At 37.8% G+C, this 276,237-nt stretch overlaps 5 protein-coding genes and 2 long non-coding RNA genes across 29 annotated transcripts; 3 read left to right on the forward strand and 4 right to left on the reverse strand.

The window, feature by feature from the left end:
• Positions 1-5,050: 5,050 nt before the first annotated feature.
• On the reverse strand, positions 5,051-73,114 carry STRN3 (striatin 3). Of its 5 annotated transcripts, none has more exons than XM_037393517.1 (18): positions 72,595-73,114; positions 51,699-51,802; positions 46,624-46,697; positions 45,226-45,304; positions 44,748-44,927; positions 44,167-44,299; positions 42,360-42,501; positions 35,385-35,495; positions 28,849-28,989; positions 23,074-23,207; positions 15,265-15,440; positions 15,085-15,132; positions 14,162-14,283; positions 12,330-12,497; positions 11,937-12,077; positions 10,472-10,579; positions 8,069-8,155; positions 5,051-7,955 (listed from the first exon to the last, which is right to left on the reverse strand). In XM_037393517.1, the coding sequence occupies exons 1-18, from the start codon at positions 72,919-72,921 to the stop codon at positions 7,786-7,788; spliced, it is 2,445 nt and encodes an 814-aa protein (XP_037249414.1). In that variant the 5' UTR covers positions 72,922-73,114; the 3' UTR covers positions 5,051-7,785. The 5 variants fall into 5 exon arrangements, with proteins under 5 accessions (XP_037249414.1, XP_037249413.1, XP_037249415.1 ...); XM_037393516.1 differs by having other exon boundaries at positions 45,226-45,307; XM_037393518.1 differs by lacking the exon at positions 35,385-35,495 and having other exon boundaries at positions 45,226-45,307.
• A 58-nt stretch (positions 73,115-73,172) lies between these two features.
• On the forward strand, positions 73,173-95,040 carry AP4S1 (adaptor related protein complex 4 subunit sigma 1). Of its 8 annotated transcripts, XM_037394965.1 has the most exons (8): positions 77,105-78,778; positions 78,962-79,037; positions 79,237-79,242; positions 80,556-80,756; positions 82,174-82,260; positions 83,323-83,391; positions 86,298-86,309; positions 94,307-95,040. In XM_037394965.1, exons 4-8 carry the CDS (start codon positions 80,619-80,621, stop codon positions 94,433-94,435), a joined length of 435 nt encoding a protein of 144 aa, XP_037250862.1. In that variant the 5' UTR covers positions 77,105-78,778; positions 78,962-79,037; positions 79,237-79,242; positions 80,556-80,618; the 3' UTR covers positions 94,436-95,040. The 8 variants fall into 8 exon arrangements, with proteins under 8 accessions (XP_037250863.1, XP_037250861.1, XP_037250868.1 ...); XM_037394964.1 differs by lacking the exons at positions 78,962-79,037; positions 79,237-79,242 and adding an exon at positions 73,201-73,250 and having other exon boundaries at positions 78,621-78,778; XM_037394963.1 differs by lacking the exon at positions 79,237-79,242 and having other exon boundaries at positions 78,962-79,061.
• Positions 86,318-94,218, forward strand: LOC119151242. Its single transcript, XR_005105346.1, has 2 exons — positions 86,318-86,411; positions 88,245-94,218. It is a non-coding gene; the product is annotated as an uncharacterized LOC119151242 (long non-coding RNA).
• A 1,288-nt stretch (positions 95,041-96,328) lies between the features above and the next one.
• On the reverse strand, positions 96,329-161,005 carry HECTD1 (HECT domain E3 ubiquitin protein ligase 1). 9 transcript variants are annotated; one of them, XM_037394953.1, is made up of 42 exons: positions 160,836-161,005; positions 158,392-158,677; positions 142,407-142,641; positions 141,268-141,495; positions 137,588-137,869; positions 137,058-137,346; positions 136,658-136,734; positions 136,468-136,566; positions 136,023-136,137; positions 135,205-135,379; positions 133,345-133,483; positions 132,976-133,146; positions 131,714-131,936; positions 128,241-128,516; positions 128,058-128,134; positions 126,516-126,650; positions 126,146-126,292; positions 125,664-125,758; positions 125,136-125,241; positions 124,014-124,148; positions 123,788-123,927; positions 122,933-123,256; positions 122,320-122,486; positions 121,963-122,139; positions 118,374-119,210; positions 114,917-115,138; positions 113,008-113,141; positions 110,951-111,107; positions 109,874-110,096; positions 107,179-107,233; positions 106,767-106,949; positions 106,227-106,437; positions 106,059-106,144; positions 104,831-104,958; positions 101,960-102,161; positions 101,673-101,810; positions 100,810-101,417; positions 99,632-99,710; positions 99,450-99,543; positions 99,030-99,180; positions 97,678-97,822; positions 96,329-97,295 (listed from the first exon to the last, which is right to left on the reverse strand). In XM_037394953.1, the coding sequence occupies exons 2-42, from the start codon at positions 158,529-158,531 to the stop codon at positions 97,158-97,160; spliced, it is 7,743 nt and encodes a 2,580-aa protein (XP_037250850.1). In that variant the 5' UTR covers positions 158,532-158,677; positions 160,836-161,005; the 3' UTR covers positions 96,329-97,157. The 9 variants fall into 9 exon arrangements, with proteins under 9 accessions (XP_037250850.1, XP_037250859.1, XP_037250853.1 ...); XM_037394962.1 differs by having other exon boundaries at positions 118,374-119,069; positions 128,253-128,516; positions 137,058-137,328; positions 160,836-161,004; XM_037394956.1 differs by having other exon boundaries at positions 128,253-128,516; positions 137,058-137,328; positions 160,836-161,004.
• Positions 161,006-179,071: 18,066 nt separating this feature from the next.
• Positions 179,072-257,242, reverse strand: HEATR5A (HEAT repeat containing 5A). Of its 4 annotated transcripts, none has more exons than XM_037396148.1 (38): positions 245,646-245,775; positions 236,195-236,278; positions 234,482-234,741; positions 233,216-233,427; positions 228,648-228,756; positions 227,969-228,118; positions 227,568-227,739; positions 225,498-225,658; positions 222,820-223,075; positions 221,564-221,719; positions 220,521-220,771; positions 217,229-217,340; positions 216,201-216,353; positions 214,823-214,922; positions 213,955-214,064; positions 209,518-209,681; positions 209,228-209,403; positions 207,688-207,793; positions 206,463-206,653; positions 205,863-206,022; positions 204,584-204,773; positions 203,858-204,027; positions 200,859-200,885; positions 198,824-198,962; positions 197,560-197,739; positions 196,452-196,691; positions 195,543-195,724; positions 193,769-193,837; positions 193,158-193,337; positions 190,893-191,127; positions 190,182-190,430; positions 188,386-188,513; positions 187,292-187,439; positions 186,325-186,597; positions 183,767-183,991; positions 182,700-182,854; positions 181,034-181,247; positions 179,072-180,757 (listed from the first exon to the last, which is right to left on the reverse strand). In XM_037396148.1, the coding sequence occupies exons 3-38, from the start codon at positions 234,605-234,607 to the stop codon at positions 180,456-180,458; spliced, it is 6,171 nt and encodes a 2,056-aa protein (XP_037252045.1). In that variant the 5' UTR covers positions 234,608-234,741; positions 236,195-236,278; positions 245,646-245,775; the 3' UTR covers positions 179,072-180,455. The 4 variants fall into 4 exon arrangements, with proteins under 4 accessions (XP_037252045.1, XP_037252046.1, XP_037252047.1 ...); XM_037396149.1 differs by lacking the exon at positions 245,646-245,775 and adding an exon at positions 243,759-243,910; XM_037396150.1 differs by lacking the exons at positions 200,859-200,885; positions 245,646-245,775 and adding an exon at positions 257,173-257,242.
• On the reverse strand, positions 254,580-263,296 carry DTD2 (D-aminoacyl-tRNA deacylase 2). The gene is made up of 3 exons (XM_037396152.1): positions 262,577-263,296; positions 257,173-257,242; positions 254,580-255,115 (listed from the first exon to the last, which is right to left on the reverse strand). The coding sequence occupies exons 1-3, from the start codon at positions 262,673-262,675 to the stop codon at positions 254,790-254,792; spliced, it is 495 nt and encodes a 164-aa protein (XP_037252049.1). The 5' UTR covers positions 262,676-263,296; the 3' UTR covers positions 254,580-254,789.
• On the forward strand, positions 262,237-265,467 carry LOC119151824. The gene is made up of 2 exons (XR_005105564.1): positions 262,237-262,322; positions 263,293-265,467. It is a non-coding gene; the product is annotated as an uncharacterized LOC119151824 (long non-coding RNA).
• Positions 265,468-276,237: the final 10,770 nt, after the last annotated feature.

The raw sequence follows: 276,237 nt of genomic DNA on the forward strand, positions 1-276,237 counted from the left end.
CTACTTAAAGGCAATCAGAGTATGGTAGAATGTAAGCAAAGGGATAAGAACTATTTTTCTGCCCTGGTGTATGTGATCAGATTACAAATATGATAAACAATTCTCTGCCAAAGAACACAAGTTAGAGACAACAAGTCAAAAGACTGAGAAAAAGACTGGCAAGATTTAGGAAAATAATTTGAATTACATGGGAAAACAAAAATTACTAACTTAACATTACATTTAAATTTTTGGTAAGTTTCAAATCTAAAACTATATCATTAAAATAGTCTTTTTTTAAATCAAAACCAAATTCACAGTTATGTAGTTTCTGGAATTCTCTGACATTTACCCTTGGGTATTTTACTATTTTTTTCAGAAAAGGAAGATGGGGAGACAACAGCTTTCTCCCATCTAAATATTTTAAATAAAGTGAGGTGTGCAGCTTTGTCCTGTTGAACCAATTCTGGTGAGGACTAGGAGCCAGTTTAGAAACAAAACAGAACCTCTGGCACAGCACACTGATAGCAAATACATCAACAAGGACTTTAGCCCCCCAACCGTCTGATTTGCTCAAATCCAAACGGACGTTAACACCCACAGATCAGAGAAAGTGACCATGATCAGTTGCCTCTGTAAGCCCAAATACCTGCCAAAACCCCCCAATTTCTGATTGTAACGCATGTGTGCCACAGAAACCGTCAGGTATTAGATCACTCAAACTGGAAGAAATATTTCTGGCCTCTAAGAAATTCTGTACATCAGCTGTTAGCTAAACCATCTTAACAAAAATCCACGCTCATTAAGACTGGCAGAATCAGCCACTTGCGTTATCAAAGGCAAAAGAGTCAAAGCACTAACTGAGGAAGCTGAACTACAGTTTCTGTTTTGCAAACAACTACCCTAGTAATGAAGTGGTATTGAAAAAGCACTTTGCAAGATTTGCTGCCCTTAAGATACAATGCAATGGTATTTCTAAGTAACACAGAAAAACTCCAGTGAAAACCTCTGGCTACCAACTAGTCCACAAGGTACATAAAACAGAGCTACGACACAAGACTGCCACTGCGTGCAGGGAGTCTGCAGGACCTTCCAGGAGCTTCTGAGCTCCCGCCAGCAGCTGCGTCTCCCAGAGCCCAATGCTTCTCTCCCCACCCCCGCACAGGGCAGCTTCCCAAGGGAGCTGAAGGGTTTGGAGTTTGTTTTGCTCCCAGCCATGGCTGAGATTTCAGGGAAGGCAGACGTTACCTGTGCATCAAGCAGGAGCTCTTTATTCCCACTGAACTGTAAGTCTGACAAGAGCTGCAAGACAAGATGCCCCTAATCAAATGAGCAGCTTTTTCCTCAGAAAAGTTTTCTTTTTGGAAAGAAAACTGCCATACATTAATTAAAAAACAACAAGAAATCTGCCATTTCAAGGTACAAAAGAGCAACTAGAAAGACAACTGAAACAATAGAAAAGCGTCTGCTTAAAAAGGTCAACTAGGCCAGTCACCAGAAAGCCACCACCAGCGTAACAGGCCCTTGGGCCAGCTCTCCTTTCGTAAGAGACAAACATGTCCCCTTGGCCAGCCACCATTCATGAAGAAAAACACCCGCTCTCAGGCCTGGTCTGGGGAGCACCCAGTCGCCATCGGTCGGTCGCTCCCCACCCCCCCAGCCCCCAGACTCACCGGGATCACCCCAGGCTGGCAGCCAAGCAAGAACAACAGCTCCCAGCGGTCACATGGCAAGTCAAGCTGCAGGTGGAGGCAAGGGAGAAACCTCAGGAAACCCCTCAGGGGAATGCGACCAGCAGGGGTGGGGGGGCGGTGGGCAGTAGGATCAGCCCTCCCAGTCCTCCGCCATGGCTGCAGGCAGGGCAGGCCCCACGCTCCCGCCCTGCCCGCTCACAGCTGCTGGGCTCTGCCCTTGGGCCTCCTCCAGGTGAGCCCCATCAGCTCTGCCCCACCCACGGCAGGGGGGCCACAAGCCCCCGCACCCAGCCTGCGGAGTCATCCTCTTGAGTTCAAATGGACACAGGTTGCTGTAGGTCACACACACATCCACGACCTACCACGCATATGAGCAACTCTTCCCTCCTAGAGGTTTCTCAAAGCCTCAGGAGCTTTCCAGAAAAGCTGAGACACAAAAGCAGATGAGAGAAGTTAGCAAGCCAATGCGCACTAACAAATGCTTTAGAGTGAAAGGAATTAAAAGCTTTATAGTATTATCAAAAATGTTCAGCTGCAAAAAGCTTCAATGCAACTTGAAGAGGAAACTGCTTAAAATAATTGGCCACATAGCTGATGCTATTTGTTTTTTGTCAGAAAGGAACCGAGGACAGAGCTGCAAATCATTCCCTTTAGTGGTATATTCTCCCTTCAGTTAAAGGATCTCCAACACATCCAAGACAAAGACATCCCAGAAGCAAATACTCTTTGATCACCACATGAAGTATTTATTCTAAGGTGTCCAGTACTCTGAAGGAAAATGCAGCGTTTCACCTCAAGAGGTCTTAAATCTCATTCCCCATCTTTTGTGATAGAAATGAGTGGTTCTAGAAGCCACTCAAAAATTAACCTAGCATAATTTTTATTTGAAAGACCATCACTTTTCAAAGGTTTAATGCCATTTGTAAGGAATGGGGTAATATCAATACTTTTGAACTTCACTAAAACAGGTAACAGCTCCCAATAATACCTGGCGTAAAAGAGGCAGCCTTTAACCCACACAGCTAGTACAAGATCACTATTGAATTCCTACCTGTAGTCTCAGTTTTATAAATATATAAAATCACAGCACTGATCCATTAGCTTAGAAGATTTAAAATTTTGTAATAAATCCATTAATTCACATAGCTTTAAAATGAGAGCATCAAGTCTCACAGTGCTGGTAAGACTTAACAGAACATTGTAGACAGTCTCCACGTAACTGAAGACAAATGTGTATGTTGTTTGCATATGAAAATATTAAATGGTTAAGTAGCTATTTGCTATTTGTTAGAGGTTAACAGCTAACAACCATCAATAGCTTAGGTTCACAGAGACCATCAAGAGGAGCCATATGGTCGTAGGAATCAGTTCTCTCTCCTCCAGTTAAGACGGCATGCTACTCCGACAAGGTTATGTTATAGCACTACATATAATCAAAGCAAGAATTCTTCCACTGCCAGATTAAACACCCTGGCACTGCTGCTAGACACTGCTGGTGAACCAGGATGGCTAAGGGCTGGCCAACAGTTCACCTCCCCAGTGATTTTGCTTGAGGAAAACTAGATCAAATCAGCTGGAACACTAGACATGACCTTCCAGGAGGAAATACTAATCCCAAATTCAAGATGTAGGGAAATCAGTAATTAGAAAATTGATGATGTCCCAATAAAGTTCTAGACCACAAAAAAACAGGCCTCTCAGACATCTGTTGAGTGTGATGTGTCTCTGAAGAAAAGAAGACATAGCTACTGTTCAAGTACACAGCTACAGCTTCCAGTTTACAGTCTTCAGCATACTTTTACAGAAAACATACTCAGAGGTTCAGTGATTCTTGGGGCGGGGGGTGGGGTGGGTGGGTGTTAACCTTATGACCTAGGCTACCTTACATTGCCTCCTTTTCATTACTAGGGATTTCCGAGTTAAATTGAATATCCTTAAATTCTGTAAATATTCAAAAATAGAAGTATTTTGTTACTATACATGCACTTTTCAGAAAGTCAAGATGACTTCTTTTATGGGGGTGGGTCATGAAGATATCCAGGTAAAAGGGATGACTACAAAGCAAGCATGGTCTCCACTATCAAAGTCAGACAAAATCTGGTTCCATGTTAAAATTAAAAAACAAAGCAATGTACTTATGACATTTATAATGTTTTGTAGCTTGAACTCTTCATTAAAACAACCCAACTATTAATATAAGCCAATTAGTCTGCCTAAGACTCAAGGATGTGTATTTGCCAACATTCAACACAGCAAGTGTTAAATGGGGAATTTCAGTTCATGCTCACCTCAGATGTAGCATTTAAAAACCATTTTGGAGCCTTCTGGTTTTGTTAATTTTTTTAAAGTTCTTTTAAAAAGAACATAAATATGCATGTGTGTGTATGCATATATAGGCACTGAGAGACACATTGTAATGAAACCAAACACAACTAAAAGGTAAAGTCTGTCATATATCCATACCACGCACCTTTATCTGGGAGGAAATAAAGTTACACTCATTTTCCCAGCAGGATTTATGTAGACCACCTTACCTGTGTGTTTAGCCTCCCTGCAAAAATACCAGTTGTTCAGCTGGGATGCATTTGTTTGAGACAGCTTTTATGTGTTAAAAGGAGCAGCAGTCAGCACTGTGTGACCAAGAAGCTTTCCACTGATTTGCAATGGGTAGTGCTAGAGAAGCACGAAGTACTAGGAGTATGCCAGGACAGAGTGTGCTATCAGTTTTTCAATAAATGAATTAACATAGAATAGGCAAAATGAACAGCGCCTGATAAGGTTTTCCACTAGGAAAAATCTACCAATTGTCTCCTGGCAAATAAATACTTCCTTAGGATTTCTGAATTAGGGAAGGTTCTTGATTAGGGCTTGTTACACCCTTTTTCAGATGTGCTTGGTATTTATGTATACAAGATGCTGGACCGCTGTCACCACTCGTCTGCTTAGAACAGTTCCTACAATAAAAAGCAAGACGGGGTGTAAGTCTTAACATCAGTCATATCCTAAAATGCTAGAGGTACTATTCAACACATTTAGGTATCCTTCCATTCAGGTTCTGAGCCAAAGTCCTTTCGGTCTTTCTTACAAAAGAGAAGTAAATCAGTCCTCTCGTAAGTTAAGGTGTTTTTGCTAAATAAAAACATTTATTTCAGCACTATTGTTTTTCCCCATCACCAGTACTACAGCTCTTCTGTTCAAAAAAACCAAAAGCCAAATAAAGGTTTTAGCGTGTTACACCCCACAAAAAACAAAGACTGTATTAGAAATAATTGTCATTATTTAGTAAATGAAGCATTTGATCCACTATACGTTAGTGAACTAAGATGACCGTTAAGATTTCAATTAAGGAAAATAAGCAAATATTTTTTTTGTTTTACCATTTCAATTTTAATACAATTAAAAAAAAAGATCAGTTATGCATGGCAATGTTTATTAAACAATCACATTTCATTTAAGCATTAAAATGCAGCAGTCTGAAAAGCTGCCAGAAACAATGTTTGGCTTCAGAAAAGGCGATTATGAAATTACTTTCAATAAAATTCAAATACTCTCTTGTCTGTTATTAGTTGAATGCTTTAGACTGGAAGGAACAAAAAGTGCAAGTCAGCTGAACGTCACTTTCAAAAGTAAAATCTTAGTGTCCTACAAGCAGTTACTGAAAGGCCTCACCTCAATCTTCAAGATAAAGGACAAAATTCTCCAATTTCTATACAATTATAATTTACTGTAACATTTCAAACAACGTAACATTATTACTAAAACAAAATTAAATTCAGAATATAACTGCAGTATTCTGCCTACCAGGAGCACCTTTTTTTCCCTTTTTTTTTTTCTTTCTTAATTCTAATTTGCTTGACATGAGATGGCATGAGATACATTCTCAGTGCAAAACTGGAAACTTACATGGAACAATACAGTTACAACCACTTACAGGAACATGTTCTAGCTTAAGGTAATTTATACCTAAACATACTACTTTCAAAATCTAGGATTCGTATTGTGGTAGTCTGTTTCTGCTGATACACTTTCAGGAAAGTGACTCATCACAGAGTAGCTAAATGTTGCAAAAGGCTAAGCTCCAGGTCAAAAAGACTGCCCTTTTGTGCATCATCTTTATTGGAGGACTTGTAAAGAAACGGACAAAGGTTAATAGATAACATTTGACATATGGGCAAATTTTAAGCATTTACAAAAGGATTTTTTATAATTTTCTTTTTAAATTTAACAGAATGATTCATTGGTAGTTTGAAATAAAAACAGAGGACCTTTCTGGCTCCTGAATCTCGAGACAGTGAAAACCAGCGTGATTATCATCTTAAAAAGGCTGTAACAATACACCAGCAATTTTCAATTTGTTCTTGTAAAAATCTCTAAAAATATTGTGAAAACATGTTCTTATAAGTGGGAACTGCTGCTTGAAACTGAACACTTGGTTGACATCCAGACAACTATTACAATTTTCCAAAAGCAAAGCAGCTTATAAGCATAATAAACAAATGGTCATTTTGCTAAAGTTTAGACCTAATTTAGTAATTTGTAGAATGACACTTTCAAACTGTGCAACATAAAATAATGTAGCCAACAGTAAGATACAGGTACACCATTTAATATTTATTATATGCATTTTATATACATTATTTTTCAACAGCTGTACTTTTGCTATGTGGTACAATCTTAAAAATTTGCTGATTCATAGTTTGTAAAACAGAAACCTTACAAAACTCATCAAAACTCGCAAACTGATCAGAAAAGTTTTGTGGAAGACTAGAAAAAATACTTTATTGTATTAATCATGCATTACACAAACAAAATCTTTAGTTACACCATAAACTGAAGCACATCTGAAAATAAAAGCAGGGAATAACTAGTCAAAACACAGCAGATTTATGAATCTTGAATCAACTACTTTTGTATTCTATTTGAAACGCAAATAAAAATAATTTTCACTCCAAAAGTTCTGAAACAAGATTGCTTTTTGGAATCAACTCCACTCCAGGTACTTAACCAGAAGAAAAAGACTTTCTTGGTTTGCAACTTTAGAATTATCAAATGTCCCATTTTCTCTTCTATTTTAGACTGTTCAAAGAGTGCCATAATAGATATACAGGGCCCTTTAACACACTACATAAAAGGATATAAAGACCAACAAAAAGTGAAATAAATAACAATAGGCCATTAGCAAGATGGGTAATCCTTGATAAATAAACTCGTAAATACAGTAAGATGTACAAAATATCACATAGTGATAGGATGCCAAGATTAATTTTTTTTTTTTTTAAAGAGTTCATTTGGGGGTGTTAACCCCTCTGTGTTTCATTTGAACACATTTTACAGTCCTTTATTTATGAAGACAGTTATGCGATGATGAAGAATTAGCATCCTTATGCAAGGACTTAGCTGAGCTGTATTAGGCAAAAGAAGGGAAGAGTGTGGTTACACGGCAGCGGGTCAGTGAGATCTCTGTGTTTTAGGGTTCTATAATGCAGAAAAACATTATCAATACAATCTTGAGCACTGTTGTGACAGGCTAAATATATAAAAAGACTTATAAAAACTAGAATTTTATCCAAACATTTTGTGCAACTAATGCTAAAATATTTTAAGTTAAATTTCCTTTCTTTAAAGCAAAATAAAAGTTTAAAAGGGGAATCTGTGGCATTCAACTGATAAACAGAAGATTACTAAGAGATGAAAAGAAAGCTACTCTTGGAGCTCACTTCCCCCCACAAGAGCACCACATTCCTAACCCTAAGGCAGCACACAGAGTCCAAAATAAGTCTTTTGTAAGATCAGACTCCACGTTTGCTTAAAGACACCTAAAGAACAGACATACGCTCAGTTCATATCCAGTCAAGGCTACAAATACTGGTTTTCTTTTTTGTATTTCTCCCCACCCCCCCAAATACAGTAATTACAGTTAAATGAATGAGCCTGACGTTGTTCAAGATGTGGTGATTTTTCACCAACTTATACCTGCCCCACATTAAGAGCCTTTACCCAGGCAGATCAGATGTAGTGTCTTACTGGTAACCTTATCATTGATGGCAGTGACGCATTCCCTCTTTTTTGTCCAAACAGACCTGCTGTTATGACGCAGGTTTGTTCTGCTATGTCACACAAATACTTTGGCAAGGGCATCAGCTCCTGCACTGGCAATATATGCTTTTGACGGATGAAATGCTACATCATAAATTGATTCATCCAGCTTTTTCCTATGAGCTGTTATTTCTTGCACACATGTCTTGCTGTCCAAATTCCATAACCTAATGGAACAATCATGGCCTGTTTAGGAAAAGAAAGAAAAAAGACAAGAGACAAAGTCAGGTTTGTTAGGCACTGGAGTGCATCAGAAATGCAAAATTTATAGATATACAGAATAAGAAAAGAATCCTTACTTCCAGACATTAAATAGATTCCATTAGGATCTACAGCTAGACTTGTGACAGCATCCAAATGAGCAACCATAGAATGGATCATTTTACCTAAAAAAAAACCCAACAAAACCAACAGTGAATTTCTGAATTATTCTTTTTTTAAAAAATAACATTCCCAATTAATGCAATATAGAACAACAGACTTACTTAGATCCCAACAATATCTGAATGATACAATTCTATTAGAAATCACTGTTTCAAATGCAGACTCTTGTATAAGTATATTGGTAAATGACACGCAATGCAAAAAAGCATTCCCATTATAGTGCTCTTTAGCCATCTGACAATTAAGACCAATCCTAAAATGACTGGGTGAGAACCTCAATTTTCAGTCCCTTAAAAGTCCTAATACCTACCCCAGTAGGACAGAGTATTGATGAAACTTTGTAAAAAGAGACTTAGTGAGTCATACCAGAGGTCCATCTATCTCTGTCATTGCTAAGAGAGAGGCTATTGGTGATAAACCAGGGAAGAAAATAAAAACAAGCCAACTGTAAGTGATACTTGCCCAGAATACTCTCCAGCTTCTAACAGTTAATTGTTCAGTTATGTCACAGACATGAGGTGTTATCTCTGCATTCAACTACGCTTAATGCATTTCTTGCCAGTGACCTCCATTCCTGGACTCTTAATAGCATCTTACGATGCTTTTTGGGAAGGAGTTCCAGAATATTTAACTGCACATAAGACCACCTCTTTCTGTTTTGAAGCAGTCACCCATTGGGGGTTATCAACTGGACCTTAGTTCATGTATTGGAAAAGACAGAAATAAATCCCTGTAAGACCATGACCAACATGAAGAAAGTATATCATCTTCACCAAGTCATCTGTCTTCCTGAAGAACCTCAGCCTGTTTAGTTACTAAGATTCTTCCTGAAGAAGCTAAAAAGCTACTGAAGATCTCCAATCATCTTTTAACCATTCTCTGAAACATTTTAATTTGGCTACATCCCTTTTGAGATAAGGAAGACCAGAGTAACACAAAGTACGCATGTGGATACACCAAGAATTCATACAAAGGCATTAACAGTGATTCTTTTTGTTGTTTATTCCTTTCCTTCCTCCTAACTTTCATTTTGCTGTTCTGACTGCCAAGAAAAGAACTGACATTTCCATCCAGCCTCTTCTTACAACTTTGTGGTTTTACCTTGAATAAGAACAGTCAGCTCAGTGATTATTATTTTATATTATAAAGTTTGTTTTTCCTTACATGCGTCATTTCACATTTATCCACATGGAATTTAATTTGCCTGCTCTTAAGTCTATTAAGATCTTTAGTTCCTCCTCGTCAGCCTTCATCTTTAATACCCTGAATTAATGAATGTCAGTTAACTGTCAACCTACTGTCCCTTGTCCAGATGATTCTTATTATGTTGAACTGCCGCTGATCCCTCCAGGACATGGTAATTTATGTCACAAACAGACCATCTACTTCAACTTTCTGCTTCCTGTTTTTGACTCAATTCTTTGTTCATGCAAGATTTTTCTCCTTATTCTACATCTTTGTTTCCTTGAAGTAATAAATTTTAATTTCAAGAACAATCATTGCAACACATTTAATCACCACAATTCAAATACATTCATGGCAGGTGAGAATGGGAAAAAAACATCTAGTTTTTTTCTTTGAAAACAAAAAACCCAAGAATACTGTCCCCCACTCCACCCAAAACAAACATACTTAAAACAGAGGTTTTGCACATGTGCTTACAAGTCAGCTTATGCTGATTTTTTTCATCTTCCAACTTTTGGTAGTACAACATGCAGGAAGTGACTGATAATTTGATAAATGGGAAGTTTATATTCATTCTTATAATTATTCCAAACTTTTTGTCATGACAGACTGTGCAGTTTTTTCCTATACCTTTCTTTCCCCTTTTTTCCAGATCCTTTTCTGCCTTACAAACTTCATCAGCAACTTAAGTGTAACACAGAATCCCATTACTACAGTGAATTTTGGGTTACTTCTAGTCTAATAGGTACTAAGTAGTGTTCTTTACTCTTCAGAGTTGAAAAACATAAAACTGATATACGCTTATGAGTTAAAAGCATGGAAATGATGAAGACAGGAAGAAAATGGTAGACATTCTATAAATTAGCAAAGTGCTAACTTTAGAGGACCTTCTCGTCCCTCACAACTATCTCTGTTTTGAGAGAGTAATTTCTGACTGCTGAAGTCACAATTGCAACAGGTATCACTATTTCATAGAAAAGGTACTGAAGAGGTTTAATCTTAAAAAACCCAGAGTTCTCTTTTTGTAAATCTGCATCACTAGTGAGTTTTCTACAAATGGATTATGTCCTATGCCCATCCAGATTTACTTTAAACATACTGATATATACAGATTAAGTTCCGTTTATCCTTACCCGTTTTGTTGTCAAAAAATTTGATGTGTCTATCTTCATGTGCTGTAATAGTTACAGGAAGTGTGGGATGACTTACTACCTTGTTAATATGATTATTTGATTGTACACCTGAAAATAAAACAAAAAAATATTCACCTGCCTTATAGGGTTAAAATTAAAACGAGATTATTTTAGCACTACACTTTATCTTACTATATTAACTAATATATAATAAGAGCATCAATATTATTTAGGAAGAACATCAATGAGTCTCGTAAGAAATAAGTTTCTTGCTTTACCGGATGGGGCTAAGACTCTAGCCAATGTACTGTCAGGCTAAAGCTGTGTAAGTGGTTTATACACATGAAGGGTTCTTGACTGAGGTAGCAAACAAAGCAAGGAAGTACTGCAGGGGCAGCACTAGCCAAGTAGAAACAAACTGTGGCATCTATAATATATGTTTAGCACACAGCTCTTATACATCCACATCAAAAAAGACTGGGGGGGTGGGCAGGGGAAGGATCCAAATAACTGAAGTCAACCCAATCTATTAAGGTTGCCAGATATGTATACGTCTTATTTCAAGTTAAAGAAACATGAATGGTTTAGAATGTCGTTAGAAGTTTTTAGAATACTCTTTAAAAAACATTTTCTTATCTTGATATGCCAGTGTTTCAAGGCTTGTTCCCTTCACTTCTGTGCTTAGTTTTTGTTGATTTCATTTAAGATTCTCTTCAAACTAGGAGAGGTATTTCTCCAATTTGTGATTTTCTTTCTCACTGTCAATGCCAATTTTTGCACGTTATTTAGAATATAGCTTTTACATGGTTTTATAACCGGTGGTGAAGTCTTTATATAACCTACTTAATACAGTAAGTAGTAAACTAGACTGCTTGGAGGGGAGAAGCAAATTCTCTCCCTATATTATTCTTTAGATCTCATTTCATAGAAAGGAATGACCAGAAACTGGCGTTTTTCCTTATGGAACACTTTCACAGGTTCAAGAAAAGAAGCTATCAATGCTCTTCTATCTATACAGTTTCATCAGATACACTGAATTCTCAGAGCTACATTTTTGTAGCACCTTATTTGTAGCAACAAAATTTCTAATACTAAAAGTTTCACAGGAGAGAGTGTTTCAGCACAACCTGTGTAGAATTCTGCACTGAACTAATATTCTGCTTAACTTATTTATTTATGTTAATATCCTCCATGTCAAGGGTATATAATGAAAAATGTGTTTTAATATGCAATTCAGACAACAGAATCTTGAGAACCCTTAGCTTGGAGAACAAAAAACCATGGCTTTCAAATCCTGCTAATCCACAATCTTTTCCATTGTTCCTCTTCCAAGCATCTAACCAACTTCCAAAATGCATGATGCAGGAGAGCAGCAAAACTTTTTCATTTACTTCACCATATAATAAAACTTTGAAAAAGGCACCTCATCCAAGATGGATAGTTAATACAAAACAGCTTTACTTACCAGATTCTATTTGTGATGAAAGCATTACCACTGACTGGGATGTTTCTAAATCATAGATGACTGTGCTGCCAGTGTTAAAAGATGCCACCATATGAGCAGGGTCACAACCTATAAAGTCAACTGATGTAGGTATTCCATGCTCTAGAAAGAGAGAAAAATGTCTTTTGAAAGAAACGCTTTAAAAATCCCTGACAGTTTAAACATTTAGTTTGTTTTATACTCATACTTCAAAGAAATTCACTCCCTCCTTTAAAATAGTGCTACAGCACCAGGATTACTTTATTAAAAGATTTTTCCCTTTAGTCCTAGTTTTGATAAATGGGGATAATGAGCCTGGATGCATCATCAGCTGCCTCATAACAGATTTTCAAAACCACTGCAAAAAAACCTTACCTTTTTCTCCATTGTAAGTGCAAATACAGGGCATTTTTTCTGGTGGGTTCCATAATCTAATAGTGCCATCTGCTGAACAAGATAGTAAGTGATTCTTTACACTGCTGTAAGCAAGACCCCAGACTGCATCTGTGTGAGCAATTAATGTGCCAGCTAGAACGTTTGGCTCTGAAAAAAAAACCACAAAAGTTCAGAAATGAAACCTTCTCAGTGAAGAAACATTAAATAAGTATTTTCTTGTACCTCAAGATAAATTAAATTCCACAAAAACCTGTCATATGGCCCCCCCCCGCCCCCAGCCTTTCCTGTTTAAGCAATAGCTAGAAAATTACACAGGAAGTAGTTTTGCACAACCATCGCCATAATTCTAAAAAAAAAACCCCAAACCAACCCCAAACAAACAAACAAAAAACCCAAACCACCAACACCCAAATAAAAAATTCCACCAAACCAACGAGCCAAAAATGCCCCCACAAACAACTAGGTCCCTTTTTCCAGAACAATTCATGCTTGTCATCACCTCTTCTCAGAGGCACTTGTTTCTTCCCTTCAAACTGAGCATCTTAAAGATGCTTGGTCACAGCCCTTGCTCTGTACAAGGTGCAAAAACATCTGACAGGATCAGCAAACACTGACAATGCTGTTTTTACTCTGCATACTCTGACAACACAGGAGCATGCTCTAAAACTCTCAAGCACTGTAATAATTAAACCAAGATTATTTCTGCTATGGAACAGGGAAACACATTCTTGTTTTCTTCTCTCTGATACCTCATAGTTATCTTTTATAGAGGGTTTCTTAATCTATTCTCTACCAGGCATTGAGTAGAGAAGTGAGACAAAAAGCTAAGAAAAAATAAGATAAGGAAAAGAATAAAGCCAGAATTTAATTTTGTAGAAAATTAAAGACAAGTTGGTCTTGCAATCCAAAACCCTGCTAACAAGCTTTAAGGAGGAAAAAACATCCTATTAAAGCTCTTTTTTAAAAAAATAACCATCACTTGAGTAGAGACAGTTTTGTCTGAGGCCCATGAAAATTATACCAGCAATCCTACCTTCACAAACAAATCAGACTAGTCTCAGTGATTAGACTCTACTGAATAAATTTTTAGCAGCGGGGCATCTATGTTTTAGGGGACAGGGTGCAGCAGTCTTCCTAAATTGGCGCAAGACAGTACTGCTTCCCATTCCTGCCCATCTCAGTGCCACAGATTACGCAGCCTGAGTGTTGTATTAGCTCACTCATTACATTGACAGAAGGGAGAAAGGAAGAATTCTTGACTTTGTCCCATTCAGGCTTCACTGAACCATGGAACTGCACCCTTAGAAATACACTAAACACAAAATGCTGATCACCAGCAACAGCAGGAGACTGATGCACAGTTTTCCAAGCAGTTATCAGCTCTTTAATTTTAGAGACATCGGTTATGGGAACAGAGATACAAATCAGAAACATGGGACACAGAATTTGAGTACACTCATCTTAGTTTTCTGAGAAATTCCTATCAGGAAAAATTAAATAAACATTCAAAAATCTGGAATTTTGGTTCAAATTCGTAAGCATAAACATGCTTCTTAAATAAGAGTTATGATAATTTTTTTTCTTTAAACCTCAGAAATTGCCAGTCTTCCTGTTTCAGTTCTGTACAAAGTAGATCACCAGTGCAAGCAGGAGTAATTAATGATTAACACATACAAAAAGTTGAAAATACACAATTTAGCTGATAAATGGCAATTACATTTCACAAAAGCTCTAGAAAACAGATTAGCATCAAGCAGAAAATTAAAGCTGAAGACAACAGTCATAAGTTGTGTCTTTTAAAAGGTACTTACCATAGGTATCATATGGATCCACATTAGGGCTAGGCATGTTCCACCACTGGATGGTTGCATCAATACCACCACTGAAACACTGCTCTCCATTGGAACTAATTGCCAATGACAATACAGGTCCACTATTGGGAGAGACAGAACAAGAGGTTTATTGATACTGCCTGGATAGAAATTAAAATCCGACTTAAAAAAACCTGGATCAGAAAGCAGTTTAAAAACATTCAAACTCCAAAGAAACAATTCTGTTAAAACCTTTAAGTCTCAAGTGATACCAACTTCTATTAAAATATTCGTAACAAATTCACTAAAACTATCCAAATTCAAGAAATTCAAACACCACCACCTTATTCCTCAGAAACAACAGTAACTACACCTACAAATGGTGCTTTTCCACAGTGCATCTAATGCCAATCTAATAGCTACTTATGCTGGAAGAGGTGGTTGCAGGAATTCAGAATCCTCCTAGTCACATGCTTGATCTCCTGATTTTTCACTCATTGAATCTGCATTCAACGGGGGTTTTTTTGGGTCCTGATGACTGCATCCATACTTTTAATTTCTCAGACCTGTATGTGAAGATACTAGGCAAGCCTAATAAATTCTAGCTTATTTATCTTCTTTATGTATATAAAATCCACAGTCCAAGACATGGGCATCACTCAGGTGATTTAATTATCGTGTTCTACAACCTCTCCTTTCCATTGCAACTAACCACATTTGCCACTTCCTGTGCTTGCGTTACCATGGTCTATGCCAGTTGTGACAGGGACTCAATTTTTACCTGTTTTCACAAAGTATAACAGACCTTGTCTATACGTTGTAAAAATAGAATATATATTTGTGGCTTTTACACTGAAGTGACCTATGAAACCATAAGATAATGACAATATATTTATCAAGCATTAATTATGTCAAACACTTACATATGAGCCCTAAATGTGTAGATGGGTTCTACATCTAAAGAGGCACTCCTAAAAGAGAAAGGAAGAGTTATTACACTACACGAAATTTCTACTGAAAAGCTCTGAGAACTTTTAAGAGTTTAATCAATTTCAAAGGCATTTAAAACACAACTGATGTTTTATAAAAACCCATATACTTGCTTTTTGGCAGGAACTGTTTTCTGCAAATTCCAAAGTTTTAGAGTATGGTCCTCAGAGGCTGTAACCAGCACAGGCTCTACAGGATGAAAAGCTAATGCCCGCACTCCATCAAAATGACTGCGTAGCGTATACTTAGGGTTCCATGTCTTTCGGAAGGCATCTTTATTAGCTGGCAGCTTAAAAAAAACAGAAAAGGAAAGGAGTAATAATTTTATCTTGGGTTCAAGAATACATATAATATGTATCTCCCTGTATTATAGGAAAACACGCTATTTTTGATTCAGCTAATGCATGTTCAATCTTAAACCTGCATTTATCTATTGATCTGTCTACATGCATCTCTAACTCCCTCTCTCACATGCAAGGTAGTCTGCAGATTTTTCTACTGTCATAGTTTCTTTTGTCCCAGAGTGGAATGGAGTACAATGCTGAATAAGCAACAGGAAGTCTTGATTTTCAAGAACTGGCTTTAACTCTTCTGTGCAGTGGTATTTTAATTCTTCTTCCCTGAACAAAGATAAAGGTTTCATTGCTTATCATGTGGTCTGCACCCAAGGAAGAGATTACAACTGCTGAAAGTTTATTATGTTTAAGTGATAAATGAAATGAGCTTCAGGTCCCTAGTGATTGACCTTCTTCAGATGAGTAACCTGACTGAGAATGACAGGAAACACATAATTCTTGAATACTTCTACACATGAAGGTATGTACACACAAATAGGTAATCCAAATTTCAATACATATTTGTCATAATTTCAAGCATAAGATTACATATAAGTATTTTTAAAGTCTTCAGTGAGTTTTAAATATATCTGTGAGACAGTAACTTAGTTACTATATGAAGCAATATATACAAACTTGACATTTATATATTGTGAACATCCAATTCATACTCTTAACCTATAGACTGTTAGGCTAAATTAAAAAAATTACAGCTGCTTGATATTAATTATAGGTAACACTGAGGAGTTACCAGAAAACCTCAAACTCATCTAGTGACTGCAAGAGACTACTTTACAGCTTTGAATACATTTTACATGATGCAGAGAGCAGACCCTGAAAAGACTACATCCCATTTGTCCAAAGTTTCCATGAGGAGAAATAAATGTGCAGATACTTCTCTCTGCCCCTCAAGTAATAAAAGGAGTTTAGAAAACTGACTTTAGTTAGATGACCAAAATTAGCACACTAAGAATGAACAGAAACTAGTCCTATCCTCTGCCTTGCACACTATCTATTCACCACATAATTGTTAAAATGTTTCTCAACTATAGGCCAGAATCTCTCAGTATCCCAAGATATTTTCACCAACACTATTAACAGACTAAAATCTCCCGTAGCTAAAAAAATCTTAGTAACTTATATGTGTCAGGACTAAAATAAAAATCAGATCATAACATAAAATATGCTGTACTAAGTACTCTTGGACCAAATCTATATCCTGGACTGAATTACCACTACTCACTCAAACTAAATTTGATTCTATCCAAGCAAAATAAATAGAAAGGCTCAGGCAATAAAATTTACTGTTCTGAGTTACAGATGTGCAGGCACTTACTTTTGCCTTATATTAACGTAAATTTCTGGCCTAAGCACAAAGTATGCCAAATTCAGCTCAAGCAACAGAAACTTGCTATACTGACATGTAATTTGTATTTTTAATACCATCTAAATACATATCACAACAAAGCATTTTGTTTTCAGACTTCCTACTTCAGAGTATATTGAATATCACAGTATTTTTATTGAGACTTAAATTATTTAGCACTACAGTGCATATTATATACAAACTCCTTAAAAAGAACAATCTTTGTTTCAGGAACAGAATGGAATTCTGGAGTTCTGCAATAAACTTGATAGATTTCAGCCCAAGCTGCATATTTATTCACCTCTCAATCTATAGTGGATAAGAGAAGGCGGGGGGGGGGAGGTTTTTGAAAAAGAAATTATGTTTTTCTAGCAGAGTCCCTCAATATTTTTAATCCTGATTACGTAATGTATTCATGCAGCTGGATAACTCATGTTGCCTCATGCATTTGTGGTTATCTGGGGCCTGGACAAACTAAAGGCAAAGATTTGAAACAGCAAAACATTTGGAATAGCAATGGTTAATTTTAGTGCACGTTATTATGTCTCAGATTAGACAGAAGACCTTGATTTTTATGTACAAAGTGCATACACACCACATGGATTTCTATTACAGTTGTGATGAAGAGTCATTCAAGAAAATCAGGACCGAATACAGTGGTCCTTATTTTTCAAAAAAAAGGAAAAAAATTCATTACATTTTTTAATGGCTGTTGCAATCATAATTTCATTCTCAGCAGTTCTGAGGAATCTGCTAAAATGTGAGGTACAGAATTTACAGAAGTTATGAAAAACAAGGTACATTTCCTATATTAAGTACAGCTTTTAAGCCTTAATTTTTTAAAACAGACTTGAACATCTTAGTTCTTTTAGAAGGCACCATGAACACCTTCCTAGAAATCTAGTTATATATAAGCGCATTTTTTCTTGTTTAATTCTTTTTCCCCCCCATCCAAGTTTCCACTGAATCTTGACATGCTTACTGCAAGAGTAACAGAACTGGCACATCTTTAAGAAGAGATCCTTGCAACCTCTAAGGCAAAACCTAACTACTAGTGCATTTTAAAAAAATATTACACCTCAGATAAACACAGTCAAGGGCTTGGAAAAGGGATTTGCTGATTACAAAGGATAAAACATGAGATACAAAATGGGCCAGAGATACAATGGAAAAGTAGTAAAATGGGACCCTGTAACAATGTTCTAAAGTATGACAAGCCTCTCAAAACAGAAGGTGGACACACTGCCCCATTGAGTCTTAAAGCTCTACTGTAAATGCCAGAAGATAAAGCCATGACAAGACAGGCTATGGAACCATACAGCTTCACTAGCTCTTTCTCCCTTTTCCCCTGAACTTTGGCGGGCTTTACTAAACAGGACCAAAAGGGGTCAGCTGAATCCTTGATCCTAGTCCCTAGTCAGCAAACAGCCACAGAATAGCTGATTAGAATAGCAGGTCTACCAAAACCAAGAGTTGTTCCCCTGCCCAAAACCACCAACCAACACCCAAACAAAAACTCTGCCTAGGTCAGGAGACAAAACTCTTTACATGTCCTAAAAAAATCTTTACCACAAAATCTCCTTAGAAAAATAGAAACCAGACAAACACCACAAGAAATTGCTAAACAGATCAGAGGAGCAATCAGAAATCAGAAATGCCTACTTTCTAATACTTGCTCAATTAAACTTAATCTCTTTTTGCCTTCATTTTGTCTGTATGGGAACACAGGCAAGCAACCTATCCGTTCTGCCTTGTAAACCAGTAGCAAATCAGACTGAAAGAAGCTACACCTCAGCTAAAGAAAAAAATAAAAACCAAAGACACCAGGGAAGGAAGATACTCCTTGCCCGTGTGTTCAACAGAATCCTTACAGCACAGTAAGGTGATGTGTATTTCCCTGTCTCAACCAACTACTCATCTACAGCAAACAGAGGAATTAAAAAGCAATACAGAAGAATCGGAAAGCCATAATTAGTAACTGTAGTCAGTGTCTTTCAATGTTTTAATGCTGTTTTTCCTTGATAATGTGACTGATTTGAGATTTCAAATTTAGATGCTCTGATAATTGCGGACTTTCCATTTCACAGCGAGTCCTACAACAGAAAACTACCACCATCCTGTGCAGGTATGAATCCAAGAATATACATTTTTCTTATTTGGTTAACAATATTACTCCCTCGGCATACAAATAATTACATACACTGAGGTAAATATAAAGAACTAGATATCAAAAAGACATGACTTGAGATGACTGTACTGTATTATAGATGGCTAGTCTTTTGGACAACTTGTGCACTAACACATTCACATACAGAAAAAGTTTCAGCTGTAGTTGAAATTCTTAAGGTTTAAAACTTGATCTCCATCTTGTCCACATATCCTTTCCTTTTCAAAACACCACCCTCATCAAGGAGTGATACGTGAAAACTAGTGAAAACCTGTTGTGGCTTAATTCATGCGCTATAATGGCTCACACAAGCCATCTGAACAGCATGGACCTATTGGGACCAAAATGGAAGAAGTAGGATTAAGTGGTTTGGGTTGTTGGTTTTTGTTACTGTTGTTTTACTTAAACTAATTTAGCTGAGCATTACCTGCTTATTCGGAGATTTACTAGAAAAGAAGGTGGACTCAGCTAAGCTCATAGGGGCATGAGATGAAGATGTCCTACAAGTACAAGGTAAGACATGGTCTTCTTGCACTGCAGATCAGTTACGTGGAACAACTTCAGAAATTAAGAACTATCAAGGAATTTTTAACCTGAAGGAACATTGTGATGGAGAACTAACAGCATCTGAATTTCAGTCTCTTCAGATTCATGACAGGATCTGGTAAAAAAAAAAAATTATTTCCATCTATGTTATCTGATACTTCAGGTTTTTATTTACTGACATAAAAAGACTTCAGAAGCCACCATACACTTTTCAGATATGCTTTAAAAGACAGCAGATATGCTAAAAGCACTGGGAAAGGAGGATTGGATAGGAAGGAGAGAAAACAAGTGATCATTACGGTCAATCACTTCTCATTCCTATTTGGTGAATGAAACAGGAAGAAAGCAAAAATTTACTTCATCTCTCATCTCCTGTATCAGCCAGATATTCAAGTATGAGATAACCTCTCCCCACACATCTCCTAAACCAAGCTGTAACTGAAAAGCCTCTAATGAAGGGTCTCAGTGAGAAAATTTTGAAAATCCAGCTACACTGAAGCAGTAACATCATCTTCATCTACAGGATCACTGACACCTTCAGCAAATTTGTGAGGTACTGCCTTCTGCTGCAAATTCTTTATCTCAGGCAGTATTTTATACTTGTGTATTTATCACCTCTATTCTCTGCTTTAAGTTTTTCAAGAGCAAAGGCAACTCCAAGTTCTATTCTGCATTGTGCTTTGCACAATAAAAAAGTATTGTCAGGTTTGTTGCAAGTACCACGAATTCTCCTGAAACAGTCTGATCAGTTGGTGTTGATTGTATTATTCACTGTAATGCTTCCTGAGTTTGTCTTGGCTCACCTGTCTATATTCCTCCTTCCTGGAATAAGAAAAATGGCTGCACACTTTTATGAAGAAGCTGTACTTCATAAAAGAGAACAATATATTGCAACGTTGCAATGTTGCAGTCAAGTATGACATTTTCCACAAAATCAATCTTGCTTCTGAAAGTCTCTCACAGGCCATCCTCTACAGGCCAACTTTCCCTACACTACTGGAGTTCTTGAAGGAGACATCAAAAATTCCTTCTTCTACATGAAAGACATTATTGTAATCTCTTTAGCATATAAAGAAGTATGGCGTATTCACTATTACGGCATCAGAACAAATTAATGACTGCATTAATTTGATCTAAGATGCTTTTAACTCAGCGTTGGCCTCTGACAGTACCTAAAAACCAAATATACTTTTAGAAAAAGTACAAGAATAGTGCTGCTGCTTCTCACTGTTCTTCCAGACTGCTATCATTTCAGCCCAGGAACTTGTTCCTTCTATGTATATAGTAATTCTCAATGGAGAGCTAATTGGAGAACAATGGATAATAATGACCTATAATAGAGATATGAAGTATTCTGCTAATACTGGAGTTGTAGAGAGATAGTGGGATCTATGCTATTAATTGTTACTGATAATCATTCCTATGACACTAAAAAAGCCAACCACAAATGAAGCCATGCAAGATACAGTATTACAGACCAACCCTAAGGCTCATCATACTAACTAGTCCATGCATTAATTGTCCAGCATACAGGTTGACTTGAGATTTTGGTGGGCACAAGAGGAAGAAAGAAGGGTGCTTAACAAATACATTAGATTTTTAGGAGAAAAAAGAAGCAGAAAATTCTGTGATCGTGAATGTGTGCCTTAAGAGCCACAAGTTATCACGTTACCTTCATAAGTTTAATGAAGGGCAAGTGCGATCCACCAGACCTTGATACTCCAAAGTTCTGAACTTGGAAATAGGACAGACACAGAATGCAATCCAATTGCAAAAACAATTTGTGATCTAATCTCACAACTGTAGCTGCCTCACTACTGAAAGTATACCATTTAGTTTTTTGATGCCTCACATTTACTGTCAGTAAAACAGAAATAACACTTAAAGAAAATAATCATCTGACAAGTTCAGATGCTTGATGAGAGATTCCAAAGTGCTTTAAAATAAGTACTTCTCCTCATGCAAGTTAGCATTAAACTAAACTTTTCTTAGCTCTTTGATGAAGATACAGACAGGAGCATTTAAAACTTACTCAACCAAGTAAATACAGTAGTATTTAAAACAAACTCCCAACTATTCAACTTCATAGTTCCCAGAGGAATTTACTACTAGATAAGAGTAGTGGTTAGGAACATCCAGGTCTGGATGTTTCAAATTTAAGCTGCCTTAAACCATTTACAATTGAAGCTTTTAAAAAACTTTTCTTTGAAGTCCACTTTTTCAAAGATTTCATTGAAACTTTTTTTAAAAAGTGGTAATTTTCAAAACAATTGTACATGACCCTCAAGTCAGACACATTTTACATGTGACTTACACTGGAGATTTAGTGAGACAGAATGCAAAATCCTGAGAAAGTTAAGATGCAAAGAGCTGAAACTGAACTCTGGTATTATGTTGTGTAATTTCCCAGAACTGTTATGTCATTTGAAATGAAAAAGAAAACATGAAAATCAATCTTTACTGTGAACAGGGCAATATATTAAACAAATTTAGAAAGTACTCCAAGTATTTGGAAAAGTTCTTTCATTTGTTTTATACAGTCCAGTAACAGAAGGACAGATAATTAACAGTTTCATCTGTTATTCAGGCAACAGAACTATGGAACATAACACTGCAATAACAGAGAAATGTAAGTATTTGCTCTTACTTCATTGCAGCAATTAATAATCCTACCAATTATAAATATTGAAAGACAACTATGACTAAAGAACAAGTATGTAGTCACACACAAGTATTTTCAAGACCCTGTAAAAAGCTATAAACAATTTATTTCTTCACTTCGCAGATTTTAAGCTTTCAATAAAATCCCTAAGAATGGTTTCCAGTACGAACACCATGTATCTAACTTGAAAAGTTACAGAAACAAGGGAGGTACCTCACGAACAACCGTATTAGTAAAAAAAACCCAACCAACAACCACAACCCAAACCCACAAGACACTAAGTACAATGTGTGAGACTTACCTGAACCTTAACGAGCCATCAAATGTTACTAGCCAATGAAAAATTCATATACCACTACTGGTAATAGCTTAATGAATATGGTCAAAGGAATGTCAGAATACTCTGGATTATAATAAAAACACACCCTAAAAGCTTACATCTCAAATACACTACTATATATAGTCTATGCTGTTAACACTACATAAACATAAAGGGTAGAACAAAGAAAAAAGTTAATATTTGTGTTTTGTACATGCCATGTCTTTGCAATATTCCATCAGTACATAATTGCCATTTTTTTCAAATTCATGTTAAGACAACAATCTGTATTTTATGTCATAAAATCTGAATTAAATTATTTCAGTAGAAAACAAACAAGTCAACTCAATTTTTATTACCCAAATTACTTAACCCATTCACAAGGTGCTCCCTCCTCCTCCCAAGTAATACGCTTTTTCTAATGAAACCTCTGTTTTCTGCATCCGTAACGTTCAGGGTGAGGGAGAGGGGACCCAATTATTATTGATTAAACTGTATAAAGAATTTTAAAATAAAATTGCACTTACATCATAACTATAGTCTGCATCATTTGTTACTGTCAAGTCTGCAAGGTCTCCAAGGCCCAGTACACTTAACAACACATCATCAGAACCCATAATAAATGACTTGCCTCCTCCAGGTGGAAACGTTATTGGCTCAGCTACAAAGAACAAAACAGTTTCTTTAAGTCTCAATATAATTCAAACTGATTAAAAACTGCATTATTCATCACTTAAAACCAAAGCAGTTTAAACTGAACTTACATGTAGTACATACTGCCCCAACCAAAAAACAGAGAACATGAAGACACGCACACAAGTGCAAACACACATACATATATATTAAATACACAATTCTTATATCATGCTTTGTCATTTGATTTCAACTTACTTTACAGAGGTGTTCAACAGTACTGATGAGTGACTTGACTGACATTACTTTACATTGCAACATCAAATATATGTCCTAGGTCTCCAAATTCTTGGCTAAATATTTCATTCACTACATCATGCTAGCTGTCTTCTATCCACTTGCAAATAAGTCTCTGTGCTTTATTCTACTCAAATACCTCTACTTTCATGTATAAGCATTTTTCATCTCTCAGGCTAAAGGCCTCCTGCAAAATATCTCTTCTACTTTGATTCTTTTAGATGATTACAAAATGAAAACATCTGTTATTCATTATTTCCCTCACTTTCTCAGCATGATTCTGGCATCTAATTTAAAATACACTCAAATTATATTTATCTTAGCTAGCTATGACTTCCCCAAATTAAAATTCAACATCTCTGTTAATTATAATTTAGAATGAATACATGTTATATATAAACATTCATTCTGAATTCACATCTGAATAATAAAGCTTCAAATACTGACTCACATGCTTTATACTTTTCAGCAATTCTGTGTATCTCCTTCTACCCACAAATATCAATTTAGCAGTAAGGAACAGAACTAAAGGCTTACACATTGTAATACTTTAGCATATCTAAGAAGCTGCTTTAACATCAGTATTCCCCTCTGTGCAAAAATTAAGACACTTGTTAGGTAGCGTACTTTAGCTATATGTGAACTTCAGCTAAGTGCAAACATGTCAAATACGATTTAACATATTTTGCATATCTTTTAAAAATTAAACTTGCCTGACTTTTGGATTTCACTGATTTGGCAGAGTTAACAGTCTCATTTTAATGCCACCCCTTGATCCTAATCCTCTCAGAAAAACCTTGAAACTCAGAGAAAATAAAGTTTCCAGATCTAAAAAACATCCATATCCTGTTTTGTTTCACAAAAATAGCTCCAAACAAGAGGACTAATAATCAACACATTCCTGTTACCAACATGCATCTTTATTAGTCTGTTTCACCACTATCTGAATGGTAATCTAGTTATGTTCCACTCCAGCTGAAGAAAAGGAACTAAAATCAGGTATAGTTACAGATGTCTGGCATCACTGCTACGGCTACTCAAAGAGGACCAGCACAGCTAGATGCAAAAAATCACTCCAAGAATTAAACAAATTCTAATGCTTGAGAACTACAGTGCTACTAAAAAAAAGTAACATTACTAGCACAGGCAACACAACTGTATGTGAGAATCTAAGAATATAATCTATGTAAGAATGAAGACCATTGCTCCTACAATTGCATAAAAAGAGCAAACAGTATTCCAACTATGCACAACTGCCTCTTTTTAAAACATTCACAATCCCTACAAAGGTCTTGAATCACCAGAATGCTACATCAACAGCCAAAAAATAGCTTACCATGCCCTTACATGAATAAGCTTTTAATTTCCATTAATATTTTACCAAAACTCTCCATTTGACAGTCCTATTCCAAACCCCTCTTATTCCAGAAAAAGCCATATTCCTGGAAAATACTCATTTTCCACGTTCTCACCTATTCCCCTTATTAATGGGTTTGGGCTATTTTGAGGGGAGTGACAGGGTATCCAGTCATCCATGCTTATTAGATGAGATCAGAATTTCTAAGGATTGATTCCTTAGTGAAAGTGTCTGAGCTGAGCCTAAAAGGAGGTACAAACAATATGTTTGTTTGTATGAAGCTAGAAATAAAAATAACATCACAAACTATGTCTGGGTGAACCTAAATTGTGAAAGTCTCAAATTAATATCAATTGGCCCTGCAGTTACTTCACAGACCAAGCTCTTCCTGGTTCTTTTCTGACAGAAAAAGTGTGGGAGAAAAAAAATAAATTATAAAGGCTACAAAAGAAACAGAGAATGTTTTTTAGAGTTTTGTTGCTGTTATCAATGTCTGGTTGGTTTTGTGGTTTGTTTTTTTTTTTCTTTTCTTTTTTACTCCCACAGGAAGACTCCAATACTTTTCTTTGGAATTTCCAAAAATGGCTCACCTCGACTGTCTTGGCAAGGTTCCAGCCGCCCAAATACAAGTAGCCGTTTACAGCCCAAACCTCCCAAGTCATTACAGAACAGAGCTGATGACGACTGGGGAAAGGAGGTAATATGTTCATTTTAAAATTGACAGCACTTTCCATTCCTGTTGTAATGCTGGGACTCCTGTCTGGTCTTTAGGACAGGCCCACACAAGGTTTAAGTATGCCCTTAACATGTCATACCAATTCTTTGTGAAAATAACGTCACCTGTCCTTAACAGATCCACTTTCATAAGCTTTATAGTAAAAATGAAGTGATACCACAAGAAAAACACTACCACATCAAGAGTCTACATGATAAATCTATCAAGCTTTATTTCCAGAGGTGAATATCCCTTTATTTAAAGCTTCAAAAGTAAATGTTATCCAAAATGTAGAAGCATATTTCACAATACTAAATGTGCCAATATCTATGTGTATGTTGTATAACTATATTTTATTTGCACATTTTATTACTTTAAAATAAGACATATTCAAAGTTTAAAAATGGTTGGCAAGCTGTTTTTATAAAAAGAAAAGGCAGGAAAGTAACACAATGAAAGATGATGTTATAGCTACTAAAAGACCCACGACTCTGCACATCAAAAACAATGCAGTTATATGAAATTGGTAATTTAATAATTTACTTGAATGCTTTCATCTTTAAAAAAATCAAGTATTTTTGTAATACACACAGTACAATATTATCCTCGTAGCATAGTAAGTTTAACTGAGATTGCAATCAATAATTATCAAGTAAAAATGTAAGTGATAGTGTAAGTTTCTTTGTAGGTGAAACCAGGCAAAAAAAATGCAGTTATTAAATATTTGGTCAGCCAATCCCAACCAGCTCTTCTTACCTCAAGTTCTTGACATCATACATAATAACTCAAAATCAAACAGTAATATTTGTACAGACTGAAACTGCTTTAATCTCTAATCAGAGATGTATCTTCATGTGCGCTGTTATTGTCTACTATACAACAGGGACATCTTAATCTTCTTTTCCAGAAAGTTCATATGTGGTACACCAAAAGCAGCTGTTAATGCCTGGGCAATTAATGTTACTGCTATTTTTTTGTCCATCTGTAGATGGACACCCCCACAATCAATAGATATTAAAAGAGACAAATAACGTCAATAATGATTCTCCATACAATACACTGGATGGAGAATCATGCTGCAGTTGATTCTGTTTCTGAAGGTCATGCCAGTATGGTGAAATAGAATCCCCAATTTCTTATGCCCAAAACTATCAAGTATAATTATGGCATAACAATTTTATAATCTTAATTTAACCAGGCATTTGAAAGTTAAAAAGAAAACCCCAGCAAACCAGAAACACATCTTCAGAGGTATAAGAGATACATTCCCAGCCAACTAGAACCATAGTTTACTTTCCTGCCTGAACCCTCTCCTCCCTTGAAGAAAAAAAGTTAGCTTAACAATACGTTGTTCTCTGTAAGAAAACAAAACTATCAACCACCATCTCAGAACTGTAACACTTCAGAGTCTGACATAAACCTTAGGTGCAGTCACAAGAACATTATTGCTTGGCAACATCCATCAGCAATAAGCCAGTGTGTCCCAGCAAGAAAGCCTAAAGTTATTGACAAAAAACTTAGCTTTTAAAACACAGCTGAGTAAATAATTGAGCAAAATCTGCATTTTATGATAACGAAGTATTTGGCCTTGTTAACAAGACAGACCTAGAAGGAATTCAAAGACAACACTAAGTCTGTCTGCTTGCAGCTTTGGACTATACAGTACAGACAAAACCTCAAAAAGCCACAGTTTTCAGGATAGACTTTTTGATTGAAAAGCAATTTGCACTCTAATATTTAATTTTAAAAGTTATGCAGAAACCACAATTAGCAGATCTGATTGTAGAGATATTCTACTACTACTCATAATGATCAATGCCCAGACTACACTGATAAGCTGAAAACATACAAACACATTAAGTATCATGAAAATAAAATTATGAAGGCAGATATTATTTGAAAATAGTGTGGACAATCTTTATTTGAAGTATAGCACAGTAACTGCGAGAGGAACCAGGCAATAGAAGTCCACCCATCAAGTTCAAATTTAGCATCTATTTCTTTAGAAAGATTTTGTCCAGTATTATTTTAGACATCAAGTCTCTAAAAGAGATAACTGCTATATGGCCGTCCTTAAAAATGAACATGTGTTACTTTGCCAAACATGTATGGCCTAAGAAAAACAACCTAAGACAGACTGAGGGAGCTGTAACTGTAGGGTCACATGCCCTTAATACCTTAACAAGGCTAAAAGGCAACCTAAAGCATGTAAATACTAAACCTAAATACAACCTAGATGTACGTGCACAAGTTTTATCACGTGAAACTTCACCACTAGGTTTTTCAATTGCTCTCCACAGGTGAATGTGATCCTGGTTCATCTTTAAGTCATAAATAAAAAAAAGATGAAAAGGAAGGCAGTAAAAGAGAAGGTGGGAAGACACACACTTTATTAAAGTAATAGTTTGGGAAAACAACAAGAAACTTCCCTGCAAAATTCTATTTTTCCACTTGCCTGATGGCAGGCATTTGTGGGGGCTGGGGTGAAAAAGAATAGGAGAACCAACAGATTATCAGGACCAGTAATAATGCAAATTCTTCCCACTTCTGCTACAACTGACAGCATGCCAGGACTTCCGGGTCAAAGATCATCAATGAGAATTCTGAATGAGTATGTTCTGAGTAGAGGACAGAATTTCCATAAAGGTATTCTAATCTCAAAGTTAATACAAGGAAAATCATTCCTTCAAAACCCAGAACTTTAAGCCAAATACATGATTCTGGACTATTTCGATAATAATTTGCCACTATCTTCCATTGCCTAAGATAATCCTGAAACTGAAACCAATACTTTGAAAAGAAATAATGTCTTTGTACATTTGTGTATACAGACAAAGAGAATTTTTTTTTTAAAATAACATTAAACTTGAGAAAGAGACAAGTCAGTCTCATAACTTAAATAAAAACTTTTAAATTTCACTTTAAAATGCAAACTATCAAATATTAATACTCACCTTTTTTTTTCCTCTCAATCAATAACACCCTATTTGTAAAACGTTTTGCTAATGGGGCAGGGTGGGGGTGTGTGCCTGCAAACAGGGATTTAATAGTAATAATAGTTCCAGAACACACTGCTGTACATGAAGTTGTTTTAAAATACTTATGAAATAATGGTGAGTTACAGTAAGCCACAGAATGTCAAGCCATATTCTTATGAAACCATTTGGGAAGAATTGCAAATAAAATAATAATGTGGCAATCTGCAATTGCATTAAGCTTTATAGAGGGGACAGTAAATTACAGTGTGTGCTTTCTAAAAGAAATCTCCTGAAATATAATAAGTAGCTGAATTTTTTGTACCTTCCTCTGCTCTTGCACCTTCATGATCAGTCATTCTAGAAGAGGGTGACCTAGATTGATTAATGATTCCTGAAGGGATGTGGGGTATCTCATCATCGCCCAGATCAGCTATCATGTCGTGAAGTTTTGTCCTGTTGACTCCTGTAAATTAACGTCAGCAGCAAAGATTCATTTGATTGCTACCGCTTGACTTGACTGAAGTCTAAAAATCCATTAAACTAATTAAACAAGAATAATTACTGACGGGACCTCCTTAAAATAAATACAATGCTTTGCTTTTGTCTTTGTATATTAATAAAAATTGATCTTTTGGAAATCAAAAGAAGGATACAATAAATCAAATCTAAAACTACATGCAAACAGTTTTAATTCACTAAATCAAAGAATAACTCCTTTGTGTTCTGTAGATCTACTCTACAATTTCCTGCAGGAGAGAAAAAAAAATATAATCTTACAGCCCTACTAAGAAGGCAAATGTCAAAAGAACATCAACTACTAAACAAAATACATACGAATTAAACATTTGCTATAGTATTATACTAAACAATTTAACACTGAAAACCAGAGTGCAAATAAAATATAAGCTTAAAAATGAGGGGAAAAGTACAGACAACTCATAATGGGGGTGCAACAAACAATTAACTTTCACCGCTTCTGAATGTTATTTAAATTGTATAAAGTGTTTATTAAACACAAAAGCAAGAATGCTTCTACCACTGTATGAAACTGCAGATGTGTATTACTTTTATTACACAAGTATGCCTCTAGAAACAAAGCATACTGCATTATATGTGCATTAAATTCATAATGTTGACATTAGCAAACAAGAATAGCATGTTAGAAATTTAAATTTTTTAAAATTAGTAATTCCTTCTTCCACCTTACAGCTTGCAGGTCAAAGTGAAGGCTCAACCATAAAGTGAATTTTCAGTAACAGAATTTCTTTAAAGAAAACAATCAACAACAATGCAAGACATTTAAAATAAAACCCCTACTGCCGTGCTGCCAAAAGCTATGCTTTTAAACTTGCTAAAACATAAGCGTTCACCATCTTTAAAAGGGCATATTAGAACTTAATTATTAAATATATCAATTTTTTAGTAAAGTAAACATTAGCAAACAATTTCTTATACCCTGAAGTGACATGTATCACTTTTATTAAAAAGGAATTAGAAACTTAAACAAAAGCTTTATCCTCAAAACAGTAAAACAAACACTAGCATTACAGACAACTTAGCAAAAGCAGAACCACTCACTTAAACAGTTAAACACTAAACCACACTTTCAAGTAATACCGGATCATTTCAATTTTTAGATCTCACTGACAAAAGGTTCAAATTGATGTGTCCAAAGACAAGTATCCACACCAATAATTGAATTCTCTGGAGATAACAGAAAATCCTCTGGGGAGAGGAATGGCAATGAAAAATATTTCTGGACGTAGAATCACACTACAAATATACCATGCATACCCCAAGAGGGATGCCATACAACTCTTTTCATTAATACTTGCATAACATTTTAATTTTGCCAAAAAATATAGAACTCTCATTTTCTGTTTTGTGCTTTTAGTATTTTTCTTTACTTTACAGAACACACTATTCCAATTGAATCTATGAAGGCTGCTACCCAGAAATCGTTTGAGAATACAAAAGGCTTCCAAAATTTTCCCTTATGCAACAAAACAGATTTCTTCAGTGGTTAAGTTTCATTTCACTCACATGTAGAAGTGAGTCTAGAAACTTGTGATCTCATCTGATGAAGCGAGTGTAAAACAATAAAAATGAGGAAAGTCTTTTTTGCACTAACATTTTTTTCTAATAGCCACTAGACTACTAGGATTTCAAGTGTACAATACTTAACTGCAGTCAGCAGGTGCAATCTCATATTTATATATATATATATAAAAAAAAATTTCTTAATATGGCCAGGTCTCTACCATGCTGACCACAAAGCTACCTTTTATCTATATTCCAGTTGGCTGTCAGCCAGCCACCTACAGCAAGCAGCAGCAGATACATTCTTGAAGATACTGTAGAGTAATCAATAAATGATGGGATAAAAGTCTGAGTGGTACCCTAAACTGTTTAATATACCCTTTGGTTGCCAGAAGAAAACATATTTTCTTCTCCATGACAGAATGCATGAACACATGGATGGAAAATGCCAAAGATGGCTTATGAACTCTTACTCACATCCAAACTGAAAGCATCTTTTGGAGGTGCTTTCACACCAAATGCATGGGTATGAGAAGTTTGTCTCAGAGCACACTCAGTAGTAACTAGACGCAGCTCCCCTGCTCTGCTACCTTGAAACTGCCAGTCATTTAGCATGTCACTGTTTAGGGGACTGATACTGATGCACTTGCCTTTTAATGTTTTTCAGTATGTTTAGTCATTTCTTGTCCTTCAGAGGCTTAACCTCTGAACAGCCCTCAACCCATAATACAATACAGACAAACTCCTTTCTGAAGTTTACAAAAGAGCAACTGTTGTTCCCAACAACAACTCTGTTATTTCATGCTGAAAGATGTCAATATTCAAGATTGTGCCACTATCGCAGAAAACTGCGGATTTCAAGTAAGTGCAAGTGTACCTTCATATAACTCTTGAAGTATTTTAAATATCAAAAGAGATTTTAAAGATAAGGATGTGTTGCCTCTGCATAAGCAGCTATGTTCAATTCTATGACTGTGTTTTGTCAAGAAAACACTAGAACAAAAATAAGTCGAGAAACATGAACCTGTTATGAACAAAAGCAAAACACATACAATCCCATCTCAGTGTATCCTCCTTTGGAGATCAAAAGTGAAAAAATTAGTTGAATATTCAGTGCTTAAAAATTGTAGCCTGAGAAGCTGTAAGCACGTTTCTTTTAGCTCCAAGATGTAATAGCCCAAGTCTGAATATAACACAGGGATCCTTGTATATCCTACAGGTGATGGTAATGAAGATGGCAAAATCCAAATCCGTTTTCATGCCTACTGACTTTTACGCTGTATTTCCAGAATCAAGGCTAGCAAAGTGAGTGGGACAGATAGTTTCATAAATACAGAAAAATTAGACTGAGGGGAAAGGGGCAAGAAAGTAAAAAAATTATTAATGTTTCCAAGGAAACTAAGGAAAAGCAGTAAAAGGATCTTCATTTTAACAGTGATGTACATACACAATGCAAGATGTGAAAACTATTTTTCAAACTGCTAAGAACAAATTACACTGACCTGATAGTACAAAATGAGATATGCATCATCATCACTACTACATTCTGAAAGTGTGACAGACTGTATCTGAAAAGCAGTCATCTGCTGATTTACCCACCAAAAAAGATCAAACTTGGGCAAGAAACTGGCCTTAAATTCAGCATATGACTATAAAAGGTAAGCCTGGTTTTGTAGACATCAAACCTAACTCCTTACCTATTTAGCACAATGAAGTCCAGGACAGGTTGTGGTTGGGGTTTTTTTGGTGTTATGGTTTATTTTTTTTAATATAAGAACTCTTCAATAAGCAGGTTTTGGGTTATTTTACAGTACAGCTGATGTTTTAAAGGCAATTAGAGTTCGGGGTGGTTTTTGGTTTGTTGTGAGGGTTTGGTTTTTTTTGTTTTAAAAAAGATCATAAGGAAATAGTATTTCTACCTAGATGGTGACTATTATCATGACAGAAAGCCTCCCTAGCGCCCCATGCCCCGCCCCCCCAAGTGTATTATATTATGAAAACGTATTGACAGAGTATGACCTACACTTAAGTGTTCCACCCAGAAAAACATACAAATGCAGATTACAGAAGTATCAAAATAGAATCCAACCTACTCCTGTTCACTTACTTATCTCTCATTTGGAATGAAAGTTACCATACCTGGGCCAGGGCTATGAAGACCCTGTTAAGAAGACGTCTATATACAGATTATGGCAGTTATCAGAAGCATATCCAACAAAAGAACCCACTAGAATGTCTGCCTGTTATGCTGTTCTCAAAGTATTGCAAGAGGTGATAGTCAAGGTACGTATATTTGATCTTCATGATGAGACATGTATTGCCATGCAGATAAATTCTGATACTGCTCAAAATACGTTCTGATAAAAGTCTGACAATATGCTGAAGAGTGAAGTAAGAGCCGAATATTCAGAATGATGTTCACGAATGATCAGACAAGAGAAGCAGGAATAAAGAAGCCTTCAACATTATTTTCAGTCTCAGAATATTAAAAAGCTGAGGGAAAAAGTCTACGAATCAAACAATTTAAACAAACCTGCCCAACCTTAAACATATACTTTTACTGTGTGTGGAGTTCTCATTCAATTAGCTTAGCGATTTAGAGGCCAATATTTAATCAGAAACTACTGTCATAAATGTGGCACGAGTGCAGAATCCCACAAAGCACCCTATGAGATTACCTATATGAGCTCAGAGTTTCTCAATGGAGAATTTGAATTTACAACCCAAAATTTTAAACAGTGACTTACGTGACCTCACAGCACTGTGATGCACAGCAGTGTCCTAAATATCCCCTCTACGTGAGCATTAGCAGGTTTCAAAATTACTTTAGGTTAAGAACATACTCCTTTTAAGCTTTGATAGCGGAACACACATTATCAAAAGACAACATACGTCAAACAATAACTGATGGCCATCATGTCATGCCATTCACGGTACAAAACATGTTATACCTTGCTGAATGGCAGGAAAGTGGACAGGAAAGAAAGTTTTGATAATAACATTGCACAGTTTTAAATTTTGCAACAGGACATTTTAGAGAGAATCATCATTATTTATTTTAAACAATGCTGACAACAAATTTAAGTCTGTAATGTATACCATTCAAATGCCAATTTTTGACAAATTAGCTATTTTTGATAGAGGAAAATTATGCTCCTCTTCTGGAAATTTTAAGATTTACAGATGGAAAACCAAAAGGTTACAGAAATTCTTGACTGCATAGCAACCAAGGAAGCCACAAGTGCAGCAAAGATGAAATCCTTTCTAGATGATCCAAAATAATGCCACTATAACAAATTTGGAGACCCGAGAAGAGTTTTTCCACACAATTTATAATCTTGGAACAGCATTACTTGATCCTGTTTTACAGCTGCTTTGCCTTGCATAAGCCAGAAAGTAGAAATTAATTGGTGTGATGGCTGTGAAAAGATTAGAATCAAACCAGAAGTACGGTTTCAAGAACTTTCTGTATGGGATAACCTAAAGGCACAATTTTTGAGAGAAGTATGAAAATCCCCCAAAGAATGACTTTCTTTTTTCCAGAACTCAAAACATTTGCTGTTATTCTGCACTTCCAGAATAACACTGGAATGTTATCTGGAATTCCACTGTGCTTCCAAGAGTCTAAATTGTGAAGTTTAATAAGAAAATTACAAACAGAAAGTCCCATTTTAGTATTAAAAGGAAATTTCTAACCCTACAAAATACTTTCTCTAAATGTTGTATCAACTGCTGATTTACATCCAGATTACTATTGTAAATTCTAATAAAACCAAAGACTAGGCAAAAATCTTTACTTCAAAGATTTTCTATTCAAATGTATGTGTGTACATGCAAATCATGCAAAATTGCTGACAAAACCAATCAACATGCGCTAACTGAATTTTAATTTATTAGATGTTACAAGTAAATTCAAATCTTGATAATTATAGAATTATTCTTCAAGTGTTATATTTTAATTATCATTTAATTTAGTTAGTACATATTCACACAATTTTTCAAATAGAGAGAAAAAAAATTTTACTAAATATTGCCAGAAACAGAAAAGTATGTTATAACATACTTTCAAAAAAAAAACTGCAATCAAGGCAGCTTCTCGAGAGTGATATTGAGTCCACCAAGAGCTTTGTGTAGTTGATGACATACAAAAGCACTTTTACCAGGTACTTCAATATCGAAGTTCAGTTCAACATACATAGTTCAAATAGGTCAACTGGTTTGAAAACCCTTTGAAAGTAAAGAAGTGCCAACCAAAATGTGGTAACTGCACAGAGAAGTGAAGGGCACCGTAAAATAAAGATTATATCCTAAAGAAAGCCACAAAAAAAGTTTGTATTTGCATTACAGGCATTTTTTAATTCGCATTGCCTTAAATTGTAAAAATAATTACAAGCCCATGAATACCAATTACAGCTTGATTCAAGCTCATGTTAAAAAACTAAATAACACCCCCCCACAGTACGACAGTACTATACTTTAAGAAGCAGATAAAGTTTACATCTTTCAGAAAACTCCTCAGAGTAGCAATATCCTCAAAATGCAAGTTGTTCATTATTTTTACACTCACATTTCAAAGCATTAAGCTCTTTACCCATTTAACCTTAAATTTTTATGTTTTCAACATTTCTCATCTATGAAATAGCTGTCAAAGGTTTTGACATATTCACATTCAGCAGCTAGAAAGTTAAAGTTGGTTGCCCCCATTACAGAAAACGATGCTTAATGAAAAACACAAAAACAGAACTTGTGAGAAAAAAATGTCCTCTATAGAGATAGGCAAAAAAGCGTTGCATTACAAGATTCAGAATCTGCACTTACTCTTTACCCCTTTCTTCCCCTTTCGTTCCTTCTTGTACTGTTCCTTCAGTTTACTTATTAGTCCCTGGTCTACATCCCAAACCTCAGCAGTTGGGGACAGGTCATCTTTGTCTACATGCAGCATATTGTTAAAAGAAAAAAAATCAGCAATTGGCAATGCAAGCTGTTGGCGATTTACTATTATAGCTGTATAAGAGCATTAATGAAAGTTCTTAAGAAATCTTTACTTTAAAGGTGCAGTCTCAGTTGTAAGTTTACAAAATACTAAGTTTCATTTCATACAGTTTTCCAAGGCACTGTATAGTATCAGTTACATATTTGAAAATTGTATGTTAATTTGTTACTAAGGAGCAAACAAATTAAGCTTCATAAGTAATTGTTTATGTTAAGATACTTCAAAATACACAAAAATTCATTTGTTTTCAGAAACAATTACTGCATCTTTAGAAAGACAATGTTAAGAAATTATTCAGCCAGTGTTGAATAAGCAAATAAAAGTATTCATGCTACATATCTCATGAAAATGCAAGCTGAGTAAGTCAGTGCCAGTTTATTCGTGAAGACCACCATGCATCCTCTCACACTCATTCTACATGCACAAGAAAGAAATTTTAGTCCTACACAGAACAAGGGAAACATGTCTATAGGTACAGGTTTTTACATAAAGATGAAGAAAAGTAATTTCATAGGTGAATAAAGTGTCATCTCACTGCATTCCAGCAATTAAATTACAATTAGCAGAAATACAACATTCCACAGTAGTTTCAGAAGACACATCTTTCTCTGTTTGACCAATATTGCAGAGTTAATTATTCTCCAAGAAAAGTCAAGCCTCCACTTCTCTAAACTATCCATCTCAAACATGTCTAGAAATATAGAATTAATAAAAGAATAAACTCGTTTCTATGACAAGATAAATGTAACATTTGCAGCAGCACTTTTGCTGGGCAACAGCTAAACTTGGTTTGTATGCCAGTTAAGCTTATGCTCGCAAATTCTTTAGGCATAAAATAATAAAACTAAGCTCCTCATTTGCCAACTTCCAATCATATCTACAATATCAGTGTTTCTATAAAATAGCACTTTTTGAAGTTATAACCATCACAGTCATGAAAGTGCACAAGCAGAGCCATACACAGTAGAAACAAACAAACATGAATTTAGGATGCAAACCAGTAGGCATTATTCCAAGTACATGTTTCATGACAAAACATGACAACAAATGAGGAGATATCCTAGGATACTGATGCATCTACCATCATTCAAAAAGGGCTGATCAATGACAAAGAGAAACAATCTTCAAAGAGGTGGAATACAGAAACAGCAAGGGTGGGAAAGGCGTGAAACGGGCACCATAAGGGCACAGTCCCCTAGCTGTCCACAAAGAACTGCGAAGAGGGGAATGGAGCAATGACATCCTACACCAAACTGCAGCTACAACTACCAAACTGCAGACACAAAGACCTCAGTATTTATGGTCGCAGGGCCAAAACACTGACAGAGAAGACTAGTGATTTGTCAGGTGATGCAAGAGGCACAGAAAGGTAAGTCAGAGGATATGCCCAACCAAAAGAGGAAGGAAATCAGGAAAGACAATTAAAAAAATCCAAACACCTAAAACCCAATGAAAGAAAATTAATTTAAGAACATGTTAAAATTAAAAAAAATCCAGAGCACCGTTAATAAAAGGAAAATAATCAGCCAGATTTGAGGATTGCAGAGAAGGATTCAAGAATTAAACTGGACTAGAAGCTGACCATATGTAACAGCAATGCAATGCTTGTTGTACAAAATAAAATACCCCACAACAAAACTGTCATTCTGGTACGTTTTTAAAAGTGTGGTGTATTAAACTAGGAGTAGTCTACATAATTCATCGATGGTCACAACAAAACTGAAGTAACACGTTCAGTCTGTGTTCTACACTAGAAGTTTAGAAAATTACTGTAGATGGCAAAACAAACAGGGCATTACCGATCAAGACAATGGATCTGAAGGAACCGGGAAAACAGGAAAAAACATAAGCCTGCAAACATGAATACTCAAAAACAACGCTATCAGCTGCTGAAACGTAGGTTGTAAATAGAGAACTAGACAAAACACTAACTGATTAAACACAGAGGCTGTGAAATTAATTTCAATTACGATTTTCAGAAACACCCAGCAGTGTTTCTCTCTGGTGCACCTAAATATATTCAGCTATATCAGAAAAGAGCCACGTAACCAGAAGAGCTCCACAATTCCCCCTTAGTCGAGAAATTCCTCAAACTGCCTGCAGTGTTTATAACCCACACTAAACTGGCATCAAGGATAGTGCAGAGGATCTACATTGTTCAACACCATTTAATGAAGAAATAATGAAAAAAATATTGTAAATAGATTTAACTTTAAAAGATGACCCAGAGGACCACTGGATTCTAGTCACACTGCCACCCAGAATTCTGGGCACAGTCAGTCATTCTCTGACTCATGGTCCATCTGTAAAAAGAACTTTTGTGTTTCATGGAGAGCAGAAATTAAGTGATGAACACGTAGTTAAGTGACTGAAATCATAAGCAGAATAAGAAGACTAGATAATATGTAATATCTGTAATATGTAACAATATGTATTTATTCCTGTTTGCTTAAACAGAGATTCTATATGCATCTTTTTCCTGGCAATGCTGTATCACAAGGCATTTATAAACTTTTAAATCTAAAAACATACATTCATTTTTTAAGTATGCTGCATACTTTAAATTCTTTATTTAACTGTTTGAATTTGCTCATCTTTTACTGTTTTGAAGATAAGCCATTCCTAAGTAAAGCATGACACATGAAAGAATTTTAGATCATAATGTTTGAAAATAATTTAAGATTGAAGTATATTAAATGAGTCACAAAAAAAGAACATGTACATAAAAAGCTGTACTATAGGAAGGGGAAAAAAGCAATCCAAACTTCCACACTCAGTGGCTGATTTGAAGAAATTTCCAATAGTGAAGATGTTAACTATCAAATTTGGTGATGAAGTATTTTAACATATCTGAAGTTAGACTTACAGATAACACTTTGATGATTAAGTATTGAAAGTAATAATAAAGCAAAACTAGGCTATAGGTTTTGAGCCTAAACATCACAAGTTTAGTTTCCAGATACTAAACAAAAGCATTATAAAGAAATACATAAGTAAACATTTACATTTTTTCAGAGAGCCCAAATCTTTGCAAGAGCAAGACGTGATAAAAGGATGCCAGTAACAGGAAAGCTAACACAGGAAGAAAGAAAAAAAAAAAAAGCTAAGCAGATAACCCAACAGAACAGCTATTTACATTATGAAGAAAGTATCAGTTTTAACTGAAATTCTAAGGTTGATGATTGATGAAATGGTTTAGAAAATAATGGCAAGTATTCCTTTAAATGAAGTTCCCCCTCTAAATAAATAAATGGATGCACCTGAGATTTCAAGTAATAACAGTTCACTGAGTTCAAAAAAATGTCACAAGCTAAAATAAAATGGTTTAGGCAATATTTTAGTTTAGAAGGCATTTAAGTGGGACAGTATTTGAAATATTATTTTTGACACATAATAAAGAAACATTATCTTTAAATGTCAAACTTATACACTGATCTTTAAAAAACAACCCCAGGACTTGACAGATTGTATCCTTAAAATCTATTTAAAAGAACAGCTGTATTAAAATCAGTGACGTACTATTAAAAAAAAGCATTGCTACTACAGTTGGAAGTATGTCTTCTGACTCATTTAAATAGTAAGTTAGTACAAAATATGCAACTTATGAATATTGTCTTCATATGGCAAGACTTAGAACACATACTTCTTAAGATGAAAGTGAGTTTATGTTTATTCCTTCTTTGCCACTTCCTTGCCTCAGACATGAGTGTTTTGGCAGCAATGGAATTACTGCAGTTAAACCAGCTGTCACATAAAAGCAGTCACAAGTGTGTAAAAACCCCTAAAATGTTCTGCCTCACTTTTGCTATAGGTTCACTTAAACTGTAATAAAAGATATTCAAACTGCTTTCTGAAAAGTGTGGTGGGTCAATCCAATTTTTAAAGTAGATTTTTAAATTTTATTTTTAAGTTTGGGACTGTGCTGGTTTCAGCTGGGACAGAGTTGATTTTCTTCTCAGTAGCTGGTACAGTGCTGTGTTTTGGATTGGGTGTGAGAATAATGCTGATAGCAACAACTAAAACCATCAGTATGTTAAGTAATGTTTATACTAAGTCAAGGACTTCTCAGTTTCTCAGGCCCTGCCCGTGAGAGGGCTGGAGGGGCACAAGAAACTGGGAGGGGACAGAGCCAGGGCAGCTGATCCGAACTAGCCAAAGGAATATTCTGTATCATACTCAGTATATTAAGCTGGAGAAGAAGAAGGAAGGGGGGACACGACATGTTTGGAGTGATGGCATTTGTGTTCCCAAGTAACCATTATATATGTTGGAGATCTGCTTTCCTGGAGATGGCTTAACACCTGCCTGCTGATGGTAAGTGGTGAATTAATTCCCTGTTTTGCTTTGTTTGCATGCATGGCTTTTGCTCTGCATTTTTTAAACTGTCTTTATCTCAACCCACAAGTTTTCTCACTTCTGCTCTTCCAGTTCTCTCCCCCATCCTGATGCAGTGGGAGTGAGCACACAGCTGTGTGATGCTTAGCTGCCAGCTGGGGTTAAACCATGACAGCCAGCAAATGAATCGCTCAAAAACAAGTTTGAAAAAATTTAACTTGCAAAGACAGCATTGCAAATAAATCACAATACCCCCACCACTGTTGTGGTTTAACCGCAGTCAGCGAAGTACCACGCAGCCACTCACTCACTCACTCCCCCCACACCCTGGTGGGATGAGGAGAATTGGAAAAAGGTAAAACCCGTGGGTTGAGATAAGAACAAATTAATAATTGAAATAAAACACAGTATTATAATAACAACAGTAATGAGAAGGAAAGAATAAGAGAGGCATAAAACTCAAGTGAAAAAAAAAAACCTACGAGATGCACAATTGCTCACCACCCACTGATGCCCAGCCAGTCTCCAAACAGCAATAGCCTCCCGCCCGCCCCCGCCCCCCCCCCCCAACTCCCCCCAGTTTATATACTGAGCGTGACGTTCCATGGTACGGAATATCCCTTTGGCTCGTTCGGGTCACCTGCCCTGGCTCAGCTCCCTCCCGGCTTCTGGTGCACCTGCTCGCTGGCAGGGCACAGGGAACTCAAAGTCTTTGACTTAGAGTAAGCACCACTTAACAACAAGTGAAACATCAGTGTGTTATCTACATTATTCTCATCTTAAATCCAAAACAGCACTGTACCAGCTACTAAGAATAAAATTAACACTACTGCAGCTGAAACCAGGTTTCTTGGGTTTTATTCCACTCCCTGCCCCTCTCCTTTTCATTACGATTACTAGTATTATTGTTTTACTTTATTTCAGTTATTAAACTGTTCTTACCTCAACCCACAAATTTTACCTTCTTCCAATTCTTCTCCCCATCCCACCAGGCAGGAGGAGGGAAGCATGCAGTACTTAGTTCCCAGCTAGGGTTAAACCATGACAAAAAGCTAGTTCAGTCAATTTCAGCTGTCTGCTTTGAATAAAATCGATAAATCTTTGATTGTATGAATTGTAGTATAAAGCTATCTTTCCTTCTATATACAATAGTTATAAGACTGAAGCTAGAACCAGAACTTTCTGCATCACTAAGCTTGCAACATCCCTTCAAATGTAAAGTCAAAACCTTGACCTCGGGTCTTACGAGATGTCTTATACCAAGAGATCTGCTTGTTCAGCTAGATAAAAAGATGATCAAGAAACTAATCAAATAACATTGTCTTTGAAGGGGAACAACACCAAGCCACTAAAATGCTTCTAAAAATACATACGTATCACCAAAACTAGAAGGTAACAGTTTTTCTGGCTTTATCTTCCAACTAGAAATAAGACTGAGTTTTAAAAATAAAGGTAACGGACCCTTTGATACTAATTTCCAGGAAGGAATGCTTTCTAACCCTTGGTACCTTCAAAATCAAGACTTTTCTAGATTTTCCTGCAACACATGCCAGTATTTTGATTTCTGTAGACCCTTATATTCTTATTGCTCACTGAGGTGTTTATCCAAGTATGACAAATTGCCTCAATGACACAAAATGGTCAAACAAGGTGATCTAGTGGCACTTTTTGGCCTTACAATGAAAGGCTTAGAGTATGCAACCACAAAATTGCTTGTACCACAGTTCATAAACGAAGACAAGTCAATTTCTCATTTCAAGGCAGATGTGAAATTACTTAGTTCATATTCTTTCCCTACCCAAAATCTCTCCCTCTTGCAATTTCTTCTTTTGAAACAGGTAGGCTCCAGGAGTTTCTGATTTAGCATATTTTCTTTCACATTAGATTAGTAACCTACTTAATTTTATTATCTACTCTAAAATTAAAACAAATAAATAAAAAGTTGGGCCAGTACAAAAGTGCTTTATTGATTCTACTAATGCAAGCCACATTAGCAGTAACATCTAAAAATCTCAGCCAGAAGAACTAAATATACTAATTGCCCAGTTTAACAAGTACACCAAAAAAATTCATTTAACTTGAGCACAAAAAGTTTACAACTCCTGATCAGAAAAAAATAGGGGGGAAGATAATCTAGGTTTGAAAGCAAATTTAATTCAGGTATGAAAACTTTCAGAAGTCTAACCTTTCTTTTTCAAGAAAGAAAATATTCTCTTTTAGTTTTGGAATCAAAACTACAACCTGAAACAAATGTAACTACTAATTGTATTTGTGGCAAATACAACAGCATAGATATACATATATATATACACACGAAGCATCCAATACACTATGAAGTAAGCGTCAGTAATTTGATCATCACAATCATCCACACATCCATACCACCTTAGAAGGTACTGCAACTCTTATGTACTATCATGAACAAGTATTCCTTTCTTTTCTAAATGCTTTTGTTAGCATCTTACCCCACTCTGTTCCATCTCCTGAACTTCGAGCTTCTCCAGCTCCCTCACCATCTTCAGCTGTCACTAAAAAATCAAATTCTTTCAAAGCTTCTTCAGTATCTGGGTCATCTGTTAGGTCAGCAGCTAACCCTTCATTACCAATCTACAAGCAGATAAACATTTTTCAGCATTTGAATCATGAACAGATTTTCTACTGAAATATTTAGGTTAGAAGTGATATAGACTTACTCCGAGTACTTGGTTACAGAGGAAAACATTTTTCAACATGAAATGTAAAAAGACACGATATAATCAGATTTAGAGCTGCTTTTGATCAGTAGTCTAGTGATAATGAGGAAACTAAAAGAATACTGACACTAGGCTTCACAACAAAAGCAATCTTGTACATCCCGGTCTTAATTTTTAACGTAAAACATATCAGTTGGAAAGTTTTCTTATTTTTCTTGCAATATCAATAGTTCTGCACAGCAGCTTTACAAACAAGCTGTGTTTTCTACTGGTCCAGAAGCATTTTTTCTTTTTTGCTTTCCAGTTCTATTTCAGTGTTAACCGTAAGCATGGAAAATACAGTGGTTTCAGAAAAGTGTCTTTTTACTAGTTTTACCACACCTTCATCTTAAACAACCCTCCTCCCTACCAAGGCATCAGTAAAAAGCTTTCTTTTATTCTGCGGGTAGAGACTATTTCCACATAACATGGGGTTATGTTTCTATGACTTGTAGAATATTTTTAGTTTTGCAGAAAGAGACAATTTTTACAAAGGTAACTATATGCAATCCTTCTGTTTTCTATAAAAAGAACAAGCTTTGTCAAGAGTCAAAAAATTAGTGTAGTGTCTTCATACGTGCTTAAGAGATTTACTTATTAGACAATCTTTTTATCAGACTATCTACTGCCTCAGAACAAAAAAAGATTCAACTGATTGGTTGATTAATCTATTTCCCAGAAGTACAAGTTAATACCAAAGGTATGGTAGAAAACCATTCCTGACAAGTCAAGTTGGGAGATTAAGACTTGCATCAAGCCAAGCTAATGCTGCTAGCTATTTCAGGAAATTCAGTGCAGCCAGAGGGGTCATCAAGCTACAGAATACTCTACTGAGCAAAAAGCAATAAAACTGTCAGTATAATGTTTATAAATCAACATCTTTACATAAAGACGCCCCAATGACAGGAAGACTCTTCTAATACAGAAGAAAAAGAACTAAAAAGGGACGGGTAATACAGCCTATCCTACCCAGAAAGCTGCTCATGGAATGGAAAACTAAAGACGAAAATAAAACAGGGCAAAACTTAATTGAACCTTAAACACAAGGTCACCTGGAGACAACTATCTGCCAGGCTCTTAAAATATCACAGTAAAAAATATCACATGCATAAAAGGAAGAATTAAACACATATTTGACATGGAACTGGTTTTGCCCCATTACATAATTCAGCTTCCCCTAATGAGTTGTTCCTACCTTCTCCAAAATTCAGAAAGGGTGCAGATTCTAGTATCTTAAATTTGCCTCATTAAGGGACTCAAAATATGCAGAGAAGCCAAGATGAAAAAATCAATTATCACTTTAAGCAATTAATTCATATTTGCAAACAGGTTGGTTGGTTGATTTTAAGTTTTCAAGGTAATATGTTGAATAAACCACCAAATTCACCAGTAACACAACTGCTTACAATCCATTCAAATTACAAAGGGGCAACAACATTTTAACATGACACATTTATAATCATCTGGGCAAAAATTATTTCCATTTTTTAAAGGGGATTTCAGATCTGTATCAAAATTTTTTTAAAAAAAAATATTTTACTTTGTGTTTCTTATTTATCCGGTGCTTTTCTTTTCCTTCTGCAATATCTTCTATCATGTCACTCTCTTCTTCTTCATCACTATCATCTGCATTTTCTAAGAAGTTAAATGTTTCAAGAACATCACCAGAATTCCTACATAAATAAAAACATTAAGGCAGAATCCATTTTACTTGCTGAAGAGATTCTAGAAGATTAATCAGATTAAATGCAATAGCTACCTAACAGCTTAAGGGCTTTAAAATGAGCAGAACAAGAAATGGTTGTACGAAGAAGTTTCTACAGGTGTCTAATTCCTTATGATAAAAGAACTACTCATCAGAATCTTTCCTTAAAATAACAACTCCAAAGTGGTTATATGACAAATTCAACTTCAATACACTATATATTTTCATATATATAATATAAATAGAAGACATTTATGTAATATAGATACATGTGTTCCTATGTATAATCAATTTCAATTAAGTTCGTAATCATTTGTAGTCAGCTGCACTCATAGGCATTCATATACTCAAACTGACTAGTAGATATCAATGACTAAGTAAAACAAACTTTATGCATTACTTATCTTTTCACTTACCTTTTTATTTCCTGTCCCTTTTGTTTTGATGAAGGAGATTCACCCCCATTAAGGATCTGTTCTAAGTTCTTTGTCTCTACTGAACCGTTTGGTTCTGAATTGGAGAGCCCAAGCAAAGACCTTACCCGCTGGGAGCGTACATCCAATATTGTATCTGTATAACCTACTTCCTGAAGATACCTACATGCATTAAGAGAAAAAAAAAATTATATTTGAGGGAAAAATGAAAGAAATTAGTATTGACTGTTAAAAATTAATACCAGCATTATGTTGTTTATGGAAAAATAAGCTTCATCACTACCCATCTCATATGGAAAACCTTACCCTAAACTGCTTAAAGCTCAAGACTATGAAGTTGTGAAAAAGAAACCGCTATTTACTCACCTCAATTACCCTGTTTCATAGAGTAAGCATGTATACAGCTCCTCACACTTCAGGGAAAACTTTGAATAAACCAACATTCAACAAGGTTACTTACTGTCTCAGTAACTGTCTGCCTTGCTTCCAGGTCAATTGGCTATTTTGAGGTACTGCGGGAACCTCCATATCTTTGGTTTCTTCTGAAAGATACAGCATCACAGTTGGGTGGGGTTTTTTGTTTAGTGGGGTTTTTTGTTTTGTTGGTTTTTTTTAAAGATCAATTTACTTTTTACAAGATAGCAATGAAACTAAAAGCAAATCTTAAAAAAGCTTTAAATTAGATGCAGTCTTATGGAGCATTTCTTAATTTTTTTTATAATTCTTTGCTGAAGCATCAATTAAAAAATCCTTACCCTTTACATGCACAAAAGGAACTAGACAAAAAGATTTAACTTGTACACAAAAGAAAACCTTGGCCTGATCAGCTGAAGTGTTACTGTTAAGAAAACAGGCTTTATCTCTCACAAAACAGAGATGCTTGGAAAGCAACATGGGAAATAACGTTAACAGAAGCAGTGACATGTATCAGCATTTGGAGACCTAGTTAACACCTAACTTATACTGCTTATAAATACATACAAAAAATCCCATCAAACAAATATGAATCATTATTGCTAGTTTCAAGTGGATAGAAAAATACTCAAAATGTGGCACTTCTAAAGCAGAAGAGAAACCAACAGAATTTTAAAAAAGGGGGAATGAGGAATACAAATCTGTAAACCACAATTTTAAAGGTACACTACACAAACACAGGCCAACAATGTAACTTCCCAAAGACCTATATTTCAAGAGAAACCAGGTGCAGTTCTGCTCATTACATAGTCCACAGTTATGAAAAATGTTTTCCTCTCTCTGCAATATTGTGAAAAGTAAAACTGTTATTATCAACTTTTTATCTACATTGGATGCACTCCAGGGTACCAGTAAAGATAGCCTATTTTTTTTCCTCTTAGGACTTTTCTTCCTTGATTTAAGATAAAAACAGAAGCTCAACAAAATTTTTTCCAGTCAATGCAGTACAATACTTTTTCTTCCTCGTTCTTTAAAAACTAGCATCCCATAGAAGTACCAAAGCCTGATAGTATTTCTTATGTTTATTCTGAACTTACGCTTTCCTTCTGAATAGATGGCACAACGCAAATAAATATTAAATCCTTCAAGGGGTATTATGAGAAATAATGAGAAGCAGCAGCTAAATAAGGAATTGTGTAACCTTATTTAAAGCTTTCTTCAACATTCAGACCTCTTTCAAAAAAGGAGAGGTCAATTAATTTTGATTTTCAGATTAAATAGTATTTACCCAATACCAAGCCCTTCTTGGACATCTTCTCTGTAACACATCTAAGCGGGGGGGGGGGGGGGGGGGGGGACTGCAAGATGCAATAAATTTAACTGAGTAAATCTAGAACAGTATATAAGCAAATTATACTAAAACAGACTATTGTCAAAAAGTTACCTGATTCAAAAGTTGGCATTTTCAAGTCACCTTGGTTCAATTCTGTGCCATATTTCAACTTATGGTATTTTGCCCTGAAAAAGTATGCAAATGTTTTAACAAATTAGCATACAATGCTTTTATCAACTCTAAGCATTCTACTATTCCCATTTAAAACAACCATACTAACACAATACAATTTATCACAATAAAACTGCTGTGGCAATTACTGCATCATACAATTATTTCTAGTCTTTCAAGAACACAGTTGAGATAGTCTTTTTACAATTATTTACAATTAGCAAATAACTTACAAAGTTTAGAATGTTCACCAACAACGTGGGGTTTTTCATGTGTCAACTACTAAAAGAACCTTTCAAAAACCAGTAGGTTCAATTATTTAGCACAGGTTATTTTTTCAGTTGTAGCACTGTCACAGTCAGCCAATCATACTACAATGAATGAGCCTCCTATTTGAGATCCCTGCCTATTTGCCACCCAGAATTTCCACGTCAATTTCTCTCCTGCTCTGTCTTTCCTTATGAAAAGCATCTTTCCCTCTGAAGAAGCAACCACATTAGAGTGCTACTTTCCCTCATCACATGTATTCTCTTACTGATTTTCTCTTCCTCATTGACTGGAGGCTTAGCTTCCAATTCCTGCTCAGGCCACTTATGCAAACATGCCTCACTCCTTCCCATCCCCTGACCTCTCATTCTCCATCATTTTTTAAAAACTTTATCTTGATGATACTATTTCGATGCAAGTATGCACAAGCCTTCCAAATCCTATTCTCTACCCAAGCTGCCTATGAAAATGTCTTCATCTCCCTTTACCTCCAGGAATAGCACATGAACTACTTACACCTGTATCCTGGAATTCTCTAACTTTATCCTAGACTTTTCATAGTTTGGCTTTTACCTCAAAGATCCTTTGCAAAAATACTCAGAATCTCAGGGAAAAGAACTCTAAATATTCCATAGTAGAGCCCTGCAAGTTCTCCGTAAAAATGCTAGAAGCCACATTTTCTATAAAATACAGCCGTCTTCATAATTCCAAACCAAACATTTGACAAAAGTTTTAAGAACACCTTAACTGTATCTAGCTCCCACCAATTTTAAATACTATACCCAAACATGAAATTTCTCAAGGTAAGATACATAATAGAGCACATGCTGGACAAAATCAAGAATTTCTAACACATCTTCTCAAATAGCTGAGCCACTGCTGCAATTTTTTCCAAACTGAAGGTAAAAGTTAATCTCAAATGCTGCCTGATATATTTGATGGTATAGAACGTTTTCTGAACTACAGAAGTTTTGCTATAATTGCAATTAGGAACAGTCTCATTAACAAACTGTCAGTAGATGGCACTATTGACCCTTTACAGTAAGATAAAATCCTGCATTCCATAGCAATTACACTGTAATGCTAAAAAACATGAAAAACTGTAAGGCTCCTGAAGACTAAGTATTTGTGTGACCTGAATCTGACTCACTGCCAATTAAACACAATATTTTTTAAAATTATTTTTCAATAGTTCATATTTCATCCATGCACTACCAAGACTGCCTACCCTAGGTGTTCTCCTTAAAGTGAGAGGCAAATCTTTGTTCCATATTGTAAGAGGGCAGTGTTCCACCAAGCTTTCCAGATAAAAGTGCATACTATGACTTATATGCCCTATAAAGTACTGTACATTCGGGGCTAAAAAAAAACCCAAAACAACCACCCACCACAAAAAAAATAATTAAGAAACCGTGAAACTAAATAAAGCTGATGAAATGTTTTGGCTCAATTCATAAGCGAAACCAATAAAATCACTAATTGGAAAGCCAACTTAAAGCTGTTCAATTTAGAGCTGTGGCGAATACTATTTAGGAGCAGTTGTTCCATTCTAGAGCTACAATTTCAAAACAATTAAAATTCTGCTTTAATTGTTCATTAGAGAAGATAATGATGTTATATCTAATCTAAAATTATACCAATGACTAGTCACTACAAATAAGCCAAAATATTGCTGCATGTAACCAGGTCAGTTGTGTCTTTCACATCACATCTGATGCTCAACTTCAATTTCACAGCAAGAAATTAAATTTTTAAATTCCAATAAACTATATATTTGCACATGTATTCCTTTCCATAATTTCACACAAACAAGGGTAATTATTACAGATCTTAAAAATCACTAACTAGCTACAGTGTTGTTGACAAGTCAGGGATGTTACTCCCCCATATCACACAGTAACTGAATTCTACAAGAGGCATCTTTTGAATCCTTTGAGTATTGACTTGATATTCTTCTAAGGCTAAATTTCCATGAGTGAAAAAAAGAGGACAAACAGTGCCCTAAGTTGTTTTAACTGCTTGCTGCTATTTAACTGTTGAATCCCACCACTCAAGGATACAAGCCAGCTCCAGTCCAAACCACATGAAGTCAAAATATAGCCACAGTTTTATGATCTCAGCAAGCCTTATTAATTTAAACACAACCATGCTAATGAAGCTTGGAGCAGAGTGGCTCAGAGTACACAACAGAAGTGGTCTGACTGGTCTGTAGAGCACCATAAAGGAATATACACTAGCGACAAACAATCCTATACATACAACTACAGGCCTAATTTTATTACAGAAATTGATACAGAACTACCAAAATATTTAAGGATATTAAAATAATTAAAAATTACTTCTCTAAAACTTTATCACACATTGTACACAGACTTAGGGATAAATACCAGAAATATCAAGCTGTTTTGTAACTACTACTGGATTTTATTTAATCTTACATAATGATGTCCTGTTTCATACCCTTCTGAGAAATCACAACAGCTATCATTGCCTGAATGAGTTTGTTTCTGACTCCCTATAATCTGATATTTCACTGCATGAAACTTTTTGACAGCATCAGGGAGTCAGCAACAAGAGGAGGAAAAAGGACGTAGAGAAGAATCAGGTGCAACATTAAAAACTGTTGTCAAGAATTTTCAGACCTGAAATTCTCATGATTTCTTTTGCTTTAGACACTGGTTTTTCTTCATTAGTTATGATTCTTTACTCAGAGGAAGAATGGCAAAAAAATAACATCCATTGTCCTGAACTCTTCATTCAGTGCAACAACCAAGAAATTAACCTATTACATTCTTGGATGATTTACTGGCAAGTCAGTACCTACTTGCTTTCCTTACTCAATTGGTCATACTCTTGCAATTAGATCCCCTCAAACTACTGAGCATTTGTAGCAAAAAAAATAACAGAAAACTTCCTTGTTGCCTCCCACACATTCACCAATCAACCCCAGAGTTTCAGTTCCTGTTTTTAGCAATCTTCATGAGAATTCTGGCTGGGACTTAAGCAAGGATTTTCCTCTTGAAAAGTATGCAGTGTTGGCTTGTACCACTAGCCACAAGAACTAAAGCAAACTGCATGTTTCTGCTGTTCTGCTTCTTTTGTACATATGTTTACAAGTTTCTTGCCCATCAGATGAATTTTGGAATTTCATGGGAAGGCAAACTATGAAGGCAGCTGCATTTCAGGAGAAAGCAGGAGTGAGCTTTCACCAACACCACTCATCTTCTGCATTCTGTTATATGATGTCTTCACACTCCAGCTGTAATTAACTGCCTCTGATGTATTTCAATAAGTAGGCAATCCTCACAGCCTTATGGTATGCATTTGCAGAAAGCCTCTTGGTGCAGCACAGAGTTTATTACTGCCAAAAGAACCAAACTGGTCTCCAACTTCACAAAGTTACTTATACCCAAGACACTTGGGTCTGCTATAATAGCATATTATTCCTTTGATACATGCAGTGTTCTTTATAAGAGCACCCACACCCAAACACTTTGCATACTTTTCATCTGCCTTGAATCCAGCATGACTTGGACATTACCTATATGATGTAAGCACCTAACTTTCAGCCTTACACTGGTTGGAAACCTTGAGTTACTTTCCATTTTGAGGACAGGGCTGAATGAAGAAATAGATCCTTTCTGCCTATTACTTTACCAGAAAACACATGTGCTGATATTGCTTTCCACATGAACATATGCCCTTTTCTGAAGCACCTTTATACTGGAATGTTCACACAGAGGTATGTCCGCATCCTTGCCAAAACATTATTTTTAATATGAAACTAACTAATCAAAGTTATTTCTGTACTAGTCACTTACCCATACTACTAACTGAAAATTTAACATACATTTAGACATACACTTGGACAACTAACTTAATGTCCAGGTGAAGCCTCACAATACTCTGCTACAAATTTTTAAGATTGCTCTGGCAGAAATGTCCCCCTCAAATCAAAATGAACAACTAAAGCTATCTCTTTTGTTGTCTGATCCTCAAGATGTTTACACTGTTGAATTCAGCTACATTTTAAGAGCAAGATAAAATTAAATATAAGAATTGAGTCCACTACTGAAAATATAGGCAAATGACAAGATTATTTCCCTAGTGGTTTTGCAAAATCAAGTACTAATTTTGGTCAAACAAAATAACCAGACGACAGAAGAACACACAGGTTTGAAGGCCATTAGCCTGCATGGACTGAATGGAATTTTAATTTTTAAAGCATTAATTAATGCTACAGAAAACATACCCACTGAGACTAGAATAAAAACCCAATACTTCAAAATGTAATACTAACTTTTAAAGGATTCTGTTATGTCACAAAATATAGTTTCCATCGTGCAACACACACAAAGTAGTTGTAGGGAATCAAGAGAAAAGTATTTCTATTCCTTTCAAGTTTAATACCACTGAAGAGCAGATAAAGGCATAGTAATAAGGCAGAAACAGTTTTAGAATGTTTGTTCTTCCTTAATATACTATTCTCTAACTCATAAAAGAGAAACTGCAATTTGAACTTTGTGTGTTTAGGACACTAGCCCAAACAATTTGAAAATTATACTTTTTATTATAGCAGACACTAACATTTAGTCAGAAAACATAGTGTAAAAATGACCAACCATAAAGACAGTTTACATAAAGTAACATAGAATCACCTAGCAAAGATAGTTCACAATGTGATCGAATTCCTTCTAGTCTGTAAAGTCTTCCAGGTCAGATAAAAACGGAACAGTTTTTATACCTACCTTTCTTGTTTTAATGCATATTCTAACATTTTTATTCTTCTTACTAAATCTTTCTTCAAATTTTCTTGACCCTTTCTTTCCCCTTGTAAAAACGCTATCCGAGCCTGAAAACACACAAAAAAAAAAAAAAGGATTTTATTCCATTCTGTTCCCAAATCAAAGCAATGAAGTCTGGCTTGGAAGGAAGGAAAAAAAAAAAAAAAAAGACACAAAACACCAAAACCAAACTGTTTCACATTAATAATTTCAGTCAGTCATTAACAACAATATTTCTGCCCTAGAGACTAAGTATTATTTTCTGTTCATAAATGCTGGCAACTTTGCCTTGAAATAAAGGTATTAGTATAGTAACTCTAAAAGAAGGCATAAATAGCAGTCATGTTAAACATTTTAATATATGCACACATTTTCATCCTTATGGCATTGTTTGCATAAATTCTACTATATATTTTCTTCCAAACCAAGCCTTATTAAATAGGTACACACGCATACTTTTTAAGCATTTTAGGTTTTAATGCCAGTATATTGAACAGATTACATGAATGCAAATACAGGATTTATAAATCCATTATACAGGAAACAACTATTTTATGGATTCACATTTTACTTACTACTGAAGACAGCTGAAGGTCAGAGTATCACGGGAGAATTGATTTTTGTGTGAAGTTCTATATGGAGAAAAAGAATGCTTTTTTTTTTTTTTTAAAGCATCAATCATATTACCCACCTAACTTACAAATAAGTAATGAAGCTTCCCACTTGCCTGCTTAGTAGATAACAATGAATACAGTAGAACATACAGCTATCTTAACTAATGCAAAAGGTCTAGTGGAAAACTACAGTAGTTGAAAAATAAAGGTAGTAAAGTTTGTTGAGAAAGAATTAGTCTCTTCACTACAAAGTGAAAGGACTTATATTTTGTCATTTGCAAGCCAAAATCCTATGGAAGACAAGGGAATTTGCACATGTGAATACAGAATTTAAATAGTTAATGGTATTACTGGACTGGCCATCATTACAAGAAACCACAGACTCATTTGCCCTCATTATGACTTTAAATTGACTGAAGTCATTGGATAGCTAATTCAAGACAAGACTTAATACATATTTTTCTTGAAAGAGGGATTAGAAAAATAGAATATGGGGAGGTAAAGCTGAGACCCACTTTGTTCTACAGAGCTGAAGATGGACTAAGCAGAAACAGCAGAGCTTTAATCAGCACCTAATCCATCCCCTTGAAGATTCTGTTAAAAGCAATGGTTGTACACTTTCATTACTTTCAGTGGTTAAGAGTCTGAAACAGTCTAACGAGGATAGCATTCTTGCATTGCTCCTTTCTCAAGAGTAAGTGATTAACATATAGAACTTCACACATCAGCCCTGATTTTAGCCCCCCTGGCCTTCTGCTTAATAATAAACCAAATTATAATGCGTTCTTTCACCTTGCATTAGCCAACTAATGATTTGATCAATTAAAATTTAAAATCCTAGTGAGAACAAGACAGTTACATTTCAGTTAAGAGTCTGTCATCAAAGCATCTCAACTAACCACTGCCACCTTGGTGAGAAAGAGTAATTCACCAAACAGTGCATGGCAATAGAGAAGGGGGTGGGGGGGAAAACCAACACCAGACTTAGTAAGGATTGCACAGGTACTTCAAGATAAAGTGTAGAGACCAAGATCCAGAATCAGCTGTTTTAAACAGTGGGCTCCCAATGGAAGGGGATGGAGAGAGTTGAACAAACCCAACAAATACATTCAACTGCAATTATGTTTCTTAGATTCTAAAAAATACCGTACCACTGCCTCTAATTCAAAAGAAAGCTAACAGCCTTCTGTAGAAAACTACAAGTATACATAATTTGCCCTCCTCTAGTACCTAAGGCAGCAAATGACCAGACAATTTCACAAGCCCAGCTTGTTACCCCAATTTTCACTAGCTGAGGATAAGACAACAAAAAAATAGTATCCTTATACATAAATACGGAAGTACACATAAAATAGATATAAAAGTGGCTTTTTTTTTTTTTTTTTTTAATAATCACTTTACATGCATGCAATACCATACTTCAAACGTTTGGAAATTACTGTGTGCACACAGATCTTTTTTACAAAAAAACCCCCTGCATACTTTGATAATTATCACCTAAGAAAGGTTATGAAAGCTTTTATGCTCATGGACTTGAATGCAGTTCTCAACTCTTTCCAAAAACTCTGCAGTTCTCAACTCTTTCCAAAACTCAAGTCACCTGTAAACGATGGTCTCCTTCCCTTCTATTAGTCTTCTTTCATTGGTCAGCACCTTTTCGTAAGTATTTGACAAATCTTAGTTGCCAGCTGCAGCTGGCTGGGCCTTATTAATCTTCAGTTTGCTGATAAGGAGAGGAAAATAATATAGCTGCAATCATACACAGAGGGAGCCATCTGCTCCTAAACGCTCCAGCCAAACTACTTCCTTCTTCTGGAAATACTTCTGCAGCACTTGACGAAATAGAATTAAGTCTCCATATTTACTAGGATATTACCTAGATCTCGTATTTTTCAATTATACAGGTTAATGAGCTGAGTGATCCTACAAAGCAATATACTACAGAAATAATGTTACAAAAATAAACACAACCCAAAAATCTCCACCCTATGAAAAAAGCCCTCAAAAATCTTTATATACAATTGTATGCATAATAATCTTCAAAGGTTGAACAGAAAGATTGCCACATATGAATGTACTTCATAGTCGGGTTTTTGACATTTTGTCAATATTAGCAGACTTTTAGCATCACTTTCTGTAATTGCTTATATACATATTGACTGATTTAGGAATTATTTTTTTAAAACTTCATTTGTAACCATCACATGGTTTTAAAATGTAATAGAAGTCATCTATTGCAGAAGTTAAGAGCTTTATCTTAGAAATACGAAAAAAATCAGTTTAGTCCTTAGGAACACTTAGTCATCAAGTCCCTCAATACAAAACCAATAATAAGATCACTGCAGATTTGCTGTATAAATTACATTAATCAACTTGCTTCCTTCAGTATTGCACTGAGAAATAAGAGGTGTCAAAACTATCACTTGACATGTTGCATGACAATGAGCCCTAAGAATGAACAGAGAATTTCCCAACACTGAATTTTCAGAAGAGCAGTAAATTTCAGGTTCAATAAAAACAAAAAGTAAACAGATCGGTCTCCCTCAAGGTTGCTGTACTCTTACATTCCACAGACAAACACTTAAGAAATGCACTCTATATAATACAACTTTCTCAATCCTTAGATATTCCCTTCCTTAGAAACAAATCTCAGGAGATCTACATTCAATATGATTTCTAACTACACTGATGATTAAAGATTGACTGGCACTAAAACTAGGAAACGAAATGGCACAGAACAATTTGGTACTCACCTTCCCTCCCTCACTCCCAGTTACAACATATTCTTCCCATTGTCTTAAACCAATCTGCAAGTCCCCAGGCTAATACTAACAGGAGCAATCCTCCTCCTATTTCTGTTCCTTTTACTGTGCTGACTTAGCTGCTTCTGCCACCACACATTAAGCCTACTGAGGAAATCATTCTATTTATTTTTTACTCAGTTCTGAATTACATCAGTTTCCTGATCCTACTCTGTATAGCCATGGGAGTACTTTGGCTGGCACAAGGGATGCAAACAGGATACTGAAGTAACAGCTCCTTTCAGTGACAACATGGTCTTAGATCAGCCTAAACTTACCATGATATCATAACCTGCATGTCCAGGGCATAAAAGTTGCAAAAACAAGAGTAGAGAGGCTAAGAAATTAAAATACAGGACAAGTCCTAACTCTTTTGAATTACAAATTCAATCAAAATGTATTTTAAAAAGTGTATTAGCAAGACCATTTCTTAAGGGGGAGAAAACATTATTTTACAGAACATGTATAAAACACTGGATCTGTAAGGAAAAACATAGCCTCCCATGGCTTTAAAGAAAATCCAGCTGAATTTAGCTGTGTACAGATTCTGTTGGATTTTTTTTTTTTCTTCAGATTCTTCAAACAAGCTCAACCAGGAGCCTCTTTTGCAGGGCAGATTCCTTCTCTTCTACCAGTCTGTCCCATTTTGATATTTACGGTAGTTTCACAGATCTCCAAGATCCACTATCTTTCTACAAAATTCAGTGACACTTGACAACTCTGGGCTCCCTCTGCACCTTCGCCCTCAGCTGTAAATAAGAGTACCACCACATGAACTTGCACGGTTTTATTATGAAAGTGAATTCAGGGAGCTCTGAGCAGCAGATAAGTGACAGACACTCTGTATTTGTGCAAGGATGCATGAAATATGCCTGAAACCAGGCAAGATGGAATACAAGGATAAAAAGAATTACTGAGCAGCTACTTGAATAGTACAGAACCCACAAAAAAGAACTGTCTGAGGTTAAACAACTACAGAATGCACATATAGCAGGGGACAAACAAAAAATCCAACACCTAATATTCTAGACTTTGTAAACTTAATATTGCTTTAAGGGCAGTTGCATTTCAGACATACATGCACTACATTTCGTATCTGGAAAGATTTTTATCTTTTAAGTAGAAAGTGTGACCATGGGGAAACCAGGCAATAGTCTTTCACACAACGAACTGCAAGACCTCAAACAAGAAAATGAAGTTTTCCTTGAACGGTAGGAAATAAGTAAATCACTGATTACACTGTTTGAGCAAAGTGTAATGGATGATTTAAAGTAGTTCACTAAAGAACTTCCATGTAACTTTAAATTATTAGAAGTACTGCATTTCACAGAGAAGCTGATAAATCAAAACGTAATAAAAAATGTTTTCTGGGAAGAAAATGAGCAATTCCTTTTCCTTCTTTTTAAAGAAGCTTGAAAGGTCCTCAAACTTAGAAATTAATGCTCTGCACTTCCTACAGCACTACCTATAATAGCAGCATTCATATTAAAACCGCATTTTATTGCCTCAACTGCACAGAAAAGCCCGATTTAAAGACAATCTTCACATGGATCAAACATATTCCTCTTAGTCATTTAACCACTGAGGACAAAGGACATAAGTTACTACAGCATTTTGGGCAGGTAAAATTGCATTTGCAACCTAAAGGGTGTATAACAACTACATACAGGATTTCATAGTCTTATTTAATTAATAAATCCCGATATGCAGTGTTTGAAATATTCAAACATCTCAAACCTGGCAAAACGTATCAAAAGAAAAAAAGGCATGAAACCTGAAGAGTAAAGGAGGTAAGACAGATTAAAGGACTTGCCTTACACTGTTTGTACAGGGAAGTGTTAGTGTTCCATTCAAACAATCAAATTCTAATGGATTTACCAATACAGGAAGGAATGCAATCAGTGAGTATACTTTCTTTCCAGTTGTAAACATTGTTAACTCTCAGACTCTAGAAGTGTTATTTTTAAAAAATTCAACTATATGTAAAGCAATGCCAGCTGCAATGCAATGCCTGTGTTTTCTTTTTCTAAAGTCTATTCAGACTTCTGGAAGGAAGGAAGGAAAGGCCTTCAGTATTTTTGAAAGAACTGCAACACACTGAAGCAGCTTGAATATACATACCCAGTGCACACACAAGTGTATGCTTATCCTACTAGGGTATGCCACAAAGCTCAAAACAATAGTAAAATATTTTTGTAAATATTTTGTTTTAATCACAAAATTATTGTCACACATAAAAACTAACTTCATCTTTATTTTTAAAAGTTTATTGTGCCAAAGATGAAGGAGAACACTGTTTTCAAAAACTAAAAAATACTATGGAGGTGAAAGATTTGACTCGTAACAGTAAGAGTCATAATAAACAATGGACACACCTGTGTAGCTACTGATGGTCTAGTTCCCATTCACAAAAGGAAAGCTGAACAGAAGAGAAGCCTTCACTTTCAGTTTTCGACACAGTTTAAAACCATCTCATTCAGAACACCTAAACATCACACGTGTAAGCGTTAAGCACTTCAAAGAGTTTTAGTGTATCCTTACGGACTTGATTATGTCTATACATTTATTACAATTAATCTTATACTGTCAACTGAGGACTGAAAGAAGATACCTTGACTATTTTAAATAAATTTATATAAAAAAATAAAAATCAATCTTTATTTTGCAAATTAAAGTCTCGGGCACAATTCTCTCCAGTAAGCTGTGCAGTGAGATGTCACTGGTCTTATCAAGATCATACATGTTTCAAAGATATACCACTTTTAAATATCCTGTAAAATGAACAGTAATTGAAAGACTTCAAATGAGAAACATTACCTCTCACATGTTAACAGAAAACCTTTATTTCATACCATAAGCCCAGGTTTAAGGTCCAGAAAAAAAAAAAAATTTCAACGGCTAGTTAATACAAGTGTATATTTGAGCAACATTTGCAAATGAAGATCATTTTCTGCACAACCTTATGAACACTCAGTTAAATATCAGGTCAGTAACTACTGCATGCAAAGTAGCAATGGTATTAAGATGTCTCCTGAAGGTTCCCTTTTTTATGGATCTTTTCCATTTGCACCGATAATCATTTCTTACTCCTCAACCAGTACTTTTTCTAAAGACTCATCTGATCACTTTCTGATTGCTTTTCAAAAGCAATACTTAAGCACTAGGAAAGTGACATACTTGAGCAACTGTCCCACAAGAGTGGTAGACAGAAAACTCAGCTAGCTCTAAAGAGAAATTTGGCAGGTTAGTGACACAACTGACAGATACAAGAGAACTTACTCATCTCTAAGTCCCCTTCAGCCCTGCAATGCGTATGGCGAAGACCATGCTTCCAGAACTCCCTCCTTCCCTGAAGCTGTCCTTCCTCTTTACCACTACCACGGTATCACCCCCAGTCATTCAGTTTGCTTCTTTTCACTACAGGGCCAAATACTGTCAAGTTTCATCAGCTTCCTTGAACAATTTACAGAAAATCCAGCCTTCAAATTTGCCCTCTGCGCTAAGGTCAAACTTCTAAGCCACAACTTAAACTCAGTATGAGATTGCCTTCATTCTGTCACTATTCCTTACTAGAAATTTTCCATGGAATCATTTTTTCTTGTGCTAGGATTTTAATAGCCACTCTCCTAACCAACACAGTATTTATGAATACTGGAGTCACAAAACTCAGATTAACTTGTGGATGTGTTTTTAGAGACTAACACAGTCTAAATTTCATGGTCTGGGAACTAAGTAAATCAACTGTCAATAGATGCCTATCCAGCACACAGACACTAGCAGCGGGGGTGTGTGTGTAGTCACTTGAGACTATCAGGCCCCAAAAAAGTTAGAGGCCACTAAAACCTATGGATTCAAACTCTCTTACAACAAACATTCCTGTCAAAGACTATTTTTTTGGAATAACAAATATAAGTGCCTTGGAAGTTTACCATATTGACTGCTCTTGTTCTCAAGTGTTCTTCATGCAACAACAGACTTCCAAAATTTTGTTCCAGTTAAAAACTTACAAAATACTGAGCACAGTTTAATTTATAATAAGTTTTTCTTTTCCATTTTAGTCCCAGAGGCAATCCTTAAGAAAAGTAAGTTGCTGCCTAGGAATTTTTAAAAGAACTGTCATCTTCCTGGGAGAAGATTCTATTCTGTAACACTGAATTAGACATAGAAAAAATTAACTTCAGGAAAAGTGAAGTTAATCTGGTCATTATCATCAAGATACTGCAAGAGAACTACTACAGTGCTCCATGCCACAGTGTTAGAATATTAGCCCCTGTCTCTGTATGCCAGCTCTCCTCCCAACACACCTCAATTTCTGTAGGCATTTTATTTTAGCATCATTAAAGACTCGTCCACTAGCAAATTTTAATTTTCCTTTGCAAATCATCAAGAACATCAGCATCTAAGCAGACCCAAGATCCAGCAAATTTTAGCTGAAAGCTGTTCAAGAGCTGTAATAATTTCTTGAATCAACTGACAGTTAACAGGAATGCTTGCAGGTACTAGATTACCTAACCAGACACAAATGCTCATTTTGACCTCAAAAAACACTCACTCATTTTTACCTCCAAGTTATTCTATCTTCACCAATATCAATATAATTCTACTGAGATATTACAACCTTTCCATTCAAACATCAAATTGAATGCCATAACTCAAGACAATTAAGTAGCCAAGTAAAACATAAGCAGCAAAAGTTATTTCTTACTACTTACAAACACTGTTCTTTGAGGAGTCTGGATAGTGTACCTCAACTGCATTCCTTTAGCAGGTTGAATAATCTATGAAACATGTTTGGACACAAGCTCCCAAGACTCCAAGGCAGTTTTGCTTCTAATAATAACGTAAGAAAGCTCTGCAAATAAATGTAAATTAAACTAAGATCTCTTTACAATCAGAACTGTTTCAAAACATAAGTATCCTTCAAGAAAGTATGTACTTCCTGAACATCAAGTCATGTAAAAATGAAACTAGGAATCCTACATCTGTTCTCTTCATTGACTTGCTATGGGACTTTATTTTCCAATAAATAAGAATATTAGTGTTCACATGACTTTTACAGAAAAAAATTAATGGAGAATGTTAAATAGTTTTACATATCAACACACAGTCACTTTCAATGGGACTACAGAAAACTGTGAGAACTAGTTAGGCAGTTTAGTCTGCCAATACATAGTTTGGTCAACGCCAAAATGTAACACAAAACACATACTACATTCACCTTCAGTGTTTCTTTATGAAACTATCTAGCAGGTCTCTGCCACGATATTCACAATAGCACAAAGGTAGATCGTGTTAGTGTCCAAAACAGACTGCTGCCAAAAGCCTCTCACACGCATTACCAAATGAAGCAAGAGTATACACCACACCCACCCACCCCCCCAGAAAAAAAAAACCCCAAACAAAAAACCCAAAACCAAACCCTGCCAAATTTCTTCGTCATTTAACACATCGGAGCTTGAGAGCATCGTGTCTTTCATGCGCCTAGTACTTTCACTGTCTCAACAGTTTTTATAAAGTCAGGTACCTATTGCAAAATATTGGGAATAAACAGAGGACAAAATAAATGTCCTGTATTTTTCCAGGATCAATGCTACCTTCTTTCTTTGCCACATACAGCAGCCAAAAATTAGGGATTTTTCCACAGATTAAAATACATTTTTATTAGACTACCATTTGGTAAGATATCATTGAAGTTTTGCATTTTTAAAATAAAAGTCAGTCATGGTATTTTCTAAAGGTCTGTGCTGGAAAAAATCCACAACACAATTGCAACACCAGCATCAAAATCTGAACTCTTGCCAAAAATATCAGCTATCAACTGGAAATGTTCCCTCCCCCAATTAACAAGACTTTATACAGTATTTCCTATGTAAACTTTCTATTTTGGAACATTTTGTGTATTATTCCAGTACGAAATGCTTAAGGGAAGCAAAGCTTGTGAGCAGTGTCTTCTCTTTGGGCAAACTTATGAAAGCAGACACAGACAAGCTTGCGGACAAGTCAGAGTCCAATCACCAGCTTTGATAAGCAACAGCAAAATACACCGTAACCACAGATTAGATTGTTTTAACCACTTGAGAAATACTCTTGACCATCGCAGCTACGACACCACAGTACAGCAAGTACTTTGAAGACATTTAGCGTCATCATAAATGTCAGTTTATTCATTAAATAATGTTCTAAAGTAATGCTAAAATAATTCCTAAAAAATCTGCACTCTACTTTGAAGTCTCTGAAGCACTTTTCTGCCCAGACCAAAAACTCTCGATATATATTTACCCATACCAAAATAATCAAAGATTCAACAAAGCACAAACTGCTGAACATGTTTGTATCTTCTCTGTGTGCTACTGAAACACAGATATAAGCTGCTATAGACAGGTCTGCAATTCATACACAATACTATGTAATGGTTCTAATTTACAGCACAAACGGATTGCAAAACACAGACTGAAATGCAGTGCAACCAAAGCAATGGTAAGAGACCTTAAAGAAAGATCAGGATTATTTTGCAATCAGGAGTCTTAGAATTTACACTGCAAGGGTTCCTGTATGTTTTCTTCTGATTTTAATTCTTCAAGAACAGTTTATAGCCTGACAGGCATATTAAACAGCCCACCAACTACTAAACTACTGTACTTTGATACAGACTATTGGTAATCTGATAAGGTCTCTATTTTAGCTAATAAATGAAAAAAGTCATTGCCTTTCCTAGCAGAAACTAGCTATGTTGAGTACATTTCACCTATGACAGTACAGATAGCACTGGCTTCCTTTCCATTTAAGACAGCCATTCAATCCTGTGAATATGCAAGATTAATCTACAGTACTCTCATAATCAAATTCCTGCTTACCACTGCAGTCTTCTTCATAATTAGATTAGAACACACAAAGCCAAAGAAGTGATACTGAAAATAAGCAAACTATGCATTTGTGTGGCTGTATGTACTTATAAACACACATACATTTTACTGGAATTTGATTTGGAGAATATGCTTTTTCTATCCAAAGCAGGCAATATATAACACTTTTTATTTTCAATCATACACTTGAAGAGATTAATGCATGACTCCAAAGTCAAGGTGCTGGAGATTCAGCTTTTATAACACATTTATAAACTATCTATCTTCCAAGAGGAAAACAATAGTCCTCTAGGTTCTCTAACAGGATAACTGGAGTGGGAGAACCTAGGAAAGTATGTTTTCAAACTAACAATGATGCAAGTAAAATTGATTTAAAAGTCAAGAAGATCAATTAAAGTAGTTTGAAATTTAGACAGAATAGATACTTAATTCAGTTACCTTTGGACTGATTCAAATATGACTTGAGATTTAAATAGAATAAAAATACCCTGAAAAACCAAACCAACAAGAGAGAAAAAGAAATCCCCTAGTTCCCCCAGTAGCTTATTCCAAGGGTCCAGTTTTTCATTTAATTATGATGCCTTACAAAAAAGCATACAAAGAACTTATAAACTTAATAGCAGAAAATTAGACTACAGAGTAATAGATGGCTTATTTTGAATCCATTCATATTTCTTCTGTGCCTTCATGTAGAAAGGATTTGTAACTTTTAATTGTACAGAAATTATTTCAGTATTTTACACTTGTTGCCTGATTATTTCTTTGGCTGTTCTACAAAAAAAAAAAAAAGCAGCAGCTACCCAACTTAACACATGTATCTGTCACATGATTTATACCCCTTCCTTAGGATAATTTTCCTTTTTTAAGGTGAAGTTTCCGTCTGCTGTGTCGTACCCCTGTAAACAATTTTCTACTTTAAATCAGAAAGCGTCTGAATATGTCTAAAACCCAGGGAGGCACCTAATGAGGCTGCCGCTCAAACTTCTTTTTGATTAGCCAACAGGACTGAATTCAATGGCTCTCTCTTCAAGAGAGGCTGTTATTTCCAGCCCTCAAATTTTTATGTTGAATTTTCAGCATTCTTTTCAAAATTACTACTGAAGAATGGGACATTATATTGCAATGTTGACCTTGCCAGTACTGCACAGATCACAAGACAAAAATCACTTCCCAATTTATAACTCCCACTTAGAAAGCCAGACATCATCAGGGGTTTTACAAATTTCTTTTAGCAGGAAACTCACAGCAGCCCTGGAAGAAAGCAACTCAGCGTATTTATTTCAGCACACAGTCACCCACTGATGCAGTTTCGCTTTCTGCCACTGCCATCTATATTTTCTACATTTCTCCTCAATGCATGAACCTTGCAAGTAGCATCTTTTAAAACCAAGAATAAGTTTCACACCTTGGCCCCATTTCTAACTAAAAATATTCATATACAGTCTTTTAAACTGTTGGGCATTTTTTGGAACACATCTAAGCTAGCAAAAAGTTTTCTTTCCAAGAAAGTCACCACTACAACCAGTAAGACTAATCATACACCATCAGCATCACTATAGTAGTGCATTACTCCATTAAGATGTAGTTATATTGTTGTTATATACAGCTAATAGTCAAGTGCCACAGAGTTTTGGTAGACACAATACTAAATAGAACTAGGCTCTTTATTATTACTAGTGGTTGTAGTACAAGAGCACACATGCCAGAGTGAAGCTGAACACTTTGTAGTGTGGCAGGTCCTTACAATCACTATAGTGGAAAGGGAAGGAAAAATCGCAGCATGGCAAATATCCTCAAGAACATACATTTCCTTTCCAGAACCGGCAACATTATTTATTATTTAGGAATACAGAAAGGGAAAGTATAACCTGCAGCACACTGCTAACACAGTGACCTGAACTGACCTAGACTGTTCTAGTGATGAACACTCATGTCAATGTTCATCAGCTGCAGGTCAGTAACACACATCCCCAAGGAACAGACAGAAGGAAAGTAGAAACTACTAGTGTTACAACGAGAATATAAGACGACATCTATATACACATAAAAAAATACAGTATTACAGCGCTAAATGAGCTTCGCATCATTAAGGTAGTGACAATGTTGACAGTAACAAAATCAAATACAATCAAGTTGACGGAAATAAAAGAAAAAACAAGAGAGTAAGACAGTTAAAATACAAGTGTGTAATTAAGTGTTTTAAGGGAAGCATCACAGAAAATTGATAAGGAATGGGTATTTTGCACCTCCTAAATGTTAATCTAGCCTCCTGGCACAGAACAGTGCCAGCACTCTCTTAACTTATACCACTCTATCAGAATTAACACAACCAGTAGTCCTGCCTTCTACCAATTCAACTGCACAAATCTTGCTAAAGCTATAAAACAGAATATGCCTCATAAAACTTGTAAAGGTGTTTACATGTTCTCCTTGAATACTTCTGAGAGTTGTTTGTCAGAATAGGATCTTTTTCTTTCCCAGTGTCTCAAAGCGTATCCCAGGATTCTGCTTCTGCACCCTGGGGCCCAGAAGTTAAAGCACCTTATCCTCAAACAATTTTAGTTTCATAACTCTTGAATTGCCAAGTGTTTTAAAGAGTTAAACTTTATACTTATTCCCTACTTTGACATACTGTGATACCTAAAATACAAGCAAATGTACTGAAGCTGTCTGCTGGTAAGCTTCGTATCAAGCAGACCATAGTATTCACCTTGAAAAATGTATTTTGAGATGAAAATTATTTTACACAGAAACAAACCACAGTTTCAAGTTAAATCCTAGAATCAAGCATTCTCCAGCTTCTTACAGTGGTCACTAATATAGAGCAATGGGTTGTGAGGGTTTTTTAGATATTTTTTTCTAGAAGGAGTATTATAGAACCAACCTCAAATTTGGTAGCAGTGGTTTGAGTGACCATATTTTGGGTAAAGAGAATCCAAGGTGAGCAAACGGAAGAAAATACACCAAACAATGTATTTAAGGGGGAGGAAAAAAAAAAAAAAAGATAATCAGAACTTCAGGCATCTGAAATTTCTTAAGTTCGTTCCCTGTTTCAGGATAATTTCAATCAGCATCCACAGAAGCACAGTTTTTCAGAAGGCTGTGGCCAAGACGCAGGATTTTTCAATACAAATATATATATAAACATATAGAGTACCTTCAAAAAGGCTAAGAATGCACTCCATCTTCCAGTTACATTGTTTGGAATTTACTGTGAACCCAGAAAAATTTGCTTTTACTCCTAATGGCTAACAGCAAGTTACGTCTATTTAGCCATTTTTATAAAAATCCTAGAGGCAGAAAAAACTACACACTACTTGAATTCATGCTGTCGGCTCAGGACTGATCCTGAAGAACAGACAACTTCATAATTAGCTCTTAATACCTGTTGGAGTTGCACAAATGAAGGCAGAAGATATCATTAAACTTAGTATCCTGCTGAGCCATTGCTCCGAATATTTCAAGAACAGTGTGAGTGACAAAAAATAACAATCAGATATGCAAACAAAGCTCTTGCAGGTCATTCTTTGTCCTGAAGATTCACTAAATCAGTGGAGGATCCAACTTCCCTAGCCAGCTCTTCATCAATTAGGAAAAAAGGAAATCATTATCACTTTCTCCAAAGTTCTTAAATGACAAAAAGATGAAGAACACTCACCACTATCTCAAAACCGATTTCCAGTAGGAAATAAATTATTATACCACCAGATACTGCACCCACCAAAAAAAAAAATCCCTCAAAGCGAGTTTTCTTAAAGAGCCATTAAATGCACATACATGTGATAGCAATGAAACTAAGACATAAAATACATGTCACAGTGGGTTTTTTTTTTAAAAAAAGGTAATTTTCATCAAGAAGTGTTACATAACATACTTTTAGGCTGTGCCTAAAAGAAAACCTCACCAGAGTAGCTGTTATCAAGTAACAGTTCTGTGCATTGCATTTAAGTAAGAGTGACTTTATTCCAAATAATTATTTATGAAAAGGCAGTTATTACACAGTAAAAACACTTTTGCGCCAAGTGTTGACAGCAGGGAGTTATTTAGGAACAATATTCCAGGACTGATTACTTAACTACTATGCTGATCAACATCTTCCTATACGTAAACCTCATAGCTATTCAGCTATTTCCTATTTGATTTCTACATGGATCTTTATGTGCCTCTGTGTCCTGCATTCTTTCACTGTCTTTTGCCTCTCTGAGGTGTGTACTGCAAGAAAATTATACAGAAATGTTAAAGATCTGAATCAACCGTTTAAAAAAGAAAACTGGCAGAACAAGGCATAAACAGAAAAGCAAACACACTGGGACTTTTTATGATGAACACTCTAATCCTTTAGAGCCACAAACAGTATCTCAATTTTATAGTGAAAGAAGTTAAATATTAACAAAGTACCTACCCTCTTTTTGCAGCAGAAAATCTTATTCCTATTTACCTTTAACTACATTGAGAAATCTCCTTAGTTCATGTAAGGAGAACTGCCTGTCTTTTAGTGTAAGGTCTGATATATAGCACTTGCCTTTTAATTTACAGTCAGGTCTTCTCTGTGGATGAATAATCCACAAAAAAAAACCCGAAAACAAACCAAAACAACAATAGCTCTGCACATTTTCAGTTTGGAACTGCTGCCAAGAAGCCTATGAGGAAGGCAGGATTCACATATACACACACAGGACAACACTTTCAGCCTTCAGTAAACAGGCACCTGAAGTTCTACCAGAGGCTATCTGCCTCTAATGCAGTTGACTAAACAGCTTACAGAAAGCCACAGTAGGGAAACCCTTGATTATGTCTAATTGCCCTCTACCCAAAATACACAGAACTCTCAATTCAGTGCTTTAAATTTCAAAAGGCACTTAACTCTACAAAATATGTAGCTGTTTTCACCATTAGCTTAGAAAAATTATTAATGAACAGAAGTTTCTGGGTTTTACTGTTAGACATTTGCCGTTTTGTACTGGAAAAAAGTTTCATTATAAAACAAAGGTATTAAATATGCAAATACTTTATAATGTAAATAAACATTATTCACTTGTACAGACAGTTACTTCTGCACCCCTGCTACAGCAAGCACCTTAACAGCTTGCACGAACTGAAGTTAGCCATTTCAGGTGCGTGTATTACCCACACACCTCATGGCATTTACAAGTATTGCAAATAAGAAAGTTGATCAACTTTTTACAACCTGCTTCATTTTGGTTTTGGTCAGTGCCGGTTAAGTGTCCTCTGTCATTTTTGTGGGTTTTTTTAAGGTCTGCTTTTGTAGTTAGTGATGCTTAATTTCATAATGAATACTGAAATACATCTCTAAGACCCAATGAAATAGCCATTTATCAATTATACATATTTTCTAACTTCAATGATCTAGAATACAATCAATAAACAATGCACATGGTTAAAATACACTGTGCATTTCACAGTTGCAGCATCTGCATTTTCTGACTGTAACCTTTGCATGTTCTATCACAGTTAATGCCCCTGACATCAATCAGGGTTGTTATTTAAGCAAAACAGTACCAAACCAGCACTATGTGTATTTTCAAACAATCAAACCAAAGCATTTCAAAGCTGCCTCATTGGTCATAAGACTAAGACTGGCTACGTCTGGTCAGACCAATAGACTACCAACGCCAGTATGCCACTTGAACTATGGGCAAACAGGTAGCTCCACAGGAGCAGCACAAAACCAGAATAAACCTCAGAAAATATTCCAGATCTCCAAAAACTTGTAAAGCAAAAGTATCCTGAGCCAGAAATAGTGTTTTAATTTAGACACCCCCAGGGACTTTTCTTCCACAAACTCATCCAAACACTTTTTGACCCAAGAGCATTTTAGTATCTACAATAGACCCCTGCAAAAAATTTCACTAATTCCTGAAAAGTCAGGGTGGTGGGTTTTTTTATATATTTTACTTCATGCTTCCTAGCTGCTGACTGAGACGCACCGATTCTTTCCTTAACTAATGACCATTAACCATAACTAACCTCTTCCACTTCAAATCATCAAAATTATTTGCTTACCAAAAGCAAGGCAAAATCTATACTATCAGTATTAATTGTTCCTCCAATTTTAAGGGAACATTCCCAGCATTATCCCCCCTTCAAATCTGCAACACATTAAAACAAATCAAATACTTCAGCAATTGATTCTTGCTACACTTTGTAAACACAGAAGCTCTGAGAAAGGTGGAACACTGCACACTATCTACACTCTGAACATCTTCTCATCTACTTCATGACATTAAGCCATTTACGTACTTACAATTACATGTAAAGTACCTAATTTAGATAATCACCTCGAATCTGAACTATTCCCATGAAGATGCACCTTTTGTTGTTTGGTTTTGTTTGTTGATTTTTTAAAGAACCACCTATTGGGATATAACTGCAATATTGATGAGGTTCCCAAAGTTCATAAAATTCCTTTAATAGCTGTTCTCCACACCCCAGGAGAAAGGGTGGAGGAAAGAAGCATACAAGTACCATTGGAAATCAGTAGGTTGTTTCGTTTTTTTTTTTTTTAAACACTTACGTAAAAAATACAAAATGCTCCCACAATGTCAGTGAATAGTTGAGAAAAGAGCATTTGTAAAATTAAACTAGGAACTTCAGTTGTACGTCACTAAAGCTGTCTTTATATGATAGAAAATTTATTAACTGCCATATTAATCTTTATGCACATCTGAGTTAAAAGGATGCATACTGTTTATACTGGAATTGTATATACTTTTTTCTGAGTACTTACATTTCTTAATTATTCTTCCTATTCGTCAAAACATCTGGAAATAGCGTCTTCCGTTAATTATCTCTCAACACATTCTTGTGTGACTTTCAAGCATAAGACAGAGTAGTCAATCTCATTTTCACCTAGTTCAGGAAACGCGAGAAAACTGCACAACTGAGACCTTTGTACTAGCCAAGCATTATCAGCCTGCAAGCCCCATAAGAAAGTGGAATTCTTGATTTCCCCTCAAAAGTTGCAAGTCTTCCTATGACACTCTTTTCAACTTTATCTTCCTTCTCTAAGAGTTTCTGTAGTGCACCTCCACAGTGTTTTCCTATACATTTTTCTTTTAGGAGACTGCAGAGCCACTTACCTCCTAAAGGAAACAATTATTTCTAACAAATATGTAATATCCAACAATATGGGCTTGCTATAACTCCTCTAAAGCACACAAACATCTTCAAAAACACCGACTGAACTTATCTCAGTGTAACAGCTACCAACATCAAGGTCATTACACTGACAGATCAAAGTTACAGTTACAATCACAGAACACTGTTACAGTGAAAATGATTCTTTTAGTTAACAGACTAGGGAACAGACCCAGTCTATTACTTCAAGCAATCGACACAGTATGCAAGGCCATATCATTTCCTTTCAACACAGCAGTGAGTAAATGCTAAGAAAGCTACTGTGCTAGACAGCATTACAAGTGAAAGGGGAAAAAGTGTACTATGGTTCAAGTACTGCACTCCTGATACTTTACATTTCTGTACTTGACACAGATTTGTGCACACAGGTTTGGCAAATAGTTATGCTGCATCACTTATGCACACAAACAGAACAGCCATGCACCTGAACAGCTGGAAAAGGTAACGTAACATTATTAACATTTAAGATTTACAGTCCAATAGGAATGAGAACTTAAGTCCTCTAGTACAGGACTTCTAAGAGCCACAGGGTTGAGACGCTTTGTCAGTCATTATGGTTGTGGTACAAACCCCAAGAAAATGAACATGCACTGTAATTATAAAAATGTGTCCCATAAACAGGTAGAACAATAGAACAAGAAGTTGATGACAAGATCCGAGGAAGAATAAACTGTTAATGTAGATCATCCCTCCCTGCACCAACACCCCCATAAGCAAAGAACACTCTTACCAGGGGTGGGCAATTCTTCCAGTCACTTGAACTATACAGGAAAAAAAAAAAAGGGGGGGGGGGGGGGGGGGGAGGGAGGGATATCACTCACGAGTCCCATTAATTTCATACTACAGACGAGGAAGTATCTTATTCTTCCGAAGAATAAGTGTCAAATTCAGAAGGTAAATAAAATCATATATATTGCTAAGGCATTTGGTTTTCCACATACTTGTTATAAAGCATCGTTTGCAAAGTTATCAAGTTAACTTAGAAAGAACATGTAATTGCCAGCACCAAGAAACAATGTTTAGAGAGTTTACTGTCATGTTGAAAGAAGGAATAAATTACCTGCATGAGAAGACTTGCATCTAAATCATACAACTCTCATACTTCCATATTAATCAGCTGTTGTCATGCTGTGGAATTTTTTTTTCTTCTTTCAACCCAGGAGGCCTCAATCATCAAAAAGCTCACACTTGTACATAGTATCACAGATGATTAACACTCTCAGCAGGTTCAAGGGACAAAACTGTTGTCTGTGGTCCAAACTACTAAGGCTTTTTTAGTCTCAAAATGTACAGGGAATTTACAACTCAAGTTGTAGAACAACAGAAAAATGCAGCCCTGGTAAACATATCTCTTCCAAAAATATTTTCAGCCCACTCCTGTATCAGTCTTCACTACTATACAGGTTGACATTTAAAATCCAAAGGTAATGCCCTCCCTCCATTCTATCCTGGGCTTCCAAAGTCATAAAAATCCCCACCCTCGTGCATACGTACTGTGTAGTGACTATCCCTTCTCCGTCTCATGACCTGATGCACACATGAGGTAAAGTGAATCAACACATATATAGCCAGGGTCAGATCTGTATCGTACCTTCAGAAATAAGCAACTGAAACAGTATGGCCATGGATGGCAAATAGCAATGACAAACAAAAGCAGCAGACTTGGCAGGAACACATCACAGTGTCTAGAGGCCACATGAGTTCACAGCAGCGCTTTTTCAGTCAGACAGAGCTTTCAAAGTCTCCAAACTGAGCTTTACGTTAGAGTACAGAATGCAGTACTTGGTTTTAAAGTAAGAAGCCCATACATAAAAGAAATATTTCAAGATGGTTTTTGCTTGCTAGCGAAGGGTGCTAAGCAACTTATTTACAGAGAGCTATATTACTAAGACACTAGAGAAACCCAGCGAAATAGTCCGTTGTTCTCTGCTAAAACCACCCACCAATGTCCAACAAACTGATTTTAAAAGCAGCCGTTCCACAGGGCTTATAGTAAAACCAGCAGTAAGTGAAGGAAGCAGTGAAACCTCTTCACTTGCTTCCCTTGGTGTTTTCTAAAATTCCTTCATAATTACAGTTGTAACAAAAATAGTGCTGATTACGTGCTTATTATAGAGTTGAGAAGTCCTGAAAGAATTGCCCAGGCTCAGGTATAGTTCTTGGTTCTGAAATCTGAAAGTAAATACTTTGCAAATGTTGGCTGCTGATGCAGCATGCTATTAAAAACTAATTACAGTGCAATTTGATGGAATGCCGCTTCAAGACAGTAAATATTCACTCAATATAAAAATCACCAAAAATTCTTTGGAAGCAACAAAGTTTGTTTAACTGTTATTGTCTACCTGTCAGTCCAACGAAGGAATGACGACTTCTACATGGACATCTCACATTCAGTAGATTTTTTAACCTGTACATTAACCTGTAATAGTCTATGCACAGTTTTATTTTTATGTACAATAAGAATTAGTAGAAGTGCCCTTTAATAGAAAGCAACATCATTGGCAAGAGATCTATATTGGAATGCCAACACTCGCTTTCTACCAGGGAGTTGTTCGGTTTTGGTTCCTGAGATCAAGTTCACAGTTTTATAAATACTAAAACGACCATGCCGCAGACCCATCAACTCCTCGCTATTCTTCAGCGGTTGTTCCTCCATTAGGAAATCTCCAGAGAACTGAGACAGAAGGAAAGAGAGCATACACACGACCTGTCTCAGACCAACGTGCCCGGTCAAGTCCTTTACTTGAGATGTGCCCGGACACCCTTTCCCGTCCTCTCCCTGCTCGGGAGGCAGGCACTCCTGCCCCTACGCTGCTCCCTCTTCTGCCCCCAGAGCGACCGCTCGCCGAGCTTCGAGGAGGCGCCGGCCCCGCAGGCCCTCGCTCCCCATAACGCGCGCCCAGGGCTGCGGAGGCCGCCGGCCCGGAGGCCCCGGAGTCATTGTGCTGGGGTGATCCCAGCTGTCAAGGCGCAGCTCGCCCCGCCGCGGGCGGGCGGGGAGGAGGGCCAGCAGCCCCGCGCCGCGGCGGCGCCCGCCCGCCCTTCCCCAGCCGTCCTACGGGCCCCGCAAGGCGCGTACGGGCGAGCGGCCTGCGGAGCAGGGGCTGCCTCCGGAGCCAGGAGCCCAGGCGGGCGCCATGCTAAAAACCAAAATGGCTGCCCCAGGGAAAGGAGCCCAGCTAAGGCCGCGAGGGGCTGCGCCTCTGCCGGCCCCGCCGACCGGCGACGCCGCTTCGCCCGCCGGACCTCGCTGGGGTACCGGCCCCAAGCCACAGCGACGGGCTGGGCCCCAGGGGCCCAACGGGCTCCGCTCGCCCGGGCAGCTCTGCTCCCGCACCCCGAGCGCGGCCCGGGCCCCGAGCCCACCGGAGCCTGTCCCAGCCCGCGCCTCGCTCCGCACGGAGCCCGCCCTCGGCCCCCGTACCTGGAGCTCGGCCCGCTCCACCTCCCAGTGCGCCCTCTCCATCTCGAAGCGGGCCCACTCGTGCTGGATGTAGTGCAGGATCCCCGGAATCGTGTAGTGCTGGGGCCGGGACAGCTCGGCGGGGCCCACCGCCTCCTGACCAGCCGGGGCCGCGGGGCCCTGGGGCGGCTGCTGTTGCCCTCCTCCTCCTCCGCCGGCCCCGGCCCCCACGCAGCCCCCACCCGCCTGCAGGTTCATGTTCCCACCCGCCTGCGGCGGCGGCGGCTGCTGCGGTCTCGGGGCGGCCGCCATCCCACCGCCTCCTCCGGCTCCAGGGTGCTCGTCCATTGTCTGCGGGGAGCCCTCCTCCTCGTCCCGCGGCGGGGGCCTGGAGCAGGGGCCAGGGAGGGGGCGAGCGGAGCTGGCTGGGGCGGGGAGGAGGGGGGCGGGCCGGGCGCGGGGAGGGGGGTGCTGCGCCGAGCAGTATCCGGGTGTCAGAGCAGCGCCGAGCCGCCGCCAGCCGCCATTACAGCCGTCGGCCCGCCCACCCGCGGCCGGGCGGGGAGGGGAGAGGAGGGGGGAGCCACGCGGCGCATGCCGGGAAATCGCTCCCCTCGGCCGCCGACTTGCTCCGCCCGCACGGGCAAGGCGGCGGAGTGCGCATGCGCAGGAGGGAGGTGAGCGGCGTGCCCCGGGGGCGGGGGGCGGGCGGGGGAGCGGGAGCCCCCTCCCGGGGTTGGGGTGGCGGCACGCTGCCCCGGGGCAGGGCAGCCGTCCTGCCGCCAGCTGTCTCCGTCACGGTGCCCTCCCCTCTCCGCCCCGGGGCAGCCCGCTGCCGGCAACCGCTGCCGCGAGGAGGGGGAAGGCCGCGCCCCGCCCGCGGCCCGGCCGCAGGTGGATCGGGGCCGGGGCCGGTGGGCCCGGGCGCGGCCGGGGAGCGCGGCTGGGCGGTTTCCGTCCGCTCTGAAGCGAAAAGGGGAAGCGGTGGCGTTCGGCTGAGGCGGCGGGGTTTGGCTGGCCGGTGCCGCGGCGGCTCCGCGCCTACGGAGTGTCAAACGCCCTCGGGGCAGCCGCCGGGCCGGCCTGTGCCTGGGGGCCTGTGCCCGCTCCCCAGACCGGCGTGCGAACGGCACAGCGGGGCTTGAACGCTTCAGCCTGTAAAACTCATGGCGGTGTAATGGTGCGCTGAATTTGCCCTGCAAGGAGGTGGTTTTGGAATAGATTACTTAAATTTATGATATGTCCCTGGAAGTTGGCTAATCTTTTAAATGAATGGTCATCTCCATGGTCTCTATGGTAAGGCATGTGTGTACTATATTTCCTCCTCAATGAGAAAGGGAAAGTGCGCAACGTTTGCCATTTAAAAGCCTTTTCCACGTGAGGAAGGTTTTGCCAGAAATGACTGGTTTATTTTATTTGGCCCAGTTTTATTTGTGATGGCAATGCTTTGTTTGATGCCATGGTTTGGATATGGTGAAATTACCTCAGCTGCAAAATACTGCTCTGAAACACAATATTTAAAAATGACCATCGCATCCTATTTGAAACTATCTGTAGGTCACCTGTTGTAAGGAACGTAGGAGTTTGGTTTTGCCTCCCTCCAAAATATTTACGTGCTGTACTCATTCTGTAAAAAAATGGGTAGTTTCCTAAAGAGGGCTTATTCTTGACAGGGTTGGAATTCCGTTCATCACTGAAAAAATAAATACCGCTTGCCTCAGTACAGGCGTTTCCTTTCTCTACTAATCTGTCCTCAGGTCTGTATTGATGTTTTAGTTGGTTTATCCAGTCCTTCCTTTCTTCTCCATTAAATCATTTCCTACTAAAATTTCATCCTACAGTCTTCCTGATTCCATACAGATTAGCCAATCTAAATCCAGCTCCTTTCCACCTCAGCTGATTTTTTTCATTGTCTACCAACAGTGTCAAATCATTACTAAAAATGAATACTGACCTCATAACCAGTTTAGCCTGTTGTTTAGCTCCAATCTTATGGGACATTCCTCATTCCTGAGTATATGGGAGTTACTGCAATTTAATTCCGTTACTATGTTCAGCCAGCATTTTGACAACTCAACAGCAAAGGAAAAACTTTTTTACTCTTTCCTTCCTCCCTGACTTCCCTAGATGAATAAGGTTACTTTTTTAAAATTCCTGATCCTGAAGTTGAACACAGTATCTTATTTTAAACCTTCATAGATAATAGTTGTTTCATCTTTGAGTGAATTACAATGTGCACAATAATAAGATCTAGAATACAAAAATTGCTTTTACTGATAAATATTATTAACACTGCATGTGATTTTTATTAAAGAGTTGTCCATGGTCAGAACAAAAATAGGAAGAGCAAGGGGTTTCAGTTATGTGAGCGATCTTCATTTGCTGCATACTTCTGTACAATAATTTCATAGCCAGAAAGCTTCAATAGACATATATCTTAAAAATATTTGTTCCAATGTTGACACCTGCTTGTGCCTCTGCCTCTACTTAGCCATTTTTCTTGTTTTCATTAATGCTTTAATTCCAGTTTAGCCCATTTTGTTCCACATTTAGTACACATATAAAGTGCCATTAGACCTCTGCATCCAGAAAACCAACTTGTTTAGAGATGGACAGTGCAGTAAATTATTTGCTTATAATTCTATCTAACATTTATTTTTAACTCTTGATGAAGCAATTCTGTAAAAATGTGTTCATACATTTCTTGTTTGTTAGATCCTATCTTACTTAACATTTTAGCTGAGAGCTCCAGAATGTTGCAAAACATTGTTATAGCAGAATAACTAAAATACTTCTAAATCTGTGGACATTGACTAGTGATTTTAGCTTGAGAGACACATCTGATTTGAATGATAATGTACTGCAAGAAGTTTCAAACTTAGGTTGTTTCTTTTTTTGTAATTTATGTGTCAGATTATGTATAAATATTGGAGAAATCTTGGACAAAATAAATGAATATTAAGTTCTTGTATCTACTGGAGGAGTATTAAAATTATGTTTACAATACGTTTTATATTACTGCACATAGAATCTGCTGGATTGGCCATGCTGGAGACTTAAGACATTTTTATCCGCAGAACAGGTATTGCAGGCTTTGCTTCTTAGAGGTCTCAACCGGTATCTGAAAAGACAGCGTTTAGGGGTGTGACTCAGACACAGGGATAACTTACTTTGAGGTGTCTCATGCGGTTATGTGGCCTACAGAGCTGGCATGTCCAGCAGTTCCTGCATGGCTTCTGTTTCAGCATCTTGAAGCAAACCAGGCAGGTCTCAGTTTACCTTGAAGTACAAGGCTGGAGTTACCTGTACAGGCAGAGGGCAGTGAGTCTGCCTAGGGGCAGTAAAATCAAGAAGCATCTCTCTTGGTGAGCCAGGGTCCTTAGTCTGCTGCATATGTGCTAGTTTAGAAGGAGTTTGAAGCCATCATATTGTAAGTCATCAATGGCTACATACTCCGTCAGTCTACCAGCGTGAGTTGTCCAAGCAAATCACAATACCAGTTTTCTCTCGTAGATATTTATCTGTGAGAGATACTTTAATGAGGGTGAGATCAAACGCAGTGAAACAGCGCATATTTAAATCACAGTAGTTAAACAGTATGTTGTTTGTGTGTGTGCCAAATAATCCTTGCAGAAGAAATATTTTGTAAAGGAAATGAGAGTGCTACTCAGTCACTCCAGAAAGTTCATTTCCTTTGAAGGAAAGTGCAGTTTCAAGACCTTTTACATCATCACCAAGTGATACCTTCTCAGGTTTTTGTTTCTAGGGAGTCTTCATTCTGTCACAGAGTTTCGTAGGTGTTTCATAGATCAGGTATGCATGAAGCATATACTGTATGCTTTTCTGGACAGTATTTCTAATGCATGGTTGACTGTGATGGGGCGAGCTGGACTTGACAGTCCCATCAGGTTCTCGACAGTCCCTTTCAGTCTTCGGTTCCTGAGTGCATTTGTGATGCAGATAGTTGTCCAGTGACCTGGAATGAGACAGCCTATTCATTTCTGACAAACAGCCTTCAGATAGTAGTGTCTTTTCATTACTAAAATGAGCAAAATAATAGCAGAGATATGAAAGGTTTGCATCTTGTCACCAATTCCCTTGAACCGTTTGATTCTGTGTGCATAAAAGCATTGTAATTTGTGTGTATGTGCATGGATACATACGGGCATGTGCGTGAGAATACACAGAAAAGCACGTAAGAGTTGTATCAGAACAAATGGAGCTATTTTCATAGCCAGACTACCAATTATTGATCATAAAAGGTAGCTTCTCAAATACATAGAACTTGAAGGGAGTTTCTCCACCCATCAACATGCACAGATATGTTTTGTTTGTTTATTATACTATACGTGTTTCTTTACATCTTAAATATGCAAAACTAATTCTACGATGTTGCCTGTGTCTGAAAGCCAAGATGAAAAGAGAAGAAATAAACTTTGTTTCTTAGAAACAAAACTCAGTAATTTCCTTTTTTGCCTAAATTGTGCAAGCAAATATTTTTATTTCTACAAGTGATTTTTTTTTTTTAGAATTATTTTTAAAGGAAATAGAAAAACCCTTAAGATGTTTTTAACACTGGCATTGCTCTCAAAGTCAGATTCCACAGCTATGCTTGCATGGTTTTTGTAAATAAAAAAAAAATATTGTTTGTACATGTAAATTTATTCCAGTGTTTCTACACAAACCTGTGTGCTTGTGCTGCCATTTATATGAGCAAAGTTCTGACTAACATTATGGAACCTGTCTTTGGGGCTCGTGGGAGAATACAGAAATGACTAGTGATACTAGTGGTCTTCTTTCCTACAGATGTTAATCACCGGTTCTAATACTGCAAATAATGTTTGTCTCATAAATTACAGATAACACATTTGGGTACTGCTGTGGCTCTACCTCCATTACAACATGATTCATTTTTTAATATATCTATTCTGGATAAGAGCATTTGTGAGGATTAAAAAACCAGAAAACATCTAGTCTGAAGTATTTTCATATGTAAAACAATCCAGGCCATTCATAAGAATACATGCAGATACAATAGTCACAACGTCAGAAAGGGATTAACCATGTAGAAAGATTAGGTTAATAGAGGAATAATTAGGATTAGGGACTGATCCTGCAATAGGATCCATACCTATCAATTCTTCGCATATTTTTTCTATTATGTATTGCTTAATAGTAACTCAAAGTAGAACAGCTCTGTCAGTGCTCCTGGGGTAGTTTTACTGTTTTCCCATTCTCAGATCCCACTTGAATATCTGCAGACATTCAAATCAAAAGCCTCAGCTTTTTACTTTTCTGGGATGTATTTGTGCAACTTGCTGATTTGTGGGAGCAGGACTTGTGCTCCTCAGTACCGGTTATAACTAAATTGTTAAAGTAGCTTGGAAACAACTTGTTCAAAACAGAGGACTGTTAATTCGTGCTTCAGCAGTACCAAACACAAAGATGAAGCATAGAACTAAGAAGAAAAAAGAAAAGCTGTCCATGTGGCTGTCATTTTCTGTTTAGCTTGAACAGACATGTTTTGCAGTTGGTAGGAACAACATGCTTAGCTTTTGGGCTCCTGTGTCTGAGCTTGCTATTTTTTTTCATTAAAACAGTGGGCAGCAGTTCTTAGGTTGTCTGTCTTTCAGACCATAACCCTTTTTAAAGTAGCTTTAAAGCTTCAGGTTTGTTTGGTTCGTGAGGTTGGCCCTTGCTAGAGTACCTCATTCTGAGCTGGAAGGAGTCATTCATTCTTATCCTTACTTCTTGGAAGGTGTGTATCAAAAAATGACTAAGACATCTCACTGGTTTACCTTTCTCTATGCCTCAAATAGTTAAGACATCTCTTTTTACTGCAACTCTAACTTCAAGCAGCAATACAAAATAGGACGCGTGTGTGTGTGTGAAGAGCTACTTAGGAAACACAGGACAGGTTGTATGGATGGTACTCTCCCGTTTAGTCATAAATGTCAGCCTAAGCTGCCATCTCACAGTGAAGATCCCATCATAAATTTCCACCTGGGCCCTTTTTTCTCTTAATTACCTGGTTCATACTTTCTCAGACCAATTTGTGGTGGTTCAGAAGCCCAAGGTGCAGTGGGCAGGCTGTGTGTACCACTGCAGCAGCACTGACCAGCATCCATGATTCTTCTGTTGGAGTGAATCAACAGAAGTGTGCTCCTGTTCTGGATGTGAAGAGACTTCACCGTGCTGGGCAGAGGTGAGAAAGTTCTGAGGCTGTCTTGATTCCAAACAGATTCTCTTGGTCTGAGGACTGATTCTGGACTCCTGTTCCCTGGAGGTGTCACTTAGTTGAGAAATGAATTCTCAGTAACAAGTCTCGTTGGTGAAGATATATTTGGTATGGAAACCTAAACTTCTTTGTTTTTGGAATCAATCACAGTACACTGAGGAAAACGGGATCGCTTTCTTGACATCCAAGTGATGAGAACAGAGGTGGCATTTCCTTCTGAAAAGAATTATGTGACCAGTATGAATCAGAAGTAAGCAGTCATTAGTGTCAGCACAATATATTGGGATTTTTTGTATCATTGTTCAAAGATTTAGATGTTATCACCCATGAATGGTACATAGGCAGTTTATTCAAGTTGCTAATAATATATGGCAGCACCGATGCAGCTTGCCTTGTTACAAAAAATCAGCGTATGTTTAAGTGTGTATGAAGTTGCTGCCTCAGAGACCTATTTTGGTTTTTGTATTTTTTTCCCCTCTTGCTTTTCTGCATTAAGTTACCCTGTTTTACACGAAGAGCTACACTGTATTGCTCTGTGGATTCCTGAAATGTTTTTATTCAGCTTGGACTTTCTGACAGGAGCTGTGAGACCTTAGGAGAGAATATTTGCACCAGGCAAGGAGTGACTCCTCAGAACTGGAGTAAAGAAATAGCTTTTGTGGTAGTTGTTGTATTTCCAGTGCACAAACCTCAAGAGCATTTGGGCCAGTAAATCTGTGGTCCAAATAGAGATTCAGATGGAAAACATTACAGTGACTGTTTTCTGGCATTAAAGAAAATAACCCAGAACTTGTACTTCAAAAAATTACATCTGCAGCTTACCCTTTTTTGCATGCTTTTCAAAACCTGAAAGATTTTAGTTGTTTAGCAAGCAGATTCTGATACATGCTGTGCTCTTTTTAATAGCCTTTTTCATTGTTTGCTGCATGTGGCATGTTTATACGCTACAACTATATTTTAGTGGCATTGTATGAATTAATATTTATTTAGATTGAGGTTAAGCTGTTTTGAGTAATTAACATGAACAAGTTTCTCCTTAGGTATCAAAGACACACACTTGGTTTTCATTAAGTGCAGAATCTACCTTGCATATCAGGGTGGGAAATGAGATGGGAGAAAACATTTTAGCAGCTCCTGGTCTGGCTCAAGATGTGTGTGTTGCTACTTCTGATACCCAAATATTTAGGAGGCTCTCATTCTGTGTTAAAGAAATGATCATGTGTTGTGGCTCATGCATTTCCCTTTGTCCTCTCTCCCTTCAGTCTGATGTCGGGATGGTACGAATGAAATTGTTGAATACAAGTTGGGAGCAAGGAGTGGTGAGGGTGCTCATAGGCCAATTTTGCTTTTATCAGCTGTGTTAATCTTATGTTTTGGTATTGGGCAAATTTCTGGTCATGTTCTCAAACAAGTTAGCATGCAGAAAGAAAATGGGGAGTAGATTTATGATTTTGAAGAAGTAACTGTTTAGTCTTCTAATTCCACAAATCCTACAAAGAAATTAAATTGCCTGATAATGTGAAAGCTCTTATTTATTAGATAGTTTGTGGTTATTTGGGGAGGGGGGGGGAAGAGTTTTGCTCAGGGGATGCATGCAAAAGATTAGAGATTTTTTTCTTATGTTCTGTATTTTGGCAATAAACTCAGTCTTAAATATATGCAAATCTGGGCTGGTTGGCTTTTAGGAAGTCTTTTATAAAACTCCTGATTCTACTACTTTTTTTTTTTTTTTTTCCCCTCACAGAAATACTCTTCTTGATTCCTGCACCCCATATTAAAATCTATTGCTGAGATCAACAAAAAAGAAATGATAAAATTTTTCCTTATGGTAAACAAACAAGGTCAGACAAGGCTCTCTAGGTATTACGAGCATGTAGAAATTAATAAACGGACAATGCTGGAAGCTGAAGTAATCAAAAAATGTCTCTCCCGTTCAAAGGATCAGGTAACACTTGTAGTTTTTCCCCTAGCCATTTTATTTTTTTAACATCTCACATCTTTCATGTCGATAATTCTGAAAACACATCAGTTTCCATTGCAGGTCATTATTTCATTTGTACCCATGAAGAAAAAGATTGTGTTTCTGGATTATGGGTTCAGTCAGTTGAACTGATACTCTGCATTAATAAATATTTGTTCCTGAGGCTTACAGAGATTTTGGAGTTTTGTGTATCACTGTCACAAAGATTCCTTCTGTTTGTTTGAAGAAGCTCAGAAGTCCAGGAAGAATTTATTTTATCCTTTGATTGCTTGTCTGGTAGAGATCGGTAGAGTTGTTACTGCTGCTTTGCCAGAAGGTGGTAGGATTTAGCATTGGCAGCTCTAAGTTAAAAAAATTAGGAGAGAGGATTCCAAATTATGAAAATACAGTCTAAAACACAGGGGGTTTTGGAAACAGAATTTTTTAGGCTTCTGAATTAGGCATTTTTATGCAAAAAAAGTGTTCACGCTTTCTGCAAGAAAGAAAATTCAGAAGGTGGAAATTTTTTTAGATGAAAGTTGTTTTCATGGCTCACTTAATTAAACCATTGGTTCTTTTAAGAAAAGTACCAAACTGAGCACAACTTTTGAGCACATTACATTGGAGGAGAAATCTGTGACTTGGACCGTGAGTGTTTTTTGTTTCATGTTCAGAATTCAGCTTCTTTAGTTGTGTGTGCCCTTGAACTGCGATCCTCACAGTTCAGTCTGGACAGCTTGGGGGCGGGGGGGGAAACAGCAGTTCCTATAAAGTGCCTTAGTTCAGAGGCTTGACAGTGGCCGAAGACATGAACCCCCTCCACAGGGCTGTTGCGAGAGGCTGTCGGGACAGAAGCCCCCCCCCCCCCAGGGCGCAGGGGTGCTGCGGTCCCGAGGGGCGCAGCGCGGGCGGGAGGCGGCCCCCGCAGCCGTGTGTAACAGCGCCATCTGCCGGCTCCGGCCCGCTAAAGGCACAGCGGCTCCCCCCGCCCCGCCGCGGGAGGGCTAATGCTCTTCATTTTTATATAAAAATACCCATCTTTTTTTAAACATGAAACTGACCTTAAGGTTATCTCTTTTGGAAGTGCTTCCAAATGAAAATTTAGGGAAAGTATTGACTGCTTTGTAACCGTGAACAAGTCGCTTCAGTTCTGTATGTTCCAGTTTTTCCATTTAAAAAGTGGTAGCGTGTTTTCCACCAGCAGGTGAAAAGTTTTGTGTAAAGTAGTTAACCCTACTACATTTCTTTCAAGTCAGAATTGTTTGGTGGCTCTTGGGAAATCCGTTGTTCTTTGTGGGCCTTAAGAACGTGAAAGCTTTGGGTCTTTTCAGCATTCTGTGCTTAATACTGTTTAATGCTTAAATGGCAGCTACTATATTTGACTTGTTTTGCTTCTGCCTAGTGCTCTTTCATTGAGTATAAGGACTTTAAGCTGGTATATCGGCAGTATGCAGCCCTTTTCATAGTCGTCGGAATCAATGAGACAGAGGTAAGAAATTACATACCCTCTTGAAATGAAAGCTTGTGGTGATGATCATGGGCGAGAGCTCAGGTCCTCTTCCAGTATGGAATTTTGCAATAGCAATTAGAGAATTTCAAGAAGTCACTGCAAAAAACCCACCCATTTTCATTTCTGTGAAAGAAGAGTAGGTATAAAAGAAAATGTGGTATGTTTGACTTCAGTCTATAGCAGTATACTGAGCTGTTATCATGAGTCAGTCTTCCTGAGCCTTGTACTGATTCTGCTTTCTAAATTTATGTTTGATTAAACATAAATTTATGTGGGGTGGTGTTTCTCAACAAATGTTAAGCATTACAGCCAGAGCAGCTGTCTCATCTGTGGTGACTTTCCAACTGCCCACTGTTTTTAACCTCCTTGGGCAAAGAAAAAATTCCCATACTGTCAGCTAGAAAAATGCCAATTTATTGTATTTTTTAACAAAAGGGGTGGGGGAGGGGCGAAATAAGAGTTCTGAAGTTGACAATTACCATTATTTCATGCATTCAGGCTGAGCCTTCAAGGCTTTAGTGTTTACATTGATTCCTGGTTCTCAGAAATTAGTTAAAGCTCACTACTGGAGATCTGAACAGGCTGGTGTGGAAGGTAGCTGCTACCTACCACTGTCTTCAAGTCAGGGCTATAACAGCATGCCCCGTGGGGCAAAGTCTTGTGGCTTTGCTAGAAAAATCACCCACCTGTACTGCTGCAGCATAGCCCGGCCCTGTGCGGCAGCTGGCTGGCCTGACTTCAGCATGGGAAGGCAGAGCCTAGTTAGCTGTATCTATCTATGTATCTGACCTGGGTGACGGTGGAACGATGGGTGTGATGGGATGGCAGCAGCCCAGGCAACACGAATCCATTGGGTACCGCAGTGCTTACTTGTGTGGCTGGCCTGAAGCTTCTGCCCCTGAGCGCTGAACCACACCTCCTCTTGCTATGAGCTTGTGCGCTTTATTGTATTTTGTAGTTGCTTTTCATACACCACAAACTATACTATTACATTTTCTAGCTATTTCATTTAATATTCACTTGGGTTTAATTGAATTTCAGAATGAGATGGCAGTATATGAACTAATTCATAATTTTGTGGAAGTTTTGGACAAATACTTCAGCAGAGTGGTGAGTGAGACATTGACTCTAATATGAAATATTTCTTATTTTTCAAAGCTTTCGTACGTCAGTCATTTGAGGGAATAATCAAAGGGGAAATTCTTTTTTATATTAATTTAGAAATATGAATACTATCACTGTAATAAATAAAAAGAAAAAAAGAAGAAGTAGTAGCGGCTGATTTTTCAGAGAAGTAAAAGTATGCATGGGCTATAAATCATCAGACAAGGAATATCAGAAATATTTGTGTTAGAAAAGCATGTTTTTATATGCTTATGCTCTGGGGTTTCTTTAGGTCCTCTACTTGTAAATTAGCCACTGGCATTTTATACATTTTAAAGAAATAAAGAAGTTATTCTTTACAGTTCTTTTTTGCGGTTCTTAGCATGACATCCCCCAAATGAACTTCATTCATGACAAAGATGGTGTAAGCATTAAGCAGGGAGCTGACATCACTCTCACTGAACAAGATCAGAGGGATGGAGCAAATGAAACCTCAAAAACTAGTCTGCACTTGTGATCCCCACTTTGTTGTCATGCAACAGCTATTATATAGGCAGTAATTTTGTTAAAGATTCAACATCAAACATAGCTCCAGTTAAAATGACACTGTTCCTGTTAGTGAGTTTTTTTTGCTTGCTTGTTTTCACAAAGTTTGAAAATGCAGCAGTATAATCCTGGTTAGAACGTGCTGTTTAATACAGGGTTTGTAATAATCTTGTTATAGAGAAATTTGACTGAAAGCATACTTAGGCACAATTTCAGTTTATTTATGCTGAAATGTGTTGGATATCCCTCTCAGAAAAGAGGACTGGATAGTTTCCTCTGTTGTCCATGTGCCTGAGGGTATTATGTTAGTAATTATACATAGAAGAGTTCAGCGTGCAGGATCTGTAACGAGTTTCCAGGTCCTGGTACCACAGCAGGAGTGGCAGAGCTCCCTCTGTGGATTCAAGAACATGCTTGAAGAAGTCATCTGGACCCTTCGCTATTTAGATGCCTGGCAACTGTTTTAAGCTATTATTTCAACTAACGTCGCATCAGCCTGTTGAAACTGCTGGTACTAAGTATACCACTTTCTGACAGTTCAGAATTTGTCTCTTAAAATTGTTATGATTGTAGTCCCAACCTAAGCAGTGATAACCAGGAATGGAATTTGATCCCAGCAGCACAAAGAATGCACGAGAAAATTTGGTGACTTCTTATTGATCTAATTGAGCTAATAGTTGCCAACACTTCTCTTTTTTTTTTCTTCACTTGAGGCCAGCAAAAATGCATGTAGTCCTTATACATGTAAATGCAGTACATATAAATTACTTGACCACATATGTAACCCAACCACTAATAGTTGTTAGAAATTTGCTGAATTCATCGTACCACAGTTTTGTGTATTTTCCATTGCATTTCAGGTTTGAAACTAGGGGAACCTAAAAGGGGTGGGTGGTTAAAGAAATCTCATGCCGTTCTGTGGTTCTATTTTTAATAGCATATAACATGATAAATGCCAGATCACTGAAGAAGAGGGCTATAATTCTAGCTGGGGTTTCTGGCAGAAACCACACAGCAAGAAAATATAAGTCTGTACTATTATGGATTAATGCTTAGGATTTGCAGAATTTTAGCAGAATCCAAAATTATGATGATGACAACGGAGACAGAACTCTGGGAAAGGAAAGAACATCTGTCCTGCTCTAGAAGGACATTTTGTCATCTATTATTTTTAGGCTTGTGAGCTTTAAACATTCTCACATACTCTATTCTTGTCTAATGGAGTTTACAGAGCTCAAATATCAGAATAAACATTAACAGAATTAGGGGGAAAGCTTTCAAAGTTGCTTGTGAGCTGTAATTCCGAGTCCCCTTCACTTTTATCTGGCTACCCAGATACTCTGGATACTGTTCAGAATACTTATTCCAGTGTTTTCAACTAACATCTTAATGCTGATGGAACTTAAACCGATCAGGCTCTTAAAATACAGTTCTTGTGATGCATAAAAGATTCCTAATTGAAGAACGGCAAGAGTCACTCAGCAGAGGCCTGTAGACTAGAATTAGTGCAGTTTGGAGGATCTTTAGCCTACAGAAGTAGTAGGAGTTTTGCCAGTGGGAACTCTGCCTAAATCCAGGGTTAGACTGGAAATGTTATGGAAACCATGTTAGCAAAGTAAATTCCCTTGGTAGCAGATAAAGATTCCCTCTTTCAGCAGGCTGGGGAAGCTCCACCCCAGCTGCGCAAGATCTTAACTGCTGAGGCTTTGATTAATAGTTTCTAAATGTAGACATTTAACTGAGGCAGCTGAGTTAGAAGTTTGGTCATCCTAAGCTTCCATTACTGGCGGTGGAGACCGATGAGTATCTCGAGGAAGTGAGTCATGCCTCAAGTGCGCCGAGTCAACTGTTGAAGGTACCCATCTCTTCTGTTGACTGCAGAGAGACCACAAGTGCTTCTAACTTAGAGTTTGGTTAAATGAATAAAACTACTTGGGGTAAATCCAGGCCAGGACTGGGAAGGAAATGATGACTATACAATGAATTGTGTTGCTGGGGCAGGGGAGTAGTTAGAAGTGCTAAGGGTCCAAAGCTTGGAGCTGCATTCCCTCTCCTAATATATCCAGCCCAGCTACCACAGCCGTGGGTATATACAATGTCTAGATTTTGCTGTTCAAATTTTTTAACTGTGTTTTTGTATAAATTGTAAGGTTGGCATTAACATCCTATCTCTGCAGAAGGAGGATGAGAGAATATAGGGATGGAGTTGCCACGTTTAGCGATGTTGGTTTTCCACCCACTCATTCAGATGGCACCGTCTATATTCAAATTGTGGCTTGTGGGTGACAAGGGATGTGTAATGTCTAATGACAATGAGATGAGAGATCAAACTGTAAATAATGGTTGTCTATCTCTTTTCTTTTCAGAGTGAATTAGATGTATCCTTTTCAGTATCAGAAATCCATTTATCCATGTCTTTTTGGTGTATGTTCCAGTTCATACTGTCTGCGTAGCACTGATTGTCAAATTTTGCACTTACAGTAAGTAGCACATTTTGGCACCTTTCTGAAAGCGTGGCTGATGTTTATCAGGGTCACCTATTTAAATCCTTAGTCGTTAAGATAAGCCTGGTACCATTTAAAGACAGACAGGGAGAGCTTGTTTAGAACTAAGTACCATTAACACCTAGACATGAAAAGTTATATTAATGGGGGAACTTTCAGGCTTAACTAATTATTACTTCAGGGTTTTACTTTAAGTTTACAATAATAATTGTATAATTGAAATGACTGCAGTAATAAGAACGTTACAGCTGTGTCTTGAGCCAAATAGCAGCAGCATCATTGTAGGATCAGGTTTTCACTTTGATCTTGCTTCATGGAAGTCTAGGTGAGTTTTACTTTCTGTATCAATGGAAAGAGAGAAAGGCCTGGGAGGAAGAAATTTAGGAAACTGTGCATCACCACAGGTACCTTTTTTGTTTCCTGCCCCTCCCCTTACACAGCTGTATCTTCATGTGTACGATTTGCAGGGCATTAACTAAAATAAAATTTTCAAAAATTAACTAAACCCAAATACAAACAAATACTAAAATATGGTCCTGAACAATTAAACACAAATAGCAAGTAAATAAAATACTGTATTCAAAGAAAATGAAGCCAGGAGAATGTAGTGCAAAGAGTCTTCCTCTTCTGTTCTTCCAGTCCTACTGCCCGCTCACTCTCCTCCAGCAATCCTTATGCCTGTGTTTGTTGCTGGTTAAATGCAGATCTACTGGTACAAAAGAGTCAATTATACACCGGAAATACAGTTGCTACCCTGGAATGAAATACTGTAATTTAATTTATTTACCTTATTTAAGAATTAGTACATAGGAAGAACATAGAAAAATTCTGTAATTTTTCTTGGAATTGTTCTTTACTGACAAAAAACCCCCAAAGGAAATAATTAATTTAACTTTTGTAAATATTTTAATTTTTGTTACATGCTGGTACTCCATCTTATTTACTGAACCTAAATATATATGTATGTGTATATATACTGTCTGTATTTCCTTCCTGAAATTCACAAAATGCTGTGGTATTAGTATAACACTCCTAAATTCACTTAGATTATGAAAGAGCAATAATGATATTTCAGCATGAAGTGACGTGTAAGGTCTCTGAGCGATTGTGTAACGACATTTTTTGGATTCAGTTACAGTTAAGGATTAGAACTATGTGTACTTGTGTATGAGCTTTGCTGAATTAGAGACTAACCTGATCGATTCATTAATTATACAAATAGTCCCCAGTCCCCTATGTTTCCACATGGTGTACTTTGAGTCTGCAGTTACCCGATTCTTTTATCTTAGATTGTTTAGAGTAGTGATGATTCGAAGTTCTGCCTGCCTCTGGTTGTTTCCATGCCAAGAGGCATTTCCTGTAGTTGCACACTTAGAGTTACCATCAGTAGCCCATTTATTCCTGTAGAAATTAATCTTCTACACAGGTCTCATCAGCATGAGGGTGTGAATCTAAATATTTGGAAAATAGGGGTGTGCATTATTATCTTATTTGATAATACTGGAAATAATATTGGAAAAGTTTGTGTCTGATCTGTGTCTCCTCAATATGTACATCTGAATGATGTACATATTTTTTCTACTCAGAAATGTACTTTTCTACATTATGTATTTCAGGAACAATTTTAAAATTAAACATTTCGCTTCTGTATACGTACAAAATAATTCTCTCATTTAGGAAGAAGAGCTTTTCGTAAGTTGAGAGGATACTTAAAATAGTTGAAATGAAGTGAGATACCTTCAACATTAAATGTAAAGCAGAGGTGTAACAATTAAGTAGGTTACTCAGGACTGTATTTATTTTTGACAGCAGCTTGAATAGCAGGCCCAGAAGAACAATGTAAGATTTGGACTACGAGTGTCTTAGATGTTAATGCAGTACAAGCAATAATCCATCAATATGCCTTTCACAGTATGTAAGATAATACCCCACCTGGGATTAAACCACTTCCATTGCCAAACAGTCTTACACTAACTCTTATATTCAGTACAGTTAGCTTGGATGCAAAATATCTGACAGAGGAAGTACTGTTGGAAGGTCTGCAGCAGCGAACACCAAGTAGTGTTTACAGAACCTTTGTATACAGAGGATCTGGTAGGAGACTGTCAGAATTTCCTGTCTCTATGTTATTATTTGTGTGTACGGATTCGTAGGAAGTTTATTTCAAAAGTAATAGTGGCTGTTCTATATAGAAAGTAGTGTTTACTAACAAGAAAAAAATAGTAGGAAATTACATGAAATCCAAAGCCGTGGAAAACAGATCATCATCATTAAAGGCTATTCACCCCCGCACAAAGCAAACTGCAGTTAAATCTAAAGGCTGAGCCCATCTCGCAGTTGCAGTGTTCCTGGAGCCCGGGCTAAGCCTGCAGCGTGTGCGCCGATTCTTAAAGCTGCCCCAGCCACGGTGCATTACCCCAGCGCGCCCGGCAGCGCAGCGCCTGCTGAGGCAGGATTCCAGCTTTTGTGTAGGTACAAACACCTGATTCACCCAGGGCACCTGCGCTGCAGCTCGCATGGGCCTGAGCCTGGCTGAGCTGTCAGGGAAGGGCACCCTGGGCACAAGGCAGAGGCTGGGTCCCGTCTGAACCCTGCCCAGCAGGATTCAAACGTGACGTTTGTATGTGTGTATGACACAGCTGCGTGTGATGCTAAACAATGGCGAAGTTACCTTATGCGTACTGCAAAAGTGAACACTGAGTAGCTGCTAGCCGACTAAGTAACTACTTTGGAGTAGCCGTGGTTTTTACAGAAGCTTTTACATGTGAATTGTAAAGCATTTAGCCATTGTTATGATTTCCACTTTCATTCTGAGTCAGGCACATGCTTAAGGGTACCTATGACGGAATGACATAACATTTCTAAAGCTGTTTGGTTTGGTTTTAAAATATCTGCAAGAAGTGTTATTGGGCCAGTTGAATGAACAAGTACGGAAATTGTCTGAGAGGCGTTGGATCCTGAGGTGTTAATAGCACTAGCTGAGCCTGACTTCTGTGGATTAAGTAAGTGGGTGGGATTTTCCGTAGCTCTAAAACTCCAGCTTGGATGGTGTAGGAGCTACTTTCTTGGTGTGACGGGACTACGCAAACGCAAGCGTTACCGCAGCAGCTTTTGTAGGGAACAATATGCTGGTAAGCGTGAGAGTTTCTAAAACTGCAAAAAGTTGACTTTTCTGTTGCTTGAACTGGTGAGGCAAAGCTTACTTGAAGGCACGTTACTAATTTACGGAAGAAACAGATACTTATGTTCCCCTTGTGGGAGGGGAAGGGGAAGACAGGGTGCTCCAGGACCAAGCATTTGAAGAATGTCGTCTTGATCCAAAAAAACCATCACATTCCATTGCAACTAGCTGCTGCTGCTCCTGCAATAGATAAAAAGCTTTGATACAGGGAGTGCTTTGTACGAACCAACTGTATTCTTCAGCTCCCCCATGGAATAACGTGTTCAGAATACAGTGCATTTAAGTCGTAAGAAAATTGAATGCTTTATGTATTCTGAGAATTTATAAGGCTGCACTTCAGTTTGTACTGTAAAATAAGTAGATGAAACTGAAACCTACAAAAGGATTATCTTAAAACTGTTGTTCAAGAATAACACAGAACTTGAAGGCACCGTTTGTCTCCTATTTAGTGTCAGCATAGTCATTTGAAGAAGAAATGGTCAGAAAGCATCAAATGGGTGTCAGTGCCTAAAACCTGCCTTTAGATTTACCCATTAGATAGACTAGAAGTTAATTAAAGTAAATGTCAGCAAAGATAAAGTCAGAATGTGTGACTCTAGATTAAAAACCAGAAGCAACTCCAACTAATCTTTAGCTGAAGGTGAATGTCCAGGATGGAAATCCAGGCTTTGTAATGCTGGACATTCAGTAGCAAACCGTCGGCCCTAGCAGTAGCAGTGCTGTAATCTACACAGCTTCTGTTTGTGCTCCTGGGTGTGTTACCTGATCACCAGGTGTTGGCTGCAATTTATCATCTCTTAAGCCCAGACACACCCTTAATTACTTGCCCGGAAAATTCTGAGATATCTTAAAATGTCTCTATATGAAGAAGTTGGTTATCACATGCAAGCCCTAAACGTGCTTTTTTCCTTTCCTCCTCCCCTCCTTCCCCTCTCCCTGACTTAACTATCTGCCCATGTAACGTTCTGGGGAGGAGGCACAAGACTCACATTTACCTCCTCTTAGTATGTATGTGCCATAAAAACTGTGTTACAGTGGTAAGTACCATTAATGTTTGTCTTTAATAAGGGCAGCTCTTAAAGTTACCGGAAGCCAGTATAACATTTAAATACCAGTTGTAGTAGAGTAGCCACAACGGCATTGACTGAAATTTGTAAGGATGCTCAGGGCTTGCCTCTTTTCACCTAGGCTGACAACTTTTTAGCAGCATTTCCTAGCTGGGTGCTCTGAAAACTTTTATTACAGACTTTTATCTACAGACGCAGAGATTAAGGTCTGTTTTCTTCTGCACACTTTTTAAAAAATTTCTGTTAGCCTCTGCACAGATCTAGTGAAAGTCCCTTAATCCTCTTTTGTGGGCAGCCAGGATTCTTACTGGAAGCAGGACATTAAATGACAGCTCTGGGTGGAGCACACGCACCGAATATGGCTTTTTCCGGTTGCCAGTTGCTCAAACTGGTTTGCTGTGGTGCTTTGCAGCTGGGTGTGGATCTATGACTTCAGGGCTTTAAACCCTGAAATTTGGGGTCACTTGTCAAACAAGTGACAGGTGGGGAGAACGAGCCTTGCCGGGGATCAGAGATCCCTATCCCTCAGGGGGCAGGGCGTTCAGGCTGAATGGGTAAGCAGCGTGTGATGAGATGTAACCATAGACCAGTCGTGAGACTTGGAGGGAGGGGGAAAAAGCCAAAGCTGCTCCCTGTGCCATCTGACTGCCAAGAGCAGCCTGGTAAAGGGGGTGGGAAGGGAACAGAAAAAGGAAGCCAGTATGCGAGGCTGAGGGCAGAGGGTAAGGAATGCTTTGGGACCTGCCAAAATCAAGGTGCTAGAGCTTTCCAGAATGGTATTAGTATCCCCATTCAAACTGCAGGTGAAATCGCTGGTTCTGGAACAGTGACTGCGAGAATAACTGGTCACACAGATGGATGGAAATGTTACCGCTGTTTTCTGTAATGAGCAGACCAGTTTTGAAATAACCTGGAGTGGCCCTGCAGGGGAACTGCCATCTCATCGAACCATATTGGGTCTGAGTGGAACAGCTGAAAGATACTTACTGGTATGGGAGCAGTTTTCCTTTGGCACGCTATCAGCTCGTTAGGAAATGCAGTAGGGGAAGAAAGCAGTGTTAAGTGTGTTTTAAATGTTTTCTTAAAGTGATGCAGAAGAATAAGGTGGGAGCAGCACGCTGCTGCATCATCACAGATCCTGGTTGATCCAGTCGTCTGGGTTTTAGAGCCGTAGGACTCCCAAAGGAAGAGGAAGGCCTGGAGAGACGGGAGCTCTCGCTCCACCGTGGGAACTGGAGCACTGTGAATCAGTGGTAGTGTAAAAATTAAAAGCTGGGGAGGAGGAGCTGGCTTTATCGCTTGTTGAAACCTGAATGGAATGTTATCTGCCTTTGTTAACAGATCCTCCTGCCCTGTGTGCAGCAGTGCCAGAGCTGAACTAAGCAACAGCAGAGCTGTCGTCCTGAGTTTCTCATGTTACTGGGATAAAGAAATCCTAACTTCTCAGAGTAAAATATTTATGTAGAGAATGTTTACTTGAAAAGTATACCATAGGAAGAAATTTGTCTCTAGTCCTTAATCTGCCAAGCAAAGTAAAACTACTATCTTTGTCTCTGGAACCACAGAAACTGGGAGTGTTAAAAGTTTTAAGGGTAGTAGTGCTCGTCCGTATTGAAAGGCACGAGTCTGACTTCTAGAAGCAAGTTAGGCCTGCAGTCAGACCTGGGAAGAAGCCTGGTTATTTAAAATACAGCTCAGAATTAAATCAGGTGGTTAAGTTTAGGCCAGCAAATTGGAACCTATTTGATGAACCACGGATGTACAGAAGATCTTGTTGACAGCTACAGTTTCTCTTCCTCACTTAACAGTAACGAGTAGTAAAGTTATTTGGGGGCCTGAATTCCGTTACCTAGAGGTGCTGTGCTCTTGGTCAAGCAGAATGGATTTGTTAGAGCAGTGACACAATTTCTTACCCTTCTGCAGGAGTATATGGTAGCGCTCGCTGCAGCCCAAAGCGCTCACAGCAATTTGAAGCAGCAGAGGAAGGCAGCAGCCTGCCAGCTGGGTTCTCAGCGACGTGACCATACAGGTTCACCCTACAGCTTAGCCTGAACAAGTTCAAGCTTCTACTTCTCATCTCTTAGAAGGGTGGTCGCACGCAAGGCTGACGTGACTCTGTGCCCCTCTTCTTGCTTTAACAGAGATAGGGACAAAACCTGAACCTTCTCTTGTCGCAGGATAGACAGTCAGACTCCAGAACTTGCACGTAACAGCAGGAGAACCTTGAGTAGAAGGCAGGAGGTGCAGCTGCTACCAACGCAGCTAAACTTGCCCCTGGAGAAAGGGGGGTTTGGAATTCCCCAGGCTGAGGACAGGCTCAGCCTCTGCCCTCCATGGGATTCAGGCAGGCTGCACCTCTATACGTTTTAGAAGACACCAAGCCAGTTGTCATTACACGAAGTAATCACAGAAAACTCCCTCTCTGCATTCCCGGAGAGGTAATTCAGCCTTGGTTCCCTAGAATCTGTGAATTGTTTGATGGGTCCGTCTTTCACCACTCACTGCAGGGAAAATAAGGCACCTAACTGAGGTCAAGGAATTCCCTTCTCAAAGCCAGGTGCTGAAAAACGAGGCATGGAGACATTCAATGTTACTTAATTTAAATCCATTCCTTGCATTTAGACCCAAGACTGTTCACTTTCATGAGCTTACGTCGGTGCAGCTCTGGTGCTTTAAAGTGTCTCCCCAACCACTTGTATTTATTTGTTCCCCCTAGGGGGTAAATGCAAGTGTGTGGCTTCTCAGCTGCTCTGTACAGCTCGGCGCTCCCCCTGTTCCTGCTTCGGCAGAGCGCAGCAGTTAGCTCCACCAGAACTCGTGCTGCAGAGCAGTCCCCTTAAATGCCCCAGTCACGTTCAAAAAACGAGACTTAATCTTCGTCACGCTGAGCAGAGGAAAGCCTTGATGCCTTCTAAAACCTGCCTCTTGCTACTCTACTGATCAGAATGGATGTCCACAAACATAAATACAACGACTAGGGCAAAAGCAGGCTGGCCTCTGAGCTCAAACTTGTGTTGTTTCAGGTTATTTTCCTTTAGGTGAACATTTAGAGATAAGTATATTTTAGAAAGTATTTAAAATAGGAACCATTTACTTCTGTTCTTCTTCCTGAGCTTTATTACTCGATCAACAACTCAACTTCACATATCGGCATATTCCTTTCAAGCAGATCAAACAGCGTTAGTAACTTAGGATAAGGACAATTTGAGAATCATATTTTAAGAATTTGGCTGACACTTTTTAAAGAAGAAATGCAGAATATTTACATCTTCGCACTCAAGGTTGTTATCCCTTGGTAACATTTTATATTCAAGCAATACATGGTACTCAGGCAAACAGTAAAATTAACCATCTACATATAAGCTAAAATTTACCTTGAGTTTACTACTATGTAGTAATCTTCCAGGACGAGATATACTGGGGCTTCAGCTTCTCTACTACAAACTTCTGACATCTCTCTGATCAGAAAAAAGTGTCAGTTGAACCATTTTCTTAGCTTTATTAAAATAAACACCCAAATAAACTACAAGAAATCCCTATTCTTGTAAACTTTGGTTAGACTAACGTGCCCAAGGTTTGCTCTGAATGTTGTTCAAAATACACTTAACTTGAAATGTTTCCAGATAATGTTCAATTTGGACAGAGTGCACATCATTTTGGATGAAATGGTGCTGAATGGTTGCATTGTGGAGACAAACAGGAACAGAATTCTTGCCCCTCTGTTTGTGCTTGACAAAGTGGCAGAAAACTAGGAAGATACAAGACTAAATAAAAGCATTTTACAAGAGATGGTGAAACCATCAAGAGCGTGCCAACAGCATTTTTCTGATGTTGTAAAACTGACTCATGCAATACTCAAATTAGTTGGAAAATATTTCCTGTTTCTCCTGTACCCTACGTACCTAATGGAAAGGTACAGCTAAACATCAAGTGGTGGAACCTTCAATTTCAGCTGCAGCTTTATTGACACAGCAGAAACCTTTCTAGAACTGTCAACATTTTTTAAACCGATGATAAAGTAATGGAAACTTACACATGACTGTCTAGGTATCACTCTGAATTACCTAGGAGAAGACATAAAATACGGAAATATAAATTCAAACTGAGTTTCAGTGCCTCCTTTAAGCACCGACTTGATTTTATTTTCATACAGATGTACTGTAAATTAAAATTCTGTAGCTTTTATGATGGCTTTTTAAAAAGCTGGTTTCCCTTTTCCATGCAAATAATGGTTACAAAACAAATTTTAATAGCAGTAGTACAGATGTATTTAGTATTCCTGCATACTGTGTAAGTTGCAACTATAAGTATCTGGCACTTAAATACTATAACATTAATAAAAGATAACTAAAATCAAGTGTTTGATATTTTTTATCCTTTTTTATCATGTTTGCTTTGTAAGTTACACAATTTTTTTCCTGTTTTGGCACATCAGTGTATTTTCTTTTCGCTTGTACGTTCGATCCATGCGTCATGAATAAAACATTTACAAAAGATGAGTAATAAAAGGTACCTAAGTTTCTCAGTACCAGTAAGGTACCAAACCAGATCTCCCTTCTCGAGCAGGAGCACATAGCTACCCCAACTTGTATTCACAGGTACAGGGCACACTGATTAAGTCACTTAACAATAACAATCTGAGCTAACTTTCACTTACCTTTCCAGAATTAACGTGTCTGGCTGCTTCTTCATACCTTCCACACCAACACTTAGGCACACTGATACTGAAAGAACGTACACCGTACAAGTTTTATGTGTGAAAGCACGTAGCTGTCACGTCTAAATTGCACCTAGAAACCAGGGTCTAAGAAGCAAAAGAGGCAAGTGTTGTGCGAGAGAACAGTCCAGGCAGCTTTACAGTAACACCACAGTCAGCCAAACGGGTTGACATTGTATTCGGGGCAGATACTTTGTACGCAGGGCTTATGCGACTGTTTACTTGAAACACAATAGACGCAGGAGTCCGGGATGGAGGAGATGCCTCTCCAACGCCGCATTGGGGAAAACGTCAAACATGACGCCTGTAAAGTCCTGTGAATAATGCTATGAAAAGAAATCTGGCATCAACCTCATTTATATGTGTGAGGCAGAATCTTCTGGCAAGCCCTCCCTCAGCAGTGGTCCAAGAAAAGGCTGTTACCAAAGAGAACTGGCACAGAACAAAGCTTACCACACAGATTCAACTAGAATAATAATTTTTCTTTGCTGGTATCAAGTACGTAAGTATCTTTAAAGACATATTAGCACCACACTTTATCTTACTGTAAGCCACTTTTTACCAATAAAATACTGCACCACAGGCTGAAACCAAGAGAGGCACTCCACCTCCAGCGAAGCTGAATCAGCTGCATCATTTGACCCAGTTTTTATTCCAATATAATGAGGAACTATAACCTCAGGTCACATGGGCCCACGGCAGAGCACCAGAAACTGCCACATGCAGTGTTACCGCTGCCAGGCTAGTTCTTAAAAAGCTGCACTGTGTGATTTTGAGAAGATCTGAGCGCAGAGATAAAGTTTGTGAGATCAATTATCGCCACATAGTTCTTTTAAACCTTGAAAAAACTATGGCACATTATTCAGAACGTGTACAAACATCTAATAACGTATGAGTATTAACGAAGTATTCAGAGGAGACAGTTTGATATGTTGCAAACATTTTAATGATTACCTTTGAGCTTACACATTGGGTGGTTTCTTTTAAACTTCAAACTGCAACAAGTTAAATAAATGTTTATAATATACAAAGAAAGTACAACCAAAAGTAAAACTTGCTTTAAGTGTGCCTTGCACTAGGAACCAGTGTTTTTTTTTTTTTTTAATAGCTTTATCGTTGAGCTGCACAAACACACTTAAGGATTTGATCTTTATAGCAGGGCATTTGAGAAATCAAAATATATTCCCACTTGAAAGAAGGGGGAAAAAAAAAAAAGTTGTGCATGATTATATGCAAAAACCTGCTAAAATACTCCAATAGTGCAGGCACCATTAAAAAAAGAAAAGGCTGGAGATGCCCATTAACTCTAAGTTTTAAGGAAGCAAGTTTCTGACCAGTTAGCTTAAAGCCAGCAAAACAGGGATCAGTGATGGCAACTGTAGTGTACAAGGTATTAAATGACAAACTTTACACAAATACACTGTTAGAAATTTGTATCAGTGAACACTGAAAATCTGATGATCTGTTCTTTGGAACAGTCAAACAGACCCACCTTAATTCCCAGTTGTGCAAGCCCTTGAAGCATCACACAGTGTTCTGTGCCAATTTCTTGCTGGCTGTGTAGTTACAAGGATTTATTTTGTCATTAGCAGCTAACAAACTTATTCCACATGTTTCTAAAGCCTCACAGGTGAAAAAAAAGGCAAGTCTCATCAGAGCACAGCGTGGAGATCGTATTTTTTTTTTTGCACACAAACACAAGAGGCTTCACTAGTATCAAAAAACACCTTCTCACGTCCCATGTTGCAGTCAGCAGCTCAGTTGAGGTGGAAGCCTTTCTCCATGGTAGCAGCCAGCAGGCGCTCTCTCATGATCTCCTCGGAAGAATACTCGGGCAACTTCAGGTAATGCACACACGTATTCACGGATGGATAACTTGCATCTGTAGCATCAACCTGAGGAAAAGAAAGAATTTTTTTTACTGCGGTTGTTCACAGCGCTCGATATGGAAGTTGGAAGGCATTTACTGCGTACGTAACGCCAGCCGTCAAAACAGCACCGTCAGGAAAGCTACAGACCAACTTATAAATATATTTATTATACATAATAATATATATATTTATATTATAAATATGTCCGTTAATCTTTCATAAGCCAGTATGAAGTCAGAGAGCAGACCCAAAACAGAGGTCAGTACTGAAAGCTTAGCATGGTGTCATAAATTAAAAAACACCAAACGAACCCAAAAACCCAACCCAGTGTTATTTCTTACTGTTACAACTGTTACACTCAAAAGCCAAAATAGCTGGCTTGAAGGGCAACCTGGAGAAGCTGTACCTTGCGTACAACAGTGAGCCGGGGATGTAGGTTTGCCAGGCCTCCTGGTGGGAGTGTGGAACAACCAGTGGTGAACTGGAGAAAAGCTTTCCTTTCATCCGAAGACATACCGCATAAGACTCTCACAAATCGAAGGAATCCAGGGCTTAAAATAAATTAAAATAATTAGTTAGGATAACATTACAATAGAGTGGCTTTTTTCATGTCCCTTAACTTGAGACAGTACAATTACAATCTTTAGTCATGTCTAAGCAGGAAGATTCTAGTGCCTGTTCAGTATTGAGTTAATAGAACATCATAAAAGCCACAAAAATACTTCTGTAATCTCCTTGCTGAGTATTACACAGGAAAAATGTAGGTAAATAAGAACTTTTCTCCATACTTATCTTGGAGCGTTATTTGGGTACCTTGTATATGAACGGGTAGAGAAGCAGATATAGCTCAAACGTATTATATGGGAAAAATCCAACTGACTACAACCCAAGACTTTTCCTGTACTTCTGCAGTATACAGCCTCTTCAATTTATCTCTGATTTCAGTTATATGGTGTTAAAGACCCCGAGGTGAAAAAAAATCCAAAAAACCCCGTAACAGACTACAACAGACCTCCAGACACCACTGCTTTCATCCACATCAGCCCCGGGAACGGGGGGGATGAGAGCATGAAGCAAGCACAGCCTGCTGAAATACACCCTCGGGTATCAGGCACTGTTATCTCAGCTGCATCTCTGCATGCAGGGCAGGGTCAACAGAAGAATCGCACCACACAGCATCTCAGACTGATTAGGATACTTCAGCATGCTTCTACTAACGCAGCTCCAGAAGTAACTTGTGTTATTGCTACAAAACATGACGAGCAGCAGAAAACCCAAACCCAAGAAATTCCCAAAACGTCGAGACTACCTCCTGACAGCCAATCACCAGTATATTTGTTCCCTGCATAGTACGTTTTCTTTTTTAACTACACTTGAAAAGAAAGAAATAGGAAATAAGGGACAGGTAACAACTATACCCAACTGAACAGAAATTATAACCACCACCTAAGACAAAAGTAAAAACTCTGAAATGCTGTTCTCAATAGCCCGTATTAGCTGCCATTACGTTTCTACTAGTTGTTTTCATTTTAGTATCTTAACTTTTTTTATCCTCTCTGACCACAAAAACACTGAGTACCTTCTAACCTATATGTTGTAGCATACATTGTTATTTCATGTAGTTTTAGACAATCACTTGCCCTTCAGTGACCACCAATCCCATTCAATTTAGCATCTTCATCTAATGAACATTCTGGACATCTTGTCACTGAATGTATCTTTTAGATACTATTTAAAAATCACTCAGAATATAAGTACCTATCTCGTGTATATCCCAGTTTAGGTTCAGTATAATTGATTATATCCTCAGCTGCCCAAGAAGGTGATTGATTTCCACAAAGAATCATCTGAACTTCTTCATGGCTGAAGGAACTCAGCTTCTCCATTGGAAAGACTCTGTTGAAGCCATCTTTAATTTACACAAGATACAGTCATAAACATAAGTAAAAAATAACGTCAGCATTTCAATTGTATTTTAATCAAGCTAGAATCAATCAACAGTTTCTTAATTACGGTAAACAGAACTAACGCAAAGGTGTTAGGAAATTAATGTCTTACCTATTGCATTCAGTTTGTTTTTGAAAGCCATTGTATGCCACCACTTTAAACCAGCACACCCTGAACACCAATTAGTCCACCCACCTAACCACATATATATTCCTCCACATTTAAAATTACCTCTGAATGCCTCCATCTGTTTCTGTATACCAGTATGCATGCAGAAGTCAAACATGAGATCTACATATTCCTCTGCATTATCCATTGTTACAGTCTGCGAAGACAACAGATAAATACTGTAAGAGTTCACTTTGCTTTAGAGTTACTGCTGTTGAAGTTGTAGAAGTAGGTTGTTCCCTTACCTCATCTTCACCACCGGGCTTGAGATCCACAGCTGTAAACCCATACACTTTAGATGAAGGGCAAAACTGAAAATTTAGACTTCAAAATACAAAGACAGTTACTAATCGCAAACAAACCTGATACAGCTTTTGCAAACACACCAGATTTAAAAATGACACCCCACACACCCAAAAGCATTTCACTACATTTGAAAACCACTGTTTGTGAATCATTTTGTATATACATTAACAGTGGTACCACAGTGCAGAACTACAATTAGTAATGGACTACACAGATAATGCATCTTTCAATGGTATGTGCATGTGCGTATTCACCCACTATTTCTTTGGATTTGATAAAAACTTTCATAAAGTTTATGAAAGTCTTCAATGGTTATCAGCTTCAAAACTACTTCAAATTGTTTAAATTCAGTTCACAGACTCAAAAATTGCTTTATGTTGGTTTCCAGCACTAACAGTTATAGGGACACTTAACGTATTGGACATGGAGGCCCTTCAACGGTGCTACTCGCTTTCCCTCTCTAACAAGCCACAGTCAGTTCCGCAGGGCCATAAGCAATCACCAACCACGCAATCCTTGTGGCACAACATGATTTTAACAAATAATCCGTAACATTAATGGAAGAAGAACTACTGTTGTTTCAAAAGGAGCAACTCAAAATCACAAAGGTTGATACCCTGACACAAGTTTACACAGGTACGAGCGCTTTTATGTCTTTGACATTTGCTAAAGCTTAGCACACAAAATGTTCTGCTTAACATGGATTCAAACACTGGCCTGCATGTCTATTAACAGGATCTGAAATTTCATCTGTCCTCTTTAAAAAGTTCTCCAAAAATCTTGATAGATGTCAATAGTCATCACAGCAAAGAGATTACAGATTGACACTTTTCTAAAGGTCTTCGCAAGTATTTGTGTGTTTCTAGAGTCACACAGCATTGCGGTGAAGCCACACTTGAGCTTAAACCTTAGGAAACTGAGCAAGCAAGAACAGAAAATCCTCAAACTAAGGAACAAGAACATAGCTACAGATGTCAAACTGGATCTCGCAGCATATTTCAGTGATTCTCCCTTGCAATGATACTATTTAAAATGAAGAAATCTTCATTTTTAATTATACACTTTGACAATTGTCTCTAAAGCAACGCTGCGTATTTATAAATACAAAAACTCTTACCCCAAATCCTCTATGCTAAGTGGAGGCCCCGAACCTGATGGATTTTTCAGCATTAATTCCTGTAGTTTTGTGTTCTTTTCATCTTCTGACAGACTTTTGTTGCTTAAAATTTGGCGCCTTTTAATTGCAAGGTCCTTTATTTCTTTTAGAAACCTAGCTCTATGTGGATTTACTAATTCAAAGTCTTCCCATGTTAAAATTCCATTAAACCAGGCAGGAGGTTTAGGTTTTGGTGGATCGAGAATAAATTCCGATTTGGAGTCTTCTTCCAAACTTCCTACTGACAAGGAATCATGCCCTTCTTCTGTAGAAGCCTCCGACTGACTTTCAGTACAGTGCAAGTCTCTGTCACCCCGTGACTCATAAATCAACTTACTCATGTTACTTTTGATGTCCCCCATACACATGAGTTTAAAAAAAGGCTTAGAAATCGGTAAATCCACAAGTCTATTGTCCTGAATGCATTTAGCCAAGAAAATTCCAAGGAAATGAAAGAGTTTGGTTATTCTTTCAAGTTCATCACTGTCTTGTGGGAATGGTGCTGTGAAGAGTCCACATGACCTCTGTACATAGTAGCCAGGGGGTTTCAATCCACCACCAATATCAACCTGATTTAGGAGACACACAGAAAAAAGTTGACATCGTTCAAGGTGAATTTAATCACCTGTCTGTGCTGTTTAAGTTACTACATTCTACTTCTCTGTTAAAAAGAGAACAGGTAAGCAAGCAAGCTGTGGAGCAGAGTGGTCATTCTTGACCACAATGAGTGGCTGCTCACTGATCATGCGTTCTTCCCTTCATGGACATCTAGCTCGTTTTTCTTTTAAACAAGTACTCAGTTTAAAATGCAAATTGAAATATACCTGACGAGACTCATCATCTGGAAAATCATCATCACAAAGCCAAGCTCCCAAATCTGTCCTCTGAAACTCCGCTGCCACCAATGCGTAAAATTCCAAGGTAGGACCCAGGCCTGTTCCTTCCTCCCCTAAAAACTCAACCTAGAAAAACATAAGGAATGTTAGTAATGAAAGGAATGAAAGGAAGTCCCAGTGAAACGGTCAGTGCTGGTTATGGAACAGGATATTCAATATCCCAGCCAGTTAGAAATAGCTATCTAACCTTGTTCTGCTAGGCAGATATGCTTTACCTCTAGAACAGATTTTCTGTCTGCATGAATCTGCATGACATTTTCTGCCCATTCCATCAAGGATTCACCTCGCGGAACTTTCACTCTTTCATGTTTGAGGCGTCCAACTCTGAATTCTCCTGGATCATCACGTCGCACTGTGCTTGTGGTCCTTGTCCGTTCAACAGTGGCTTCACGTCTGTTCTGTAGCCATACAATTGCTCTGGAAAAAAACGAAAACCATTTGTTTTAAAACTTCGATGTCCACCAGCACAAAAACTTGAAAGTAGCCACTACGAAAACATTACCTTGTTAAGTACTAGTTAAAAATAATAAATAAATCAGAAGGAGGTAAATCTACACACTGAAGTATTTCTCAGAAATATCTGAAATGCCCAAATACGGGCTGCTTTGTATTTTATGAGTTTAGAAAACTAAATAATTTTTAATTACTATGAAGAGCCAGCCATAAACTTCTGATGTAATGGATACCACCAATGAAAACATACAATTCTTGACCTGAATTACTACAGTTTTCAAATTACAGTGGAATGAACAGACAGCAGCATTTACTGTAGTACTTCTTCATCACAGATGCTCAAAACTGTTTATAGACGCTTGTTACAACTTCTGTTACATACTGCAAGGCAGTTGTACATCACCCCATTGATACCTACCAAGTTTTACAGCAAGTTTTACTTACATAAACACTTATTAGAGAAACACAGAAGCAAAGCTGAAGTGCAATCATACACATACAGACCCGTATCAGTGAAGGAAGAGCAGCCGCCTCTTAATAGCAGTACTTACATGAAGTCAAAAGTTCAAAATTCTTGTATGTGTTGTCAGCTACGCAGCAATAAACTACAAAGCTACCATCTGTTGGTTGTTTTGCCAGTATGGTCAAGTGTCCTGACACAGACTGAAAGTGTACACACCCAGGTGCCCACATGCATATACACACAGAGTTCATCTGGAGTCTATGAGTTTTAAGAACTATTTCCAGTATTTTAAGAGCTTAAGAAAGCTCTTTACTCAGCAAGTAAATACTACGCAATGTTTCCTGAAAGATCTCTTTAAAACACAGGTTTTTCTAAAACATTACCTTCTTTCAAAAGAAAAACAAGAAAGCAACACATGGTCCAGTTTTTTGGACTATTTTTCTGTAGAAGTTCAATTTTTCCATACTAAGATTTAAACCGATGCATTGCAAGACAATACCTTTTCTTCTCTTCAAATGCCTCATTTTACACTCTCCATGAGGCGTTTCTACTGCGTATTACACACAACAGCAATTTTTGCAGCTCACTGCCTACACTTCTTCCTCTTTGGAAAACAAAGAAGTGAACAAAAACTGCCAGGGAAACCCACAAAAACTAACCCTTCCTTCTCATTACATAAAATTAAACTTCCAAAAAGGTTTACGCTGTCTACATACTCTCAAGGTAATTGCTGCTGCAATCAAAATATTAAGGATTCCTAGGTAACAAAGCACTTCAGAGGTTATCCTTAAATATTTTAAGGCCTGGTTTTGTTATAGTTTCATTAAGCAGCTAATACAAACCTTTGAAACAGCATCCTTTTGTTAGATATTGTCTATTTTTTTAAGACTGTAGTGAATTAAAAATAAATGAACCAAAACAAGCAATCACCAAACCACTGTAGGCACTATAAAAATAAAACATATGTTCTTTGGTTACGTTTTCAAAAAACATTTAATTCACATTTATTTTCAGGATATTTTCTCTGTTGTTTCTTACTCCTTTATGCAATGAACTGCAACCCAGTTACTGCCTGATAGGACAACCCAGGTAGAGGTACACAAGCAAGTCTTCAGCTGAAGTTGAAAAATGTACTTTCTTCAAAGGAACTTCCTGAAGAGTATCAAACAGAGGACGGGCTACTCAGCATAAGCTTCTGTCATGGTTTAACCTGGCAGGCAGCTAAACACCACAATGCTGCTTGCTCACCCCCAACTGCCCCGTGGGACAGGGGAGAGAACTGGCGGAAAAAAGTAAAATCTTTGGGTTGCAATAAAGACATTTTAATAGGAGAGAAAAGAAGGAAATTAATACTAATAAATAAATGATAATCATGATAAAATAATTAGTGATCCACAATACAGCTGCTTACTACCTGCTGACCTATGTCCAGCCAGTTCTGAGCAGTTTTGGTATTTCCTAATATCCAATCTAAACCTCCCTGCTGCAACCTGAGGCCATCTCCTCTTGTCCTGTCACTAGTTACCTAAGAGAAGAGACCTACCTCCACCTGACTACAACCTCCTTTTGGGTAGGTGTAGAGAGCAATAATGTTCCCCCTGAGCCTCCTCTTCTCCAGACTAAACAATCCCAGTTCCCTCAGCTGTTCCTCAGCAGAGCCTGCAGCGCTACGTGGGGCTGGTGTGACCCAAGGGCAGGACCCGGCACTGAGCCTTGTTGAACCTCATACAACCGGCCTCGGCCCATGGGTCCAGCCTGCCCAGATCCCTCTGCAGAGCCTGCCTGCCCCCAGCAGATCAACACTTCCCCCCAGCTTGGTGTCATCTGCAAACTCACTGAGGGTGCAGTCGATCCCCTCATCCAGATCAACTGTAAAGATACTAAACAGACCTCGTGCCAATACTGAGCCCTGGGGAACACCACCTGTGACCAGCCACCAGCTGGGTTGTAACTCCATCCACCACCACTCCCTGGGCTCAGCTGTTCAACCGCGTAGAGTACACCCATCCAAGCCATTTCTTCCCTCATCTTCCCTTTTTTTCTAATATCCAAAATGCTTTACATTTGGCAAACAAAATCTTGTCTTGTTCTGTGAATCAGCAATTAAAAAAATTACTAATAAAAAGAAAGCATGTTTGGTTTTTTTTTGGTTTTTTTTTTTTTTTTTTACCTTGATGCTCCAAATGCTGTGCATGTGAAGTACAACTGTCTTGTTTCAAATGGAATTAAGAAAGGACACTTGCTTGTTAGCTGCTCACACCAGTCTGGCAAAGCTCCACTTGCAAGAGCCAAGGGTTCCTGTAGTTTAATGCAAGGGAAAAAAATAAGTGTTTGTAATATTAGATTCATGTCATCCCAATAAATTTGTAACTAAGTACCTAGACACCCAATACACTCAAGTACGGAGTTTCCACCTGGGCTTGAGCAAGTTCCTCCTTTCTCAGCAACTGCCATTTATTTTATTTTTTTGAAATGCTATGAATAAGAAGATCACAAAGTTTCTAGGAGTCAAGAGTGAACACAAAGCACTTCGGAGCAAAGACACTACAAGCTGCAGTAAATCTCTGGGATCTGTACTACTCAAAAAACTGTGAGGAGATCTGAATATAGAATTAACTGGAAAGAATTGCTTCTGAGTTTTGCCCAAAAGTGATTAGATACTATGTCCTCAATGCAAGACGACACAAAAGAAACTTGGTAGTAGTAAAGTTGCTCCCCACTGAAATATTACTACAGTCCTTCCTAAAAAGTATAATAAAAAAAGACTGCAGAAATAATTACTACAAAGATATTTAAGAATACGAAAAACTGAACTTTGTTTTAGTGAATAATCAGAGCAACATCACATAATTAAAAAAAAAACTCAAAAAGTACGTAAGGGTGAAGCAAGTCAAGAATCTTCATCATCTTTAAGTATTTTTTCTAACAAAAAAGTAGTTCTACTGAGCATCTTAAAGTACTTGAACAACTACATCTTATGGTTTTTCTTTGAATGCATCTAACTGATCTGCTACCAATATGTTTTTTAAATGCCATTTTTGAAAGCTTTATGTGGAAAATATATGCAACAAAATGTTTGTGAACCCTAACACAATTAATTGCCTTTGATACAATATGATCAGACAGACATAGGTACACTACATTCTGTTTGGTGCAGAAAAAAAATTATTCTCTATAATCAAAAGATACAATTTGTTATTTTTTTCTTGGTGTGTTTTATTCAGACTAGTCTGTTTTTACAGAATTTACTCATACAAAATATAAGGAAGTAAGCGTCATATGAAGCAATTCAAAAGTCAAAATGGCAAAACCCCCTAACAATTCCAAAGAAAGTAAGGAATAAGAGTCTTAAAAACAATGTTACATATATACATTGTGCATTATACATTATGTAATACCTCAATCTGTTGCAGAATCTTCGTAGTAATTTTTTTGCTTGTGAATTCATCTGGTGGAAAGTTAAACTGAGGATGCTCATCCCCTTCTGAAAATAATCAAGAGAAAAATTTTCCTTTATTTTGTTTTCATTAAAACATTTAAGAAGCTCTGCTAGGTAACTAACTTACCTTCTTGAGCTGTTCGCGCTGTGTAAGGGTCACTAGCAACTATATACAAAATGCGAAGTAACTGCAGAACATCTTCTACTCCACAGGAGTTCTGCCCGCTGCCAGCTTTGGCCTGAGGTTGTTCCTTTGCCAAACTAAGGATATCAGAATTTTGAAGAGTAGAAATGGCCCCCTGACTTAATCCAGACTTTGATCCATGCTCACAAAAATCCTGTAGAAGAATTGTTAAGAATGGAAACTGTATGCATTACTGTATTTAGGATGGTGCACTCCAAGTTAATGATTTGAAAAATCAGGATGGTTACCATGTTCAACCTCAACACTTAGTTATATTGTGGATGGTTCAAATCATGATTCAAATGTATTTTAACATGACCAGAAGACAGAAAAAACAACGGTAGCAAAACCTAAACTTGATATTGGCACGTGAACATTCAACTTTCCTATCCCTGTCATATCCCTCCTCCACAAGAATCTTTAAAGCTGCAAAACAAAGCACACAGCCATTCATAATAAAAAAGTTTGGATGCAGACATATACCTTGTATGCAGCTATGAGCTGGGAACAATTTCTGTTTTTCCTAATACTTTTATTAGTGCCGGTTAATTTCCAGTGGCGCAGGAAAGCTGAGTCTGCATTCTTCTGCAGGTAGGTTATCAAGTCATTCTTTGGTAATTCGTCAGTGCCAAGGTACTGCTCCACATGCTCTACTGACCAGCAACCCTACAACAGGAACCACCAAATGTTGGCTTTTCCTGATTGTAAAGTCTTCAAGATTTCACATGCATTACACGCTGTCTTTTTTAAGGAGCATGCATTTACAAATATACTCACTCATATCCTTTCATCAGTAATCAAAAACTGTTAGTTTTTTTAATGTAGCATTTCAAAAACTGCAGTAAGATTTGTTTTGCTTTTGTCTGAACAGCCACAAAAACATACAAAGTCTTACCATTTTTCCACTTTCTTTCTCTTTATCAGAATCCTTCATTTCTCTGTACATGATTCTAGATACCAAAACAATGAGTTAATATTTCATACTCATAGCACATCCTCTAAATTCTGAAGTTTAAATGATTCTAGATACCAAAACAATGAGTTAATATTTCATACTCATAGCACATCCTCTAAACTCTCAAGTTATACATTGACTCGTTAGACATCGATGACATTTAGATAACATGATGTAAAACAGCAACAGCAGCTGTCCTTTGCTGCACAGAACATCTGGGATACCCTGACACAGCGAAGCTCTTAAACTCATATTTAATTTTCATGATGTCAATATTTATCTCGCAACACATTTAATTTAGGTTTCCTGAAGTAAGGTTTGAGTAATCAAACAACCTTGATGGTGCAAATTTCCCAAGCCAACTTTAGGTTCTTCACTACACGTGCATCACCTCTTTGAAATTTTGAAGTCCCAGGGTAGATTGCCATGTATTAACTTAGGAGATATTTACAACTATTTCTCATGTTTCATAACTAGAAAACAGTTTTGTTACAGCACACAATTGTTGACCCAAGGCAACTCAGAAAACAGGTGCAATGTGTAAGCACTGCTGAAATCTGAAATACGAGGTTAAAAAACTGCAACCAACTTATTGCAGTTTTTGCTTTTGTGTAAGTCAGTTTTCTCGTAGGAACAAAGTTACATTGGTGTAGCAAATGGAAAACATGCACAATCATGTAGTCTTACAATTTCTGTCTATTATTTTAAAGCTAGTAAGGTCAAATAAGGGTAGAGAGAACAGCAGAAGTTGGAAGGGACCTCTGGAGACCTAGTCCAATACCCTTGCTCAAATGGCATATTTAAATGGAATTTCCCCTGTTTCAATTTGAGACATTTTATTCTTGTCCTTTTCACTTGTCACAACAAAGAAGAGTCTTCCCTATTCCTCCCATCAGGTGTTCATACACATTGGCAAGATCCCACAAGCCTTTTTTTCTCCAGGCTGGACAGTCGCAGGATCTCTCAGACTCTGTGTGACAAATGCTCCAGAGCCTTTAACCACCACAGCAGCCCTCTGCTGGATTCACACCACTGCCCGTATCTCTCTGGTACCGAGAAGCCCTGAACTGGACATCGCACTCCAGATGTGTCCCACCAGTGCTGAACCGAGGGGGAAGGCTCACCTCCCTCAGCCCTCCTAATGCAGCCCAAGATGCTGCCAGGTCTATAGCTGACTCACATTCAATTTTATGCCCACCAGGACCCTCAGGACCTTTTCCGCCAAGCTGCTTCCCAGCCAGCTGGCCCCCAGCCCGGACCAGCACACGCAGTTATTTTTCCCCAGCTGCCAGATTTTGCATTTCCCTTTGCAGAACTTCATGAAGTTCCCGTGTCCCCCTTTCTGCAGCCTGATGAGGTCTCTCAGAACAGTAGCACAATCGTCTGGTGAAACAATGATTCCTCTCAGTTTCGCTTTGCCTGCAAGCTTGCCGAGGGTCTGCTCTGTCCCACCATGCAGCTCATTAATGCAGGAGTACCAACCCTTTGGGTACACCAGCTGGGCTCCATTGCCTGCAGGTCGATGGAGTCCATAACAACTGTCACAACCATCTAAGCTTGGCAGTTCAGGCAGTTTTCAGACACTATCTAGTCCATATTTTATTAGTTCACCAATGAGGGATAAAGTGTTGAAAGCCTTGCTGAAGCTGAGGAAAACAACATCTGCTGCCTTCTGCTCATCCACCGAGCTAGTCATCTTACTATCGAAGGCTACCAGGTTAAGTATCATTTCCTCTTCATAAATCCATGCTACCTACTTCCAGTCACCTTCTTGTCCTTCATTGTTTGAAAATGGTTTCCAGGGCTATTTTCATCACCTTTCCAAGGATGAAGGACAGCCTGACCAGTCCATAGTTCCCTAGATCTTTCTTGCCTTTGGGGAGACTGGAGTGACACTTGCTTTCCTCCAGCCCTCAGAAATGTCTCCCAGTCACCACGACCTTTCAAAGATAATCAGGAGTGGCCGGCTCCTGCAGGTGCATCCCACTGGGTCCCACAGACTCATGTTTCTTTAAGTGCTCCCTAACCTTTTGCCCTTCACATCTCCCACCAGATTCAACTCCAGATAGGCTTTGGCTTTCCTAACCCTGTATCTTCATGCTGGGACAATGACTCTATATTCCTCCTGGGTCACTTAACCCTTCTTCCACCTCTTGCACGCTTCCTTTTTATGTTTTGAGTTCTGCTGTGAGTTTCTTGTTCATCAATGCAGGTCTCCTACTGCCTCTGCCTGACATCCCACACACTGGGATGGATTGCACTTGGGTCTGGAGGAAGTGATCCTTGAAAAACCCATCACCTCTCCTGGACCTCCCTTCTGTCTAAGACGATATCCCCATGGGATTCTTTCACGCAGATCCCTAAACAGACCAAATTCTCCTCTCTTGGTCAATTGTTTTGACTTTTGAAATATTGTGAACAAGTCACAGCTGAGCATTAGACATTATGGTTTTTTTTGTTTTGTAGTCACAGCACTAGCTATACAACCAGTAAGAACAACCTGACATAAATGGAAGAAAAACTAACTCTAGCATTGCTTCCTACACAGGAGGAAGAAAAAACTAACATTGTTTCACACCTGTTTCCTAACCAGTCACCGTGTTCTTTACACAGAATAACAAACTTGTAAGCTTACGTGTATGTTGGCTCCCAAATACGTCTAAGTTTGTCAGATTTCACGTTGCCGTTACAGGAAAGCTGTAACAATTTCTGTACATAGTAAAAGATGGTAGACCGGAAGTTCGTTAGGGGCAATTCCACTTCTCGAGTTGTTCCGAGACCTGAAACTTTCAAGGTGAGTGCTAAACGTGGCGAAGGCATGCACTCAACCTCTTCCAAGAGTTCTGAATGAGGTGTACCTGCATGTAAAAAATCATTTGAGAAGCCATTAATACAGAAATATATAAAGCATGACAAGTTGGCTCAAACATTAGTAATAATAATAAACTAGCTCAATAAGGAAGCGTGAAGAGTTCCTGCACACATGCCAAAGAGATGATCCTCAGTTCTAACTAGGAACTATATTTAAGGGCTGTAACTGCAGTACTTCTTTATGCCAGTACAGCTACCAGGTATTTCTGAAATGCCTACTGATCCTTACATCTTCATAACATCCCCTTTAATATGACGACAGCACATGCATTCTTTTCATACACAGCATCCTCCTGTTGTATTGACCTTTCAGTTCACCAAAATCAACAGTGGCTTGTTTCCACATAAGCTCAACCTATGTATTCCTTTCTGTAATGAGTACTGACTTCACCCACACTGCTGACCAAGAATGAACTAAAGATCAAGATGACAGGCGCTACGCTGCTGGTCATACCAACTGCTCAATCACCGTGTCAGCTTCCCCCCCGCCTCTGCTCTGGACTCTTTCAACAAGCCCTCTCCAACCAAATCTATTTTGGGTAGCTCAACACACAGATTGCTCTCTGCAGCTGGAACCAGACATAGCAAGACATCTATCACTAGTCCAAGTGAAATTCATGAGTATGCTTGTTTCACACAACATTTAATTTACTTTTCCCTCAATAACACTTGAAGCTGCAGAGGTAGACAAAACTCTCATTCAAACAGAGAAAAGCCATGCAGCCACAAAAGCATGTTGTACTGGTCAATAGTAATAGGATCCCCAAAGCCCAATGGACCCTTAACAGAGAGTCTCCATCCCAAAACCAGACCAACGATCACAAATGCCTTGTCAGCATACCTGGTGGAGGGATTTCTAGGTCAGTTGTCTGTTGAACATTAGTACGACCAGGTCTTGGGTCAAAAGCAGGAACCAGAGCAGAAAACTGCCTTTTCAATACATAATCATCATCCCATGTTCTTCTGCGGCCTCCTTTGGTTTCATACTCCTCTTCTTCCTAAAAAAAAAAGTAGTAGTTTTTTAGATTCTACTACAAAGAATCATTTGATCAAATATTTAACAGTCAGTTAGGGAATATAGCAGTTATGTAAACTAAAACTCACACAAAAGATACCAAAGCTGGCACGTAACAGTATTATTTGCATCTAACTGGTCAAGCAGGAATCCAGAGAATTATCAAAACCACAGACATACAAAAATCCACATAAATGGGCTAACCTTACACCAGGTGTATCTACAGTTCTTGGAAAGAATGAAACTTTCCATGAAGCACCAAAGTATAGGGAAATACAGACTACTGTAGACCAGCAAACTTGGTGTAGGTGTAGATGTTTTGTGTATTCCACAAAGTCTGGAATATCAACGATTCAAATAAATCAATGGTGTCAAAATAAACATAGTTTTTTCTGAAAATAAGAAGTATTTTTTTGAATGTATACACATATATTGATATTTAATGTATACACATTTTACCCAGAGATTAAATCAAATCCCAAAATAATGGCACTATTATGGTGAGAAGAAATCTAATTTTCAATAAGCTGTAGCAAGTACTGCTTATGACTTTTCTACAACACGCTTTTAATCTGTTCAACTCCTCATCGATAAGAATTACATAGCGTATCCAAGGGAACAGAACTAGAACACAAGAAAGGAAAATTTTCTTTTCCAGATCCGATTCTTGCTGTGTAATCTTAAGTAAAGGCTAATTTAGCTATTTCTGCTTCTTCCTGTGAACAATAATAGTAACTCCATGTAATAATTTCTGAAAAGTGATCAACAATCTACAAACTAAGGTTATTTTTTGCATGTAGATCCACTTAAACAGTACTGGCTTTTCCATGCCTAACTTCACATCTTTATGCAGAAGGTGAAATAATGAAATATTCAGGAATATAACTGAATTTCTATTAAAAGCATAATCACCGTAGGTTAAAATGCTAATTTTTTGGTTCAAATGACTAAAAGTTTGCATAGTAATTACAAGAGTAAGTTTCTATAAGTCCATAAAACAATATTTACATCTATGTAATAAACACTAAATTATCATTAGTGAAGTCTTAAATTTTTTACTCTTAGACCTTGCAATATCCATTCTGATCACTTCAGTAGTGGTAGAAGACCAAGCATTATTCATACCACTAAAAAACAACCAAACGAAAAGCCAGAACTCACAATAATGTAGGCAACAGCCATGTGGACTAACCTGCTGGAGTCTGACTTGCCCTCCCCTTTTATTTTTTTAAGGGATAATTCCTCTGGCATATTTAATTATTACAGTTTACTTCACACAGCCCTACAGTTAAACATGCCCCAGAACTGTATCACCACAAAATTCAGCAGCCTACCCCCAAAGTTATACCATTTTATCAGCCAGTAAACTACTGATCCATCATTTCTAGTCTGTCAGCTTGTCCCCAGGTTGGTTTTAAGATGTTAATTCTGGCCTATAAGGTCTCAGGGTGTGCTGGTGTTCAAAAACACTTTTCTGCGGAATAAATGTTGAAGGTGTGCAATCAGACTTCTACAGAAAGGGGACTGCCCCGTAAGTTGTCCTATCTAGTGAGGCCTTGCAATTTTATCACACCCACTTCAGTGCATGAGAAAACAGCTTTCTTAATACTCAATTATATGCAAGAATGGGGAAAAGGGACAATGAACTGTCTTTGTAAAGTAGTATTCAGTTTGCAGCCCCCGAAAAGTGTAACATGATTCCAACTTTGGCATTTACAAGTCCTAATGGACAGGTACTCCAAACTAGTAGTCCAAAATCTAAATACATTTATTTTAATTAATGGGAAGACTATAGCTAGGACCCCATATCGTCAAAAGAACCTGTGGATTTTTAATGCATCTGTTAGCCAATTAAGATACTATCTATGTTAACTATACTGTACCATAACTTCCTCATATTCTTGATCTTCTTGGTTATCATCTTCATTTTCGTCATCTTCTTCATCTGGTTCAGGTAGATCCTCATCATCATCTAACTCTGCCAACAGAGTACTAGCTCGGCAGCTATCAAGAAAATCTATAATACATATATATACACGTATTTACATACAGAACAAAAGCCAAAAATAACTTTTAAAGCAAAATTTTGAAAATTAAAGAACAGGAGCACTGGGAAGAGTGATAAAACAAATCTCACTTAAACAAGCAAAAGAGAGAACTAAAACACTGCTTATGGCATAATAAGATTAAAAGCTGTGATAAAAGCATACACCTGACAAAAAGTCCAGGGGTCTAGTCAATAGCATAACTAACAAAAGAAGCACTTAACATTTGTATAATTGAGAGTGATCAGCAAGTGATCGGTTTCTCATTCGCTTATATCAAATGTTTCATAATTACACTTATTATAAATTACAAAAGATGGCAAAAAATGGTACACAAATGTATACTGCTTCTATGTCTAATTAATTTAAGAACAGATTAGTGATGTAATTTCCACTGAGAATGTGTGGCTTAAGACCTCAAGTTACAATGTAAAGGACATCTAAAATAACCATTTAAAAGTGATAATTTTAAAGACTCAATTGCTAATTGATTAACAACAAGCTGAAGACAGATACAAAGTTCATTTTCACCCACCTAGTACTAACACTTCAAAACCAACCTCCCAAAACCAAAAAAGTTGACAGCCATCCAAGGTGGACTGAGATGTACCATTGAAGTTTTAAATTTTTCTGTACACATATAAACTATCTATACCACCCAAACACCCTTCAAATTGCTGTTAATGCCCCAACAGAAACTTTAAGGAAACTATTTGCCCCATTTTTTATGATGTATTTTAAGACTTGTCACATAATCAAACTATCAAATGAACCTTAATTAAAAGAGTAAGGGGAGATGGCATATGCATATATCTTCATCGACTGCCTCCAAGCAGCTCAATTCCAATATCCATTGAAATTACCAGATATTTTTCAAGCAATTTCAATAGGCAGCTAAATAGAACACAACCTTAATCCAATCAAATCCTAAAGAAATCAAGTATCTTTTCTTTCAAGAACATCTCACAATGCAATAAACTTCACATTAGGAAGTACTTTCCCATATCTAGCCCAGATTTTTCTTGACTTCATTTCATCAGCTTGATTCCTAGATATTATCAACCTAGTTACCTAAATCTTCTCTCACCGTGTTCATATCCTGCAAATAACTTCTGTCCCAACGTCTGTTTCTAGCTCAGAGTGTCCACCTAACAACTCTGAATTTTGTTCCTCAAATCACATAATTCCATTCTCTGTGTCATTTTCATTTCTGTCTTCTTTCCAATTATTTTTTCAATTACTATTATGCTACTGAGATACATGGAACCTTATACACTGTTTTAAGTGTATAATGCACCTAATGGCAGATGCTTTTCAATTACTGAGTAATACAAGGTACCTCAGACTGAGCATGTAACATGCCTATACAACGCAATGAGGAACAACATTTGGATTTTAATTAGAAGTTCATATGCAAACTACGTTAGATACTAAACTGACTTAAGGAAAAGGTTAAGTTCCTAAATAAAATATACCATAAATAACAATGTGGGATAGAAACTACTGAAAATAAAAGACCTGAAAACATAAGGAAATACTACTATTGGTTACAGTAATATAGTAAATAGTACTACTAAAAGTTAACATTATTTTACTTACTGCCTTACAGAACTAGTAAATATGACAAGCTCAACTTTCAAATACTTTTCAGTAAATAAGCTACTACAGGAGAAAATCACAGTAACAGAAAAAAAGGAAAAATCATTAATGGGAAGTCTGCTTATGTTCATTTAAAAATGAAACTTACCATATAAAGAATATTCTGCCTCCTGACCTGTATCGCTCTCACTAGATGTTGATGTTAGGCTAGTAGTTAGAGTATTACTAAGCGACTGACCAACAGATAAAACTGTAGTTGCTGTAGCTACATTGCTGCTGCTAGTAACACTGGATGTAGACATGGTCACTGTTGATGTGGTACCAGTTGTAGTCAGATTAGGAAAACTTTGGGCACCCATAAGAGGAGAAGCTATAGATAAAGATATGGTAAGATAAAATAAATGATTTGACGAAGAGTACAATTTACATGCATGATCCTGCGTTGAAAAATATATTTGGGGTCGAAAAATTATCAGATGTGTTATTTTACAATTAAGAACAACAAAATAAAGGGGAAGGGTTTCCCAGTGCAAAAGTGCACTCTACAATGCAGATGCCCACTTCTGAGCATATTCCTTTGCATACATTTAAAACAAATTTTATTAAATAAATCTCCAAATCCCACCATAAATCTGAAATCACTTAATTTCATTTTCAACATATGAGAAGTATTTCTGAAGTCTGTTATTCCAATACTGTGTCTGTCTTAAAGCCTAAAACATAATTTAACCTCTGAACAGCAAAATAATTAAAGTTATACAGGGAAAACAGTTTAACTATATATAAACAAACTGAGAACAGAACATAATAAGACAAACATAGAATTTGTGATTTTTGTGCATTTTTCCGAAGTTCTTAAAGCAGCTTGTTACCTTTCACATAACCATTAGCACAAATAGCAACAAGTTCAGGCAACAAGCCTTAGTTGGCAGTACTATGAAGCATGTGACTGAATATCTTACTTATGGTGGATGATTTATATTATTATTTTTCAGAATAAGCAAGCAACAGCTAAGAAGTTACCTTACTGCACATTCAAATAAAACACAGTAGATGCATTTTAGTTAGCAACTGAAACACAACTGAATTCACCGTAAACTCAACAGAAAGAATTTCAGATAGTGTACATAACTGAGTGTAAGTTATATCTATGTGCAACTACACATTTACATCCCAATCTTCCAAATATTTTCTTGCAGGCTTATCTGCAAACACAGGAAATTAATCACATTTGCATGTGCAAATTTGAGGGGTCACCTATACTTACATTTAAACCAATCTGCCTTTTCTAAAATTTATCAAATGCAAGTTTTGCAGTTTTCCAGTGAACATTTTCATTATTGTAGCTTATGAAAACTAAGGCAGTGCTTTCTTATAAAAAAAGAATAAATATCTAAATTCTGTATTTCAGACTATTATTACCAAGGTTTGCAAAGGCTACTACCCTTGAAAAAGGATAAAATATAACAGATTCTTCCCCTAAGTGCATTTGGTAGCTATTTGAGAAAAATTAGTATTACTGTTTCTGGGTTTGCTGTTTGTCAGTTACTCCCACACCAAGGAACCTAAGTAACAGTTTTTAAATAAAAATATAAAAATGCAAATAAAATCTCAGCAAAGGTGGCCCAAAGCAGGTACAGTGCTTGAAACTATTTCTATGCAGGAGAGAGTGAAGTTTAAATTTGGGGTTGTTAATAAGCCCATGCTTATCTCTATGAAAGCATGGAAATCTTCTAAACCAAAGGGTTTTTTTGTTGTTTAAGAACTTGAAAATAAGCTGTTCAGTATTCATATCTTCCACTCCAATTAATAATAGTAAACTCTTTGCTGCTACCATAAACAGAAAAAAAAAAAAATCAAGTGTCAGCATTTCACTTGCTCAGACTTCAAAAGCAAATTGAAACTGCCTACTCTAGACACCACTTAACTCCTGGCAAATACTGACGTTTTAAAATGCAACCACTACAGCAAGTCCAGAAAGACTTACATCACTAACCATGATTTCAGGCTTCAGTTTTTTGTCGGGTTTTTTTTGTTTGTTTTGGGTTTTTTGGTGTTTTGGTTTTTTTAAAAAGAAACTGGACAGACCAAAACAAATAAAAAAACAAACACCCAACCCCAAAACAAAAAATATCCAAGCATTTTACAGTATTCTAATAGAACTCTGGTCAGATTGCTCAAATTCAGTCTCTGATCTCTTTCTGGGGCACAAGTTTCTACTTGTATAAAATGTATAAACCAAAATAATTCCTACATGAGGGATAATTTTAAATATATCTTCTAATATTAAATCTAATGTTTAATTTGCCACATTCTTATTTCCAACTTCAGTACTGTATGATATCAAAAATTCATAAAATCTGTCAAATATACTGTTGAACTATCTTACTATGTTTTTCAAAGGTGCTGTCTCTCTCCTCCCAGCACAAAACTACCTCTAAAATCGAAGCACTGGCTATCTTCCTAAAAGGGGATCAGTTACTAGAAATCTTCCCTTGAGTTATCTTACATACATTTTTAATGCAGGCTGCAGATGTTCCCTCCCCCCTCCTCATCACCGTATGAATGTAAGAATACACTAAAAAAAAAAAGCCTTCCCAACAAAACAAGAAAACACTCACTATTAAAAAAAATATCTAGAAATGCTAAAAGCAAACACCACGTTTTTAAATACAAAAAGCACAAAAATCCTAGAAAGGCATGACAGCTTAACAAGAAACTGAGTGCTTCTTTCTGGCTTGGGTAATTTTTCTTTTTCTAACTTGCCTACCCTATGAAATGCAGCTCTCCAGTTAAAATACTATCACTGGCACTGAACAAAATACCTAACAAGGCTGGCTGAGTAACAGCTCTGATGGGAGCATGCTGAAAATTCACAAAAGTGAACCCACAACAAGCAGGTTTACAACTTACTTGCTAACACCTTAACCTTACATATAACCTGAGAACAGGCAGCTGTTAAAGCATGTATGTAATGCCATTTAAAGCACTGTTAACTACAAACTTCCTTGCACTTGATATGCCAAAGCTAAGCCTTAATGACCATACCATCTTTAGAAAACACACACAGTGTTAGAGTACATTAAGTTACTCTGCCTGACAGAATGCAGGAATCTACTAAAATCTCATCATACTGCAGTTCACTTTTTTCTTTTTACTGTGTTCATAGTTCCTAAACTCAGGGACTTCACAATACGCATAAACTGCCTTTCCTGAGGAAATAGAAACAGAAATGGCCTACATAAGGTGAGTATGCATAATCTACACAGAGCAGAATGCAAAAGTATCCCACATTAGCTACTGTTCTTCCAGCCTCATGATCTAAACCATACTCTCCCTCTTCCTAAACATGTAAAAGACATCAAATTCAAATTATTTTCTATTTGATGGGTACCACAGCGTAATCTGACATCACAGGGCAACGTAACACTTTGCAGCTGACAGGAACTCTCTGAGCTCTTCATGAGTTCCACAGGTACACACAAGGTCAATGCTGCTCTAATTTCATTCCTCTATCAGGCCAACAGTATCCAAACTTCATTAAGTCTAACGAAAGCCAAAGAAACAACAAAAGCATCAACTAAAAATAAACACAGTTCACTTACTTGCAGTACTCATGACATTTCTTCCCAAAGTATTAGTATTGTTATCACTGCTACTTCGGCTTAAATTCATATTGTTTGTGGCATTGGTACGTGCTATGTTTGCCACTCTTCGTACAAAGGACTCCAGGCTGGAAGTTTCTCGAGATGATAAGTTAGGAACGCTTGCACTGGAGCTCATCGGTGCCCCAGCAGCCAACAAAGAACTGACCGAGAGTCTGTTACTTGCTGAAGAGCTTAGAGGTCGCTGGGAAGCTGCTTCTTTGTTAGTCAGTTCAGAGACTGAACTCACGTCAGGAGAGCTTACGCTAACAATTCCCATGGATATAGCACTGGACTCCCCCGGAGTACGTATTGAGTTATCAGGACCTAACTTCCTCTCTGCATTTTCGTTTCCCATGTCCGCTGTTAAGGTGCTGGTGCTTGCACTGGAAGATGACCCTACTTCAGCCTGGGGTACACTATCAGCGGAAGACAGAACAACAATTGGTTCATGGACGTCAGTGCCTGAAACTATATTTTGCTCCATTACACTCTCTGATCTCCGCTCCATTTTGGTCGAACCCAAGCTGATGTCGCTGCTACTGGCCACGCTACACACAGAACTGCTGCTTCCTTTTCTACTTGAGGAGCCTGCAGCAGCAGTCGTCTTGTCTGGACAGTTGTTTTTCACCAAGCTGCTCCATGACTGCGTTGTGCCTGAAACAGTGGATGAAACAGGTTTGGGTGATGCCGCTGAATCAGGGTCGTACCCTGGTGCAAGCTTGAGGTCAAACTTTCCTTCTGCGCCCATACGGTAAGAGTTAGAGCCACCAGCATCCCAGGTGACATCAATCCAGCCTGGAAAGGGACAGGAGTTTGTGAGATCCAGCAGAAAGCAGACAGGAGCGTGTCAGACAGTAGCTCCACAATGTGGGATCAGCTTCTCATAAGGGGTGCATGCCTGGATTAATAAAGTCACTAAACAACCCTTAATGCCAATTCAAAATGAAGTGTTTAAACAATTTGGTATTTTAAAATGTTCTTTTACTTTAGACTGAGGCAGCAAGCATCATCCGCCTCTATCTTTAGGGGCCCAGAATCCAGCCAAAAGTAAGGCTTCCTTCAGGAAGGAACCTGAACTACTAAAATCTTCCAACATTTTATTATTAGATTCTCTAATAACAAAAATGTATCACCACAACTTTATTATATCTATCAAGCAACTGTTATTCTTGCAAGGACATTCTACAATGTTTTTCTTTGTTGGATACTTGTGGATAAGCATATTTACCTGACAGAACACATTTTATGAAACTGATTAGTTTGTGATTTCCTATTCTTGCCCTATAAAGTGAAAGAATTAATTCACTGATACTCAGCTTTTTAGTTCAATAATTTACACAGACTCAAACATTTCTTATTCATAGGAAAAAAGTCTTACAGCAGTCAGTTAAGGACCACTTCCAAGTAAGATTTCAGGGTTGCGGGAAGAGTAAGTTTCACAAAACAAAACTTTATACTGGGACCAAAACAACACTGAAAAGAGATCCTACTCTTAAATTCCTTTATTAAATTACTATTTGGAGTACTTTTTTTTTTTTTTTGAGTATAGTATTTTTTAACAGTTGAAGTGTAATAAATCTGCAATAATGAGGATAACATGCAAAATTTAGCTAACTAGGACAGAAACAGGGGCAAAACAATTTATTTTTGCTTGTCTGAGTATGTACAACAATCTCGGAGTCACCAAAAATAATTCCTTCTAGTATTTCTTATCGTACACTAACTGTAACAAAACAGTGTCACTATTTTAATTGATACACAGTTGCTTTAAAAATAAAATCTCTAAGCTCAGTCATCTTTTGTAACCTCAGAGAAATTCAAAACAAGATGTCGAGTCCAGATGTGCACACGTATTTTTCTTTAATAAAATAAAAGAGAGCTAATTTGAAGTAAAATGTTCTTTTAGTACTGTCGGGTTAACTTCTACCTTTTGACTACTCTAAAGTCATCACTTCGACACCAAAATAGAAGATCACAAGCAATTTTCTATTTAAAAATATCACTTTGGAGGTAAAGTATTTAAAAATGGATAAAGTTTTCAGATATGGTAGACATCTCACGCCCACATGAGCAGGTTTAGATTACATTATTCTTGTATGATTTTATTCTATCTTCATGAGCTATATCCGAGTAGCTTCATGTCACTAAACCTCTGAAGGTTGTGAAGCAAGTCTGAATTTTTTCTTTTTCACAGTTTATTCACCTTTCTTATTAAATACAAAAGGAAAAATGTAATTCCATACTGTAATTGAACAGTATAATTTTTTCCCTTTGTGAGTGTCTGAACAGAGTATTTTGTAAAAGGATAACTAAAAAACTGTTCTTTTTTTGTATAGTTCCTTTTTCTAAAATATTAATTACAAACAGTTTCAAATCTGCGCAATTTTTTTAATACTTAAGTGTGTACTTGGAGTCTTACTGCTGCACCACTACAGCCCTAAAACAACTTAAGATTTGTCAACACTTGTGAATAATGGCAAAAAAGTCACTGGGATACTATTTTCAAAATTCTTTTTGAAAGACAACTGTGGCAGAAGTAAGAGTATGCTAATACACATTTCACATTGTTTGGCATTACCATTTGATAAATTTCACTTATGCTTAAATGGGAAAGTTTTGCCGGAACATAGGAATGAAAACTGATTTAGTGGAATGCTACTCACCAATAATACCTAAAGTCTTCAAAGTGACAATGTAGCTATGGATACTGTTGCATCTGATAAGAACAATACACAGATGATGGAAGAATTCCCTACAAGCTATACTGAATGCCTTAAATACGATTCAAAGTTTCAAAACATTTTAATTTAGACATTGTACTTTGGCTCCTTCTCCATGTTTGAGAACTGACAACTCAACAAACTAGAAGAAATTTTAAAACCTAGCTAAGAACGAGCCAAAGAGTGGCTGAAGATGCTTCAGAAACAAAGCAAGTCTTCTACACCCCAAAACAGGGGGAAGAGAGGGAAAAAGGTAGAAAGCCTGTTCAGCTGACAAGATCACCTCCTCTTCTGGAGCCTCTTCAGTATCTTAGCTGCCTAAGCACTGACTTCCTTGGCTGTTGCAGGTTTTTATTTTGCTCCATACATGAATTACTTTTCATGCTTTTAATTAAAACAATAACAACTTGATCCCAATGAAGCTAGCAAGGTAGGAAAGGTACAGGACACAACAAAAGTCAAGAAAAATATTGCAAATGCTAAGCTAGAAGAAACGAAGAAGGTAATAATAGATTTTGCAGGCCCACAGCTTAATTACTTTGCATCAGTCACCTTTTTCTTCTTTATAACAAACATCTAAACAACTTGGTATTTTAATCAAAGCTCTACAGAAGTTTCATTTACAGCAAAATTATTTTTTTCATGCATTAAAACGGAATTTCACAAACGGACCACAACACTTGTAGTATTAGAGTTCCTTCTCCCCAAAATATTCACAATTTTATTAACTTCCACAACACACTACAAAGGAAATACTTTAACGCTACCCGTTCCACATGAACTAATCATGCCATGGACGTTTACAAATTCAGACAATTTGTGCTCACCATTATGCAACTCTCCTGTAACAGTGCCTTCACCCTGAGGGCTTCCATCCTGATCTCTCCATTTCCAGTCAATTCCTCTGATTACACGAGCTCCTGGAACCATATATTTCAACACCTGAGAACGGACCAGACGTCGCTGCCTTCGCAGATTTGCTTCAGCTTCTTTAGCAGCTTTTCCTACAAAAAATGTAAGTCTTTTCATTTCAATACACAAGTATCAAATGGGGAATAATTTCGAGCTTTTTTCTAAGCAAGTTCCAGTGCAAAAGTTAACCTGCTTTTTTGCACCAATTTTTGCATTGTATGTTCATTAGCATTTTAAAAGAACAAATAAGATGTGCATGTTCTTTTTCTTACCCAGCTGATCTTCACATACTCCATTCACAGTGCCATAAAGTTCAAATCCAGACAAGGAGAGGTAGTGTGTTTGCCCACTGGCATTCTTTCCCATCTGTTTTATTCTAACATGTCTCCAACCTTGTTTCTCATCTTTTGGAGGATCTAAAGGCCATGTTGCTGTAGACCTTTAAATTTATTAGAAAGGGGGCATGGTGGGGGACAAAAAAAAAAAAAACCAAAATAAATAAAAAAGCAAAACCAAAAATAACTTAGTACCAAAGCAAACAAAACCATAATGCTGATCATCTACGGATAAAATCAGAAAACTGCCAAGAATACAACCATTAACACTAAGGACAAACTCTGGGTAAGCACTGGCATTACTGTTTTCTCAGAAAAAAAAAAAAATCAAATGCAAAACTTACACTGATGGAAAAGCACAAACGCCATCATGTGAACCACACAGAAAACTTATGAATCACTTATTTTCTGTCTCATTCTTGATAATTTAGATCACCTACCATTTCTTTATAGAGTTACATTATTACACCTATAGTATACATTAGTCTACAGCCAGGTATATTTTTAACCGAGCTCAGTTTTATAAATAGTGGCAAAATCACTGACATACCCCGGTTCATTGAGACTGCAGTCATCAACATGAGTATATAAAGTAGTCCAGTTCTGACCATCCTTAGATACCTGGAATACCCAATTTCTGAGAGCAGATCGACCATAACCTCGAGCATGGCGTAACGTGTAAGCTGATGGTATAACCCAAAGGCCAAGATCTACGGCAAACCAAGCATTCTTATCGTCGTTAGTATGACAATTGAGAGCTGAACTGTCACGGCTTAGGATGTCTTCTAAACGGCCATAAGGCAGATTTCTTCCTTCTGATGATGTAACCACTACTAACCCATAGGCTGCTGGATTTACCCACTCATATGCAGTTCTATATTAAAAAGAGAAACGTACTGTTCAATTATGACTTACATTTAGCAAAACAGGTATCAGTGTATCTGATATGCGTATGTACCTTTCTGTATATGTAAAGTATTAATTTTATATTACAGCCGAGTTTATTACAAACCAAAATGATTAATAACATTTTAGATAATTAGTTAACTTTAGAGATGTTCCAAACATCACTTTACTACAGGGTTTTAAAAAATCCCAAAACTAAACCAAAAAAAATGCACAAAGCCAAAAAAACCCATAGCAAACAAAGACCCAAATTTCCCCACCCCTTAATTTCTTACGTAAGCACACAAATTCTCAACAGAACTTCAAGGATTCCTATTTTCCTATTACTTAGGTAGAACAAAAAGAAATGTAATTCTATTGATCAATATATAAGCAAAGATAAGTCCCACTCCTAAAAAAATTATAACACATTTCCTTTAATCATGAATTCTCTCTCCCCACCCCACGGATGACAGTTCATTGTGTTGACTTCAAAATAATTAGCTTTGAAGAAACTCACTTTGCGTTTGTCCCAATCCAGTAAATAATTCCATTTTCATCAAAATCATGTTGGTGCCTAAACACAAACGTTTGGCCTTCACGTAATTTTCGTACAAAAACAAACGAAGCTCTATCAAAGTCGTACCATTGCTTTGCCACCTACATACGAATGAGAGGTAGTCAAATATTAGAGATGCAAAATGCAACCCATTCCTTGTGAACCATGTGTGGGGTATGCTGCTCACCATTTTCAGAAGATACTGTTCTAGAGATTCAACAGTTGCCAACGGCTCCATCTTTAGCATTCTACCAGTTCGATCTATTAAAGATGTCTCCCCTGAGGCACGTTCCAAACGAAACCTCAAACGCCTTGTTAATATCTGAAAGAGTAGCCAAATATTAATATAGGCTTTTCTGTTTAGCTTTTGTAATTTTAAGAAAAGCAATGTACTTCACTATAACAATTTTAATGGCATATCGATTATTGTTGTGCAATTTAAACTATATTAGATTTCAATGCTTTAAAAAGTAATTCCCTATACTTGATTTTTTCAATTAACCCAACAATTCTTTAATATGACAGTCAATGTATAAGTCAATTACACATTCAGGCTAATATTTTCTCATTTTTCATGTATTTTCATAGCTTTTATTTCCAAATCTTGCAGATGAGCAACTGCAATAATACACAAACTGCAAAAGCTTTTTCAAAATATTCAATAGCAGCAGCGTATTTATGAATTTTCTGCAACAATCTTCTAGTAATTTAACATCAAAACAGAAATACACTTCGCTGCCATCTCACAAAATCCTGAAGTATGCTTTCAAATGGAAAAAATACGACTCTGCAAAAATGGGAAAAAACAAAGTAATATTTTTAGCCTAATTGCAGCTTTCCTTTATAAAAAATTGCTGATCCTGCAGGTGTCTTGTATTACCAAATGAACACACAGCCCTAGAAGGGACTTTTAATAATTACAGCCCACCCCTAGTCATCACAAACAAACATGTCTTATAACTGTCTTCAACAAGATGCTCATTCAAGTAGTAAGGATACTTACTAGGGAGCATACTCCCACACAAAGAGAACAATACTTGAAGACAAAAGAAATAACAAACACATTGTCTCTTCAATCACAATTTACTTTCACTTCCGTGTAAAAATGACAGTAGAGAACACCCAAACACATAGGTTAAGTGTTAGAGGATACAGATGCCAAAAAGTTTGTTGTTCTTTATCTGATTTTATCTACTTTATGAGAATATTCTTCACACAGACTTAATGTGTGTAACTTTTCCTGAACTTCACATAAAACATGCAGTTGTGTATCACTCAGCATAATATATTGCTATCACTGTGTATTTACCTGAAGATTGTACGTAGATCCTGGTGTATCATACAAGTGAAGAGGTAGACGTTCAATAGATTCTAACACCGCTATCAGTTTCCGAATTAATGCAACTGCTGGACGACTGTGAAAGTGAACAGTTACTGTGTTACCACACACAAAGAGAAAAAAAGAATCTACAGTATCTCAGAGGATAGTACCCAGCTGTAGCAAATATCTCTGCGTGCTACTTCTGCTGATACCACATGCTCCAGTCACATGGTTACAGCACAGTAAGAAAAATATTGATCTGCAAGTGATGAACAGAAGTCACCTTTACATTTGTCAACAGAGGTACGTTCACTATAGCTGACTCTTACAGACATAAGTAATTCAGTAAAACTTTCAATTGCTACTTCAGTAGCAGGTGCTCTCTTTTAAGACCAATCCTACTCCAGAGAAAGATAAATTAAGATGGAAAGAACAGTTCCTTTGATTTAAATTACTTTAAAGGTATCATACGGCTTCACAGATGCGAAGTTTTTTTGCTTTGGTTTTTGTTTTTACCTTTCATCGTCTTCATTTTCACTGAACGCTGTTTTGAAAACATTTATTCTCTCTACCAGTTGACTACAGTCTTGTTTCACATCTAAATCAACATTCTAAGAGGAGGAAAAAAAAAAACAAACCAAACCAGAACACGTTACTCCTAATACAAAGTAATATATTCATTCTTTATACTGGCAAAAATATCTTTTTAGTCTTACTGAATTTCCTATTCAAAATCTGCATGTCAAAAGCTAAATTATAGCAGCCATTAGAACTGACCAGTGTTGATTTCAAGATTTTTCATGGCTTACTTCAGTTGAAGTCATCTATTGTCATAGCATATATTCAACGGGTAGACCACTAACTGCAGCAGGTCTCCCTGATTTTCATCAAGATGGGAAAAAGCCACATTTATAATAGATTTTCTCAATTAAGACACATGCCTACATTGGTTTTTTTAAGAAAGTTTCTCTTCAGAGATTTATGTTCTATATACTCACATTATTTAAAACTGTAAGCAATGACTGAACTAAGCCACTACTGCACATCTCATACGGAGAAATAGTATTCTCATCCTTCAATAATACAATTAAGTTTTCCAGAGCAGTCTTCATTAAATCTCTCCAAGTATTTTCTCCCTCAATACACTGAAAGACAAAAAGGCAATTAAAGTGAAACAAGTTAACAGTTTTGCCACTTGCTTCATTTGAAACGTATTGTCCCAGTGAGGTACGTAACTAGGAATTACATGCATGAATACCCCCACATTTCTGACAGACATACTGCGACTTTCTATGACAGACTAGTCTGAACATTATGATGTCATTTCCAATGCCATCACACATTATAAATTAAAGGAGGTACACTCACCTGCCTGTTTGTATGAAGTTCCCATGCAGACTCTAACTGAGTTGCTATGTTCCTCAGTGTTACAACTACTCCTCGAGGCATGCTTTCAACAGCTTTAAAATGATCATCATATAAATCTCTCGCCATAGTGCGTACCTACAAATGGATTTTGATAATCAAAAGTCGTATCTTACTGTAATGAGCCTATTACTGTTCTCCAAGATGCTAGAAACTTGGTCATCTTTTTCAAGAAGTCCATCACAAAGCAAACAAATAGGGAAGAACAAAACCTATCACACATCACGAAAGGCAAAGGCTGTGAAAGGATGAGGAGATAAATGGAAATACACAGAATCTTTTTGAAACTTACAGTAACTACGCTTACCATCATATATTAAATTACAGCACGAAGGTAGGAGAAAAGACAGGACTCTCAATCTGTAAATCTATTTCTTGAGAACTGTATAATGGATCTAGTAATCTTTTTAGAAGTAAGATTAAGGGGGTTTATGCTATTTCTGAATGCTCTATTCTCATGTCTTAAACCAACTCGCACAAAAAGTCCTTATGTGACCTTATACTAAGAATTACTTTTTCTACAAAGCATGGATACACAAAGATACAGATTTGATAAAGTAAGTTCTTATTAAACAACATTTTGCTTACAAGAAATTTCCTCAAAATTCGTTCCTTTTCATTATCATCACATGTGCTACAATAATAAGTTTCACATGCTCCGGAGCTACACAATGCCATCCTAGATATGAAAGAACACTGCCTTCCTTTTATCATTCCACCTAGCCTCATTCCCACAGTATTTTAATACTCAATTTAGTGTTACACTTCCTCAGATACAAGTGTCCTTACATGCTGCAGATTTTTGGTGTTACAGAACATATCAGCTGCACTGTTAGAAACTGCAAGAGAAGTCAAGACTGAAGATTAGCCTGAGCTCTTGACATCAGCTGGCCAAAGAACATGCAGTTATTTTGTGGTTTTGTAAAAAGCTTAATACCTGATTTCTTAGTTCCTCTTTATTTTCCCCCCCTCAGTCTGAGAAAAGAAAGAAATTCAGAGAAGTCTAAAATGAAGGATTTACATGTTTTGCTTCACTACAACAGAACGCACCGTTCACTTCCACCCCCCTACCTGTCACAATATCCAGTCTAAAATTAATATCTGAATGTAGTGAATAGAAGTAACACATGTTTCTGACACAACCGTAGTATTGATCATAACATCTTTTCTTTCTGTATATAAAAAAGAAAAACCTACACAATTATACAAATACAGGTCAGGAGGCCTGGATTTCCTTACTTTTTTTTTTAAAAAAAACATGCACTGTCCTCCAGAAAAGCAGAGTTTTTACTGCTGTATAAAAGTACCTGAAGAAGTGCTTTGTCCTGAATGAAAATTTTCCCCTTCAAGTTTATCCTAAAATTGTGTCTAGTTGAAATCAGAGATTTTAATCCTCCAAGAGGAAACTACAACTTCATAAGAATATTACAAAATAAAACAAACTCATTTAAATTCTAAGTATACAATTCACAGGTGCTCACCAACCTTTTGCTTTGTCTTCTCCAGTTTAGATTTCAGCTTTCTTCCTCTTTTGCCTGTCCAGCCAGTCACAAATTCTGACCCTGCAACATATTTTTTAGAAAAGTCGCAATTTCTCACAGGTATGAAAAGCAACAAACAGAGTAACTACCTCACGTACACTTGCTCCTACCTGCACATAACACATACCTACATACTTACCCAAAGAGGTTTCAGCTGTAAACGAATGCTTTGTTCCCCTGTTAGACTCAAACACAAAGCCTGGCAGATCTTCTTTCAGTATTGTAGCTTGTTGACCATCAGAATTGTGAATAGCAATTTCTCCTTCTTTTAAACAGGTGAGTGACCAGTTTCCTACAGTAAGTTTAGTTGGCCCTGGCGCCGATAAAATTGGCTGGCTTGTGGTAGAAGGTTTTACTTGGCTTCGAGCTCTTTGCAACTTCTCAAGGAATTCACTCCTACTTTCTATTTTAAAAGAAACAAACATTTTTTTCTTTTCCAACAATTGATTCCACCATCATATCTCAAGCTTTTTTTTTTTGCAAAAGCAAAACAACTTAGTACATTCAATGCAAAATTAAGTTTGAAATTAAGGGTCTTGAAGTGTTCTGAATGTCTTCCCAGTACATTTCTGTACTTTTAACAGTGATTTATTCCACAATAGCTTCAAAGTGGACAATGCAACTCTTTCTGAATGGTGCTGTTGATGGATATATTAATTCATCCTTACAATTATAAGAAGATCAAAGAAATCCATTATAAACTTCTAGTCTTGCAGAAATAGTTTTTTTATTATGGCCAGTATGAAATATTGTCAAAAGTGAGTTTTCAGAAATAGGAAATTAAATTAATTTTCCAATAGGAAAACAGCAACTTCAAAACTTCAAGCAAGTGAGGAAAAGATGCTGAAGACCTAAAACCCAGAAAAGAATTCACAAAACTTTACAGATTCTGACAATCTGCATATGCTAAAAGCAAATTTGAGCTAATATTTATTTGCTCAGATTGTGCCACAAAGGCACCCAAAACAGATTTTTTTGTAAGCTATACTAAAACTTTTATTCATCTCCTATGTAGAACCTGTACATTCATCTCAGAGCAAGTAAGAAAGCCACGATTATGCTACTTACAGTGACATGCTAATTCCAAGTTATAATACAGATGTTCCTAGTTCTTATTAATTACACAAATTTTAAGGACCTCTATATCTCTGAGAAAAACATGAAGTAAAAGAAACTCTAAGAGCACCACAAAAGACTTGATTAAAAGCTGGTGTTTAGATGGAGACATTTAATACATGACAAACAGGATCATATCCTACTTTTAGGATATGTAGGTAATCTAGCCTGAAATTATTCCAAACAACTAAGTGAGTTTTTATGAGATATTTTGATATTGTAGTAATTAAAAGGCTGCACACATTACCTTTGAAATTAATCAGCATAATTCCAGAAAATTTAATTTCATATTTTTTTAAAAAATATTTTTAAAATTCCCATAAAAATTAAAATTGCAATAGCATCATTAATGTAAAGATTACATCTGAACTTCAAAGTTAACAAGAATCCTCATCTTTCAGCATACTGATTTAATAAATAAAATTTTGGTAGTTCATGAACTCGTAAAATTGCTGTTTTCCTTTTGCTGCAATAACTTATGTTCTAGGTTTTTAAAATTTGCCAGTATTATTGCCATATAATACAAAATAAATAATCTCTATACAAAAATAAATATGGACTCTTGAGGCATTACTAACTTTATTACTTAAAATTCATAGCATCCAGAGAAGACTTATTAAAAGACTTTTGAAATTTCGTAAGTAAAATTAAAATTCTGTTAATGAAAACCTTTCCAAATTTCCACTATTACATTTTAACAAATTTATTCTGTAGCATGTCACACTGACAGTGCAATGATTATATGTGGCTGGGAATAATTTTGGGTTCCCTTAGACAGAATTTTGAGACTCACTTAAAGCTTCAGAATTACCATTAAATTTCAATTTTTGCATTGAACTTTTATTTTTTCTACAATCTCAAACAAAACAAGTATTAAGCTAATGTGGAGAGGGGTGAGTACAGACCTTCCAAAAATGTTCGTTGTATACGTATTTCCTCCTCCCATCCCAACTTTCATCATGCAATACACACTAACAAATTCCGTTACTCAACCCTCTATATTCTTGCCAGTCAAGAAGTTACTAAAAAGTATACCATGAGATTACTCAGTCATGATTCAGGACAGCAGAACATATAGTATAGTTCAGGACTTAAAGATACTAAATCTACACTGCACTGCAGTAATTGTAGTTAACCAATACTCGCTTCTTATCTATTAAGTAAAAGGAGGCTGTTGCACACTCTTAGAGCTAATGGTTTAAGTTCAATCAAATTACGCTCCAAGATCAGCACTCTTAGTAGATGTCTAGTTGACAAAAAATTGCAAGAAGCCTCACATAATCCTCGTTTTAGCTCCTTCCCCTCCCTAAGATCCATGCTACGTATCTTGTTCAAATACTTGGGATTTATTCCATCTTTTTTAGAAGACTGATATGAAGAGACATCTTGAATTCTCAATCTGATTTCTTATGTTTTAAGTTCTCTTCACTCCATATTCATCTGAGTTGTCCCCATTCCACTCATCTTGTATAGAAATAGTGAGGTTTCATCTCCAAACCATATCATTTGGAAGGAAGAAAGCAAAACTGGCATCCAGCGGCTATAAGGATTTAAGAAGTTAACCTCATGGATCTTCTTAAAATTGTATCATAATATAAACAAGTATCTCAACAGAGGAATTGTTTACCTTTCAAGGTATGAGCCTTGTTAAAAAGAATGCAAGGATACATTTTCTGATAAAAATTTAAAAATCCTAGAAGTAGTTTCCAGCTGTGTTATAATCTAGAAACACATTACACCATTTTGTCTTCATGTCCCAAAACTGATGGATAGTCACTAGCACTTCATTTTTATCCTGAATCATAATATGTTCTGTTATTTCACTCAATGGCTTCTTTAAAACATAACAATATTGCAAAGCATTTTATGTCTGCAGGTTCATAAAGGCATGAACTGTTGCAAAAAAAAATAAATAATGAGACGATAAAGGAGGGTTGTTTCTGCATCCAGAACAAGTTGTGTATTCTGTACAGAAAATTAAAACCACCTGTGCATTGCCACTGCATAAGGTCTGTTCCCTTGTCCTCTCTCCAACAAACAATTAAGACACTGTAATTTGTTTCCCAATCTCGATGAGAAACTTTCCATTACTTTGTCTTCAAACACATGCAATTTCATTCTGCTAGCTAGAAGCAAACAACAAATCACCATTTCAACCTGCTTTTCCTGGGACGGCCACTACAAAGTGCTTTTAATGACTGGGGTGAAAAAATTAAGTATGCATGGAGAAGAATCAAAACAAAACAAAGTTAATACACTTTTACTGGCAAGATGTTTACTTAACACAATTCACCAAGGAAGTCAAGTTATGGTCACATGCTATCTGATAAAAAGCATCACAATTAACTGACCACCTTCCACCTGTTTACATCCTTTACTATTTAGTAAGCCAATTCCTGCAAAACAAAACAGCTCCAATCAAATGATATAAACAAATATAACCATTTCAAAACTTAACTTGGACTTGAATTGTAAAGAAACTACCTGAACTATCAGATCCTCCTTCAGGGCTGCCACTGGAATACATTGTGGCGAGTTTTCCATCCAAGATAAATCTGAACCATCCATTACTACCATTTGATAGCTCCAGGGCTGCAGCGTCGCTCCAGATATACAGACAGTCCCTTCCCCTAATGATTGACCAGTCTCTCCAGTGATATGGTTTACCCTGTTGCAGTTCTTTAGCATCTTCCTGTGGTTCATCCTCCTGTAATAGGTTTGTATTAAACAATCAAGAAAAAAAAAACCACAAACCCAAAGAAATCCAACCCATTAAAAAAACCCCCAAAACCAACAAAAAACCCAACAAAAAAAGACACTTTAAAAAAGCCTGAGGAGAAGAAGAATTACTCAAACCATAAGTATAGGAACTATACTACTTCTGTCTGTAACATGTGTCTTTAAAAGTATTCCTTAACAGAGTAAGATACTTTAAAGAAGTTTCCTTTCAGATACAAATGTATCTACTCAACAATTAACAACACCCTACTGATGGGCCATTCACCTCTGTTCAAAACTTGTCAGAAAAGAATCACAGAATGGTTGATGTTCGAAGGGACTCTCTGGAGGCCATCTAAATCCAGTTGCCCAGGACCATGTCAAGACAGCTTTTTAGTATCTAAACACTAAAAAAAAGAAGAAACCCCACCCACCCATGCCCCCCCAACCCCCACACTCCCCCACCCCCCAACCAATCCAAAACCCACAGAAAAAAAAGCTTAACTATACAGTTAAGGCTTAACTATAAATCTTAACTGAATGAATAACAGAAGTGGTCTATTACCCATTCTGTTGATCTGAGTGGTCAGTAACATGACTGCTGGAAATTGGTAACTTCAATATGCACTTAAGGTTTTCATTATGTAGAAAACTATTTTCTTTTTTGTATTTTTAATATATTCTGTAACAATGTTTAAAACATCTGCAATTATTTGATGCATGTACATTGGAAGAGATGTACTTTGTTTAGAAAGGATTAATTTTATTTAGCACTCATTTTCTAAACACTAGAAAAGTGTCAATCAACTTGACCATAAGTAGGAACAGGAAAACTCAGCAGATAATAATGTGCTAACAGAAAATGAAGTTACAGAAAGCAACAACAAAAACAATTAAAATAAGTGGTATACAATAAGCATTAATTTAATAACCTAACTACCTTGCCCTGGACATTATCACAACCGTGAAAATTGTACTAGAAGTGTTGGTTTTAAAGGAACAAATAAAGCTATCAATTCTGCATTTACCTTCTCAGGTTTAGACTCCTCTTCATTTTCATCATCAGATGACGGCCCCGCCAAAGTTGACACTTTACTAATTACACCAAGTCTAGCCAGCTGGTCTAGAAAAAGATCACCACCTTTATCCACCAAATCCCTTATGATTTGCAAGGCTAGCAAATGGCCATCATCATCATCCTGTAATACATTGGGATGAAAAGGACATAATAAAGGAGATCTCTTTAAAATATGTTTACATGCTGAACTTCACATGTGGTCACAGATGAATGCTATAAACACTTTAGGATTAGTTATTAACAAGTATGTGGAACCAATGAGCATCACCCCCCTTTTTGCCTTAGTTTCATAAAAGGACAGTATTTCCTTGCCTCCTACCTCTTGATCAAGAACTGTAGCTGTTATCTCAACCAGTATTGTGGGCAGATTATGGCCAGCATCAGAGTCGCAAACCTCTTTCAGCAGTGCCTCAGAACAAAAATGGATCATTTTTCTAATGAGGGCAAGACTTGCTTTCCTTTAAAAGAAATCATAGGAGGGGGAATTATTACAAAGATAAAGCAAGCAGTAATAAAACCAACAAGAAGGTTCAAGATAAAACTGCTTTTGCACTACATTTATACATGCTTTCAAAACAGAATAAAAATTAAATTACTTTCAGTTCTCGTTATTGGAACCAGAATTGGTTATTGGTAATAAATTCTAGATTATCTTTAACAATAATGCACTTGCTGTTCTTTTTTGATTCTACAGCACTATGAGTCTAACATATTTTTCCTTCCTCAGCCCTTCTCTAGGTATGTCGCAGCACTCTCCAAACTAGTCGGCTGCAACAAAGTCTTTTACCATCTCATACCAACACACCCTTCATGTCAGTCCCTCCGCTGCCTTCTCCTCGTCTCTCCTCACCCAGGGCACACACGCGCTCTCTCTCTCTTCTCTCTGCTTCTTCCTCGGCTGCCCAACCTCTTCACAGAACAGCCACAGCTGCACCTTGTCTACACCAGCCAACCCACCACCCCTGAAGCCAGCCCACAGCTGTATGTTATCAATGATAATTAACCCAGCTTCATTCCTCTACATAGGTAAACTATTCTACATTCTGTCTTTATTCACTCTTAGTGATGGCAATTCACTTCTGCGCACTTTGTCTTCATCATAGGTATCCAGCCTTCCATTTGTGTCACATACTTACCATGTTTTCCTGAGATCCCTGTCGTTTTAAAGTCTAAATTTACTATTAGATCACGCAGCTTTCCATATTAGAAGCTACAATTAATTTGGAAACCAATAACTTCTGTATGGTTAAAGCTGAATTTTTCATTTGACTAGCTTTTAAAATGATTTACTCGATTCATAAAGAAAACTTTAAAACTACAGAGAGACAACTGCTTCTTTCCACTATCTGCAACACCAGTTAATCATGCACAGATTATTAACATAGTTTCTTATATCCTTCATTTAAATGACCTAGTTTAAGCTCCTATCATCAGCTCATGTACAGTCTCCACTCAAGTCTCTCTTTATCTTGTATTTTCACCCCTCAAAGTACCTATAAACACTGGGAACACAAGAGATGGAGCAAATGCTATATTTTTAGTGTACAAGGCTGAGAGGTTATGGTCAGATGCAATTTATCACAACCATTATACCACCCACTGTATTCCTTTTAAAGTATTAAATTAGATTACATTCTTTTAATTCTCTCAGTAAGAGGCATCTTCTCTAGCTGATTAACACTTAAGCTGCTAAGAAGTCTTCTAAAACCTTCTAAAATAGCTTTTTCCAGCCTTTCCAGTTTTCCAGTGAATGTATGCTGATACCACTTTATCAGTTTTCCTCTCCCAAATTAGTACTTTCAATAGAGTGGCTACAAACAGCTGTTACTAAATACGCAGTCCATAAAAAGTACTATATGAACACAGCATTTTTTCATCATGCTACTATAGACAAGAGTATGCCTCACTCTCCCACTTCTAGTTAACCGTACTTTTTTCAAGACACCACTTCCCCAGAAAGGAAAAAATGCTACTTAAAATACTAAGTAAAAAATCAGACTTGCAAAACTTTTCAAACCATCACTTCTATTCAAACAGAAATATGTTTAACTTCACATTATTTAAAGTTTTAGATGTTGTAATTTTTAAATTAAAAAAAACCAACCACCTTGGCTTTTTAAACAGAGTGTATTAAGAAATCCAAAATATGCAGGGAAGTTGTCTACTAAGACAGTATTACCTTATTGAAGGCAACATAGTTTGTTGAAATGTTTGTGCAAACACAGGCAATAATCTTTTCAAGTATATAGGTGCCATTTCTGGATCTCCTTTGGGTTCGTTACATTCTTCCTCATCCTTGTTTGCATCTTTCTTTTTCTTCTCATCTCCTTTGTTAACAGGACACATCCAGTCCCCTGGAAAATATATTTCCCCAAAATGTTCAAAGACAAAAACCCAAACAAACAAATAAAAAACTCCTTCAGATAAACCTAAGAGTTTTCTTTACTAACACCTAAGTACCTGAAAGGGAATATGCATCCTAAAAATAAGAAATTTACACGTGCAAGACTTCCTGAAGAAAACCATTTGATAATAAGCAACACCAAAGACCGGTCACAGGAGAAGCTCAAGAGTCCTTAAAAGTGAACTAAATATGAACCCATAACAACCTGTGGCTCCAACACTACAAAAGTCTCACGAGCAGGTGAAGTGCAGTTCCCACGTAGAAAGAAAAGATGCCAAAGAAGCTACCAAAGCTGAAGCTGACATCCTCTGAACCCACAGCAAAATCCCAGTCTAGTCCCATTCCACAGCTGAAGAGCAGGACAACTGGCACTGCCTGTGCCCAGCCCCCAGTTTCTTCAGTAATCCCTGTCCCCTAAGAATATCCTAAATATTAAGATTTTTACATGTACTTTGCAGGTTAAGGAAGGCTGGTCACAAAATGTATTATTTTTCTTAAATGAACCTTGATATAGTAAAAACCTAATAATCAAATTAGTAGAAATGCTCAGATAGGTTAACTAAGAAGGGCATGGAACTAAGAACCGCACTCACCTGGAGACTGAAGAATAGCTACTACTTCACTATGCCCCCTTTCGCGAGCTTTGTCTAAAGGAGTTTTCCCATCTTCATCTCTCAAATCAGGGTTTGCACCATGTCGTAAGAGAGTCTGAGAATATTTTAAATATGAAATAAACATTAAGATTCCTTCTTCCAATGTAGTAAACATGTTTTTCATATATCTTTTCTACACTTCTCTCATGCTTCTAAGCAAAGTTAGACCATCACGTTGCTTTTTATATCCGGAGAGCCAACATAAAACTACTTTTATCCATATTACTGCCCTATCATAATGAAAAATTTTCATTGTGATAGACACTGTGAAAAACATGTAAATATATGACACTGCAAGTATTAAACATATTGCATCAAAGACATTTTGTACAGAATAAGGGAAAATCTCAGCATGTAAGGCTTTAAGTATCAGTTTAAATCATACCTTTGCTACCTGAGGTCTTCCAAAACATGCTGCATAATGTAATGAGGATGACCTCTGACCTCTGTTAACATCAGCACCCCTTTCACAGAGAAATTCTACCTGTTAAACAAGAAAAAGGAAACTAGGTCTTTTTCATCTCTTTCTTTACATAAATAACCTAAGTTTTTAAGATTCTATACAACTAATTTACCATTTCCTGAGTTCCAAAAGCTGAGGCCCAGTTTAAAAGAGTTTGTCCTACATCATCCATAAAATTTACTTCAAAAGCTGAAAGATAAAATTAAATTAAGTAGTTAAAGCTCCCAGAATCATAAATTAAACTTCAGCAATGTTCTTTAAATAAATGGCAGGTCTTAAGAAATATGAAGCATAATCAACAATTCTAGGGAAGCATTTATGCCCTTAACTGCAATTAAAAAAAAGTAAAGTAGCAGCATAGAAATTACTACTAACCAGATCTGTTGTGTATTTAACAAAGTGAACTCATATATAAAAATTTGCAAAGTACTACCTAAGCATTTGTTATGACACTGTAGATTACAAAACAAAAAAAGATTTATCTATCTCATTTTCAGAGTATTTCTGCTTACCTCCTGTGTCAATAGCATCTATTAGTGCATCAGTGTCCTTACTGCGGATGCAATCTATCAGCTGCCGATGAGAACGTTCCCCAGAACTATCCAGTCTTCGCAATCCTGGGATTCTGCCTGTAGATCCAGCACTGGATTTTGGCAGGGCTTTTCTCCCTTCGAACAGTAGCACCAAAAGAAGATCTACTAACCGCATGGTATCCAGTACACATCTCTCATCACCCTGCAACGCACTTTCTATAGAATCTGGAAGTTCAGATCTTAGGAGATCCTGGAAATAATTAAAAGTCTGAACAATAAAAAATATACAGGGCTTTAGAAAATACTATCAGAATTGGGTTTCATGTCCATATGAAATGTTTCCTTTTTTCCCCTCCTTATAAATAACCTATATATATGTGTGTGTATGTATGTATATAAAATCTGTACATCTATATATAAAATAGCAACACAAATCTTGCATATATTAAAGTACATGAAGGGAGAAACCCTATGAGAACAAAAAGCTGTAGCGTAAAAGGATTTCTTACGTGTGTCACTACTGGAGAGCCTCTACACAGGGTTGACAACAGGCTTACAATAGTTGACACCTGATTACTTAATTTAGAGTCTGCAGCTGTAGATGGTGCTCCAGTGCTACTCCGTCCAGGTTTGCAAGCTGAAGATGGTCCTGATGCTGTCCCACCAGCAGCTGCCATGCGAGATAACAACTCCTCAGTTAATCCATGCTTAGCTAACGGGGCTGGGTCAACTCCACGCCGTGTGAATCTGTCAGCTAATGAAGCAAAGCATCTCAGAGCTCCATCTGAAACCTAAGAAAGAAGTACATGAGAAATGATAAAAAATCTGTTACAAATAAGAAGATCCTAAGGGGGTAGTGATAAGAATACAGGGCCCATCGAAGAAGCTGATTTCCCTGGGTTCCCTTCAGTGAATGTGAATGGAGGAGACAAACTTTTTTTTTAAGCCAGAAACTTCAAGCTGGAACCCATCAGTGGCCTGAACTGCTCACTGAAGGATTGTATTATTGTTGGGTTCCTCCGTTCTTCCCCCCTTCTCTCTGTTGATGATATACAGTAATCAAGGAAATGATTTTTCTTTGTCTCAAGGTCAGTACTGTGAGCATCTCCTTAACTACATGAGCAAAATCCCACATCAATCTAAAACAACACATTTAACAACCAAATTAATAGATATTGGAAGCACATTTTTAAAAGTTTTTCGTTACAGATGTTGTTCTTAAAGAAAACTATTTATAATCCCCCACCCACTAGCAATTGTCCGTTCTGACAACACAGTTTGGGGAAAAAAAAAAAAAAAAAAAAAAGACAACAAAACAAACCCACAGCTTGGTATTGAAATATGGAATGCTTAAACTTCTGGTTGTTCTGATGCTAGAAACTGTTAAAGCAGTCTTCTAATAATAAAACTTAAAAACCCACACAAAAACCAAAGCACCACGAAAACACACTATGAGCTTTTACTTCCAAACATGTACTGTATTTCAGATCTGTTTCTCAAAGAGCAATGAAGACAAAAAATTCTTTACAGTTTTACCTTCCGTAAGTATCGAATACAAAATATTCTGTTATAATTATATTATAATTCATAGTTAACATTATGTTAATTTTACAATGTTATATTAATTTGGTGCTTTCTATTAAAAGAAATGCTTTCAAAGAAGCCATTAGCTAAGGCACCAACTCAGAACTCCTGAAGTATTAAACTGACAGTGAAGTTATAGTTGTATTTAAAGGTCTACATACTTCTCTTAAGTAAAAGAATTTGTTCAACCGGACCAAGCCTAAATATAGGACAAATTGGGAAAAGCAGATTTTACCTTTAGATAACCCAGATTGTCCACTGACCACCTGACCCAGGAATACACGAGCATTTTTGTGACAATAAAATTTTAACTTCCAAATTTAGGTTTCTCACAAAAAAAACCCAAAACAAACCACCAACAGCGACACTGTGGAAACAAGGCTTATTGATGACCCTCTTAATCTGGCAAAACAGTACTGCTGGCCAACCACCCAGGAAAGGATCTGGCTTCTTTTCATGTCAGTATTGAAAAGAAAGGGAGGTTATGCCTTTAACGTCTCTTTCATTACACATGAAAAGCGTCTCCATCTTTCAAATCAAGAGGCTCGCACAGGCATATGACAACAAGCTGCTTACGGCACATTTGCCATCATAGATGTGCAGCAGCAAACCAAACTGATGTCAAGAAATAATTTTACAAAAATCAACCACAAATCAAAAACCCAACAGTATCTATTATTTACCAACCTCTACATTATTACAGTTCTTACTCCCTAAAACGTCATAAACTTCTGGTGTAGCCCATTTTCAAAATGATTGTCAGCTATCACATAGCATAGGCTTAAAAACAGCTACTCATCAACACACAGAACAAGATTAGAGTATCAGCCACACTTCATGAAGTTAAAATCTTAAATCTCCATTAAGTTTGCAAGGACTTGAAAAACAAAATTTCTCCTGAATACATGCAAAGCATGCTAAACTGCTGGCAACATCCCTGCATGCCAAGCATTCTGATTAATCAGTATTTTTTTGCAAGGGATATTTTCTTTAACTTGTAATGGTCACTGCTCGTGTCCTTTGGTATTTTGCTCCAGATCTTTGACAGCTCAATGGATAAACAATTCTGCCAATCTTTATGTAATCCGTATATATTTTATGGGTATTTACCAGAACAGCTCTGTCAGAAATACACAAGAAAGGTTCAGTTTATTTAACATACCGCATTAGCGGCATCAGTTTACAAAGCAAGAGAGAGTACTGTGGAAGTATTTACATTGCTTCTCACAAACTGCAAGTTTAGTAGAAAGGTTAAAAAAGCAACTTTATAAATAAGCTGCTCCTGGGGCTACATTCATATGGCCTGAACTCTTTCCTCAAGTGATGTTACTAACTGGCAGCCCACACAAAAAGTGACTGAATCCAACGATGAGGATGAGGGGGGAACAACAGAACTTTACAAAGGAAGTTACTGGGCAAATCTGTAACACACATCAACATTCACTGTAAATCCTGAGGTTTGTTTCACACAAAAGAGGTATCTCAAGGAAACAGTACAGATTTACTTATCTTCATCTGGGTTGCTCCAATCTTAAGCACACTTATCTTAAAGCTAAACTGCTAAAAGATTAGGTTAATTTGAGCTCTCATGCAGATTCCCAACAGCCATTCAGATCCCCAATTGCTTTTTTCAAACACATTATAAATTGTGAAACAGTTAAAATACTACAGATTTAGTCTAAATTCAGGATTAGCTTGCCTGAGATGATCAGTGCATTAATAAAGTTATGTAATGTCTAAAAAGCATGGTAGCTTGTACTGAAATAGTGTGACAGTCCCCTGCCAAGTGGGTCTTCCAAAAAGATCTAAAAATATATTTAAAACAATTTAGCTCACAGGCAAGAAGGCAAGAAGATTTAGTCTCCCAAATACGATGCGCTTAATAAACCAGACTCAGAGGGTAAGAAATGTAGAGAAAAGAATGAGGACAGAGGTAGGGGTGAAACCGTGACCGAGTATGATATGGCCAAGAAGCCTGGCCAGACTACAGCAAGAATTTGGCTAAATAGCTATTGTGAAGCTTTAGTGTAACATTCACGCAAGGATTCTACTAGTAGGAAGAAAATTCCTCTAGGATTCATTTCTCTAGATTTTACAAGGACTACTTCATCTCCAGTTAATAAAACTGCAATAAAGTGGTGTTGCATTACAGCAGTACCACTTCAGCTGGCTTCCAATGTAATATTTTAGCATTGATTACGGATGGTTTTATTGCTTCTCTTAGTTTGGCAAAAGAAAAACAAACCAAATTGATTTTTGTCTCTTACTTACGCTCAATTTAATAGTGACTGTGGTGCAGTCATAGAACAATATTTACTTCAGAAAGTATTTTAAAATGCACTGATAAGTTACAGGATATTTTCCAGTAAAGTTTTCAGAGGTTAAATAAGATCATATTCACACAATAGTTCTTGGAGTCAAAACACTAAGCAGTATTTTTATCCTTGTCATGACAACTGTAAAAGGAAACTATCATAATATCCAAATATAACAACTACTACGTAAACCGTATAATTGTGGAGGCTATATAAAAATACCTAGCCATTCATTTATTAAACATAACAGACACTCAGTTCACAGCATATTGAGACAACTATTACATTACCTGATGGTCTTCGTGTTTTAATAAACTAGACAGTGATTCCACACAAATCTCTAATGAAGAATCCTGAGGCTCCATTTTGCCACAGAGTCTGGATACTACAGCCATAGCTGAATGCAAAGTATCTTTATGAACAAGGTGTCCACTGTCACGAATGAATGTCAGAACACAATTCAACCCTCCAGCTTCAAACACAGCTCCCGACTCACGCGTACAGATTAATTCTAACACCTATGACAACATAAAATTTAATTAGAATGAGGTAAACATAAGAAGTCAGTTATTTGTTTATATCCATCTACAGCACTGGTTAAGAAAATGAAACTACAGAACAAAAACCCCAAACTCCTCAACACCCAGAAAGGGCCACAGCCTCCAGTAATCTAGTAGTTACAGCGTTCTTCAAAAATACACAAGCAAATACAAGAACATTTCCCAACAGCATGGTCTTAACAGGTGTTCATGAGAGACGGCTAGATAACAGCATCTCTTCCTGGGATAATTAAGCCTTTGGATAACCCACAACCAAAAGCGTTACACTTCCAAGAGCACTGTTACTCCAGTGCTTCAGTGTAGTGCTTTTGAGTAGACTAAAACTAGTAAATAGGAAATACATGCATAGAGTCTGATGCCATGGTAATCAAGGACTCTATATGCTATCACGTGCCATGAGTTATGCTTTAAACAGGAAGTTTTGAAGGTCTTGTAAATTTTTCTGAAAACTTCACATAGGTGCAGAGGAGCTGTGTCTAGTGCTAGTGAAGAGACAACAGACAATTGTTCTACAGCAGGTAATGTAACTGTATGTGGAGCAATTCTTTGTTCCCTTTTTAGCGTAAAATTAGCCCTTAGCATTCTAACCATGTGAGATGAACAGGAAAACTTTCTTCTGGGTTTTTTTTGTTTCTTTTTCTATGTGTTGTTTTTTGTTTGTTTGTTTTTTAAAGGGATCTCAGCTTTGAAGAGCACCAGACTGACCGTAAAGATAAGCAGCATTGCTGGCAGGTACACTTCTATCATACTCTGTGTTTTCACTTCACATTTTAATAAACTAAATAGGATTAGAATATGAGGAAGCTTTTAATAACAGCAAATTTTCTACCTCCTTCTTAAAAGCAGAAGGTTCTGTTAAAAACACGTACCTTCACACACTGCTCAGCCAAATCTCTGCTTGTTCTGTTGTTAAGTTCAACAACTACTAAACGATTACAAAGTGCCTTGATAGCTCCATCCACTCCCACAATCCTACGGGTGCATTCGGCTGATACATCCAGATAATACGTTATGGCACGAGCTGTTACTTCTAATACATTGTCTGGAGCACTTTCATCAAGAAAAATTTTGCACAGTGCTGGTAAAAAAGTTCGAGGAGGGCATCTGCAGGAAAAAAAAACACAACACAACAACACATTACTAAGTTGTGCAAGTTTCTCTACATCACCTAATTTCGTACAGTTTCACATTAACAGATTAAGGCTTTTCATGATTTACTCTATTGGTTTATAGTTGGTTCAGAGTATTCATTTAGAATGCTAGGATGCAGGCATCTCATACACTCCCCAAAATTCAAATCAGTTACCTGAAAAGATGCTGTATTAAAGGAGGAAACCAGCAGAAAAAACCCTATTCTTGGAATTTTACAATCATACAGGAAAAATTTATCCTCTTGGGAAATCATTTCAGGAATTAACCTCACATCACTAAATGAAATCTATTTTTTCTTAACAGAGCTTCAAGGTTCATGATGATAAATAGCTACTTAATCATGAAATAGTGGGTTTGATACAAAGACTAAAGGTTTGGGTTTTGTCACACAATTTAATTCTCTGAGTGGTCATTCTTCCCTATGTTATATTCTCACTTGTCTTTTTATCCTGTTTTACCTTACCCCATTCTTTTTCCCCTAACCACACTGAGAATATATTTATATTCATTTTGCTTGCTTCTATTGCATTTTTTCCTCATATTCATGCCTTGGTAGCCTTTGGCTCTCCTCTTTATTGTTAGCCTCATTTCCATATGCAAGGACAGTCAAGAACACTCCCACAACTTCAAAACAAAATAAGCAAGCTGCAACAGTCCTCCTATCCCTCTGACCTAACAGTATACAAACTAAAATGTTTGGTCCTAACCATGCTTTTCACTCTGTGGTTAAGACCGATTTGGATCAAAAGTTCTAAACCATGGAGCTATACTTTCAGATAATTTATCTTCCAATAGCATACTTACTTAGCAATAAATAACAATGATTGCTCACCACAGTGGTAGAGTACTTCCAAGGTGGCGTTGGGGAATTAAAGGAAGGGGATGTACACTGTGACAGTAGTCAAAAAACCTGGATACCTCATCCCCAGATGCAGGAGATCAGACTAAATCTACAGGAAGCAAATATTGCAACTTTTCCTTAAACTCGGCTTTTGGCCTGCAAAAGAAGGCCTAAAACTTTTTTAAAGCCAAAAAAGAACAAAAATAATAGCATGCTTTTTGGTCTGGAAGACTCATTTATGAATCACTCCGTGGAATAACCCAGAGGTCATTCAGTATCCCATCTGGTATGCACAGTGACTCATACAAAGGCACCAAATACTGGGACAGCAAAATGCCAATAGTTTCCTTGAAGATCTAGCCACGCTTTATGAAGTAATTATATTTATTTGTCAGTCATTATTATTTATTACCCAATGATCCTTAATGACACATTTAGTAGTTATATTGGCCTATCCAGCCTATACTGTCTGTTAACTCTTTAAAAATTTGCTGTTGAACTCCACTTTTTTAAGACGAGTTTAACAGTAACACTGCATTTAAAATACATTATCCTCTTGAAAAAGAAGCCTGAAATCTGTACTCATTGTTAGAGGACTACCATACAATGACATAACGAGCGTTTCATGACACAAGATTCAGAGCAGACAGTGCTACCTGTTCAAGTGTTTTGCTGTTGGATCTTTTACACTGCATTTTATGCAACAGCAGACAGATCACTAAAACATTACTATGAACAGTTTTCTTCAAGCATTATATTGCAAAAGACTACCAATAAAGACAAATCCTAAAAAAAAATAAATATCCAAACCCATACACATATAACTAAGTGGAAGGTAAGCAACTCCACTGTCTCCACTGTAATTCTAGCAAGTAGTAGTAAACATTTTTCTTAGGTTTCCAAAGACAGCAGCAGAAAAAACCCTCTAGATTTTTGCAGGGAGTTAAAAGCAACACTTGGCAAATCTAACATTAAAATTTTTCCTATGATTTAACAGTTTATAAAAAGACATAGTACAAATGGCACTTGGCTGTATTTTCTGAAAATATAAATTTAAAAATTTTAAGAAACCCATTCCTGTCCTTAAAACACCTGTCTACAAGAGCCAATTACCCAGCAGATACAGCAAAAATATAAATTTACTAAGAGCCTATCATTTATATTGAATCCTTTGTCAGCACATAAACGCCAGTGCACAGTATCAGCAACACTCTTCTTACAACAGCACAGCTCGCTGGCAAAGCTTAAGGGTTTGGTTTTTTTCTAAAATGACTTTTTGGCAGAGCCTCTAGCTACATTAGTCAGAGACCATACTTTTTCAATTAGGAGGCAAATAACAACCTCCCCTTGCTGTCAGGACATTTGTTTTCTAACTTAGAGGAATGATTTCCAGTCCTCCAATAAGGAAACTAAGTTGTATCATAAGGTTTCAGGAAGAACCTGTAGATACGTCACACACAACCTGTGGGAACTGCCCAGTTCTCAAAATAAAAAGCAACCCAGACTTCGACTAATTTTCTCGACTATGGTAAGGCACGTTGAATTCCTATAAAAGCAGCAATAATAACTTCACTTGTTCTGAAAAAATTAAACTATTCATCCTTTCTGAAAATAGCAGCTGATCTAATTTTAATAAAGAGCTTTCACAGAAAATTCTTTGAAGCTACTTCAACCTCCAAGCTCTATGTACTTGATGCTTGTTTCTTTTAACAGTTTGGATTTTGGTTTTTTTATTTTGGTTTCAGGGGTTCTTGGGATTTTTTGGAGGGTTTTTTGTAGCATTGTTGGATATTCCTAGTAACCAGGAAGTAGAGAACTCGACCACACCACGTAGAAAAGGCAGCAGAAACGTTTTATAAAGATTTATTAAAAGACAATAATGAAGACTAAAGAGGAAAAAAAAAAAGGAGGAAAAAAGGTCATACTGCAGCTTGAAGTGCTTTCTCCTCCTTTTTCCTGCAGTAAATCAAGAAACAACACACATGAAATCACAGGCTTGAAAGTAAAACAGAACAAAACACACCAGCTTTGTGGCACAAGATTTTATGGACTATCCACTCCAGTACATACTAATTTACTGCAAACTAAGCATCTGCGATGTGTATTATCTTTAATATTTTTTTCTTTTAAAAAGTTAATTCATTGTATTTCAATGCAGAACTCATTCAATAATTTCAAACAATTGCCTGTTACCTAACAATGAAGAAAGTCTAGCCTTCTAATTGAATGCCCTGGTCCAACTATAAACTAATCTAACAAACCATATAATCAATGTGTAACAGAAAAATGCATAGTAAAAAAGGTGAAAACCAGTATCGTGTATGAAGAAGTATCAGCCAAAATGATGCATATAAAGATAACTTAAAGCTTGATTGTTATTACAGTTCACACAGATTTAGAAGTGATAGAAGTGTAAACTTCATTTTTCTCAGCCATTGTTGGGGGGGGGGGAGGGGGCGGGGGAGGGGCGGGCCACAGATCAAACCAGACTTTTTCCTTAAGTCTCCAAAACAGAAAATGAGCTGCTGTTTCTTACTGTAGCACACTGTGTTGTCAAGATGACACCAATGACACCACTGTGTCATCTTCCCCCTCATGCTTCTCCTAACTCAAACAATTTGGTTCAAGTTCTACACAGTAATACAAATCAAGTTGCTACCCCTAAAATCACAGCAGGTAATGAAATGCATACAAAGTGACAAGTATTTCTGAGGAAAGCGAAACAGACAAACCTGGATTCTATCAGCCCTGAGTCTCTAAAAAAAAAAAAGTACTTTTATTATTGTTTTACAAACACTGCCTTAACAATCTATTATATACAGCTACTATTTTTTCCAAGAGGTCATAGCTGGCAAGAAGTCCAACTCATGCCCCAAACGATGATAGTAACGTTGACATTGACTTTGAAAATAAAGCCATCAGTTAGATTCTCAGATACAAGAGAGACATTTAGCCAAAGCAGTCCACAACGCACCAGTTTGCCTAGACAGGACCTCTACGCTATCTTGCCCATTGCTCTGTAATATTATTTCAGGCCAACACATTGCTGTACCTCATTCTAAGCAGCACACCCTGCAAGCTTAAAATGCCACCTTCTTCCCACCTGCACTTTATTGCAGTCTTGTGATCATTAGACACATTAGTTCAAGACAGAGCCCCGTTCATTAGTAGCTCTGAACCTCTCGCTGCATTGTCTTCTATCCAGAAGAGTGGCTATTAATATTTAGCCCCTCCTTCTCCTCATCTGTTGCCCGTGACATAGAAGTCATTAGTATTTGTCATACTGGGGCATCCAAGGGCTCTTGTGACAGATCAGGACCTCCCTGCAGTACCAGGGCAAACCAACAGATTCCATCCTAGAAAACCTGAAGTATCATTGTACAATAGGACAGATACAGACAAAAGAATGCAAACATATCACCCCACACTATTACATCTTACCTTGATATGTCAGCAGTTTTAACAACTGCTATTTACTGTTCAGCATATTGCATCGTTACATTGGGTTTCCTTATTCCACTTCCTCACAGCTTTTTAAAGGATGTTACTACTAGTTTACTGTCAGCTAACCCATTACCAGCATTTACTGCTATTTTAATAGAGAGGTTCTAGGGAAGGCAATTTGTTATTCTGGCTCCTCCAAAAGCTATCGAAGGACTGAATTGCACTGCTTTCATTAAAACCCACATTTGCCACCCAAACTGCTGTTCTGAACACGTGTGCAAAATGATCAGGTAAGAATGACGCTCTACTTTGCTTTACTTGGAGCAGCAATATTCAGAACAAGAGGAAGATATACAACCTACACATGAAGTGCTACTTCTACTGAAGGTAGCAAAAAAACCTTTGACCTTGGTTCTCTAATAATTACTTATATTCTTTGCAAAATATTTAGTCCAGGCATTAGAAAATTTGGTAGAATCAAAAGCAGCAGCTGAATAAAGGGAGAGCAAATTTACTACACAACTAGATAAACCACATGGACTGCTGAGAGTTTTCTAAAGGGATTAACACACTTACGGAACATCCTCAATACAAAGCAACAAAACCAAACAAATGTCAATATTCTGTAGTAAAACATCACTGTATTTATTTCATAGTGAACACTACAAACTAGTGTTCTAGTAGACAAAAGATGGTTAGTTACAAAGGAACTCTTAAAAGATGCACACAGATTACATTCATAAGCAGGCACATGCCATAGAGAGAAATTCAGATTCTTTTTGCCTACTGGAGTACACTCAGACCTTGGCAGTCACCGAAGCTCTTGCTAGCACAGGAACAGAACAGTTCTGTCATTCAACAGTCTAGATCAATGGTTGAGCCTGTAATAGCAGAGAAGGGCACACCAACACATCCCCAGTGCTCCAGCTACAGTCTTCTCCCACAGGCAGCTAGAATAATTACAGCATAAAATTGTACAGCTGTCATTCTGAAGAACTTCAGTCATTATGCTGCAGATAACTTTTCTATCAATAGCTGTGTCACAAACAGAAGCACACAGGTCAGCTTTATAGAGATCACCCTCTAATCCCCAAATCCGCACTAAGCTATTACATGGGTCTCTCATGGTTGAAACTCTCAGCATCTGCTCTACGTGTCTCAGGGACAAGAACATGCATGTGTGAGTAGTGTCCGAGAAGGAACTGGAAGGGGTAGATGGCAACACCAGCACGCGATGGAAGATGGGATCAAGACTGTCATCGCCATATAGCAAGTGTCCAAAGTATGCCCCTCCCTTCTGTCACACAGCCCCACTGTAGATTTCTCTGTGCTAGCATGTGACCCCTAAAAAAAGGGAAAGTTTTGCCCTTACTCAGTGGATGGTCTTTACACCTCAAAACTGTGCAAATGGGCTTTCGGAGTAATCCTTGAGTTTTCACTCAATCCAATCCTGAGCAAAGTCACCTTGTTACTAAAGTGTAAGCAAAGGCAGCACAGGGAAGAGAAATCCACTGCTCACCTGGAAGCAATTCTAGCAACCAGGTTCTGAGAAGAGCACTTTCTAAAGACCAGCCTCTCTTTTTAATGAAGCACCAGGTAAGCAAATACAATCAATACTGGTAGGAACCAAGGAATGAGTCAGACAAGCCATGTTACATATGTGTCACTATTAACAACTTGATTCCAAGGTAAATCTCGACTGACTTTCTTAAGCAGGCCAAAATGGATCAAAGAAACCTAAAACTGTCTCAAATACTTGCTGTAGGTTAGGTCCCATCAGTAATATAGACCCAAATACTGTGCCAATTAAGGCTATGCTCAGAACTAAAACGTACTTTGACAGGTAGTGAAGCGAAGCATTTCAGGAGTGTCTGTACCACAGTGGCTGCACGCTGGACTCACCTTTTGAAAACCATCTACGTGAGAAAAACAAGGCTGCCAAAATTTCCTGGGACAGCAGGGAGACTGAGGGCAGAACGATGGCTCTGAACAAACTGATGTGACAGGACAGCAACTGCTGTCCAGCTTTTAGTATGTTTCCATCTACTGACAGACAATGCTTTTGATTTCCAAGAGAAAACACCACAAATAAACCTTTCATCACTGCAGGCTTCAGCTCCCACTGAGGGAAAAAAAAGTGAAGTGCATAATTTCTAAACTTAAAACATCCCAATATCAAAACCAGTTTCACCATGTTGCTTTTACCTAGACCACGTATTAACTAAAAGTAGTAATGTACCTCAGAAAAAAAGAAATTGTGACCAAAAAAAAATTGCTTTATCCTCAAAGTCGGTGATGGGAGGGGAGAACCGTTCACAATGACCTATCTGCAGTGGAATGAACAAAAAGATAATGGTGAATTTGTGCTAATAGAGAAAAATGTATCTATTTTTTAATGGTTTTTCTTCTTTCAAATTAGAAAATAATGGCCAATAGGCGTTAATAGTTACCTCCAAAGTTTAGGTTTCTATTTAGGCACCTGTCCTACTGAATATGAAAATTAAAGGACAATCTTTTTAGGTTTTCATTTCTAAGAAGCTATATTAACATCATATCGGGCACTTCCTCAAGTACTTTAGAAGAGTATTCAGAAGAGCGATTAGGGACCGACTCAGTGAGTTAATGAGGTTACTCTGCAACCAATGCTACAAGCTCTTGCTGATAATACTGTAAGTCTCTCTGGATGTCCACCCAACTTCATTCCTGTACTCCTAGGATAAGAGCTTCTGCTACTTATCATCTTGCAAGTCTTCCGCTTGCCATGTCTCAAAGGCCTTGCTGGAAGACAGGTTTGTAAATAATTTTTTACAAGTCTGAAATAAGTACTATTCACTATCAATATTTACCCTTCATATTCTAATCAATTCAGATTAGTGTAGTAGAGCATTCTCTGTTCCCTGTACTAACAGCAAGAAAAGAACTAAACCACATTAAAAAAAAAATAATCAATGATTCTGCACAACTTCTATTAAAAAATATATTCATGCTTTCCGTGTTAAAATGAGTTTATTAGATTGTAAAGACCATGATATGCAAATTCTTTAATATACAGTCTTCCTTTGCAGAAAATGTAATTGATCTAAAAACATTTGCCAAATATCACAATTGAATTGACAAGGTGTCAGGAAAGGCTAAGGGAATTTATTAATATATTGCTACAGCACTTACAGCATTATAATCAGCACATGCCATATACTGACACACTTCTGAATCCTTTCCTACACCCCACCCCCCCCCCATCTCATCCCCTCTTTAGGAACAGGAGTGTCCATAGGGATGTAGAATTCTTAAATAGCGACAGCAATAAGCTCCTGCCAGTGCTAAGCTCTTAAACTCAAATGAAGTGACTCAGCCGATTTTACAGCTTGAAGTAAAAAGTAAAAAAGTAAAAAAGTAAAAGGAAGTAAAAACAGGCACTGTAAACCCATTTCTGTACTTACACTTCATATGTCAAATGCACTTCAAAGCCTTAGCTAAAACAGCAATAACGGTAAAGCCTACTGTTGTGTTTAAACAAAACCCAAAAGAAGGAAAAAAAAAAAGACAACCCCACTTCATCCCCCAAATGGTTAACGCAACTACTGCTGGCATGAGGGTGTGTTACTCAGTTCCAGAGTAACCGCTGGATGCAGTTGACACAGGGCCCCTGGCATGTGACGCAGCCCTGGCTTCAGGCCCCTGCTCCAAGACATGTGACTTGTGGCAGAAACCCAAGCTCATCTGCCTGCCAGCACTTGTGCTGGATCTTTAATTCATATCATCTGCTAAGACCAGTTAAAAGTGGGAAAACAAGGAATTATATGTGCCTACACTATTTAATAATTATTCAATATTTAATAATTTTATATAACTAGAATCGGAAATATTGAAACCTCATTAGTAAGGTTTTTTGAGGGAAAATATACCAGTTAAATATTTACAACAACGTGTCATGCAACTGTAAAGTTTCAAAGAACAGATACCCTGCAGAACTGATTTGTTCTTAAAGCAACAGTAATTCCAACTTATTTTTGGGTAACTAATGTTCTTCCTTTCTACAGTCTCTACTCTTCTGTGGGTGGAGATCTCAGACTTTCCCCTATTGTTTCTTTTGCTGAAATACCATTTTGTTTCCACATATAAACCAAAAACATCAGCAGAGTAATCAAGATCATCCACATGAGAATTGCCCACACCCCTGCACTGCCTTTATGCATTCTTTTGGAGCCACTTCCAAAACATTGTACACTCTTTTCTTACAATCCTGTTACAGAACAAATAAAGGCCAAACCACATCCACTTATACGCAAGACTTTAGAAATACCACACTATATCTTAAAGGTACGAGGAAGAAGCAACTAAAAATGAACTGCTAATTTAGGAACCTTTACAATTATAAAATATTAAAAATTTTTACAACTCTGAATCTCTACTCAACTGCAATCATAGCTCACGCCAACAAAATAAAGGTAGAGAATAAACAACTCCATCCTTTATCTGTTCCAGCAGAAACTGCATTATTAGAAAAAGAAATTAATTTAGAAATCAGATTTGACATTTAGCAGCACTTTCAAACTTCCTTTTACCTAAATAAAGGACAGACAGCTGAACCCTCTTCTGAGAGTTCACTATTAAGAGAGAACACATCATTTGAGTATTCAACCACACATACAATAAATATCAGTTGTGTAAAATGAAAGAAAAAGCGCACAAGAAACAGCTTCTGCAGAATAGGTAATTTCTCCATTTCTAAATAAATTATGGTTAGCTCTGCTCTTCAATTTACAAAGGATGTGCTGGGATGCCTTCTTCATTTTTCAGTATCTTATAAAAGATATGTCATGCCTCAGGGTAGTAATTCTACATATGTTTGTTCCGTCTCCAGGATTTTGTAAACATTTTGCAGAAACTTGGTCCATGATAGCTAAATAAATTGAAGAACTTGAAACTACAGATATTTCTGCCTATGATTTCCATTAGTAGCAACCTCAAGTGTGCAAACATAATGATTTGAGCACATATTAAGTTTGTTAAAGTTTCAAAATGAAATAAGCAATTATAACAAAAGTATGGTTTTGTGAGATTACCTAAATACAAACATCTCCTCAGTAGCTTTGGCTGGATTTCCAGGTGCTCAAAAAGAGAACCAACTTAAACAAGAAAACTTCCACTTCCCCATTACCAATCTACCGAACATCTACACTGTCTATGCCTCTTATATAGCCTCTTCATAAGAGGCCAATATTTAAAATAATTTGACTAGCACAGTTATTCAAGAAAGGAAGCCTGCCTGTTATTTGAAATTCCTGTAACATCTATTTTATTGCTCTCACCCAGTCTATAAGGAGATGGAATCTTGCAAAAGGTCATTAACTCGCTGCCTTAAAATTCTGCACCTATCTTTTGCCTAGTACTTGCAAGAATCCCTTCAATTTTATCTCACACACAAAACCCTGAACAGATCAAAGGCTACTTGATGATACTCTACTGGAAAAAAAAAATGGAAAAAACCAACATGCAGACTAGTAAATAGTGACAAAGAGTGTGATGAGTTACACAGAACTGTCTGGACTACTCAGAGGCATAAGCTCATTTAAACAAAATGTGTTTTAACACACACAAATGCCAAGTTACAGATCTTAGCCTATGTAATACATCAAGCCATACACAAGAAGCATGCAATCATATCTTGGAAAGCAACTCTGAGGATAAATAACTAAAACCACACTTCCTGCACAATGTTTTGGAAACATCTAACTAAATTTGGGATGTATAACTAAGAGTAAGTTATGCTACTATAAACAGCATGGATGAAAGCAAACTGGAAAATATTTCCGAAAAACTCTGAAACTGAAGAACTGGAGAGGGGGAGGAAGATCAAGAGCTGGTCCTTGTGTGGAGTATGTTCACAGCAAGAGCAGTATTGACTTTTAATCCAATAAGAAAGGTTGGACTGACCACCCACCACAAAACGTGGCAGTCCAGCCAATTCATATGGAAAAGGACAAGCCAATTTCAAGACGACAACTAGGCAGCAGACTAAATAGCAAAACGGGGTAAAATTAGGCAAGATGCCCTATTGGAGGCATTAGTTATTATTAGTTAGTATCAAACAAGACACTCAATTCAGTAACAACAGAGTAAAATATGAGGGCCTATGACAGAAGAGAAGATGTTAATTTAGATGACCTAATCTTCCCTTCCGGTCTTTGCAACCATTAGGATTCTCAAAATGACCAGACAAGGCTAATTAATCTCCGTAATACCCGTGACAATGAGGCCATAATTCCAATTTTACAAAGAGCAACCAGAAAGACGTGTTAAAACTCTTACCACTGCAAAACCACTACCCAACAACAAAAAATAACCTTAACAATCAGAAATAGTTCTAAACAATATGCTGTAACAAGATAGTTCCCTGAAAAATACAGCACACACCCTTACTTCCATCTCATAAAAGCTCTCTATACGACGCTGAAGACCCTACTATACTGGAGTCCACAGACTCAATAACTTCAGTGCTGGCATTTCCCTGCTGCCACACTCTCCGACCTCATTTAAAAGACAAAAAATGTCTTTCAAATCACATGAGTCTTGCCATTGTAAAGCTTTCAAAATTTCATTTATTGAGATGTCTGTATTAGTCCAAACCAATAATTCATTAAGAACGTATGCTTTGCATGGTTAATAATAACGAAAACTCTAGTCTATTGTTGACAGCAATACTCACCCTAGTTTACTCATGGCTGCACTCCAGCACAAAACTGTAATAATGGCCTGACTTCTCCCCCCTTAAAATAACAAAACAAGCAAATCTGTAGGCCACACAACATGAAATCACCTTGATACCGACAGAGCTGCCCTCTCAGCCGGTCAGTTTTGCCACAATTGTCATATCTGTTACATGGTGCTTTACCACTGTCTGAATTACAAAGATGATTTTAAAGCCAGCCCAAACTTTAAAAACAGGCCTGAAAAACACCACTTCAGATTCCCATCCCTACCTCTACAATAAAAACTGTTTTTCTATATATATCTAAGTTTGATTTATTGGAGTAATGCAATCCTGATAAATACAAGAGCCTGTAGTTTTAAACAATCAGGTGGAGATAAAGTTAAACTGCTCCACATTATCCTACCATGGTCTCACTAGCTCACATCAACACAATCCCTGGTTCATCAGAGTTATCTTCTTACACTTGTTATGACATATTAGCGAGTACAAGGTAAAGATATACCTTTTCCCTAGTAAATATATCCTTAGGAAAGGACAAGCTTTAATTAAAATAAATCTGATTTTAAAAAAAAAAAAATAAACTGAAAGAGTTTCTATTTTACACATTAGCACCCTAAACTCCAATCCTTTATATAATTTTGGGGTTTATTTGTCGAATAAGCTGGTAACTCTTGATAATTCTATGCTGATCAAATCTGTTAATGCTAAATACACAGAGGCGACTTAGGGCACCGCCAATGGGGAAGATATAATTTATCTTTCTGAGCATTAGTAAAGCCTATTTCATTTGTTCAGCATAGACATGGTTTTACTCAGGTTTTACTTTACTTGTAATACTACTGCCTTGTAGAACAATTTTTCTTTGTAATAATGAAAAATGATTAAATAACACCTTCCTTGCTAAACACTTTTACTCTGGCAGATAGGGAATGAAAATAGCAACACAAAACCCAGATTTGAGGAGTTTTCATTTATTTCAGCATAAGTAAACAATCAGACAGGGCAAAAAAAAGATAAATTGAAACACCTATGTGGAAAAGGGCTATATTGAAACAAACAATCTCTACATTGTCTTTGAAATTACCTGTAACCATCTAAACACTGAAAATATGATTTCAATTATGTTTATATAAAAGGCTTACTTAAAAATCCTGTTAAAGCTGACTTAATAGCACACAGTTTAACTCAAATTTGGGACCAATACTTATAATCTCGAGTTTAGGTGGTTTACTCCAAGTCAACTGCTTAACAGAACCATTTCTATTTACTCATTAAGTTTCTGTAATTTAAGCTACTGGCTTTTGCTGCTGGTAAAATGTTAGCCATTCTTCATGCTATGTGACTAACAGTGTCTGTGACTCATTATCACCAGAAGATGAATATGCTCTTGATTTTTGTAATGCTAACATGAGTAACACTAAAAATAATCAGTTATAATATGTAAATCTGGGGAGAAGTAAAGAAACGTCAATTATTTGGCACCACTACCTGTTACTGGCTACATACCCCGCAATCTGTTGTGGTATCGTTAGAACTTTGCCAGAAGGCTACAAAATACACCACCATACATTTGTACCTACTTCCGTTTTTCTAATTTAATCTGAAACACTTGTTTCGTTTCAATATCCATTATTCTTGTATGGAAACAAATTAATAGCTTTAAAATACACTATTTCCTTCAGAATATATCTGTGAAGTAACCCTACTCCTTTACTGCAAAATGAAGTACAACATTTTGCATCTATCATTTCAATACCTTTTTTTTCTCCTCCAAGTTTGTGATCTTTTTTTGTTAAGTAAGACTGTGCATTACCCTTAACTACCTAAGAAATCAGTCTGGAAACAGTGTTGCGCTATTCACCCATAGCATTCGAGTTAGTATTTTTCATAGCTTTACTTCATAGCTTTGCCAGTCCTCACCATATGCAGCTTTTAAACACTAGGTGTACTTCACTAAAATGATTTTCTTCTTAGCTTACATAACAGCAAACAATTTCTTACGTAAAAGTGGACTAATACTTAATATTTAGTCACTGATCCCTAAAACACATCACATTTCATTCTCCAAGAAATTGACTGTTTTAAGATTCCACCTTCCAGTCGCTGAATTCCACAGATGAAAAGTTTTCTTAGTCAACATAATTACTAGTAATTAACAATTCCAAGATCAGCATACAAAAAAATTTGGGACTGTTCTTCTTGCTTAATAGAAAAAAAAAAAATTGTGAGGTCTAGAGGCTGGTTTTCTTACCAACAGAAAAATATGTCCACATTATAAATCAGGCATACACTGAAACCATTTTCAAAATTAGTTCCTGAAAAATGTGTTTGGCAACCCTTCTGTCACACAGTAAATCTCCTATTCAGACCAGCAATAATTCCTTTAAAAACGTTCCTGAAAAGCAACTTTAAAATATTATCAAGGATTAATTTAGTTATACTTTCTCAGCACATTACAGCTTTGGCTACTTGAACTGTCATTTGGAAAGATTTTAAAAATACTTCAAGACATCACCTATTTCTTACAGAGAGTTTCAAAATAAAGTCACCTTGAGATGCAGGCTGCGATACCACAGGCACCCAAGACAATCCCCTGAGAAGGTCTCCTATACAGAAGCGTGTATACCTTTCTCTGCTTCCCCTGTATTTCCAGTTACACAGTTCCACCTCTGGTGCTCATCAGACACTTCTATGATCTGCTTGTAATTCATTGTAACAGCAGAAAACCAGCCATCTTCTTTAGTGGGTTTAAAGAGTAGCTTGCTTTTTTAGTGAACTAGAAAGCCCTGACACTGGCATGAAACAAGAAAATGGTTGGGTGAAATAAAAACACTAAGTGAAAAATGGGAAGCAGCAGCTCTCCCTTTAGAAGGTAATGACCTACCATGTCCGCTCACCAAATACCATGGAACCATATCTTTAGTATACTCATGCTGACAATCAAAAATAGCAGTTTTAACTTTACTGTACAATCACTTCAACGGGCAGGGAACCTTGATAACTTTTTCCCAATTTGCAGTTTATTCTCTTCTGTTTAAGGGAAGCTTACAACATTAGAGATCAACAACTTAGAAGGCCAGTAAAATTAAATCATACCAAGGCTGAAAACAAAAGTTAAAATGCCAAATGGTATTTTAATGTTTCTTCTTTCAGACATAAGAACTTATTTTAAAACCACAACACTGCAATAACAGAGCAGTTATTATCTATATTTTAAGAAAAAAAGCCCTTGGACTATTTAATTCATTTATATCGAGATGAAAGTCTGTTCTAAATAAAATGTCTAAAAGCCACAACTAGTTTATACTTTAAAAGTTGACATTTCATTCCTGATTCTCAAATACCCAGAAGATATCCTTACAAACTAATTCTTCTGTTCTATACTGAACACACTGAAGCAGGAAGTTCACCTAGATTAGTCATAAAAACTCACTCTCAACTACCAAATTCTTTTCTATAGCATCAAATTAAGAAGTTGGTAAATCAGCTTTTCTGAGGCTGAAAATGTAGTACTCCACCAATACCAGTACTATGAGCGACAAACAGGGAAGCCAAATGTATCTCCCTACAATAAGTCTCTTCCAAGCCAAAATTTTACCTGTAAGCTTGTCAAGGCCAAGATCAGGAAATTTCAGATTCTAAAGCAGTGTACTAAACTGTGCTCACTGTTACATAACTACTACAAATCCAAGTTTTAGAGAATTTTACACTTCCTGTGATAAAAGCAGTTGTGAAAGATGAAAAAGATAACCCCAGAAAATGTTCTCTTCTTTGGTGCTATAAAATTATACACTGTAACAAACAGCCACTTTCTTAAATGCTTCTAAACCCACACTAAGAAGTAGAATGTATCAGAAAGATACTCGCCATACTCTGAGATGCAAAAGAAAGAGAAGTGAGAGTAACCAAAAAAAGAGATGGAAAAGAGGAGTGATGCAACAGCATCAAAATCCGAACTGGGGAAACAAACTAAAAAACAAACAAACAAACAAACAAAAAAAACAACCACCAAAAAAAATATTTCCAATTTATAAGTTGTGATTCTTTATACTTTTGCTACCTCCTTTCCATTACTACTGGTGGGCCCTCACAGGAAGTAGTGTAACACATGCACAGCAACATTATTAAGTAATAGAAGTGGTTACATCAGCATCTTCTCCTGTAAGAAATATAAACACAGGTGACAGCAGGGGCTATATGAACTGTACAAATGCAGTTGAGGAGAGTGGCATCACCTGCAACATTCTTCAAAGATGGGGCAAAATATGTGTGTGAATTGGGGTTAACATCAGCGGGGTTTTTTTGTATTTACAGAGCTCAGAAAAAGCTACTACATGTCTTGAGAAAAGTGTTGCAAGAGTATCAATGCCTAAATATCTAATTGATCATGATAGTTTTAATGCAAAAAAAAAGATTCTATCATTAAAAACAAAACAAAAAACCCCAACACTTCCACATTGCAACTCTGGATACATTTCTTGAAACAATCAGATCATGTGTCAGAAGGCACTGCAGGTAATCACAGGACACTACATTTTTCATCAGACAACATCATCAGAAACTCTTCATTTCAGTGATCTACACTCAAGTTCAGTCTGTGAAAACATTTTTGAGGCTAAAAGTTTCTAGGAATGTTAAATGTTATATACAGCTACCAAAAGAGGAAAATAACATTCCATAAATGAAAGCCAAAACTACTTACGTTTCAAAACAGCGATCCACATTGTCTGACATCAGAAGTAGCATGCACAGCTGTTCCAGTGCTATTAGCTGCATATCCCTTTCATCTCCCTGCCCCATCTGCAGCCATTCCAGCAACGTGTCTGGGTCCACATCTGCCATGTTGGTTTTTTAAATTATAAAAAAAAAAAGCTGCCTCCACGTAATTTAAAAAGTACCAAAAATATTCTTTAAATTGTTCAAGCCAGCCTAACTTAAGCACAATTAGTATCTCTCTTCAGCCAGCCCCAAGCTTTCGTAGTTTTCACCTAGAAAGAAAATGTAAAAATAAATAAATAAATATCATTATCATCACAGTCTTGTCTTTACACTTTTTGGATCTCCTCCTTTCTAAATCATATGGCACATTTTTGAGTTGACATTAAGTTCTGCATATTGGATCAGCAATTTTTTTTTTCAAGCTTCATACGTGAGCAAACAGTAATGAGTTTGTTCTGCTTCACTGCAAATAAATCTCTAGTTCTAGCTGACAATCAAGCAAGACTTAGAGCCTACTCTTGTTTACAGGATAACTCAAAATTTAAACTTAAGTAGAAAAACTGCGCTTAACAACCCTCTGTATATTCTAAAAGTTAATATAAAGACCAACTGTGCTGCCCTGCCTACCCCCTTTCTTTTAGTATCACTTTATAGGCATCCAACTTTCTGAAAGATGGATTACCTCCTCACTAAAGTATTCAAATACAGAAAGACATCAAATGCCACATTTTAAATACAAGCCTACTAAACAAAAAAATTGAGACTTGCAGAATCTTTGCGAAAGTTGTATTAATCTTTCATCTTTTAAACAGCATTCAAACACATGGACAGTAAGCTTTTTAGGTCAAAAGATAAAGACAATTTAAGTCTCATTTGCATTTTCAAGAATTAGGGGGTTGTTGGGTTATTTCAGAAAAAAATATATCTAACCCATAGCTTTTAAAAAATGCAAGAATAACTCAAATAATTCATGTACATATAAGGAAAACAACATTATTTGTTGGCCCAGTGCCATAGTTGTACATGTAAGCTGAAGACCAAAAAAGTCCCTTTAGAATGTTAAAGAGATATTTTTGACCTATGTGCTTGGTCTTTACTTTGTGTTTTACTAAGGCTCAAATTCACCTCCCACATCTATGAACACAGCAAACATGAGTGTTTTCATAGAAAAACTAAACTGTTACAAACCAATCTCCGCAACTAAATATACAAGAAAAAAATTGACTCTTTTTAAAATATAGCTTCCAAAAAAAGGAGGTTTACCAAACTCCTAGGTAAATATGAAAGACTGGACTGCCTCCCTACAAATTGAGGGGAGGCAGGAGGGAGAAGCTCGATCCGGGCAAAGTCTACCTACTTGTTTACTTGCTGCTAATGAGTTAATAGTTAAAAAATAACTCCATCAAGGGCACATCTACAAAGTGAATCAGAAATTGGTATTATATGGAGAAACGTACACTGAATCAGCAGTGCTGTTTCACAATAGCTTCGAACTTAGAGATGTGACAGAAGTACGACAGATACGATTTTTTTATAGTTTAGAACTGTAATGACACTACAGGTCACTCAATCGCTGCTTGCCAGTTCTGTATTTTGTTATTGCTGCAGTCTCGCTGTAAGAAGTTAATACAAATGCTACTAAATTCATTTTCTGTGCTTTAAACAATGCCTACGGTCCTCCCAGCTGTTTACAGACTGTATTTCCTGTTCCAAGACTGCACAAAACTACTTTCTGCCAGTACAAGTGGGATCGTATTTTAAGTATAGTACTTCTTAAGGAGACTAAATTATTAACCGGGGGGAGGGGGGGGGGAGGGGGAGAGGAAAGCTACAGAAACAAGAAAATTAAGAGGTACAGCGAAAGTGGGGCAAGCTCAACACAGGCACCTGCTGTTCTTGCACCCCAGACGGGCTCTAACCAGACGGAAACGAACCACCGAGCAGAAAACAGAGCACGGCGAGAGGCCGGGGCTCCCAGGAGAGCCGCACCAGAAAAGGGGCCAGGCCGCAGCTCCACGCATCCCCCACCGCCCGGGCCTAGGCGCACACACACGCCCCAGCGAGGCCCCAGGCCAGCCGGCGGGGATGCGGGGCCCCCTCCCCACAGCCGGCCTCCCGGGAAGCGGAGCCCCCGCACCGCCGCCCCCGCACCGCCGAGCCGGCGGCGTGAGCGGCTCCCCGGCAGCGCCGCCCCGCTCTGTCCCGCAGCCCCCACGCAGAGATCTCCCGGCACCCGCCGCCTCCCCCGCCCAGCGCCCCGGCCCGCTCGCTCCGGGCCTGCCGACACCGACCCGCCAGGCCCGGACAGCGACGCTCGAGTTCCTGGCGAGCCGCAGGCCTCGCAGGGTGACCCGGCCTGGCGGCTCAGGAAAGGCGCCGTCTCCCCGGCGCCAGCAGAAGCGGCCCTGCGCCGCCCCCGCCGCTCACCTGAGCCTCCCGGAGCCTCGTCGCCGGAGCCGACCCCTCCTCAGCGCCGCGGGGAGACCGGGGGAGAAGGGAGGAGGCGGCGGCGACAACCCCAACCCCAGCCCCGCAGCAGGCGGCAGCCAGCGGCATCCATGGCGCTCCGCCCGGCACGGGATTGGGTGGGAGGAGGGGGAAGGGAGCCGCGCCGCCGCCTGGCGGGGAGGAGCTGGCGCGGCCGAGCGGCCGCTGGGGGCGCTGCGGGAGCGGAGCAGCCGCCTCCCTCCCCCACGCCGCGGGCCCGCCTCGCCACAGCGGGGGAGGCCGCCGGGCCCGCGCCTCCGCGGAGCTGCCGCCGCCGCCACCCGGCCTGCAGCTGCGGCGCGGCCCGGGCCCGGCGGCCTCCCGGGGCGAGGGGAGCCCGGCGGCCTCCCGGGCGCACTGTGCTCGCCCCGGCACAGCTCGCCCGCTCTGAGGGGTGCTTCGGACCCGGCTCCCCCGGCCCGGCGCCAGCCCTGGCAGCGGGGTCCCGGGGACCCCCCGGCCGCCCTCAGACGGCCGCGGCGGGGCCTGGGCCTGCCTGGGTGCCCGCCGGCCAGCGCCTTGGCTGGCCTTTCCCTGGCTGCGCGGGGATTTTTGTTTTTATGGTTACCGGTCATTTTGTTCCATGCCGTGTTCTGGTTATCTACTGCGTTCTAGTATACGGGGAGGGGGTCTCACACCTTGCAGGCCCCGCTTTTTGGCCCACCAGCGGCACCCCCGCTGAAGGGGCTGTGGTGAACGGATTTAAATGTTGCAGTCATGGGCCTTTCAGAGCAGATGTAACTTGCCCTTGTAGTGAATTTGAGATGCTGCAGCTCTGCTGTGTGCCCGAGTACGCATGTCGCCAGCTGCTGTGCCTATGATCACAAAAAAAACCCCAAATTGCTATAAATTTAGATCCAAGGGTTAAAAGGACTTAATAGCAAACTACTATAATTTAAAATGAAGGACTAAAAGCAAAGGATCTTCAAAATAATTTCCTTCTCTGTAGGGTGACACGCATTTTTCTAAGGAATTTAAGCTTATTAATGTAAGTACAGTAAATAAGATTATTGTACATTTGAATGTCACTCCTACCTACCTCATAGATGTTTCCTGTAATTAGAAGGCTAACACCACACACTGAACAAAAAGGCAATGGTACTCATGCTTGGTTAAAACTTACTGAATGCAGAAATTTTTATTGTTTGATGTTGTAGTAACACATCTAGAAAGTGCTGTCTTTACTGCTTCAGTTTCTTTCAGAATACAGGGACAGCAGTTCCTTTGTTTCTGATTCCTAAGGCAGCTTAGCCTTTCTGTCTTACCGTATTATGTCTCTCTTCACTGCCACTCATTCCAGCCCTGCCAGGATTTACGTGTGTATCCTTTGCCTATGCTTGTCCTTCAGAGGTCAGCAAGACTTCTTATATGCTTAAAGATAAGGACATGAGGCAGTAGGATGACTGAGTCTGCAGTCTTTAAATTTAGAAGCTTGATCTTTCACTTTCACTGTTGCAGAAGCAGCAGCAGAATTAGGCCAAATTTATGAGAACCGCATCTCCTAAGTGGCCTTGCTCCTGTTGCACAATGCTAGAACAGTTTCCTTTGCTTTTTATCGTGGAGAGAAGTTTCACTTAAAGCCACTTTATGGATTTCTTGTGGAGACCAAAAATAAATGCTAATTTTCAATTGTAGAGTCCAAAAACTTTGAAATCAAACAAATGTTTCACTCTTTTTCACATAGGCTGCAATTTCTGAATCATGGTTATCAAAATACAGATAGATTAAGGTACAAAGTTGAAAGTTTAAATATTGTACATGTAAAGATACAAATCATAGATTTTAAATACTGTTAAGGAGTGCAACACTTAAAAATACTGCACGTAGCTTTCAGTGCTGTACATGTTCATGTCTAAATGAATAAACATAAATGCTTCCATGTCCTGTTGCATTAATTGCCCAATTTGATACAGCTTTTTTTTATATTAAAAGAAGTGTATCAAGTAATGTATTACAGTTTTAGTCATGAATCAGGATTTTTTTTTCATTGTGATACATTTGTAGTATTTAAGTGTTCCTCAGTGATTTTTGTTCCTCATTATAAGCTTTCTTCTCCCCAGAATGAATCTGAAAAAGAAGAAATGATTTGCTGACTAGATAATCTCTGCTTTATATATGCTTACAATAAATATGTTCACAGTCTGATTAATACTTTTTCCACTTCATGTGCTGACTGGACATTCAAATTATTTCTGACAATTGTCAGAGAGTACCCCAGTGTGATATATCACAGCTATTGACACCCCTGAAGTTACTGTCTCAGACTCCCTTTGTGTACAGGACTGATACAGGCTGGTAGTACCTCTTCAAAAGTGACTGCTCTCTAACATTTAGTAAGAAGGAAATCACTAGCAAATTAAAGAGTACAGGCAGCAGATAAGAAAGGTGTAAGAACTGCATGAATCATTTATGCAGAATTATTTGCTTTCACTTGAATTTTCACACAAAGTTTTGTTCAGACCCCCAAATTCCCAGCCTGTGGCTCTCATGGGGTTAGTGCTAGGCCTAAGCATACGGTGGAAGAAGCACTTTGCATGGGTTAGTGCAGCCAGAAGGGGAAGGCCAGTAATGCCATATACTGAAATGACAAGTAATAGAGCTTGACTGCCAGTTGCTTTGAAGAAAATCATTCTGAGCATCACATGAAACTTGCAAAACCACCTACGGTTCCCCATACTTGTACAATGTACATATTATGCATTCAGTTAGAAAATTATCTAAATTCTAGCACCAGCTGACACACACTTCATGTATGACCTTGGCCTAATCCCTTAATCACTGCGTTTCCTCCTTTATAAAAAAAAACAATATAGTAATGCTGGAGTCAGAAATGTCTTCGCATTTGTGGAACTGTGAGTTGCTGAGTCATGTTACTACATTAAGTCTTAAATAATACTATAAACCAGAATTCCTCTTTATGACTACACTTGAGCAGATCACACATGTAGGTGACTGAGGATGCTTTTGGAAATTAGGTCACATAAGGTCAACATAGATTGACCCTTGTAGAGCATGACAGTGACCGATGACCAGCATTTTTGCTGCGTATTTAGCTGGAAATTAAATCTTGTTTTTAAAAGAGAAAACATCAGTACAATTACAGGCATAGTATTATATCAGGAACACATGAGCCACAGAGAAATGTGCCGTGGGGGGTAGCAAGGGGCAGGGGTTGGAGGGCTGTGGATGCAGAGAGCTTCTGAGGCATGTTATAAAGGAAACCCCACTTGAGACAGCTACTTGGTAAGAAGACACTGCAGGTGTTCTCAAGAGGATTTGATTTTGTCTAGAATTCTGCAGAATCTTCTTGGGATGGAAAAAAAAACCCAAATTTTTTTTTGCTTATAGCTCAAAGAAAAATCACATTTAGTACTGCTTTTATATGATATTCAGGCTGGTGTTTTCTGTATGGTTTTACCTGGTATCAGAAAGAAAAATCTGTTGGGGTACTTTTGGTGTCACGGTGTGATAGTAAGGATTGTAAACTTCAGATACGAATGATTGAGCTTTCGTTACAGCAAATACAAACTAGCCAAAAATCAAACTTAAATACACCTACAATTAAAACAAAACAAGAAGTCTCAGATTACACTGTATATTTTTAATTGATACGGAAGCTAGAACCTAGTATGATTGATATTTGTCTTAGCAATACTGCCCACATCTGTACACATGCCAAGTCGTGTACAAATACATTCCAAAAATATCACTCCTCTGGAGTAAATAGATCAGAGGGTGACATATGCAGGCCCTGAATACCTCCACAAATTTAATTGAGTGGTTTATGCTAAAGGCCAGTGCTGTGCCCAGCCAAATAAACCAGGATATTTACGGATTATTTATTCATTTGCTTTAACACTTTTTTCTCTGCCACCCACACAATACTGTAGTAGAAAACACTGAAAGTTCCTACTCCTCCAGAAACAAAATATGAATAATTTCATACACGTTTCATTTTTTTGATATTGTACTTGTAAAGAAAAAGTAAGTGTTGACTACACATTTCAAAGCAAGGAGGTCAGATATTACAGAAAGTTCCTTGCTGTTTTAGGCAAGGTTTAGTTTTACAGACTTTGGCTATTTAAACTTGTTCTTAAGCATATCATTATAAATAGTTTCTTCAAGAAAACCTTTTTTGTTTTCATGCATAAAATGCAGTTGGTAAAAGCTTTTTTTATTTAAATCCTCCTATGTTATCATGGTCTCTTCTTAGCCACTTCACTGTTGCACAAGCCTGGAGAGCACAAACACAGTGTCAGTGCCTTGACCCTGGGTTTTGCAGCCCTGGCAGTCGCCAAACAGTTCTGTGCCCACTGTGCAGCGCGGCATGTTTGCAATGCACGGCCTTACGCAACCTGCTGTGGCAGGCACTGTGTGAGAGGTTGCCTCTTGCCGAGTCCGAGTGTTGCAATGACACATGTTGATGTGGTGAGCGCATGACTTACGATGACGTGATAAATGTGTGAGTGACATGCAGGTGGCCTGTGTTTGTGGAGGTACAGGGCTGAGTCATTGCTCTTGTTAGGCTCCTCCTCAGCAGAGCGTCAGCTTCCCGGAAGGTTCTTATCCTCAGAGCTGAGTGAAAGAACGTGAACATGAGCAGAGGAGCATGATTTTCAGAAAACTGTAAATACTCCAGAATTTCTTCTTTCTGAAATTATTGTTCATCACCATATACATTATAGTGCTTCTTCCTAAGTAAACTCACCTATGTGGTTTGTTTTCTTTTCTTTTCTTTTCTTTTCTTTTCTTTTCTTTTCTTTTCTTTTCCTTTCTTTTTGAACGATAAGTTTACTTTTTTGGTGTTCCAGGCTAGGGAATGAGAAGTGGGTAAACTTTATATCACTTAACTCCTTTTACCTCAGTTTACCTTCAGCTATATCACTTACTTGGACTTAAAATAGAAAATAACCTGCCCTCCCTCATGTCCCTTCCACCTCCGATTGCCAAAGGGAATTGGGCAGAAATTGGGGAACGGTTACCAATTTCAGGCTGTTAGCTGTACCCCATCCACCAGTAACACAGGCAACGGCAATAAATCTCAATCCAAGACAAGTGCAAGGACAGATCAGTGACTCAGGGCGCAGTATTCCTTTCTGTTTTTAATGGCACGGACTAGGTCATAACTTTCTGAATCAGAAGATTTGGGATTTGTTCCTCCTTCTGGTTTTACTCCTTGTTATGGGAGTAAAACACATGTAATCCTAGCAAGCACCTGATGTGGCTCCCTACATTTTGGTGCAGTATTATAAATGAATTTAAATGATCTGCGCTGATGAGAAGACTTACAATAAGAAGACAGTGTCTTCATCACCAAATGAGTCTATATTCTGGGGCTAAAGAAAGCCCAGCTACTTAGAGTTTTATTGGAAAGAGTAATTTTTACAGCGTTAAAAGCTTACTAATGCCTTTTACTATTCTTGTAATGAAATTATGCCCTGTTCACCGTTGTTGAATGTCTTGACATGCAAAAAGAAGAAACAGTCTCAAGCTCCTAAAACCTGAATTTCTGGATTAGTTGCTAGCTGGAAAGAGCTATATCCTTCACTGAAAACTGGGAAAAACCCACCAACAGAATATTATGGTGGAACATGGCAAAATTAAAGGCCAATGCTGTCCTAGGGCACATGAGACAGACAACAAAAAATTGTATCGTTTACTAATGAAACAGGAAAACTTTCTTGCCCCACTGATGGCTCTTAGGGAAAATGGGAAAGCACTGTACTTCACTATTGGTTTGTTCAATCAGGAAGATAATCTGTGCTCTTTGCAAGCTTGATTAAGCTTTGGACTGGGTGGTTTGTGGGAAACGTGCCACTCAAATCCTTGTCAGAAGTCATGAAATTACTTTTTTTAGAGTTGCAGTAGTGAGATGAAACCAGGTTTCTGCAGATCCTCAAGTCTATATTTCTGCAAGGGAAGAATACACATTCCTTAAGGAATATATTACAAGTAGTAAACTGTGTACCTGATTTTCTTTTAGTTAGTTCTTAACAATAAATGAAGATCACATTGTGCATGTATTGGGGTTTTTCCTTCACTGTAACATTTGGACTTATTCCCAGGCTGCAAACTGTATTAAATAGAACTGGCTGAAAATGGGAAAATGGTTTTGCAAAGAGAGATGAAGGACTTTTTGTTTTGACAAGATTGATTTTCATTCTTTGCCCATTGCTAGTGAATGCAGCAAACAATGCTGGGGGGATTCCTCCTGTCTTCTTAGCTTTACTTTTCCTTTTTTCAAAAAAAAAACCTTCAAGTTTTTTTGAACTTCCATAACAGAAGTATTTTAAAAAGAGCAAAAATAACCCCCAAAGCTGAGAGCTCTGAAATTCATTCTGTTATGTTGGATGTAAGAAAAAGGATGAGAAACACAATCCTTCCCAGGACATTAAAAACAAATTAATACATTCCTGTTTAGAAAATATCTTAGAAGAAACAGGTTTCGAGTTAAAAACTTGTATGTCTCAAATATTGGATTAAGCAGCACCTCTGGCAGAAGAAAAAAAGCGGATATACAGCAATGAAGACTCAAAGCATTACCCTTGCTCACTACATTTCAAATTGTGTCCCAGGCCAATTACAGAAAATCTTTTTAATCTGTTAGTAGGGAGCTTTGTGGCAGAGCTGCATGTTTGCAGGAGAATAAGTAGCCATGGGAGAAAATGAGTATAAATACAAAATTATTAGCCTAAGAGCTTTCAGTTAACTAACATAACCATAAGCAAAATTATACTTTCTTCTTAAGGCATATAAGGTATGGTTATTGACCTATTTTTGAAAGTTTCACCACCTGTGTTTTAACTCTGTAGAAGTTCAGAGAGCCACACGATGGGTGAGTGAGTAGCACAGGATAAATGATTCATACCCATTTTTCTTGTTGTAACCTACGTTTTGCCTTTTGGACATGCATTGACTTATGCTGTAAGATGGGATTTCCGTGAACAGGTCCCAGATTACTCCAGCTACTGCGCGAGATTCTGTATTTCAGTTCTTGTATACTTGGTATCAATACCTGACAAAATGAGGCTAGCTGTACAGTAATGATCTAATCCCAGCCCAGGCTGCTGTGGCTGGGCTTTTAATATCGGTGTCCTGTTTGCATTGACTCGTAGTTGTATATGGTAAGACACCAGCAGTAGTTTGTTATGCAAGCATGTTGTACATGTTTTTACTATCAGTTGTGTTATAGGGTTATATTTTTACACCGTAAAACATCAGCTCATAGGGGTTTTGCTGTCTGTATAAATGTCTGTGTAAACACTGATCTGAGTGGACACAGGTAACTTATTAATGTGACTAAGTATTGTGTGCCTGAGCCTGCATCAAAGCAAGAATGTACTCTACCCAGTTTTTTCACACAGTGCCAGCCTTAAAATCAGGAGGCCAAATTATCTTTGTGAAGAAATGCCGTTCTGCTGAAGTCAATAGGGCCTCACTAGTCTGGGCCAGCGTGCAGTTTGGCTCAAACACTAACGCCTGTTGTAAGAGTTTAGCTGAATGGAGTCTCCAGGAATATGAAGTTTTGTATGGGATTCTTAGCAGCCTTGACATTTTAAGGTCAGACCCAGACACTGAAGCACTTGAACTAGACATTTTGTTTCTAATCTATTTCCAACAAAAGATTAATCCACCAGAGTCCATGTCATACAATAACTCTTGAATCAATAACACAGTTCCCTGGTATAGAATTAAGCTCAACAGATCCAGTGGCAGATCTCATCTGTTCATTTAAGGAGCAGCACGTTGCAAAGGGTACAAGTCGTTTAAAGAGTACAAAGAGCTGACAGTGCATTTGTAGACTTTCTGCTTGTATTTCAGTGAGAAGCATTGTGATTGCCTCTTTCAAGCCAGTTTTTAGGGAATGTCAGAGTTATTTTGATAGAGAAATGTTACCTGCTTAGAATGTGTTCTCATAGTAAGTGGTATGCTGGATTGATGATGTCAGCAGTTATTGTTGGTGGAAATACTTGTCTACGTCATTTTTGCAATGTCATTTCATGTAAATTATGTTTGTATGTAATTACAGCTCCTTGACTACAACAATTAGTCCATGTCCCAGTCCCTGCTCTGATGAGAGAAGGAATAGCCTGCGGCTGCTGAATCTTATGTTAGTGATTCCCAAGTATTTCATAGTGGAGGATCAGTGTCATTGGTAGGAATTTTTAATACTGAAATATTGAAAGGCTCCAACTGAGATTCAGGCACACATGTGTGATAAGACACCTCCACCCCAGAGTTTACAGCAAACAGAAAATTCAAAGACTACAGAGCAGATCAGAGAGTAACGTAGTCCATACTGATAAGCTGCTTAACTCTGAAGTCCCACACCCCCATTTCTACACGTTAGTGGTCTCCAAGCTGTACTGAGCTAATGCTTTTTTTCCTTATGCAAAGAAAGCCAAGAAGTTCTTTGTCAAGAGAAGCATCTGCACTCCATATGGATTGTGCCTGTAAACTAGCCTGCATCTCCTGGCCCAGGGGTAACCACTGAGACAAGGAAAAGACACCCAGAGGAAAGGATTCTGTCCCAGCACTGAAAAGAAAGGGAGCACAGCTGGAAGGGAGCTGCCCTTCCCAGCATCACACCAGCTCAGAGCTTCTTTCCCTATTGGGAAACCTAGATAACAAATCAAAGCCAGAATCCAGTCCTGTCTCACAGGCAGGGCTGGTACCTCTGCATAGTAAGACGGGCCAACATTTAGCGTTGCTAGCAATTCAATGGGAAAGTACTAAGCAATGCTTTGAGAAAAACAGCTGATTACTGGCCACAGAAGTCATATGCAAATATACTTGCAAGTTATCTCAAGCACGTAAGCTCAGAAGGAAGAGTTAAGACAGAGCTTTAGAGGTAAACTCTGCCCTCCATCACAATATTGTGCCCCACCAATGTACGAAATTCAAGATGAAATCAGTAGGTGTTTGTGCATGTAGCTGTGGGCAGAAATCAGCCCAAAAGCACATTTGAAAGTCAGAGACTTCCTCCCGTGGTGCTAGGCAAGAAAGATGAGACTTCTGTGTTCAGGGTCAGGCACCTAATGTGTACTTTAGCAAGAACTATGCTGTAGCAACAGGATATCCTGTTTTAAATAATAAAGATGATGAAAGACTTCAAGATTGTAGCCCCATCTGCTCTTCTTCTTTACCTTGATTAACAGTTATGGTAGGCAAGAAGATCCTAAGACTGATACCCTGATGTCTCCTAAAACAGTTACAAGAGGCAAGTATCAAAACATTCTTAGCTGTAAAGTAGTACACAACTCTGTCTCTCCTATAAGCTGAATGTCTGACTCGTTACTGTTTTCCAGTGCTAACCCATAGCTCCTGTAGGATAATTTGCTCTGACACAGCAGTTTTAGACACCCCATATGGCTGCTTTAGTTATGCAGCAGAATTTGGAATATAAGGAGTCTGTGTAGTTATCAAATCTAATCTGTAAATCACAGCTATTGTAGGGACATTCCAAAACAACAGAATTTGAAAATGCCATCACCATTGCCATGCATCGGCATTCATCTCTTTTAATGAAAAGGTAGCTCATTAGAATTGTACCATGAGGTACATTCCACATTTATCTTAAAAAAAAAAATATAAAAAATGGCACCCTAGGTTAGTATGATATTAATATAGCTGAATTCTATATAAGGTGGTGCTGACTCTTGTTAACTTTGGGTTTGTTTCATTCCCCACCCCCTTCTGTAGCAAATTTAAGCAGCTTTTTGCAACTTTTTGCACAGTGCTGGTGCATACCGACACTTCCTGGTTTAGCTCAGTGATGCTTGATGTTTTATGCTGCTAGAGTAAGAAGCACTAATCACAGATGAGGTCTGAAAGCAAACCTAATAATTAATATTAAAAGCAATTCTGTCAGTATGAGTTGTGATTTATAACAACATAGAACAGCAGACTAAAATCATGCAAAACTTGATAGATCTTGGACTGCTGATCTTGCAATATGTAGTTGCGTTAGAGAAGGACATTGAGGATTCTCGTCTGGTGGCTCTAGACATTGATAAGACTGGCAAATGAATTTAAATGTTTGATTTAATTTTATTAGTAGAAATTATGTAAATAAAAATGATCCTTCCAGTGTCACTTCACAGTGCTGCTGCTGGGTTTCCTTTCAGGTAAGCCTCTGCCAGTAGAGCCATTGGGCACAGCCACTCTTAAGACCAATCCTGACTGATAAAATGTCGTTTTTCCTCTGGCCTTTTCCTGTCAGGAGCGGAGCGTGTCTGGGACGGCAGCAACACCTACCCCACTACTCCCTTGCCAGAGCTTCCCATTCCCTTCGCTCGTACCCGACACCACTAACATCAGCTCTCTCTGTGGGGCAGTTTTCATGGGAGTTTAAAGGATTTTTAAGGAAACACATTTTTGCCTCTGCAGTGCCTTAAATAGCTCTTCTCCAAAATTATGACTTACAGGGAGAAAATAGTTCGTTGGGTTTTCCATCCTTCAAACATACCTCTCCCGCATCGTCCTTCAAATGACAGGCACATCCCACATGGAAACTTCTTTTATTAAGATCAAGCAGAACTGAGGGGAGGAAGCCAGGAGCACAGAGTACCCCCCCCCACCTCACAGGCATCTGAACCCAAGGACGGGTTTTCCTCTGCCACAACCCCACAGGCTGCTGCTTCCCCTCCTCTCCCAGCAGGACGATCGCTCGGTGGGTCTGTGCGGTACCTTCGGGCCCGGGCGGGCTGTGTCTACCTGGTAGGCTACTGCAAACACTTCTCCAAAAAAACTAAGCCATTGAATACCAATGATATAACATTTCTGAAAATTAGCCCCCTCGACTACTTTTTTTTTTCTTCCCAGAAACCATGCCGTGTCTGAGTCCCTTTTGCAGTAAGTTCAGAATTTTCCTTTGCAGTCTGTCCAATCTCTTCTCCTCCCTTTCTCCCATTTCCACTCCAGACTAAGGCTTACACGCAAAGTAACTGTCAATTCCAGCAAATTCTAGTATTTTAAATGGAGGTTTGGCTACCAAAATGTTCAGATGTAATTTAAATCACGCTGAAGTGTTGCTCAGGGTGTCGCTTTCAGAGCCATTGGGTCAGAGTGCCCTTCGGGGGATAAGCTGCTGCTCAGCCTCATGGCAGCCTTCAGGTCAGACCAGATGTCTGAAGCGAGCAGTAAGTGGTGGACCTGAATGAGGAAAAATAATAACACATTTTTGTCTGCTTCAACACTTCAACCACTTCCACAAACTTCAGCTTGAAAACCAAAGAATATCAGTGACCTGAGTAAACGTAAGAAGATAAAGGTGGTCTCATTCCCACCCCATCATGGAACTGTCCCATCTGTCTCTTTGATTCTAATCTCTCCTGAACAAGGAGTAGTGTGATTTTAGACCAAAAAAAACCCCAGGAAAAAACCTTCCCTACACTTCCCTTATGTAAACACTTTACCATATAGTGATAAACAGTCAAATTTCTCAAACTGACAAGGAACGTCAAATTGTTATTAATTTTTTGGAGGTTTCCAGTGACCCTTTTGTTTTCAGAATGCTGTCGTCTTTGTTGCAATGTTAATTACTGAGAACTTGTTCACCAGCGCTAGTGATCTGGTGATTAGGAGTCATCAGTGACTGAATTGTAGTTCAGCTAAGTAATGGGATAAACTTGGATTTATAAATGGGAAAAGTTTAAAAGCTCAACGGCTTCATAATTATCATTCTGCAGTGGAACGACTCTGTTATCAAGGTCAATTGATCAGCATTGGTGTAGCTGTGAATGGATTCAGGGGCTTTGATTTCTAGAGCATTTGCTAAGGAGCAACTGTTAGGACGAGCAACTGTTAGGACTTCTTGGATAGCCTGTGCAACAAATATCTTTGCATGACAGTAACTGGCGAGGCCTGCCTATATGTCTATATAGGTGGATAAAGCGGGCACTTTGCGAGCAATTAGACCTTCTCTCAGGTGGGGCTGGGATGGGGGGACAAGCGATGGCACAGCGATGTTCATCTCAGCAGGATGTTTTCTCTGGCACCTCCATGATTCGTCTCCATTTTCCCTCTCCCCCCAAAAGGGTGACAAACATGCTCCTTTGTGCCTTGGAAAATCAGTTCCCTCCTCAGGCCCTGCTGCGTGCAGACTGTGCTATCAGCAGCTTCCATTTCTTCAGAACCGGGGAGCAAGAACAAGTTCTAATTAAAGGCTGAGGCATTTAACCTCTCTTCCCTGCCCTGAAGGAACGAAGCTGTTGCCAGCAATTACAGGCAGCTGGCAGTTCCCTGGATCCCAGTAAGCAGGAACCAGTAAGCAGCTCCGGTGCCATGTACCTGCTCCGGGAAAGCGGTGGTGACAGACACCTCCCGCCTCCTCCATGTTCCTTCTGGCCTCTGAATGGTCTTCAGTTCCAAAGGCTGCTGGCCAGTTCAGGTCAAAATCCTCACCTAAGAACAGTGGTGAAAAATTTGCGATTCAAGTAATGCCTTATAAGTTATTTCAGAATCTTTTAATGAAAAAATACCAAGTGTGTCCGTACGGATACTGTAACCAACGCTGAAAAGGCGAGGGGAGCTGGGGTATGCGCCCGCTGTTGCGGCTAGCGAGTTACTTCACTTCAAACTTGTCTTCCTACTTTGCATAGTATTTAATCTTTGCGTGTGTGTGTAACCAACAGTGCTTTCTGATGCACTTTCTGTCACGACGGTGACTGTTTTCGTGGTTTACTTAGAGACCATATAGAATGTGATCCAGTCGTGGCCGCTTTGCATATTTTGTTAACGGGTACAGATTCCCAGTACTGCATGCAAGCAACCTTGTATTACTTTTCATAGTAATGTCATTAACTTGTCTCATCCTTTGCTGCTAGTACAAAGTATTTTGCTTTGATTTACATGGATGGTTGGCAGTTTCTTTTTTCCCTGATGATAAATAATGGGCAAAACAAAACAGAACGAGCAAAGCTAATGTATCATAAAACTGTGTGAGCTTTACAAATCAGAGTAGTTTAATTTGTAAAATTTTATAGGATTTCAGTCAACCATTAAGCTATGATATCTCACACAGGCCATTTTGAAGCAATAAATCAATCAGTAACTGATTTAACTATTATTTTTCCTTCCTTCTTTTACTACCCATGCCCATGCCTCTTGTTCTGCTTCCCCCTTCCTTCCTCTCTGTCCTGTTCTAACCCTTCAGCATTTGTTTGCTTTGAAAAATAATCTCTCAAGAATAGCTATGCTTCCTCTGCAGCCTTTGTATTTGCTCCTTCGCTGCTGCTTTTTCCCTCCGGCCTGCCCCATCTTCACAGCCATCTCCCTTGCTTCGCTGTCTGGGGCATATTGCCCTCCAGCACTTGCCCCCAGCAGTCACTCAGCAAGTCGTGGCTGGGTGTTGGCTTCCTGAACGTTAAGGAACACAACCAAAAAGATCTCTAACAGTGGGTTGCACTTAGTTCTGGGATATTAGCATGAATGGGAACTGGATTTTAAATACTTGCTTATCTGCCTCAGTTCTTGCACTTACTAGAAAAACACAGATACAAAAAAAAAAAAAAAAAAAAAAAAAAAAGGTTTAGCTGTTTTGGAGGCATCCTGTGTTGTCCAGGTACAGCTTCACAAACCTGGAGTCAGGAGAGAATCTCTGACAGTTAATATATTCATTACCTCCTGAAGGAGAAAATTACAGCACTGAAATGTATTCCTGTAGTTCGTGCCCAGCCCAAGCCAGTGCAGAATACAGTTTCAGCTGCGGACCACCAGCTGTGCAGTTGACCCCCGCAAGAGGCATGGCCGGCTGGAACAGCCAGCTTCCACGCAGCAGCGAGTACTTCATGAGCTGCTATGTCCCCTCTCGTTAACATACCAAAGTCACTGGCAGGTTTTGGTAAATTACACAGAATGAGTAAAGTTCTCTTGTAACTACACAAAGGTGATCTGTCATAAGCAGAGGTGTTGCAGCCACGGTGGTCACTTCAGGCTTGACAAACAGGTAAGTCCCTGCTCCCTCTTCCCTTTTCCTGCAGTAGTCGTCTCATCTTCCCAACCTGCTTCCATGGTCTCAGCACCCTGTAGCCAGTACATCCGACAGCCTTTCCTCTTCTGCCATTGCCAGAAAAGCTCCCGGAGTCTTTATGAATGACCGCGGCTTATCCTAAACCCTTGCAGTACATGGCTCTGAACATTGCTGCAAGTGCACAGCGCTGAGCAGGACACTGTGTGGATAGATCTGTGTGCAATGGCGGGCTGCAGCACCTGCTGCTCTGGAGGACATCAAGGAGAGACATACTTTCCTCATGGCACAGACCAATGTGAAGAACAGCTCGCTTCCAGGTATCCTTTGGATTTATCCACAAAGTCTAGTTGCATTTGACTATGAACAGCCTCAGCATGGACCCAGGCCACTGGCAGCTACTGAGCAACACGCATACACCCAGCCTGGTGATCCTCAGCAGTGGTAGCCACATGGTCCAGGACAGGTGCCTGTGTGAGCAGGTACCTCAAGAAACCTACCCGTAAGGTAGGAAATTGCCCACTTGGAAAAGAAGGTGTTCACTCACAGCTTCCCTGGGTTCGGCTGCCCTCAGCCAGAGAAAACCTCTTTGGTAGTTCACACCATGCCCACCTGGCTGTCTTTCCTCCCTGTAGCTACAGGGTAGGGGTACGGACTTTGCTGCACCCACAAGACTATGTGGGAAAACCAGGACAGAAGGCTGCAAGCCTTTAAGCCCCAGAGTCCGCACATATCTACATTTACTGCATGGTTTAGAGGGTGCCCAGAACTCCAGACGCGTTGTGGCTCCACCTCAAGACCGCTCGTTCTTGAGTACTTCTCTCCAGCTAGCTCAAGAATTCTCATCTTACCAAAGTAAATTATTCACAGATTTGTTGGCCTCAGAAGGCAACGAGGAGGAATACGGGCTAAAAAAAGCCTGTCTACCCTCCCCCCCTCCCCCGACCACATTACTGCATCTCTTGACTCCCTGATAGCTACACATGAGGTTGCACTGTGCCTCAGATCAGAGGTAAAAAACCATTTACTCGGCTTGTCTCTTCTATTACCCCTCCTCATCCCATCCTTGCTCATTTAATAAATACAGCTGATGAAGCATTGCAAAAGAAAACCTGATTTTTTCCTATAGGCAAATTCTTTTATTCCTCTAACTGAATTTCAGGTAAATTCGGTGGCAACAGCTTGAACCAGTTATCCTTGTATCTGTGTTTCCTGCAGAACATGCAGACATCTGCGACAGTTTTTCCTTGGTGTTTGCCATGAACCTTACAAGAGAGAAGATGAGGTTAAGAGCATTTGCTTTCATAATGATAGGTTGTATATTCAAATTGCATAATATTTCTATTTTTAGATACAAATCAAAATTGTTTCCAGAATCCTTGAGGCCTGTACTTCCACTGAAAATGTGTCTCATACAAAACCACCTCCTTTTTTTGCAGAAAACGATACTGAGAACTGAGGCACTAAGCAGAAAAAAACATGCTTGCAAAATTACCATAACTGAATTCTTACCCAGAGAAGGTTATAATAAAAAAAAAAAAAAAACCCCAAACCAAGCCCACTAGAAGAAACAGGGAATCTCAGCAATTCCATATTACATTTCATTGGCAGTGAGATAATCAACATAAATTTCAATATATGAATATTAACATCGGTTTTAAAAAATCCAATTTGAAGCTCGACAATTGCAATCCATAAACTTGTAGCTTAGAATAAGATTTCACCAATCTTTGCCATTACTAAATTTAGCTTCTTACCAGCAACTTTTAGAAACAGACTTTCCTCATCTGCAAACTTCTTTATATACATAAACAATACATTTTTCTTCCACTAACTAGACAAATTGGCACACACCCTGATAGGCGTGCTGAGAGCAGCTCTGTTGTGGTGGGTGCTCACCCTCCCAGCTGGTTTTCTCCTGCAAGTGCCGCCATACGGCAGCTGGAGTGCAAGCACACGGGAAGGGGATTTCATCCCACATTCCACCTTCTAGATTCTGATTCTATACTTCATGTGACTGGGATTGTGGAAGTGGGGATAGGATCACAGAGCAAAATTGGTATTTGGCTGCCGAGTGAGTGAATTTGGGTTAAAAAGCCTGCTTTTACTTTGACTTGTTTCTCAGACAAAATCTTCAGCTCCACTTTCGCTATATTTAGATGTCACTTCCCCTTTCGTTATTGTATGTCATAAATCATTTATTCTCCAGAGAATCCAGATTTCAATTTTTTTTTTCCCCCTAAAATGTTAAATCTACTGTCGTGGTTTAACCCGAGCTGGCGACTAAGCCCCACGCAGCTGCTTGCTCACTCCCCCCACAGTGGGATGGGGAGAGGATCGGAAAAGTAAAAGTGAGAGAAGTCATGGGTTGAGATAAAGACAGTTTAATGGGTAAAGCAAAATCCATGCAGACAAGGCAAAGCAAAGCAGGGAATTCATTCATTCACCACTTCCCACCGGCGGGCAGGTGCTCAGCCATCCCCAGGAGAGCCGGGGCTCCAGCACACCTAACAGTTACTTGGGAAGACAAACGCCATCACTCTGAATGTCCCACCTTCCTTCTTCTTCCCCCACTTATATATACTCAGCATGACGCCATACGGTATGGAATATCCCTTTGGCTAGTTCAGGTAGCTGTCCCGGCTGTGTCACCTCCCAGTTTCCAGTGCCCCTCCAGCCTTCTTGCTGGCAAGGCCTGAGGAACCCAGAAATCCTGGGTTTACTACAAACATCACCCAGCAACAACTAGAAACATCGGTGACCTATCAACACCGTTCTCACATTAGAGCCAAAACACAGCACTGCACCAGCTGCTAAGAAGAAAATTAACTCTGTCCCAGCTGAAACCAGCTGAAGAAGTTTATAACTCGACATATGTTTGGCTAAACATAAGAGCCTGAATGCCAAGCAATGCCTAAAACAGGAGAGTGGAATTAAAACCAAAACTGCTCTGTGGAAAAATGAAATCTATGCAAGTTCCTTGAAAATAAACAATACTGCATCAAAGACATCTGGTATCTAAAAAAAAATTCTTTTTATAACAAGTTTGTATCTGTAAGGTTCATTTATAAAAACTTAAATGATAGGGTTATTCACCTGATCTAACTTGCTGTTTTAAGTGTACATAATAAAGCAGAACTCTGAGCACTGGTATTTTTACTACATCAACAAATTCGTTATCTGGATAAATTAAGCTCGCATTTATGTCCTAATTTACAGAAGACATTAATAATTAGCAATGGTTATCCTTATTGAATCATTTTGCTTCTGCATTTAGAATACACAGATATGCTAAAAATGGCCCTTTTCCACACATGGATACAAAACTTGACCAAGAAATGTCAAATCCCATAATTATGCACTTCTCAGTGACTCAGTTGTGAGCCACCACAATGAGACCCTCCAAGAAATCTAGGACTAAGCTCTTCTAAACAACTGTAATTTTTTGCTTTTAACAGCTTTACTTGGTGCTCCTACAACTTGAGCATGCTTCTTAAAAGTTGTTGAGCAAAGTAGGATTTAATCAGATTGTATTATCAACATTAAAAAATGTTAGTGAAAAAAAGGTTATGCTGTTCTTATACGTTACAGAAAATGAAAAAAATCATGACATACAGCTGTTGTAGCAACTTTCTCAGCAATAATTTGGCCACTTCAATAGTAAACATGACATGAGTTTAATTTAAAAGTTTCAAGTCCCGTAAGAATTACGATGATTTCCCAGAAGCAGCCTTGGGGCTGGGGAGAGAAAGAAAAAAAAAAATACACCCAGTAAACTCTGAAGGGAAAAATAATGAGATAAGAAATTATTAATGAGATACAGATGAGCAACTGCCAAATTCAATGTAACTCCCTTTCAACACAGCCAAAGACTACAGATTTGACTGCAACATAGAGGCGGAACAAAGAATTCCTGGTTCTTCAGGGAAAGATGGAAACCATCTGAACCACCGTCCCACAGTTTGCACGTTTCAGCACTTGGCACGAACAGGTATTTACGCACACACGGTCTATCCCCCTGGTTCCACTTACCCACTGTGCTGTACCGAACAAAGGAAGACCTGCAATGTCAACTCACAGACCACAGTGCATCCAGCCCCAACATTTCTTATTAGTTTCCTCGTGGCAGCATGCAAACATTTTCTTTCTGTTACAGAAGTCCTTGGAGCCCCTCTGCTATTGGGCAAAATGACTACTAAGACAAATCTTAAGTGAAGAAAATTAGCTTTATTTATGTAAATTAGAAAAATGAATTGTTAGAACTTTGGTCAAATGGTTAATTCTGTACAATTTACAATTATATTTATATACAAAACTTATAATAAAATACAGTACATCACACTTTTCCTGAGTCACAGTGTGTTTCTCAGTTCTGTAAATTTTTTATTTCCTTCTTTCTTTTAAAGTAATTAGATATAAGAAGGAAATACTATCCTCAGTTTGACAGTGTTTGGTTTAGATAATACTGGTATTAAGAAAGGAGTCAATACACTGTATGTAGAAAATACTTTATAGCCATTGCAATTCCGATAAGTTATTTTTCTATATTAAAATATGCTCCTTGATAAAAACGTTAATTAAATACTCCTTAGTATGAGTTTGTTGCACTTTATTTGACACAAGACAAGCTGACTTCAAATATGTCCATCTCTCATTGCAGAGAAACAAAAATTTAGGTGAGTTACATGTATATATAACCGATCATTTAAAGATCAGGAAACACACATCCAGATAGAGCAGATGTCTGAATCGAGGCACAGTATTTTAAAATTGCTGTCCTATCCTGGACAAGATACGTAAGCTCCAATTGCCTGGCTAGCCTAATACAAAATTAACACAAGTATACAACCTGGAAAGTGAGACTATGTCAAGCAGCAGGGCACCAAGCCTGCAAATACTTACGTAGGGTAACAGTCCCACTGTGTAAAGCACTACGGAGTCCTCAGCGAAGAAGCGCTGCAGAGCTGTATTCAACAGCATTTCTTAAATCTCAGCCAGCTTGAGGAATTATTAGGATTAAAGCTATCGATATTACCTTTATTGAGGTGAATTTTTTGAGATCAGTGATAACCTGTTGTAAGGTGTACAAGGATATTTAATCTGTTTACTTAATGACGCAGTGTGTTAAATAAGTAATTAAGATAGATTACAAACTGCAAGTAAATTTATGACCCAGTTAAATCCATAAAACCAATCAGGGTAATTTATTTTTGACAAACATTGATTTAAAACAAAATTAGTTTTACTTAATGGCCAAGTGTGGGCTGCTCCTAAATATACGTATGCTAAAGTTCACTATATATTTTTTTAATATAGTCATTTGCATCTCTGGCATTTTAGTCCAAAATAATCCAAAAATACAGATTAGGTGACCTCTGATAGATTTATTCATAGTGTTTAGAGGTGGTTAAGAAGTTTTACGCTAACAGAAAGTTATGTAGAGATTTGCTTTCTCTTAAAAACTTTCCGTAATACTTCAGCGCAAACTGAAATACATGAGATCAACTCATAGTGATCCTACTCTGAATGGAAACTAAAAGGGACATTTTTACCGTTGGTATCAAAAGTGCATAAAATGACAATATAAGACTTTAAAGAAAATTGGTCTTTAGCTGAATGCTTGAACTTTTCCCAGGATTCTTTGCATGTTTAGCAGTCTTCACTTTCATGCTTTCTTGATTGCCTTTTACAGCTGACTCAAGCCTGGCTTTCATAGTGGGAGAGGAAGCCATTAGTTTTTTAAAAACTGATGAGTACTGTGGACCAATCTGCATCAGATTTTGCAAAGCAAACTCATGTAGATTTTTTGCCGAGTTTGTAGCAGAAACCAGAGCATTTTCATCCAAAAGAAAGGAAATCAGGAGGGGAAGAAGGCAGGCCACCAAATGAGCACCTATAAACATTGAGAACACAACTTAAACACACACTTTTGAAAAAAACCTTCAAATTCTAACCAGAACTACTCTCAGAGTTAGCATTTAACACAAACTGTAAAGCTGCAGATGTTATTTGAACTGTATGGTAGAAAGAACCAACATTCTTGTTAGCAATTTTGTTAGCAATTAATGTTCAGAACTGGATTCCTAGTGGTCACTTTGTTTTAATTTGTTACTTATGGCAACTTTCAGCGTGTCTAATGCTTTGAATACTAGTAATGGAAGTAACTTACGGTGCTTTTCCTCAGCAGTGGCTGTAAGAGCTGTAATCACCTTTATTCCTTCCTGAATGACCTGAAGTTCAGCAGCATTTTCAGGTTTTGCTTTTTCTGTTTCCTGCAGTTTTCTCACAATGGATGGTGCTAAAGAATGAATATAAGGATATGACACAGTTTTGTTTGGAAGCTGAAAGATGGAGTGCAGCAGCTGGTAGCACTTATACTGTACCTAAAGGGAAAAATCAAATTTGCAGTTACAAAGTGTAATACTTAAAAATACATGTCAGAGTGTTTTAAAACTCACAGCTTGTCAGATAAAAGGGGAATATTTAGGGAGGAGGAAAAACGTGCCTCAGCCTGAAAATTCATCAGGTTGCAGGCTGCTAATGCATAATACATTACAGGCGCATTATAACTTGTAATCAAATTATTAAGAGAAACTAGATCATGCTCCCTGTTTCTTTCCACTGAGTCCTACATCTTCCTACAGTTTTGACTTAAGGAAAAAATATTATTTTTGTGAAGACTATGTCCTAGCACTGTTTTGAAAATATACTATTTTTTGCAAAAACACATCTGACTGGAAAGAGGTACTTAAAACGTAAGCACTACCTCTGTCAAACTGTAGGCACAATTTTAAAAAGTCTCAAATGGCACAGTAGCTTGCATGTCACTGGAAGTCAACAGGACTGGAACTGTCAAGTTCCTACATAATTTCTGAAAGCCTCAGATGCCTAAAAACTTTGATAAAATTTTCAAATACATACTACCACTTTACTGGGCATCCCCAGTTTCCTATCAGTGGAAACCGATGTTTATAATACTAGAGATGTATTAATATATTAAAAAAAAAATATACAGCTTTCTTACAGCTGTAATTCTTACAGCTATTTTTCAAGTAAAGGTAACTGTTTAATTTTTTGTTACTACATGAATGTGCACACAGAAGATGCAAGAAAACCAGTTTACAGTGAATCCTCCCAATCAAACATGAAATCTAATGCATATTATTTTCTGAACTGGACTTTCAGTGTGAGGAAGTCCCAGCTCTTGGAAAAGCCATTTGTATTTGCAATGATAATAAATACAATTGTTTTTTTCCAGAAACATTGGTTTTTTACACGAAGAATAGTAACATATGAACTGTGGTACTACAATCTAAATCAACCATGTAAAAATATTTACACTAGGTCAGAAAAAAGCATTAATCTAGTTCAATATGCTGCCTCCAGCAGTGGCCAGGAGCTGATGCCTATGGGACAGTAAAAGTTAGGTAAAGGTACTTGCCCCAGCTCCCAAAGACCCACAGCTGAGGAATTTCCTGTGCAAAAGATAGTCGTTGTATACTGAAGATAAAATGAACAAATAAAATTAAACAGGTGCCTGAAAAACTACATAACTGTACCATGTACTTATTCAGTGTTTATAGCTCTGAGTCTGATGCAATAAAAAAAATAAATCATAGGAATACAGAATTGCATACAGAATAAAAAAATGATAAAATGCAGTGCTGGACATGTTCTTGCTAACTTGCTCAAACTATTTTTTAAAATACAACAGATATAATCAAGACAGAATTAACTGGAACCAACACACGGGGCAAGTGAAACAACTGAACAGAAAATAAGCTAAAATTAATTTAATATGATACTGATATTCTTATAACTTCACCAGTACTTACAAGAGGATCTTTTGAGTCAAGCGTTATTTTAAACTTCTCAATACAACGCTTTTGAAGGCACTCTATGGTAGTAACTTCTGGACTGGCAGACATAACAAATACTGTAATAGCAGTAAGCAGACTAACTTCATCCCGTTCTTGGAGAAGCCCATCTACTATCAATAAAGTAATCAGTCTGTTAGATTTGCATTAAAAAGTAATTCTATAAATTTAAGTGTTACAAAGAGGTAAAATAGAAATAGCAACATCTAAGTTTCTGTAGGGATGTCTTTTTTCAAATACATGACATACTCTGATGCACTGATATGGACTTCTACTGTAACAAAAGCCAAGGCCAAAACGGCAATTCAGGGGTGGCTATATGCATATTTAGAAGTAACAGCATACTCCTATTCCATTGTTCCTCTGTATAAAATACAAGGAATATCTTTGAAGAGCTGGTATGACATATTAAGCTACAACCTATTTTAAGAATAATATAAAACTTGCATTAAGAACATATATTCTTTTGCTATAACTTAAAAAAACCCAGCACTATAAACAGAAGTTCCAACAACAAATAAAAACTTAAGAGATTAAACATAAAGAATGATAAAAATACTACAGACTTGGGAAGCTGAAGAAGCAGCACATAGAAAACTAAGACAAAAATATTTTTTCTTGAACGACTGCTTTAATACCCTTTGCTTCAGTACAAACACTAATTCTTTGTGGAGAACCTGCATGCAGCACAGCTGTCTTTTATGCTCAACTGTACACTGAAACCGTAACTCCTGTTTATTCCATCCTACCATGTCCCTACATTGTGGCACTACCTAATACAGGGGTAAGGCTGCAAACCCACATTTACACCGTTAACAGATGGTGACTTCACATAACTGTAGGGACAAAACTGCACTATAGTTTCAACAGTACTTGGTAGCCAACTCATTTTCCTGTGACTAAGATCTCGTAATCTTTTTTAAAGATATGCATGAATTTAATTTAAATGAAACCAAACAACCTTTCACTCAAACATTTGTTTTGTTTTGTTTTTGTAAACACACAAACACAGAATTCATCCTTACTTTGATCCCAACAGTCAAGCACTGTGACCAAAGCACTCCGCAGAAGATCAGTCCAAGCAGTCCGACTCTTCTCTGCTCGAGCCATTGGAGAAGACAAGAGTCCTTTAAGTGCTTGTAGAGATGCAGCAACTGTCAAAGGTAACCGCCCATCTTGCAATTTCACAGCAGTTTCTTTAAGTACTCCAATAATTAAGTACAAGATAGTAGGAAGAACTGAAATACTTCCTGTAAAACAAAGCAAATCAATTTCACAGAAGTTAAAAAAAAAATCAGGTACCTTTTACATTTTTAAAAAAACCCTGAAGCCGTTTTCTTGGATTATCTTTTTTTACTTATTTATCATCTACCATAATCACATATGTGAATGAAGGCACTGGTAATTTGAAGAAAGATTTGAAATATCAAGTGACTTGCTATAGCAAAAATGGAGTCAGACTGCTTAAGTGAAGTTTTCCCCTCTTAAATTAGCATTGTATATCTATTCCTTGATGATTTTATTATATGAAGTGAGGAATTATGTCATGTTCAGAGAAAAGGAAGAAGAGAAAGATCAGAGCCACTGAGGAGCAGAAGAAGAGAAGCTATAGAAGTATACAAAGTACTGAATAGTAGAAAGCAATTTATGAGCATCTAAGCATATTTTTCAATGAAAATAATACAGTAAAGGAAATTAACAGGGGGTAATTTCAAAACTAGTTAAAAGCAAATACTTCTAGCAGATGTATAGTCAGCCAAGGATGTCACTGCTCCAGAAAATCACTAACGTCAAGAATTTAGTAAGATTAAGAAGAAGAGGATCCCAGACTAAAAATGCATAACAAAAATTCCTAGAATTATAATGAAAAACTCTAATAAATATTTTGGAAAAGAGGAGACCTAAGGAGAGAAGCAGATTGCCCCACAGCCTACTGAACAGATCTTCAGCTCTCCCTGAGAATCTGATAGTTGATCTGTCAGAATAAAAGACTATTAAAAAAAATATATTAAAAAAAAATCACAGGAATAGCTTGGCATAGCAGTTTTACATATTCTTATATCTTTGAATCTAATACAGAATTCTGCACATATTGGAGACAATCTAGATACCTGCATATTTACCTATTGCTCCTATCTTAAGTTCTGATTCAGCAAAGCACAGAGTTAAACATACGGCTTAATATGCTTATGTCCTCCTCTAATCAGCAAAATGCTTATGTTCTTAAGATTTTAATATACTGAAGTTCATGAGAGACCTGTTGAATAATGAGGATCTCTGACATATCCGTAAGTCTTTTCTGAACCTGAGGACACCTACCGTCTATTTTTAAACAGCCTAGTCTCTGAAAATCGACTATTGGAATTCAGTAGGAAATGGAGTTCATGAGCATCATTTATTTGAAAATTTTACTAGGCCTACACATCATGAGAGGTGCCTGAAGTAAGAGACATGGTAGTCATAGGACTATAACTGCAGTTACCTACTAAAGGGGAAAAATGATGCAATTCCACATAGGAATTATCTTCTCTTTGATTATGAGAGTTAGCTTGGAGATGCTTCCTTATTCAACTGACAGCATAAGCAAGCCTAAACGCCTCATTTTAGCCACCTGACTTAAATGCTTTGGTTCCCTAGTGTAAACATCCCATCTGGTCTGATCCTGCAAGCTGTTAGTTTGTAGAGTAACTTGAACAGCTGAAGACAATAACAACTACAGGGAGAAAAGAAAAATCACAGATTATTTTTTATACAAGACAGTTGCCCTTAGATTTAAGTGATGTTGTTTGTTCCCTTTTGCTTTGAACTGAAAAATAATGAGCTGCAGATGGAAAAGAGAAATCATATCACCACCCTACAATGATAGCAAGAACTACCTACTATTCCATTAAAGGATGCTACCCCCCGAAGAAGAATCTTGTAACAAAGAACAAATTAAGAAAAACGAAGAAATTTCCAGGGCTGGTAAATGCAAAAATTTGCATGAGGCGTAACACAGTTACCTAAGGTGGGAACAGAGGAGCAGGGTGGAAATAGTTTATAGGTGTGGCTGTAACAGCACTGAAAGATCGTATGTATGAATATGGTATTGGGGGGTGGGGAACCATCTTAAAGTTTGGAGTGAATCAAAAATGAATCATGGGTAAAAGTCAACTATTCTGAGAAATCAACCCTAACTCCTTACAGTGGTTTCCTAATGTTCAATGACAGCTTTTAGTCAAAGCTAACATGACACATTTCCCTTTTAAATTTAATTTGTATCTGCATTATAAATTCCAGAACAGACAAGCCAAGTACAATATAATCATGTAGCTATTGTACACTTGCCTGTATAAAATGAATCTATTAATTGCGCTGCTGCATGTGGGAGGAAAAAAAAAAACTACTCCTTTAATTGCTTCAGGTTTGTAACTTGTTTTGTAATCTGACAGTCAAAAAAATAATTAGAACCGGAAATTTGCACAAGCAAATCAACAAAACTTGCTGCCAGATTTATCTAGATCAAAAAATCAGGTAATAACAAGGGAGCTCGGAAGAGCCCAATATTCTTTCATTAATCTTTTCCTGTGATGAAACAGCATACCTTCAGGAGAGCAGATTGCAGGAACATCAGAGAGAATAACTAATGCTGCTGCTACTAGTCTACTTCCATCTTCTGACAATAGCAGATGTTTCCCAGATTGAACTGCAGGGCTACAAGTTAATTTAGGGTTGAGCTGGGGAAGCTGTCTGACAAGAATACAAACACACAACTCCAGTGTTGCGAAGACTAATGATTTCCCAGGCACCAGTCCTCCTGTGTCTTTGCCTTCTCCAAATTCTGGCAACGTTTCCTTTTCTGCAGCGCCATCATCAACTGAAACCAAAAGAAGAAATATGGCAGAAATCTGCATGCTGTACCTTGTTTCCAAAAAGTTTACTTCTTAAGACTGCTTCATCACGATGTGACAACCTTGATACATATATGTGCATGCATATGTATTCAAAGACCTGGCAAACGTCCACCCTTCTGAATAAACCAAGTACGCACTGACTGTCAAAAGGCAAAAACGTGTGCAGTAGATTTAGACATACAACATGCTGAGGCACCATGCCAGTGATGTCACCTGATCTAAGTGCTTTGATTCTACTCCCAGTTACTCTCTTTCAGAAAATGAACTTTAGGAAGTTACAATCAGAGTACCTAGTGGAGCCTGGCTTGTAACAGCTGTGTGGGCTGACTCTCTCCATTGCTCTACTGCAGCTGATCCCAGTTTTTCACTAAGACTCCTCCCTCCCTAACATCACATGGGACTATCCCAGCTGCAATTTCTCCAGTTTCCTTCCTCACTCATGCCCTCTAGTCAACACCAAAGCCACTGGCTACCCATCATACCACCCCGGTTTCTTTTGTCAGGCGTCTGGACTGACTTAAGTAAACCAGGATTAGTCATCAACTGTGAAACGCTTCAATGAAGATGCATCTTGGAAAATCACCTTCAGGAACCCAATTTTCCAAGAATTGCTTTAACCCTAATAACGCGTATTCAACATCTCATACATTACTGTACCTTCTGCACTTCTCCGCTTTTCCTTCACGTGTTCCTGAGCTGCAAAAAGAATCAGCTGAACCACTTCAAGGGCAGCTAGCTGAATATCAGGTGATTCTCTGGTCAGTATAAGTCGATGCAAAACGTTCAGCAGCTCTACACCCAACTCCTACAGTAAGAAAAATGCTCAATATATCCCCATTTTATGCAGGAATTTTAGAAACTTGTTAATACTTGTAAAAGCCAACAGTATTACTCTTATTAACATAAGAAACACAGTATAACTGATACAATCACAGGAGTTGGTGTTTTCTTCAACATGCAGCTCCTAGCTCCAAGTAGCAGCAGTCCTCCTCAACTCTTCCAACAGAATAGCAAACATGGTAATTTAGAGATAAGGCACTTAATACTACAAAAAAACCACCCCAAGTAATCTCTTATCTTATGGTTTTTCAACTCTTGAAGGTGGGGATGCTACATTGTTTCCCTCCTACAGTACATGCATTTCCTTGGAGAGATCACCAGGAGTCAGCAGAACTTTGGCATGTCCACAGGCACACAGCTCCTTTTGCTGTGTTAGACAATTGCATGGCACACAGAATAGTACAGAGTTTCAAGACAAAAAAAACCAAGGAAACATGGAAGTTACTACTTCTTTTTAGGATCACTGGTGTGTTGCAGGTTTTTTTTTTGTTTTGGTTGCAGGTTTTTTTTTTAGCTTTGCCTTTTTTTTTTTTTAAATACCACTGCTTTTGTCCAGTTTCCTTTTATCATCTTCAATATTTATAACAGAATTAAATGAACTGTCCCTTGGAAGAAAGAGTAAGAGAACTTGTTTTTCCTGGAATTCTGTCTTTACCCAGCTCTCACCCTACCCACCCAATTACTCCTTCCTCACAAGACGTCCTGAAGTTCTTTGCCCCTCATTGACTTCTTACAGGTTCCATGTTGTGATCTTTTTCTCTCCTCCCTCTACAGCTTTGGATTTTGGTAAAGCATATAATTCACCTACTATTTATGTGCTGAAGATTCCTGGATATACAACAGAGTAGAGATACTCTTCAAACTAAAATTATGCCTTAACTCTGGGGGCCTTTTGATCATTAAGACATTACCTGATCACCACCTATTTTAGACCTTGGCCAGGGAACATCGAAGAGTGCCTGCAGGGCATGTAAACAGGCAATAATGTTTTCCATTGCTGCATCTGACCGAGGAGAGCAGAGAAATTCCACGCTAATTCCTGTAAGCACCAGAAGAAAAAACCCACATGTGCTTGAAATTTTAAGAAGTAATTTTGTCAATTACTAAGTAGTCTAACAGCAAGTTTAGCAATCACAGAAATAGCATGTACATCTTATATTAAGTGAATTCATTTCCTGTTGCTAATATTGTGGGGCAAGAACTCTATTTCCCTCAAAACAATGAAAGAACTTGAGCTTCTAGACAGTATAAGACATGATTATACTGGCTATTAATATAAATAAATAAAAACAACCAGATCAATTTCTTGACAGAACACTGAATTCTTAGGTCCAATGGATAGGCAGACAATTCATAATGAGTATATAGCAGAATATTTGCCTAATCACACTGATTTATGTAATAGAAGGAAATAATGGAGAAGGTAGTAATAGTTCGTAAACTCAAAGACTTAGGTTTTATGTTCCTATTTTACAAAAATGCTGAAGATCACAGCTACCACAATAGGATCACCAGCAATAAGTATATTACATGAAGCCTAAGCTTGCAAATCCTAGGGCAGACAGAAACAATCACTTTTTTTCTCAGCTTTCAGGATTCTTCAGATGACATTTTATGACACTGGAGATAAACTCCATATAAACCATGACCCATAGTCTCATCCCAGTTGTACAGCTGTAATTCCAAAATGTGTGATGACTTGGGAAACTGATCAATGTACACTAAAGAACAGCGGTGCAACAGGAAGTGTCCATGCTTTATAAAGTTTTTTCAGTTTCTTTGTAGGAAGTGAAAAGTTCTGAGCAAGTAGAATACGCTCAAAAGCAGAATAAACAAGCCAGGTGTCCATGGTAAAGCATATGAAATTTGAAGCACTAATCCAGTAGTATGAGAAGCAGGGGAAACGAGCAGCTTTGTATGAGAGGTCTCACTTTTAACTGAGGGAGCAACAGAGTTCAAAAGGAAGCTGGCTCTGTGCAGGAAGACTGGGATTTAAAAGAAGCCATACACATCTGGGTCATACAAACCCATTCCAAAAAGGGATTGCAAAAGAAGGATACAAAAGAGAGACCAAAGAAAAAAAATACAACCAGAAATGTCTAATTGTGTAAATTAAGAGAACTGGGACTGAATTCAACTGCCTGGTTAGCCTCTGCAGTATCAGAGGCTTTAACAGAGCTTTATGTTAACTTAAGGAAACACTTTTTTACCGTGAGGGTGACTGCACACTGGCACAGGTTGCCCAGAGAGGCTGTGGAGTCTCCATCCATGGAGATACTCAAAACCCTCTTGACATGGTCCTGGGCAACAGGCTTTAGATGGCCCTGCTTGAGCAAGGAGGGAGTGGACAGGATGACATCCACAAATCCCTTCCAACCTACACACTACTCTGTGATGTAAAACTGTGCTTCAGTGACGCTAAACCGTACACTGTAGTGCTACAACTGTGATAAAATCTACCCTTACACATGCATGTTTATGAGAAGAGCACTAAGCACTTGTTTAGGGCTTGTTAAGCTCACACTGAGTGTTTTTTCTGCCACATTGGGAAAATGCTCTACAATATTCTCACTAGGACTTAAAATTCTTCTGACTGTATATTTTATCAAGAGATGCAAAACTCAGCAGTGCAGTTAAATGTGAATAATATTCTGTTAAAAATGACATTCTGGGTTACAGCATCTAGACAGATTACGCACTCACTAACCCAAGAGAAGATGAAATCTGTCAGTATTCACATCCTCAGGAGATTTCACCAAGGGCCTGGTAGAAGAATCTTGACACATTGTAGTTGGGGTGACAGGTCTAGAAAGATTAGTAAGTCCTTCGTCTGGATCAACAACGATGAAACCTGTGCTAGTAAGCCACAATGCTGTAGCATAAAGTATCAGTGCCCAGGAGTTGTAGTAATGAGGTCTGGCATTTTCAATAGTCTCTGCTGTATAGAAAGTACCACCTACAAGAAGAGAAGTTACAGTTTTAAGGATATCATTTATTTTCAGTCTTTATCTTTAGATAGGTACACTGTAGAGGAATGAAGGCAGTGGGTTGGTTGGCATTGATGATGTGCACCTGTGGCCTTGCCTCAGCGGCAGTGAGTTGATTGACATGGACGATGTGCAGCTGTAGCTCATTCCCACTAAGTGGTTAAATAGCCCTGAGGATTGTGGGAGAGGTCAGATGAAGGAGGGACAGTGTGGTCTGACCTCTGGAGGAAAGAGAAACAGCACAGACAGTAGAATCTGGCTGATGGTAAAGCCTTGTTGCAGCCTACTAGTTTGTTTGTGCTGCAACAGTACGCAATTGTGCGTCTTCTCTATACAATTCAACTTTACTGTGATCTTAATACAAGTCAGCCAGGACATAGTGATGTGCACTTACAAGTAACTTATGAAAATACATTGATTTGCCTTCTTACCTTCAGTAGGTAGCTGCGATGCATACTCTGAAGGTAAAGTTAAGAGCGCAAAATCCTGAAGTGCAGCAAGCCAGAGCTTGCTCAGTGTTCCAAGATCTGCCTGTACCAGGTCCAGAAGTCCACCAGCTGAAGATGTTACATCTCTGTAGCTTTCTTCTGCAGAGTTTGCGACTTTTAAACAGTGACTGTGTGCATCACTTGGATTTTTCTGCTTTTCAACAGCAACTATGTAAACCTGTTCATATATTTGGAGAGAGTTTACAAATATTAATACTTGGAAAACTACTGTGATGATTAGCATGACTGCCTGTTGAGTGGGCATGAGGTTTCATAAAATCTATTCCTTTGTTAAGCCCAGCAGGCATGGGTGAACAAGCACTTATTTTCTAAACCTTCTGAATCCAGCCCCCCAGCTAATCTTGATACATGAGTCCCAATAAAGGGAAACCTACTAAAATTCCTAAACATCGCTACAGTTAACTTCCCTGCTCTTAAAAATTAATATATTACTTGTGCAGCTTCAGCTTCCAACCATCAAACACTGTTGCAGTTATAGCTACAAGACTGAAGAACTTATCAAATAATATACCTATAATCATGATCCTGAAACCATAGTCAAATCATTCCTAAATCTTCTTTTAACTGAAATGACATATTGCACTTGCAACCAACTTCTCAAAATTATGTATTGCCCTGTGGGCAGTAAAGGACAAAGTACAGTTTTGCACCATTTGCAAACTTTGGGTGTTACCATCAATAGGGTAGCTTCAACAGGACAAGGTTAATTTCCCCAGCTGCTTCTCTAGTTATCGAAAAAAGAAGGCTTGAGAATGTTGCAGACCAGCAGCCCTCTTTTGTCTCTCCAAAGCGTCCCTGGAGGAAGCTCTTCTCCTCAACCATAAAGGAGACATAGGAGCCCAGTTCAACTAATCTAAAGTGAGCTTTTGTGAGTATGTCTCCTGCAATTATGATTCCTGTTATCTTTTTTGAGTTTGCTAGTTGTACTGGGTTGACCCAGGCCAGCAACTAAGCACCCACCAAGTCCCTCTCTCACTCCTCCCTGCAACAGGATGGAAGAATTCCTTCGAATTCTGGAAAGAAGAAATAATTAAGATCTTAACTATGAAGGAACCATTTAGGGCTTAAGTGAAATATTTGTAAATTACAGGTCACAAGAACTTATTCCCAGTTTACTTTGTCATAGTTTCTCACATTTGAGGTCCAGTAGGAAGTTATATAGAATTTGCTTTGAAGACTGCTCTTAATTATAGACTGGAACAACCTACAGATCTTCACTTCTTATAGCTGAGCCTCATACCTCGTCTGAATTTTGTCTCAGCTTCTGGCCAGTGATAAGTTGTTACCATATGCCACTAAAAACCTTTTCTCCACACCATAATTTTAAACCGATCACAGCACCTTATCTTTTCCTGAATAAAGAGACTAATCTACCTAAATCTCTCAGTGTAAGCATGTTTTTGAGATTTTTATTCTGACTTGGTAGCTTTTCTGCAACGGCTTTCCTATTTTGCCAATATCCTTTCTCAAGTACAGACACCAGAGGTTGGTATGTTTTTCTAAAAATGTTCAAATAAAATCTGTTGCCTGCTTTCTCCTTCAAAAGAGCTCCCTGGATATACACAGAAATATCATATTAACTACACAACATGCTCATATTTAGCTGGTTATCGACCATCAGCATCCAAGGTCAATATCAGTGCTTTTTAAGGCACATCTTCTAGAGATTATGTACATTGTTCAAATTTTTGACTTTTTAATATCTAATCTTTTAGCTACATGTATTAAAACAGGCATTCATGTGCGTTGACTTTAAGACAGTTAGGCAATGCAGCACTGAACTGACATTGTTAACTTAAAAGAACTACCTGTAAGAAATGAAATGCAGATAGACAATAAGAAAAATTACACCTATTTAAAATGACACATTCAGTGGACCATCACCACAGCCATTTATACCATGGCAATTTAAAATGAATACTGAAATACTGAACATATTAAAAAAAATTGTATTTAAGTACTAGACATTTCTTAACGTATAGTGAAATACAAAGTTTAAGTAGCAGTGCTTTTGTCAAGTTTACAAAGTTTCATGTACTGTTTAGAGGCAGCGAAGTAAAGCAAAGGACCAGCAACTTCTATTTAACAAAGCATGTAAGAAATTCTTGAAATCATTCTGTCTGAAAGGTTCTAACCCACCTACCAGCTATCAAGACTATAATTACATAAACTAACTGTTACACTAACCTCTGCCCAAGCCTTAAGCACAGCCAGGATCTCCATAGTTGAGGTGCTTTCATTATATTGTTGACTTTGTGCTTCTTTACCAGCCTGCACTTTGATCAGAGAGGATACAAGCAACTGGTGAACCCTTCGAAGATCATTAAGATCACTCACTACACCACTTGCTATCCAGGCACTGCAGACCTAGTGTTGTAAAAAAGAAACAGTAAGAAACAAGAGCCAAACACCACTGGATACACTTTTCTTCCACCTGTAAAATTACGGAAACCAGATTTAATTTCTACTGACATACGGTTACTCTCAGATAATAATCAATGTCAACTGACATTAAAGTTGTACATAAGTAATAAAAGCCAAAAATATTAGAGGGATGTCATAAGTAACAGCCGAAGTATCAACTGCTACAAAGTTTCCTAAACAAAGTTTCCTAAAAGATTTTGAAGTACATAAAATCTTCAGTTGTTACAGTACAGAAGTAACATGGATGACATTATTTTGTGTGCACTGAGGATCTGAGGCTAGATGATTCGTTTCTTTTTTCTTGTGTGGCCTATCAAGCAAAAAGAAAATTTCAGAGTGTCTGTTACCTAAGACTTCTGACTTTTAACACTTGCCTGACATGCTTTTGCTGTGACATCAGGAGGAGTTTCGGGAGCAAAGGCAGGCCTAAGCGCTGCTCCAACCTAAAGAGAAGTTAAACAGTATTTAACACATATTAATACAATTAACTAAATGGTTATTTTTCATCAGCAGGCCTTGTTGCTGTTTTCCTTTATAAAGCAGTATCCTTTCATTTTTCCACAGACTGTTTCAGTGAGGTTAAAGAGCAGGGAGACAGCTGCAGTCACACTTCTATTGTTCTGTTTTGCTTACACTGAAGATGTGGTTCTCTTTGAGAGGGGTCTTCAAAGTTGATCCTATTCTTTGCACAGTCAAAAACTGAAAAAGAAACCTCTTCTTTCCTGAACTCTTGACTTGATGAGTAGCCCTCAAAAGAAAAAACAATGTTCCAAGCCATGGAAGACTTGTGTGACACCTAACGAATGCCATCTGTTTACTCAGAAACAAACAGCTGAAGTTGGTCAACTTTGCAAAGTGAAAGAAGGGGAGAGAACAAACCCCATTCACCTAATAAAGAACACACAAACATACACTTAGCAGGTTGCAGAGATTTTACCTACTTACACTGTTGAAAGCTATTTCACTAAAGGCTAATGAAAATTTCCCTTGCTGCTTTAGCTGGTATCAAAAAAACCCAGACTTAAGTTTGATGCTTTTTGGGATGAAAGTACAAAGTGTAGTACAAGTACTACAAATAAGTGAAAATGAGGTTGTTTTAATGACAAGTAAAGACCCCCTAAAGCTCAGACTTCATTAAAGGAACTTCTGAACAGGGTTTCAGGAAACCATTACTTAAGTCTGGAAAAATTTCTATCCATCTATTTCTGGTTATTGTTATGGAAAAAAAAATGGACAAGAAAAAGACTAGATATTTAACTGCTTCACATCTCTTCAACTTCTTTGCAACAGCTGATAAGATCTATGCATAGTATTACCAGAAACACTTTAAGAGCAGGAAAGGTTAAAAGAACTATTAGCTCTACTTGCGACCTGCTTGATGGTTTTGGACAGAAAGGACAGATGGTCTATTTTTTTTTCCCCTTAGTAGTTCCAGTCTAGATGTCCTTTCCTACAAAGAAGTGCCAGTAGAATAGAATTCTAATGGCAAAAGCAAGATCAAAGTGGGTTAGTATGTCTCCAAGGTCAGGGTCTCTTGATTTCTATGACAGAAAGTGATCTGACTTATTCAATGCCTGCTAGAAATCAAAGAATGGGAGCCAGATGAGGCTTAACACAGCTGCCTGTCATATTTAACACAAGTGCAGTCTGGAATGCAAAATGTTCAGAACATTGTTTCTCTAAGTTTCAACCAAGACTTAAATTAAATAAACCTTGTGAGCACAAGCCATGCTTTTACCTCCTCTAGCTTAGTTATTGACCAAGATCTCCTAGCGTGATCTCTGGTACACAAAGGCTACTTCCTTGTAAGCAGAGTTTTAAATCACAGCTGTCCCTAATATTTCTTGCAATACTTCCACACTTTGAAACCAATGCTTTAAAAAAACCCCCAATGTTCTGGTTTGGTTTTGCTGTATTTGAATAGGAAAGAGGAAAAACTGTTCAAAAAATGAAAAAAATCTGGGGCTAAAACATTACATGCCAATTGAAAAGATAACTTCCTTAGAAAGCAAATCCAAAGAAATTAGTAATAGTTTCAGTAACAAACTAATTGAAAGAAAACTCTATCACTAGGCACTGCAAAAAACAAATCTCTTTCAGTGATTAGCTGTAACTCTAAACATTTCTGTTATCAGCAATGGTGCTTACATTGGCTTGATATTGCTCCAGAATTACATGACCTGGAAACTCTGGTTCTGGAACAGCTGCAAACTTTCGAACAACAATTTGCAATGTTTGAAGCCCAGAAAGACGAAGCTGATCACTGTGATCTGTGGCAGCCATAAAAGCCATACGGATCAAGTCTGCTAAATGCAATACCAAAAAGTCATCTGAAGAGAAAACAGAAATTAAAAAATAAAATAGTTTTATTAAATTTAGATTTAAACATAATATATTTTATAAGACTGCTCCCAACATTTTCAAAACGCGTATTTTACATTTTTCCTTACCACATATACAGAATTCACTTAAGGCAGCTTACACATACAACAATCTTACTGGGACATCTTTTGTTAGCTGATCTGGACTCCCTTCCATTTGAACGTAAAAAAAAGGAAGTACTTAGAATAAAGCACAATTATCTTTATGTATAATGCTGATTTTAAAAAAAAATGTTTTGAGGAAAACACCTCCATACAAACACAGAGAGGTACTGGAAGTTGGCACTGTTTTTCTACTGGTAATTATGCAAATTGTGGAAACATAAAAAGTGGAGTTTTTAGTCAATCCTCCCAGATACCAAACTGTGATGTGATAGCTGGTGCCAACTATCACTTCTGATTGCCAGTGCTTAATACAGAAACAATAGCTTCCTATGCATATGCCATGGCACTACAATCAGGAAAGTGAGTGTAAATGCTGCAGTGATATGCCAATATTTTGGCAAATAAAAATTTATCTTCACCTTAATAAATACAGGCTTTAATCAGAGTAATGAAAGGTTTCAATGATTACAAACAACAAAGTTGTGATGAATTTCATTCCAATCCAAACAGCTAACATTTATTTTAAGCATACTTAGCATTCTGTGAAATTCTTTCAGTGCTTAACACATACCTCTTGAATCACGTTGTTTTCTTTCCTGAGCCAAAGTTACGTCAAAATGTGCACTGCCTGCATTTTCACACTGGCTTATAATTTTACAAACACACTCTGCAGCAAAAACTCTGGTAGACCATCGTGGGTTACTGAATGGATGGAACCTTTCATCGAGGTCAGATGTTAATACAGATGCATCGTCTGCTTTGGCAGCTTCCTCTTCTTGAGTGGTATCTACTGAAGCTACTGTATTGAAATCTGTATTTAGGACATGGGGGGGCAGAGGCGGGGGAGAAGAAATGTAATATTCTTTCTTAGTGTAACTGAAAACTACAGAAGAACTCATAAGGAAATCTCTTCAAAGTCCATCTCTAGCCTCCAACTCGCTATGAATCCCTCCAACCTTGGTGTCTTAAAAGTAAATGCCAGAACTGAAAATAAAATGTAACAAAACTATCTGCATTTGGCTGATATTACTTGCTGGAAGACAAAATCATTACCACAAAAGTAAATGAAGAACTGCAGTGGAAGAAAAAAACCCCTACTCTTCAAGTAAGTGTGACACATTAGAAACTGTTACCTTTCCAACTCAAAAAATCTAAATCCATAAAGTTTTCCTCCTGCGCTGCAGGCAGAAAAAGAAATTCTTCCCCTTCCCCCCCCCTCAAATACTTAGCACAGTAATTAATTTTCTCTGATCAGGATTTTCATTATGATATAGGAGGTCTGCATCATTCTGATTATTAATAGAAGAGAGGATCTGAATATTTTTCTTGTACATAACTGCACAGGACCCACAAGCTCAAATGTGTTCTGCATTTTCATTTCTGATATGGGAATAAGTTAACATTAGGATGAGAAATCAACAAGAATATGAACAGGCAAGACATACTAAAATGTTTACAAAAACTTGTTCAACAGCGAAAAGGCAATCAGAAGGGAGAAAGTCATATTCCTTCTGAAAGAACTAAATTAAAAAGGGTCCAATGTTTCAATAACAAGGACAACAATACAGTTCATAAATGTCAAACATTCAGGAAACAAGAATACTTTCCCGCAGTGACACACCGTACTGCTGCAGGCCTTATTGTCATCATGTTCTCAACTACAGCATATTAGGACTTACCAGCCGAGGCAGCAAGAACATCTTTACAAAGCTTCAACCAAAAAGAGAGCTTTTCAACTGCCATTGAAGTAAGCATGTGAGTCAGAATCTCTTTGATATCCTGGCACAATCTTTGATCCAATTCTTTGTCCAACAAGCCCAGCAATGCCCCCTCCAGGCCTATTTCTCTGATGTTAACATCTGCCAAGAACAAAGGTCCGTGAGCTGAACGCTGTACAGCACAGAACTGCAGGAATGACCACAGAAACCCCACTGAAGTTTGCACATGGAGTATCTTGTGAACAAACATTTAGCTCTGAAATACTTCTGAAATAATAGTATTAATAGCTTGAATACCATATCTAAGTCACCTGAGTACAAAATAAACAACAGGAAGTTACGCCAGGGGAAAAAAAGAAAAAAAAAAATCCTACTCTGAATTCCACAGCATCTGAGCTCCTGAAAAAAATTACTTGGACATCCAATTCTTCACACTGGCTCATAAGGTAGTTCTAAAGTTCTGTTTTATCTTGAAAGGGAAGTTAAAATTATTCCTCAACAAAGCTCAAAACCAAACACATGGAAATAATTTGTTAAATGAAAAATTTTTACTTGCCCAATATTAGCCATTATAAAAACCAGCCGTTTTACGAAATGGTGATAGCCCACCTTTTCTGAAAATTTCTAAATGAGCTTGAAAAGAAATCCAAAGTGAAATCATTTATTACAACTATCACCTCACAGGAAGGCACAAGAATATAAACTAGTAATCATACTCAGGCCTTTTAGCAAAAAATCCAAACCTTTAGTAAGTTAAAAATTCTAGGGACCCCAGCTAAGCATTACTTAACTAGTTCTCCAAAGAGGTTAACAGAAACTCTATTCAATAGATTGTGTACACCTTTCCTCAATGACAGATTTTTAGTTTAAGAAGAGATTTATGCGAGAAAATACAACTATGAATATGCATGTAAAATGCAGGGCTATAAAGCAGTTACTACAACAGCTACCGGCTAGATAGGCTTAGGTTTCTCTGGAACTCCACTTGCATTTTCTCATTTAGTGGCCGTTACTACCTACAGTATATGAAAAGCAGTAGTATCTTTATTTTATCACTAAGAAACAGTTTGGATGCTTCCATAATTTGGTACTACATAGAGAACTGAAGCAGAAAACCTTTTTGAGTGTCAAGAATATAGCAAAGTTTTCATAACCATAGCAGAGTATGTTTAAAATTCACTATCAGTGTATCGATCTCTTTGATCTCGAAACTTCAATACATTACCTGGAGTAAAATCTTCTCTGCTTTCTTTAACTAATGCAACAGCATATTCTGATACTTCAGCAGCTTCTCTTTGCACAAGCTGACGTAAGCAAGCTACCACTGCACGTCTCAACAGCAAGTACGAGCTGCAGAGATTCACCTGAAACACGTAAGAAGAAACAGTAAGATGGCTAACAAGCCTTACAGCAATGCCTCAGTAAGGCTGGTATTTCCTGAACAACTGCAGTTATGACAAATCTGTGAAGTTGCTAAGCATGTAATTGATGATTTTTTTGCTCAGCTTTTTTTTTGGTATTTGGGTTTTTTTGGTCTTTATATATATATATATAACCCCAGATGAAAGATTTTGTGACTCCTGTAATCAATTTTAACATATCAGTACTTTTAACATTTTTTTCTCCAAAGGTAACTTGTAAGACTGGTTTGGGGCTGGTTCCAACTCCTACCAATATCAGTAGCAAGACCCTATTAACTTCATGGACTACTGAACTGTGGTCTCCATGAACAATCACCTCCATTCTTTGACTACAGGGTATATATAATGGGCTTCAAATCTCAGTGTAAGAGAAGAATCTCTCAAATCATCCTCAGATGTAACTACAGAAATGCCAAATACAATAACCAAGGATGGGACAGTCAATCAGGCTTCAGTAAATTTGAACTCCATGCATGAAAGGAAGTTTATTAGAAAAGGCAAAGAGAACACTGTTGCGATTTCATCACAAAAAATACTATATACTCGGATTACATTAAAATACATTTTGGAGAAGGTGAGAGGAAGGGTGAGTTACTGGTGAACGTATCACACTGAGACAAGTCAGCTCTCCTGAGAAGTTGCTAGCAAAAAAAACTTCATAGCATCACCATATTTTAACACCACCATGCCAGTGTTTGGGTTTCATGCTGAAAAATACATGATTAACAGATTCATTACTACAGGAACAAGGAAAAACACTTAAAACACCCAAGACACAGCCTCAAGATTTTTTTATTAGTGAAGCTTTCTGATTTTTATTTGCTTGCTTTCAATTTTAAGAAAATTCTGAAAGGGATCCCAAAGATAGAATGAACCAGCTGTGTGGCCAAGCAACATGGCTACACCAATGTTTATGCAGCTTCTTTTAAATTAGGCTAAGATTATGATCAAAAAGGTTATTCTCTACAACTAAGCAATTGTGTACCCTTAGTTGTCACCATGCTTGGAATAGAAAGAGCTGAATGTCTGCTGCAGGGAAACCTTGCAGTAAGGTCATGCTCCTCATTTGCCAGCAACCGGTCAATATATGTTAGTCAAAATGACTAATGTATGTTAGTTAATATACAGTTAAAAAGAACAACTTAAGGACAGAAAAAGTAAGTGATACAGAATTTCAGCTTTGTTACGTTAACAAAACTAAGCTTTCTCTTCCGCATTTCTATGCATGCACATGAACCTACAATATCAGAATTACGTATTTAATATACACAAAGATACAGTCTCTACGTAATTCCTTGAAAAGAAACCTGACTCAATACGTATGTCTGCAAGATACCTTTAATTGAAAATTTAAAACCAAGTAAGGCTTTTAATGCAACATTTATGCAAGCAGGCTACACATTCTACTTCAAGTTGGACATGCAAAAATTCCGTGCTCATTTTTAACAGGGAAAAAGCAGAGGATCCAATTCAGGCTACTGAAAAATGCAAGACGCACATTTTTTCCTCTCTCTCATTCTCCCACATTCTAATCAGGGGACAGGACTAAATAACAGACACAAAATGCAAGCATCACATACAAACTGAAATGAACAAACAGTTCCCTTTCTGTGCTTAACACATTACAAACAAAATTAAGCCTCACTTAGCAGATAAATGAAAAGTATGTTTGCCATCTGCAGAAAGTTAGGAAGGGTCTGGTTAGGATGACAACCAAATGTGACTGGACATGCTAAAAGAAATTACATTAAGATGGTTAAAAGGAAAAGATAAAAGATGAAATAAAAAACACCACTGCAAACTTCGAAGGTTTAGCATTAACAAGGCACAGGGACCTACCAACACAGAATTATCCAACAAGATTTCCTGCACAAAAACAAATGACAAACCAGTCATGACAAAACCAAAATATAGATAGCACAGTGATACTAACCACACATGGAGACCGTTACATGTAAATTCAGCATATATTAAAATTCAGAACCTTATCTCAGACCTACCAAACCCCTAATTTGCTTAGTTCGTTTATCTTGTATTTAATGTTGAACAGACTTAAATTTCAAGCCAGCTGCACCTAAAATTAGTTCTTTAAGAGTACCAAGACAAAAGCACAGCAGTTATTGACATTGTATACTTACCATGTTTCATAGTATCTTTATCGTCTTGCAGCTGAAAACTGGCATTCACTACATAATAGGCTTACAGAGATAAGCTTTTAGAAGTCTGTGCTCACCTAAGTTAGCTTTAGTGCTAATGCCAAGAATTTAACTGACAGGATAAGCATTGCTGTTAGATGCAAAACCCCGTGAAAAAAAGATCAAATTGACAAACAAGGAATATTTTCAGAAGCTGAAGAAGAGAAGCTAGATAATGACAGACATATGTACACAAAAAAAAAAACCACAGCAACAAAGGAACAACCCAGTGAAGCTGCGTATCCACTGCCCGAGTCATGTTTTGTTGACAGTAGCATAGTGACAAACTGAACGGTCTAAACACTTTGGGGACCTGAACCATCTCATGCTCTAGAGGGTGGGATGACAGGTGAAGCCAGCTTGCAGCTGCTCACAGAAATTGTGCTGGCATGCCTAATGCTACATTTATTAGGAAAAGGAAAAGAAAATGTCTATTTTAGAATTTTAAAAAGGCAAGTCTGAAGACAGAAATTTTCTTTTTTTTTTGCCAAAGAAACCTTGGGCAAAAAGGGTACAGAGGGGAGTTGGTTTGCACATTTGTTTTCAGGATTTTATGAGTGAGAATTCATGTTTCTATGAACAGAAGGCGAAAAGGTCACTTATCTAACCCTGTTCTTTGCCTCTGCTGTTTTTCTGCCTTAAACAAAGAATGCAGTGGTGAATATCTGCAGTATCTAGTGCCCAGTTTTTATACTCTGCTCGCCCTTAGGACTTCAAAATGCACAGCAAAGAACAGTCACACCTTGTTCTCCACTTGCAGAAATTTAAACTCATGGAGAATGACTTGCTGAGGGTGACCTTGCAAGGCAACAACAGAGTGAAAAGCAGATTTCACGTACAACTCAATAGTTTATTCTGCTTCCCTAGCAAGATCGTGATTTAGTGGGTGGAAACTACACGGATGGATGGTGACTTTTACAAATGCAGAAGTCTGTTTGTGCAATGATCTTCTCACAGACCTGCAAAGCACATGCTCAAACCTTTCTTTATGACACTCTTGAGAAATGTATTGATGTTTACTGAATCATCAGTATCAGCAACACTGGCTGTAGTTCTGTAACAGGTTCCTGAGAATGACAAAAGTTCATTCATGTAAGGCCACTGACTTTGGTGGGCTCCCGCCCTGTGAAGCTCACAATTATTTCTGGCATACAGGTGAAGACACAAATGTGTACAGATGCACAAACACACACACACTCAAGCCATGAACCATGCTTCTTCTGAATTAAGTAGTTTGATATTATAAAGTTCATGAAGTACTGCATGAAGTACTTTGAGACAATTTGTAAGAACAATAAAAATCATTAATATCGTATAGACAACTTTATCACAACATCCTGTATTATTAGTAGGCACTTGCTGTTAGTTAAGAGACGTCATACTGTACATGGAAGCAGACTGTATGTGAACTTATATATGATCCCAAAGGCTAATACGTCCTCTGAGCAATGACTTCTTGTGATTTTATCAGTATAAGAAAAACTGTTTTACCCAGAGAAGTGAAAATCATAGCTACTATATGTTAAAAGAAAGAACACGTCGGACGAGTTCCAGTTCTACAACTAGTATATCCATGCCTAACACAACGTGGGACTGAAAAAGCTTCTCCTTCAATTTTTCCTGGCTCCCACAATCGTGTTTCTACTCAAACTGAATAAAGAGACATGGAAAGAATCTAAACTTTATACAAAATCAATATATAGTTACTATCAATATACAAGTGCTACCCAGGGGAAGATGTGAATGAGAACTGTTAAGACAGACAGGAGAGATTAACAAAAAAACCCACAACACTTTATTGTCTGTGGGTTGTTTCTCTCTTGTTTATGACAAGACTTGATGGTCTTTAAAAACAAAACCAACACCAAATCAACAAAATATCCCTAGCTAGCCGCTGAAAACCAGAAAAATATTTTTGCTTTCTTCATAGAACTAAGTACTTCAGAACAGCTGATATTCAAAGAAAGAGAGACTTTTGGGGGAAAAAAACAAACAAAAACTCCCAGCAAACAAACAACCCCCCATCTCTTTTGTAAAATAGAGCTGAAAAAGACTTTTATTTTTACTGAAGACCTAGTTTGACTGTTACTTATTTAAGTGTCAGAAGTTTTTATACTGACTGCCAAGAAGTCTGTACGCTGAAGCATTAGTGCTACAAGATTACAAAATAGATAATTTTACAATTTTTCGCCATCATGAAAAAACAAACCCCAACAAAACAATTCTCAGTAATTAGTACATACAGATTTTTTTTAATCAATCCTTCACATAAGACATAAAAAGCAGCAGAGGGGAAAAAACTGGTCAACATAAAATACCCGGTAAAAATCCAGCACAAAGTTCTAATGGATAGTATACCCTGCCAGACAACTGGCCTTAATAAGAGCAGCAGAATGTACCAGCAAGCAGCTCCAGAAGGCCAAGATTTCTACAGAATGTGCTCATCTTGTAAAGGGGAAGCAGAAACTGGGGAAAATACTGAAAAAAACCAGAGAATACTTGCCTGTAGGAGGATATGAAACACCTCACTCACCCCTATACAATAATCAGCTTTTCTGCTTAAAGACCTATCTGCATTTCTTAAGTGCTTCTGAACAAACTGTTTTAAAATACAAGGATATAGACAAATAAACATATACTCACACATAGGCAGCTTACAAGGCTAGACAAGTTGACATGTCGAGGAGCAAACATGTGAAGCTGCTGAAGGCAAGAGATGGCTTGAGCCTGAACAAGGCAGTCGGGATTATCCTGCATCACTGCACAGCCCAGGAGGCAGGAAGTTCTTAAGGCTGAAACTGATGTACTGCTGCCTATATTCAGAAGAAAAATGGTTTTTGTTTTCTGTTTTTAAGACATCATGTGTTTTTTTTCTCGAAACACGATAGCCTGTCTTTTTCTCAAGCCATCCATAACTCTCATTCTCTTGGATGAAAATTTCTGTATCTGTTATATTCTGGTATCAATGAGTAATGGTCACACTGCTCTCTGGAAATTTCAGTATCTAAAAGCTGATTTAGATGCAAATTTTAAATGTCTGCATCATAACTAAAACATAGACTCCTAACTCTTGAAATATGAATACTTCTGCTTTCATGCTAAATATAAGAATTTTCAGCCCAAGGCAAGGCTTGGAGAACCAGTTCAAACAAAGGAAAAGATGTCAAAAAGAGACACTATTTTTGGAAAACTAGCAGTCATGTCATCTTGACTGCATAAAGTCATGGCCTGTGAAATACTATCTTAAAACCAGGTGGGGCAAACTTAGCACGCACTTATTTGTTATAAAATTTTAATTACACATTCAAACAATGTTTAGCAGCTTTGTGGCTAAACCAAACCAAACTGACACTATTGTATGTTGCATACCTTGCAGCTCTGGGCCCAGTGTGGTAATAAGTGCATTTAAACAGCGACCAAGGCTTTGGTGAACTTCAGCATAAGCAGGAGGCACAGTCAACAACAACATGAGAACAAGAGATAAGGTAGGTTCCACATGCACATGATACAAGGGGCCAGCTAAATCTACTACCAGTGACAGAGAGTGTAGTGCCCATGCCTGTAAGTAAGAGAAGCATTCATGTAATGTCTATATGATAGAATAAACATCTTTTAAAAATTCGATAGTTTAAGTGAAATTCTAACTGTAACTAACTAACAAAAGTTGCAATTTCAGGTTCCAAAGGGACAAATGGAGAGGTTATAGAAAGAAACTTTAAGAACCTGATGCTTAATAAGCCATTTTGAATATTTTACAAGGAACTGTATGTTCTGCAAGAAAAGAACTATTTTACACTTGTCATTGTTAATTTAAAATAAATAATCTAATAATAAATCAATTTAATAGTGATTATTGTTCCTCAAATATATTCTACTCTTTGTAAAATTTCTTGTAATTCCATGTGCAGGAGCAAGAGAATTATGAAAAAACACAGTGGAGTTTCTGAAACAACTTATTGGTTTAGTCTCAGTTACTTTGCACCAATACCTACATCTGTTTCATGTCAACATACAGTTCTTCTCTCTGTAAAGACATTGCAGATAAAGCTTAGAAAATTTTTTTTAACTGAGATTTAGATAATTACATGGAATACACTCAATGTCTCTTAAAGCTATTCTGATAGATGAGAGTTTTAGTCACAGAGAAATAATTTGAATTAGTCTTCAAAACATCTTGCCTTAGTCAAGGAAGTATGTTGACCAAGTTCTACAGCATTCAGGCTACAAATCCCTGTTATTTACTAGATAACCCTTCAACAAAGAAATGCTGCGAGGTAAACATCATAGCAGGGACAAAAACTGACATGAACAAAAAAGCCTAGGTACTATCTAGTCAAGGTCAAGACACAGGTGAATGTGAAATGAATCAATTCCTAAAACATCAGATATTGTTTTTCAAGCCAGCATATCTTAGCCTTATCAGCCTAACTGATCATTAAATAAGAACCTCCCATATCTCATCATAGTTCTTGCTTGGAAGTGGATTACGAGCAGGGGCTATGGTTTTGATTGTCTTTCCCGCCCCAGCCATCACCTGGGAGGTAAGCCTAAGAGTTGTGAAGTGTTATTCTTACAAGAAAAACTTAAAACTCCAGAATATAAATCAGTTAATTTGTAACATTGTATTTTTTAGATAAGTGACAAGTACCTGTACATCAGGAGAAGTACTGTCCTGAGATAAAGTATAAAGGATTCCAACACATGCATTCAGGTGCTGAGTAGAACCTATTCCTCCTAGGTACCTATACAGACATCCCAGAGCCAAAGAATGACCTGTTCTTGATACCACATCCCTAGCAGATTTTAACCTATTAATTACAAGGAAAGAAAGCTGTTAGTGTAATCACCAAGACTAACACTATGTAAATAGGCACATCTAGAAATGGAATTATAATCAGAAAAATACTTCATTAGACTCTGTTAGACTGCCAGAAGTCTAAGTTCATTTATCATCTCTTATCTGAAGGAAGCACCAAAAATATTTTAGATAAAGATGTTGTTAGAACAGCAGACGATTTAATTTACTTGAAACTCTATATGCTTAGTCAAACAATCTTCTTAAACATTAGGAAAACAAGGAATACATGCAAAAGTCAGACAGTGCTTTTGCCTGTTGATTTCTGAAGTGACATCAAATCCATGAAGGAAACCAGCTTTTAAAAATTATTATCATAACAGGGGCCAGGCAGATTTCTCAAACATTTTTATAAACTCAACCAATAACTTACCACGCTTTTTTTGAACTTACTTGTCAAAACTGACTTGTGCTAATCCAGCAGTGAAGGCACTGTCAGAAACCACCTGTGCCAATCTGGCCAAACACTCTGCAGCAGCACATCTTAGGAGTGGGTTATTGCTTTCCAAGGCACCCATTACCAATGTCAGGGCAGACCTTCTAACTTCTTCTGGACCTAAATTTCCCTTGCAGTTAGCCAAGTGCTAAAAATAGATATTAAATATATTAAACAGCAAGACAGTATAGTCATCAGAAAGTGGTTTTCTGTCAGTCATGCAAAAATTACAAGACCTGCAGAAGTAATTTGATTTTCTTCCCCTTTTATCTGAGGAATTCCTCTATTTTTATTTGCTGCTAGAAGTCTAACGCCATGTAAGTGTATGTAATAGCGTAACATTATAATATCAACATTCTGATTTTAAGAAATATTGGATAGATTGCAGCAGAACCCAATAAACCAACACACTAGCACAAAATTCAGAAAATAATATCAAGAAGAAAACCAGTGAAAACAGAATAATGACACAAAGAAAAATCCCAGTCTGTAAAAAAGCTGAGTATGAGCAAAAGCTACAGCACTTATCTGGACTGCATAGTAAACATGCCCCAAATGCAAATATCGCACAATGAAAGGTCTTGCCTATTCTGCAAACATTTTGCCTTAGTTTGAAGAAAGCCTAAGAAAGGAAGAATGAAAACTGCATGTGAACAGAGGAAAACACAAATACAGCATCAGGGAAAAGCAACAGATGGCAGATAGTTACAAGATTACTTTACCAATCATAACTTTTTTATTTATACAGTAAGAAATATGAAAGAGACTATGATAGTGACAGAAATGACACAAATTTTTTCCATCTCTCTCCTGTTTGAATGACACTAGTATGGATGACAGTATACTACAGTGTACTAGAATGGGTTTCCCTAACCCTTTAACTTTACAAAAAGGGAAAAATGAAACTATGACTCTTCAGCACTTAAGAAACATGTGACATCATGAAACAGTATGTTTATCACAGAAAACAAGACTGATCTTCACCTTGACTATTAACCAAAACAAGAACTTCTGTTTAGACATATTTGGACCACCAGATGCCATGTTTTACAGTACAAGACAGAGAGGAAAACAAAGGAGAGAAACAAAAGGAAAGAGAGAGGAGAGAAACAAAAGGAGAGAGAGAGGAGAGAAACAAAAGGAGAGAGAGAGGAGAGAAACAAAAGGAGAGAGGAGATTTACCTTTAAAGAAATAGAAAAGGCTGACACAACATTTAGATGTACTATTTGTTGCCGTGATCCTTTTGTTTGCTTTATGGAATTCAACAACTGTTCTAACACCTGGAGCCTTAAACAAAAACAGAAAAGAAACCACAGAATTAAAAATTAAGGAAACAAATAATGACTTTTTATTTTATTCTAACACACACAACAAAGCCTATATATTATAGAAAGAGGTGGAACAAATCTATTATCCTTACTCGGGCATTTTCCTTCAATTGGTATCCCTGTCTCCTACAAAAATTTTTAGTTTTCCGTATTAGAATAGATAATTACTCTATGAACATGAATTTTTTGCCTTTGTTTCTTTATAACATATGTATTTACAGATAATCACACTGAATAATACTATTCAGATGTATATGAGAATGATGCATTTAGACTTACAATTGAGAAAGGAATTGGGAAAAGAAGAACAAAAGGAAAATGCAATTATCTGCAGCAATTAGTTCAAGTCTTGACAAACAGGGAAGAAAAACCTACCAGCAACCTGGTGACAGTAGGGGTAAAAAGCCCAGACAAACAGAAAAAAACCACCAAAAAAAAAAAGCAGTCACTGAAGACAGAATAAGGAAGTAAATGCAAGTCAGAAGAATGTATCACGAAGTGTATGGCAATTTTATTAGCAGGTATGCTCATATACAAACAGCTGCCTCAGAATTACACTAAATCCTGAGCATTCTCAGCAGTGAAGACATCAAGACTCAGGACTCGCATGCTAAGCACTTCTCCCTCACAAGAAATGACAAAACCATCACTGTCCATAATGATCATGATCTGAGGTCTAACTACAGTTGGCTTTGAAAATATTAAGCTGTTTAATTTTAAAATAATTGCTTTGCTCTAATGGTGCATTCAATAAAATGACCAGCAGCACACAGAATAAGCAACAGCATGCAAAAATATTGAGGAATTTAATGCCTCAACTATGCGTGTGCTTCTAAATGTGAAACAAACGAAAATGCCATGTGCACAGTAGGAAGTTACATATACATAAAACCAAGAGAAGTCTCTGATCCCTTTCAAGTATTCTTGTACCTCAAGAGAAATGTGCTGAGACACACACTCTTGTTTCTTACCATCCACTTTTTATAAAGAACGAGGCAGAACAACACTTGAATTTTACTGCAGCTTCCTATTCCTTTTGTCCCTCTTTGGTTCTAAGGCATTTAGTAATTATGCATTAAGCACTATAATAATTGTGTAATATCTCTTAAAATAGCTACTGTTTTGATCTAGTTATTGAAACAAAACATTAATTTTCTTTGTTAACAGCATTTATTATAATCACAGTAACCTCTTGCTGGATGTACCTTTTCATTGTAATTTTAAACAGAGTTGAGTACTGTTAGTCTGAATTGTATTATTCAGATGGTTTACAGAATCCACTTAAACAATTCATTATTTTTTCAGAATTGTTTTCTTCTGTGTTCAGTCTCAAAGACTGTGAACATCTCTTTGCATCTCCCAAATTCCCCAGCAGTTATAGTTACTACTTTACCTGTGAGATTCTGCCACATGGGAAAAGATAACTCCAAAAAGACGAGTTGCTGCACTGATAACAGACAACACAGGAGGTAGTGGTTTAGGTACTGAATCACCTTTTGCCACTTTCTCATAAACTGAGTAAGGGTCATACTCCAGGCTGCCACCAGCTATGCTGTTACCTAAAAGAAGCTGCAAGAAGGAAAAAAGCGATAGCCATACTTCTGACCAAGTCAAAACCAGCACTGACCCAAATAATTAGAACTGTATGAAAATATAATACCATTATACTGGATCAAAAAGTACCTGCTCTTCGATAAATCGGTGGTCAGTCTCCTGCAGTAAGGGACCAAGTAAAAGGAGATCGTTCTCATGACAAAGGGGTGGAAGCAAGAATGTAGAGGCATCAATCTGGCTATCTGGGACAGTCAAATCAGCCACTAATTCCTTCAGAACAGCAGAGAAGCTTCCTTCAAATTAAAGGAAAAAAACACTCAACATTTTTGGTTAATTACTTGCCAAAAGCAACTGTGGGAACAAGTTATTTATACTCAAAGAGCAACATCCATCTAACATGTTTCTTAAATCTTTAAATGGTTAACTGCAGAACACTCTTGGTACAGGGGAAACAACAGAGCACCACCTAAGATAACAAGCACATACAGCAATCTAGAAGCTGAACAAAGAGCTCTACCTCTACAGAAGGCATAATGCCATACAGCTGCTATTCCAGTTAAGTTAGTTACATTTACAACTAAAGTACAGGAAAAAAGGCAGTTACAAGCACAGCCATATTTTCTTCTCTTTCCTGAAAATTAATGCTGTGGAATGTATTACGTAACCACGCAGGAATACTTGGATTTGGCAAGCAGATGTAATTTAAAATGTCCATAAGTTTGATAAATAACCAAAAGCTGCAGAACGTACTCCCCTATTTCAGGAGTTTGCATTCAAAAAGCAAAGCATGAGGAATTTACTCTAAGTTACATTATGATAATTTACACTGGTAGTTAAAACTTTCACATATTTTTTGTACATAAAATTTCAGGCAAGATTGCACATTATACATAAACAACATTAGGCATTCCGAGTCAGACTATTTCAGGTTATTAAAATAATCCCTGTTGTGAGAAAACATTTCCAGTCCTGAACCACAAGTGATGAGAAAGGTCTGGCTTATCTGGTAAGTTATATTGAAAAACACTGCAGAACTGATCTTGAAGAATGTACAGAGTCTTTATGCAAATATTTCACAAAAAATTACCTCCAGAGCATTAAGATTGCAAAGTCAAGTCTTCATGAACTGGGAAATACCAGCATTAAGCAGGGCTTGACTCCACATATCCAGTTCCTTGCATTCAGTTTTATTAGATGATCACACAATTACCTGTTTGCACTACAGATGCTTATAATTTTTCAACACGCTGAAGTTCCAAAAAGTGGGACAACACAGTTTTCAGCACCTCGTACGAGCACAAGCAGAACTGTTTGTCTAGTTGGAGCTGGTAGCTGCAAACAGCTATTTTATCCTTCCTGGATCTTGAGTTTGTTCTGAGAAAGCTCACTTCCCCGCCTCTATCCCCCCGACTCCTGCTCCCATCAGCTTCTCTCTCTTGCAGGCATCTTTTGCTTTGCCTGCCTCCCTGACTAATTAGCAAATATGTAATTTTTCCCGAAATGCTTAACTCGAACCTAAATGCAAAAGGTTGGCAGTATCGCATATATTCCAAGATGCACAGGTAGTGTGTGAAAGGGACATAAACTGAGCCTTTAAAAAAACCACAGTAATAAAATCCAACAACTAGAAACTGCTCTTTTGTTAATCATCATGGATGACAATTTAAAAAAAAAAAAAAAAGAAAAAAAGAAAAAAAAAGCCCCTTCCTATGAAAACAACTGTTCAAATAAAATTTAATGGAGACACTCAGCAATTTTTAACCCAATTAACATTTATTTTAGTCCTAGAGACTTGGCCACTCTCAACATGCCAAATAATATTATCCCAATGTAAAGCAGTTAAAAATTTTGAGCCAGACTGCTGTTCCAGCATTCTAGCTATTCATCTTGTCCTATTAAGAAAGTGAATCCTTGTATTCAATTTTATGGTTTAGACAGTGGAACATAATAAGCACAAAAAGCTTAAAAATGATAAGAACCCTAATGAGTTCTCTGAAAAACACAGTAATTTCAGACCACAGAAAACATCAATAAATCTAATAATCAAAATTCAACCTACTGAAATTATTTGTGTGAAATTCTTAAATTGGACATTATAATAATTTTTATATTATCTCACAGGAAATAAACGTTTTAGCCTCAAAAACATGAGCACATTATAATCCAAAACTAATGACACATGAAAATGTTCACAAATATGAATCATCATCTTAGAAACAGAACCAGCTTTTTCCAGCTTAACAAGTTCACATTTTGGATCAGCTAAATTGCAAAGTCTTAAATGTTCAGAGATGATGGAAGGCAGCAACTAAAACACATTAAATGTCTTTCACTGATGTTCAATTTAACCTAATACATTCTCCTCCTATGTGTCACTGCTAAAATAACACAAAAAATCAGCTGCTACTCATCTATACTCACACTAAGCCTCCATAAAATTCTGCTCTTTGAGCAGATACTGATTTTCAGCGATAACGGAAAGCAGTAAGAGAAACGTGAGAGAGGCAGAAAGAGAGCAGGAAAGGATCAAGCAGAGCCTGAACAAGTCCCAGAAATTCAGGCCTCAGGAATCTAAAGGTTTGAATAGAGGAAGATGCTTGGAGCTATGAACAAAGAACCTATTTTCAACTGTTTATTTTGCTGAGTATTTTGTTTTGTTCCTCTTGTGCTAAAGAAAGCAAGCTTTACACATTATTTGCAAATACTAAAACCTTGAGTTACAACCCCTAGTGTATGTTCCATCACTACTCTTCTCAAAAAGAAATAACTTGCAGGTTTCTAGCCTCTGGCTCAGTACCTAGATCGAAGAAAATGAAAAGAAAAAATGAAACCATGAACTGGTTTAAGCTTCTCATTCAGTGTGTCGCTCTGAGCCGTGCAAGATGTGCCAGGCTGTGCAACACTCCTAATATTCTTCCTAATAATAAAACTAAAATTCCACAGCAAAAAAAGCATCCTAGGTTCCATAAATATATTCTTTTCCCCATTATTTTTTTTTTAAAATCCTAGTATATTTGCAAAGAGATACAGTTTCTGCATGGAACTGTCATACTGGAAACAATATGGGAAAAACAGTGTTTCAAGCTTTACCATAAAAAGTTGTTTTGGGTTTTTTTTGGTTTTTTGTTGTTGGTTTTTTTTCATTTTTAAAGTATGCATATTTAGATGCTAAAATATGTGACAGACCTTGAAAATAAGCTCTGGTAATACATGCATTTCCATTCTTCCCCCACTCTCATATTGCTGTATTACAAACAGGTGGACAATTCTGAGACTACATCTATCAAATTACTGTTTTGATTCTAAACCTATTTACAAAGATTTCAGAGGTGTGACCACATTTATAACAAATCTTTTAAGCTTTTTCTTTATGTATTGGCTCTAGAATGCAGCATCCTCAGCTAGGATGCTCTCTCATGGAAGTCAGGCTTTGCAGGCCACACTGTAAAACACTACTTATTTTTCAGTTATGTTAGACCATACGCAAAAATCCCAAATCCACCAAGAAACCGCCCAACCTACCCACACCCAAATATCTGTATTCTGTGAAACATTGTCTCTTTAATAAAAGAACAAAAGAAATAACTTGCTATAATGGATAGAGACATCACTTTCAGTCTTTAAGCCCAAGTCAGAAATGATTATACACTATGCTTCAAGAGTTACACACAGACTTGTAACACAACAACTGCTTTATGGAAAAGGTCAGGAGCTTGTTCTTATGAAGATTCACTTAGCAGTTACCACTAGATGGAGCATACTATTTGAGTAAGGATTCCCTCCATGATACAGAAGATAGAGGCAATTCAGTGCCCGGCTTGCCCATATTCTCTCTGTCCTGATGAAATACCCTGTACTTCTCTTTACAACTGTCAAAACCACTCCGATTCCTTATTTCAGTCCATACAGTACTCTATGGCAAACAATTTAAAGCAGACAAAGGTATTTAATGTTTTAGCTGAACTGTGAGACTTGTGTACCTACAGTGCATAGTTACTGGATTAGAGGATTAGATTTTAAATACTGCTAGTTATGTTCTGCTACAGGAAAGTAAGTCTATCCCCACATTTTGTTGCAATTTTACTTTTAAATACAAACTCATTACCCACAATCTGCACAGGAACAGATTACTACATCTGTAATATATAAGTCTACTTGAAGCAATTAAATTAAATTTTTTCAATGGACTATATGCAATTGGTTTATACTAAGATTACACCTTTGGGTTTGGGATTCAATGGAAAGCAAAACAGGCATCAAACAAAGCAAATTCTTCAAATAGCTTCAAATTGCAAGGTTGTCTGCCTTCAAGTTTCAACTAAACATAGTACAAAAATCTGTATTTGTAATAGGAGAGGGGGGAAAAAAAGATGATCATGAACACTAATTTTTCAAAACCACAGTGGTGAATTCACTACAATTTCATCATATTTAAACAGAAGGAATAAAATTTGTTTATTAGAAATGGTGGAACTAACTCTTGCTAGTGGAATATATGTTGAACAAAAACTTAAAACCAAGCCCATGTTATTTTTAATGCATTTCTCTTTGTAAGGAAATACATACCTTCATAGGTCTTTGGAGGCAATACTGCTAGTAATTCATAAAGTTTATGTCTGTAAACTGTTGATGGTGTTTTTAAAGAATTGCCATATGATTTGTATATTGAAGAAAGCCTTAAAATATAAAAAGCACATCAGAGATGTTAAAGACTTTAAGCATTATGCAACACTCTGGTTTAATTTGTACCACTCTACTGAATGCTTCTAAAATCATACATAAGTACAGTTTTGATTTGCATTACCAATAGTAAAAGCAAAACAATGTATTTCACATGTTCTGACAGAGTATCTGTTCTCCATTCCCAATCATTATTTTTATTTAACGCTAGAGAAATAAACAAGGTTTTCTATTTCCTTTGATTGTACCTAAATTTATTACAACTAACCTTTTTATAGATGTATCTCTATAAGTTAAAGAGTTTAGAACTCAAATACATTAAATCACTACATATTCTTAAGGCAAAAGTTTAAAAAGTATAAAATCCTTTTCCGCTTAGTTCTGAATCTAAATATAAAAAATGCCCATGTCTAGAACTTTTTGTCCAAGCGTATTCTTGAATTGTTTTTTCTTTTATAAAAAACTACCATGCGTAAACACAAATGTGTATGTTTGATTTAAAAAGCAGAATAAAACCACTAACTTAACAAAACCATACAATAATTTCTTCCCTAGCTTTTTTTTACACGATACTGGAATCTGTAAGATCCATTATTATGCCAGCTATAGTCTTCAGCTTTACAGCTAAATTCTGTAATTTTCGTGCCTTGAGAGGAAAGTTCTTTAGAAAGTGCACTAAAATTAAATACAAGAAGATTGCTCTGTAGCTTTTCAAAGCCAGAATCTCATTTAACAGTTTTATACACATACTTACTGCGTCAATAAATCAACAGCACTTGGGAGAGGAGGAAGAAGTCTCTGAACAACTTCATCCGTAAGAAGACCAGCACAGTGGGAAACAAAGCTTTTGATAGCTAGAAAAGGAATTGGATTTTAACTTACTTAGTGTGAGAGATCTAGAAGAAAAAAAATCACAATAGTGAAGTAATCACATTATTACCTCACTAATAACCTAGAAGCAGAAGAAAGCATGCAAAAAAATTCTAAAATATTTTCACCAATAATTTAAGAAACTGATAAAAATCTCAAATTAAAGGAGTTGTAATGACAGATACACTGTTTTGGTGTCTCAGCTTGGACATTCATATCTGGACTTTTAATTGCATATATAATGCAAGCATTTTTTGCTTTTTGTTATGAATTGAGTTATGGGATATAACTCAACCTCATGATGATAACAAAAAAAAATGGGAGAAGGATGATGATCAGATGATCTGCTGCTTACTCTGCCAGTTTTCTATTTAAATTCAGCTTAATTACTGTACTTTAGGAAACAACTTAAATGTGCAGTAGTATTTTTCATTATATTTACAGATGCACCTAGAGAATATACAGACTTCCAAAAGAAAAAAATAAATATTTAAATTGTTTAGGTTACTTAAAAAACGAAATTGCTATGGAATTCCATGCTTTCCAATAAATTTTAATAGTGAGTGAGAGGGATGATCACTATACTAGGGTTCACATATCTGCAATGCAAAGAACCCTTCAGTACTCTAGAGTACATAACTGAAACACATTAAGTGTTTGAAGATCACCAGAGTAATCTCTTGGAAACCCAAATTCATAGTATTTCATGACGAAAAAATGCAACCCACCAGACAGTAGCCAAATACACAGTACTCTTTACTGGCTGAGAATTTCAACTTCCTTACTGCAGTTTTTACTTCAGTCTTCCCACTCTCACAAATGTGTTTGACTGACTCACCAATTCTATTTTGCTTACAGAAAGTTACATGTTAGGAAACAGAACTGCTATTTACCAAATATAATAGACTGTACAAACAACAGAGCACATTCCTGATCTGGGTCTTCATTCATTACTGTGATATGTATGTTAAACAAGAGAAAAGAAGCAACCTTCCTGATATCATTTACTGCTTGGAAACCAGCTGATTAGAAGAAAAAGAGGAAAAACCCTCTTGGGTTATTTTTGTCTGTTTTTTACAAAAATGAAACACATGTATATTTTATATATATATATGTAGAAGCACGTATGTTGGGGAGTGAATACATCTCTTACCATCCAGTGAAACAAACAATATGCAGGATCCTTGTTCTTTCCAAAGGAAAAAATAAACAAACAGCCCAACTATAAATATGCAGATAAAGACACAGTAAATCCCACTTACCACAGAGAGCACCAGCACGACCTTCCAGTGTTACTTGCCAGGTAAATGAATCTCCTCGTGTCTTCTCTATTTCCAGGTCTTTAGGAGATGATGGAAAGATGCACTTCCACAGTAACAGCATTCGTGGCAGATGGTGCTGGACAACTGCAGGACCTGTAAATGTTGATGGTTGTCATGGCAATGTAAGGATTAATAAAATTAAATTTTCTCTTTGGTCCTTTTTTCTATATTCACAAAATCTTTACAGCTGTGAACAAAACTTTATGCTATTTTCTCAGCCTTCTCATATGTAATTTCTCAATGTCTACTGTCTTGGTACTCCATTTTCATACATAACTACATACTCACTGACACATTTACTAGTGTGTCACCGAGCCAACTATAGTCTCTGTTTTACAAAGTACAGACCCTGTGGATCACCATCATAAAAGAGATGTAATAAGCAACAGTGATATTCAGAAAAGCAAACTTTTGTAATAGGTTAATGCACAAGGTGTGTTTTCCCTAATCTAAGAAAAAACTGGAAGCTGTTGGGCACAAGTAAGCACTGAAAACATGAATGGTGCCTTAACAATGTGAACAAAACAGATAAAATACATTTTTCAATTAGTAATTTAGTGATCACAGCCAATAATGTGACCACTAATAAATATGAGAAATGCCTGACAAGAGGGAAATAAAAATGATTAGCTCATTTTCTGCTGAGATAGATGTTGAAAAGTATCAGTGTAATTCTTCATGACCACAAAGACATTTGGTTAGATTGACTTTGAAATTTATCTTCTGCATTTAATTAATAACAGGCCCTACTCAGTCACTTTTTCAGACATTGCTCCCAACGAATCAATAGCAAATTTGAAAGAAATTACATTTTTATTTTAGAAAGTTTTTCTAAAGATTCCAAACAATAATTTATTTTTTTAGAATTATTTTGCAGTGGTAAATTAAAAGAAACATTAAAAGAGCTAAAGTCAGAGACAGAACAGAGAACAAAATGTAGTTTAAGAAAAATTGTAGAAAGGTACTACCTAATGTCATGAGGGCAGATATCAACAGCCATCCAGCCTGCATTCGCTGCAGTGAAATGCGACTGTTTTGAGAAGCAGAACACAACAAATCCTCTGCTACTGTCATGATTACCTTCAAAGTTAAAGAGAAAATCAGAGCATCAGCATCTTAGTAATAACCAGATATTCTTTCATTACTATTTGCTGTGATACTTAATCCTATTTCAGTGTCCCCAAATAGAATGCCATCTTCCCCTCACACTAAGGCAATAAACCGAGGCTCATGAAGATGCAATGACTGACTTCAGTGCTAGTCCTGGAGGGCTTCAATAGTTCTGTGGGGTACTAGGTAAGTTACTTTGTTACTTTGTTCCCCTTTCTTTTATCAGCAGTAAAACGATAGCTGATAATTCTCATAGGAATACACGCTGCAAGGATAGAAGTGTTCTGATACTCATTTATGCCACTGTATAGAAAAAGGATAGCATGAGGCCTGCAATTTAGAGCTCAGAAGAAGTGGTGAGAGGGGTAATGATCTTTTTATCCTTGTTTTAGAGTAAGGTCTATTACTCTCTGGCAGTTTTTAAATCAACAAATGGTATGACTAAACAAACAAGTTAGAATAGTATAGTTCGAATTCCTCCTAGCTTCTCTGCAAAAACTGCACATGCCTACTATTATGTCCTAAATGCAAGGTGACAATCTGCACTTATTACCAAAGCACAAGGTATCTAGAATTTACATGGAGGAACACATACTGTGTCCATGGACAATTACCACAGTACAGCTACAAATGCTAGAAGTATTCTGCAAGTGGTTTGCTTCGGTGACATTTCACATATGCCAAAAAGAATTTCTTATATCTTGCATTATGTCTTGTCACCAAAACAAAATGCTTATAAATTAGTATTACAAGTAAGAAGTGCCATTATCAATAAAATCATTAAAAGCCTCAGTATAGACAACATCCTTCTACAATTTTTTTGCATGCTATAATTTATTTGGACAGTATATTCCTTCTAAAATTTATCTACACACTTTAAAATGTCATGAAAGTTTGCACCTGAAAGTTTGCTTCATGAAAATTTGAAATCTGTATACTTCAAAACTTCATAAAATACCAAGTCTGAAAATACTAGTTTCCCCAATTCCATAATGCTATCAGGGAGCTGCAAATTATCTGTTTTATAGGTTCCTGATAGCATCGAAATACCCCATTCTACCATTAAAACAGTATCCTTGTTAAATAATACTACTAAGAATCACTAACAGCTTAGTATACTTAAATTACCTGTTAAACAAACACCCTAGAAAGAATTTCTTTAATGATTTCTGACAACTTTTCTCTCTGTGTACTAGGAGAAATGTCTTATTTTTGAACTGAAGTATAAGCACTAGTACAGAATGCTAAATATATACACACCCACTAATTATTTTGTTTTCTTGAATAGGTTCCACCTGCAACTCTAACTGCTTTCTCAGAGAAAAATGCATTAATATAAAACAGCTTCTGTCCAGGTCACTACTGTCTATGTTTGATATTTCCTTTTCAGAACTGCTCTATTTAACACTGGTCTCTTTCAGCTCCTCAGAAGAGCAGCTAGTCTGGAATCTGGCAGCATTCCTAGGAGAGAATGGAAAAGGGCTTTTGTCAGCTCCTCTGTTCTCCCCTCTGCCAGCTCAGTACAGAATACAGTGTTTCTCCCACACTTTTCTGTGACCTCCCATACCTCCTCCTGGCCCTATTTCATCTTACTCTGTTCCTCTAAAAGAAAGCTTTGTAAAGAATTACATTTCTCTGTTAAACAGAAATTTCAGCTCTGCTTAGGTGTGTAGTATTTGAATGGCAATTTTTATCTATATAACTGGGCAAACAATATTAATTTTGTTCTCTCCCTATGGTCTTTCAGTAATAACAAGGAAAAGTTTTTAAAAGCTAAGGCAAATTACTTTTTTTTTTTTGTTCATTTATAAATTGTTTCATCAGCATTTGGGACTTTGAATGTCAACAACGGTAGTTAGCAATGTCTGTTAAGGAGTGGCATGGAACTGTTAATACTCAACGACATGGAAAAGGTGGGCTAGAATAACTGCAAAGGACATTTTTCCTAGTGTACCAAAACATTCCTTTCATCTTATAGTGGTATAGTAACAAGAGAAAAACCACAACCCTCATGTAAAACTGCCACTCCTTCTCTAATGTCTGCTGGCTCCGAAACAGGTATTTTCAGAACTGAGAATGTAAGTTTCTACATTATGCAGAGAATTAGCAGGTACTGCTGACAGTGGTGTTGCACTGCAGTTTTCCAGCTATAACTCACTCCATGGATAAAGTTCTCATTGAGATGGAAACAGCTTCTTCTCTTGGTCTGTATTTCTATATCTGCACATCCCTAAAACTTCAGAGCACAGTATATTCTATCTGCTTTAGGGAAGGGGACTGGTACAAGCATCTTAAACTACGTTAATGCAAGAAACTGGTTTCTGTTAAATTCTGTTAAACAAAATGAAAGCATGTATCTGTTGGACTTAACTAAAAATTCTGTTGGACTTAGTCAAAGATTTTCAAGATAATACATAACTGCTGTTATTGGCGTAAGCACTGAGTAAACTGTACACTGGAGAGTCATTGATGGGCCTGGGAAATACTAATTTGACTTCATCTGTGGTTGGATGAGTTTCCTTCCAGGAAACTTATTTCTAACATCGCAACACGCAAAAGACCTGTATGTATACCTGCAATCATTTTTTAAAAAAGAAAGATCTCTTTCCTTTGGCAAAGTCTGATACACTTCAGCTGTATGTACTCTGAACTAGCCCTTTCTCACCATTAACACTGCTGAAATGACAGTTTTCTAATTTAAGTCAAACTGGGCCAGAATTGCAGATGGTCTGATCTTGCTGTAAAGAATTTAGTTTGAAATTCTGGAAATTGTAACTCTACTCAAGAAATATTTTCTCCAGGTAAACCTTTTCTTAGGCTGTTCGATTTAAGTCCTTACAGCTCCACAGAACTGCCCTCTGTCCCAAAACACCAAATTTCTCCCCTAACAAACTTCTACCTTAGAAAAAGGTAGCAGTACGAGTGGTTAATAAAGTCATTAGTGGAATTTCCTGAGAAATTCACAATCCTGACACAAGTGAGAAAAACACTTGCTTATTCAAGTTATGGTATGCTTCAAAATCCCCTTCTCGAGGAAAGAAAGTCTCTCATCAGTACACTGCGTTATGTGATCGTGTCATAAAGAATGCATGCAAATGCTACCACAAAAACAACAAAGAACTGCATATAAACAAAGTATTCCGACCATACCTTCCCTTTTCCATGTGGAATTCCTAAAGGACAGTATTTTACTGCACCCAGCAAAGCAGCAACAGCAAAACTGTAGCCAGTTATTGCTTCTGGGGAGGTTTTCAATGCACTAAGACGTTCAATGCAACGATCCAACAGTAGGGACACATAGGAGGGCAATGCTACTGCAATACAGCGCAAACACCAAGCTGCTGTTAGTCTAACTGAAATGCTGGGATGAAGAATGACCGAAATTACTGCTTCCAGAACTCCTGAAAAATAAAATGCATAAACACACTTAAGAAATATGGAAGCAGATTGTCAGACAAGCAAAAATGCAGAGAGAGTACTGGTGAATGTAGCACTACCCAGTCTGTGTACTTCTCTTTAAACAGTACTATTGATTTTTATTGTGAAATATTGCTTACAAAATTTAAATACTTAATACTTTTCAAAAAAGTTACGCTGAATGAAAAGTAATGATATGGAGAAAATCTAACACATTACACTGTTATTCACCAACATGCATAGAAAATATCTGTAAGTATTCTCAAGGAAGCAGAAATCCATGCAGTGGAAACAGATGTCTACTTGAACCCATTAAAAAAAAAAAAGCAGCTCAATGAAAACAAAGGCAGATGAAGGTACTCAGCTCAATCAAACTGATTTACTATAAACATTATGAAGTATTGGACATCAAATACAACCCTTAATGGAGATAAATTTGATAGTGTTCGTTGTTTTTTTTCAATTAACATACTAGTACAGGTTGGAGAAGATACAGAACTCTTTGAGCAATGCCTAAAGATTTCCTACACCGTGTAAGGTAGCCAACTCCCCCTCTTTTTTTTTTTTTTTTTTAAATTTAGTGGGAGAAAATAGAAAAGGATAGAACTAAGAAGGTCCAAGTGAGGAGCCTGCACACCAGAAAAAAGGTTGCTATAGTCAGTGCTAGACAAAGGATCCCAACGGATTTGAAGAATTGACAGTCGAGCCACCAAAGATCACAGTGAACAAAGGAATATATTTTGTACTCTGGCCACAAAACAATTCAGGGCCTGTACCTGTACTGGAATCTTGCAGTAGCGGTCCTGCTGTAGTTCCTAAGCCCTGGATGAGACTTCCAAGTTCCTGAAGTGCACAAACAAGCACATGTTGACTTGCTGTTACATCTGTTGTACTAATTCTTGTTTCCAGGTTACTGTCACTTATTGCAGCATCTGGTAACACAATATAGGAAAACCCCCATGAAATCATTACCAAAATGAAACAAACATCAGAAGAAGAATTTTGCTGTAGTAAGTTGTTTGTATTACCAAATGAGCTTTTACCGTTACCATTTATATTTACCAAACTGTTTTGCAAAGGTTGGCCTTCACTGAGCCAAGTACATTTCTATTACTCAAATGGATAGTGCAGTAACGTCTGTGAGGGTAGATAAAATGAACACTACCTAATTGCTTATCTTTAAGTGGTGGGGAACAGTGACTAGTAAGAAGCATGCTATTCTCAGCCTCACTAGTGACTTAAAGAGGTCATGCTTTGATGTAACTTGCCAGAATGTACTACATTGCAGGAAAAAAGAAAGGGAAGGAAAGAGTAAATTGAGCAAGAGCAAGCGAGTGAGAAGGTGGGGTAGGGAATGAAGAGGGAGGGAAAAATCTGGAGTTTTTTAAAAGTTCACCTTTTCAGACACAAATTATTATGCCAGTTTAGGCATCTAACATTTAAATAGGATACAATATGCTGCTGTACACCAGGGGATGACTGGTTATGCCCAACATTCTTTTCCCCTACAAGGACGATGGCGGAAGATCAGTAGCTTTTTTGGGAAGCTGTGTACAAGACTACCATGCAAGAGATCCGTTTTCTCCAGGAGAAATGCTCATTTTGTCAGTTAGGAACGCGTGTTTCTTTTTTGAACCATAAGTAGCGTCAGCTGCTCTGGACAGGAAGGCAGAATCTGTCTAGACATGTATTAACTACGAATTTAACTTATTTAACAATATCGTCTCTACTTTATTACTGTATATATTATTTTATTTCTAATTGTTAAAAACAGTATTTGCCAGGGGAAAAAAAATGTTATAAAAGATGTTTCCACTTGTGTGGGTACACACATGCAGAAACACAGACACATACACAAACAAATAACCAGCCAAGTTAAAAACAAAGCAGCCCATCGAAAGCCCCCTACATTATTATGGTAATAAATCAGCACTACATATTCTGTTTCTGCAGTCTCTGGATTAGGAAGTTGGACAATCACTTAAAAAAGGAAAAACAGAGGCCCAAATGGATAATCTTGTTAGACCCATACCCACAACTTTCTTCAGTTTCCAGATGGCCTGACAAATCTCCTTGGCAGCTGCAATTTGAGCTTTTTCCCCAAGAAGGCCTCCTACTGTAGCTCGAAGGATAAAGGAAACACAGCGGCGACAGCCGATAGCATCCATCTGACTCTGAATGGCCTTAGGGTGAGATGGAGACACAAGATCTAGAATATGGGAAAGGAAGGCAGAGAAGTTCCTTTCAAGCCATTGTGCTCCTAATGTAGAGACAAATACCACATATGCCTGAAAGAGATTTGAAAAGAAGCCATATTTTAGAGCAAAATCATCTGGAAAACCACTGCCAACTATCCCACATGTATTTTCTTCTTTTAAAAAAAATCCCTGCACACTGCCACAACTAGAACATCACTTATCTGAGATTACTTCTGAATTTACACATTCATAAATCACTTACGTTCTCACTTTCAGGTAGCTGCAAAATTTTTTTGACCTATTTTAATAATTTAAATTACTATCAAAACTGTACTAGCAATATTGCAGCCTGCTTTCACTGTAAATTAATTCAAGCTGCCTGCCCATGTTATTTCACTTCAGAGTGTGAGAAATGGCAGTTTACCCTGCACAGGCACTTGTTATGTAAAACATTGTGTTTGGTCTCACTGAACAACAGCTTCCAGCTATTTAACATTCTGCACATGGAACCCAAATTTAATGTATGAATGCATTTTAAGAACTACTATGTTACAAAACTATAACCCAGAACCCTGAGAGAATTTTGTTATTATAGGCTTTGAATTAGGGAATATTTGCAGCCCCCAAGCACTGCTCTTCATCTCAATTAATTTTAATTGTTTGCCTTGTAATGGAGGTACCATAAAAAGACTACGTTTGTCACAACAAAGAGAAAGAATGCAGAGTCACTTTACAAATCTAATCACCACAAGACCATTTGTTTTGCCACATAATACACTCCCTTACAAATGCCTTACATGTACATGTGTTGGGTTTTTTTAATGAATAGATGTGCTACCATCAAGAAAAGGGAATACAAAAAATGAGAATGTGCAAATGAACACACAAAATTCCTACAACTACTATCCATATCAATGAACTTCTATATTCACCTTGTACATACTTGTCTCATGTCTAGTATTAACAACAAAATTATTCACATTAAAAGAAGTACTGTAGATGGAGAAATTGTACTGTGAGATTGTGTTAGCACGTAACAGCTCTTAACAAATACTACTTAGGCTTCATAAAGTACCAGCACGTTACCCCTGTTTTATGGATTTGAAAACTGAGGAATTTAACAGGATAAATAGACTTGTGAAGAGTCATACTGCTATGGCTACATTTTGAATTACATCTTGAATCTGGCTGTGTCTTGAACAAATATTAATTCTTCTTCCATATGTAAGAAGTCATCTTCAGTGTTAATATCTTTTATAACTGCAAGTGCTTTCTACTCACAAGCACTGAAACACACAATTTCTCAAGTTTTTCTTATAGAAACATTGCACTATTTTGACTGTTCTGGTACAGTTAAGAGTGTACCATCTCTCACAAGTACTATTGTGTGAATGCAGACATGCATGAAAAAGGAGACAACCTCCAAAAAACAGTACAAACAGCCAAAACACTGTAACTATCTGTTCCTGGAAAACTAATAAAATCACCGTGTATACAGAACACCCTAGGAGTCTGGCATGCATTTTCCAAGCAAATAGCTGTCAAGGTATTATTGTTCCCCAGTCCTTCTATCTGTCTGCCAGAAGTTAATGTTTCTACCCAGCACAATCTGAGCATAGAAGACAATTTGTGAGCACCTTCTAGCCGTTTCAGTACAAAGTCTGGCTTCTATCAGTCAATCAAGCTAATTTACAGATTTTTTTGCACTGCAGGAGTTGAAATGCACTAAAAAAACTCCCTCACTGGCAAAGGGGATGTATCCAATAGCTGTGGGGACTGTAACATTAAAATAATCACAGCTGACTGATATGCAAATGTTCACCATGACCTTTAGTCTTGATTCACAGACTTAACATTTGAATATCTAGGTCTTAGCATGTAAATGTTGTTTAAGATAAAATTTACAGGAAGAAGCCAACCTGATATTATCTGAAAAATTTATACTGCTTTAACCAGCATGCACTATATGGTCTGACTTCAGTCCTGCTCAGTTAACAAGACTCTATGCTCTAATTGAGCATCCAGGAACACAGTAAAACAGTTATTTGTTTTTTTCCACTACATTTTGTTTTCCTTATTTTTCATGCACTTACTCCAAACAGAACGACTCTTTCAGAACAGGACTGGGAATGTCCCTGTATAGAAGGAAACTATTTCAAGTTCAAAGAATCCTTGTAACTTCTTTTCATTTTTAGACATAAGTTATTAATTTAAAAAATTTTAGGAAAGTACTTATTTATATCACTTACCTGAAATTTACATCATGTGAAGCTTTGACGAGTAATATATATTTAATTCTGAGAAGTTAAAACTATCAGGTAAACAATAAGCAACATCAGAAATCTTTTTTCTTTTCTTTCTAGCATAACTCAAGACGTAAATCACTATTTTAAAGTACATACATTTTGTCACAGATACAAACCAGAATGAAATAGGAGATATATGGAGAGCAAAACAGTGACTATAGGAATGTTTAGCAATCTCAGAAAATGATAACTAACGTAATCCAAACCTGGGTGACTCCAACTCTAACATCTCTGCTGACTGAACTGGTCCCTTTCAACATATCACCACTGGCTCGTAGAAATCCACAACTTCCACGCAGAAATCCAGTTCCCAATAGCTCCATCACTTCTTCCAAACAGATTCTGCGGAAGTTATGCCTGGTGGATGCTAAGAATAGTTGTAAATATTTAGAGGAACAGCTCTGTAAAACTTGTTACATTTTAGAAGAAAAGTTTCCACTCTAATGGCTGTATAAAAAAATATTTGCACGAATTCAGTAGCCCAATCAAATCCAAATACTGTTAGAACATAATTTCACAACAGAAACAAAAATGTTTTAGGACTCACTGCTCTAGCAAACCACAGGATTTCTCAAGTTCTTCTGCTTCAGCTACCTTTACATAGTTTAGGCCACCACCTAATATATATACATACATACACCCTCTGTCAGTATTTACCATCTAATCTAAGCTCTCTTTGCAAAAAGGTCAGCGTGGCCTACTCCTACCACCCAAAGCTGCATGAAAGCCCTGACTTAACTCATTGCAGCTTACCACCAAAGATAACTCTCTATTCTGAATTCCAGGCAAGGTGGATCATCTTTCTGCAGCCAGGTCAGGGCACAGCTACAGGTTCTCTTAGAAAAAAAAACGCATCTCACCTTAGTATTAAATTAGCTCCCCAAAGGAATGAAAATAATAGAATATGTTCACAAGCTTCTAGGAAAATTATTTTTCCCTAATTCCTATTCCATTGTTTTATCTCTTGATAGAAAGTTCATTTAAAATACATGCTGGGACATGTGTGTGCAAACTTAGCATGATGACAGCACACTGTGCAAACTAAGTGACCTAAAATTTTCACTACATTTTTCGTTGTCTTCCAAGTGTTGAAATGGGAAAAGGAATGATACAATATGAGATAGTCATGCCCCCCCCCCCAAATAAAAACCATAAACACAGTATCAGCAGGTTATCAGATACAATGCAGAAACCTCAGGACTATGCACTTCTTCACGTAATGCTCCCTCCACTTCTCCCCAGGCCCCTTCTAGCCCCCAACCAGCTTCTGTCTCACTTAGCTCTAACTTCTTTTTAACTAAAAATAACAAAAAGAAAGTAAAAACAACCAACCAAACAGTTGATAAGCTTCTTATATAACCTTATCTTAGCAGTTTAGAAATACAACCACACTGCTTACAAAGATCAAAGAAAACTACTGAGTCTATAAAGAGGTCAGAGTATTTCTTTCTTTTTTACTTTACTGGGAAAAGAGAAGTGCCCCTTGTTTTCTGTAACACTGTAACTCTCTCCAAAAGATTCTTAGAAAGATACTTTATAAATCAAGACTTCACAGACTCCAACACAAATACAGAGCCTCAAGAATTTTGAAAGGCAGTAGGCTGGGCTTAAAGCCATATAGTTTTGTCATCTGTTGCTCATTGCACTGAAGGTCTTTTCTGATGCCATTAAACGCAGAACACTCTGAATCACACTTACCTTGTGTGCTTTTATAAGCTCCTAAGATTGGACTAAAAACGCTCAGTCTGTATGACACCAAAGACTAAAGATATTAACTTTGTGCCAGGATACTTCAGTTAGATCAAGTACTGTCTGTCACCAAAAACTATTACATAGTCTGTTGAGTGAACAAAACGGCATGTTCATTCTGATCACATTTGTACTGCTAGACAATCTAGATGCGGCATGGACAGTTGCGGAAAACAGCCTGAAGGTATCTTAAAGTCTTTAGTTTGACAGAGACACTCTCTTGAGAATCTTAGTGCTTTCTACACTGCTTAAATTAATCGTGCCTTTAAATTCTTGAGGCTACCGATTTCTCTCCATACAATAACAGTCTTGTAACAGAGAAAATACCGAATTTTTTTCCTTGTATATTACTTCATAAATATATATCTATGCAGGTTAACACAACCAAAATCACAGTACTTCACAAGAAAAATGTTACAGAAAAGACTAAGCCAGAGATTGTACTTCAGGCTTCAAGAGAACTTGAGAATTTTTTATCATCTGACGTATTACACATGAGGAATCTGCAAACAAAATACATACTTTACCTGTTATCTGTTTGGATGTTAGAGCTCTAGCTAATACTGTGCCCAAAAGTTTTGAAACTGCTAATCGTACATCATAATTGGAACCTTCGAAGGACTTAAAACACAAGGTCACAACACTATCCAGATCTGTACTCCACATAAATACTGCTTCATTCTGAAGTTCAAGAAGACACTAGAGAAAAAAAGAGAAATAAAAATATTATGACGTAGAAAAGCAGAGTTCTCCCTAACAAAATAAGCATGTTGCTTCATACTGAAGTCACTTGAAGTTTTGTTGCCAAGGCAATATCAAACAAATAAAGATAAGCAAAAGATGTATTTTCTGCTGTATTCATCATCCATTAAGAACGAACTGTATTTAGGGAGCTTACTTAATAAAAACAGCAATTAGAACACTTTACCTTTGCAGCAGCACAGCGGACTGCCATAGATCGATCTGTCAAACATGATCGGGCAGCTTTGTAAATATCCCTGTGACAGGGGATAGCAGCAGCTCCTAAACCATTTAATATATTTTGCAAACTAAGCATGATTTCATAACGACCTTGAGACTGAAAAAATGAAAAAGAGAAGTGTTAAGGTTTTGTAACCCTAAACTCCTTGGAAATACAAAATGCCAACTACTGGAGTAGGTAAACAATGGTTTGGGTCTTTTAGACTTTTGGAGATCTGTTTATGCTGAAGTGAGTTAAAGCAGGTAACTTGCTCTATAGGTCTACACGCAAGTGAGAATAGTAATTCTATGTTCTACTGGAAAGTAGTCACTAGCAGTTTAGAACTCAAAACATGAAGTACAAGCTGGAGCAAAATTTTCTCATTAATAAGGTAATCAAATTTTCTAGTTTATCAAGTTCTTTCATGAAATGAGATAGAGAATGGCTATGATTGATCCTTTCATAGTTATAATTCATTAACTCTCTAGTAATTCTTTGAAATTTAGACACTGATTTTTTTCCTATGACTTTCCACAATTTTTTCGTATTTTGGTATCATGCACTTTCTCCTATTCATTGGTTCAGCTACCAACAGTAAACATCCTATTATTTTTCCAATCATTTGTTAAACATGCTGTTCCAATACCTCTGCATTCTTCATTGCTTTAAGCACATTCCCAACGGTGTCAGTAAAACTGTTTCCCAAAATTCTTCCCAATTTTTTGTATAAATAGCCCAAGCATACCACCGCAGCACTAAAACAAAAGCAAATCCAAAGACGCGTGAAAATGGATGCAGTAATAGATGAAAGGGATTAAGACGACTAAGATAATCAATGGGCAAACAACAAAATAACTAAATATAATGTCCCAAAAATGTAAGTGGATTATCAAAAGGAAAAAAAAAAAAAAAATGGCCTGTGTGTGGCACACATACTCACACTCTAGGAGAAATGCAGATACAAGGGTTGGGAAGGGAAAGTAACCTGGATAACACAGGAATACAGGGAATACAAACTTCCACTAATTTTACAACAGGAATACAATATTCATATCTACCTTTAAAATTTAACATTAATCTCTAACTAAGCATGACTTGCATCATGCAGTCTATGGCACTGTGCTATGGCAGATGCTGCTAGAAGTACCCAGGGACAGATTTATTTATAACTCGATGGTCAACAGTAGACTGCAAATGGTCTAGTAATTAAAATGTTGGCATTTATGTATAACAATACATAATAAGGAAACGCTTTGAAGAAAATTAAAGTATAAGCCCATGTCCTTTTCACTGCACACAGATTCTGAATTTAGTTTCCAGGTGAAATACCTGACAACTGGAGTCTCTGCACTCATTAGCATCTAAAAATTGCTAAAGATTGAGCAAAACAAACAAACAAACAAGCAGAAAGAACTAAATAGTTTTCCTTTTAATAATTAATTAACAAAAATATCTTGCTCTGTATTGACAGATCTATAATTAAACCAACTAATTCTATGAATACAAGGAAAAAGGAAATTATATCTTTAATTAGCTTTCAGCTCTTTGGCCAGACTTACTTAAATATGCAGTGACACTGCTCAGCACCCCCTTCAACAAAGCAACATTTTACTCATTCCCCAACCAAATCCATTTCCCATAAAGAATTTTAAAATCTCATATTGAACACATTCTTAATAAGAAAAATGCATTTAATATTAACAGTAATTCCCTAGATGACAAAGCACAGTAAAAAAACCAAAACTGATATTCTTTATCTTTTATCATACCAAAATCCTGTTTTCATTAAAGCAACATTTTTCATTATTGCTTTTATCCAGCTCAGTACACACCAACAGTTTGGTGTGTCTGGGCCTAAAATTACAAGTGCACCATCATATTACTAAATTGATCATCTGATGGTCACAGATCCTCTCTTTAATTAACTTCAAGATTAAATAATATATATTTCACATCATAATTCAAAGAAGGAATACTTAACAAACATTAAAAAAAAACCCAAACACAAAGCCTAACTACCCTTATTACATCAGGGTATTAACTGCAAACACTCTTCCATGGTTGGCTGTACTGCCATGTGTTTAGATGTTGTATGAAAGAGTCAATCAGCGTTAACAGTGAGTTCTAGCAACAAAGTGGCAGTATTTGTTGATGAGGAACATCTAGTCAGGCAAAGTGAGAGAATCCAGCTACTTCTGCACATCAGTATTGAAGTTTCTATAAAAGTTCAAAGCACAGGACTTCGGAAGCTCTTCGGGCTGCCCTCTAGGTCTGTATCATGACTCTATAGCTATTTTTCTCCCCCACAAATGTTTCTTCACAAGTCCAAACTGTATGAACTCTTGAGTCACTTTATTTGTCAAATCACAAGCAATAGCCAGAAGTTTCCAAGGAAGCCTGTAAATTTATACAAGTTTTGCAGGCAAAAGCCTCTTTGACTGTGTTTTTAATTCCCTGGCAGCCCACCTCCAAACTGCTATACAACTCCATATATAAGATCCATTTAAGCTGTTTTCTCTCAAATTTTCCCTTAAAAAATGATACTTGGGAGAGGTATCAACAAAAATGCAGAACTATGATACTTATACGTGTGGTAAAATAGCACTGAGATCAGCTATGAAAGTTTGCTGACCAGCCAAATGCTTTCAAAACGCTTATGGTTTAAAAGCAGTCCTAGCAAATATTCTAAAAACTGTAATTTACGGGAGTAAGCTGTGTTCACATCATATGACCTGTTTATCTGATACAGCATTTGCATCACAGTCCATCTTAGTAGAAGATAAGCACCTATGATTCTGTTTACAATGTCTGCATAAAACATTTCCATCTTCCACCTATACCAAACAAGAAAAAAGATAATTTATGAGGTAAGAGAACAATTCACTAGAAACTTTATTTAAAGGAGTTTCCAGGTGAATCAACATATTGTGAACAATGATGGCAAAGTGTTGCTACCAGACAGCATGGGCATGTATGCTCAGTAAGGACAGATGGCGAACAAGGACACCACTTTAATCAAGATTTTAAAAAAGAAAAGAAAAAAACAAAAAAGCAGCAGCAGTCTTTCTTCACTGAACACAAAGTATTCCATATACTTGCAGCCAAGAATGAAACATTTTACTCAATGAAGAGTTCTGTAGTTCCACTTATTTTTCTGCAGCCTGTTGTCTCAGTGTCAGTACCATGAGAAATCCCTTTTCCAAACCTTTTTTGAAGTAAACCATATTTTACTGCTACCTTTTTCTCCAATTCATGTCTTTATTTTCTCTCCTCACTACTGCCTACATACCTGGCAGGATTCTGACCACTGTTACCTGTCCCCCCCTAGCTACTTCTCTGCCTTCTGACTCCTGATACCTAACATTTTCCTTACTTACCATTTCTGCCTTACTGCCAATGGCCTGCATCATCCCTCCTCGCTATGCTGACATCATGCCACTTTGTCCAGTATGTCATCTTGCAGACGAAACAAAGACGACCCGCAGAGTTCAGCCCCCTACTACAACTCACCTATGACATTAATGCATCTCACTGTTCAGGAGCCAGTAGTATAGCAGTCATTTACTCTGCAGGACTAAGCCCCTTTATAGCAAATTTATTCTTAAAATACTACACAAGAGGTCAATTGCAACAAGAAGGAAACAAAAAAAATATTATGGTATTGGAAAATACAGCTGACTCCTTGCAAAAATCTATTTTCAGGAAACTTCACTTTGGGTTGTCAGAAACAGCATTAGCACAAGAAGCAAACGAGAAAGATAAATTCTGCTCTGCTCTATCATGTATCATTAATGCACAATGATGTTTTACTATCTCTACCTTTATTTTTAGTTTCCTTCACTATAGTGAAAGATGTGCATTGTTTCAGGAATGAAGGTTATTCACAGAATTTCTGCACCGTAAGATTTGGTTTCACATCCTGCAATAACTGTTCACACGTCTCTGTGTACTTGCCTTTCTTGCTGTTCTTCTCAGCACTGTTACTACCGTTTCTTTGGTTTTCAAACACCTGCCCCCTCATAACTCAATTATTCATCGCTGGTATTCTCTCTGGCCTGATTTTCAACTGCCTGGTTAGAGATCTGTCTTCTACAGTTTTGGTTCCTGATACTACCACATTCTTTGTTTTATTATGTATCCTCTGGTAGTTAACTCAGATGCTTCATATCAGCTAAATATTTTTTTCTTTTTTTAATTTGAAGTAAATTACTTATGAAAAGCTTTCTTCACCTTTTTTTTGTAACAAGCAGTGTTTGTCCAACTTGCTGCAAAGCATGGTTTATTCAATATGGCAATATGTATTACAAGCTGCTTTTGTCCCCTCACTGAACAAAAACATAAAAGCAGAAACTGGGCTCAGTTTACTCTATTACCTTAAAGCATACCACAGTCATTATGGTTCTGCACGGTAGCAACAAGTTTAGCATTCCTACACTCATAATCTTTCAATTTATCTTTCAAATCACTCAAGACATTTCTTTCCAGTGGATCCAGTAAACACTAGCTATCTAGGTTGGTCAAACTTTGTTCTAACATATGCAATCTACCCCAACTGCCAAGAGCCACCAAATTGCTTCTGTGTTAAACGCTTCAAAAGTAATGTGATTTTAAAGTATCTGAATGTGATTGATTTTATGTTATGTTTATGTGAATCGTAACAAGAAACTTCTAAACAAAGAAGAAAAATATATTTTCAGCTTATTGAACTTTCAAGGGCAATTTATGTTGTCAAGTACTGAAATTGTTTTTCCCCCCCAACACGTACCTAGAATTCTTATTCAAAACTTTCCAGTAAAGACACAGAAAGGGATATATAAAATGCTACACAAGTAGTTAACCACTCATAATTTTACCCTGAAGGCAGCATATACTAAATGATTAAAATAAAATTGTTGTAATACCTAGAGGGAAGAAAGCAATTTGAATTTGCTTTCAGGTTTCAGATGAATTCAGTTTCTCTTTGTAATACGCAAGTCTAAAAATTTTAGAGGTGTAATAAAAAAAATAATTACTTTTTACAGCTAGATACACCCACAATAATGATACTAATCATGGAGGCTCCCAAATTTTGTGTGTCATATGGTAAAAGCTCTACCAGACAAAAGGCAGAAATGAGGGAGCACACCTTCTCCAGCATTAACCTCTCACCATGTAAATCTGTCTCTCTTGTTACTACTGGATTTGAAGTTTGGGGTTAAAAAAAACCCAACTTACAGTTTCGTAGGCAGATAACTTGGTGAATCATCTTTACTCCGAATGAGTTCATTGCATTTATCAATTGTTTGGTAAACAGAAAAAGTGTCTCCAGTGCTATAAAGTACAGCTAAATTCTTGGCAACAAGCCGTCTGGTAGGAGGTCCTGGTGAATTGTTTAATAAAGAAGTCAATTGTTCAACCAGTTTCTTCTGGTTTTCCCTTATGTCAGCCTGGAAATAAAATCCGTAACCAGTTAAGTTTCAGTTCATTTTAAAAATTAGTTAAAAGACAATTAATGCTAGTTATATTTAATTTTTATTATTAACATTCTGATAATGTGACATTCTTAATTAAAAATGCAAATTTTATTGTTCCTTTCCACTTAAAGAAAAGCCATCTCAAATATATGACTATTTTATTAATCTTCTTAAAAAAAACCAAAATCACATTTTTCAGAGCATAATTCTTTCTAGCACCATTTCCAGTGTATCTTCCCTGTGGCATTTGTATAGTTATATCTTACTAAAACAAAACTGCCTTTTTTTCTTCTTTTATGCCTGTTTTAAAATAAAATAATTAATAGAAATATAGTAATTTAAGTAGTAAAAAAGAACATTAGCAGAATTTCAAGAAGTTGAACATTAGAAAGGTAAGAACTTCCATTAAAACAATCATCTATTTTTTAAATCTATTTTAAATGCTCGTTAAAAAATAAAAAAAAAAAAATAGAAAGAGCCTGGCATTGTATTTTATTTCATATTTTAACACAAATAACTCCTAAACAGCATTATCTAGGTTGGTTTACTGTTATATATCCACATATCCTACTCACTGTACACTAAACACTGAGCCAATTGGAGAGCTGGCTGGAAATAGATCTTTTATCGTTTGATTAGGAAAATAAAAAACTAAGAGAAAGATGTTACGTTCTGGCTTGCTAGAGAACTACCAAATAATTGTGCCATGCTAGGTGGAAGCATGATGGCCATTCTTCATCATGGGGTTGCAAAATCTGGCAGTAATAATCCGAGTTAAAAAAAGAAAGCATTAGACATCCCTTTCACTGGACAAGTGGCTCCGTCACTTGAAGGGCTGTGATCAAATATTTCTAACACTTAAAAAGCTACTGCTAACCCTGAACATACTTTCATTGCATGTATATAAAAGACATGAAGCAAATGAAATGGAATACTGCTCTTGGTTTTTAAGCAAAATGACAAAAAAAAAAGACAGAGAAAAATAGCTCTGTAATGTGTTTTTCTTCTCAAGTGTCTTTATACTTACTCTGCTAGTCACTGGTAACAGTTTTTCCAAGAACTGCAACCATTCAAAAATGAACTCTGCTTTTTGAAATTCACCAAGCTGGTTATACGCTTCTTCATTTAGTAGTAAACTGTGAGCTAACTCCATTCCTTGCAATTTTCCTCAAATCTCTCCTCAAATACTGCAGAATACAAAAACCCCAAAAAACTACCAGAACGGTGTTACTCAGTCAGGCTTTCTCCCTCATTAATATCTGATGACTGAATCAGAAGTTTGAACACCTAAACAGAAAAAGAAAAAAATATTTACTAGAGTGTCAGCAATCATATTATATTCATGCTTGGCTTATTAAAACTAATTTTGCAAAGGAAAACTTAAAATAAATTAAACAAAACCCAGTAGTTTTATTTAGGTGGCTTCAGTAATGCTTAAATGTTTTTGGAAATGAGATCATATGCCAAAGTTAAATATACTTCAGAATATATCAGAGGGGTTCTCACACTATTTTTCCTTCCTCTTGTTTTGCATGAAGTGAGGTTTTCTAGTACCTGATCACACCTATACCTGAAAGTAATGACCAAGCAGCCCCAAGCTCAATGACTTTTGCTATCTAGAACTAAGTGAAGCAATGGCAGTAACCTACACCTAACAAACTTATTATTCAAACACTTCTTGTACTCTCAATGCACAGTAAAGCACAAAGAAAAAAAGAAAGCTTCACTGCTGAACAAACCTCTAACGCTGCCTTTTTTCAAACACCCTCCCTCAAAACAAGAATTTTTCAAAAATTCAAAGTTCAAAAGAAGCTATGTTTTACTTATATCTCTTGGACTGTTTTAGGAATTTACACATTGTAAATAAGCATAACTAGAAGTAAACCAAGATAAAAAATACTACTTTTATAGCCTTTGTTTTTCTTCCTCCACTATTCAAACAATGTGTAGCCTCAAACTACAAAATATAACATTCTGTAGACTTCGCAAACAAAAATAGTCAAGGAGATTCTGGTAGAATGTCAACTATATTTTAAACTCCCAGACAAATTATCCTTTCCAGAGGTCACCAAGACTGGTGAACACATATTTTTTCCCTATGCAGTATTATAGTGTAAAATAGTCCATTGAACAGTAAATAGCCAATACAAAGCAATGGTAAATAATTCAGTACTTGGGTTGTCATCAAATGCACAGCAAGCTATCTTTACTGCTTTCTACATATTTTTATGTAAAATTTACTCACAAAGGTAATCAGTCAGATCTGATTTACTATAATGAACTATCACTTCAAATTTACCTGAAATACCAGACAGCTTGACAAAGACCACACTGTAAAATGACAGGCAGAGATAAATACGCATAGCTCATTAAACCTACACGTATTTTATCTGCCTAGGTACAAAAACGTTCCCAATTTACCAGTTATCTCACTCCTAGAACACTCACAGAACTGAATTCTATCCTCAGTTTTTGCAACATACAAAAAAAGTAGGATTACACATCTCACTGAATATTTGAGTGGAGATTCATCACTGCTTAGCACAGAAATTACATGTAGAGGTCACAATCACTCCTTTTTTCCTCACCTAAGGCCTGTGCCAGTGTCTACTATCTCTGAATCACCTACTACCACAGAAACTGATTCAACTTACATATTCAGCTGAGGATTACAAGTCACAGCTGTTTTCCCCAACCAAACAGATCACAGATTGTTGCCATGCATTGGCAATTAACTTACCTAGCAGATAATTTCTCCTCATGGTAAAAAATGTGTCTCTCTTGCTCCAGATTCTTGAATAAAGGACGTCAAGAACTTGATTTTCTAGAGAAAGAATTAACATAAAGATCACCTTTAGGAAAGCACAAGATACAAGTGTCTGTTCTACAGAAAACAAGAAATTCTGAAGTCTTGCAATACTGACAATTTTTATTAAGTAATAGCTCACCAAACAGGCACTAGACTGGAGCTCCATAAATATTACTAGCTCTTTATATGTTACATTTAAATTGGGCAGGCACACCATATTTGGTTCATTTCACTATGGAAACCACCTTTTTTATTTCTGTTTTGTTAAATCAGTTCTAAATTCTAAACCAAAAAAAGTAAGCTCAGAGAGCTAAATATCAAAATTATTTTCTAGAAAGATGATCCCAGTGCCTTTGTAAGACCTATGTTACTTCAACACATCTGAAAATGCATAGGTGCAAAAAAATATATTATATTAGTCTGGAATGCTATCATAAATTTCCACATCCTTATCACTAAGTAATAAATAACCAGTCAGCATTCATGTCAAAATCGACAACCAGCAGAACGGGCAAAGGTAACTCAACTGTTCTGAAAAATTAATGTACAAGACTATGGATACAACAAGACATGAAGACTACCAATCCATTCTCCTAACTCCCAGATATAATTCTAATATTAGAATCACTGGGCAAAAACATTTGCTTTTAAACCTCACTCCACTTGAATTTAGTCTGGCAGGATATGAAATACAGATTGCATGCTACTTTAAAAGTAATTACTTTTCAATCAAGTCTTTAAAAGACTGAACACTGGTTCAATCTGGTAAAGAAAAGACTCCAGGGGACCTAACAGCAGCCTTTACAAGGGAAGGTTACCAAGAAGATGAAGACAGGTTCTTTACTGAGGTGTATGGGAGGGAATAATACAAGAAGTGTCATCAATTAAAACAAGGAGGGTTCCAACTTGATAGAAGAAAAGATCTTATCTGTAAGGATTATCAGCCACTGGGACTGGAGCAGAGAGGCTGCAGAACCTTCAACCGTAGCGGTTTCTAAGACTTGACTGGACAAAGCCCTAAGCAACCCCATCAATTTATTATTGTAACTTGTTTCTAAATAAGACACTTCTACTGTATAGCACACATTTGCAAAAATAATCTAGATTTGGGGGGGTGTCTAAGTTAAAAAAAAAAAATTATGGTGTAGTTGCTGATCTCTATAATGAAAACCTGCTAACATGGCTAGAAACACTAGCATTTCTCAAAGGAAAGACTATCAGTGTTGAATTATAGAGGCTGACTGTTTATTATGCAAGATTTAATTTTGTAGAAACTGAGAACTGCCCATGCAGCAAAAAATTCACAGACCTGATCTTTCCAGCACTGGTCAACGAGCAAACCTGGGTTCCATGAAGCTACATACAATGCAGTACACTCTCCACCCTATTCAAAAAACTTATCCCAAACACTTATTGAGACTCCCTTTAATAAGCTGTAAGCCTGCACACCAGGAGATACTTATGAAGCTTCAAAAATAGTAATAAAAAAGCGGCACAGGCATACAAACTTGAGAAGAAAGGCAAGAACGTAGGGAATCAAGTTTTTACTGCAGCATATCGGTTTTGCAATCAGAGTGGAGAAAAACACAAAAGGCACAGTGCTTACAATGCTATGTAAAACAGAACACAAGCACAGAATGTGGGGACAAGCTGCACTTGATTAATAGTAAATACATACATATTTAATAAAATATAATATTGTTTAAAATATACATTTTAATTGTATACAAGCTGTTACTAGGCAATTCCTAAGTGCAGAAGAAGACATCAGACCTAAACACATATCATCCAGACATGGGTGCAACTCTGCTGTAATTAGAGGCGTGGCACAGACACGTGGTGGGCTGCAAGTACGATGAAAGGCTGAAGGCTACACCAGCCACTGCAGGTATTACAGTTTCTTGAACATTATCGCACACTAGTAAATCGATGCAAGTACAACCTAAGCATGAAAAGATGCATCTATATTCACATGAAACCCATGTTTAAAAATGTTGAATTAGTTGATAGTCCCTTTCCCCTGGTACTATCATTTTGAAGCTTCTCAATCTGAAAAAGACATCTGGAAAAATAAATGTGACATATAATTGAATAAAACACGTACTATGCCATCAACAAAAATGAAAAGGCATACATGGCTGATAAAAAAAAATATCTTAATTTTCTAGCTAGGATGATGCACCATCCTTTTGGTTTTGTCTTTAGATAACTGAAGTAATAACAAGATTTACTTTCCCATCAGTGCTACAAAAGCAGATCAATCAGAAATACCTCTTTTTTCCTACGAGGTAAATTTATTTTAGATTTATACTATGCTACAAAACTGTCACAAAGATTTGCTGGACAAGGCAAAAGTTATTCCTACTTATTATTGATGAAAAATTTTTCATTTGCCTACTGCTGATTTGGCAAGCAGGATTCTTCAAGACTGATCGGAAAAGAGCTCAGAAAAGCTCTTAGTACCAGCACTAGATGGAATGCTGGCCTGTGAATTGAAAGGAATATAGCATGAATCAAGCATTAAAAGGCGACAGCAACTGAGTTTCTAAGTTCCTGACTAACCACAAAGAGAAAAAAGGGACTTGCAGTCTTCTTATAAAAAAAATAAATAATGGTAACTGAACCAGGGTGAGATCGATCTGAGTAGCTGTCTTTAGTAACTGCCTTTAAACTATGAGAACCAACACATCACCCCTGTTCTTAGATAAGTAATCTCCTCAGGCTTCAAAAGCTGAGGGAAGCAGTCCATAGACTGTTGCAGTTCTTTCACATGAAAGTCTAAGACAAAAATTAATACACAAAAAATGAAAAGCTATAAGCAATAGTGGCAACTTAATGAATTTTACTTTTCTCCTTCCTTCCACCTCACGGCACAGTTTGTGTCTCCATTAAGCAAAAAAAGCAATCTGCACTAAAACAGACTTCTAACTGATCTCTCACTGAAAAAACCCTTTAAACTATGACTCATTACTTCAAGGAAGACCAGCATAAGCAATGGAAACTACTCCACAAATCAAGTATGTACTTAGAAATTAAATTTCTTTAAAGATCACTCACATTTGATTTCGTGTTGTTCCAGCAGCTTGTCTCTCTTTGCCAGGAACACATGCTGCCCAAACAGAAATCAGATCAACCTCAGCTCTCTGAGCATGATACTTAGATGAGGATCTAGAATATAATCTAGATGAGGATCTAGGTCCTTTTAACTTATCTTAACAATTATTTATATTTTTCTACTATCACAAGTATTAAAATAATTCTGCATTAAATCTGATATAATAAAAATGTGGACTCAATTTTGTACCAAAGACTAGTCTAGCAGAGAAGTACAAATGACATTATTCTTCTAAGAAATGTTCACTATTACTCATTGCCAGTAATGAGTAATAGTAAAAAACGAGTAATGGGTAATAGTAACGAGTAAGATTTAAAAATGACCAGCAATAATTACCAGTGTTTTCATAACAGCTGCCATTGGGCTGACTACACAATCAATGCCATAACCATCACACTGCTGAAATACAGAGCTGAAGCATGTTCATTAGCTTCAAGCTGTCCATCACAGTGCTATTTTAACTGATTTCAAATTCATGTTTTTCTCCTCAGAAAGCAAGATCTATCATCCATCTAACAAGTGAAGCAATATATTTAAGAGAAAGCCTTCCAGCGTGACGCGTTTAGTTCTAGTCATTAGTAGTTTTCAGATCAATGTTACTCCTGCAGCAGTTTTAAAAGTTTAATGGGATGATCATTACCCATGCATCTGAGCTGACTGCATGGCAAGACCATCAATGCTCAGGCCTATGTTAAGCCCTAGCACATACCTGTTTAGAGTATCTCCCAAACAAACAAAACTCCTGCCCAGCTCCCTCGGGCTTACTTCTGACAAGAGAAACTGAGTATGATGCTCCTTTTGCCAGCTGGGCTGAAACACCACCTTAAAGCACCAGCCAAATTCAGCTATTAATGAATGAAACACTGACCAAAATTCAGTAGTTATAGTGTATTGTTTATGCTAGTAGGCAAACAGAAGGAGGCATGGAGGTGTGGAGGAGGTGAAAAGTGCAGGATCAAATTCCCAGCAACTTCAGACAGGAGACTTGATTGCCTGGGAAATGAAGGATTCCATTATCTTCAGCTGTAATCTATAGCATTTATATGTGTTTATAGCACACACAGAAATAATTTAAATAAACTAAAATGACAGAATCTTAACATCTTGATAAGAAACAAAGAAAGAACTACAACTCCAGCTCAGATGAGCTTGGAGTTTAGACACTGTAAATATACTGAACTGGGGATATGCAACAGCTAGAGAAAAGTATTAATTATTACGCAAAAGACAGGGCAGCCTTTGTTTACTTATTGACTTCTTCAGAGTACTACCAACTAACACAGAGAAGCAAAATCTGCCTCAAAATCTTCAGTAAGAGAAGGAAAAGCTAAATGAAAGTGTCAGCGTAAGTACATCAGTAGTCCAGTATCCTTTGTGTGGCAGGATCTTCAGCATTCAGCCAACTTGTGTCTTTTCTCTGTATACAGAACTCTGTAGTTTTTGCTCCGCAGAGCCACGTGAAGCAATGGCAGGTAACTGCTGGTCCCGAAAAAAAACACGTGCAGAGGGGTCAACGTGCTCAGCAGTGCCAATCACTCTTGGCCATGCATTCAACTGGAAAAAACCTGAGAATTTCATGTGTTCTTTCACTGCTTTCTCGTGTGTTGTTTCAGAGAAAACATACAAGCAAATTTAGGGCATTTCAGCACCAAGACAAGGGCAGGGGGAAGAAAGAGAACGATAACTTCCCTGAAGACTGTTTCTTTAGCAGATGCATTGGTATGTTGAATTGATTAAACCCTTGATGAGGAGGACTATGAAGAGGTTATTAAACCAGAGTCCAGTCTTTCAATGCATAGACACATGCTTGAATTTATCAGTGATCAGTTACAGCAATTTGGAGCAAATTACTCCTTGGCATCAGACAGACTTGATTCCTTTTCATCCCGAATTAATATACTACCATGAGAATGCCAGGCATATGGCAGTGTTACGTTACGCTGGTCAGCAGTAGGGAAATTTGAAGGCAAGCATGGAGAAAGGGAGAAAAGAAAACTAACAGTGATGTTCGACAGCAGTTTGCAAGAACAGGCCACAAGAGAAAGTCATCACAAGACAACAACCCAGAGCACGTGGAAAAAGAGTATCAAGCCACAGAGGAAAAGATGCAAAATTTTAAGACTTTTAACTCAAGCAGAACTGTAACTCTTTGTATCAGATTTTAAGTGCACCAGCATGTGAAAAACGCACCAGATAGTAAATCTCGCAGTTGAGTCTCATGCTTTATTGCATATTCTGTGTTATGAAGGGATTCAGTTCCACACTCACAAACGAAGCTATCTTCCTTTTTAAATAAAAATATGTACACATTTGCATCACGTGCTTGTCCCAAACAGCAAGAAGCAATGAACTATCTGTTTGACTAAGAGCCACAATAACAGATCATTACACAACCATCCGTTTCCTCTAACTACTGTTGAAGATTTCAGACTAGGACAACTTCCACTTACATTATCCAGCTTAAGAAACATGACTCTGAAATCACAGATGTTGAAACAACACCCTTTCTTTCAGGCTTTCTTCTGCTTAACAGTGTTCTGGATGAAGCAATTTGCCCCAGGAAAATTCTATCATTGAAAATTTGGTAGCATTTACCAAACGGGTACTCATTAAAGATGCATTCCAAGTGCATCTTCATATATTGCATCTTCCATGTAGGTCTTGCCGTGTTCACACAGCGTTTCACGCTGTGCTAAAGAACAAATAGCGCACAGCCCAAACAGAATTCTTCTTAAGTTTCTCAGCTACTTTCATCTGTGTTGCAAAACAAAAGTGGTGTATTTTGATGTTTTGTGAACAATGATGCTCATACAAAGTAGTTGTGTACTCCCACAGGAACAGTTCCAAACGACTGGTTTTCCTAGCTAAATGCTTATCAAACGTTATCGATTTCCAAGTTTCAGTAGAATCACCCTGTATCTGAAAAAGCAATAATGCGTAAGATCTAAGTGAAATCGATCAGAATCCTTGTTTTGGGCTTGCTGATTTAAAAAATATTAACACAAAGAATGTGACCACCCACAGCCCTCATACATAACGGTGACATTGGTAAGAACTACAACACAATATACATTTGCTGAAGTGTGAAAGAAATAACAAGACAATGTCTTCTAGGAATACTGAATGATTTCTGTGAAGTTTTGAGGACAAAGCTTGACATAATTAGAGAAAAAAATACCCTGAAAAAAAGTGCCTGGAAATGCAATAGCTGTTTCAGCAACAAAAAGCATCCAAGACATTTTTTAACACTCAAATTTTGGATGACATTCATTCATCATGTTAAACAGTACATATACTTTGCTTTCATGTTTCTTATCTTCGCTTTATCTCCACACAAGAATAACTATTCTAGAAAACCAAGAAACAGCTACAGTCAGTTACAGAGAAACATAAATCAACCATTTCCTGAGCTCCACAGCAGGCACTACTGCCACACTCTGTCCCCCCTAGCACTCACAACTCTTAAGTATTATCTAGGTTCATTTCTGAAAGTTTCACTCAAAAGATAAAGTTGGCTCCGTTACAGAGATCTCAGAACATGATTTTATTTAAAGGCAACCTCGCAAACTGCATATAAAAAACTAACTAATGCTTCTAACAGTTTGAAAACCCGTGTCATATCTGTAAGTCAAGTGAGTTTAGAAGATTTTTTTTTTCCCCAAAATTTTACAAACCGAACTTTAAATAGCAGTAACTAGCTCCAGTCTGAATAAAAATGCATAGAATGCTTTGGTTTTATTTCTTTGCAGGTTTGAAGACCGGTGTGACAGCAAGGCAAGTGCATAAAAAACACAGAAGAATAAACACCCACCTAAATCTTAACAATATTTTCAATATATATCTGGACATAGCTTTATTCCTGACAATGTTGTAGGCAATACTGTTTATCGAATATGGACAAAATATATCAAACCAAGTATACTGACAGGGTGGGGTTTTTTGCCACAGTGACAGCAGCTACAGGAAATTAAGTTCTTGGATAAAATGTTAAATTTACTTACAGTAGGTAATAGATATGGATATAGATAATCCAAAATGCAGGCTGATTTTAGCTACCAATTTTCCATTAAGATAAACACTGAATCCAGTCTAGCCTAGCAGGAATTTTTTGATGAACATATCCCAAAATCCTGGAAAAGTATACTTATTTTTCCTGAAAATCATTACAGCTATCTATAGTATAGGTAAGCTAGTACTATACTATAAGCTAGTACTACTAAGCATAGTACTAGTTAAACTAGTGCTATGACTAGACTTCAACTGCACTGAAACACATCGACACAAATTCAGGAGCAGCAGAAGCCCTCACAGGTGCAGGCTCTGCAGGAGACTTGTTTGGCAGATCAGAGACCCCTATCCAGGCATAAATCACTGACATACCTCACTGCAATGGTTGATTCTTTAGATATTTTAAATGGCTGTTCCCCAAAGAAAACTCCAAATCAGCTCAAAAAATGTAACCACATAGAGATGTCAAGATTTTTTTGTTTGCAATGTAGATGTAGACATACTTCATGTCTTCTCTAACGTTCTGCTTCCTTAAAAAGAGTAGAAAATGTAATGGTAAAAACTGAATAGGACAAACATCCCACAAACTGAAGATATTTTTGTGAGAAGGTGTTTCTAACCTCCCACCTCATTAGGATGTTCTGAATTTTAAAACAGAAGATCATCCTGGATTGATTATCAAAGCTTTTGACACGTTCGTATGCAACATTATGAACTGATCAGTAATTCAGATTTTTTACTGACCATAAAAACAATCCTCTGTTCAAGAATAAAGCACAAAGCTTCAACCTATCGCTAGACTTAGTGTAACATTACACTGGCTTCCTCCCTTCCCCCCACACCTTCTCATTGTGTCAAACCACCAGGAAAAGGAAAAGAAACTCAAACTCCATTCAGCACACAACCAGATGTCATCTGTCTTCTGGGTCTCAATTGTTATTTCTTACGAGTTGAGATTATATACATCATGTAGCAAAACACCGAAGCATACACTATAGCTTGAGTATTTCTGAAGACAGGGAAAATATTTCTGACATATGAGGCTAAAAAAAAGCTTGGTACAATTCACAGCCAAAAGTATAAATATCTCATCTTACTAAGGCAACCCCCAAACTTAAACATTACAAATAATGAATCCAAACTTAGAAAAGTACCTAATTTCATTTACAGAAGCACAAAGCTGAACTCAACTTTATCTGCCTTCCTCCTCTCTTATCACCCTCCCACGCCTATCTCAATAAACTTTACTTACTTGAAGTAAATTTGCGATGTCTATTACTCTTTCTCTCACTCCAAAATGTCAACACTAATGCAACTTTACGGGTTTTAAGTCCCTGTGCAGTTTTTCACCAGCTATATTGTGTAGACCGGCTCACCGTGCTACCCTGACAGCCAGGAATCCAAGCTGCAGAAGCCTGCAGTAACATTCCTGCATACCAGAACGCGCAGCACCGCTACCCTTCCCCCAGAATATACTTAAGTACCAAGTTTTATAACAAAATAAAAAAACAGACCCGAAACCCATGCAACCCCACCGCAAGCGAGTGCCACATCCGTCCCTGCCGCCTCAGGATCTGCACCGGCCCGTACGAGGCCGGCGCCCGCCCTCGCCCCGTTCCCGCCTGCCCCGAGCAGGGGCACGGCCGCTCTCCCGCCCCCCCCCGTGGCACCCGTACCCGTGCGGCGCGGGGGGGCGACACTCGGCCGGCACCACGCCTGCGGCGGCTCCCCTCGCCCCCCGGCGGGACCCTGCTCCACGCCCCTCAGGAGGGTGAGACCTGCCCCGCAGCGCCGGGGCGGGACGGTGCGGGATGAGGGAGCCCGGGAGCCGTCCGGCTGCCGGCGGGAGAGCCGACGTGCCTGCCTCGCCCACCTACCCGCCCCGGCGGCTCCGGGGGTGATCGAGCACTTTCCAGACGCAGGCCGCGGGCAGCCGCAGCCCCTCAGCGAGCGCCCCGGCTGCCCCCGGCCCTTCAGTCCGCCTTCACGCAACTCCTCACCCCGCGCCGCGCCCCGCGCATCCCCTCCCTCCCACCCGGCGGGCGCCTGGCACCCCGCCGTTTTAGGGACACCCCGCTGTTTTAGCGGCGCCCCCGCCGGCTCCGTGGCCCCCGCCGGGCCTCCGAGCCCTCACCCAGGCGGCGGCCGGGGCTCCCCGCGCTCCCCACCTCAGCCCCTCGGGCGCCCGCTCCCCGCCTGCCCCGGCGGCTGAGGGGACAGAAGCGGCGCCCTCCGCCCCTCCCCTCCCGCCCGCGGTACCTGGCTGGCACGGCGTGGCTGGGCTCGCCCCGCCGCAAGGCTCCTGTGCCGCTGCGGGGCTCGGCTCCGTCCGCCCGCCCTCCTCCGGCGCGGGGGGGCGGCGGGGGCCTGCGCCCGGGCCGCCGCCGCCGCCGCCCGCCGGCGGGGGAGGGCGGGGAGTGGGGAGGGCGCCGCCGTTGCTCAGGGCTGTGCAATCGGGCCCGGAGCCATCGAGCGCCCGCGGGGGCCAGCGCGGGCCTGGGCGCTGCCAGGGGCGGGAGCGGCCCGGGGGAGCGCGGGGCCCGGGGCGGCGGCGGGCGGGAGCCGCGACGGGCCGGCGGGGCCGGGGTCGGCGCCCCGGGGGGCGGTCGGCGGCGCTGCAGGCCCCGGGGCGGGCGCAGCCCGGAGCTGGCGCGCTGCCACCGAAAGCAGCACCACAAAATCCCCTCGGGGCTTCTTTTTTTGAAGGTAACTGGGTCGGCACCGCCGAGGTTCGTCCCTGGCTCTGCTCAGCGCCTGCCCGCAGGCACCCACCTGTGCTTCCTGAGGGGCACGGAGCCCTGCGCCAGCACAGTGGCAGAAACACCCCGTTTATGCGCCCACTCATCTGTCAAACCCAACATCTGCAAAAGTTCTTGCACTTGGGTTTTACCGGTGTCAGTTTTGCACCCAAATGGAAATGGGATCCCAAATCAGGGAGTCGCTCTGTGTCTTACTGACAAGGTCAGGCACAGGGTCCCCCGGGATTTTCATCTGGTTTCTTCTGCTGCCTATGTGCTCCAAATGAAAGATATTGCTGCATCACTGGGAATAACTTCCACCCTTTGAAATTTTCATACAAGAATTCACTGGACATGAGAACATTTATTTTTGGGGTGATTTTCTTTTCTGAATTCTGTCATCAGAGTTTAAGTTCTGTCTTAAGGCGAAAATATGTCATAACCTTTTTTTTAGTTTAAAAATAAACAAACAATAATGTTGTTGCAGTTTGTAGCTGATGTCCACTCTCATCTGGACTGTTTTGCGTCCTGCTAACTACCTAGCAGAGCAAACTAGAAGACAAACATCAGGTCCAGTTTCTGCTGGCAACAAGTTAGTTTGGTGGGATTGAGCTGTTCTGTTTTAATTTAATATCTTTAATACCTTAGTTGCTGCTACAGAGTTGGTGAAGAAATAATGCCTTCTGGAATTGAAGACTGGTTTTGACTAGACAACAATCTTAAAGATAATCTTTTTTCTTTTTCTTCCCACAGTGTGACACTGGTTAAATCTCAGAATAGAAAACTAAAAATCCTCTCCACGAACTGGGTTCTCTGGGGCCGTCTTCTCTGAAGTGGTGCAAACCATCATGGGGAGGGAATAATGCCTGGGACATGTAAGCGCAGGAGCTGAAATCATGTCTAACCCTTACATAAGCTTGTAAATTCAGTTTCGAAAAAGTTCCGCATTTACATACAGTGTGATCCTCTGTGAACATCTGTATTCAGTCATGTAGATGATAACCACTGAGGAATATTTCACAGAGTGCATGCAGAACTGCCTGAGTGCATTTTGCTATAGGTGCCAAGAGCACCAGGCTGCATTACCATATATGGATACTGGTTTCATTTTTACTGAATCACCCGTGATAAAGAAACATGAGCATCGATGCAAAAAAATTCTGCCAATGGATGTGGTAATGAAGAATACATAAATGCCTCAAATGTGAAGCAGAAAACTATCTCCATAGCGTATTTCACAGAAATTGACTCTACAGACTCCTACTGGTGTGAAGGTGTTAACCCCTGCTATCGAAAATAACAAACCCCCAGGAAAGAGTTATTTGCTCAGTTAACCTCATTTTGATCAGAAGATGAGTTGCTGCTGCTCAGCATAAAGCAATCTGCCATTCAACTTGTGAGAAAGGTCAACTGAACTATTTATATTCAAAGAATGTTGGTGCTATGACGTTTCCCACAATGAACTCCAGAAAAACAAAGGCTGCTCTATTTGACAGTCCTGAGGTAACAGAAAGACCTGGTAATATTTGTGAAGAATTGATCATGTTTAGCTCAGAAACAAACAAAACCAAATCTGGAATAATTTTTAGGGTTGCTTTGTGCCAGCAGTGCTTACATGAGGGTAAGAATCCGTGTTTATTGGATTTATAGCTAACCTTGATTCTTTAATATGATTTTTTTCCATAAATTGGTCAGCGAAGTCAATGGAGTGTTAACATGCACTGATTCAAATTAGCATCTACTTCAGCAGTTGACGCGTGACATTTTTATCTTTCCCCTTTTCAATCTGAAATAAAAAATATTGCCATAGAAGTTCATAGTATTCTGTTCCAAAACAGACAAAAATAGGACAATTAAATGTATTCACCATGTATTAATTCAATTTCCCCTTTCCCCATTAGTCCTGACTGAGCTTCAATAGCAAATTACTTAATAAAGTGAGCAACTGGCAAATAATTGCAATGCACAAACCTACAGATTAGTCTTCTCATTAGTTAGTCTGTTTCAGTAAAGTGGGCTGACCGATTTAGAGCATGAATCAGTTCTGCCATACAAATTCCAGTCGTAATAGAATATCTATATAGTCACATATGCCTCTGAGCAAAATATTTTCTTTCTTACAGCTTTATAACCCTCAGTGACTCTAGAGGAATAGAAAAGAATGTACTCCTCCTTTGAATTCAGTGGGACCATCTATATGCGAGTAAGAATCACATGACTAGGGGCCTGATTTTAAAGCAAATGAAACATCACCAAATAAATACATAGCAAACAAAACCAAATTCCATTATGTTTTTTAAATCCGTAACAAGTAATTTGATTTATTTAGATTAATTATAAGATCAAACATTTAGTTTTACTTACTTTTTGCAATTGTTATACAGTCAACACACCCATTTAAGTACAGACTCAGATTATTAAGGTCTTTTAGATTTGGCTTTTATCTAAGTAAGGTTATTAATCTGCCTACAAACATTATAACATGCTGATTTCTAGAACTGCTGCAGCCCTTAGCATCCATGGCTGTCCGTCAGTGTTCCCTCAGTAGAGACACTAACTACGCGTGTGTTTCTAATTCCAGAAGTGAAACATTCAGGTCTCTAGAGTAGCTGCCTTCTGGAGATATGTGGAATCCAATACAGTGTTCTGTCCTAGCTTTTGCAGAGCCTTAGTTACCAATCTTTCTCTTTTATACATTGAATATTGAAAATTGTATATTGTTTTATTTCATGCTTAAATACTGCTAGACTTCTCTCCATTCCCAACACAGTTGCTTTTTGTACTACTGCAAAATACAAGGCCTGAATTCCTGCCAAGCAATTACACAGTCCTGCTGTTATTTTTAATCCTAAAACATAAATAAAAGTATTATGCAGGCCTAGATAATGTTAGATACAACTACCAAAATGGAAGTGGGAAATAAGAAAGGGAAATGAGTCCTATCAAAACCACAACACATACATCTCATCAATCTTCTGTAGTAAAAATTAATAACATTTTTTTTAGAATTTTAATATTGAATTCCTGAAGAATCCTGGATAAAGTATTCTGACAAGAATTAGCTGAACATTAATGAGATCTAGGGGTGGACTGCCAACTGAGTATTAAGGCCTCCCAAGAACGTTTTGCTTTCACTGTCAATGCAAAACCTTCGTTGCAATCTCTTTTCTAATGGAGTGCATCTAAATAGCCTTAAGCTCCTTACTTGCACATTTTTAATACATACTGATGTAATAGGGCATATATTGTGGCACTTTCACAGGCAATAGAATGAAAGTGAATGGAAAGCAATGTTAAATTCAGAGTTACAGGATACCTAAATATATATATCAACAGTGGGACAGGAATACCATTTATTTGCTTTTCCATGCTGTCTGTGTCATTCCTTTTTTAGAAATAGCATGGGGTGTTGTTTGTAGTGATACTGCATCGTTCATTGAGGTACTCTGTGGACACGAACCTAAGTCACATTTGTGAGGCAGAGGCTGAAGTAGGAGGTAGTGAAAGGCAAATTCCTGTAGCTCCAACAAAGGTGAAGAGAGGTGAGTGCATACTGCCTTCTGACACAAGAAGAGGAATAGAGGTGATTTTTTGCCTTTAGTAAAAGAGGAAAAAATCAGTGGTTTTAAACCTCTTTTCCCCCCATTTTCACTCTTTCTTTGTCTCACACGTGGAAAAAGTGGAGCAGAAAATTGCTTTGCCCAAAGCCACACACTGGCAGTAATTGAACTAGTGGACAGCATTGGTTTAAATAGAAAATGGGCAATACATTCATCCTATTCAGGCTATTCTAACTGCTGTTTCTGTCTCTTGTCCACATATACCATTTACTTTTTAACTATAGCTGCACAGCACTTCTAGTAGCAGAATCTTGTAGGGATTCACAAATTTTGAGTTGCTGACAAAGAACTTCAAGAAAATAAGAAGGAATAGGAGATACCAAATTCACCAAATTCTTAAGAGACAGTCTCAAATTTTGGGTGCTGTTTTCCCAAGAAAGAGTTTAAGGAGACAGGTCTGAGTTCTCTTGTTGTCCAGCAGTTGTGACCCTGATTTCTGATATAAAGCAGCAGCTGATGGATCTCACAGAGAATCCAGCCTCACTGTAACGTGCAGTACACTAAACATGGTGATAGACATTATTTTGTTCAATGTAGTCTTAAGTAGCAACACACTGAAAAAACCTAAATAGCCATTTATTAGATGAGAACTGAGATGCAAAGAAGTTAAGCAATCAAGCCAGTCACATCGGGGTTTGGTGGCAGACCTCAGGTAATGCCTGTGGATTTCCGGAGACCACTCTAGCCCTCTGTGGCATACTGCCACTCCAGCTTCAGAAGAGAAACTTTATGTGTTTGAAGGAGGCCAGACAGATAGCAAAGTAGAAACTATTAAAGACTAAAGCAGAAAATAATGGAAGCTTAAAAGATTCATACCTCCTTCTCCAAAGAAGCTGTTTTTATGCCAGAGGTGAGATAGAGATTCACTAGATCGTACTTTTAAATCCAAGTAGATGCCTCAGACTGACGGAACTTTGTTCTTAAGGAGGGGCCAAAGAGCAGTGATTGCATTGAGTCACAATGAAGAAAGAAAGTGTCATGCAGCTTTTGTGGTAAATGAAATCAGACATCACAGCTGCATTAAAGGACCTGGTGAAAACCACCATAGATGCTGGCTAATATCTAGCAGCCCATCAAGTGGGTGCCATTTCAGCATGGGGAAGCAACTGCCTGCAGGAGCTGTTAGGTGCAGAATCTTGTTATGGGCAAAAAGAAACCCACCCTATGTGTAAAGTCTCATGAGATTTATTATTAATATAATTGTAACCTAAACAGTCAAATCAAAGAATTATTATTAGTCCAGATCTAATTATTGCAGAAAAAGAAAGGAAATAAAACCAAGGACATTTTATAGAAAGTCTCAATAATACTACTACAGTTAAAATCATTACGCGTGTGCTATCTAGTACCTATGCCTTCTGGTGTCATGCTTACCCTTTCATCTCCCTGTGGCTTCCAGCTGGTGGAGGGAGCACAGTGGATCAACAACATCCCAAGTCCTGTGCGTGTAGGAGTACGATGCTGGTGTTTATGGTTTCTTTTTCTTTCTCTCCCACCTGGGGCTATTTTTACGTGTTTTCTAATAGAAATGGCTTTTTCTTCACTAGTCTGCAACTATGTGTTTTGTATTTCATTTATCTTAAGACACTCATTCTTTCTTCTCTGTTTTACCCCCAAGACTAGTTTTGTCCAGCTTCAGGTCTGCATTTCTTTAACTGACTGTTGGCAAGTTGTTTATAGCCTTGGGGTTTGCAGTGCCAGTCTCTGCCCCATCTCTCATCACCCCGTGCCTCTACGTTACACCGCAGCTGGTGTCTTCACTTCTCAAGGTTGCTGCTGTTCCAACAGGCCTTTATTTCTGTACACTGTAACATATGTTAAAGTCATAAATACATCATTCTACAGAGAATAACTACTTATTATTAATATCTATATGAAAACTGTGGTTACACCATACAAAGCAAAAGTAAACCAAAATTAGCCACAGTCTCCGGTCATTAGAAAAGTTGTTGTTACAGCTAAATCAAGTAAAACCAAAGCTCCAAGATCAGGGAAAGTTCAGAAAAAGCACACATGATAAACCTCTGTCCTCAGGTCTTGTAAATTCAGGACAGAGCCTGTGGACAGTTACTAGCAATAGCAATACAGTTGCAGCATTGTTACTAGTATTACTGGACTACATGCTGTTTATTACCTTCCAGTTCTAGATTAATATTTGTACGTTGCATACTGTATGTAGCAGCAGAGGTGAGTACTTCCACAAAGGGCATGGGAAGGAAGCAAGAATACTGCTGACTAGAAAACAAGCCACTGCACCCGAACTCGTTAGTTTTATGGCACAGTTCATAGTCCACGCACTCTCAGCTTAGACACGCTGGGTGTGTACGCTGCAAACAAGGTTGCAGAAACCTCATGTAACAATTACTGTGTGACAGTTGAATTGGAGGCCACACTAGAATAGCATAATGATGACTCCTGATTTTATAGTTTATTTCAAGGAAGTGGGGAATATTAAGCATCTTCCAATAGCTATTCTTTAAATATAGAACAGGATAATTATTTGAGCTTTTGTCTAGTCATAGAACAGAAGTTATTTAAAGCAGTGTCAGGTCATCTGTTTAAAGCATATATTCATGGCAGAAAGGAATGAGCATTTGGCCTTGAAAAAATTTTAATCAATTTTTTCATCAGTACAGTCCATCGTGTTATTCAGAAATGGCTTCTTTCAGCAGATGGATTATGAATCAATACTAGATATAAATAAAGCAGTACAAAGGGCACAGCATTCAACAAACTGCCAATTATTAGAGCAGAAGACTGCAGAAATCAGTATTCCAAGATGGATACACAAGTAAATCAGAAACTGGCAGATAATTCACCAAGATCCCACCTTTTTACAGAAACTCCAGAATTCTGTCTGGTCCCAAAAGCCACTAAAATATACACAAATGTCTATGTGTTTTCTACGAGAGGTCAGTACAAGATGGAGTTTGGTCTGAAGTCTGTTTTTCACTAAACATTTTCAAGCCCATTCCTCTTAGAACTTGCAGAACTTGAAATATAGAGAACGAATTGCCAGGCTGCCAAGGATCTTTCTGGAGCCAGGACAAAAAACTAAAATTAAAACCTGCAGACTTTGTATTATACCTCAAAAGATCAATTCTTGAGATATACTGAATACCCACAATTCCTGTAAGGTCAGTAAAAAGTGGTATTACTCAGCACTTCTTAGAATTTGGCCTCCAACAGAAAGAGGAATAAAACAAGTTTTTTCAAGCACACAGATCATACTGAATTTTTATTAGTTATTCACATCTGGACAATCTTATTGAAATGTCACTAGTAAGAACTTAGAATATGACTCATGTCTATCATAACTGTTAATTATTAATGAATAAATATGTCATTTGGGACCTAGCTAATATTTCCAGGCTCTTAGTGTGAATAGTCATTTTCAACTGTGAGAGTGCCAGTTAGCAGGAATTCAACATCCTTAGGTATTTTATAATTATTAACCATGTATTTTATAATTATTAACCATGTATTATGTTAATCTGAAAAATCTTATTACTCTTACCAGAACTATAAGCTTTGTATCTGTTCAAAAGATGCTATTGTGATGACACAGTTTGAGCCTGCAGGTTACATGTTTAGTTATGTTTTTTTAAAAATAAGGTGAAGACAGGATATTTGTAACCACTGACCTTCAATTTAAGATTGCACAAGCTGGCATGCCAGCTAATCATGAGGTTTTAAATCTTTTCCAGAAGAATTAATTATTTAAATGGGAATTCTGGATAATTACTGCAAACCATATAATTGCCTAATTTCACTTTGAACTCTTCTAAATTACTGACTTCAAAAACCATGATGCTGCAGTAAAAGAGAAACTTGACTCACAGGATGAATGCACTTGAATCAAATTTGAATTTGCCACATTTTAACATAGCTGTTCTGTTCTTACTGTCTGACAAGACAGAATTTCCCATTTTATCTTCTTAACACCATATGTTAATAATGTTTATGACAGTACTGCATAGGGGGTCAGCTGGGAATGGGGCCCCAAATGTGCCAACACTGTATATAAAAGAAATATAAGCTAGTGTCTGCCTGGCAGATTCAATAGAGAAAAAGCTGGAAGGAAGGAATAGGGGCAGAGGGAACAATGAGATGGCAGCGTACGTCATACCATTTTTATTTTTGTTTTCATTTGAATATTCCAGTCCTTTTCTTGGGGCTCTGTTATGAAAGAATTGAGTAGACAACAAGACCAAAGTAACAAGGACACAGACCAAGCTATAGCAAGCAGCCTATCAAAACACATCAGAGGAGATTTTGGAGTGCAAACTTCACAAAAGCAATTCAGTGGTACTGCCTTGACTTCAGTTTCTAGATGTGCCTCACTTTTTCTTCCCTCTCCAGTCCTAGTACTACCTTAAGTATCACACCCCTACACACTCTGGATGAGGCGGATGGACTTTGTTATTTAGTATCTACTCTCTAAGAGGCTAAAAGTTCAGTGAATTTGTGCTTTCAATATATCTGTTAGCTAGAAAGCATTGCTATATTATAGAAAGAAAAGAGAAAGACAAAACTCATCTGACTCAGGAAATCTAGGAACAATTAAGTAAAATTATGGCATTCTTTAATCTATAAACTTCACTTCCTCAAGCATACTTTACAATAGCTAATACATGTAATGCTTTTGTCATTATTTTGCTGTAAGAAACATATACATTATCCCATTTTTGTTAGTAAAGGCTTCCAAATTAGGTATCTTTGTTGAATCAGTATGAACAATTACTTTGAGCACTTCTGATGAATAAGGACATACAATTACTTTGAGCACTTCTGATGAATAAGGACATAAAACACATACTCATTTCACAAAGCAGTCTCAGTCATCCTTCTATTTAATAGGATTGGCATCACCAGTACAGATGAGTGAAATTCTTTCTTACACTGTTATCTACCAAACCATTTAAGTACATTAATGCTTAGAAATGAAGGGGAAGAGGTAAAAAAAAAAAAAAACAAAAACCAAAGACAACTGCCCCCAACATTTGCAAGCCAGTACTGTACCCAGGATATAATTTTTTTTTTTTTCAAAATTCAATCATATGAGTGTAAGGTCCATTTGTATCCAGTTTTAACACCTGCCTGTTTCCATATGTGCCGTGCTTGACGAGAACGCCAGCTTCCATGCATTTGGCATTGGCAGCCAGTTCTTTTTCACACAAAGTCACAAACTGAGAATAAAGTTCCAGTCCCTTTTCTTTTTCAATGTTTGCATGGTACTGCATCTTTCTCCCCTTTGGTTTACCACCTAGGGTAGCTTGTGGTATGATTAGCACATCCCCTGGTAAATCAAGAACAGAAACGTACTCGCCGTTTTCATTTTCACTTAACTTAACATTCAACAGCATATTGACTGCAAATAAAAATAAAGGTAAGAGTTAGTGTAACTGAAATAAATTAAACAGGACCTAATATAACATCATAAACAAAATTCTGAAATATTGTGATGCACAAACAACTATTCAAATAAAAGAAACTGCTTATTAATGAAATGAAACAAGGACAGTCAATAAATATTATTAACCAACTAAGATATACGAGTATTGTGAAGAATGTGAAGGATATTTATATGTCTATTTCTATTATAATATATATTATATATACATACACACACAGTATGTCTAAAGAGTTCCTTTGGGGGGAAGTGGTTGGCTGTCTGAAATACTGAAGTTTTTTCTAGTTGGACACCCCCAAAGGAACCCCAGATCCAATCAGTGACCTTAACTTAATTGCCTGATACTCAGATAGGCAACATCTGCACAACACTACACATTGCAGGAGATAACACCATCTTCAGTGCACTTTGGAGAAGTTTCTGCCCTGACTGTCTTCATTCAGCAGGACCCAGCGCTGACCTGGGCTGCAGCCACAGCTCAGCAGTTTGGTCTCAAGTGGAGGGAGTGCCCTTCAGAGCTCCCCTTTGAGACACGCAGGTGCCAGCTTGTCTTTTGAAAGAGGAAATGGGTAGGAAGGTCAGAGATGCAATGTGGTCTATAAGCCAGAATATATAAACTTGCAAATAGAACAGATGAATTTATGATACTATATTTTCCAACGTTTCTATAACAAATCAAATAATTCCCCCAAACGTCCAACTCTCTAAAAGCTGTGAGAATACTAGTCATGCCTCCAAAAACATAGAAGTTTAATGTGGTTTGAAGCAAAAGGAGCTGAGTTGTGATTCAGAAACCAAACCCACTCATTTAAACAGTTTCAAAATATATTTAGGAAAAAATATTCTCTAAGACACACACTTTAGAAGGATGGTTGTAGTTGAATCTCCTAATAGGAAACAGAGCTTTCTTTTTCTGGCCTGTTTCAGCTGCCACACAGCTGAAAAGGTCATTACTCTCAAGTAGCACTCTCACGAAACTCTCACAAGCATGAAATCAATTTCCGTATCACAGCTTTAAATACACCCAAAGATTTCAACTTAGTTTAGCATCACAGAAAGCCTGTTCCCTCCAAGACCAAGAGAGAAGCCCCCAGGAGCTGCTCTCAGCATTTGCAGTAGCACCCATGCTTGTGCACTGCCAGGTCTTTCTGCTGGTCCCAGCAAGTAGCCTGAAATAAGACTACTGTTACACAACCTTTTGCAAAACCACTAATATCAGCTAGCCACAGAAAAGAAAAGGGGAACTTTTATCTGGAATATGTGGCATCATAGAATTTCCCAGGTGATCCAGTGCTACTGATGGTGGAAAAGAGGGAGAAGAAACGAAATAGAAGTAAAAAAGAAATCAAAACCAAACCAAAACACCTCTATCCAAAACAACAGTGGGTGAAGACAGAAATCACTAACGTTTGACCTTATCCCCAGCATCTTCTCCACTTTGATGTAAATGTTAAAGTGCATGTGGAGAAGAGGGAAAGCACTGCAGACATTCTGAACCAGAAAACTGCGCTTGAAATGCTAACTGTATATAGTAAGACTGAAATGAGATGGGAAGGACGCTGTTTAGTCATCCACCCAACTCCCTCTACTGGCTATAGTTACAAACAGCCTGCACATACAGTGAGATCAAGTGTTTAAAATACTTCTCAAATCAAACCATGAATTATTTCAAAACAGTTTCCTCTAAATTCAGTTCTGTCCTGGACTGAACCTCTTGCCTGATACACACAATATGTCAAACAGCAGGTGTAGCGCTTTCTCTGTTTGCTAGAATGTTATGATCATAGGAATTGATTTTCTGACATTGATCATGAGCAGACAGACAGAGTGAGACGTATGGACAACTGTCAAAAGAAACAAGATCAACTAAGCTTTCTTTCAGCCAGGTGATTGATTTGGAATGATGCTATCTGATTATTTTTTTTTTTACTTGTCCAAATGGCTGTTGCCTTCTCTGCTTCTACTGCTTTTCTTTTTTTCAAGCAATACAAGAATTTGTAAGGATTATTTCATACCGATTTTTGGAACAAGATCCTCATCAGCACCTTTGAAGAAGCATATGTAGACAACAAGCCCTCTCTGGATCTATGAAAGATTACAGAAAACTGTGTCAATGTTTCTCATTGTCCACCATGCACACTTACCCTTAAAACTGGTACAAAAAATGACAAAATTACACAACAAAAAAACTTCTGATAGTAGCCTTAGTTATTTAATATAGCTTCAGAAATCAAGCTTACACACCACACTGAGGAAGCTTTGCGATATATACTGATTGTCTGCACAATGCTTCTACATAGAATTAAGCCAATTTATCAGCTTCGTGTGAAGACAACTTCGGTTAGAATGTACAATATGCAGTATCAACATAGACAAGGTGATGAGATGAGTTACTGTACTTAAATTCAGCACAGGAAATAACGTAAACTTTTTTACCATCAAACATACAGAAAAAATAATTTTCAGTGTGGATTATGTATTTATTTCCAATTATGAAACATGAAAACCAGATGAAAAACATGACAGGATTTGTCAGTGAGCTGTATGATATTTTGATGTTAAAAGTAATCTAGTACAAGCTAATTCTGAACAGTCTATCAATTAAATTGGTCGTCATATTTAAATCTTTAAATATGATGAGCAACAACTATGAAGTTGTTCAGAATATTATACAGTTGATCAAAATATTATCTATCAGTTTGGCTGAATTTTTTTTGGTGAAATGGGACCCTTCCCCTGATTTCTATAAAGGATATGCCACTGCTTTAGAGGTTCAGAGAGCCTACTTGTAAAGAACTACCTGTTTGAGGGAAGGAGGAGGAAAAAGGCACAAGGACATTCTTGTGTAGCTTAGTTCACAAGGAATGTGTGTGCAAAAACCTGTGCTTTACTGAGACAAACTGATAGGCTCTGCACCCAACAGCAATTATGTCTCATGCACAAGTATACCTGAATGATTTAATTTTTCAGGAAAAAAAGCAGCATACAATATCCACAGCCATAAAGTATCTACAAAACCCTCACCACTGCTTTGTCAAGAAAAAGTATCTTTGTATTTTTGTTAGAAGAAAAATAGATGTCAGCTTATGGAATACCACCTAAGAGATGCTAACTAGACTGGGGCAGAAAGGAGTCATTAATGTTGATGTTATCAAAGCAAAAGGATAAGAAATGTGAATAGTTTCTTAAAAATACCTTTTTTAAAAACTTTTTCATCACTGTTATTTATTTTGCCTTTCCCCTTTTCTTTAGAAGATAAAGGTTTGTGATGAAGAAAACTTAGCTATACACATGAGATTTTATTCCTTTGTTATTGCAGAGATTAAACAAAATGCTAAGGGCAATGGCTGAGAAGAGCTATGCCTTCTCAACTGTTCTTCTAGTTACCAGCTTCTGGAAAAAGAGAATGCACTGTGCAGCCAAAACGTCACATGCTGAGAACTTCCCAATGGCTCCTTTCAAAACTCATTTTGACCACTGCAGAGTATTATACAGATTCCCAAATGACTGCCCTTTCTCGTAAACACCGTAAGAAATGTGGATGGCTTGAACCTCAAGTAACATTTCAAATCATCTAATCAAATAAGGGAGAGAAATGCAAGGTGCCAGAAGGTAGATATCCTTACATGCTTAGTTAAGTATTTTTACCAGAAGCAGACCAGCATCGGGATATTAATAGAGAACAACAATGCACACATACCTACTAATAAAAATGTTTGTGATAAAATAGGCCAAATGCATTTGCATTGCATGTATCTGACCACTGCATTAGAAATAAGTGGCTCTCTAATATAGCACTCATAACAGGAAATCATTCTGAGATTTGTGACAATGGTTTTTGCAGTTTCTCATACAGTAGTAACAATACTCTGCAAGCAGCTTATTTAGAAAGACAAAAAGGTAAAGTGACATTTGCAAGTCCTAAGGCCAGATAGCTAAAGGTTAAGTAAAAACATTCAGCATTTTTCCAGCCTCTCTCATGATTTGATGCCTATTTTTGAATATACTTTTTAACACAAGACATACGTATTGGGGCAAATTAGAAGGACAGGAAGTTAAATTTAAAAGAAAATAATTCTGAGACAAGTTAAAGCTGCTAGAGGATGCTTCTATTTACATTGCATGTTTTTAACCTTCTAGAATACTTTTCAACTATGTTATACTAGAAGACTATTCAACTATTTGTAAGGTAAAACTTTCGCTTTCAACTATGACTGAAAAGTGATTGAACACCATTTTCAACACACATGTAACCATGTTTCAACATCTTGTTATATTGTATTTTTTCTTTAGTTTTTTTAATTGAATAGAAGATGTAAAATTGAATGCAATTTCACAAGCTAACCTAATAATAATGCATGTGAGTCCTCTGATCATGTATCAATCAGTGTTTCCGGTGACCTAAGACTTGTGCTTGTCACCACTGTTAAGGGTCAGGAAGGTGTAAATCTTTTGAACCAAAGCAAAAACACTGCCATTGCTGAATGTCCTCTCTAACCTATCGAAGCCTAGTTAACTGCTATTCAGAGCTATATTTAATACAGGAAAAATCAAGCAAAATAACATGATAAAGAAGGTCATAAATTCAACACGCTCATGTGCAAACAGCCACTGCAAGGAACTTACATAGTGTGAGGCAGGCAGTTGTGCAGGGAAACTGTGCTCTATGCAGACTTACTATTATCAGTAAAATGCCTACATAAATAAATCAGCAAAGCAAGTTACTTTGCAACACTGGCATTTACTGTACAACTGTCCTAAGTAATCATCACACCAGGCAACCTGCATCACGGAGGGCTGAAGTACCCAGACCCTGAGGCCATACAGCCAGCCTTAGCAACGCTGCCTCCAAACGCTGCTTTTTAGCTCTTTCGGAGGAAAAACAAATAACTCACTCCTTCCCCACCCTCCTTACTAAATACCCTCATCCGAACTATGCAGGACTTTGTTAGCAAATCTCAAATATATTCTGCCAAATGTTATCTTCTCTCAACCCTACCTTTTCTGCCCCGCCCCCCCAAATACAATGCAAGTAAAAATGAAAATGGAAACACTCTGTAATCCTTAGGAAGCCACTTTGTGAAACTAACTTATATAAATTATTCTTTGACACTTCCATTTCAAGTTCAGATTTGCTATCGCGTGAGAAAATTTCTTTATATTTCTTACATTCATCCGCAGCAAAGAGAGATTACATTATCTGAGGTCACTGAACAAGTCTGTGCCTGGTACTTTGCACCTCTTTTTGCTATCTTAACCAGAAAACAAATCAAGGGAAAGAAGATAAGGGAAAGACAGTTTCCATTGCCTAAGGTGTAGGCACTTACACTTTTTTAGCTGAATATTCATTTTATGTTTCTTTTCTCCTATAGTTATGAAATACACCAAATCTCACCTGATTTCTCCCCTGCCTTTAAAAGGAGAATTCCTTTTTTTTTTCCTCCTAAGTATTTTGCTGTATACATAAACCTTTTATGGATGCTATCTAACCAACATGTCTCCATAAATAAGACACCCCATCCTCAGTAATCCTCAATAAGCTAGAAAAAGTCAATCATGAAAACACAACGAAAGCAGCGATTCATGTATAGATATAAAGTATACTCTTAACCTTTTCCAAGATAAAGAGCATCCTCTCTCAAGTTCCTGAAGTACCTAGAGGGGTCTCTTAAAGCTCAGGAACTATTCAAAGCCACCTATTTAACGTGCTTTTTATAGTACACTAGAAATTTCTCAAGGTGAGGACCTACTTTAAGTTGTTAATAGAACATCAGGAACACACTGGGTTATGTAAATAATAGTTTACGAGGTCTGTATTTTTTCATTTGTGCATTGACATGCATATATAGGGAGTAACATCACCCTACCAGAGTATGACAGCAGCAAAGATTCCTTCCAGTGACCTCTAAAATAGTCATACTAAAGAAATTAAAAACCTCCCATAGTATTTTGCTGCATGGTAACTTGGTTCTGTTAAAACAGATTTCTCTTAAAAAGCCCCAGGTACCCAGGAAAGATTTCTAAGTACCCATGACAAATATTAGTTAAAGTTCATGTCTGAAAAATATCTGTTGCTAGGACCACCCAAATCTCTTGCAGATTCTTTTAGTGTTATCTATTACTTTCCTAGTGAGATTGGTTAAGCCATTTAAAACTACAAATAAGATACATAAACAGTATAATCACCCTGTAGTCGTTAGTCTTGCTATCTCTAAACCGTAACATATGCCTCTTTCTGGATAGTTTAAAAGACAGCCAGCAAAATGACATTTCTGGTTTTAGTTACTAGATCTACAATTACTTCCGAGACTAGCAAGCTAGAAATAGGAGAATTCTCCTATAGTTAATTCATGCTGTGCTGAGCAACTTTCACTATAACCTTACACCGAGAGGCTAATAATGCAATACATGCAGAAGCTGAATGCAGTATCTGTGAGATGACACACATTTCCCACGAGCAAAATGCTCTGGTTTCCCAGACCCTGCTGCAGAAACTGGGTCTTATGGATCCACCTGCCTTTTCTGAACAAGGAGAGAGATGTTTTAAGAACAATGTGAAAGTCAAACAGTGGAAACACCTAGGGACAGAGGGTTTGTTTTTTTTTAAATACCCTCTCTTCAGCTGTTGAATGGACTCATCGGCCCTTTAAACAAACTAGAAATTTTTAAAAGTTATATAACTGACTTTATTTAGCCCCTTCTGTTGTAGTGGTCTTTAAGGACAAAAAGACAAAAGCTAAAAACCCCAAGGGCTACGCAGCTGACCCCTGCACTGAGGGGTTATTGTAGTGCAGGTCACCCACGAAGGGGCTGGAGCCTGGCAGCCCTCACGGCCCTAGGGCTGCGCCCCCCCCCCGCTGACAGAGGGCTCCGGGAGGGGGGGAGGGGGGACATCACCCTTCCCTCGAGCTGCGCGGGGGGGGGGGGTCGACATCCTACCTTTCATTTTTGGTTAGCGGTCTGCAAACGACCCAAACAGAACAGCACTACTGCTGCCAGCGTCCCATTGTTCTACCAGGCCTTCTCCAAGCGGACACTATCCCACAACTAACTAACTAACTAACTCCCTCCCTCCCTCCCCCCCGCGGAGCCTGCGGCGGCTCTGAGTGTGCCTAAGGGCGGGCAGGTGCTGCACCGCCAGACTACAGGGAGGGCCGGGCCGCAGGTACAGCCACCGAGTCAGACCGGGACCCCCCGCAGCTCCGCGGGGGTTTCCGCGGGGGTTACGCGTCCCACCCCGCCTGGGCCTGGGCCTGGGCCAGGGCCGGCACCTCCGCGCCCGCTCCCTCCCCCCGCCGGCGCTTGCGCAGGAGACGGAGCGTTGTCCCGCGGCCCGCAGCAGCACCAGGCCGCGGCCCCCGCCCCGCCGCGGGAGGAAGGGGCCACACGGAGCTGCCGGCGGCCCGCGGCAGACGTTACCTCCACCCACTCGGCCTCGGAGCCGCCCTCGGGCGGCTTCACCTGCAGCCGGGCGGACGCGCACTGCTGCAGCAGCGCCCGAGCCCGTGCCGCCGCCATGGCGGGCCCGCACTGCCTGGGGGCGGGGGCGGGCGGGCGCCGCGCTGGGGCCGGGCGCTGCCGGCGGGACTCCGGGTAGCGCTCCCCTGCACCGCGGGCCGCTCTGTCGGTGCCCGGTGGGGCGAGGTGCTCCGTTCCCGGGAGCCCGCGGTGGCGAAGGGCGCGGCACAGGGCCGGGCGCCGGGGCGCCGGCGGGCGCAGCCGGTCGGGGCTGGGGGGGGGGCGGCGGGGAGGCAGCGGCCCTGCGGGCTTTTCAAAGGAGCTGGTGTGACGGGCAAGCGGTAAAGAAAGGCCTTGCTGTAAGCGTTAAGAGAAACTCAGAAAGGCGCTATCACTTTTGCCGAAGGGAAAACGGGGCTCGGTGACCCCTAAGGGGCGGGGTGCGGTGACAGCTTTGGAACAGAATAAAGTATTGCTGCAGCTCGGTGGGATGCCCCGCAGCTAGCGGGAAGCGGGGTTGTGTGGGGTTTTTTTTTGGATGAGAAATGAAAAATCTACTTCTGGTGGGGGAATACTGCATGCTTGGGGTAAGCATAGCATGCTGTATATAGTGTGAAAATCATTAGTCTGAATATTGTTGCTTGCTTCTTTAAAAACAAGTAATGTTTGTGTTTCAGGTGACTGAGATGAACCCATTGAGTTGGAGCATTTCTCATCAATGCTGCTGCTTTGGAGCAGAGGGAACAGAAAATAGCAGAGTTAAAAGGGATCTGGATAGCTAGGGATCAAAATCATGATTGAAAAAAAGAAAGTGCATAGTTCTGAAGTGAGATCCCATTGCTGATGGGTGAAGTTAAAAGTATTGGAGTGGCCTCTGCTATGATCTTCCAAGTTTTTGGCTACGTACCCAGATACTCATTGAATAGCTCTGGTATTACAGAAGAGCTGTGCTTTCCTCCCCGCTGTGAATTCTGACCGATAGCAGTTTTGAATAACACTGGCTTCAGCAAAGTCAGGATAGAGTGATGCAGAATTCAGTGTCTCATTCTGAATTCATTTCAAGTCTGAAGATTTTATTTCTACAACCATATTTAAAAAAATAAAAGGCTGTAATACACAGCAGTGTGGGTAAGAAGCCAATTCTATTACTTGGCCTCAATCATAAGAGTAAGATTACTGACGATCACTCTTGCACAGCAAGGGGCAACATACACTCATGAATAGCTGTGTTACACGTAGGCATATATTTGGCTTCTGTCTGTTATTTTCAAATAACATTCTTTCTTGCATGAGTGCTCAGTGAAGTTGCTCTTCCCAAAGCAAACCTTTATGGAGGAAGAGGAGATTGCACTAGGTGGTTAGTGCATAAACCAGCTCATTTTTGTTACCTGTAGGCTATGATTAAGTATGAACTGGTTTTGTTTAAACTCAGCTATTTTATTTAAAATACCTTCTGTTCATTTACTCTAAAGCCGTATCCCCAGACTCATTAGGAAGAGTTTAATGAGGTAGAAATCCATTGAAAATAAGTTTTTTTCCTGTATATATTTGTGGTATAGATTGATTGTTAAGGAAAATGGATTATAGTACAGTCTGAGCAGATCATGTAAGCAGATTATAAAGGGATATTAATATACAAGGATATTGATTGTTCTTTGTTTCAGTGTCATTGCTTACACCAAGATTTGATGGAGAACATTTATTCAGGTGCAAGTTTCAACACAAATGCCTGTGAAACAGTGTATAGAAAAAGTGGTTTGACATCATTGTCTATTCATGGATTCTTGGTGGAACTATGTCACATTTTCCTTGGGAGGCCAAATTAATTTTGTTGTAATGCATCTTGAATTTTTTGAATCTTATTGACCCATAGTTAGGTCAGGGGCCTCTCTTTGTATGCCAAAGAATGATACAAAATTTGTTGGTTAAATTTTAGACAAGAGTTTGGATTTAATAGTAGGTTTTACATAGAAAAGAACCTCCTGACATCTAAAGAATATGTCCATGTGTAAAATATATTAATATTTTTATCAGTTACTATATAAAGACATTTTTCTGCATGTTTTGGATTTGACAGCTGTCCCAGGTTATTTCTTGAATCCTCTGTGCCTGTTGTCAACAGAGCAGAGAGAAGCTATTTTGAGAATGGTATCCAGAAGACACTTTTCTGATTGTTTTTACATCAGTTCTCTTTCAGAGGGGCAGATGGCAGTATGAAACATTTCTCACAAATTTCAGTGGACCTGTGTTTTTCCTTACCCTTTGTGTGAATGGTCATGCATATTTCATGTACATTTAATGGAATGAATCCTTTTGTGAAGAGGGGGGTGGGTGCTGGGAGCTCTGCCTCTCTGGGTACTTGGCTTTCTCCCATTTTATTAGAGGATGAAATGCTAGAGGTCTTTCAGTACCAAAATGATAAATGATCTCAAGTGGTCTTGAATTCTTCCCTAAGGGTGAAATTTTTTTTTTTGTTAGTAGTAAGTTGGTGTAGCATACGGTTTGGCAGGGTCAGTAGTTGACTATAACTTTGAAGGGACAAGATGCATCTTGGATGTTATTCCTTTGTTTACAGCGTCTGAAACCATGATCAAAGGTCTTTCAAGCAGCTATCACATCAGCAGAGTTGCCCCTAGGTAGTGTCATCTGTTTTGAAGAGAAACTGTACAAAGCTGCAGTGGCACTTAGATAGCAAAGATACAAAATAGGTTGCTGGTAAGGGTTATATCTTGGTAGAACTGCTTCTTGTGGGACAGACTTAGCTGAAAGGCTGCAGAGTGTCAAGGGAAGAATTTCATTTAAAGTTTCATTTTTTCTATTGCAGTAGTCTCTTCCCACACATACAAAGATTTTTTTTTTAAAAAAAAAAAAAAAGGTGTGGAGGGAAGAGAAGACAAGTAATGGGGCATATATAAGGAAAGAGTGAGTCTCAGTTAACTCACTTAGAACCATTTTAGTAAGGAATCACAAATGGATGCCACTATGCTGTGAAGGGTGGGACCGAACCGATGGACTCTGCTGTGATAGCTGTTGGAGGCTGTTGTCAGAAGATTCATTATGAGTTGGCCTGAAAAGTGGAATTTGCAGCAATGAATTACAAATTTCCATCACAAGATAAAGAAAATTCCACAAAATTTTTTGTATCCTGGGATTAATGTTTAAATAAAGTACGTTTTTTGATTTGGCCATGCTGAAACAACAGATCAGTTCCAGGAGGAAAGAAGAAAAGATTATTGTGTATCTTTAGTATAAGATATTAAAATTGCTACAAGACAGCTCAGAATTATAGTGTGGGGTTTTTTTAAGTGATATTTACAATCTACCCTGACCTGAGCCAAGTCCTTTTGTTTTCTGTTGGATGATGATCCCTTTTTCTACTTTTTTGTTCCTAGTTTACTTACTTTGCTTGGTTTTGAGCTACTTAGCCTACTTGTGCTATCTGTGATGAGCTATCTGTCTCTTTGTATTTGGCAATTATTTTTTTTTAAGCCTGTTTCTCACTCTAGTTCAAGACCTAAATAAACTTTTGTCTTTTTACAGTTTCAGAATTGCTAGCTGAAATGCTGATTAGCTGGAAGAGAAAAGATATCGCTGAACAGTGATGTGGGTGTAGAGAGGATGTAGTGGTGGTGATAGATCATTTTATAGTCTAAGTAGCAGACGCATGATGACTGTATTTAGTACTGACTTCTCTCTTAAAGTGCTGTCCAGACACAAAGGTTTGGAGTATGTCTGCCTCCCAGCCATCATCTTCCTTCCTCCAGAGGTAAGGGTAGTGGGGAGAGGGCATGAAGAATTTCCCTAGTACAAGTCCAGCAGCAGAAATGAGATGGAATAGCAGTGTCACTCAGAGAGCACAGGTATTGTACAATACCTGTGTAAAGCTACCAGAAATAGCTCTTTAAGAGAAGACATGGGATGAAGACAGTATTATTGACTTTGCCTTCCAAACAGACCCCCAGATCTGTTTAGCCTTCAAAAGAAGCATTGCAGACTTCTGGGGGAAGATGATTGAGAGGAAGATGATTGAGAGGAAGAGATGGCACTGTGACTTTTTATCTTTCTGGTTTGCATCATAGCTCAGAGGACGGTTGTGACCTCTTCAGCCCTAGTTTATTAGCTTCAGACTTGGTACACCTCTTTGGCTCTTCCAGCAGGGACAACTTACTGTCCCCATGAATGTCAGAATCGTTTCCAGTGAAGTCTGGTATTCCTGTTGTGGAAGAGTAATCTTGTGATTTAAGCAGTTGATTTCAAGCGTGTTTAAAGTATGCAGCAAAAATTAAATACACTATTAAGAATAAATTAGTGTTTTGTTTAGTCCTTCATACAAGTAGAGGTACTGAAATGTGTTAGAGTAATCAAAAGTTAATTAAATTCCTGAACAGAATAACACATTCAGTGTGAAGGCTGTGTCAGGTACATTTACAGCTTTTCGAAGTGAGAAGCAGAAATTTGGCTCTATTGGAAAAACAGGTAGCCAGCTAAAGACGTGCAATCTGCTTGCTAACCATGATTGCCTAAAGGAAATAACACTATTAATCATAGTTTCTTTCTCTGCTGGTGTCAGGCATGTTCATTTGTCTGTGACACTTAACTACTGTATTTTTCCCTGCTTAGGTGTCTCCTGTTGGAAACGTTTGCATCATTGACAGTAATGTTAAAAGGACTTCTGTATCCTGCTCCAATGAAATCAAGAGAGCAGTGGGAGTAGCCTACCTACAGTATGTACCATAGGGTCTAATCGTAACACCTCATACTGATTAGGAGCGATCCAATTTTTTTTTCACAGAACTGAGCTGAGCTAATAGGCTATAGTCCTGAACCTTTCTGGTACACAGCCAACCTTGAGTTAGAACACAACTCTCAATTCTGGAATCCAGGGGGAGGTTGTGCAGAGCCACCAAACTGACTCCAGGAGGAGTCCCTCCTCACAGGTAAGCAGTTTCTGCTCTTGTCAAGGAATCATACTGCCAGCCAGATCCAGGCTAATCCCTGCAGGCATATTCAAATGTGTATGGACTTGATTCCCTGGTCTCCTGAGTCTGTGATCTGGGTTCTACACAGCAGGAATGCATGGAAACAACTTGAATGTGGGACAGTAACTGAAGTAGTGGTGAGGGGAAAAAGCCCCCACCCAGCTATAAAAAGCTATTCTTACAATCAGGAGGCCTGGAGCAAACAGGGATTAGTGGGAGTGCTGAATGAGAGTCTGCAGCTGTACAGGTTGTTTGGTGTCCCTGAGCAAGCTCTGAATACCTGCTCAGGCCAGCTTTGATCAGTGAAACTCTGCTTTAGCATCTCGTGTTCCATACGGAGCTGCTGACCACATATCTGCGTGGAGCCTGACACTGCTCTGGTACTATGGTAGGTGGCGGTTCTCCTTTGCTTCAAGCCATGGAGCGGGTCCATGCCTGACTGGTCTAGATGGGTCTTGCAAACTGGGCTCTTCCTAGTGGAGGAGGTACTTAGACCAGACCCTGTGGAATACAGGTCCTACATTCTTTAGGTCCTGTGTAGGTTGGTTTGGTGCAGACCCAAGGTGACTCCACCAACTGTGTGCTGTGCTCCACAGCCCCTGTATTACTTATCTCCATTATGCTGGATATTGTCCTCGACTCCTGCCACGTAAAGGAATTAAAATCTGTTCTCTTCCCCAGGTGTTGCTGCATCACTGCTCTCTTCACCTCATAAACACTTGCAATAGCAATTAGTACTACAGAGGTGTGGGGTTTTTGTTAGTTAATCCCATTTTTTTTCATTTTCAATGAGAAATTCTGATGGTAATGTGAGGACGTTGCAATAGACAAAAATGCATCAATCAATATCTTCTAGGAGCTGGAGCCTGAGTTCCCATGTTTTTAACGGATGCCAAACGTAAAATTAACAGTACTGGCATAAAACCTCACGTTATTATTAAAAATGTACATGGATCAAGACACTGCTCTTTCTGCTCCTTTCACAAACAGTATGAAAGGCCATTTATTATTCTCTATGTACCTGGAGGACTCCTTGCCTCCAGTTACTGTTGAGTGTGTAGGCATAATCAGGCTTCATGTCTTTTTTTTTTTTGCATTTCTATGGATGACGTTCAAAGTAAAACTCTTACCACAGCTTCAGGCCAAATGCTTTCTCCTTGAGCATATCATTTTTTTCCCCTCAGGCATACTGATCCTTAGCCAGTCAGGAAAGCATGCACACAAATGATAGGTCATTAGGAAATTCTCTGAATAGTAAACCTCTGAAGTCATCCCAAGTGCTATTTGCCATGCGTCATGGTAAAAATGGGTGTTTGAGAAGGCACTAATTATATGCTTGGTCTGTCATTTTATCAGTTGTTGGAGCTGTTGTTCCCAGAACACAGCAACCTCTTGCAGCATAGTTCAACAAGATTGCCAGAGCTCAACGAGCCAAGCAGGGTTGACAGATTTTGGCATTTTTTACCTCCTTTCGCTGTAAGAACATTGCAACTCAAATGGGTATCTCAGTTTGCCATAGCTTTTCTTAAAAGTATATTTTGGGAACTCATTCCCCTTAAAAAATGGCAACTCTAGGACTTTCATTTACCATCAGCCTTTAGTTTTTGATCGTTTGTTTCAGTTAATACAAGAGTGTATATATAATCCTCTCATGATTTTAACCAACATAAATAGAAGGTGATCTTGTTTCCCCTCAGATCTTGTGGGAAAAAAAGCAGATGTTTAATGCAGTGAGCTAAATCACAGAAGACTGTAAATTCTAATGAATATTCATGGAGTCAAATAAGATAATAGACCACGTGTCAAGAAATAATGTGGCTTCCTGCTATGACTTCCAGCATGGCTTAACATGTTTCAAAGAGCTTCCAGCATCAAGAATTGTTTTTTAATATTTAATTTGCACACTTTCTTAAAGCACAGATTTTTTTAATATGTATTTCTGAACTCATTTGGGATTATATTATTACTTTATTATTTGATACTTCATGAGCACTGCAATGATGAAAGGGAGATTTTTCACATAATCTTCCATTGTTGTGTTTTTTTTAAACTGCCAAAGGGTCACAGTTTCTTTCTTTTACAATAGATGCTAAACAGCTGCTACAGAGTGGAAGTAAAGCACTTTATCTTCAATATTTGATGTTCTAACAGAGTAGACAAATGGTATTTGGTAAAACTTTTTCTTAAAGAGCTTTTTATTTTACAGACAATTCTTGGAACTGCTAGAGACTTACATTTTCATGAATAACTGGGTAAAACAATTACTTTAACTTGGGATATTCTAATATTCATTGCAGATATTTAATTTTTCCCTGGATACTCTGTTGCCCATAGGATAAAGGATAATTGTGCCGTCTTAGTGGCAGTCTGAGTGAGGGCCACATGCAGAATAAAATACCCTTAATTTTGGTGCCCACAAATAAATTCTAGAACAAATGAGAGATATTTTAGCTCTTGTTGCAGAAAACACATATCTAACTAATGCACTCTGGAGCTTAGAGTATGATTGGCTCACCTTCAGGTGAACTTCTAGGCTACATCTGTACTAGGAAGTTAATCAATTGCAGGAAATATTGTAGGACACTGCAAGTCATCTTTACTTTTAATGATTCCTGACATACTTTTGGCCAGGGCTTACTCACTAACAAAAGACTTCTGGTTCTGGTTCAGCAGTTAAGAGCCCATTCTCAAGAGGTGGGTTGCACAACCTACTTTGCAAACCTTTCTCTAATAACTTTCATAAGTCCTAAGTGTGAGCTATGACCAGGGGAGGTTTAGATTGGGTATTAGGAAAAATTTCTTCACTGTAAGAGTGGATAAGCATTGGAACAGGCTGCCCAGGGAGGTGGTGGAATCACCATCCCTGGAGATATTTAAAAAACATGTAGATGTGGTGCTCAGGGACATGGTTTAGCAGTGGACTTGGCAGTCCTGGGTTAACAGTTGGACTTGATGATCTCAAAGGTCTTTTCCAACCTGCATGATTCTGTGATATTTCCTCATGTCAAAGTTTAAAATCGGCATTTTAAAAGGTAACAGTGCAGTTCTTTAGCAGCAGTAATTACAAGAATGCAAATTACATTTATTTCTGTGACAGAGTTGCGTTTTCGACCTTATTTCGACCTTCAAAGATCCATATGCCAAGAGCTTTCATGAAGAATTCACTAGAAAACTACCTTCCTCTGAACCAATTACAATAAGAAACCTAGTTACTTTGTTCTAGGGAGCCATGAACCCAATCTCTCTTCATGCCCAGGGAGCTGAAATGGAAAAGAAAGCAAAGATAAATTCTCCGAATTGAGAGGAACTCGCTCAGCTTCTTGTAAAAGTTAAACTGCAAAGGTGCTCCGCTTAAGGCTGTTCTTCCCTTGGTCTAAGCTTCCTATAAAGGAGAAAATAGGCAAGAAAACATGCTCTGTGGTCTCTGTGCTGGGAACATCAGTTGGCGCTATTCTGTCTAAACCAGCCTGCTGTTTGACGTAACACAATGTTAACAGAATTAAAAAGCTGGGGCGCTGTGTATCTCTCTTTTTTTGAGGTAAATCAGGAATAGTAACACTTCAGCATAGGAGATCAGAAATCAAGAACTTGAGATTATATTCCTGGATCAGCCTCTGGCTCAATGTGAAACCCTGAAGAAGAGTTACTTTCCTTCGTAGTTGAGGATCGTACAGAGGATTGCATTCCAAGTATCAGCTGCTCTGGCTCCACTGTGGTGGACTGTCTCACAGTTTTACATGACAGTGCTTTAAATGGTATGCAGGCACAAGAGTTGTTCATAGATCAAATTTATTTTCAGCTGAGCGTGGTCCTTGCACACTGAAACACTTTGGAGCAGGTTACTGCTGGCATAATTGTGTAAGTGGTCCATACACACCCAAAGGACATTGGAGTCCTCCTGAAATATCTTGTGCTACTAATGTACTAGGAATTATGAGATAAACACTGAATGGCCACAGAGCAAAACTGAACTGGTCTGGAACACAACGTACATTTGAAAAGTAATTACTAAATACCAAAACCACTAAAGTTCATGTAATATCTCAATCAGACTCATTGGTGAAATAAGATTAATTTGCTCTACAGACTCATTTAGGCTCAAGGTTCTGATGTTAATGAAAATGCTCCTTGTAAAGCATAAACTCATTATTGAGAAAAATGAATGAAGAGAGAATAAAAATTATTTCAGAAACTGAAATGGTGACTGAATGCCATTATGACTCAAGACCAGTGGTGTCAAATGCTTTACAGAAGCTTTTAGGACAGTGACCATCTTTTTTATGCTGTATTTGTACAATGTCCAATACAACAGGGCTTTTTCTGCCCCTGGAACTCTTATCATTGCAATTTATCTCCATTACTGGGGAAAAAAAACCCAACAAAAAAAACATTAAGAAAAAGAAAGGAAAGAAGAAAGAAAATGCTGGTCTTGCTTCAATGTTTGTAAAATATATGCCAAACATTAGGAATACTTTTAAAAAAAATCAAAACCTTTGTTTTTCTCTTTTCTTCAAGTATGGAAATACTATTAAATGGAGTTAATTCCATTCATGCAAGGAATATATCAGGTACGTAAGAAAAATTATGTGGCTTTGTTACTGAAGGGCATATTCAACAAAATAAATCTCTTCATTCTCTGCACCACTTGCTTAAGGATGGAAAAATTGCTGTAATACCGGCTGCATCTTCACTGTGATGTGACTGTTACTATAGTAAGCAATATTAACCTGAAGAACTTGATGACTGACTTTAGAAGAACCTAGCGATAATTTAAATAAGGTTTTCATCTCTTCTTGACTGTGAAGGACTGCACTGATTAAAATGTCCACACGAAAGCAATATACAAACTAAATTGGGCTCAACACTGCCAGACCTTCTTCCTCATTTAGCAAAACAGAACTATAGGAGACAATTTCTGTCTCAGTTTAACATTTGGCAAAATATTCATATAGGATGAAGCTATTTTTACGGTCTTATATTTATTGAAAATATTAATACACATGATAAGGAAAAAATTATTACTGTTTCTCAGATGTGTTCACTGTGCTTGTTAAGGTGTTGCAGTTTCAAGTATTGCCATGTATAACGAACAAAATTTGCTTCTTAAACAAGGTTGTATTCCATATGAAAACACAGGTAAGCCTCGCTTGTTTTGAATGGATATTTGAAATCAGAACTTCTTAAAATCCCCTGGGTCAAATTTATTTTGCAAAGCCTCAATATCAGTGATGTCAGCCTTGGTGTCTAAACCTAGCAGGAAAAAGATGTAAGAAGTGAAATTCTAGTGAATGATAGAGAGGCAATAGCATAAGACATAAGGACTCTCCTTATACATGGTTGCAGCTGTTTTCTCCTCTCATGCCTGAAATTCCCTACTTACATGTTTTGACATATGCCTTACTGATACAGCAGAAGCTTGTTACCCCCAGGTATGACAACAAGCCAAGGTGTATGAGCTCTGCCAAGCCAATGCTGGTCTGTACAGGACCCGATCACATGTCTCAGCAATAAGTAAAATAACCTGGAAGTTACTTTAACTTACATTATGGAGCATAGCAAAGATAAAGAACTCACACTGGTCAGCATTTTGGCTTGGTTTATTTTGCAGCCTCATCTAGTTTGTCAGCCCCACGGGAGAATGATTGGCAAGAACCATGAGAGCAGCTCTAGCTTGGTCTCAGAGCTGGCAAAGGGAGGAGGTGGCAGCCATCCTGAGACACAGTGCACGGGCTGAGCCAAGAGAACGCTAATGAGTGCAAGGCTCAGAAACAGGGCAGAGCAGAAGGGTCCCTGCACACACAGTTGTTGGGTAAGAGCACAAGAAGTCAGAGAAGATTACACCACCCCACCCCCCACCCCCCAAATAGGCTTAGCTATAAAAAAGCTTGGGAACAACTGCTCCAGTTTAAGATGGCATGGAAAAAAGGGAATGTGATGACCCCAGGTGTCCTCCTTGCTTTCCAGCAGTCTGAGGCTCAGATAGAAGCAGAATCTCTCTAACTTTTAAAAGGCAATCATGGTGAAAGTTTTCCTGGCTTCTGCAAAAGTGCCACAACTTCCATAAATCTTTTATACTATATAACAATTTATGGATGATTATATAGTAATTTAATGTATTAATCTATATTTCTTAATTGTACAACATCAGCCTTGTTGTCCATCCCAAGAGCTTTGATAACTGGCCTAAAACTTAACTACCTTAGACTTCCTTTCTTCATGAATAATTATCACTATGTGAACAAAAAAGATAAAAAGCAACATTTAAACCTTATTTATCATAAACGTGCCAGGGCTGGCTGACCAGCCAGTGAAAAAAACCCAGAATTAGTGACCTCCATGCCATACACACTTGCCCTGGTACGCCTCTGTGGCCAAAGATTACAGGCCTGGTTGTGAAGCTAAAATGACCCCTTAGTTTTGAAGAACATTTCTTTAGCCTTTAATAAAATTTCTAGTTTAAATTTTGACCAAAATAGATGGCTCACATGAGTAAGCGTTTGCAGCATGTCCTTAACTTACTATATTATTAATATCATACTATGCAGACACTCAGAAATGAGACTAGAAACACAGGGCTCCATCAACCTTGAAAGCTTAGTCTTGATAATGTATTCTTTTTTTAGCTACTTACTTCCTACTGCACACAAATCAACCTAATTATCTACAAGTAATTTTTCAAATGTTAATTAATTTTTAAAATTTGGAGTCATTTGGCAACAAATCTCTCCTAGCTATACCTGGCCACCCTTAATTGATTTTGTGTGGAGAAAGAATACATTTAAATGCAAGAAAATCTAATTTCAGACGAAAATAAATTATATTTTTATCATGTTAGTGTTCAGGCTGAATAGCAATTTAAAGTCTTTGAAACATTTTCTTACACTTACTTAAAGAAAATATTAATTTGCATTAAAATTAAATAATGTGTCTTTCATTTCGCTGAACTATTGAGAAGTCTGGAGCAGAATTTTCTGAAAGATGTAGAGATTGCCATGGTTTCCATAAAGACTCCAATCTGGCAGTAAAATCTTTGTTAATTTTTGTTGCATTTTCCTAGACTCATATTTTAGCACCGTATGTGGACTGCAATGACATGTCAGGCAAACAGACCAATATGTTCAAACATTAAAATTTAAATAGGAAACTAAAAGCAATTATAAGAAGTGTATAATCCATAAAACTGTCTTCACAATTAGTAGAGATGGTAGACTACTACTCAATCAAACTGTAATCAGTGTATTCCATTATTAACAATGAAGGTATTTTGAAAATGCCTGCTTTGTTGGTAAGCAAATTTAATCCCTTTCTAATGGCCAAAATCTACTTCTTATATTCACATTTAATACAACCTACTGCCATATTAGCTCCCCTACTATTAACAAACGAGTGCTAAAATACACCATTAAAACTGAAAATACTGAGCATTATTCTTTCTTAGGTGACAGTTTGGAAAACTCCCTTACTTTTCTAAAAAGAATTTTTTTTGTGTGCTGTATCAGCTTTACAAAAAAACCCAAACCCTCAAAAATATGTGAGGTTGTTCCAGTCACTGTTAAAGCTGTTCTAAGAACCAAAGACTATATGATGGAACTTTTTTGCCATTTTCTTGACTTTGAAGGGATGGATATCTAAACTGTATGCCTACCAGTGATCACGTGGTACCGATTTAATTTCTGTGAGATGCACAGTATTTTGCACTTTTAACGTTGCCTCCAACTGCTCAAGGTAGAAAAAACAATTATGCAAATTTCTTGCAAGGCAGAAGATAAAATGGTTTCCTGAGGCAGTGAAAGAAAGATCCTTGAGGCAGATCTCTAGTATAGTTTCAAAATGAAGTGTCTCGTTGGTGTTCAGTATTCTTTTGCATTTTGGTCTGTCAGTAGGGTAAATTACTGGGAAAGTATTTGACCTCTTTAGGTTTTTGTGCTAGCTGTGCAAGATATATTCATGTGGGTTCAACAAAAGCAAGACGTTGAATGAGAATTACTTAAAGGATAGCAAAAAAAATTATTTTTATAGTTGTAATTTTTGTGTGGTAGCGCAGCACTGGAATAAACCTTTGAAAATGGTGATTTTTAACAAAATGCTTGATTAGTGCTTTTAATAATACAAGTCAAACCCCAACATTTAAAATAATCATGAAAATTCCTCTTACTGTGAAAGAGAGGAAATGATTATAATAATGCTTTGCTCTGATGTAAAATCCTCTCGTCCGTTATATCTTACAATGGATACCAACAAAAGGCACTATCTACACTGTATTTTATCCTTACAAACTAATGGCCTGAAACTGCCAAGATCTGAATGACTTCTATAATACCACTTGGATAAAAAAGGCCTATTCATGGAATTGTCAAGAGCAAATCGCATCAAACCGATCCCGTTTCCTTCCACAACATGGTCACAAGCCTTGTAGGTGGGAGAGAAGCAGATGATGATGTGTATCTCAAAGCTTTAAACAAATTTCACACAACATGAAGAACAGAAACACAGTTTTCATGAACCTTCTGTGGAGTGGGTGTGTAAACTGGAAAACCAAAACTATAACCAGAACAATTATCAGCGTTTCAATATTAGTATTATAGTAAAAAATACAGGGTGGCATCTGTCCCGGCTCCAGGTCTCTTTGTTCCTTTAATTAAC

This window comes from Falco rusticolus, chromosome 7 (assembly GCF_015220075.1).
Source record: "Falco rusticolus isolate bFalRus1 chromosome 7, bFalRus1.pri, whole genome shotgun sequence".
Taxonomy (NCBI): domain Eukaryota; kingdom Metazoa; phylum Chordata; class Aves; order Falconiformes; family Falconidae; genus Falco; species Falco rusticolus.

Coding starts and splice junctions, on each gene's coding strand:
- STRN3 (XM_037393516.1), bottom strand. CDS start 72,921: ATGGACGAGCACCCTGGAGCCGGAGGAGGCGGTGGGATGGCGGCCGCC. Junction 12,498..14,161: donor GGATCCATATGATACCTATG/GTAAGTACCTTT, acceptor TTTTTTTTTCAG/AGCCAAACGTTCTAGCTGGC. Junction 7,956..8,068: donor AATCTATTTAATGTCTGGAA/GTAAGGATTCTT, acceptor TTTCCTAAACAG/GCCATGATTGTTCCATTAGG.
- AP4S1 (XM_037394966.1), top strand. CDS start 80,619: ATGATAAAATTTTTCCTTATGGTAAACAAACAAGGTCAGACAAGGCTC. Junction 80,757..82,173: donor TCTCCCGTTCAAAGGATCAG/GTAACACTTGTA, acceptor GCTTCTGCCTAG/TGCTCTTTCATTGAGTATAA. Junction 82,261..83,322: donor TCGGAATCAATGAGACAGAG/GTAAGAAATTAC, acceptor ATTGAATTTCAG/AATGAGATGGCAGTATATGA.
- HECTD1 (XM_037394953.1), bottom strand. CDS start 158,531: ATGGCAGATGTGGACCCAGACACGTTGCTGGAATGGCTGCAGATGGGG. Junction 133,484..135,204: donor ACTATGTTGCCTTCAATAAG/GTAATACTGTCT, acceptor TTTCTTTTAAAG/GAAAGCAAGTCTTGCCCTCA. Junction 119,211..121,962: donor TACAGGAGAGTTGCATAATG/GTGAGCACAAAT, acceptor GTCCCTTTCCAG/GCTGGATTGATGTCACCTGG.
- HEATR5A (XM_037396148.1), bottom strand. CDS start 234,607: ATGGAGTTAGCTCACAGTTTACTACTAAATGAAGAAGCGTATAACCAG. Junction 195,725..196,451: donor AAAACAACGTGATTCAAGAG/GTATGTGTTAAG, acceptor TTTTCTCTTCAG/ATGACTTTTTGGTATTGCAT. Junction 182,855..183,766: donor GCTTGACTGTTGGGATCAAA/GTAAGGATGAAT, acceptor CTTTATTGATAG/TAGATGGGCTTCTCCAAGAA.
- DTD2 (XM_037396152.1), bottom strand. CDS start 262,675: ATGGCGGCGGCACGGGCTCGGGCGCTGCTGCAGCAGTGCGCGTCCGCC. Junction 257,243..262,576: donor CCGAGGCCGAGTGGGTGGAG/GTAACGTCTGCC, acceptor AATCTTTCATAG/ATCCAGAGAGGGCTTGTTGT. Junction 255,116..257,172: donor GGATCTTGTTCCAAAAATCG/GTATGAAATAAT, acceptor TTTTATTTGCAG/TCAATATGCTGTTGAATGTT.